The sequence below is a fragment of the Buteo buteo genome, chromosome 1, assembly GCF_964188355.1.
Source record: "Buteo buteo chromosome 1, bButBut1.hap1.1, whole genome shotgun sequence".
Taxonomy (NCBI): Eukaryota; Metazoa; Chordata; class Aves; order Accipitriformes; family Accipitridae; genus Buteo; species Buteo buteo.
This window is the reverse complement of record NC_134171.1, coordinates 47,538,954-47,827,311: the sequence shown is the minus strand read 5'-3', so window position 1 is coordinate 47,827,311 and position 288,358 is coordinate 47,538,954. Positions and strand designations below refer to the sequence as shown.

Sequence of the window (288,358 nt, the reverse complement as noted above, 5' to 3'; positions counted from 1 at the left end):
AACAAACCAACCAAAAAAAACAACAACAAAACAAAACCAAGTTTGCTGTATCCTATATTGTTTCGTTGGATACACAGGATTGCTTTCCAGCCCTGCAGGGGGAGAGTTCAGACTTTGACACAAAGTGACGTTATTGTTGGCAACTGGGGAATGAACAGTGCTTGTAGGTAGAAGGGTGTGTGTGTGTGTGTAGTTTGGGGAGAATACATTCTATCTTTTGGTGGGGCCAACTCACAAAGCCTTAAGTGTGGTGTTCATTTGATCTGCAAATCAAGATTCCTTCCTCTTCATGAGGAAGAATAACTGCAGTAGAAACAGGGGGGTTGGGGCATATTTTAAGGAATATGAGACTCTTCAAGCCTTAGTTAAAGAGGAGAAATGACAGAGCAATGACAGTGCAAATTAACTCAGTTGTGCAATCAAAAATTTATTACAATTTCTTTGTTGTAGAAAGTAATCAAAGTTTTGTAAAAAAGCTGATGCACCTTTGCATTAGTGCTATGGTCAGAAAAGCTTGTTGCAGGTGTCATTGCAAACTGCTTTTGGCTGTTTGGAAGGGTGGGGGCAGCAGGCCCAGAAGACATCATTTTTGGTCTGTACCAGAATGGGAAAGCTTTTGATAGCCTAGTTTGTTGGAGGGGATGTGGTATGTGTGCATGTGTGTGTTTGTTGTTGTTTTATTATTAGTTTCTTTGTTGTTGTTTTGGTTTTGGTTTTTTTACCTCTATGGCACAAGACTTAACTCTTAAAGGAGAGTTTGAAATTTAAGACCCAAATAAAGGAAGAAAGACCCAAATAAAGGAAGAAAGGCTGAAAGGCAGAAGGAATGCAGGATGCAATGCTCTGGAATTTTTCTTTCTTTCTCTTTTTTTAATTGTTGTTATTCTGTAACTAGGAGAAGAATACCCATTTTTCTTCCTGCTAGATTTTGTGTAACTAGTTACTTTCTTAAAATAATCCTGTGCCAACAGTATTACTTTTTTTGGTTCAAGTGGCTGGCAAGCTGTGACTGTAATATAGTATTATAAAGCATACAGTGAACCTACAAATGGTTTTCTAGAAGTTATTGCTGCACGTGCTGGAAGTGTCACTGACAGAGCTGAGTTGAACTTGGGAGCTCTCTTACTGGTGTTAGGCTCAGCACAAGTTTTCTCCCAAACAAAGATGAAAGAGTTTGTCTTGTTTTTCTTCTTCAAAGAGTTAGTTAGCCTTCTGCCAGTGTCAACAAGTGAAGAGAAAATATTTGGGTCTTGCCTCGCTAAACTGGCACAAATTCTTTTTTTCTCCTGGATTGGTCAAATATTAATCAGCACTCCCTTCTAGAGCATATCGGGTTGTGAACACTGCAAGTTGTTCTCCCCGCAGGGGCTGGCCTTCGAGGCTGCAGTCTCTCTTGCAGGTGCACGATGGAGTTTGGTTACGGGGAGCCTGTAGTGTTCCTGCAAAACAAATTTGGTTTTAACAAATGATCACTTTCTCACTAAGCCTTGATTAAAGTGTAAATAATCATTTCTCTAAAGTTCACATTTCTCTTTTCTGGGATTTTCTAGAGTCATAGCACAAATGTGCTGCCTTCAACAGCTGTGGGGCTACGCTTCCTCTCTTTTACCACCCTGTGGTCCAATCCACGTGCACAGTGACATACACTGACAGCATCTCCTTTTGTTGTTGTTATGCACTTTGTATTGTAGCACCATCTCTGTCCTTCAGGAAACGTTGGCTTATCCATGGTAATGTTTTCTGACAAATACACATCACGACATGGGCAATGATTTGATTGTACCTTTCCCCATGCTAAATTTCTCATTACTGCTGAGCCTATGACTCTGACATTTTACCATTTTTGTGTAGAAGTGGAGGCCTGTCCACAGTCATGGAAACTCTTTAAGCTGTCCCCAAGGCATTCTGTCATGTCACTGGTAAATATGACGGATTCATTGTCTAGAAAGAAGTGAGTGGGATGAGACAGGAGGGGGCTAGTGTCCCTTTCCACTGAAACTACAGAAAAATCTACTAAGAAAATGTGTTAGCTTTATGGGCCGTATTTATGCAAAGTAACTATTCACGCTGCATACCCACCTCTCTGTTCCTTTTCTAAACAGATACAAGACATCCCACTTCCTACAAATTACTACATGGAATAGAGGGCCACATGAGATAGAAGAGCATGAGATGTTGTACAGCAAAAACACCAACCACAAATAAATGCTGTTCAGAATGTTTTGCAGATGTTACACTTATCTGAAGATAACCGTATAGCAAAGCTAAAAAATTACTTTTTTTGTGACTGAAGCATACTGCTCTATCAGTCTTTATCCTACATATTGGATTTGTGTGCACACGCACATATATGGTTGATTATGCAGTTAGGATATATGTGCTGCATCTTATTTATCTGTTTGCCAGAATGAATTCTTTATGATCGTATTTATCTTTTAAATTATAACTAGGTTTCAGGACTTCACATCTATCCTGAATAGATCTGTTAGCATTTTTAGTTTTGAATGTTGTCATTTAATTTGCTTTGCTATAAAAAGAGTTTATACTTAAGATGGAAATGTTCATGTGTCACATCCTCTAATTAATTTTCTGTTTAGGGGGCAGGCTGCTTCAGTTTTATCCCATTCATTCTCAGTAACTCTAAGGGTCATTGTAAAGCTGTGAATACAGTTCTTTCACAAAAAAAAATTAGCCTGAACTTGGGCTTTTTTTAGGTAGGGCTTTTTTTTTTTTTTTTTTTTGAGGCCACTCAGAAGTGGAGTACTCTATTTTTCTCTTTGACAATGAATTTTGGAAAAATCAGGTTGGGTACTGGGAACACACTGACCTCCTCACCCTTGCCACACAAGTTCTAAAGGATTTTTTTCCCCCAGAGTGTCTGGCTATGTAAACAGATGACCTACCTGTTTACCACAGTCTCGTTCTCTGGATGTGAAATAAATTTCAGTGACTCAGTGCATCCTATTAAGTAATATTATCAATATTTAGAGGAAGGTGGTGAAATTTTCCATGCTCTCTGTGCAAATTGTTTATTTCCAGCATGTCTGGCAGACTTACTGCAGATGCCTTTCTGATATCACTTCCTTTAAGAAATTGAAAGGATATTTTTGGTATCTCAGGACTAGGTAATATAGGAGTATTTATGCATTAATAATAATTACAACTGTTTTCTCGACTGAAAAATGAATCTACAAACAGATTGTTCTAACATGCCAGTTAAACATTCAAGAGCCCTAGTTAGAGGTCTTGTATTATGGCCTTGATAAGTTCTCCCTTCTTTTCAGTAAAAAGTGTTCTTCTTATGCGCAGCCTATGCTTTTCCCATTAATTGGTGTAGCCTGTGTTAGTCTGTAGTGGTACTTTGTGGTCCCTAGTTTCTGCTCTATGGCCTATCCTATACACTATTTGAGCCTTTATCTGTGCTCATAGAATGAGTAAAAAGCATGAAACCAGCACTATTTCAGGGATTTCCTTTTCTTCTCTGGCAGTGTTCAGCTGATTAGTTCTACCAAAAATTGATACGGAAGTAATTTATATTGTCTGGTTGGTTAACACACACATTTGAGAGACTGTATGAATTGTGTTGAAGAACATCCTTGGGTCCTGAGGATTTATCTAAAGGACATAGTAGGTCCATGTATTTCAAATAAAGTTGGTTAAGTTCACATGTCTGAGTGTGCTTTTAACTATGACTGGCTTGTGGAGGTGGCTGGGCCTCTAATACTTATGCTGACCAGTATGCTCTATCCCTGGTTGGTTTGTTGTTCCCCCCCGCCCCAATCTGTTTACCCACATAGTGGCATTTTATTTTTAAACTGTAAATTCTTCTGGAATTGTCCTTTTGTAGCGTACTGGTCAAGATCCAAACAAATAATGATTTGATATCTCTTGCATCTTAAGGTACTTATGCATCTCATCTATAGATGTACTTGCATAAAGTTTGCTTTGTTAAGAGTGTCTTACAAAGTATCCACTAAGTTGATATTGCAAGGTCAATTGTAACCTTTCAAGCAGTGACTGGCAGATAATGCTTATGTCCACTTCTGCTAACTGAAATGCTCTGTCATACAGACACAAACCGTGGGAAGTGGGAGGGAAGGGGAGATGTCCCAATTATTAATTTCTCTTTCCTACAGCAAAATTCACTTTTTGTAACAACATACTTAGGATGTACTCCTAAACTCTGAAGTTACTGAGTGAAAATGATGCATTTGCATAACATGGTAATAGTTACTGGATTGATATTAGTGTCTCTCTCTTGCTTTTATCATGTCATAAACATCAGTTGCTACACGTCATATGTGGGTACCAGCATTAGTAATATCAACCACAATATACATTCACTGAAACTTAATTCTTTTTTTGTCAGATGTGCAATAAGAAATGTGAACATAATGTGAAGAATTTTCTCCAGTCACAATGCAGAAGGTGACTGCTACCTGAGAATATTCTGTGTTCCATGGTCCAAAGTTGTGTTATTTAATCATAACCTTTGATCTTGTACAACACCATTCAGAAATTTTAGATGTCATCCTGCAGTTATTTGTAACTGCTGTATGTTGCTGTATAGATCCCTGTGTGATTCTGTCAAGGCTGCATCTACATGTGGCTATGAGCATGACAGAAGTTGACCAGGATAGATAAGGAATCTGAGCGCATTTGTCACTCACAAGTGTATTTTTGTTTCAAAGACTCAGGAATGCTTCCTCATGCAGGATGCTTTTCTGCACTTGCACATCTGCCCGGTTACTGCAGTATCTTTTGTCAGCTTGAAAAAAGAATTCAAGAGCTCAGTAGGCAAGAAGACTGAGTTTTAAGGTTTGTTTTCCAGAAGAAGGGATAAAGGGAAGCAGGAACATAATATTTTTGTAATCTCTATTGACTGGATTCCTGTAGGAGTATTTCCTAAGATGTCTGCTAAACAGTAGGAAGGGAAGGGGGAAAATGCATATGTATGTGTGTTTGTGTATATATATGCACATCATTGGATATTGGAAGCTATTTCTAATCTATTTTTCTCTTTTGATGTTTCATTGTACAGAAATTAATACTGGCTGATTACTTACAAAGGGGTCTGTGAAGGTAGTAAGTCTGCATGTACAGAAGCTTCATACCTGGCTGAAAGTAATGTCAGGGTAGAAAAAGAAATGCTAGGTAACCTCCTCTAGTTAAAAGAGCTTACATGGTAATCAAATCCTTTTATATCAACACAAACTGCCTTTCCTACAGTTTCTTTTGTGTGAGTTTGAGCTTACCAACCCCTGACCTGGAAGCCAGTAAAGCTGTATGAATTTACCTTACCCTAGCTGAGATACCAGAACGCCACGGTTTGCATACATGATGTGATTCATCTCGTAGTAGAGTCAGTATTATGCTTTGGTTTCAGCGGAAGTCACAGGTGTCCTAATGTAACCATCCATCTCTCATTCAAATAGTGTTCATAGCTCAAGTGAACCAGAAAAAACAGACCTCCTACATGGTCCACAGTGTAACTTTGATTGATTTACATGGTTGAGTCATTGATCTGACTTACTTGAGGCTTGATGTGTAACAATGAATAATTGAACTGAAGGCAGTGGAACTTGTATAAAAATATATATGAAAGACTAATGAAGTCCAGGAAACCAGAATCAATAACTTGAAAAAAATAATTATAAGGCTGAACAAATTCTGTTGAAAAAGAATTTGGCTAAACTGTTCCTCTAAGATTCTTTGTATGGCCACAGCCAAAGAAATGGTAATTTTTGCCTTAGTCATGAGTTTATAGTGCATATATATAAAAACAGCTTTATATAGTGTATTGTGCTATTATAGCAGAATGTTTAACCTTGACCAGGGCTGGTGAATTCAAAGATGAATTCGCAATGGATTCTCTTTATTCCTCCTCTAAAGATTTTGATTGAATGTCAAATTTTTTATCAGTAACAAAACACTTCTTTGATTATTTAAAATTTGAAGAATAGAACAGGACTGCCAGAAACTGATTTTAGTGAGGGGTTGCAGTATACTTAACAAATGTCTGAGATGTTACCTTTTTTCCTTGTGTGTTTCCTTGTGTATAAATAAATCTAACTGATCATCACCATATTTTTAATCTGTAGTTTTATAGGCTTTGTCTGTATTTCAATTAAGGGATTGGAGGAATTCGAAAGACTCTCCTCTGGAACGTTCCCAAATTTTTATTTTATCACAAAGTACTTAAGCATAATGTTTCCATATGTTTTGTAGCATTTTGCATCTTAAATAACCTGAATGATAGTGAGCCATTACCATGATATCATTGCTTCATGACTCATTTCCTACAAGTGAAACTGTGACCAGGTGGTAATTTATTTAGAGAAATACTGTTAACCTCTCAATTCAGTCATGTGCTGAGAATGTATGAAATTCATTCTCCTTGCATATACCTACATACCTGCTTAATATAATGTGTTCTTAAATCATGCCTGATTTTTTTTGTTTACATTAAAAATTCACTAAAGCTATAGTCTTTTTAAGCCCATAGTCTCTTTTAATTAGTGAGTTTTGTGCATTACTATTTACTGAACAGTGTGGGGGTTTTTTTGGTTTTTTTTTGAAAGGCCACAAGACCTAATTTTAGAAGTAAAAATAAAGTTAATTGTATTTTCCTTTGAAGGGTGTAATTTCCTGTGAGCCATTGCAATCTTTTGCTCCACTTCCAGAAGGACAACTTTAATAAATGTCAAATGTAGAATGCCATGATACAGAATGACATTGCTGTAGCAAAGCTTGTAGATTTGTGACACTTGCCTTAGACCACTGTTGCCAAAACTACCTGGGGAAAAAAACCCCAGTGTGTTTTTCACTCCTCTTTGCTTTCTCTCCTCCCCAAAGTGGTATCTTCTGGGTGCCATGCCTAGTTCTTCTCTCTAATATGTTAAGAGAAATGAAGACTGAAATGATCAGTGTCATACCTGTAATGGTATTGCCCTTGGTGAAGGAAAGAGGCTTTTGCCTGAGAATTGTGATAGTTCAACATTGGGTACTTACTTATTCTGCGAAAGTGGTTTTTGGTGACTGTGTTTTTGTTTTGGGGGCGAAGGGGTTGTTGAGAAGCCTTTGCTGTATTGATGCATCTAGGGCAGGAGTCATAATAATCAGCGTGGTTCCTATGTGATGGCTCATGCTATTAAAACTTAATGTACAAATTTTAGCTAGAGCAATACTAAGCCACATATTAGCGGTTTCCACGTGCACTTAGAGTATAACATTCAGTAGTTTTCCAAATGGATATTTTAGGGATATAAATGGTGTTGCATTTTTATCTAGGATTTTCAATTCTTGATACTTCAACCTTATTGGTTGCACTGAATCTTTCATTATGCATTAGTCATCCTCAGCGTATTAAAACCTTGTAGAGGCACTATGACAGTACCTCAAGTTGATGTTTAGTGTATTGCCTGTTTATTTTAAATAAGTCCTGAAAACTAAATTTCAACAAAAATTATTACTTTTAGAAGTCTTATTTTGAGAAACTCATAAAAGAAAAATTGTCATTAAAAAGAATTTTTAAAGTGGCAGAATTCTTGTCAGATAACTGCACTTTATTGCCAAGTCATAAGACCTTCTTAACAGGATGAAATATTTCTTTCCACTTAAGAAGTGAAGGGAGACAGTCCTGCAGGTATTCTTATCTCCTCTTTCATAGAATAACCATAAGGAATAAAGCCGTGACTATCCACATTAACACAGAACTTCCTGGCGTCTGCAAAGATATGCTGATTTCTTGTATTTTCTTTCCCTTTTAAGGCCCTCATCTTGACTTTAATAAAAGGTCAAAACAACATGCTAAAGCTAATAATATCCTAAAGAATCAGAAATTTTATTTTATTTAGAAATGTTATGGCATCTTGTTGCTGTGTTGTGCTTTTTTTTTTTTTTTCCAAATGCTAATACTTTAATGGCTAAAATATCACAAAGCTTAAGTAGAAATTACTGATGTGTAGTCCATTTCTGACTTTTAAAAGGAGACACTGTTCTTCATGGAAAAATGAATGAATACGTTAGAATCTTGCTTCAATTTCATGTCCTGACAGTGAAAGAGATCCATTTGCATGGAAACTTATTATTAAGTGACTATCACTCCTTGTCAGGTTTTGCCAAAATGTATCTAAACATGTTCTAAATGTACTTGGAAACTTCTAGTGAGAATTTGTAACAAGACTGAAGCAAGCATTTTTTGAAATTAAGTCAAGGCGTACAGTTGGCACACCTTAGAGAAAATACATTGCAATTCTGGATTAGTAATTTTCTACAGAGAAAAGGTAGACTTAAGGCTTCACAGATTCAGCTTTGAACAGGCCCAAGTATGTATTTTCATATTTATTCAACCTGATTAAGGTGATTGGTATGCACAAGCTTCCCTAAGGTAAGAACATGGCCTTATTTCATCAGGGAAAGTATTTGTGGAGGCAGCTTGTTTTATTCAGTAAGAACCAGCTTTTCTATATTTAACCATGTCAACAACCACAAGTTCCTTCTATCTCTGTGTATTCAACATGTTATTCCCTTTTGAGAATGGGAATATTGTGCCTTCTCAAAAATACATTAAAGTCCAGCATGAGTCACTTGAAACAAATCTCAGTGATTTCTGTCAGGTACAAGCAGTGCAAACATGGATCACATTTACTCTGACCTGTTGTGTATTCTGAAGTTATAGATGAACGACTTAACTCAAGGGTCAGTTTGATCATTCAAGAGGTCATCAAAGGAACCTGAATGACTACAGCCACCATTCAGATATCACCAACTGCCTCCGAATAGTTGCAGAGACATCTGTCCAGTGCTGCTATGCATGAATCTTGGTGCCTTCTTTGTGTCCTGTTAATAACCAAGTGACAAACTGTTTAAGTAATGCCCTTGCCTCCTAGCTTGAAAGAGGAGCTTTCGCAATGTGTCTGTGCCTCATACTTCAGGGGAGGTGGAGGTGACAGTGGACAGGACAACCAATCCTTTTCATAGATGATGAGGAAAAGGGGGAGTCTGTGCTGCTGCAGAGGGCCTGGCTAGAATATTTGCCAGTGTTCTGGGATATCCATATTCCATCTCTGAAGCTATTCTAAAACTAAGAGTATTGACTACTCTTGGGGCAGGCTGTAGAAAAGCATAAATATAAGTATGTTTTATTTTATATATATTGATGCTACCACCTTTGTGCCAAGCTGGTGATCAGCCTCTGGGGTTCTCGGTGCATCTGTTTCAGGAATTTTTTTTTATTATTATTATTATTTTTTATATATATATATATGTAGACAATTTCCTCCATTAATTTTATGGGCAGCTGTAGCACTTCTGTAATGGCTGGAAAGTCCGTTATGTACCTAAGATGCCAAAGAACTGGATGTTGCAATATGGAGTATTGTATTACTTATAGACTTTAAAAGGCACCTAATGCCTAGCTCAGGAAAACAACCTTTTGATCTCAATAGGGCTTTTGGGAAGGTTGAGTTGGAGGTTTGTTATCCATCTTTCTGAAGTACTTAGAACAAGGTTAGACACTTTTTTTTCCAAAGATACTGGAAATTTTTCTGCTCAGTAGGACTCTGTGTACCTCTTGCAGACCTGCTGAGCTAGTCAGGCCCCAGATGTGCAACCAGGAGCTCATCTGGTGTGTTGTATTCACCTTGAAAAGGGACTTTTCAGGCCACACAAAGGAACTTGGGAGATGTTACACATTGGCATAGCTGAAGTCTGAAAGCAAAATTCACTTACAGTCCAACCTAGATCACAGTTGGCTGTTTGAACAGCCCCTATCCTAGAATGCCATGCTTAATTTGTACTAAGTTTCGCTTCTCTCGTTGGTTCTCAGTATTTATGCCAGCAGTAACAGCCAAAAGAGTTTGCCTCTGCTAGCTAGTTTGGATTATGCATTTATCTGCCAGCTGAGCATCCCATTATTACAGTTTCCCCCTCCCCAGTTGTGTTTCTAGTCTATCTGCAAATGTCATAGTTACTCCCTTTCTTCTACTGTGGAAAAACAAACATAATGTAAAGCTGGCTTTCCTGACCTCCTTAATCATGACTTCACATGATTTTTCCCTGTAGAGTCACCATGGTAACACCGGTCTTTTAAAAAGGTGATAGTTGCATTTACTAATAGTTGCTATTTATGCAGTCATTTGAGCTGCTAGTAGAGAGGAAACAAGTACATTCACTAAATAAAACCTTATTTCACAATCCACATGCTCGATAGAATGTTATTTCCTATATAACTAACATTTCCTGACTCTTGTAATCTTCCATTTGACTTATTCTGCTAATTTGTTAAAAGCCACTTTCTTCAACTTTTTTTACATCCTTGTTTCCAGAACACTAGCAATTCAAATGGCTGTGTGAAGTTTCTGTTCTGTTTCTGCCACAGAAGGCACACAGTCCATTTCACCTTTTATTTTATAATTGGATTTGTAAATGAGTATAACTTTAAAGGACTTGCTTACAGTGCAGTAACAACCATGTGCTTACTCAGTAGTAAAATTTTGGTAAAGCTTACTAATAAAATAATTAACAGTTAAAAAAAAAAAACAAAAAAACAAAAAAACTAATGCCTTGAGTTCTGTTCAACAAAAGGTATGGCATTCATTTCTAGTTTACTTGTAGGAATGGCTGATACTGGAAAATGATCTAGAAAAAGAATGCAGAATGAAGAATTAATATTCTTGTCATTCCCACGAATAAATGTGAAGCCTTCAAATTGTATAATGTACCATGATAGAGGGATTTTAATTCTTGATATCTATTTACTTGGGGGTCAGCTTTGTGCAACTTAGATGTCGCTTGTCCTTGGACTCTTCACAGAAATATGTATAAATAGCTGCCTGCAATGTTTACGGTAACTATGTATGGCAGCCGCATTCATGTGGAGTAAGGGAGGGCTTTCTGCTGCAGATTTACTACAACTGTTTCTGGGACCTTGAGAACGTCTCCTTTGTTAGCCCTACTTGATTCATTTGTCTTCTTTTCCCCCCCATTAAAAGAAGTTGCTTTTGTTTGTTTGTTTTAATCAAGTATTATAAATGTAATGTCATCAGCTCAGCATGGAATAAAAAGAAAAGCATATCGTGGTAGGCAAAATAGAGGCAGATCTCCATTGCATAGTGTCAGTGATGGGGGACTTATGTGCCTCCTGGAATTATAAATGAGTTTATGGACCTGTGGGTAAAAATGTTTTAAAGGGCATGATATAGTGAGTGTGCACATTAGAAAAGGGCTTCCAGCCAAAGGTGATCATGTAAGAAAAGATATGGAAGTAAATGTGAGAGTAGAGGACAGGAAAATGAAGGGAAGAAAATGTGGTTTTTTGAATTTATTAATCTAAAGAACTGATACTGAATTATCCTATAATGTATCAAAATACAATGATCTTGCACCTCTGTAACAAAATATTTTGGATTTTGGCATTGAACAATACTTAAAAGCAAAATCGTGCTGAAAAGCAGTAACGGCTAGAGGGAATTCTTTAAAACAAAGTACATGAATGAACATACGAGCCAGAGTCACACAACAGTGAATGCCAAGACCAACAATTACTGTGTCTGTCAAGTTTGGGAATGTAAATATCATGCCAAAAATGGAAGAAACCTTCACAAAGGAGTAAGAAATTCAACTGTTGTCAGAACTACACAGAAGTTCATTTAGATACTTTGTAAAGTTGCACCAGGATAATTCATGGTGTGAATTTATAAAATGTGAGAGTTGTGGTCGTTCAAACTATTAGAGGAAAATAAATGATCACCTGAAAAGAAAAATGATCACCTGAAAAGAAGGCTTTCATCAAAGGCAATCTAATGAGCAAGCAACTGAACATCAGTAGAGATTTTACCTGGGATGTCTGCTATGGAGTGACTTCTTATGGTTAATTTCTCAGTTATCGGGAAGTTAGAATGAGTTCAGAATGCAGCAGGGATGTGACTCGTTTGTGTTGTGACTGCCTGCCTCTGGTGAGTTTGGGGATGGAGCTTGCCTCTGCTTCTCTGCTTTCACACCTTCTAGAACCTGGGAGTCTGTTTTAGGATTTGGGGAGGAGGTGCATGTGGGTGTCAGATTTCCTCCTCTAAAATACAGACCCGACTTTGGAAATTCACAGAGGAGGAGGGTGGGGGAGACAGAAAGGTGGAACTTAAAATAACATACAGGTAGTATTTCTGTCGCACAGAACAAATTTTAATCCACAGGTAGGCTTTGTGTTAATACAGGGAAGAAACCGCCATTCAGAAATGCTGTTATTGAGATTGTTCTTGATTCCTTATGGGATTGCTCAGCCTCCTCAAATCAGGCTGTCAGTCCACAGTCATACGTCATTTAACCCTAATGCACTGTATATATACATATATATTGAGTTATATAAAGATGGTAGTACATGTGTATTGGTAATATATGTGGGTATAAGTATGGTTGTCTAAAACACCGTGCTGTGCAATTAGCCTTTTGGTACCTTATATCTGGTTTACACCGATACTGGAAACTGTTGTTTTCCCACACCTGAGCCTAGTACATTTAGATCATAACTTGACTTAACACAGAAATCTAGCATGAGGGAGCAGGTGGAAGAGGGAGTAAAAAAATGTAGTAGTAGATCGGCAATTACTATTTATACTTCCCAGCTTATAATGAGTTTTTATTCTTTAGTGAACAAAAAGCAAGTGCACTTACAAATGAAAAGCATTTAAAACTTTTCAACTGTTGCAATATGACTGCATCCGCTGAGGATCAAGATCAAAGATGGTGCTTGGACTAGCCTCTCTCTGAGGGCTGCTCAGTCCCAGCCTTGCTTGTTGGAGCACAGAGCTTTGAATCCCAGCTCAGCTCTGGCAGCTGGCTGTGGTTTATACGGCTGCGTTTTAACCCTCCATCTGCCTTCCCAGTGCTATCTTTGGTCTGGCTCCAGGCTATCTCAAGGATTAGCTGTGTGCATACTCCGACAGCTTTGCATGTCTCTTGTCGATATCTGGCTTCAAACCTAATACAGTGGGAGGTCATTCTTCCCATTGCTACCCTTCTTATTTGTTTAGATTTCATTCAGTCGCTGGATCTGCCACAAGCTTTAAATTCTTGCATACTTGGTTGTCCAGTAGGGGCACACGTGTAACTTACTGATAAGTGACACATTTTTGTCATTGTTTCCAGGCTGGTATAGTTTGTTACACTTGCCTTGTGTGTGCCGTTTTGTGTTCAATGGTAATCTCTTTCAGATGTTGTATGCTAATGTATCTTAATAAACTATTACTTCAGACTAAGTACCTGAATAAGTTCATTATGCTCGTGTAAACAAACATTGTTGTTGTTTTAACCCTTATCTTTCTAAGCAGAGATTTTAAGGCACAGTTGAGATGAGAAAGCAGTAAACTAGTTTTCAGGGCTCAGAGTCAGTGGCCAGATACACACGCACCACCTCCGTTACACTGGTGCCCAGTGAGGCTAACGGTGCAAGAGTCGCCAAAGGAAGCACACAGTTGCCATTGCCTTAAGCATTTCCATTGTGCAAGGATGTCTGGGAAGCTTTATTTACTTGGCTTTGTACTGACTGGAGAAAAAAATAGATATTTCTCAACAGGAAAAGAGGGCAATTGTCTTCTGCAATATCCCTGGCTGCTATGAAGAGGCTTATGGTATCACCAGGAATTTTGACTCTGATCTGAGAAATAAAAATGAGACAAATGAAAACTGACAAGCACTAAATATTCCCTTTCCATTTCACTTGCCAAAAGTCCTAAGAATGTAACATCAAAAATTTGTGCTGAAGTGCTCTTGCTTGTTTCCCTTAAAACAGTGCATTTCTTATTACTCTTTAGAAAATGTTATCAAATCATTTTTGGCTAGGCTGTTACTTAAGAAGAGCTCTGCTCTGACTCATATGGTACTTAAGCAGAATAAAATATGTGGCAAGAAGCTCTTAACTCTCACTGATGTTCAGTTGCCAATTAATTTTCTAGAGCATGATGCCTTGCTTGATACTCCATGATTTATTGAAACACTGTTACTGTTTTACTTTTTCAAAGCTATTTTAAGCATGGCACTGTATGTTTCTAATTTGGATTTCTTCATCCTATAACTTAAAACTGAATAAATGCATTTTAATCCTGCTACTTTTAAGAATAGACAAACTAATCTTCCCTGCCTTGGAAAAGCAGTTTATGGCTTAATTCTGAACCTGCACAGTCATGCTTTGGAAATGCTGCTCACTTACTGCTAGCTGTTTCCAGAATAAAACATTGTGGAATAAAACAAGAAATTTCATTTTTGAGAATTCTGAAACCATTAGCTATTACTTTTATGCAATTGTATATTTAAAAAAAAATAAAAATCAAATCAAATGGTATATAATTGTCCAAACCGCTACGTATTACTTGCTTAAGCTGTGTATGTATATTAACTTGAATTTCACGCCGCGTTTTGCTGTGTTTTGCAGCTTCCTGTGAAGCATTTCCAGCTGATGCTTGGCTGTAACGCAGTGGTGGCCCCGACCCCCGAGAGCAGGGCCAGGAGAACGCCTTGCTGTTCGTCTTTGTGGCCACCGGGTGTCATTCTAGGAGCAGACCTCGGCCAGCCTGGGAGCACTACTATGGCAGCAGCACTGGAGGCTTCACACAGTAAGTTGCTTTGCACCAAATCAGCCTCTAAAGCAATGATTATTTACCTTTTGTACCCATTTTTTTTAAAAAATAATTATTCTAAAGGATAAACAGTGTTGTTGCTTTCCATTTCCGCTTTCAGAATGCGAAACCCTGGGATGTGGCATAAAGTACTGGGGGAGTTAAAGGCATTTGTGTTAAGATGTTCTGTAAATGTTGCAGCGTACGCAGCTAGGGAAACTTCTGCATCTACACATCATATTTGCGTAAGCTTAAATACAGCATTTCTGAAGATGTTAATAGCTATTTTTAATAATTACTTTATTAGCAGTTGTTTTGAATTGGTACATAACTGACATTTTACAATTAAAGTGCAGGAAGAATGGGGAGGCAGAATGACTTCCAGGCAAAATCAAGTAATCTCTTTCCAGGTGGTTTTTTTCCCAGCTCAGGTCCCACAAAGAGGAAGTCCTAGGAAAGGTCTACAGCACCATGTAAGGCACCAATATGGGCTTACGTTGGTGTTACACTGAAGAAAGCTTGCTGAATTCAATGTTTAACGTATCTTGCTGGTCTTGTTTTAAATAATTTTTAGGAGGGGATTACATAGGAGAATGAGCAAATAGGTGCACTGGATACCTTCAAGAACAGGAATAGTAGTGTGAAAAAAGCATGTGAAGAAAAGGAGATGAAAGGTTTAATGAAGTGGAGCAAGGCCCATGGTACATGAGGCAATAAGGACAGATTTTGTTAGGGCAGAGATTTATGGAGCCTTAAAAGTGAAGATGTGAAGCCTGAACTTAAAGTGGAAGGGCTCTGGAAGAAAACTGGTATGCAAGCAGGAGTAATAGGATATTAGAGAGCACTTTCACCATACTGAAGTGAGAGAGAAAAAAAGGGATTTTTGTCCTGTATGTGTATGTTTATTTTCAGCTTAGCATATTTGCTTCTTTAAGTGACAAAATACCACTAAGTTGAAAGCATCGGTGTCAATCCAGATAAATTAATCTGGAGACCTATGTAGAATGCTGCTAAGTTGCTGAGAAATTATTCAAGAAAACTGGGAATGGGCTGATAGTGAAGCTTCACAAATAACATATACCAGAATCTAAAATAGTCCTGGAATTCTTGTTCAGTGTTGGATGTGATGTTTAAAAAATAATAATTACACACACCTTATGTAATATTAGTTCCCATTTATTCCAATTGCCATCCAACCTTCAACAAAGATACTTGGTGTTTAAATTTTACATATGTTTGTTTATATACATATATATATATATTTAAATGGTGTTTTTCTTAGATAGCACACAGAGACCAGTCTGCTCCAGCTTGACTTACAGAATGCCCAGAGCCTTTCAGGGAGCACATATATTTGGACTTCCTGCTAAGTTGGGAGCAAGTTTTATGGTGTGTTTATATGATGCAGGGTTTTGGGGGGCTGGGTGGAGGGGGGTGGACATATTTGTCCTCTCCGTGAAATCTGGTGCTCCTCCTGCCATCTTAGAGCTAGAATAGTTCTCATACTTAGAATTCCCAAATGAAGAATGTTCATTAAAAGGACAGGTTGCAAAAGCTGGCAGCACAAACAATGAAGAAATCCTTTATGGTTCTTGTTTTCTACGCTTCTGATCAGTCTCAGCCTGGCTTACTCATAACTTGGGAATCTTTTTTCCTTGACTGTGTGGGAATTCTGTTATGAATGTCATGCTTACAACTGGATTGATTTAAAGATTTTCTGAAGCAGTTGGACAACTTGTGATTATCAGATAAGTGAAATACAAACTTTGTTTTCATTGGATCAGACACAGGAACACTTAATTTTTTGTTATTCCACTATGGTTGCATTTCTAGTAGTGTCAGAATTTGAAAACTTGTCTCTTTTCAAACCAATAGCTGTTTTAAAGGCTATCATATCTACTGCCAGTAAGTTTTCTTGTGAAGGTGTTTCCATGAAGAATATAGAGTCTGGCCTCTCAAAGAACTGAGTGTCATCTGAGCTGTTTTTACATTAGAAAATTCATCCTTTTTTAAACCCACATTTCAGACAGAAAGTTGTGCCCCTATAGTTCTGTATGCTTTGCACCATTATCGTCTCTGCCATGCTATCTGAGCATCTGCTAGTATTAGGTTAACCAAGGTCACTACTCTCTCACATAATGCTTTCCTTTCTCTTCCCTCTTGCCCCCCAGATTTCTTTCCAGGAAGAGAATGGTGTATATTATGTTCTGTATGTGTGGTTGAAAGGGTTTACGTACACATGCTACTGTGCAGGTGTTGGAGATGGCAAAGCCAAAGTAGTGTGCAAGTTCAATTCAGAAGAGACGTTCCTTGCAGTAGCTCACATGAGGAAATGCTGATTTTTCTTCAGGCTAGAGTCTGCTTTCTGAGGGCTTTGGCCATCTTCTGTGTCAGGCTTTTGACAACTTGGAAGAAAAAGTCGGGGGACTCGAATCCAGCTGGACGATAGGGTATCTCCTAACAACTGCAAATAGCAAAACTGTTAAATGTGCAACTTAAGCAGGAGCGTAACATCAGCAAAACCCGAGAGCTGGTAGGCAGAATTGGCCAAGTGTGGCTGAGCAGTTTAAAACTCAGTAGTACAGCACTGTGCTACCAACTCCTCCAAATCCTTTCCTGTGCATGATAGCATATTCCTCTGCTTCAACTAGCTGATTTTAATTAAGAGTTGAAGTCATTCAAGTATTGCTTTGGCAAAAGTAATATGATCGGAGATTGTGAATGATCTTACTGTTGCTATTTTTCAAGTTTTAGTGTTCTATTAAAAATCACTTTGTGTCATTTCTAATCACTGCTTTAAAGATTGTCACTTCTATTGCTAATAAACTTGCTTACTAGGATAATACCATGAAGAAAATATAAGACACCCCCATTCAGTGGCTAAGTGTAGACACTGGAGGTAGATTTCAGACTTTAAAATAAATGGCGTTGTTCCCATTCCTTTTAGGGTCCTTAACAATGTAGTGTGTTCTCCTGGATGCGTGCCACCCATTTGGGACTGAAAGTGATATCATTTGTCAGCTTCGTTTTGCCTGAGGTTATAATAATATGCAGTTCACCCAGAACTGTTGGTACATCTCTCAACCACCTTTCCTTTGCAGCCGAGTATTTATTGATTTATACCTGCCTGAGGGAGCTTCTTCCCAGAAGCTGTCACTGGTGGTACAAGTCCCACCTAAGCTCTTTGCAGGCTGATCCTTGACAGGAAACACTCCTTAGCCCCTGGATGCTGTTAAGAACCTCAGTTTTCTTCTGATTCATCTCCTGTCTTCTTCCTCCTCCCCACCCTAGCTCTATACAGACTTAACAGTGAAACAAAAGGATCTGTTTAGCAAGTGTTTACAATCGGGATTTTAGGTAAAGGATTGAAAAACAAAGATATATGTGAAAAGCTTTAAGCTAGGATTGCATTTTATAGCTCAGATCTGTAGCTGCCTAGCCTTCTTAACCTACTTTCTACCCCAGCATCAGTGGGTGCTGGGAATTCAGTGTGCAGTGCTACCTTATTTCGCAAATGCTGCAGTCACTTCTGAATTTTCTTCCAGTGCCTCTTCTTGCCTTGGTGGTAAATGTTAGGAAAGGGATGAATTGCCATGAAGAAAAATGACAGCTAGAAGTAGAAAAGCTGGGTACTTTACATGATTTCTGCTACCTCAACTGATAGTCAGTTTACTGGGACTGAAAGTGAAGCACTTCTTTTGACTGGATAGTTTGGTTCCTTAAGAGCCACTCATGTTTTAGCCAGTTGGCGGGATTGCCGTTTACTTCAACTTTCTAGGCAAAGTAGTTTCATTTATATTAAACATCACCACACACATATTCTATGAAGTCTGTGATTTCTGAACAATCACCAAATTTCTCTTGTGAGTGCACATGATCCACGGATAACTGATCTAGCCACATTCTGTTTGGCTTAGATGTATCTATGAGATCAGGTCTTGATTTGGGCAAGTGTGTTCCCAGTGTGTCATCTTAATCCTGTATTGGAGACAAAGGTTTTGTTTTTATTTTTATATCTTTTATAACAAGTTACGATTAAACGGTTTTGGGGTTTGCATGAGATGTAATTATACTATTGGGTTCTTAACGAGACAGAAAAATGGTATGTTGCATACAGCTAGTAATTACTGGGAGACTCAGAAGATATATTTGAAAAAGATCTAGTGGTAACTGCTTAAAATATTGCAGCTGCTGCAGAGTTTGCTTTTAATGTTAGGTTGGGTATATATTCATACACAGTACATCTAGTTACCAAGTCTGACTTAACTAGTAGTTGTCTTGTTTATGATGTTGAGCAATCAAAATGGGGGCAAAAATACCATGACTTTTTGTTTTTTTTAGTTTGGATCTTGGGTTCTCTTCTTTTGAAAGGAATAATATTGTTGAGTATCTAGGAACTACAGGGGTTGAATGTATTTTCTTGAGCTGGGTACTACCAAGCTGATTTTCACCACCCCTCTATCCTGCCATTTCAACATAGAACATGTTTAGAAGAGGGGAAAAAAGAAAAATAGTTTTGCCAGAAGACAATACTCTCCACAAATGTCTGCCTGTATAGAGGCACAGAGAGAAACATCTGCTGTTTCCACAGTGATATCATCCTCTTCTTGGATACTTAGGTACCACAAAGACCACTGAAAAAGGGAGGCAGTCTAGGCAAGCCCCGTTATGGCTGAATTGCCAGGTTTAGACACTGTTTTTTCTCAGGAGCACTGGAAAGTCAGTCTTACTTTCTAGCTCCAAAAAACTTCCTTGTTTTCATTCTGGTAATATGATTCTAAGTTGAGATCCTTCAGCTGTGCATGCATGGCCTGATTTCTTCTTAAAAGACAGAAATTTGCATGGTTTCCTCAACTGGAGAAAACTCTATTTGTTGTTGTTTACTGTTGCATAGGATGAAATGTTCTTGGTAATCCAGTGTGGTGACATTTTTCGAGTATTAGCCATCCTTAACTCTGCTCAAATATATCTGGAAAAGAGAGTGTGTGGTTTGAAGCATGAAAATGCTGAATCCAGCAGACCACCTGTGTTTATTTGGAAAATGAGAATAGTGAATACCAGAAGGAGACTTGGTCTGTCCTTCTGCCCTTTTTTGGGGGGGAGTCAGCTACAAATGAGAAACTCTGGTAACTCTTAAAGTAAGAGCTGGAACTTGAAAGAAGTTAAAACTGAATTATTCCTCATTCCATTAGCTCAGAAGACAATACTCAGGTTGTGTAAGTGAGCACTAAAGCATGGAGCTTTGTACTTTTTGGGAAAATAGCATTTGGTGAAAGTCTTTGTCTCCCTTCAGGTATAAATTAACTAAAAGTTAGCTAATGAACCTATGCAACAAAGTTCTATTCAGCTAGTATATCAAATAGCTGCATTTAGTAATAATTAATACTGTGTAAATATCCCCAACAATTAACCAAGATATGAAAATCTCTCTACTTTAGTTTAAATATTACTTCGTATGGTCTTACTTCACTCTAGTGCTCTCCAAGGCTTTCACTTCTATCTCCAGCAAACAGCCAGAATCAATATGCACTGTAATATCATCAGATCTGCACTTCCAACACAGAAATTTAATGGTGACCTGATATGATTATAGCAATAAAAGATCAGCATGCTTCACAGTTGAGCAATGAATGTCTTTTATGATTTATTTTGCCCTAATCCCACTAAGTGCCGTGCAATATTTGTAGAGAGTTACTGAGTGACTGGAAGGCAACAAGTTCAGTTACACGTAACTCCCATTTTGGAATTGATTTAGTTCTCTGGAGATGTTAAAGTGAAGCTTTATTAAGGATAGGTACAATTTCCTTTGACTTAAGGGTTAATTGTCTAGAAACACAGAAATTATGAGTGGTACTAATTTTATTTTTTCTTTGAGAAGATTACAGATTCTTAGTTATTTTGTAACACCACCTTTTTCTGTCACTTTGTTGAAATAGCTACTCTATTTCCTTATCCTTGTAAGCATAGAGTTTCAGATGAACTGTTTCACTGACTGACGAGAATTTTCTCAACAATCTGTAAAAATCCTACTAGTTTTGTCAGCTTTGACAGTTTATGCAACAGTCATGGTACACCCACAAGGTCAGCTATAATTCTTTGGAAACAAGGCCAGGAACATTTCTTTAAATTGCATTGTAGCAGCCTACAAAGAAACATGTCCTCACACCAAATGTTTTAATTTGACAAGACTTGGTTTCTCAGGCTCTGGTTGCAAATCATCACAGTTTGTGTGGCTGAGGTGTGGAGAGCCTACATCTGATTCCAGAACCAGACGTTTTTTCCACATTGTTTTAGCAGACCACTGATTTTTAAACTTCAGATGCAAACCAGTATCATTATATAAGAGAGTGAGGGTGGAGAAGGAGAACTCCCTCAAAACCTTATGTAGAAAGGTAGGGGGAACTGATGACACTGAAACAGTGAAACAAATACATAATTAAATGGGATTAACCAAGATTTCTTCATTGAACCTGTGTCTCTATTGAAGTCACCACTGGTATATTAGGAAAGAATTTGGGCCTGTAGGTTTTTGGATGCAATGCCATTTTGGGAAGCTCTTAGGAGACTTGAGGTGCAACCATATGCAATTCTGATTTTTTTTTTTTTTCCTGCTGTGATCACTTGTGACTAAGAAAAAATGTTTTCTTTAACATCATTGATTGTTTTATTAAAACAATAATAAGCTAAGTAGTGTTTTCTTCCATCTAATTTGTATCTGTGTATAACACTTTTTCTGGTCAAGGAGTAGGTCATATGGCCGCTAAAATTCTAAGTTTTTGCTCATTAAACCCCTAAATCAATGTTTTGGGAGAATATGGGTCAAGGAGTGGGTAGACTTAAAGTATTTTGTTGGGGGAGAGGGTAGATGCAGGGAGGGAACAGAATTATTACCCTTTCTCTCTAGAAAGCTATTAATTTCTCAAACAGCATGATGTATGCTTTGACTTCCTACATATGGGTTCTAGTAAAACAGAAAAGAAACCAACACAGTTGTCTTTCACAATACAGAATTAATCTTTGGGACTTCCCAATGAGGCCAGGAACTTATTTTTGTTTCTTTGGAAAGAACTAAATAGATGATTCTGTAGATGAATCTTCTGTGAGTATACTGGAATAAAAACTGGTTTGTTTTTTATGGATGTAGAAACATGAATACCCCCTAGTCAGCGTGGGCTTGATTCCCACCCCCATCACACACCCATAAGTAATGTAACTTCTAGGACTGGTTAAAGATTTCAGGTACAGGGAATCTGGAGTTTGGTGACTTACGGCTCTCAGAGTAACATGCAGCTTTCTACAGTAGTCTCTTTCAATGTAGTAAAATGCATGTGGAACACTGAGTTTGTCTATAGCTATTGCAAACATTTGATTGATGGGATGGGTAGCTTGTTCATGCAAACCACAATACCAGCTGGCACCTGCAGAGAATGACATTAACACTTGTGTAGGGACAGGTAAAAACATTTATTATGTTTTGCACTCATACACAAATACAACACTATGCATAAAAAATTTAAAAAGCTAAAAATCTCCCCAGGTCAAGTCCCACTCTCTGTTAGTACAGCTGTGTCCTTTTACAAGCCAGTCTTTAGTGCTTTGGTTGGTTGTATTCTTAAAAGGCAAACACTACTCCCTTTGGAGGCAGTTTCATAATCAATAGACTTCATTACAGGCAATGTTTTCCCTTACTTTGTTCATTTTATTAACCCTAGGTGACTCTTGCAATCTCTCCGGAATCTAATCCCTAACTCTCCTTGGATCACTCCTGTCCCCAGCCCCCACCCTTACCCCACATACTTTGGAGATACTACACAATGCCTCCTAGCAAAAACTTTCAGGAATTAACTTCTCTTTGCACTGTTGAGCAAAGAGCACACTTAATTATTCATCTGATATACCTGCCAAAACTTTTTTTTTTTTTTTTAATGGCTTTGCTTCCTATTCTTTTTTACCACCTGGTCCCATTAGGAACAAAAAGAGAACTAATTTTATTTCAAATGTTTGGGAAATCAGAATGGGGCACGGGACTAGGTTTGGAGAATGCAATAAACATACAGCTGTGAAAGATGCTAGACTTCCAATTGCCTTCCTAACCAGCACTTAAAAGCTCTTTGAGATCAGAGGGATATACAGGTTAAACCGATGCAATATAGTGGAATACCAATTAACCTTTTTCTCTTATATTCTTTATTTGCATAAATTGATGGAATGGGTCCTTTTACAAGGACAAGATTAACAGGAGGTGATCCCACATCAGTGTGAAGTTAGATATTTCCATTTTTTTCCTCAGGAGTGCAGTAAACAGAGCATGGTATGCAAGGATTAGCTGAACCTGATACGTCTCCATTTATGAAAGGTCCTTCAAAGGAAAATCCTGATGTAGTTTGACACAAATATGCTGTCAGGAAGAAGCGCATTAAGCAGTTTACTTTCCAATTAGAATGTATTTATTACTTACATGCGCCAAAATATTTGCAGAAACATGTTGAAACTCTTATTCTTTTTCTAACTTGTCTTAAAATCATATCTCAGCATAATCTTATTCATGGCTTCTTTTTTTTTAATAGTATTTTTTCAGTTCATTTAAACCAGAAGCTTTTATAACTTTTCTGATGGTGGGAAAGATTTCTATGGTAGAATACAGCCAAAAACAGAAACTGAAACTGTTGAATGTTCACCAAGATGGAACAAATTATTGGTGTCTTTTTCTTTTGTAAATATCGAACCCTGTGAGAGATGAGAGTGTAAGAAAATTGAAAAGCAGATTTCTTTCATTCTACTTGCTTCTGATCAGGTCAGAAAATGGTGTAAGCTATTTGTTGTTTGGCAGAGTAGGACAAAAACCAGTGAATGAACCTGAACAATTATTGATGATGTCTGAAACATTGTATAATTAATGCAGGCCTACCATGATGTTGTTCAAGAAGAGGGCAAGCAGTTATCTTATTCAGCACTGCCAAACAGGGCCAAAACCTGTAAACTCTGCCACTTGAAAGCAGATTTTAGTTTTTGCCATAACAGAAGCAATATTTTGTGACTCTTGTAACTATATTGCTGCAAAAGCAAAATTTAAAACTACAGAGGAATTAAAATAAACTCTCTATTCTCTCTCCATATCCTGAAGTACTCATATCCCTGGACCTGAAAGGGTGAGCAGCACACGATTCTGCCTGCACCGTGCAGTGCCCCCAGGTTACGAATATTTAGTAAGAACCACGCCTATTTCATACTTTACTGCTTTCTCAATGAAAAAGATAAAATTCTATGAGCATAACTATAGCAGTGTGATAAGGAGAGTACTATGGCTACCAAGTTCCTACTGTACAATAAGCACTCAATATTTCCTGCTAATTTCAGAGTTTCCCTCTTGCTTAGAAATACACACAAGCCTTATCTTACTCAGCTATTTGCTGATTGTTTCATTGAACAGGAAAGTGAAACAGTTAAAATATGCCCTTCATGTGGGATTTCATGCTTAGGCCATTATTCCAAAAAGTCACTGGTAAATTTTCCTTCAAAGACCGATCTGCCCCTCAGTGACTGAAACCAAACAAAAGTCAGTCAAGATCCTGTAGTAAGCTGTGTGCATTAATCTTGTTCATAAGCTCATATAAAATATGATTCAGTATGTATGCTCCCATGAAATAGATGATTAATTGTGTGGAAAGCCTTCACCCTGAAATTTGAACACTGCTGTGTGATGCCGGAAAGACCATTTTATCTCACTGTGGGCTAATGATTTATTTAGAGCTTAGTGAAACATCTGTTTGAGGACAGCAGATGACCATGGCTCATATAGCCATGGGATATTAGCATTTCTAAGGAGGTAGAAGCAGTTTATATTGCAGAGAAGAATTCAAACTTTTTGTGTTTTGTGAGTAAATAACTGGTACCACTTTTAGGTAGATATCCCTCTTTCCTAATGGAGACCCATGGGATAACTTGGGCTTCTGAAAAGGAGGACAAAACAAAAGAAGTGGGGAGGTTGGGAGGGAGAGGTATTTGTGCCTAAACTGGGATTCTGCTTGCTGATAGCAAACTTGAAGACAAAGATCTTACAATACAGGGGATTGAGTTATGTGATTGAAAAACACCATAGCAGCTTTACAGCTCAGTACCACAATGTGAGAGAAGTCCCTGGGATATGATCCAAAAATCTTAGGATGGTGGTTTGGGGTTTTTTAATACCCTTGGTTTACCTGCCTTTGTAATACATTGTGTATGTTTGGGATTGCTAATGAATAGTTTATTCTTTACCCAAACCTTTTATGTAAGGTCTCTTCAGAGTGACTCTAGCACAGGCAATTCTGTTCTTCTAGATGAGGCAATAAAAAACCCAGGATAGTTGGAAAACATTTATAGAAATCTGAGAAAATTCTCCTTGTTATCCAGAAGAGACCCTTTTGTGAAGCTGAATGTACAGGTATGGATGTTCATAAATACATCCATGTACGAGACATTTGTGGTAACCAAAAATACACTTGGCATAAAACAGGCCAATGGGGAGAACAACAAAATGTTTTTCACATCTGATTTGCAAAAACTAAGAAAGATTCTTTTTGTCTGTGTTTGTTTTCAACTTCAGTTTGATACCACAAATGAGAAATACTGCTTTAGCCAGACTATTATTTTTCTAGACTCTTCCCTTACAGCAAATCCATAAGTGTGAGTCCCAGAAGGAACAATTATGATTTATTTCTTCTTGGCTCAGGTGTTAGACTGTCATGCAAGCCTCCTAGAGACTGCAGCTGATCACTTCTCTAAGGTTTATAGCACTTCTAGCCTGCATTTATTAAGGTCCAAAGAGAGTAAGGCACTCAGCTGCAAGCTACTTCTATAACATGTACCTCCTCTAGACTACCTTGACAACCTGAATTTCAACTCTATCTTTACAGCCCACCATTATAATTAGGTGCTTCATCTTTCAAAGTGAGATGACGAATATCCCAGTTTTAATGTTATAGCACTTCTGATTGTCCTGCTTATCAGTAGCTTGTTCTATTCCAGATGAGAGAGGAAGAGGGGAAAAAACAACTTTGAACAGCCATGTTTGCAGTCCAGTCCTATCATGTTAAGTAAATCCTGGTTTGAAGATTATTTAATTGTCATCATCACTGGTGACACTAGAAATGCAAACAAGTGCTCTGGAAAAGCTGATGAATGAGTCGTGATTAGAGAAGTTTATTAGTTTGGGATTTTTTTTGGTTCTGTGTGCCTTACGTTAAACTGATTGTACGTTTCTGTAATTACACAAAATACTTTTTTTTTTTAATTCTGTGTGAATATCAAGTATTTGTACTACCAGGACATTGTATTAATATCTCTTTATGCAGTCTGAATCACTGGTAAACTGTCAGACTGAATATTCAAAATATGTATTATAAAAGAACAAAGTAGACCTGCATATTGGAATTTTACGCACCTACATCTCAACCTCTCTCAGTTCGCTGTTCCCATGTAACTATCATTATATATACTCCTCGCAGCATGGCATGGTATGTGCACACTGTATATTTTCTCAGGAAAACATCTAAAAATAATTCTGCAATTGCAAGCTGAGAATGTGCCATCCACCCCCTGCCTTCTCCGTGTGTGCATTACATTTCAGTTTTTCCTTGATTGCCAGAGTCCTCTCTTGTCACTATGAGCAATGCATTGATTTCTCCTTTTAGATCAATTATTATACCACTCCTACAGTGAAAAGGGGAGGATATGAGTCTGTGCACCCACTAGGAGTTGGGCCTCCAAGATTTATATCAATATAAGACAGAAGAAGGTATATTTCCGTGAGAGGGCAGAGCAGCAGGAGCTGCTATAACAGTTAAAAAGAAGTGAGTTATGTACTCCTACCAGTGCTAGCTGCAAGAGGCAAGCCAAAAAAAAGCTGAGCCCTGGCTCTGGACACAGAAGACATGCACCTGACACAGGAATTTCTGCCAGCAGCACAATTTGGTTTTCCTATGTAGTCAGGAAGTTCAAGCAGCTGCGTTATGATTACCTTGAGCACACACGCTCTAAGGTAGCAGCTACTGTTGGTTCTTTCTTTCGGGTGCGTCCAAGTAGGAAAAGTTGGTATTTGGGCCTCTGTGTAGCCAAACTGTAGATTTGCCACGACTTACTGTACTTTTTCTGCTTTTAAGATAAATGCTGAACCCCAGAGCAGTGTACATACTTTGAAAAACACTTGCGTAATAAGGTTAGTACTCCCTAGAGAATCTTTTGTAGGCCTATGCAGTAGAGTATTTATTCTTGATTTTCCTTTTTTTCAGATTTGTGGTGGATTGTTTAGTTTTGTTTAGTTTTTACATTCAAGAAATTATCCAGGCTAGTGGTTGCTGCAGCTGCCAGCCCACTCTGCCCTGATAGATATGAATGCAGAGCTCTTGAACTTTACAGATTCAACTGCATCAAAGGAGTTCTCACTGTGCCAAGTTGTGCAAGACGTGGTTTTATGTATAATGTATTAAAAAAAGTATAGTTCTATCATTCTTTCTTCTCTCCATTATTAATTTTATCTGGTTTTATCAAGGATTAGCTAAGTATGGACCTGGAAAGTATTGAATACTGGCTACTGTTCAGTTTTGAAAAGATTCCTTCTCGAGAGAATACCTTAGAATTTCTCCACAGCCTATAAAACCTACAGAAAAATCATAAATTTTCTTTGCCAATCTTTTCTTTTATCTGAAGGAAAGTAAAATAAAGATTATTTAAATTTTAAAAGAAAAGAAAAGAAAATGGTGGTCTGATGGGGTTTAATGGAGAAAGCAGACTATAAAGCTTGCTTTGGATCAGCTAAAATAGATTTCCTGACTGTTCCTAAACAGTTGTCTACTTGCGTTCCTTTTTGAGAAATTTTTGCCTGGTTCCAATTGGATATTGCATATTCATAGGACTATTTTAAAAAGTGGAGCTGATTTAGAAATTCTTGCCTTGAAAAAACAGTCATAATTGATTCCTTTCTCCCTCAGTTACTTACCAGCTTTTTTTTCTTGTTTTAACTCTTAGATGGCTAAACTGCCAAGTGTATGTGCATTACGCATCCTGATTCTGTTTTTTGACAGTTAAATTATACACAACTAATATTTTGGCAAATGTTAGGCTTTGAAAATTCTGCGTATGTTACCCAAGTCTAATTTGTGAGTTAATTGTACAAATGAAGAGAAATGGGAAGTGTGGAGTAAATCCTTTTTTCTTTTCTAACAACATTTCATGTGTAAAAGCAACACACAACTACCCGGACTTGTGGCCTAGAAATTAAGCCACATCTTTTATTTCAGTTTATGCTAGATTTTTAGTACTTAAGCACATTAGCATTTATACTAGATTTTGACTTGTATTCCTTCCTAGCTTGCAATTTTCTTCTTCAAGGCAAGCTTTGGGCATCAGTTACATTTTGGGCTAAGAATACTCTTTTATTTTAAGCACTGATTTCATAATTATGCTCAGCAATGGAGCTATTAAAAAAAGGCGACACTCATGGTAAACAATTTGAGGTAAACAGATGAGTGTTAAAAACATTGCATGTCCATCTCTTCAGGGTGACCCTAAATGATTCATTAGATTAGGAAGATGACTTTAGAACAGTGTCTAACATAGTTTTCTTATCAAAACAGCTCTTCAAGCACAGTACATAACTACAAATTTCAGTAAAAACTTAGTTTAAATGCATGAGGTCAATGGAAAGAAATGTTTACATTCATTTGTATTGATGCTAAATACACAGACAGCTAAGTTTTGCATCTTGCTTTGTTATTACACCACCACAGAAAGTAGACCACACAGTATCGGGACAAACAGAAAAAAACTTCTGGTTTTATTTCCTAGGTGGAAGAGAATCAGCAGAAATAAATTGGGTTTCTGGTAGAAGATGATGTAGCTGTGCTGACCTGTTGCTGGCAAAGAACCAAGGAGCAGAGAGGTGGTGGCCATAGTAAATGTTTTTTGCTTTATAAATTGGCTTAAAACTAGGGTTATCTGGGGAGATACTACACCATTAGAAAAGGGAAACCTTTTGCCTGGAGGAGTTCTGACTAGCTGGGTGGTTAAGTTTCTAGGAAACTGGAAAAGGCTTAAAGACCAGCTGTTTTAAGCAACCCAACTAAAAAGCTCCCCTCACTTCTCAGAGGGAAGGAAAATATTTCTATGGTGAGAAATTTTTAAACTTGAAAGTTGCAGATTCCAGTTTTGTAGAAATATGGAGGTGGCTCAAATTTTGTGTTCATGTACAAGTGTCCTGATTTTGCTACAGCTATGTTCTTTCTATATAAATGGTTTTGTATAGAATGACAATGTGGGCCTCCACAGTTCAATCTTATATGTGCAGAATTGCGTCAACAGGATTTGGCAAATAGGTGGATACATCCAAGTATATGATCTAGCTATTGATCTATGCTTACTGTAGTCTGATAACTCCACACTGATAGAAGTGAGACAGTTTTGCTGGTGGTATAGGTAAGTGCTGCACTGAAATCCATAGAGCCATACTACTGCAACATTAAATAAGGATCACATCCCATAGGAACAATGTTTGAAATACTAACTTGATAGCTCATCCTTCATCCTCAAGGTACTGGAGTGTGTTTTGTAGGCAGTGTAAAGAATTGCTCTGTAAGGTTTTATGGGGATGCAGGATTCTTCTGCCTAAAGTAGCCTGTGGGACCAAGGTCATATACACAAAAAATTATATTAATGCCAGGTCTTTGGGGTGTCAGGCACTCAGTATTAAGAAATGCCAAAATTAAGGCGGGGTAGGGGGGGACAGGGAGAGGAACAAGATTTTACAGCTACATTTGTATATAAAAGGATATTGTGTACAGTTACATAAGAACATAGTACTAGAGGGAGTCTTAAAGCCATGCATCTGGTGAAAGTGATATCACTTTCCTTTGTGTATTCCCGTGGCTCTCCTGTTTCCATGTCTCTGAACATAGCATTGTTCATTATGCCAGTTTGTATGTTAAAAAAAAAAAAACAAAAACAAACTATTTTTCTAACTTGGTAAATCTGTTCTCTACAGTGAGAATCTAGATCTATATGGAACAGGGTATTGAGCCTAGGCTTATCATATTCCAGGTAGTGTCTTAAGTACCAGGCTGTATACATTCTTTGTTACCTGTCTCTTTGAGGAGACTCCAGCCAGCTTTGATATGTCTGGGTATGAAGAATATCCCCAGTAAGATGGGCAGAGGAACACCTCACTTGTGAATCTCATCCGAACCTTCAGAGATGCAGCCTGAAGGGGGTTCAAGGTAGCCTGAACTGTGGGGCACTAGCAGTACCTGATCAGCTCCTCTCTGGTTCAATGGCATCTTGGAAGGGCCCTGCTCTTCCTGAAGGTCTATGATGCCTGCATGGTAGATCCCCTGAGACAGAAGTAGGTGCCTAGCATCTGCTGAGGACTTGAGCGTTGACATCTATTTGAGAATAATACTTGCGGCAGGGAAAACTGTATGTGCAGTCTGATACAGATTAAGTGGTAAAATTTATTGAAGGCTTCTGACAGACATGTTAGGGTGTATTCATTGTGTACTTCAATTCTATTGGAAAATGTTAATGGCTCTTGTCAAGATGTGCATCTAGTCGGTTCCCTCCCTCTTTTGAAGTTTTGAATTATTCATGTTACTGCGATCTGGATTTCCACTGATGTTACCTAGTAAGCAAGTAATTCGCAAAAGGTAAACTGCAAGGGTGGATGAATATTGAAAGACTGAACTTAAATAAATGTAAACTTTTCAGGAAGTGACTGACACAGGAAAATTCAAGCCTAGCTCTTGACCTGAATTGAGACCTCTTTCTGTTGAAGCTGATGGGGGACTGCTCCCATGTTCTCTGTTGCTAAATTTGAGAAGAATCACCAGTGTGAGTGAAAATAAGGGTTTTGAGGATCTTCAGTTAAGATATTGCTATACGTCAGGACACTAGAGTTCAATCAGTATTTATGATATGGCATTTGGTATGTTTGGTTTTGAACTCCTCTGATTAGGTAGTCTGTTTTTCACCAGAAAGATAGTACAGAGAAGTTTGTACATCTTGGTGTGGGTTCCTGGCACAAGAGCTTCGAGGGACTTCATCAGGTGAGAGGCGCTGCCAGGAGCAGGCTTTGCATTTCTGACCAGTTTTGAAACTGATGGTGGTCAGTACTATACTGCCGCTTGCTGCGTCTGCTGTGCCATCTAGCTTTTCCAATACTTTGTCAATGACTGATGTTGTAGAGCTATCCTCTCAGCCCTTTATCTATTCCTAGTGCTCTGCTGGCATACAGTTTTCTTTTAAAACTGGTATTGATCTGCTGGTACTGTGCTAAGTCTGTCAGTACTGTAGGAATTATAGGCTGTGCTATGTCTGTCAGTACTGTTTAAAGTCAGGACTTCAGACTCTGTAGTCTCAAACAGTTCAGTCCTTCCCTTTTTATCTCCATATAGTCCTCTTTGCTTCTTTTCTGGTGTGTTTTTTAATAAATGGAGTCCTCACCTTGACTATGTGGGAACTGAACCAGTCGCTGGAGAATATGCACTCAAATCAGTTTTTAGACAGAAACATCATGAAGCGAAAGGATGTTGGAGGCTCTGCACAGTAGAAGAAAGCTGAAGACACCTTTTACATTCAGCAAACTTAGTAGTGAAGTTGGAGGAAATCCCCAAAGAGAATGTAATGGGAAGGGTGACTGGAAACAGAATAGTGGAAGAAGCTGGTAGGAGAGGCTGGAAGTCCCCTGAATCAAAAAGAGTTAGTATTTAAAAAAAAGAAAAAAGGCATGGACTGCAAGTAATAAGGGGAAATTTGTTGTCAGTTTGCCATGTAATTCTGGGCTTATTTGTGTTCTTCATTTGATGAATCTGCTCGGTTCCACTTTATCAAGTTGAAAATCTGGGGGATTTTTCATTTAATTTCCCAGAAAGTGAAATTTTTACAACAGTTCTGAAGTTAAAATGGTTTTCAGAATGGAAAACAAGGTAGATTTTTGTTTCAAAAAGGAGCATAGGAAAAGAGAGACCCTTTTAAATGGTCTCCGCTACAAGCACTTCTTACAGCTGTGAAGAGCTAGATAGACTCTGGCACTAAGAAAGGAAAAGGACAAGTTTGAAAGGTGGAAGATTTCCTGTTCTCCACCTCTCAAGTGGATGGGACATATTTCATGGTCCTTGGAGTCACTGTAATAGGAAGCCTGGTTTTGGAAAGAAGTATGAGATATGGAAGAGCAAGGCATGCATATCAGCCTCTTGGAAAAGAAATCTCAGCAGTGAAGGGAGAACAATTGACATAAACATTGCACTTTGAAAAAGCCAACAAGCTTGGACTCTGTTGTGTAAAAACTTCCAGGATTATGGTAAAAATGTGTTGCCCTTCACCTGACATCTCACTAAAGGCTAAAAATGTCTAATCCCTGAAGAATGATTGGCAATAACACCTCATTGTCTCTCCTCTTCTTCTAGCCCTGAGAAGTATATTCCAGAATGCTGTGTATCAACCTCCTAAAGCACCAACTGAAAATGGTGGGAAAGGGAGGGATTACTTTTTGTTTATATGTTCCTAAGGCAATTTTCAGTGAACAAAGATTATTTTTGAAAATACCCTCTATTGTTATAACAGCCTCATGCTTGCTTTGCAAAAAAAAAAAAAAAATCACGTGCCTAGTGCAGGGAAACTTCCCTGTGGGATGAGGGAGTGGAAAGTACTTAAGCAATATTTCAGGTCCCATATAACATTTTAAAGTAAAGCAAAGCACAAAATGTTAGTGATAATGAGAGCTAGCAAAATCCTTGCTTCGGATCACAGACGACATTCTGTGTAACTGAATATACTTGCATAGGGCTATCTAAATCATCAACCCATCTTGCTAAGACCCACGTTATTAAGTAGCAGATGCAGTACTAGGAATGAAAGAAAGAGTAATTAAGGTTATGTAAGGAGGATAAATGCAGGCTCCATGTGTGCAGCAGCTGCTAATTGTTGCAGTCATGTAGGACAGTGTCTGAGGGATGGCTGTGTAGCCATTTATGCATTAGGTTACCCTTCGGAGAGGATGTTTTGGATGGATTTGAGTGTGCTATAACCTATCTTTGGATTTGAGGCATGACAAGTTCTAAAGGGAAGATGGTTGCTATAGAAGAAGTAATATTTTTTTTACATATCTTCATAAAGTACTTCTAAGATTCTGATCTTTTATCAGCAAAGATAACCCTGTTAGTGCTCAAGATTATGAGCATGAGCAAGGAAAATTGATTTACCAGACATTTTGAAAACAGGAGAAAATGGTGGTGGTGATACATATTGCTGTATCATGCTACAGCGTAAGTTCTCATGGATCCTTCAAAAACCCAACACAGACCATTTCTTTGGTATCCCTAACGTTAAAAGATTTAAAGTGAGATTAAAACTGGTAGGTTGCAGTACTAGTGCGTAGTTAGCTCTGAGCATAAGCTACAACTTCCTCAAGCCAATACACAAACCCAGAGTTTTTAATCTCATGCCTTTAGGCCTTGTATCAGAACAGGGGCTGGCTGTTGCACTAGATTTCTGCACTTACACTTAGCGATTCAGTCACACCTGAATTCTGCTTAATATGGCTCAATCATGGTGACCTAATACTTAGTATTTCTAAGTCACTAAGCACATTGCAGATCTGTAGAGGAACAGTTGTTTAGCAAAAAGAAATATGTAGATAACACAGGTCTAGAAAAGTGTTTTTATCTGTTCTTAACATATGAGTCATCATCAGATAAAAGGCTTTTTAGTCAGAAATGTTACAGATTGTAGTACTTCTATTTAAAAATAAAGAGGAAACAAATAATAGAATAACCTGTTGCTATGCAATATCATGTAAGTAAGTTAAATGTTGGCAAAAATAATTACTACAAAAGATGTGACTAAGCATGTTATGTATGAGGCCTGTCCTGAGCTGCTTTAGCTGACTCTCATAGAACACAAATTATCTGTGGAATTGATTATTTAGTGCACATTTGTGCAACACTTACACGATAATTGGTCCTGAAAATTCCTTTTGCTAATGAGCTTTATGCCATTTGATGTAGTTGTGTCTGTATTGTAGCATCTCCCATGCTTTAGGACATCCTGGATGTACCAAAGTAATGCTGACAAATCAGATTATTCAACTGTTAAGTTCTCCTTGTGATCCCTCCTTCTCCATTATGGCTTACATTATCACAATACTTCTAATTTAAGCTCTCTCATTTGTTTAGAGGGGAATAAGTTTGGAGAAATATTGCTGTCTTAAATTATATAGCCCAGAGGTAAGGAAAATAAGCACGGGATAAAGCAGGATCCAAAGCGCACAACCACTACTGCTAATTGTTTTTCTATAAATAGCAGAAGATGGGCATGGGTTAATGGAGACATCACAAGGTAACTGTGAAGATAGCTGCTTAATTGTTGTTAAATGCATTGAATATTTTTAAGGTAAAGAAAGTTTGAAAATGTTCAACAGTTTGGGGTTTGGGTTTTTTTGGTTTTTGGTTTTTGGTTTTTTTTTTCAGGTAAGAGGAGAAAGGAGGATATCATCCAAGTAAAATAGTCCCACCATATGTGTAAAAAAAAAAAAGAGAGAAAAGGGGATTTTTATAGTTTCCCCTTGTAAAGCAGTATTACAGATTAGACTACCAGGTTCTTGTACTGACTGTATAAGTGTTTAGCACAAAACACAGCTAACCAAATGGCTATCAGAACATAATTTCAGTGTGTGCTATTAAATGTGAATAAGTATGCTTAGGGTACTCATTTTCACTAGTATTACTAAGAGGTCACAGAATATACTAACAGAAATAACGCTAGAAAAAGGGACATTTTCCTAGGATGAGAAGGGTTGTAAGGAGTCAGTGCTGGAAATGCAGTGCTTTCCTCTTCTCCCTTTGTCCCCGTGTTTGGCTGGAGGGTTTTGCCAAAACAATTAGGATAGAAACATGATAGTAACCACTATGAGGGTGGTGAGGCACTGGAACAGGCTGCCCAGAGAAGTTGTGGATGCCCCATCCCTGGAAGTGTTCAAGGCCAGGTTGGATGAGACTTTGAGCAACCTGGTCTAGTGGAAGGTGTCCCTGCCTATGGCAGGGGGGTTGGGACTAGGTGATCTTTAAGGTCCCTTCCAACCTGAACCATTCTATGATTCTGTGATTCTATGAAGTTACAGGGAACTTTTTACTAGCCCAGCAAAAAGTTTATCTTAGGAGTTTTGCAGTCAGCTAAAGTGGTAATTGAGCTTAGGGTCTCTATCAAGCTCATATTCCTATGATTATTCTGCCTGGTAGTCACATACTGTCTCAGCTTACAAGCTAAACCATTGCAGCCAGTGAAAATGGCTAAAATGTGTAAAAGAAAAAAACAAAACCAAGACCAACCCGTTCTGTAAAGCCTGACTATAAATGACTTGCAGTGAAAGTAGCAGAGGATCCCATGCAGGGCCAGCACTAGCTGGTGTATTAGTGCAAGGTTGTACTGGTACATAAGCTAGAGCAACTGGAGAGGCCAATAGCTGATATTGATCCTACCAAACCTCAGGTGAGTTCAGCATTAGTTTCTCTTCCTTTACCATTACTTCTAGCCCCACAGGTGCTCTTTTCACATCATGATATTACTGAATTCAGAAAGAGAAAGTAAGGCTACTTCTATGTGCCATATAATTACAATATTTCTATCACAGGATGTGCTAGAGGTGCAAGAGAGCTTCTTATTTTGGGGACATTTCTGAGTGATAGTGAATGCCTACTGAGAAACAGACTCAATAAAAAAGGCCACTGCTAAGTGTTGTAGTAAAGCTGAGGGGTGACCTCATTGCTCTCTACAACTTCCTGAGGAGGGGATGTGGAGAGGAAGGTGCTGATCTCTTCTCCCTGGTATCCAGTGACAGGACACGTGGGAATGGTTCACAGCTGCGCCAGGGGAGATTTAGACTGGACATTAGGAAGCATTTCTTTACCGAGAGGTGGTCAGACACTGGAACAGGCTTCCTCAAGAGGTGGTCAACTCCCCAAGCCTGTCAGTGTTCAAGAGACATTTGGGCAATGCCCTTAGCAACATGCTTTAACTTGATCAGCCCTGAATTGGTCAGGCAGTTGCACTAGGTGATCATTATAGGTCCCTTCCAACTGAAATAGTCTATTCTACTCTATTCTAAACTGAATAAGGAAAAGGTTGTGGCTACACAATGCTGTAGATGACATTGTCACAAGCAGTGACAATCAGGACGAATGGAAGGGTACCTGGCCCAGACAGCCAGATCAGCAAAAGATCCTCACTAAGTAGCCTAGGCCAACTAGCTTTCCCACCAACAGACTGTTGTTTCTGCATGATGTGGGAAGCAGAATTCCAGAGTCTTAGTGCAGGTTGGATGCAAACTATTGAAAAATTCCCAGGGAACAATTTTGTCAATACGTTTATCAAGACAGATATGCAGAGGCTGATATTTTGCAAGCTTTCATTGATCTGACAAACGCACTGGATGTGGTAAGTTGCTGCGGTCTTTGCAGCCTCACAGGAAGTCCTTGTCTGTTTAAGAAAATTACAGTAGACTTTAGAACTGCTTCATATGAGTACAAAACCAAGTTCAACAGAATGATACTTTCCATAGGACAACTCAAAGAGTACATCTTATACCTAGTCTTGTTCATGCTGTTCAGTAAATAGGTGATGTATATGATCACTGTGACCTTAAAATGAGTATTTGGATTTTTGAAATTCAGGAGTGTCACTTATTCTCTCCAGATAGTCTAGTGGGTCGAAAAAGGCTAAATGGACCAGATAAGAATTCTTGGTCATAGCTACGCATGGGTTATCCACTCCAATATCTGATTTACAGCTGCTGGGACAGAAATTTATTCTTCTATAGAAAGCTTTTGATTTGGCTGTCACGTGAAAAATTAGGGCTGCTTGAGGGAACAACAAAAAAGAGTGTCTGTGGCCCCTCTGAACGGAACTGCTTGTTTGAGAGCTGCTTATTTTGGGGATATTTCTGAGTGATAGTGAATGCCTACTGAGAAACAGGCTCAGAAAAAAAGGCTACCGCTGACAGGCACTTTCGAGAAAACAGTAGTCTGGCATCAGGCTCTCCACCAGGTGTATTAAGGTTTTGTGCTTCTTTTGTCATGCAGGGTAAGTCTTTGGGAGCTCGACAGAAGATAGGTCTTTGGACTGGAGGAGTTTTGCTATGGAGACACCAGCTTTCCCTGCTCTGGAGGATGCTGTGTGATGAGCTGATAAGTGGCAATGTTATGACTGTATGTTCACCAAGGTATTACTGACTAAAGTTCAGCTGTGACAGACCAGAGACATTGTCCAGTTGAACTAAATACGACCGCCCAGTTCCTGTGCAGTGAGGCAGAATGGGGTTACAGGAAGCACAATTCCTGCCTGAGGGGCTTCTGAGACTGTAAACACCGTCCTGACTGCTTGCAACATAGTGCTTGACTTTTCAAGAACTCAGCCATCTCTAACACTGCAAGTAGGAGGCCATTTTGAGGGAAGACACGGGTCTATCCAAACTCTTTGACTGGAAAAGCATTCAAGTCAAAGGATGCACCTGGAAGCAACAGTGTATTGGCACGCATATTGAATGGCAGTGTAGATTATTTACTACCTGTCGGCCTGTCTGCTAACCTACCCTTATTTGCCTATGTCTCGTAATGCTGCCATCCTCAACTTTGAGAAATTTCCTCCAGTGATGTCAGGAATGATGTTAAATATTATATTGCCTCTATTTTTAAACTTAAATCTTACTGTAAATTATAAGCTTCTGACTACCTGAGTCAGAGGTGAACCTATCAAAACCACATTTGCTTACAATCTAAACAGGACTAAAATTTTGTGCTCCCACATGCACCCACAGAAATTTCAGAGATTGAAAAGAAATGTGAAAATGAGATGAAATTACACAAGATTCTCTGGTGGATGTGGGTGTGGCTGTTTTGAGAGTTTAGTGACCTGAATTATCCATTGTTTTCCTCAGATCAGGACAACAGAACAACACACATGCTCATTTTAATATGGTAATTGGCAGCATGAATAATTGAGTTAAACTGACAGTGAATGTAAATGTGTGCTAAGATTATACCGTGTAAGGCAGACCTAGGATGTTCATTTTATGTGGGCTATTGTCTGCAGCAAAGGGGCAGTATGAGGTGAATCAATAGCATCAGTGTTTTGAAGTGTCGCAGCCAAATCTGCCAAAGCTTGTCTGTCTGAGACATAGGTCTCATAAAAATTACTTTGCCTCCCCAGCTGCATTTCTTTATAGCAGTAGAAGTACTGAGAAAGTCCTTTTATACCTTAGACTTTTTTTCCCTGTACTTACAGATAAAAACAGCTTAAGTTTTGCATAACACTCTCTAATAGAATGAGATTAAAGTCCTACTAATTCTAATATTAATGGTTTTATGCATACATTAATATCTTGTAATATGAAAGTGAGAAGATGAATGCCATTGTTCAAACAGGAGAAAAAGTTACGGTCGTACCTTCAGGCACTTACAAACTTTGGGCCTCTTCCCTCCTGAACAAAGAGGAGTTCTACAGTTGTCTGTAAAAGATGCAGGACTAGATTCTAAATTATCCTGCAAAGCATTAAGGCTCTATTAAAGAAATGTACTTTCACTAAGGAGCTGAAGAAAAAGCTGCCAGTCTAACTTATTCCATATAACCAAGGAGGTGATTAAACGTTCCAAATATGCAGAAGTCAAATGTCCCATTTCTGCTTTAAATCTTTTCCTTTTATAGGCTGTGGGTTATACTCCCTGCTTTGAAAACCTGTGCTGTTTAGGAACAAGAATTTATTTACAGTTTTAAAAACTTGCAACTAATCTTGGATGAATAGTCTAAATTAACCTTTGGCAGAGAAGTTGTAATTTCTAAGCCAACACATAACTGCATTTTGCATTAGTTCAGGAATATTATTGGGTACTTTGAGGGGTTAAGAATGAAATATTTTCCATGATTCATATCTCTTTTAGCTTGAAAAGTCAACAACTCGATTTCAATGTAGCCAAAAGCGGTTTTCAGTCCAAAATGTCTCATTGCTTGCAATTAATTTGGGTTCTTGTAGTTAGGGTTTTGTATCACAATGCATTAATGCATGAAAGCAGCTGCACAATGAGTAGTGCCACATGTTTGAACTAAAAATAACCTGTGTATATTGTTGCTGCACAAACAGTTGTACATTTTGGTCACTGAAGATAAGATAATCTCTGTGTCAGAACAGTGGAGATGCATATGGCAGAATCAGATACATATTGTAGAATTGTGAGGGGATGCTTGTGTGCGCCTGCTTGTGCCACTTAACCACACCCCATCCTTTTCTGTTTTAGCAAGGATGCTGGGTTCTATTATTTAAACCCATGAAAAAGTACAACAAAACTTTTAGTGATAAATATACTTAGGCAAATGGAAACAACTTCTGTTTTCCCTGAAATAAGGATTTTGGAACTTAGACAACTGACATGGTGCTTTAAGGAAGGGGAAAAAGGCTATGCTAGTTTAGAATTAATTCTGTCTTGCAGATATATCTATTGGAGGGGGGTGGGGGGTGGGGAAACAAACAAAAAAAATGAAAAACAACCAACTGAAAATGGTATGCTTTCCAACTTGCTGAGCTCAATCCTTCTTCCACTTACAGATCAGTGTTTTGTGCCTCCACTGAAGAGTCTGTGCCTTTCAAGAAACTCCAGAAAATTAATTGTGGTCCCCATCCTTCTCAGGTACATAGAGTGGCTTGCCAATGGATGACTCCTTCATCCAAACATAGAGTAACCTTTGGGTCTCAAAAGCACTTGCTTCTACTTCCAGCCTTGCACCTTAATCTCTGCTCTCCATTCTGAAGTAAATTGTACAGAGGAAGAGTTAAAGATTATGTCTAAGTTTTTCTTTTTGTTCCTTATGTGAATCCAGTTCTGTGGCCTGCCTCTCCTACTGTGCACAATAGTAGCTCTCCAGTGCCATACTGCACTACACTAGGGCCTGGGTCTTCGTAGGTGCTGGGAACTGCTGGTGAAGCACAACATAATGGAGGAGATAATACCAATTTCCATTAGAAGACAGCAGAACTGCCAACTATCACAGCTTAATAGGCACTAATGTCTTAGGCAAGTTGTTTATTTTCTAAGCTTCAGTACAGTTCAATGTGCTTAACTGTCAACAGCCACACCTGACAAGCTTTGGTTGCTGCCACTTGCTGCCTTTCAGCTGGGACCAATGTCTCCAGTCAACCAGTTTGGATTATAAATTACCAGTGGAAATGATGAAGCTCCATTCCTGCAGGTAAGTCTTGATCTCATCTGACAGGATGCAATTGCAGGTGGTTATTGATTACCGAGTGAAACCTGTACAGTATGTGCCCTGTCTGAACATACTAACAGTAAGGTAATATGCTTGAAAAAACATACCCAGTTATAGTACTAGCAGATAATTTATAATAAAGCATATTATAATTATGGTTTATAAACTAGGTCCTTATAGCCATTTACCTGTCATTAGGTAAATGTCTAATGTTTACAACAGTTCTCTTATGTCTGTTAAGTTATATAGGTTAATGATAATATATTATCAAGCTGATATATGTACTTGCTGGTTGTCTGTCTTCCAAAATGAAGTAGCAATTGCATACTGACAGTGGAGAAAGAGGGGCTGGGATCCTGCAGCTGAGCATGCAGAAAAGGCAGGAAAGAGTCAGAGAAGTGTTTAGTTCCCCATTAGGAAGAAGCCAAGAAAGCGAGTTTTTAAGTCCAGAGTATTAGCTATAAAGATACTTTGATATGTGATTAAAGAAACTGACTGCTGTTGCATCTGTTCCTGAGAAAATAGGAAATAAAAAGGGATATATTATAATTAGAATTACACCTAAACTTGCTCATTAACTACTTCTAAAGGTGAAGAACTCAACTATTGGCTATTTGAGCAAAAAAAAGTGATAGTATTCGAGTGCTACTTTTTCTTATTATTTCAAACATTATCTCTGCTTTTAAGTGTGTGTGCCTTTGTCACTTTTTTTTTTCCTTTTTGTTTTGAGAGCGAGACAATAGTAGTATGTGCCCATGAAAGAACTTGCAATGTACAAGGACTTCCATTCTATATTGGCAGACGAGTAGATGTAGTTCTGGCATCTCATTTGTGCTCACTAGACCTATACTGACAGTAAACAAACAAAAAAAAGCTGTGTGCTAGCAAATTTTTTTTCATACTTTTGCCAAGATGTACTTGTTTATGTACTTTCTCTGTGCCAGGATTTTCAGTAACAATGGCGTTAAAATGTAACCTCTTCTCCCTTCTTTTTATAACTAGTAAGCTCATTTATTTTTCTTTAAATTGGATATTTTAGAACTGCTGTTATCAGTTAAAAGATCTTCTCTTTTCTAGAATAATAGCATAGTTGTGTGTGTAAACCAAAAGTTCAGACTGCAAAAAACTATTGTAACGTGGAGCTAGAGAAAAAGATATGCTAATTTCACATTATATTAAAGATTTCTGTGTTTCTCCCTCTCTTTACCATAGTAAATTGTTTCGACTAATTTTAATGTACCTAGAAATTTCAAGGTTCTGAATTCTGGATTTTTTTTGGAGAGGCTTAAGGACTGCCTACAGCCATCATCCCTGTACCTAAGATTTCATTCTTAAACTTTCTTTTATAGCACAGGAACAAAGGAACTAAAATATTTGTAAATACAGAAAAAGCAATAGGATTCAGATTCTTCAAGAACACCTAGGACTGCATGTTATGCGCCTTCCAACAAAATAAGTGGTATTAATCCATGAAAACTTTGCTATTGATTTAGATAGAAATTTTGATAAGTAACCCTTGGCTTCAAAGCCTACTTTCCAACCCATGTACACCGTGGGGAGTACTTGGGAGGGTTTGGTGACCAACATGGAACCCAAACATTTAGGTTTCAAAACAGGCACCTAAATGCAGCTGTCATCACTTCTTCCCAGCCCCCCATCTAATCCTTCCTTTCTCTTAGGTTTAGGCATCTCTTTTTCACTCAGAATCCACAGCCTAGAACCCTCTATTTGTAGCTTGTGGAAAGAATGGAAATCTGTTTTGTATATAAAAGCCTTCTTGACTAGGCTGCCTGTCTGGCAGGTGGGGGAACTTCTTCCTACGCCTGAAGAATGACTGAACCAGAAGGATTCAGACTATCTTGGAAAGTGGGCCCTACCCCTTTTTTTGGAAGCTGCACCAGCCTGCAGGGTGGAAAAAAAAAATGCATTGTTCAGTAAACCCAAGGGTAAGCATCAGAAGGTATGTGGTGACTTATTAGCTTATTGGTTGTCACCTGTCTGGGATGGAGAATACCCTAACTATGGCAGCATTTCATATTAAATAGTAGCTAAAGTAATATGTTTAGTGTTGGGAGCAGGAACTGAAGACTAGTGCTCACACCGTTACCATTCCCGGATGACAACTTATCACTCTGTTTCCATTGCTTACTGTTCCTCAGACTGTATGCATCTAATGCTCACTGTCACAAAGACACTCTATCTCTACTGCAGAAATAGAATATCCTCCCCCTACCCTCATTTTTGCACACTATCTGTGGTCTGACCACAGACACCAAATCAAACTTTCAGGGGCTTGGATTCAGGGAAAACTTGTTTGTGAATCCCAAGCCACCTCATATGTGGAATAATTAAGAGGGTTTGCACCTCAGTCAGTATAGCAATGCTTTAGGCTACGCTCAGTTATGGTATATCTCTAGTAATCATTTTAGCTTTGCTAGTAAAAAAATAAAGGTGTATGTTGACTCCTAGTTGCTTAAACATATTACTTACTGGTTTTACATCACTACTGTTTTCACATTGCTACTGTTTTTACTGCCTTGGACTTGAAAATGTCTGTATGCTATTTTGAGCTAATTTGCTCTTTTTCTTCTTCTTTTCCCCTATCCTTGGGAAACTCAGCCCTTAGGAAAAATAAGATGCATCTGGAAACATTCAAAAGCCAAGATTCAGAGAAAAACTTTGAAGGGGAGGGCTAAGTACTAAGGCATTTTGGGTTCCAGGATAAAGCAGAGTAATACAGGGTTTTGAAAAATGACAGGTTTGGATTCAAACACCTAAATACCATTTCACGCTCACATTAAACACCTAAGTCAGTTTTGCTTTTTCCTTTTCTTGTTAAAAATCCCTTATGTTTTTTAAAAGTATTTTTATATATACTCAAGTTCCTACTATTGCAATTCTCTGTAAAACTGAACACATTTAATAATAGTGTAAATAATCTTTTAGGAAATTAAATAGCCTGTTTTAGACAAAGCATCAGAATGCAATAACCAAGGATAGACCCCCCCCCCCCAAATCGTAATATCTATCATTCCTGATGCATGAGGAAATTATATCTTCAAAGCTTTGTCTCAGGTGCTGTCTATCTTTGTAGACTTTTAAGGTCCCACAGTGAAGGCTACTGTACAGAAAGAGAAAATAGATCTTCCTCATTAATTTCAGTGTCCAAGACATCAGACTAGTGGCTTCAGTGGTGGGGTTAGAGTGCTGCCAATTTTCCTTGCTGAGGTTTTCCTTATAAAAGACTGAGCTGACCTCAATTCTTTTTTTCATTGGGGTTGGAGAGGAAACAAAACAGAAAAAAAATCATCTTTCTCCATTAAGAAGAATTAAGTGCATTATCTTCTGAAAGTGAGAATTTAACTCTTGGCTATGTTGGGTATTTTACCTCCTTAACCTGATGATTTTTGAAATTCCCATTTTAACCAGCTTGCTGTCTTGGATGAGCATGATCTGAGTCAGGGATGAAGAATTTATTAGGCAGCAGAACATGGAAAATACATGTGCTGCAGTGTGGAACATGGCTCTCTAAATCCTGTTCTCTGTTTAACCTCAAATGTTTAGTCCCTGAAAATTGAGGATTACAGGGCACAAGTAATATCTAGTCTGGAGCTTTGGAAATATGTAATATATTACATATAGGTTTCTGGGTTTTATTGAAAAGAAAGAAAAAGGTGCTTTTCTTACATAGAGTAAGAAGTGTTTTTTTAATTTTAAATTGGTATTAAATTTGAAAACATGATAGGAAAACATGTTTTCTTATTGGTATGTTAATACTGGACCTATTGAATCCACACATTGTAATGGTCATGATTTTGTGTGAACTTGAGAATTGTTTAGGGATAGTTATCTTGCCCAGTTGAGATAAGGCTGAAATGCATTCCCACACAACTGGATGTATTGTCCTGTAGATGCACTCTGTAAAGTAGCATAAGGAGCAAGAATAAGATGGGAAACATGGGGCAGAAAAAGTTATGAAAAGGGGGCTTAGGGCCTTTACCTTCTCTGTTTAAGGTGTCAGAAACAGCATATGTCATTTACTCATCAAGATTAGGTTTGGTTTTTTTCAGTTTTACAAGTATTGTCTATGGACGTGCTCCTTGTAAAGACAACCATTCCTTTTGTTAGTGCTTGTGAAAAAAAAAAACCCACAATGACCACTGTGAAATGTGGAAGATAATTAGTAGCCTATCAATAGACACAAAACAAACAAAAAAATGGAGCTCTGAACTTCTACTTCATTTACACTTTCAGAAAGCTGTAGCTTTAATAAAAATATGCATACTGTTCATACTGATTTGCAGGAAAATTATGTTTATGTAGCCCAGCTGCTGTGTGAGACATTTCTCTCCCATAAGAATATGTAGATACCCTAAATCCAGGACTGAGGCTGTAGCTTGGCTGCTACAGGCTAGCACTTATCCCTCCTCATGAAATGGGGTAATGTAGCTGGGGAAGTATTCACTAATTTAGAGCTTTCTGAAAAAGGAGCTGTCAGAAGAAGCAGAGGTACGAGAAATCACAAAACAGCAATGGAAGTCATTGGCCAAAACCCACAAGGAGAGAGGAGACCGAGTGATAGAAGAGGAGCTCACAGAAAGCTGTGAGTATAGTCCTGCATCCTGTGCTGGACAGGAACCCCTGGGCAGTGCACTGCAAACTCCTGGTGAATTAGAACAAGTGGTACTGGAACAAGAGAGACAAATAATACAGGTATCAAAGTAAGCAATTCTGCCTACTGGAACTATTCAAACCAGTGTGTCAGGGCCAGAACTACCAGCTTGTATCCCACTTCAGGAACCTGGGAGAGAGAAGAATGGAAAGCAGCATATGTAAGGAAAGATTAAAATGCATGGGTTTAAAAGGCACAGAACTATTTAATTTTTTTTTACATTGAAAAAGTTAAACAATGGGGCACTATGTGATCAACCTGTGAATAAGAGCCGAAGCTCCTATCTGCATTTAGACAAGGCATGCTAAGAAAAAATGTGGGTATGCTGTGTCTGAACCACCTAGAAATTGTGCTTAGGAGTATGAATTTGACCAAGAAGTAGGAAAACTAGTCTTCTAAAACAGGAACAAGTCTAAAACAGGTGAAGTAAGGCACTAAAGATCAGTGTTGATTTCACAATGGCAAGTAACTGTTTAATCAATAGTATGGAAGGCTGTTGATTCTATTTTTTTTATTTGTTTCTTTGTTCAAGTGAAATAAGTTATTTGCAGGCAACACGTTTGCAGTAAACAAGTTTGTTTCTATGCACAAACAAGAACATTCTTTGCAGCAGCTCTTCACAGAGGATAGTTTTGGGGGGGCTTGTTTTGTTCTAGGGTTGTTTTGGTTGGGTTTTTTTTAACTAGTAATCCCAAAGGAATCTAAATATAGATAGTGTGGATCTGAATCAAAAATGGTTTCCTCTCAGTTTGTTGAACTGACAAGCTGCAAATTTAAAAAAAAAAAAGGCAATTTAAATCTAACTGTAAAATGTAAACTATAGTTAATCTAGTGAAACCTGGTTCATGAAAAAGGGATGAAAACAAATGTGGAGTTCCATTAGGAACAGTAACACATTTATACAGGGAAGAATAGAATACTGTTAAGCTGTTTAGAAAAGTTACTGCAAATGCATTATAGTAGTATCAGAACGTTAATGGGTTGTTTACTTTAAAACTTGCAAAGATTAGTGCTTTGTACAAAAGCACTAGTGGCTTTCACTTGAGATACCTTGTTGCCTGAGCGTGGTTTCAGTTAGCCTAGATTGTGGCAGCTCTGCAATCCCTTCCTGGGGGCTGGCAGCATGTACTGCTCTCTTTTCCTTCCTCATGTTGTCTACAAATTGCACTTCTGAACTCTAGATTGCTAGGTTCAAATGCTGTGTCACAAGGGTAGCAGGTTAAAGGGTCTGTTTGTTCCTTTTTGTATTTGGAAAAGCAGAATGAAGAAAATAGTAGTATTAAAAAGGCAAAAATAAATCACCCTTTCCCAGGCAAAGCAAAGTAATGATAGCAAGTTTGAATCAGCAATGGGAGCTGGAAAGGAATCTTTTCCCTGTTCAGCTAGCCTTCTCACATGAGTGCTTTCCATAAAGAAACATCGCTGGATTTCTCCCTTTTTTACATTCCTAGAGAATCTGTTTTAGAGAGAGGGGTCCTACTCTCTATGCATTATAATGTCAGGACTCAAGCGCACTTGTAGCTTATGGTTCAGGGTGTTCTAGTCCTATAAGATACTGATGGAGAAAACCCTACATAAATCCTATCCAATACTTGGGAGACGTGTTACTAGCTTCCTTGTCAAATCCAGACTCAGTAACAGGCCACACAAGAACAGTAACATCTGTGATTGTTATGCAGTAGAAGCTAAACTAGCCCGTTTACAAAAATGAAGCATCATTTTTGGGGCAATCTTTGCTCAGACTTGCTTATGCTTGAGCAGTAGGAGGTTAAGGCAGCTATATACTATTTCAACTTTATGTTATTTCAGCTTTTTTTTCTTTTTAATCTCTGACCAGAAGAACAAGGGATAACCTATTGTCTGCAGAAATTATCTGGATGTGAACAGTGCCATATAAGCCTACAAAAACCTGTTGACCATTCAAACAGTAATAAATAGCAAATATTTCTAACTTTTCCTGGGGGTTGGGTAGGGGCAGGGCAGAAAATAAGGGTCTAGATGCAGTACTGGGACATCAGCCTTCTGAATTTTAACAACTTTATTATGAATTGGTATACAGGCTGTTACCAACACTTGTTCTTCAAGTTTTTCAATGAATATTTATTGTTCTTCAGTGTTGGGTTTCTTCCCCCAGATTTGTTAACCTCACTTCTGTCTTACCTTTGCTGCTGCTCTTCGCTTACAGTTTCTTTCAGCCATGGACTAAGTGAGAAGTGTGATAATATGAGTATTTACTCGTGGCACAAAATATTCAGTGGTGTGCCAGCATTTTTTACTCTACTAGCTGTAGAGATAAGAACAAGGTATATGCTGAGTAAACCCTCTCATTTTTGAAAGGAAGACTTGTACCATCTGAAAAGGAAGAACAAGGAAATCAGATCCTCTGTTCAGTTGGTAGCTGTCCTTAAAGTGAGCACTGCATCACATAGCTAATTCTCAGGCTTAAATACATTTGGCAAGTCACTGTTGGTGGGATTGTTATCTAGGGCTTATCCATACAGCTGCATTATACAGTTGCTCATTGATCCTCGAGATCATATTAGCATCAATGGCATGACTATTTTAAATGATAAATGGGCACACAGGAGATGTGGCACAAATTTACATATAACAATTGTGAATGGACAGAACTTACCTAGAGAAGAACCTAAGTGTTCTTCCCAGGGAAACTTTTTTGTCATGTGTTTTTATGACTGTAGGTATAGTAAATAAGCTTATGCCATTTCTGATCCTTCTTCTACCAACTCATTTCTTAACAAGGACTTCTCTTTTGAATCACATTGGAAATGAGCCACAACTTATTATAATATGTTTTAAATTTGAAAAAGTTATGACACATTAGAGAGAGCCTGGAGTTGTTTTTTCAAACAAAATTATTCCTCTTCCTCTTTTCTATTTCAATAGTATGTAAAAAAAAAGAAAACAAGAAAGTCAAATTTAACCATGCTGCTATAATTACTACTGACCCAATTTCCTAGAAGACTCATCACATAACACAAAAAAATTTGGAAAGCCTATTTTGTGTTTAATATGGCTTCTGTCATTCCTGGAGGATAAGTAGCCATATCTGGTAAGAAAATTGTACTTACATTTTAAGTAAGTTTATCCCACTTCTGGAGTTCTGTTTCCACTTAGTGTATTCTGCAAAGCTAAGAAAAAAATAAATAGGACCAAATTAACATGAAAAAAAAAGTTACTTAGCTGACAGAAATGAAGACTTTTGTAGCAGGTCAGGTCACCATTGCTTCAAGCCATTGGCAGGAACTGGTGTTTTTGAAGATGATGTAAATTAGTCCTTCTCCATGTTTAGAAATCAGTATAATGTAGGTCAGGTACAGATTTCTTTTGCCTGTTTCCTCACCAATCTACAAAAAGAAGTGCAGTGGCTTGAATAAGTCTGTAAAGGCAGTGTTCTGTTGACCAGAACACCTCATATGATACTATGCCTTCCTTCAGGTAAGTATACCAGACAAGTTAGTTACTTCTGAATGCTAAAGTCAACATCTGTGCTTTTTGGGATATGCAGCTATGGTGAAAATGCTGCTACAAGTTTTTAAATTAATTTCTATTTTGCTTAGGAAAAAGTATATGGCTCAGAAGTGCAGTTTTGGTGTCAAAAAGCTAGGTGAGCACAGAATAATTGTTCTTCATCATAGGTATAGCCTTTCTATGTATTACTGTGTACTAAATTCTTAGTAAAATTAGTGGTAATTAAACGTTAATATTCCAAATGCTAGTTGGCTTACAAGTTTAGGTCTGGCAAACAGATTTGGAAGTGACAAGGCAGCATGCACATAAAAAAGCCTGGACACTGAATTTAGTAGTAGAGACTGTTGAACCCCAGGCTTCACTGCAGTACCCTGTGGCATGGTAGACTTAGCCCTGTAGGTACTCTTAATATTCTGATTTGCCATCCACAAGAGTATTAAGAAACAGAGTTCTAACGTTTTATTCTTAAGTCCTTTTTATAAATATAGCTAATCAATTCTTAGTATTAATAATAGGTACATAAATATACTGTAAATATACATATTATTTCATATTAACTCCTTTCTCAATATTGTACTGAACAATGTGGTAACTGTGTAGTAAAACCCAAGATGAAGGTAGGTCTCCTGCAGGTCGTCTTTCTGCAGAAGTATGCTTCAACACCTGGAGCTATTTTACATAGGATTTGAACAACAGTAAACAAAGACAGACTAAAGATGCTCTTCCAGCCTTATCCACAACAGGATCTCAGTTTACCACCAATTTTATGATCTGTCTGCCACTGTCTAAGCTTTCAGAACACCAGAAGGGGCAGGATTTTTGGACTGAGAAGCTGGATAACTGCAATGCTTGCAGAGTCTGAATATTTCACGGTCACTGGGAAGTATAATCCTTAATCCTTCTAGAAATCCTGTCCCCAAAATCATTTGAATTGAATACAGCTATGAGGTCCCCTAACTTGGAAATAGTGTGTCCTCTCCTTCCCCCTCCAAAGATGCCTGAGCTACCTCCTTCTTGTCAGCTTTGTTCGCTGGGTAACATAAAACACCTGCACACAAGTAATTACAAAAGAGTTTAAGTCACACAGAGCTAAGGTATCCACTAGAAACAGAACAGGACCCACGTACTAGTCTCAGGCCCCTGCTGCCACATGGATTTGGCCTGAGAAATACACACCTCTGCTGGTGGGTGGTGGAGGGCAGCTGATCAGGTGGGTGATGGACACAGGCAGGAACTTTGGCCCTCTGACACTAGAAAGTAGCTAAGTATAATTTCAGGCCCTGAATGTATGTACCAATACATCTAAATCCCTTTGTGTATATAACTTCATTCTGCAGCCTGCAAACACAATAAGCTGCACATCAACAATCACTCAAATGATTTCTCAGATTTGTTTGCTTCACTACAATTGAAGTGTCAGCATTCTACTAGTACAATATGAAAATCAAGTCTCATTTTCAAGTTTAAACATTATAAATCCTCTCATCTTTTTCCTAGTCAGAGAAAACTGTTAAATGCATTTCTTACTCAAGCAATATTTTAAGAAACTGCATTCATTCACATGCCCTAGTTCATTTTATTAAACATCTGAGTATTATGGCTTAGAACAATTAGCAGTAGAAAAAAGAGAAGTCAGGATAAAGGCATTTACAGTGGTTATTATAACATTTTGTTAATGGAAAGCTCCTGTATGCAGGTGAGAAGCTTAAAACATTTTTAGTATGAATAAGCAGTAGAACTGCACAATTAAGTATAAAATTACTTTAAAAAAGAAAAATCTAACTGACCCAGTGTTATGAGCCTCTAAGAAATGAACCTGCAGAAATATGTACTGTAGACTTTCCATAATAACTAACTACCACACATCAACTAACACTGCATGCAGCATTTCCTTCATCATTTAATTATGGTTATCAGTTACATATAGACAACACAACTCTGGGAAATAATAAAAAACACAAATCTGATTTTTTTTTTTTTTTTAATAAAACCCACTTAAGACCACTTAGCCAGCAGAACCTATAAATAGTATTTCACACATTGAAATACAGGCAAATTATGGACTTTGGCTTATGTATGCTTCTCTTCAAAAAGGATGGGACAAACAAGGAAAAAGAGGATGAACAACTTTGTGACATAGTCACTCATTTAGGGGAATATTTTATCCAATATCAATTTAACAGGAGGAGCCCAGACTAGCATTCATAATATCTTAGCTCCCACTTGCATCTTTCCTGGGGCTATACATTTGTGTGTGTTTACCATTGAATGCTCTGGCCCTGTATGCTGTAACATCAACCTGGGGTCTACGCCTTTCTTTGCCTTGCCACTTAAATGAGCTTTGCTCATCCACTCTCTGAAGTGGGACAAATGAAAAAGCTCCAGCCTTACTTTATTCAGTGAAAGGATAAAACTGAAGCAGTTGGAAGTGTGTATTTATTATAACTAACAATAATTGCTTTTTTTCTTTTAAAAGGAAGTACCAAAAGAAATTATTGCATAAAAATTTGGTTTATAAGTCTTGCTACAGACTGATATTTCGGTCCTTTACCTGTTCCATCCTCTCAAAGGATATTTGTATTGGCACTTCATTGTCCTTTCCCACTCAGCCTCACTAGAGTTGTTGGGAACTGATGTTATTTGGGAGGGTTTATTTCTTAAAATATCTCACTCTGTAACAAAGCTCATAACATAAGGGAAGGCCAAGCCAAGAAAACTAATATAGTTAGAAAAGAAAGCAGAGTAGAGGAAGTTACAGCCAGTACTTGTGTACACGCTGGCTGTGGCAAGCAGGACACTTTTCCCTTTAAGATGTTTTGTGGCTTTGAGCAGGTTAAGTGGAACACCTCTCTGGTATGGGACTATGAAAAAAATGTAGAAATCCATTCTGGTGCATCTTTCTTCAACACTAGGTGCTCTACAGTCAAAGAGCAAGTATAAACAAGAGTTTTGACTATACACATTACACAGGCAGGAGAATATTAGGCTAAACAAAAACTTGACCCCATGGAAACCACTAAATAAATGTTTCCTTTGAGGGGAAAAGTTTTCTACTTCCTGCTTTCAACACTAGATCTTTTTTCAACTCAAATCTTTTTTCCTTTGCATCCAGAAAAAAATGAAAGAATAAATTAATATGGGAAGGTTTCTCCATCAAAACAGTGCCAGTGACATCACTACTCTGTCATCCTCAACAGAATTATTCTATGTTCTTTGCAAGCGTGGAGAACAAATTCATGAGAAGACCATCTGTTACTGTGTAGTAGTGCACCTGCTTAGCTGTCTTAATTTTTTATATTGTACAGTAGAAATGTCATAACTGGTATGGCAACTGACACAGTAAAAATGGCAGAAAGACACTGAAATGAAAGTTTGTACTGAAGCTTTAATCTACACATAAAACACAAAGTTTTTGTCTGGAAACTGATGGGGAATGTTTCCCTCAGCTAAAGACCTCAGACCTTGCTTCAAAGCCTCTAGCCATTCAAGTAACTGTTGCTCTGGTGACCTGTGGCTTCTTTCTTTGTAATGCTATGGAGTAAATGGTCATGATTTCATTTTTGAAGTAATGTGTTATTAAAAACAGCATTTATATGGAAGAAAAAATGAAACAGTAGTATTATTGAACATCTGCTGTACCACAGCATATTACGTAAGGTGTGCAAACTAACTTGCATCACCTGTAGCTTCCCTCCACCCCAAACTTTATTACAAATGGCTGAAAAGAGTCACTGTCCCTTCTAAGTTCAGTCAGAAAGTCACACAATGAGAAAGGGCTGCTCCTTGTCAAGATAAGAACCTCCTACATTGCATTAGCATGCCCCTTGACAAGTGAAGATCAAGACTATGCACATAGGAAAATAATTAGACTATGGGAAAAGAATTACTTCCCTGAGGGGGTATGCAAATATAGTAAAAGTGTCTTTAATCTCTCAGAAATCAACAACATAATAAGTGAGGCATATGCTACATTTACAGTTGTTTTCAATTTACTTTTTAGCAACCCCCCACAAAATAATGTTAAGATGCAAGGTATAAGAGAACAGAATTTCACCATGGGCATTTGTTTTCTAATATTGAGATATATATAGATAATGCTTCTCATTAGAATACACACACAGAGAACTGTTTTACATGCTAGCAGATAGATTAAAAAAGTTGCACCTACTTACTGATATACTTTTTACAAGTGTTCCTCATTTCTGTCTCTCACTTTAAACAGAAACATACCTTCCCACTATATGAACATGTGTCAGATAGATAGGATTATAAATGTTTCATTATTATTCTCATAGTGAAAGATTGCATTCAAATACACTAGCTTTTAACAAAAGCAATGTTCTCTTTTCCCTTTTCTTCTTTCCTTGGCCATTTCCTATCTCATTTCTGGTTTTGGCTACAAATGCAAACCATGAGCTTTACTTCACATATAATAGGACAGATTTTGGTGATAGAAGCCTGAACACCCAAACTGAAATGACAAACTGCATTTGATGACCAGTATGAAATTGTTAAGTCTTTGTTGTAGAGCTGGCTAAAGCTACAATGCCCAAGGAAGGGTATCAGTTTAGCATCTTCCTTCCCAGTCCTCCTAACTGTCAGAAAAGGCAGCAAGATTTGCTACCCCGCAACCTTAGGGGCTTCCTCTTACACAGCAACCACTGGTCAGGCAGGCATGAGCAGGCAAGTAACAGTGGCTTTCAGGGCTGGAAAGAGAGACTGAATTGTGGCACAGAAAGCATATTCAGTGCCAGACACATCCAGGCAGGGAAGATGGAAACACATCAAACGAAGCCTCATACCTCACCCACACAACCAGCTTTTGCTCAGATCCTTATGATTTTGAATTACTGGATTCTTACTCAGTCTTTGAATTCACAGTTAATTTTCTGAAAGGCTAAATTAGTTCCATGGGAAGTCATACTTTTCCAGGTTGTATGAGCATAGGCTAGAACAGACCAGTTCACTGCTCCTGAGGCACTAAGAATGCACTGGGTTAATAGTTACCACACACATACAAATCCTAAGTTCCATTTCCCTCATCATGAAAAAAAAAAAATTCTGAAAAAAAGAAAAAAGATACTGAAAAAAGCTTAGTCTCTAACAGCAGATACATTAAGCTGTTTCCCTGATGTGAAAGGCCCTGGGGAGAAGAGTATGTGAAGCTGCATCTACCACATCTTACAGAAGGTCTTAAACTTTGCCCCTTGGTATAAGCAGAGGAGGAAGAACAAGCATGCCATTCAATACACACAAGATCCATTGCCATCTGCATTTTCTAAAACCTAGAACAGCAAGTTAGAAAATCCATTGGGACTTTATTCTGGTGCTTCTGAAAGTCTTCATCAGCTCTCAGTTGAGCTTCTGCACTCACTTGTGGCTCCAGCCAAAAAGAAAACTAAGTCAATCTACTGCGTGTTGATGAGACCCTCACAATAGATTTTTGAACTCTGTTAAACTGTAATTTCAGATCACAATTAAGTAATTCTGGGAACCCAGTGAAGTGCATCTGATATACTGATACAGTATGGGAGTGCTACAGTCCCTTGCTCCATAGCCATGAAGGGCCTTTACACCATGAGTGGACAACAAAGTCACAGAACCCTTTTATATCATTCCAATAAAGCCTCACCACATTCAAAGCCTCATAAATTCTGTTACTTGAAAAGCAACAGAACATACTCACACTGCTTTCAGTAGAGGTGGTGCTGGAAAGGGCTTTCTTGTTTCAAGAACTTTTGTAGAGGGAGATATACAAACAATGGTAAATCTTCCCTTTGCCTCCATTAAATATCAGAGTACAAAACACTATTATCTGATTTCTGTCCATGCAACGGCATTGCATTTCCAGCAAAGATAATGAAAGCAACAAAGTGGTAGAGAAAAAAAATAAATTAAAAATCACTCTCTTGAACAGCTCTGAATGCAGAAACAAGCAAGAATTGAGGTTTCATCTCCTAGATTTAGTGAAATAAGAAATCAAAACTGTTGCAGAGACTTGATTCTGAACAAAATACAATATGGAAGGCAAGAGATGGTTGCATTTAACATGCTGCTCGCATCTCATTCCCCACTTTAGCAGAGAATTTGGTTCTCATTCACTGGACTAGAGTCCTTTTTTCACTTAGTTTTCCAAGACATTGGTATCTCTCTGCTACTACCTGAAAGTCTGTTGTTACCTGTGGATAACAGGAAGTGTATTACAATTTTGTTTTCCACTGTCTTTTATATTTACTGAAAAACTGCTACATCTTGTGGGGTCTAGAAAACTTGTAAAAATAGAGACAACTCCCCTAACTAATGATAATAACATTTGAAAAACAGTCAACCAACCAAAAAATTTCACAAACCTAGAAGCATTTGAATTTCCTTGCATAATTTTACTGGTATATCTTTTGATACAGCCAATGCACAAGGCTACTTCAATGGTACTTATAGTAGGTTCTGAATATTAATATTCTTATCATTTATTAGATGCTTTTTTCTAACTGTCATTTTCAGAGGCTTTTATAGCTAGATGCATGATATGAAAAGCAATTCAGAAAATGTCTTTTGCAGCTTTAAATATAAAACACACTCTTAGGGAGATAGATTCACCTTCTGAACCAGCCAGCAAAACAAACAGATATAACACAGAACTGAGAGCAGAAGGATCTTCAAGAAGTCATAGACAGAAATTATTATTTTCTCTACATCTTTCACAGCTTTCTTTTCTGAACAGCCAGGCTCCCAGACTTTGGGGATTGCTGGTATACCATCCCTATACTCAAGGCAGATTGAAAGCTTTCATTCAAGAAGAAATTAACACATGGCAACACACATCAGCTTCTGCTAATGAACCCTATAAATCAAGGTTCATTTATGTTCAGAAATAAATAGCTTTCTAACATTACAGACATTATCTATACCTTATACATACACGTGCACAAGACAAAATGAAGTCTAGTGCTTTTAGCAATTTTTAGTTTTGGAATAAACACCAAGAAGTCTGTTCCCATAATTTATTTTTTAAAACATGTTATAAAACAGTAGCCACTTAATTATTTTCAGAGGAAAAATGAAACTTTTCTGAGATTTAACTATACATCTACTCAGCATAAGTTGAGGAAATATTTAATGATTTTTTCATGTGCAGGCAGTCTGCCTTTATACAAAAGTACATAGTAATACATCACACTTACGGCTAAGCATATCACCTACAGCTCAACAGCAGCACCTCCATGATCAGAATATCTATTTACAACCTACTGCTCATTTAATTTATACCACTTGAAATCTAAGACAAGCCTTTAAAAAACCCATTTAAAAAAAAATAAGAAGTTCAAGATTAAAAAAAAGGGGAAGGGAGCTTAATGCAGCTTTTCTTGCTGTTTGGGATGACTTGACTTGATTGCAATATTCATAAGTGACACAGTAACATTTGTAAGATGGCAAAGACTATATAACACCATTTGAGTTTTCTGAGCCCAACCACTATTTGGGGCTACAGTGTACCAGAAACACAGACAGAATCCAAAGCTCTACTTCTGACATGGCATTTCACCTGACTGATGGCACCCCAACTGCTAACTTGATGCTTGTCTGAGGTAAAAATCACTTTTCAGGCCTGCCCTGCTCTTTGGCTTTGCATACTTTACATGTCCCTATACAACTTATTTTATACAGTGGGCCTTTATGTAGTTTTGTGTAAGGTTCCAAGGACATGGATGTATGTTTTTTTCTTTTCTTTTTAAATTTAGTTTGGTCAGGTTAATCTTTAAAGTTTACTTTGTTCCAAAGAGTCTGAATGGATGAATGTTTGATTACAATGTTTGAAAGCTCTTACCCATTTCCTTATTTGTGCGGGGGGGGGGGGGGGGGGGGGGGAAGGAAAGATTCTTTTAATAAGACATTCCCTGCAATGAGAATATTTTGAAGAGTTGCATACATTGCTGTAACAGTGGCATAAGTCAAATCATAAACCAAATGTTTCACTATTTGTAGTTTCCTTTGCTAAGCATAAGTATCATCTTTGAGCATAATACCTTATTCTGTTTAGAGTTCAAAACACTTTTCTAATATGTTAAGCCACTTCCCACAAACTTCACTCTCAGGAAGTTTGAATTGGCTGCTTTTCCAAGAGGTTTGAAGGATGCCAGTATTCTCAGCTTTGTAAACTCAAAGTGAACTTGTATTCATGTTTCAGATCAAATGAAGGGCTCAAGTTTTGTATTTTATTTTTTAATCACTGCGGTAGCACTTTGGAATCCAAATATCCAGTTCTGATTTTTTTCCTTTGTAAGCGCTGACTCTCATATTTTTGCCTATTTTTGCCTTCCATCTGCCAGAACCATTAGCTTCAGACTTTTCACAGCAGAAATAGGCAAACACAGATATTGCATTTCTAAATCAGAGGCTGGGGGAGAACTCAGAAAGTCTCCATAACAATAAATAAAACAAATATTAATGGTAGCTGAAATAGCTGATACAGAGTGGTATCTCCAAACACCTCAATAGATCCACTGAAATATGTCTCAAATTTGCTTTTCCTTTTAGATAATGCTTATTAAATATACAAGCCTTAAACATTTTGAGTTGAAATAGTATACTAAATAGCAGTAATAACAGCACTAGTAGCAGCAATGTACTGTTCTTTCCTCTGGAGGAAAACAAACTAAACGAACCAACCAAAGAAAAGAAACAAAACAAACAAACAAAAAATCCCAACCCACTTGTTATCCCAAGGATTTCTAGAGCAGTATCAGTTCAAAAGTAGATTTTGAAGCACAGCCACTCACGGATATAACAAAACAATTTTTACAAGTACCCTATGCAAACAGTGAGCAAAAAAACCCCTAATAATACAAAAGAAAACACATTTGATGAGTAACTAAAAGTCTTAGGCCCAAATTCTAGCATAGTCCTACAGACCACTGCTTGGGCTGTAGATTTGAGAGAGGGTGGTCTCAGGCCCAACCAAGCACAGTCTACTATCGTCTGCAAGTGGCTTTTTCTGGAGGATAATATTGACATTTGCCTCCAAGCTTTAATCTGTGCTCATCACTGTCATATTAGATGCATATCAGTCTATTTCCAGGAAGAGATCTTTTCAGTAGTCATTCAGAAAACCATAGGAGTCCACTGATGTCAAACAAGGGTCACATCCTGTAGATACATAGGCTTGTCAGCCAAGGGGGCCATTGTCTACACAGAAATACCATGAAACAGCCATCATTCCTATTTTTAGCTGTGAACTAACTGAAGACAAGGGTGGCTAACATCTATAACCACTTACTGAATTGCATTACATCAGTTTACTCTTCCACAAGAGCAGAATCTCCTAAATTTCACCCTCCTTGCAGATGATCTCCTCTCCTACTTATGGGTGTTTTCACCTTCTGAAACAAAAGTCAGTATGACCCAATTGCCAGATGTGGATTTAAGAGAATACAGGATTTCCATTCACTCACTAGATAAGTTTCTTTAAAATAGGGGAGGGAAAAATGTTCCGAATGAAAATGCACACAGAGCCAATGCTGCTGCCTACTGATTGTCAGTCAGCTGGTGTACACAGCCCACTGCGCTGTTGGAGACAGCATAACAAACTCCTCTCAGTGACTGGAAGGATGAGAAGCTAAGCTGAATATATTGCTTTTGCCTTCATACCTCACATGCACCAGACACCACCCTGACATATCCAATATGTTCTGAAACATATTTAGATGTAGCAAATTAGTTACTGCATATAGCAACAAATGTCTATACCTAGAAATCAGATGGAAAGCCTTTCAGAAGCTTGAAGTGTCTCCCAAATTATTACATTATTGAAAGAACTGTAGGGGATAATGTTTTACACATTTTCTGTGTTTATTCATTTGAAGGGTTGGATGTTCGGGTGCTTTAAAAAAAATGCTTTAGAAGAAATGAAAAGGAAACCTTAGCAGTCTTCAAAGAAACACTGCTACTACCAAATGTAAAACAGCACTATAAAACAGTCACAGTCACATCATTTAAAAGTTGTTTTTCACGTAACTGAGCTGCACTACAATAAATATTCTGGACAGTAGATGTCCTAATTGTAATTTGGCAACACCCTTTGGCTGCATCAACCTAGTTAAATAAAGTAAGTGTCAGACAGTTATTGAGTAAAATCTACTTTACAAGGCAAAGAAAATACCTTGAGATATGCAGTAAGCAACAAACATATACTATTAGGTTTTGCTTTTGAGATAAAACAAACATAATAACTGTGATTCTGCTAAAAGTTCCACAGTTTGTTGTTTTGTTTCTTTAAATAATACTTGTGAGGTTTTGCTTGGCTTAATAACATGGGCAGTTAAAACAATCCCTGAACTGTGTTAATGTGATGTTCCCAGTCAGGGAATTCATCAATAAAACTGGTGAATTCATTCACAAGATAAAAATAACAATACAGTTCGGGAGATCAAAGATAACCTCCATCACTGATCAGCGTTTGAAAAGCAAATCCATTATACTATGTAAACACAAATGTCAGATAAGCTTTTTTTTTTTATACAAACAATAGGCAAAGGTGCTCTAAAAAACTGAGAGCCTATAAATTTGAGACAATGTATATAAATGGATTCAGACTGTTTCCATGTACATCCAGTCAGTCAATCCTACCCTCCAGACTCAAGCTCTGCTGGCCAAATAAATGCAACCCATCATTTTATTTACTCTAATGCAAGGGAGAAAAAGGTAAAGCGGGAGCAAATGCTACAATTTAGAGTCCAAACTATAAATAGCTTTAAGTTTATAGAAAATATAAACCAGGGAACTGAGCATTTCTGGACAGCAAACACAAGGACTGGTTTTAGACAAATGTATGCAGTATGTCTTAAAATAACTGACAGTTTTACTTTGTAGTTTTACTTCACTGTTTTTCCAAGCTATTTTGGAAACTTTTGAAATATGTATTCTCTGTAGAGAATAAGTTTCAGTCACAAGAAAAAACTTATTCCACCACTGCATAGGTCTTTTCAATAAAAAGAGACAAGCTGCAGCATATTCAGAGTATCAGCTTATCATTGTCTAAAGTTATCCAATATATCCAAGAAAATTTAAGTGGGTTAAAAATGTCATGGAAATAAACAATCACTCAAAGTTTGAGAACTCCTTGCTCCTAGAAAGTGCCAGAGATGCCAAAACAGCTTACACAGGTCAGAAGCAAGAATTCAATGAATTTAGTCTTGATACAGAAACACTACAACAAAGGAAGAGTCAGATTTCTTGTCTGGCAGATCCTGGAAATACACAGAACCAAAGGTATTCAAATCAGACCATCAAATTATTTTAAAAAAATCAATTAAAATATATGTCAGAGTGGGCACTAGATTTCAGACAAAGATTTGGGGGTCAGGAAAGTAGCGAGAACAAGACATATCTGAACCAACTGTTCGGAACAGATTCACATCTAAGTAGTTGTCTCCAGCTACTAATATAACTCAGTCTAAAGCTCACACAAAATGTGTAGTAGTCAGCATGTGTTAAATGAAAGTTTCTGCTCTGTACCATCAAAACTGTTTGACTACATCCCTCCACACAAATACCTGTAAGCATTGTTAACTAAAGCAAAACATGGTCTGAAAGAGGAATTACTGATATTAGATCTGAACCAGGTCACTAGGATGTTTTGTTTTGAATCCAGCCTAAATGAAACCATCCAAGTGGGCCATGTTAAGATGTCTGCTTTGAAAACCTACATATTCTGGATGTTAATTCAGAAGACAACACATTATAAAAGAAAATAGCAAAACATAGGCTGCAGCTTTTGGACTGCACGTGCTTTGCTTGTCAGGTTATACTCAGTATTTCAGGCCGGTAAACCTTATCAGGTGAGATGAACAGATTCAGGGGGACTTGGGGTGGTGAAAAGGGAAACACTACTATGAGCTTTTCCCTTACCGTCCCTTCCAGTCACATCCTCATAGCTAAACAGTTCTCTCTTTCAGTAAGTCACATGATAGATGTTAGCTGTTAACCCAATTTAAGCTATTTTTGTTTCTTTTCCAGTACGTTCCAATCAGCAGCATGAACGACAAATAGTGCCCAGCAACTGGCAAGTGGCAGATGCCTGAATACGTTTTTCATCACCTTTCAATATCCTTGACTCATGCATCCTGTCTGAGCTAATGTTAGTTTCCTGATTGCAGCATGTCTGCACCCTTGGACTCTCAACAAGGGCCTGAGCCATCCCAGAAAGCTCACTCTTCCTCTCTGGACTTCAGATTCACTATGCTTTCAGTGACTGTCTCTCAAAGCTACCTTGTTATGCCAGTTCACATCTGGAATCTCTGGATTTACACTGGTATAGCAGTCCACTGCTTTTCCTCTAATTTTAAAATAAATCTAGACCATCACATAAAAATACCATTCAGTTCTGACTTTATTTGACCTCTAAGAAGAAAATGAGCTACCACCACCACCAGTTCTACTCATCATACTACCATTATTACATTATCACATTCTCCTGCTTGAACGAAATGCCCCCAAACCAGAACTGAACGAGAATAGACCCATTCCTTGTGAGGTACTTGTGTCTTTATTTCCCTGATACTCTGAAATTCTTCTCTCCAAATTGCTGTCATGTTCTAGATACTGTAGCAGTGATTTCACATTGCTTAAGACCATTTATGTTTCTACAAGTACAAAGATGAAGTGCAATGAGGGTTAGTCCAAGGTGCTGAGCTTTGAAAGTAAAAGGATGCCTGTTAGAACAGAAGGAAAAATTAACAAAAGAAAAAAAAAGTAGATTTATTTTTAGCTCTGATTCAGGAATATCAGCCAGGAACAGAAAGAAAAGAACAGGGTTGCCAGGTAGCAAATCTTCATGAGCAAGTACCTATCCATGATTAAAAGTGCAAAGAGTTGCAGTTCGGTTGCAAACTCATTAATAGCATCAACTAGGGATGCAAAACAGTTGTCTTTTTGACTCTTTTTAAGCCACACAATTGATACAAAATTCAAATTAGGGTCATTGCCTTTATTTTTACATGCCACAGCAACAGGCCAAGTAAAAATACATGACAGAGTTCAACAAACGTGTTATTAAATTACTGACTTCAAGCTTCTGTTGTGTTCAATTCCATGTTCAGTTACTTACCATAGAGCCCTTTTTCCATACCATTAAAACCACTATTTCCTTACCATCAAAAATATTTCCCCCTCAATCTTGTGACAGGGTAATATTCTTACCTCTATTTTACAGAGGAAGGAACCAAGATATAAAGGCAGTACAGGAAGTCTGTGGCCCAGCCAAGACTCCAGGTCTCCTGAGACTCAGTCCAACACTTTGACCACAAAGTCAAGCACTTTCTCCTCTGTAGTCCTTTGATGACTAAGCTGTAAGGAATCTTCGTCTAAAGAGCAGGCTTTAAGAACAAATACACACTTAAGATTATTTGCAAAAACTAATCAAACAAGCTTTTTAAGCAAGACTTGAGTCTTACCCAATTCCAACTAGGTATTAAAAGTGTGCAAGCTTACATAGAAATATAGGCACCTAATATTGTAAACATGTTCAGAAGTTTTAACAAATATGAACTCGAGGCCAATGAACTGTGCTCAAACAGCCCACAAAGAAACATACCACATAGCTGTCTTTAGTTTTCAAAGGATCAATGCATGTACAATACTTGGGCAATGAGGCAACCCACAAGGTCAGAAGTCTACAGGGTCCCAATTCAAATTTATTTGCTCAAGTAATGGACTATTCATCTAAGAAATAATTACCTCAGTAATTAATTGGGGGGGAGGACAGTGTCTCACCTTAAACCATGACAGCAGGGGAAGAAATAGTAATGATAGCAGCAGTTGCATGCTCTAAAACTTTGAGTAGGAAATTCACTTAACTTGAGGCAAAGATACAGGTTTGGTTGGTCAGTTGTTTTTTTTAAGTCAAGAATAATGCTATTATCCCAAGGTAGTGTCTACCAAAAAGAAATGAGCTTAAAGATGAGGAGCCTGAAGGTAAATGTGAAGGCAGGAAGTAGTGAAGCAGGAAAAGGGATTCAAATATCAAAGATCATGTTTAGTGAGGTATAAGGCATACCTTACTATATCATAAACTTCCGTCCTCCTTGTTGGGAAAGTTATCACATTTTCCTTCTTCTATGGGCTATTTCTGCTCATTACTCACAGTGTTTATTCTACCTACCGATGGGCTGTGATGGCATTAGCCACTCTACCACCAGGCAGAGTGGTCTTACACAGAGCACAGTCCTGCTGCAGAGTTCTGTTTGAACAAGACTTTCTCTTGTGCACCAAAGAAATCCAGTAGTAATGCTACTGTTGAGACATTTGAAACCAGTACTAGCCATCTTCTAGTGACGCTGTGATGACCATGATATGTAGCACTACTCAGTTCTGTTTTTAAGCACTGGGTGCTGCTCTTATTTGTGAAACAATAAAATCAACTTTCAAATAATACCATTGGTTTCCGATTGCACTCCTTTTATAAAATAATACAAAATTACTGATGAAGCATTTCAGTTTACTATAATGTGGTTCAACACTGAAGAAATGTTGAGCAAAGTAAGGTGATAGGTATCACATCCCTGTTCATGCCAAGAAATTGCATAGGGTGTGCAATGCACAGCTGATTTCTATTGTGATTTTCACACTCTACAGTTGAAAAGTTACAGTGAAAAAAATAAATTGGTGGTTTTCATTCTGATTTGAAATTGTTCAGAAAAGTCTATACTGGAACCCATGCTGTGCATCTGAATTATTCAGATGGAGTTTAATTGCCCACTTACTTTATGAAAGGAAAGGATAGCTCATAGCCCCCTTGTTAGCTGAAATGAAGCTATCAAAGATGTAGGAGAAAGAATTCATTATATTCCTCCCAGTATTTTTAAACTTCCCTATTCTTGAACCAAAGCACAGACTGCACTTGATTATCTGTTCAGACCATTTATAATGAATGTGTGCAGATTGAGACAAGAAATCTCTTCTTCCCGGCTGTGCAAGCACTGATCACAATAGCAGTTCCTAAGACCCATAATTTTCAGCTTCATTCCTAAAGTTTTGCAAAGCTGTATTTAACAGATCTAATAGTTATACACAAAAGCTGATCCTCTCTCCTCTGAAATGAGCACAGGATGAAGGGGGAGAAGTCTTCCCCAAAATAAACCCTTTAAAAAAAATTTTGATTTCTTAGCTTAACTGAGAAGTAACTATAATGCTAGGTTTTTATATAAACTGCTTTAACATAGGTGTGACTACTTATCTTATTGTATAGGTTTAACGTGATAGGTGTGATACCAAACTGGATATGAAATCCATAGAAATGAAATATCTTGCCTATGATTTGTTGGGGTTTGGGGTTTTTTTGCCTCTATTGACTGTATTCTTTGAAAACCACTGCTACACAATTGATAATTATTAGCCAAATCTTTGCTGAAGGATCTGTTCAAAAAATGCCCTTTCGATGTAGAAGGGTTTTGAATTAAGTGTTTTGTGATTAAGAACATCACAATTTTAGTTCTTGGACATATTAAACATTCAATCATATTGCATCTAATCAAGGGTCAATAGTTTCTCCTTTGAAACTATTCATTGTAGAGTTTTCCAGGAACTGAGTTGTGATGTTGTTATATGGATATTTCTCCATATAAAATATAGTTAAAATATTCAAACTAGCTAAGAACCCGATTCAAATATTCTGCTGTTGCAAAAGCAAAATGACAGAAAATGACAGAAGTGTGACATTTTACATCAGCTAAACTCACAACTGAGTATAGATCACATCTGAAATTATTCTGAAACAGTCTGAATATTAGAACTGACTGTATTTATTGGTGTTACCACTAGCATTTATAGGTATATTTTCTATTGCACTTATCAGAGAACACAACTGTACAAAGATGCAGAATGCCCACATTCATCGTGTTCAAAGAGCTCACAGTATCTATTTTTGTAGGTGGTTATGAAATACTTATTTATTGCTGCACACAGCTGATCTGATTGTTGTTAGCAAGTCATATTGATAAAGTTATTACAGGAAACTGCTGGCAGTAGCTTATATAAGACTGAGAAAAGCTTACTGGTTTACGTATTCATATGATACTGTATGCAACACTTGTTTAATCAGTAAAAGCCAAAACAGGCCTGAATACAAACTGTTGTTTTCAACTTAGTCGCAAGAATGTAAAGAATTTAATTTTTAAGATTTATACATCTTTCTTGTCCACAGGGAGCAGGAGCCCTAGCAGTCTATTGCTCTGAATTCCAAGATCGCTCTCATATCATCTTATTAATAAAACAGTCACCCAAAACACTGATCTTACATTGTGTTGTAGAGTTCTTTATTTTTCCATGGCAAGAAGCTCTGAAAGAATTTTAATTCATCACCTCCTGTATTAAGAATGAAACAATATCTGTCTAAGAAAAAAGTGTGTTTAAAATCAAGTTATATTTTAAAATGTTGCAAGGGAAAAAACACTGTGAACTGCTTTGAGGCAGTGGAAGTTACTAGCACATCACAAAGACTAACCTATGGTTGGTATCTGATACACATTCTCCATTGTTTATCACCAAGTTCAGAGGGACTCCCTATAAAAACAAAGGTCTACATGTGAATGTTGGTAGAGCCATACCAATAATTATCTTCTGGAAGAACAAAATAAAAAGTATGTTCACCATTCTATAACAAATGGAACTTCCTTGGCAAAGGGAGTCAGGTAAATAAAAAAAAAAAAAAAAAAAAGCGGGGGGATACTTATTTGCTATTGTATCTACATTTCAAGCTAGATAAGGGAGGACTGCAAATTCAAGTGCCCTAGTCACATCACATTTTACTAAAGCTATATCCTGGCTGAACATGTATGAACACTTTGCAGCAGTACTTAAAAGCCTGAACTGAACATCTCACCACTGTGCCTGGAATTTTATTCACAGCAGCAGAGTTTGGATCTTCACTAACTCTCTGCACATTATGCTGCAGGACAATTATGATCTCTTCTGACCTGCTGCAAGGTTTTGTAACTCTGGTGGTAAATTCAGTTCAGGCTTATTTTTACAAGCATCATTCAGAACAGAGTATTTTCTGGTGGAGTCAAGTTAACTTTCCAGTAGTGTTATTTTGACCAGTCTTCCTGCTAGTCTTGAGCATCTACTCCAGTAGAGCCCCAATTCTGTACAGATACTTCCTTTTTTATGTTCTGCATAGTCTCACTGAATTTGAAGAAACGTAAATTTCTGCAGTTATTGCCATATCCTCTTGCCTCAGGTATTTTACAACTGTGATTTTATTTTCTTCAGAGCAACAGTCATAAACTTTTAATCAGGCTAAGTAAGATCAACTGGTATAGACAACAGCATAGAAAGCCTAAGATGTTTTCTATGGCAGGAAAAGTATTACAGAAAGCAGTAGTATATATCAATATTTAAGATAGTCTAAGTACCTCAACTAGGCCAAATCAGCAAGGTATCCAAAATTTAATATAGGAACAAATTTATAGGCAAAAATAGATGAACATTTGTTACACATGTCCTCCCTCTTGCATGGCTTGCATATAGACTTAAAAATGCAACAGCAGATTTGAATCTAAATAGGACACCATTTGGTCTACTCTCAATGCTCTGAGCTATCTGGTCTTCCAAGTTCTCTTCTCCCCACAAGATTTACAAATCATTCCATCAGAACCTCCCTTATTTGGGGTGTGGGTAAGAAATAGGGGATAGATGTTTAGGAAGTTGTCACTGTGCAAGTTAGCTGTATTTCACATGATTTGACCATGAATTTGGCTTGTGAAACTGAAGACATTCCAGCTACCCCTTCCCCACATAGTAATAACAGCCTACTTTCCTTGGCACGTGTATATGTCTAAAGTTTCACAGCTCAAGCCGCGACTGTTCTTTGTACACAACCAAGCCAAGGTTCATGACTTCAAGGGTTCAGTGACATCTACTGAATAGCCCAAAAGGTGGAAGTAAGTGCAGTTATCGTTCAGTTACTGTGAGGAAGAGACAGAAGATTCAATTCACTACAGTCTGAGTTTTTCAAGACAGCATGATGAAGTTACATAGACAACTTGGGTTATTTTCAGTGGGGATAAATACAGAACTTCCTTAGAAAGGGGTAGCAAAGTCTTAGGGATTGGGAATTACCTGCTGTATTAGCCCTATGTCTACTCTTTCAAGGAGAAAAGCATTAGTTTTGTTTTGTTCAGGTGGACAAGCACAAAAACCTAAGCACATTTAGAAGTTTACATGCAATAATCAAAGTAATACTGAGGATCTGAGCTCTGCTTACCTACTGTTTCTGTATGAGAAGAAATAGCATCATTTCACAGGATGGGGAAAGGAAATCTACCTCCCTTAGAAACAGTTCTTAACCAAATATGTACGTGAAAATACTCTGTAGATATGATTAGGAAACTCATGTTCTGACTTGTTATTTATCACTGCTGGAATTAAGTCATGCTTTTTCCTTTCAAGCCTCAAAGACACTGCCAACACCAAAATGTTTTTGTTGCTTAAGAAAGAATTAAACCATTTATTCACTTAATTCATTACTACTATTCTGAAGAAATTGCATTTTAATTTGAAACCAAGTGTGGAAGCTGGGTTTTTTTTTTTTTGTTTGGGTTTTGGGGGTTTTTTTCAGTCTAGTGCTGACACAAGCAATTAATCTATTTCTGTTCTTTCTTATTTCCATTCTCATCAAACTTCTCTAGTTCCTGGCTGTGGACTAAGAAGAATTTCTTATTGACGGACTGTTCCTTGTGCTACATTGTGACTTCTGTGAGGAAGCCACATTAACAGTTTTCAGGCAAGAACTGACCCTAAACACAGTGCCTATTCTCATTCTTGAAGTCACTGCACTGGGCTGCATTAACAGAACCTGTCAAAAAACAAAGTCTAAACACACTTTCAAGTGAATAATATAATTATACCAAAAACGTCTACAATGTTTTCTGTGGACCTAGCTGAATTACAAACCTAGTATGACATTACACAGCTTGCTAAATCTTCCAAATATTATCATACTAGGTATTTGTTTTGGTTTTTTTCTACAACCATGCTATTTTTACTTGCAGGTGAAACTATAAGGTCATTTATGTATAAAGTGCAGAATATCAGCAAATAATAGAAACCACAGATTTCAATGAAGCAATATCCGTTAAAAAGCATCCTGTCCCTGCCCCCTTAGTTCAGTGTACATACTGTAAATGAACTCAGAGTGTAACACATTTTAAAGCAATGGAAGTTTTATATATTATCTTCTCTTATAATGTTGCCAGCTTCAAATATTCCTTACGATAAATATAACAATTCCTATGCCATTGTCAGAAACCTTTGCAAGTTTGACTTTGAGCCATTCTTAGCAAGGTCCTTGCTGTTCTACTTGCTGCACACAACATGCATCTTTAAAGCCTCAAGCCTTCAGTCGCAACACATCAAACCTGGCAAGACTACTGTTGAATCCACACATCTGGAAACCATAGCTTCAGGAAAAAAGAAAAAAAAAAAAACCACCAACAAACAAACCCAAACAAACAAACAAAACACAAAACCAAAACAAACCAACCAAAAAAAACCCCTCAAACAAGAAAATCCACAACAAAAAAAAAAAAACAACAAACACCAAAACAACCAGAAATTCTCACTGCTAATTTTATTTGGTCATAAGTACCATATATGTAAAAGTAGTTTATATATAAAGATTAGACTGCTAACTTTACAGTTCATTCCTATTTTTTATATACTATGCAAAATACTGATTCAAAACTGTCTCTTTAAACAGTCTGAAAAAAACCAAGTTTTCCATCAGAAAGAGTGTGTTTTCTGCAAGTAATACTGACTTTAAAATGATAATAATTTGGGGGTTTAGTGATTCTTTACAAAATAATTTTTCATAAAAATAGCTGAAATTTAAACCAGTAGAAGGTCTATTTTCATCTAATTTATAAAGGACAGAGAAGAAAAATCCAGACAGTTCCCATATTCTTTTTTGGTACTGTTTCATAATATGTTTTATTCCTAGACTGTAGGATCAGAACGGCAAGAACATTTTAATTTCCACTAGAAAATGCTATCACTGAGGAGGAGGAACACTGATCACCCCATGAAAGATGTGCTTGTACTGCTGTAGCTTTCTGCATCACAGATCCACACGTAACTGGTCAAACGACTGTAGCAGTATGGATTTGATTAAATATTTTTCTGTGGAATATTTTGATTGCTCCCTCTCACCACGGTGAGAGGGATGCTTGTGAAGGGCCTAACAAGTGCCATGCTGCTCCATAAGTTACCTAACTAAACACCCTAAAACTGAGTTCTGATAGATGCTGTAGCCTGGGCTTTTCAGAAAATACACACAAGCAGATATTTCCATATTCTGCACTAAATAAACTAGCAGTTGATTAGCTTCTGACACCCCAATGGCTGGTAGAAATACACGCAGTAGTCATCTCTGCTACCAAAAGCCATATAAAAGTCCATATATCCAAGACATAAAACAACAGGTGGATGCATATAGATACATTCCCTGCTGGCTGTCATCCAGGTTTATTATGTGGTACAGGAGCCAACCTCCACAGTTAGCCAGCTTCCCTTCACTGGTTTTTTTTCAGTAACACCAGCCCGTATTTGAGCTAGGAGCCTCTACCGTGGCAGCAACTGTGTCTTTGTTAAATAAGTCAGGCAAGGTTAATTACCAGTGTGTTGATGTATAAAGATGATCTGCAATGAGGAAGATAGCTCAGAAAGAGTACAGTGTGATTAAATACAGATAAAACACCAGGTTGGTTGTTTAAGCTTTCCACTGCTGTAGAAGTGATTTTCTATCTCACGAACACAGCTTTTTCTTTTAGTTGAGAAACCTATTCACTCAATGTTACTTTATTTAATCAAAAATCAGCATCCCTACAGCACATATTTTTCCCTTCATAGGCTATCTATGTTGCTAGGTTGGGCAGTAACTGAATAGCTCTCACATGCAGATGTATTACAAACCTATAAAACATTACCACAATTTACTGAGCCTGGTGAGGATGCTTTTGTTACAGCTCTTGTTTTAAATCCAGTACTGTGTCTGCCTCCTAGGGCCATGAAGTAAGTCTCTTTAAAAAGAGCTACAGATTTATTCTCCCACTTTGAATAAGTGAAAATGTGTTTTGTTGAAACCTCCTGAGAGTAAATGGATTTCCTATAGAATCCCCTTTTGTTTATGGGTTTGATGAAAGCATTTGGCACTTAATGGTTCCCAGGCTATCCCCAGTTTAAAAAAGAAGAAATCATGTGTGCTGAGTGTTAAAATGTTTTCCACTAACCTCAAAGCAAACTTTATATAAAGACTTACTTCAGGTGTCAAATTAGTATGTAATGCTTACTGTCTTGCCTCTTCAACATTTAGACTCAGTATAATGTCACATTTTGTTCTTAAAACAGAGCTAAGGGGTGAACCCATCCAGGTGGTCACCTGAAATCCAAACCTTTTCCTCTCAGTTTTACCATCTACTACTCCCATTTCAATTTCTTCACAAAATGCTGCAAAAATTATTGAGATTAAAGGCAGGTGTTAACTCCCCACAGCCAGCCCCGTAACAGAAAGAACTGCAGATTGAAATTTATTTAAACACAATTAATTTCATTAGATTATTAAACTCCTCATAAGAGATTGTTTTATGTTCCACTACCAAAGTTGTTCAATGAACAAAATTTCTAACAGAGCGCTACCGACACTATAAATACACAGAGGACACAATAAATTGACACTGCTAAAAGGCTGTATGTAAGGTTGGTTAAAAGCAATGACAGCTATTGGCGAGCAAACATTACACCAAGGTAGAGAAATATTAAACAAATCTACATCAGCTTTTAGGCTAATACTAATTATTCATAATAAATTACCAGGAATTAGCAAGCTCTTTAACACATAATACATCATCTACAGATCTCAGAACTGCCTATTCCCATTTGGAATAGTCAGGACTTTTCCTACATAAATATTTTAAATGTAAACCACTTAAACTTTATCAGAAACTACCAGCTATGTGCCATCTCAGACAATCAGTTTCTCTTTAAGGAAAGCTCAGCCATAACTTGCTCATCTTATCCTATTCTCTAGCCAACATATTTCTCCCTTTCAGCATTTGCTCCTTCTTGACAGGCTCTTAGAGTTCCGTTCTTAATATCAGTCAGATTGTTCATATTCATCAAATTCAAAGCATTTAGTTACAGAAACTGCAAGAGAGATCCATGTCCATGCAGAGTACAATGTGCAATGCACTAGTTCTTAATATATTAGTTATTCTCAGTCTATAAGGTCATCTATAGAAAAAAAAAATCTCTAAGGCCATTCAGCAGTTTATATTCTTTTTACAAAGGCAGATCAAAGTGCCTTCACTTAGGTCCTTTCCCCACGAGAAAGCTGCTTTATATTTTTCCTTTCATAGGAACAAACTTTGTACTGAAGATGTCTATATAATTCCTTATTTGTATGGCTCCTTCAGCAGAAAGACGACAGACACCATATAGCATGACTAGGCATGCAGAATCACTCTGCAAAAGAAGTTATTCTGTCTCTAAAAATATCAGTGGGGAAAAAAAAAAGAAAAAAAAGAATAAGGAAGATCATGACGCTTGAAGGTTCCTTCTATCCTGGATAGCTTTAGTCTATTCCCTGTAATGAATTGTTGACAACAGAATTGTTGCTAATAGAAACTGTGAGGAATAAACAGATACGCATTTATATAGTCCTATGATTTCATCACAGCTTTCTGCAGTCACTACATACCTCTAAAATCCAAGCGCTACTGAATATTGAAGTTGCAGCAGATTTGGCTATTCAAACACACTTCTCCAGCCTGGCAAAATGTTCCCCAGGTCTGAAGGCAAAAACTGCTACATTAAACTCTCAAGGCAATCATCCTCTGAAACCTAAAATTTTTGCAATCTTGGCCTATTTGCTTCTGTTCCACACAAAAAAAGGGTGTTTATAATGAGAAACTTTTGAATTACCTCAGGATATTTCTTACATACAATCCATTAATTGAGAAAGCCAATCATCATAATTCTAACATTGAACTTTTCTCTTGCTTCACTGCATTTATTATTATTGTTCTTTTAAAAAGATATGATGCAGTCGTGGCAAATCCATCCTAACTAGCAGACATCCACCTGATAGAATCACCTGTCACTAACCAGTCAAAACAGTCTTGTTCAAACTCATCAGTTGTAGAGCCATTTGCAAAAACGCCACAGTCCTATGATCTCTTGGTTATCCCCTGCTCTGTGTCTAAAATAACTTACTTTCATGTATTGTCAAACACAGCAGCATAACTGAGGTCAGAATAATTTCCAAACTACAAGAAATAAGCAAAATAAGCATCATTTTTTCTCTGTGTAACATCATTTCACCTTTGTAACTGCCTCCTTTGTTACAGTTCAAACCTGCTGCCTAGAGACCACTGACAGTCCCCAAATTAGGGGTAAGAGACATGCAAAAGATGATAATGGCTGCAGCTTTATGTGCATGAGCCGTTAGGCTGGCCCAGTTTACAATGAAAAGGACTTGCTCCTTCCCCTTCAGACAGCTTGGGTTCCCATAGCTCCTCTCTGTGAATCACTAAGGCAGATATTGGGTAAAATAACTTCTCTATTTCTTCAGCTTAGTTTCCTATCCTACTAGCAAGTAAAAGCAGCTCACAGGAAGGGTCTATGCCCCAGTCCTGACACAGGCAAGTGACTAGAGTAGCACTTCTTATTTACAGTGGCAATGAAATTAATTCATGGTATAATTCTGTAAAATGCAGTAAGAGAAGAAAAGCAAGTCAGCATCTTAACGGTACAGTAAATAATCCTATGAAGACATCAGCCAAGTATAAAACAAGCCTACATTTTTGTTTTGAAGTAGGAGTACAAGGGAAGCACAACAGTCTGAAGGGACTGGTAGAATCAGTAAGAGATAAAGTGAACAACAAGGATTATCAGAATTTGTTTCCACACAAGAAACAACTAAATCAATTGTTTTCATCCTGGCAAGGATAGGATTGAAGGGTAGTGTGAGAGAGGTTCATAAAATCCCCTGTACTGTGAAAAAGTGAGTGGGACAACCTTTCACTGCCTTTTTTAAAAGAAGAGTTAGAGACATCATATGAGGCTACTAGCGTCAGAGTAGTCAGAACTAACCAAATTGGGGCTCTTCATACAATGCAGTATAGTTAAGCTCGATGCCACCAAACACTGCAACTACTCACATACTCACATGTTGTTTCTTATTTTGGTTTGTTTGGTTTGGGGTTTTTTTTGTTTGGTGGTTTTGTTTTGTTTACACTTAGTTGGACAAATCTGTGCAAGAAAATGGATTAAATACAAAAACATTCCCTCTGCTTCAGGTAGTTCCTGAGCCACATTGTTTTCCAAATCTGGGAGAGCATTCAGAGAGAAATACCTCAACCACCACTGTGCTCTGCCCTGATTCTCCCTAATAATATCACTATGGGGAAGTGAATAACAAGCTTAGCACAGCTCTGATTCACTCTGGAAATGTTGCTCTTCTGTAAACTCACTGTCAGCAGACCTATGCAGACAAAAGTGCACTTTCACTGGAGGACATTTCCAAATCTGAAAAATCAACGAGCTGAAAGCTACTGACTGAAGCAAAGCTCTTAAGATGATGCAAGTAATTAATGTTCCTTAACAACTCAGGTTTCTTTTTTCCTCAGATTTTCTTACCATTTTCTCTTAACTGTCAAAAAAAGATGGCTCATGCTACTGACAGTTGGATAATGGGCAACCACCACCCTTTCTCTTCCCCAGTGAAACACCAGAATCCCAGCAATTTTTCTTCTTTCCTGTCAGTTTCTGCATCTCAGTTAACCAAGACACCATCCAAATTACTAAAACAGTTATAAAATTTAGGATAACATACATCTTGGCAAATTGCGTTCCAGGAAACCTTAAATCACAGGAGATTCCCTGAAGATTTATCATGGCCTGATGGTGTCTACTGAAGCATAAGAGCATCTATGCCACAGAAGATATATTCTCTTGCACATAAAAATTTATCTGGAATATAATTCCTTGTAAGTAGCTGTGTCAAAATCAGTAACGTTTTCCTGTAAATGACACTGTGTTCACCACTATACCTGAATAAGCACAATACTTTGCTGGAACTCCAAATCTGTTCCAGATCCTGAACCTCTGTATGGTTCTCTGGGTTACAAAAGGATTGCATATTTTACATCACGATCATGTTAAATAAGAGAACAAACTCTCTTTTGTTCTGTATGTTAGTCACCATCTGTGGCAACTGGTAAAAGGTCAATAAAGTTTTTAAAAAAATAAAAATGCTGCCATTGGTCAACAAGCATTTAACAGATCTCCATGTAATACAGGGAAGGAAAAGGCAAGAAACTTTATTGTACGTTACATAACAGAAGTCACTTTCAGTTTTCCCCAAAGTAAGGCAAGATATAGGGGATGTCATCATAACAGTTCCCCTTCCTTTTTGCACTACCAGATACATGCTTCCACAAGATACCTGTGCTGGCTGCAGTACTCACTGAATTCAACTCCAGGAGTTGGTTTAACTCACTAACCTTGTAGAAAAAAAAATGCCATTTCCAGTAATTATAACCCAGATTATAATTTGTTGCATTTTATGAGCCAATTCAATTCACCAAGGTTACATAAGCAAATACTGCAAACGAACAGTATAGTTCAGAACAGCTAGTACTGAAAACCTGACAACCATACAATATGTGTTTCAACATTTTATTTCACATCTACTTTAATGTAAGTCTGGTCCCAGGAACTAATTTGCCATCAACATTTTGACATAAATTAAGGTGCCATCCTACATGGCATTCATTTCTCACTTCACTTTAATCTGATGGGAACCTATTTTGTGTGCTTGCAGACCCCTCCCATAATACAGTCCAAAGCAAACAGGGACAATCCAGAGAACTGCTTCAAAAGCACATCCCTGACTTGAGCTAAAATGCTAATGCAAAAGCAGTCCAATAGGGCCCATCAGCATCAGGGCCATTACAAGGCAGGACCGCAAGAAAATAAGGAAAGGGGTTAGAGGGTACAAAATTGTAGTCTTTAAATAACAGGGAACCAGCTCAGATACCCAAGGAACCACAGCCACCACTATTCCGTTACGTAGTTCTTACATTTTATATTCAAATTGCCATGAAGCAAAACTAGCAGCAGGCATATTCTGTGGTATACATGAAAATATCTCAGCAAACAAAGGCAAGCATACAAGCATTGCCCTTTTAGAAATACTCTTACCTCTGGCAGCAAAGGAGTGTGAGTAGGTCCCTGGCGCTCGCTCACTCACTTGTCCCAATGACACAGAGGAGAAAGACAAGCAAAAACAGAAGGTGAACTCTTTAGTTCTTCTAGTCTTTCATGTTTTGCATTAAGGCTAATGTTTTTTTAAAAAATTGGAGCTTTTTTCCCTGCACTTTAAACCAGTAGTGAATAGTATTTCAACCTCTGTACCTGCTTAACCGTATTCTGAAAGTATCTGGCAGTATAACTTCAGACAATATTTGACGAACATTACCTTCATGAATCAGGTTAGTAGTCAGCATATTTTATCTACTGATGACTAAAATGGGACGCTTCTGAGGAAGGCACATACTTACAGATACTTACAGAATAGCATGTTCACAAAAGAAGACTTTCCCTGGGCCCTATTAACATTTCAGCACTTAAAATCTAAATAATTTCTGTTCTATGACCCTTTGCCAAGTACCTCTGGCACTTTCATACCTGAGTATGAGCTAAAGCAAAGCTACTGGCTACCTTCCAGATTAATGAGTTTCCAGTCTCTAATGAAAAGACTGGAGAGAAACTACAAGAAATTACTGTAAACAACTCGAGTAGTTTGTTGCACTAGTAGAGCATCTACCTGGGAAGCAACAGCCATCAGACAACATTTTGTCTTTTTTGACATCCCGTCTCTCCTTCCTCCTTTTTTGCCATCACTTTTTCCCACCTAAGGGGAGTGCCGATATCAGCCTAACTTACAAAAATTAACTCCCATAACATCTTCTTGCCCTTCATACTGTTCCTGTCTCCCCTTTCTCCATTTGGTTCTGGAGATCAACATGACAACAGCAGCAGCAGCTGCAGCTGCATACATTATCTGAAAACATTTCAGCTGTAACTGATCTAACTGAGACATCATAACTATACTAATGTTCTTATTGTTAATTTTTATTGCTCTCATCAGTGCTTCAGAGGCAAAAAGAGATTTTTTCAATTTTACAGAAGAATTGACTCCAATCTTGGTGTAACTTTCCAAGTGGTTTCTGAGAGGTCAGTCTGTATGTTCACTGCGGTAAATCCTAGTACACAGCATTAGTCATAAGGAAAGAACCACCATTGAAACAAATACAGGAACAAAGGGAATACAAATATCCCATACAGCAGGAATTCTCCTTTCCAGTACAGTCACAGAAACTGCAAGATAACCACAAATTTTAACAGTCCCAAGATATAAATTGCTACTTGTAATCATCTTCCTGCTCACTGATATAATTAGGCTTTCCAAGCAGTTCTTATTTTTTGACTGTCATCCTGGGCCTACTGCATATGTAAGACATATTAAAGCAATTTTCTCCTAAAATCACTCCAGTAACTTTAAATTTAATACATTCTCTATTTTGTTACAATTATTATTAAGTGCAGCTGCTGCTCATCCTGTATTGGTACCTTTCTTCTTAAAACAATATAACCACAGACTGATTACTGGACTATTTCTGGATTGCTCAAGTCTGCAGTCACTACAAACAGTTGTCATGGCAGAACAAGTTCTAGGTATAATACCACGACGGAACATGCCATGAAAGTGAGAAATTCAGAGTGCTATGAAAAAAAGAATTTCTAGGAATGCTAGAAGTTGATCACCAATATGAAAGCATGATCACTTTATTCTTTAGAGGAGGAAAAACCCCAACAACCCTTTTATACAGCATGCAGGAACTGTTCTTGGAATAAGTGGGAAGACAGAATACAATCCTATGTTGTACAGTTCCTAACTCGCCTATGTAATTGCCAAAAACCAGCAGTTACTTCTTCACATACTTCATAACAGTTCCAGGAGTTCTGGGTACGAACACTGCTGACATGTCATGCTCGCTCAAAATTTCAGAGAGGCAGTGGGGAGAGGGCACTTAGACTATCTCCTTCCACAACTAGCAGCTGCAATAACATAAGCTACCCAAGACTTTCATTTTACGGGTCTGCATCAATTCACTGAACAAGACTTGCTGCATTCTCTAGGCATATATTTATGCCAGCAAGCTCATATGCTTGTTTTGAACTGCAGGAAATGGTAAGCCAATTCTCTCTCTTAAATTGATGTAAAAAAGGAAAAATTCAAGCAGCTTTATTGCCTTTTACTTGTGTGTGCCTGTCTGCAAATTTCAATGGATCCTAGGCTGGAACGTGTATGATTTTTATCACAAAGAATGCGTGGTGGTATTCATGTTCACCTCTACTGGCATACAGAGTCCAGCCAACAGGAATGCCTACAGTTTTGAGAAAACATAAGAAGCGAGTAGGAAAGTCTCCCCTCTTGCTCCAGAGTGGCAGCAGAAACCCTATTTTTGCTAGTTTAGAGGACTCCCCTCTCTCCCTCTGCCTGTGTGCGTCAGAATCCTACCTGCACCCAACAGCAGGGCAGCCAGGGAGAGCCCTGTTGATGAAGACATTCACTTCAGCAAAACTGAATCAGTTCCACTGCCAGGGAAAATGGACCGCTTTCACTCTCAGAAAACCTACACCAGTGCCTAGGCCTCCTTGTCCAGACATGAAAGAGAAGTACCACAGCTGGTTAAATAATTCTGCTCAGAAGATTAAGTATGTAACACAGGCTGTCATGCTTTCCGTTGTCCTGATAGCCGTGCACTTTATGAAAGATGCCAAGTGCTATTGCAAACACAGTTTGTACTTCCATGACAGTAAGTGCTTCTCTGCTCCTTTTCATTGCCACAGACCAGTGCTTTTGATCCATCAGCAGTGCTCGGCACACATTCCCAAGGGAAATTCTTTGAAATGTACCTTCATCTTGATCACTGACCTCAAGCTGGTCCATACCGTAAGCACTAGTGCAAAGAGCTGCAGTTGCTTTGTGTAGAACTTTATCTGATTACCAGATTTCAAAGCAGCTAAACCCAGGCTAATCCACCACATAAAAGAGCCAAACTATTTTTAATACAGGTTCTTTCTTTTAAAACCTAACAAGGGGCCTAAAATTCAGAGCAAAACTTAGCGTAGCTTTTTTCTGTCCCAGAGCCAGCCTGCTACAGTTTATCATGGAAGATTATATTGTATTAAGAGTATAATTCTAGAAATAATAAAGCGTTAGAAATACTTACAAAAACTAAACATATATACAGATCCAAGAAAATGTTATGAATACAAAAAAAACCCCCACAAACACATGCAGAAGATGAAAATGTAACAGCTTGATCTATTCATAAGCAACTAGCAATTATTACTTTATTCTGATACTACTAATATATCCTACAAGGATATCAATGTTTTATATTTCGCTCAAACTAAAGACTAACAAAGACTGCACATAAAGACTAATTCATTTATCTACTCCATTTGACACAGAAGACGCTTCATAGTAAGCTGTGTCAATTCTGTTTAAAAACACAGAACATCTGCAACACTTAAATACATACATAAATGCTTAGGGATTGGGAGCTCCAGCTGCTGTGAGAATGAAGGAATCCTCATGACATCAGAAAGCAGGAATTACATTTCATTCACCCTTTTTGCCATGGTGAAAAAAGTCAACATGATCCAGATGTTTGTTCTGGGTATTAAAGAGTGACTACTTGGTAATTATTGTCCGAAACACAAGCTTTTTCTTTATAGTGCTGAAATAATTGATTTAATCCAGAAGTAAAGAACTCAGAAATATAGCAGCCTTCTTCCATTACTCTTCAGGGTGGAGGACATTGTTTAACATTTTTTCACATTTTGGTACTTAACATGAAGTCATCCAATGGCCAAACAAATCAGATGAACATTACAATCCAATGAGTATGTAAGTATTATTATGATATAAGTAAATAAGGAAGTATTAGAATGATAAGTTAGGTTTCCTACCAAGTCACATGAAATTCTGGTTTTTGGTAATACATGTCATTTAGAAAAAAAGTTACAACAATTTGTTTGTAATTATTTTCAGTTCTATATGAAAATGATTCTGCTTTTCTTTTTAATGAGGGGAAAACCTGAAGTTGAGTGCAAGGCATATTGCAACTAACCATAATAATTTTTTTCTTTTAAACCCTGTGCACTTACTTGCATCAAAACCACTGTCTCTGAGCTCATCAAATTCCTGATTCCACTCCGAGAAGTATTTACAAGTACAGAGGAGCCAAGCATCCAGGGAGAAGAGAGCTGCCTCACCACACGCCCAGCACAACTCCACTGAGGTGACAAGCTGCACAAGCACCCTGCTCCTCTAGACCAGCTCAGGGTTTTGGAAATACACCAAGCAGAGTCAGAGATTTAAATCAGTCATCAGCATAGACACTTAGGCCGACATTACAACAGAGCATTAACACCACTACTCTCAGAAGCATCAAGTGAAATGACAAGTATTCCTGTGTAACAGAAAAGAGAGGAGCAGTAAATAGCTATAAAAGCTTACATACAACTTCCCATCATTACATTATAGGAGAATGATATAGTATATATTTACAGCACATACCCTTTCTTAATCTGTTTTACAATACCAGCTGGGGGGGGGGGGGGGGGTAGGAATCACATACCAGTTTTTCTTCAGTTCCCTAACTGACGGTCAGTGCTTCTCTGACACCAACCACCATCATGTTGCACAACCTATGCAAATTCAACAGCAGCATAAAAACAGTTACACTTGCAAAATGATTAGAGCTCTTGAAGCAAGAGAAAATACAGTATTTTTGCAACAGGACTGCTTCTTCTTGAGCGGGCTTAGAATAAAATGGAATTTATTCAGGTGCAGGACCCAGACAGATCCAGTAACACAAGTACACAGGGAATGCTCTGGCCTTGCCTTTTTTTGCTTTAGTGTCCTTGCTATTATCTTAACAACACAGGGATCACAAGTATAAATTAAAAGCCTCACTGGTAACAATAACTGCACAATTCTCACCCCTATAGTGGACAATCCACTGCAATGGCTGTAAAGTCTTCTAAACTCCAGTGTGCTGACAATACAGTGCAAATAATTAACACAACCCATCAGGCTGATGCCAACCTTGCATGTGACGTATGACTTCAAAGACTCCATCAGTTGGAAAAAAACGTCAGCCATACAATGAAGAAATTTACAGCTCCAGTTGACTGAGTCTTTATAGACAAGTGGTATACACTCCTTGTGCACCTGCATTATGCACCAAATAGAAATTAGTCAGAAATACTGGTCTTCAGGTACTGCTTAAGTGAACACACTTGCAATGGGCATTTATTTTACAAAGCATAATTTATTGCCAAACGCTGCAGATCCATACATGCTATGACAGTGTTTGCCCACATCCAACTTGCAGTATTGGAATTAATCACATCTCGCTGCAAAGCCTGAAATATATCTGGATTCCTCTGTGAAGAGGTAAAGCATACATGGCACAAAATTTAAAAGCCCCTGGCACAGGTCCTACTGAAACTTCCCTGAGGTGATCAGGAAACTGTGAACTACAGTGAGGCTTTAATCTCTATCGCCCACCAGGTTTGTGAATTACCAATGAGAGGAGCCCTTCTAGGAAGACAGACACTGACTGACCTCTATTTTGGTACACAATGGCTGTAACAACACACTGAAGTTTGACTGGGGGCAGGGAAGGAATGAATCCAAAATACTGGCACCAGGTTTAGGAAGCTGGCTGGATGTTCACAACTCAGCTATGATACATGACATTTCAGGAAAAGTAGCTAAAGCACAGATGAAATTCAAGTCATAATGTTCATGAAGATGTTGAAACAAAGATGTCCTCTGCAAAAAAGTTAGGATTTCAAGAAAATTCTTGAATAAACTTCCACAAAGAAAAACCAACCAAACAAAACACATTTAAGTGAAATTCTATTTTTAAGGGTTTCAAGAATGTGTTGAACTGTTTTGTTCAAGAATGTGTTGACTAATGATGTCTTCAGAGCTTTGTAGATGAGGAAAACTTTGGCTAAATCTCTTGTAATTCCCGTTTAAAAAAAAAAAAAAAAAAAAGAGAAAGAAATTAAAATCCAGTCTGTAACAGCCTGTGCATATGTATAGGATAAAGAATGAAGGAAGAAAAAAAAAAAAAACCAACCAACCAAACAACTAAAAAAACCCCAAACCCAAACAAAACCCAACACCTAGCATGATTTAACAAACTACTTAATTGCCCAGATCATTCTAACCATTTCTAACATTTTTATGGAGAGTGGGGTGAGGAAACAACAAAACCACTCCAGTTGGTTAGAATACTGAAGCTTCTAATTAAACTACTTATGTAAGCACCCTACTTGCAGGGGTAGCATCTAACATATCAAACCAAACTTTTTTTTAAACCTAATTGACTGTGTAAGGAACTTCGATTCACATTACCAATGTTGTCCATTACCAATGCTATGGATGAGTAGCATGCTTAGAAATTACTTGAAAATGGAAACCCCATTTCTTTCAGTAGTCCCTCAATATTTGTAGCTGCATTTGATGACATCTTTAGACACTGAAACACCTTAAAAATCAGCAAAGGTTTTGGTCTTAATCTTTCTGCATCTTCGATCTCCTCTTGCAGCTAAGAGACCATAATGATACTGTTGCTTTGACTATCGGTGTAATGAATTAACATGGAGCTAGTTTGCAACACGGGTTTAATATTTTTTTTTTTAATGAAGTGTTAAAGTGGCAGTGAAGGACCCTGCATGGCTCCAATTATGTCACTAAATGTACCTGTCTAGATTTGAAATAATCTCCCTTTGTAGACAATAGGAAACAATATTTCTAGCTAATAAATTACTTTTTCCATGAAGAAGGCATCTGAAACAAGTCAGAAGAATTGCACCCTGAAGTTTTCTCTTTCTCTCCACAGACTAAAAGGAACTAAGCAGCTAAGGGGCAGGCACCTACATCAGGAAAGTCCCATGCCCAGTTCCTGGCAAAGCCTCTAGGGTTGGTGTCACCTGAGCGCTTAGGTGCAAGAATCAAACCATTATAATTTCAGGATTTTTTTTTTTTTTTAAATATGCATACAAGCCATTTTAGTGCCACTACAAACACTTCATATCCTGTTTTTCTCCCCAGAAGTGAAAAATAAAAAAAAAGCTCAACAAGAAGCGTGTTCAGAGCACATTGCAACAGAATAAAAACAGCTCAGAAAATAGGACTCCCTTCTCTTTTTTCCTTCCCTGTTAACAGATCAGTAGCAACACCCGATTATTATGTCACAGAAGTTATCTGGCGGTTTAGATGACTGTATGTGTTGCAAAATAGAGATTCTGCTTCAACATACAAGATCTCCTCTGGAATGAAAGAGGTTAAAACATATGCTTATGTTAATGAAATTCCCAAAATTAATATTTACACAAGTGAAGATACATCTTCATACATGTTTAGCTTTGCAGCAGCCTGGGGAAAAAGAGAAGCATATTTTGTGCCAAACTAAAGACATTTCATTGTGTTTTTGTGGAAATCATCACCCATATTCCCCATCCTGACTGCTAATATAGGGCCTACATATCTTGGCAGGAAGAAAGATAAATCAAGGAAAGAAAGTGACATTTAGGCTCAATGAAAACAAGGTGCAGCAAGTTCCCTGTTCACTTCAATGGGACTGAAATTTATCAGGATCATTAGTCTTGTGTCTCACATTCCTGAAGCTACCAACAAACTAGCCACATTTTCCTTATTTAGCCTAATTGCTCAGCACCTCCTATAGACCAGGAGGCACATGAGCCAGCCAGGGAAACCACATGGTCACACTAAGTTCAGTCCTTGTGAATTCATAACTGTTATTTTGTTTAACATAGTTGCAAAGGCCACATACCACAACTTCACAGTCCAGAGCACGGAAACCACCATCCTAGCCCTTCATTATAAATACATAGTTATCAAATATAGCCAGTGTTGAAGTTCACAATGGACCACAAAATTATACTTGCTGCAAAAGCCAGAGTGCTCCTCCATTTCCACTCACACCTGGTTTTGATCAGTATATTTACATGGAGTTTTGGCTACTTGAGTCATGTACTAGAGATGATACAACACACAGCACACAATCATGGAATCGGGGACCACAGAAGCAGCAGCCCAAAGCACCAGCACTGCACCCCCCACCTACTTTTCCACACTGGTAGCTTTGTGCTGAAGCACAGGAGATTTTTTTCCTCCCCTCATTCACATAGGTAAAGAACAGGCATTCTGTATTTAAAAGTCCAAGGAAAACATGGCCATAGTAACTAGTTAACTATCAAGGATAGTATTATGCATTTTATTATTAAAAAGCAAGCATCCAATTAACAAAGGAAATATTGTAGGCAGGGAAGAAATGCTAAACAATAAGTGAAATAAGCCAGGGACAAAGAACTCACTAAAATCTAATCACATTTGCTGCAAATATATTTCAACATCACTTTTGCACCATTATATTGTTACCATGCACAGACAGATTCTTCAGGGAGTTTCATTCAAAAAAGGCGCATCTTAGTTCTTACAAAACGTGGACGTAACATACGTGGCAGCAGGGGTGGTATGAGAAAAGAAGGAGGAAGAGGAGGAGGAGAAAGGCAAAGCTCCCAGTTGTTTCTAAACAGTCAGAAGATATGTTGCCGTCTTCACTACCAGCATAACTTTGGGGTTTGGCATCAGTTGCTGACACAGGAGAAGTCTGAGACCAAAGTGATAGGAATGTCAAGGTTGCCGCAGTCCTGCAAGCACCTTCTCGTGGCCGTTGAGTATTTCAGGACTTTTAGCCTCTGTCCTACCAGGGCACAGGTTCTTTTCCCATCTAACATCCCGGTTGGCCTAGAGCTTTGTGGGTGACCTTAGGTCTTGTTGTGACTTGGTCACAAAAGAAATCTTATTTGTATTTTCACCCAAATTAATCCACTGTTTCTCTGTTCTTTTGAGTTGCCCAGGCCTTTGGCACTGCCAAATGCTTGCATTCAGGAGAGGCCAGCATTAGGCATATCAGTTGACCTCAACGCTATTTTAAAAGTTAGAAGGCTAGTAGCGCTTTTTCTCTTCTCATGCATTTTGATACTTTCTAATTAAAGCAAGGTAAAAATAAAAAGCAATTCAAACTACTTCTGGCAGTTTTCAAATTGTACATTATTCTATTGTTGTAAAAGCATCTGAAGTTAGACTGTATATAACATACATCACTGAATGGATACACTGTACTTGCACAAGATTTTGTAAAAAATTGCAATAAATTTCCCTTTTCCATCCTAATAAAAATTGTAAGCGTCACACAAGATGGCAGACAACTTTTCATACATATTATTGTAATGTTGATATTGGCTCCAAACAATATATAGCCATAATATTATGGTTTACTAGAGCATGGGGGTGGAGGGCAAATCATACCCCACTTCATCACCCTGCTGTTTCAAGGAGCTAAAGACATGATTTTTTTAAAAATTTTTTTTTCCCCCCAAACATCTTTGGTTGGAAGAGCAATAGAAGGCAAATATAAAAGCATCTATATAACAGAGGAGAGATGCTTGCCTAGGAAGCAGATTGAACCATCACTGCCCTTATATTCTTTTTAGTAAAATACAGATTTATGCACCTACTTTGCAGCTGATGCTAATATCGAAAAAAAAATTCTATAGTTTTGCACCTATTTTGACCATATTAAAAGGGAATAACATCCCAGGCAATTACAATCATACTAAAGTACAGAGGGGTTGAAATGATTGCAAGAAGATCTAATTCAGCAAAACTCATTTTTCTTTGCATTTACTTGGAAATAGGTATTATCCTAATTACCCACCATTAAAGAAAGCATGCTTTATGAATTTACTTTTAGTAATTTGATTCTAGATTTGAAGTGCTGCCTTTAAATATTTAAAATGAAGTATTTTTCCAGATTTTGGTATTAGAGAATCAAAACATTTTCTTCTTTAGAAAAACAACTTTTGCCAAGTTATTTTGTCTCATTTAAATAGTATTAAAGTAATGCTTGTAAATAGTTTTTCTTGGCATCCTTGTCGTTTTGCTATGGTGTCCAAAATGTAATGACATTTTGCACATTTAAAAGATGGGGGGTTATTATGCCTAATATAACATATGAATCTGTAGATAAATCTGAAGACAGGGATTGAAATTACTGAACTTGAACAAGCACCCACTTGCAGTTTCAACTGGTGATTGATTACTTTCTTCTGAAATACTGTCAGACAAATCATTCTGAATACTTGATGCTGTACACAATATGGCACATCAAATCTGTGGAGATAGAAGTACTTTGCTTGTAGAACAGGAGCAGCTTAGAAATAGCCATACATTTATAGGCTTCAAACCACTACACTTGTTCCTCTGCTTAACCAGTAACTAATAGGAAAAATTCCCTATTGAGCTATAAAAGGCTCCTGGCAGTAGTAAAGGAGTAAATGTTTGCAGAAACAGCATTTTACTCATCCACTTTTATGTATTTGCCTCATTTTAGAAAACCACAGTTAGCGATGACAGTTTAGAGTTAGCATAAAGACATTCAGGCAATTTGAACACATTAGTCTGAAAGCTTCATTCTCAGAAATCTTGTTTGGCTCCCCACCTACCCTCTGAGGTACCTATATTTCTTGAAGGGGTTAGGCAGGTGGATGAGACTTTTTCTGCACAAAGGGAAAGATTTGCTTCTGGGCTTGCCCAAAACTGCCCAAACCTTGGCAGTGCTAAACAAAGAGCACAGACCCAAGCCCTACCAGGATCTGCCAAAGAGGTGATCCCCTTCCTTGGCAGGCTTTCTCAGCCCATGAAGTGTTCTATTTTTCTTATCATTCTTATTTGTGTTCTTCAAAAATCCCAACCATTCCCGACTCTAAATCCCATCTATCTGGGAGAGAAGGGAGGAGTCTCCTCTACCCCAGCAGCACCAGTAGTGGAGCACCTGGCCAAGAAATAAAACACAGCTTTAAATTCCTATCTCTGCTGAAGGTGATAAAACAGGAAAAGTAAACTCTACAGGTTTACAGGGTGCTCTGGCATCTTTATCCATAGAATTAGTACCGCTTGTGTAGAAAAATTACTTCCCAGGTCAGTGAGAGTGAGAAAGAAAGAGATCATTAAGCCATCTTATAGTAAATGTTAGAAAATTGGGTCCAGAGAGTGCAAATGTAACTGCATAATCTAAGAGTTAGAGCATTTATTCAGAATAGGAACAACTGGCCAAACACACTTTGGATTTTGCATTAAACATGCCATCATTTAAATGGCTAATTGAACAATTCCACAAGCAAATCTGAAAGCATTTAATCACAGAATACTTTTCCACTCCATGGCTTAAAACATTCCCACTGGAGATAGTTAAGTAAGGTTCAAACTTTTCCATCAGAGAAAGGACTTCAGCCTTAGTTTTCTAAAACCTGAGCAAATATTCTAACCTCTAACTAGATTTTTATTTTCTTTTTAAGAGATTATTATTCCAATGTTTTCTTTCTGAGAAGCTTATGAGGGGTACAAGCTACTGATGGGATGGATATACTGCAGCCACATTTTGTGGGAACAATTAGTTTGTTCTTTTAAAACAAGCTTCTATGGTTTGTGTCTTGGGAAAAGAGCTGAATTTAAACACAGCTCAGTATCCCATTAAGTATCTGATTAGCTGTGCTTGCCAGATTATCACATTCACTGACATTGGATTTATTAAACTTGATGAAACCAAATAAAGGAGATGGGAAAAGGAGTGCCAGAAAACAGTACCTGTCTGTGTCTTACAGTGCTTCTTCCTTAAGGGCAACCGGAGGCTGCTGCAGTTTCAAAATTGCCGTTTCAAAACTTTCTGGATCTTGGCCACAGAACATTCTTTTCAAAATTGCCATAGACACAGATCACATAGATATGGGACACACAGAGACAAAACAAAAAGCCAGAGAGATACATAGCTGCACACAAGCAGCTGCTGACTTTTGATACAGGTCACAAGTGGACCATCAATAGGTGTAGCAATAATATTCTTTGTCCCTCAGCCCCCATTAGACAGAACAACCACAAAAACATTAAACCATTTCTTAATTTTCTCAGAGGCTACATAAATACCTTAAAACATTTGTAGCCTGCTGTATTTTTTCCTAGCCTTCCACACACTGCAAATTTTCTTAAAGTATAATCTTACCCTTTTTGACAAAGAAGATCACAGTTCAGCAACTTGCTTCTTTAAAACAAGAACACCTTACTGCCATAGGAATGCAAAGAAAAAGAGGAATGTGAAGTTCACAACTCTGCATGCACTAGAAGACCTTTGTGCTAGCACAAGCACGCTAAAAAGCGCACCGAGGGCTCAGCTTGCAGAAATTGCATGAGCAGAAAGCACAACAGGTGTTTGCAATTGTTATCAGCTGAAGAGCAGCAGCAAAAATGTAATTGGACCCAACTGCTGAATAACTACTCCAGAACTCCCACCTGCCTCTGTCCGGCTGCCTTTAGAAGAGCAGGCCTCCGAAAAATATACTCCTGCAAAGAAGTGGGGGAGAGGATAGCATAGGGAGTGGGTATCAATGCCTTTTCTTTCTAGATTAGCACACTAATTACTGTTACAGCAGGTGGGTGCCAGTTCTGGCACCACCTTTGTTTTAAAAAAAATCCCAAACCAACAAAAAATGACACACACATCCACCCTGCAGTAATATGAGTAATTTCATAAGAACTTTGCCTTTTTGAGATTTTCTTAGTACCTGCAGGCACTCCCCATGTGTGTGCAACAGGTCAGCAGGACTGCCAGGAGCTGTATAGCCAATGCCCAGATTCCAGAGAAGCTGAACACGCCAGCTACTCTCATCCCCCAGACAAGGAGAACCCAGCATGGAAGAAGATCTGGAGGGCCCTAAGAAACACCTGGGGGGAGCAGGCAGGTGTTGCAAATTCAAGTTAAGGTGCCATAGAAAGAGGATTTTTTTACTTTTTGATAAATAATTTGAACACCTTAATTCTTTCTAAGTTCTCCTCTGGAGTGGGCTACAGTTACAAAACTTGGTGTTAGCTAATTTGTTTCCAATTAATATGGGTAAGGGGAAATATGAACTGCAGAAAAGAGATATACAAACATTCTTACCTATCAGAGATGTGATAAGATTGATCCATGACATTTTTTTACTACACAGACAATTAAATTATTTACATAATAGTTACACTTTTTTATATCTTGCAAATACTGAAAATATGTAACAAGCAAGTGTTAAAACAAGAATTGGGGAAAGGAGGTTTATGTTTCATAAATAAATTATTGACAGAAAGACTAATATTTCTTATAATGCTGTTACATTGAGTTTTGTAAACTGCTTTAGCAAACAGTATTACTATATCTCCATTTGCAGTTCACTTACATGTTCCTAGTGTCTTTTTGTATAGCTACTAGGTATGCCTGTTTTAAGAGTTAAAACAATCTTGAGCCATTTACATACTAGAAAATCCCAATGCCAACCTGCCTACTTTTCATGAAATTAGTGTATCTATGGCTTAATATTCCAGTACTTAAAATAGAGATGAGTTTCAGATCCATTAACACTTGTACCATATATTAACCAGTAATTGTAATGCAAGTAGGTGGGTTTTCAGCGTAGAACTGGTGGAATTAATAACTATTAGTTTCATAGGTGCTGAGAAGTGCAGAAGATGCATATTTTTGTGACATTTTTGGCATTGATTAATGGTTCAGTTTTCAGTTTGAAAAATATAGTTGCTGAAATATAGTTAAAATGACATTATTCTACATCTTCCAACTTTGGTAAATTAACCTGCTTTGTTATTCTGATGAAAGCTGTGCTGTAAGGTCATACAATTTTTCAGAGTGAAACATCTGATACAGGAAGATTTCTGCTTCATCAGGAGAAAATAGTAAACCAAAACAATAAAGTTGATTTTCAAGAAAAAAAAAATTAGTTTGTATAAACATCAATGGTAATAACTTAAAAAAGAACTGATGCAAGAAACAAAATTAAAAACCGGAACTGTTATTGCATACTGTAACTGTACTTCACGTTGTTACTGTATGTTGCCAGAAAGAACAAGCAGATAGTTTGGGGTTTTTTCTTACAATCATTGCTATGATTTTAAGAACATGGGAATTTTTAACTTTTACTTCAGATTTTCAATGATTTTTAAAATCTTATTCTAGCAATGAATTTCTGCCTAGCACAAATAAGCAACAGGGTTTCATTTTGATCAGGGGATCTTGACATTTTCTGAAGTCTTAGTCAATGAGCCAAACTGGACATACAGAAAACCATGCGCAGAACACAGTTATGCATTTCTGAAACCTTTCTCCTATAACCCAGTGGAATAAAGCCATCCAGGTGAGTACCTATTTTCAAAGATGATGGGAAAAAATCTGGGGTCACTGAGCCAGTGAAAATTGTTTCACCTTTTCAATATGCTAGTAACTAAATCAAAAGAGACAATTGAAAGCCTTCTGAAAACAATACAAAATCTTGCAGAACCACATAGAAGATCTGACTAATCTGTAAGACACAGCAATGGCAGTGACAAGCTTTATCTAGAAAAAATGCTGAGATCAACACTTCATCCACAGCTTAGGGAGTGCTATATTTTGGCTTAGGGAGTGCTATTTTGAGGAAAACATTATTTTAAAAATCTCTGTTGTCATCATACCTCTTTGTGAGCCATTGAATTAAAAATTAATCTTGCTGGTTGGGGTCAGACTGTAGTATGTGCCATCTCTGAATGGATCAACGTGCAACATATGACCACAAGTGGCTTTTTTTGCATTCCCTGCTGCAAGAACAATATATTAGTGTTATTTTGAGTGTGTACACCTTGCCAACCAGTATCCTTAGCAAAAAGAACACAAACTTATTTTAAAAGCAATCTTAAAATCATACTACCTCTCAGATGAATAATCACAGTTTGCTAAAAGACAGCACAAACAGATCAAGTCTATTCTTAGCTTTGTAATTTTTCATTTTTAAGTTTCTGTGATGTTCCATTTAATTTCAAACATCCAAACATTAGGAAGTCGGGTAAAAAGTTTCATTGCAATTGCTCTATCTGATAAAGAGTTTGTTTGGGGTTTTTTGAATTGCATTTTATTTATTCTGGAAGAGAAAACTTACACTTCTAAAACATGCACAGAAATCTACACACCATCCTTGAAAGCCATGTGTAAAGCTTAGAGGCCTCTAAAAATGCTTAACTGGTTTCCTGAGGATTTAAAAATATTATTCACTGAAATATTAGTTCACCACGTTTCTTGTAGGAGCCAGAAAAAAACATGAAGCAGCATAAAAATATAAACTACAGTTTATGTGTTGATTCAAGAAAAAATGAAAAAGTTAAAAACAGAATGACTATTTACATGTAAAAGAGCGGCAGTATCTTACTCCCAGAGACAGCGAGTGGCAGTGGATGGTACCTCTCCAGAGAGTAAAACTGCAGGTGAAGCAAATAAAGATCATTTTGAGTGACAGACAGGCAAACAAATCCTGCAGGTTAGGGTAGCAGAGGTAGAAACATGGCCTGCCATGGTGGCAAGGGGCGCAGTGTGCCACGTGGACCTTTACCCATTTGCTCTCATCTATCCTCCAGCTCCCTGTTGCAGTCAGTGAGTGATGTGAAAGAGCTAGTAAACTCACTCTTGCTGGCTCCTGTGTCAGCACACACACAGCACTGCTTGTGCACAACACGGTTGCAATGGCACAGGCAGCATGTGAGGAGATACCTCTTTCTCTGCAGGGATCACATAGCCTAAAGCATGAAGCTCAGTTTCCCTTACCCAGCCACGTATTTTCTCTGCTAGATAATTTGTATTAATGAGGACAAAGAAGTAAACAGTGAAATATCCCTCCATGCTACCATGAAAAATTTGAATAAGTTCTCCTAACAAGGACATCTGTTACCTAACGTATCTTGCACTGCACCTGATTAAAATCAAGCCATTTGTGGGCAGATTCTTAGTTGTGATATGGCTGCTTTTTGCCATCCTGCACTGCTGCACTTCTGGCCAATGACTGCAGTCAAGGCGAATTTTAAACAAAGCCTGAATCAGGGCAGTTCTCAAGTTGTTTTATGGCTCGTGGAAGGCAGCCCAGTCTGCAGGGGACCACACAGCTGCAGGAATACAGGAAGTGAAAAAACAGGCCATTGTTAAAAACTTGGTGATTCTGAGCATGCACGAGAGTAGCTGCAAACTGGCTTAACCTGGAACCATCTATCTTCACTTACCCATTTGAAGAACTGAGGAATTTAAGGTATCTTTGGAAGTAAGAAAGAACTTGACTTTTTTCTCCCAGGAGCTTCATAGTGAGTAGCTCTGATGATGGGAGTAATATTATTTCAAACGTATGGCGGTGCAAGTAAGAAAGCAATGGAGGCTGGCTTCCTGCCCCTTTTTATTTGCATTCCAGAAACCATTTCTGCACCATCTGTGATCCTGTTGCAATATCTATGTAGGAATAAATATTACCTTCAGACTTTATCATAGATAAGACCACACATGGCAGAAGGCATGAAGAATGAGCTCCCTGGGGCCCTATTCCCAGATGTGGCTGAGTCTCCTCTCACAGGTAACCAGCTGATCAGCTGCTGTAAGGGCAGCTCCCCCAATTCCTGCTTCCCACATAACTGGGGGCAGCAGGGATGCAGTCATTCTCCCTACTGAGAGAGGAGCTGAAAGGGAGATTTTTTTATGGTCAGCCTTCTGTAACACATGAATATCCTTCCACACTCCCAGAAGAGAGATAAACTGGCTGTACAGCCACTTTGCACCAGACCAGAACAACACAATAAATCAGCAATGCTTTGTCAGGGCTGGGGATGTGAACTGTGGTGCCTGGTTCAGGTGTTTCTCAGTAGCTTTTGATATCATGTGTAAAGAAAATGCCTGCCTGAAGATGCATCTACAAAGCCAGCCAGTTCATTGCCCATGGGAAGCAAACACCTCTCATATTACCCTTCTTTGCCTCACAGTGCTTTGATTTTAGTAGTATGCCAAAACATCAGACCTATCTATATTCAGGCACAGCTTTTGCATGGAAATCTTGGTGTAGTGGGCAGCTTTCTGGCATGTTTTTCATCACAAATCTTACAGGAGAAGAGCAGCAGTTTCAAAGACTTTTACAAGGAAGCCTCAGGGCTTGTTTGCCAGACTTCAATGGATACATTTGGAGCATGGTATATGGAGGTTGAACTGCCTGACTCCCATTAACATTAATAGAGTCAGGAGGCTAAATGCCTGCGCACCATTCTGATGACATACCCACAGCATCTGGCAAGTAGCATGCTGCCATTTCTAAGTCCTTTTGGATATGATGCTTCCCTCATTTATGTCAGGGTGGCAAATAAAACAAAGAGGGACAGCCTAGTTTCCTTCAGCTAAGACATTCTGCAAAGTGCAATAACTGTGGGGGTTTTGCCTCAATTTTAATAAAGAGCTCTCTGCTTGCATATAAACTTCCTTACATACAAGCCACCTAACAGCATTACAAAAACTAATTAAAAAAACCTATAGCAAACACAGACAACAAACTTCTAGCAAGCTATTGGTTTAATATGAAAGAGTAGGCTAGCAGTTACACAGGATTCATAGTCCCACCAAAATTCTGGGGTATTTGGATTATATGTGCTCCTTGAAAATTATAGATAAAGGAGATACTTTTCTAGGATCAAACATGAGGCTGTTGCACAGCTGAAGCAAATAGCTAATTTAAAATTTAACCTGTATTAAAAAAAAATCCTTTATTCTCTGTTTATGAACACCTGCAGTTTATATCACACACATTTTCATTGGAAACAATCTGCTAAATCTGTAAAATTATTATAGTGTAGTCCCATAGTATGTCACACTGTGGCAGTACCTTTGATCTCAGCCCCTGGGAAACATTTTTTCATGTGGGCAGCAGCAGCAGCTGTAAATACAATGTTAATACTATTGGGGTATTAAATTTCCCTTTTATTTTGCTGGCTGAAGTCTGAGGGCTTATGCAGTACTACACTTCCCATATAACACACTTTCAAGTTTCTGAAGTTTCAAGATAAACTAGTAAATGGACTGTCTTAGATACTTTTACAGTGGTGTTACAAGTGAAAAAAAGGACCCCTCTGTTCCTTTCAAATCTGGGAAAATATACTTTGGTGATAAACCTTAATCTCTCAACATCTTGATCCTCCCCTCAGTTGCCTCACAATTCACAGCTTTTCTGCTTTAACCTGATTAGAAACAACCTGTTGGCTAAATTACTCTGTTACAACTTACAGATATCCTGTATGTTTGAGTTTTCCACATGTGTAGTCCTACCTTAATGGGAAAAAAGTCTCTTTTTAAAATGTTATCTCTGTCCCTGATAGCTGTCTCATCACGACACTAAAATTCTAGATCATATACTGACTTTGCTGTGCACAAACAGCATAAAAATCTGCCCTTAGCTTGCCACCATGCTATGTAGCCTATCAACCACCACACACCCATCCCAACTATACCTGAAATCAATGTTATAAAGATTAGATAATGTTCTGAACAGTGTAAACAATAACTTGAGCTAGCCCTTATTCAGAGAGCTAGATTAATGCTACTCTAATTTTTGCAATTTTATTCTGAGGTAGTTGCTTTGCAGTAATATCTTACTTGTTGAAGTTTTGTGTTGGAAAAGTTAAAAAGATTAGGCACTTCTTTTATCTTCCATGTACTGAGTGTACACCTTTAGTAAAAACATTTATTAAACATTTTAAAAAAACAAACAGCACACACATTCTGTTAAGCAAAGATTCACATTTATACACATATCAGTAATTTAAGTGCCTTTTGCCTTTCAAGAACACTTACATTAAAAACTCTTAAGAAAAGCGATTCTACGAAACGGCATGCAAACACTCTGAAGTGTCCAAATTATCTTGATTTAGCCTTTCCTATTCACTGCTTTGCATTTTGAATGAGACACGCAAGCCACAAGACCTGTTCTTTGCATGCTCTGTACACACTGCTGTCAAATGTGCATAATGACATCCATTTTTGCTCATTTTCAAATACCACTGTAATAGCCAGTTGTGTGCACACAAAGCTTTTTAAATGCATATGCTGGGTTCTGTGCCTTAGGGCAAATCTCATTTTATGCTCTTTAGTATCAGCATAGTTTGGGAATGCAAGGACTGAAGCCTAAATTTGGGGTCTAAATCCAGAAAAAGACATAAAAGATCTGTTAGAGGGAGGGTGGTTGGGAGAAAGAGAGGCAAGTACACTTCCTACCAAGGAGGTACATCCCTTTTCCTCTTCCACCTGTGAGTGGCATTAGGCATCCAGCAGAGATTTACAACAGCCAGGAGGCTAACGTTCATGAATTTTTTGTTAATCAGTCATCAGGTAAAGCTTTTAAATAACCACTAGCAAGGCCTAGAAGTCATCTCTCTTCTTTTACTAGGTAAGAGCTCTAACTGCCCCAGGGACACCAAAATAACATGACTATCCTGGCACAAATTCTGTGCACGCTCCTCCCCACCTCCTCCCATTTACTTATGGAAATAAGTACATATTCGTTTAAAATGCAGAGCTGTTTCACAGAGGAAAGCCATATTAGAATAGCTTTTAAGTGGAAGACTGAGGTGAAAGGTGGGCATAAACCCCTTCTTCCAGGCAGAGATTGAGCCCAGGCTGCCCACATTGCCTACTCATACTCCCGTTGGAGGAATGAATGAGGACTCCCATCGCCTCCTTCTGCTGCTGTGCTTCACGCACAGCCTGCACCATTAGTCATGCTAAGAGCATGCCAGCTGGATAGAGACCCTCAGGTGAAACAGACTGAGGAATGCCTTGCTTGTGAATCCAAATTAGGCTTAAATGTAAATTACGGCTGGGCCACTCCACACTAAGCTAGTTCTGGGATGCCCAGGAAAAAATAATTTAAAGCCTTCAGGAAATACTGGGGTTTTTACATGTATGGGTGGCTAAAGACAGCTACAGGTTCAGTCTGCTCTCCCTCCAGCCCAACTCCACCTAAGTCTGCTCCATTTGATATCAGCTGGACAGCCATACCAGTGTGGCAACATGCTGAGGGTTCAGAAAAATGCACAACAGCTAAAGAATTCAGGTGGCTCCAAAGTTACGCAGCCACTTAGGGGAGTTATAAAGAAAGGCTGCAGACTGGGACACAGAACCTTAAAGCAAGTATTAGGTTCCTTTGCTCTTTCAGATTTGTCCTCTCTTTACTTCAGATTATTTACATGTTGGAAAATCCTGGTAAAAGATATTAAAACTTTCAGGGAGAAAAACTTCACATGACTTCAAATGACTCAGGAAAGAATTACACAATCACACTGCAAAAGATGGTGGTGCAGAAGACAACAACCTGTCAAAAGTGAGCAAAGAATAGAAAAGGAGAAACACATGTTTCTGCAATGAAGAGACAGTCCACAGTCTAAACAGACTCTGTCTAACAATTTACAGGAAAGGTCCTGAAACACTACAGAAGGCACAGTGAAAGTATTTATGTGGAATCCACTGTGAAAACGGTCAGTCCCAACATTTGGAAAGCTTTTTAAGAAAGTAAAATATAAAATTGGTAGTGCTGTTAAGGGAGAATAATGAAGTGATTCTCTACATTAAAAAAGAAACAAACACACACATAAATATTTGTGTGGTATGTAAATGGTATAATGAGATTTTTCTTTTGATACAATTCTTAAGCTGCCAGTGAGACATTTTGGTTAGAGCTTTTCATCTAGAGAAAATTTTACCTCAAACTGAGGATTTTTTAAATTGATATACCTATATTTCTCATGTAATTTTGCATTCCGTCATATTGACATAATCTGTGCCAGGTTCAATACACTATGCTCCCCCAACTGAAGTGTTTGGTTAGAAAAGAAAAGCCATTTCAGGTAGCACCATATATCATGTGAAAAGAAAGAAAAGCTTTAAGAGGGAAACAGTGGTGCAAATGTAGAAAATACTCCTGAAAAAAAGGACAATAAGAGACAAATTAAAGAAAGCATGGCCAATGTTCAGAAATCCCTCCCCTGGGGATTTCACTGTGGCTTGCTGCAGCCAAATATTTGGGGTGATTGAAATCTGAGACTGCTGAGCTTGGACCTCTGATGACTAGGCAGCAGCACTTCTAGTGCTTCTCAGCTGTGTTTGGGATGCTGCTGAACCTTCATGACTCTGCTATGCAGGTATCAGCTCTTTTCTGAGAAGGAAGGTGGGAAAGAGAGGATATTTTCCAAGTTTCCAGTCACCTGCTCTGAAACAAGCACATTACACAAGGGGCTCTGTATGAACATATGACAGCCTCCAGTGGCCCAAATCTATTTGTCTGCACCGAGGAAGTTGGCTCTTGGGCCACTCACTGCTCCAGGAGTCTGGCTCCAGGTCACAACTGCAAGTGCCTTTAACTGTGGCGGTGAAGAAAATCGTCTAAGGATGGAGATGATGCCTGAAATCTGATAGGAACACACTTCTGTGCATCCTTGACATCAAATCAGTTAGGGATGCCACCCATCAAGAAGGCAAGGAGGAGAGATGTCTCTTTATAACTTGGAAAATCCATCCTGCCTCTTGTATCAAATACTCTAGGGCTCTCACCTAAAAAACTGCTCAGGTTATCTCCCAACCCAAAACTCCCATTCCCTAACCTCTTCTGTTCTACACACCTATACAGTTTGACAGACTATGATAGATTTTAATAGAAATCATTCTCAAAACAGCTATGACCAATGACAAGTTGATGCATTTGTTATGGTGGTTTTAAACTATGATAATGACATGTTCTTTGAGTACAGTTCTGCTATTTCTCACTCTTGTTGCTATACAAGATATAAAGAGAAGAAACACTATGCTATTTACTGTATAGAAATCAACAAACTGCATTATATACAATGTGCAAAAAACTGAATAGACTTTTGTCAGAGTAAATATTTATAGATCTGTGACCTTAAAATATTGCAGTATCATTTAGTAAAGAGCTTTTTCTGTAGTACAGAAATATGGATTCTGGTCAAAAAGGTATCTAGAAGTACTCTTTCCTTTCCCACAGCATCCTGGTATCCGAGTTGGAGCATTATGGGTGGTGGGTCTGGATGGGTGGTCTATTAGATGGGTGAAAACCTGTCTGGGCCCTGAGGCCCAAAGGGTGGGTGGTTAATGGTGCATGCTCTACCTGGAGGCCAGTTATGAATTTTTCAGGGGTTTACCCTAGGACCTCCCTTGTCTAATATCTTTTTCAGTGACCTAGAGGAGAAGTCAGAGTTCACCTTTATTGAACTTTCAGATGACACCTAATTGGTGCATGCAGCCAATCTGCTTGAAGGCATGGCCATCATCCAGAAGCACCTAGGCAGGCTGGAGGGGTGGGCTGACAGGAACTGTAAGAAACAAAACAAGGACAAATGCAAAGTTGTGCATCTTGAATGGATGAAACTCTTGCATTGGTCCAGGCTGCGGACTGGCTGGCTGTGGACCACCTCTGTATGGAAGACCCTAGTGGACCATAAGCTAAAGATGAACATGCTCTGGCAGTAATGAAGGGTAGCAGTGTTTGGGGCTGTATCATGAGAAACATACATGGTGGCAAGTGAGCTGTCTATTCCTTTACTTAGCACTGTTAGACCATATCTAGGATATGGTGTCCAGTTTTGGGCCTCTTGAACAGGAAAGGAAGACATTGATAAACTGGAGCAAGTTCAGTGGAGGGCTGCCAAGATGGTTGGGAGCTGGAGCAGCTGTGCAGGTCTCCTGTGAGGAGAGGCTGAGGCTCGTTCAGCTGGGAGAAGGGATGGCTTCAGGGGGACCCAACAGCAGTCCCCCACTGCCTATGGAAATTTTAGCAAGAAAACACAGCTACCACAGTCCATGGCAGGAGGGTGAGAGACAACAGACATAAACTGAAACAGGGGAGGTCCCACTGGAAATAGGAAAATACTCTTTTACTACGGTGGCAGTCAAGCAGTGGAACAGGCTGCCCAAAGAGGCTGTGCAGTCTCCAGCCTTGGAGGCTTTCAAGACCCAACTGGATCAAGCCCTGAGCAGCCTGGGCTGACCTCAGGACTGACTCTGCTTTGAGCAGCAGGTTGGACTGGAGATGTCCTGGGGCCATTTCCACCCTGAATTAGTCTATGATTCATCATATGTTTTAAGACCTTTCCTGGAGATTTCTAATCACTACCTTCTTTAACTTTCTTTTGCTTTAGCATGAAAATCTTTTAAACTATTTCTAAAAGTACATCCCTCAAAATAACTATTCTATTCTAGGTGAGTACTTTCATTATGCATATATATTTAAATTCTGAATGCTGCAGCTTATTTTGAAGGCCTCTTCATAAAATAATGAAAGTAAAAGCAAGCCTTTTAAAATGAAATCTAGATGGGCTATGTAAGAATGAATTAATGCCTAAGGATATTCTGTTATATTTAAATGTAGGAAAGTATAATTACAAGTGCTACAAGTAGAAGACAGAGGTTCTTAGATAGAGAAATTGAGACTTATTTAAGAAAAATAAAAGGAACTGCAAATGCCTGGGTGACTTAAGTTTCCTTCTTTTGTTACTATGGCTACAGTAAAGAATTACCAAAGGAGAGAATTGGATTGGTACGGTATTAAAGATTTGGCATGCTAATTAGTATTCTCCTTTTATTACCCTGATAGCCACATAATCCAGGGCCATTTCTTCTAAATCACTTAACTTGGAATACTTTTTAGCATTGTTTTGCAAGTAAATGCCAACTCTATTTCTTACACGTTTGTCTGTATTTAAAAAAAAAAAATCTGTTTCAATTAACATATTTTTGAAGTCTAGACTTCGCCATTTTTTAAACACTCCAGACAACCATTTATTATCAGCTTTTTAGTGATAGTATTTTCTTTTTGCACAAATATATTATATAGTATGTTTCCTTTGATGTATAACCATTTATGTGGTGCTGCTACACTTTTGGCCACACAAAAATATATGTGTATTTGAACATAAGTTTCCCTATCCAAAAAATAGCCCTTTTAAACTGAAACACATCCAGGTTTTATACCATTTTAATTATGTATTTTTACTGTATTTTTCTAACATTACAAAAATATCTTTAAAGCCAAGCTGTCTATTGTGTTCCTGAAAACTGACACACTGCATTCTTCATCTAAACACTTATATTCCTGTCTTATTTTGTAATCTAAGTTTGCAAAATATACATACACAAATAAAAACAAAAGCATGCAAAGTTGTTTACAAATAAAAACAAGAGACAGAAAGAAATAAGATACTTTTCTTGGGCACATTGATATATTCAAATGTCAAACCAGTTAGTGAAAAAGAACACTAAATGGAAAAATCAAGAGGAGAGTTATTTCTATGTGTTAGGCACTGAGCTTGGACTCAGATTTTGATTCATTCTTGGCTCTGTTGCAGACTTGATAAGGGACAAGCTATCTAATCTGCTTTCTGCCTGAGGCAGTAGTTCCTAAAGCTGTTCTGCCTGCTGGCTGCCTCAGTTCTGCCATCCTCCCTGTCTCAGCTCTGACCCTGGCTGAGCCATTTCAGTATGAAAAGCTATATGAAAGGGTTTTGTTCTCCCCTCCCTGCTTTTCAGGTTAGTTTTCTATAGCTTTGAGGCACTGAAACTGCCCAAAGCAAGGCTGGACAAACATTAAAGCTAGTGTGAAGAGAGGATTGCTGGTTTGCTAGCAAAGACAAACATGAATGGCAACAGCCCTAAGTGAGACTTAGTTACACTGCGTGAGACAGCAGCTTCAGTTTCTCTGCCTGTAACATTGGCTTAGTGTTGGTTCTCTCTTTCTTTCCTCCTTACTTATCCTGATTTGTTACCTTTACCTTTTATTTTTTTTAGCAGTGAGCCGTCTTAGTTTAGGCCTGAAAATATTTGTGGACACTTATTAGCTATACATAATGACCATATGCATAAAAGCACTAAAGGAATGATGTTAAAGACAGCAAAAGGAGGCAACAAATGGATTTCTGCCAATAATGTGTTAAAATTAAAGGCTTCTGGGAATGTGTTTCAGCAGATTTGTAAGAGTATGATAAATATTTGAAAGCACTGGAGGACAGTTATACTCTTGCTCTTCATCATTACTATTAATAGATGTTTTTATAGATGCATTAACAGCACAATCTGCAATAGTGAGACCAACCAAACCACAGGGGCATCCTTGAATACCTTACTGACCCAAAGACAGAACTAGAGGTCACCAATGCTTGGCCACATTTTCATCACAAAGTGATTTGTTTGCTGTTATGTCTGGTCTGGAAAGAATAGTCTACTCCAGAAATGGTAAATTGGACAAGTTTATCCAGTCCATTCTGCTTACTATTTGAGCAGACAATTATATTTGTCCGTGCCTAGGTGACATTAACATTTTTTTTCCAAAACAAAAGGAACAATTGAGGATTTGACTGGAAGAAGGGCCAAACTATCTTTGAATAAGTTAAGGGTTATGAAACTTCTGTAGGGGAAAGAATTGGAAAAGATTTCTGAATCTGAAAGAAAACCCACTGGTTCCCAAGAAATAATGTGACAGAAGATACTCATATTTTTCCTTCTGAAAACTCTTTGGGGACACCAGGAATGAGGTAGGACAGTGCTACTGATCACGTATGTTAGCAGAATGCTAGTTTTTTAACACAGGGTGGATAGGTGCAATTGCCTATAAATCCCCTAAACCTGTGGGCATGGAGGTCCATACAATGTGTGACCTGAGGATAGTTCTTAACAATGCTTATCCACCTCGCAGAGCTCACTGAAATATCTGAACAGCGAGGAGGCACACCTCACTTATCTGCATGGGTGGACAAGACAAAGATCTGTGTGAAAGAGCAGACAGATAACACAGAGGTCTGGGTACCTTCCAGTAAGCCACATGAGCCAGATGAGCTCCCTCACAGCAGCAGTCCTTCAAAAGACAAATGCCATGTATAAAAACATGTATATTCAGATAATTTTTTAAGTAACCTTCTTCAAAAGCTTATACAAGGCACTTCATGTACATAAGAGATCTCATTGACTATAATAGGACTACTCATGTACATTAAACTGATCCCATCTGAAAGCCTTTGCAGAAGAAAGCTCTTGGCACATAGGTGAAACGTGCCAGTGACGATGAGCTACTGACAGTGAAGTTCTTTAAGAAACTCAGATCAGAACTGAGCATCAGGAGAAATTCACTGGGGAAAGGACTAGTGATCAAATGCCATACTACCCAGCTGCTACTAACAGATGGGTAGCAGTCCTGGCACACCGAGCAGCTTTTACAATGCTACAGTGAGAACTGTGGGCAGGAAAGGGCACATAGGTAGCAAAAACATGGAAGCAAAGTGGCAGGGGAAGTTACCATGAATTTTGGTATGAATGACCTCATATGAGAGATTTTTTTTTCATCCCTTCACAATTTGCTAGTAACTAACAAACACAGACAAAGACAACACTTGGTACAAAAGATGGGTATTTGGCAGCTACTGTTGTAGTGTCAATCACTTGGCACGCAAACTGAAATATCAGGACACAGAGTAGACAGCCTTGAAAGTATATTCTTCCATTAATAGTGGCTTTATAGAGCTAACAGAGCTGTAAAAATTCTGCAATATAAAGAGGTTCACCAAAACCCATACATAATCCTTACGAGGAACTTAAAACTGACCTGGGAAGTTTGGTGTCAGTGGCTACTTTGAATCTCCTTTACCTCAGGGTAAGCAGCTACAGAATCTTTGAAGAAAACCAATAAATATATTAGTAAAGCACTAGAACTGTGATCCTTAGGGAGACTGTACAACAAATCAAGGTGGATTCATTGTTGTTAGCACCATTATCAATACTCTTGTGTGCAGGGGACAAAGCAAAGCCTCTGTCAGAGGATAGGAGGCAGATCTAGACCTGACCATCTTTAGAAAACATTGCACAGCCTTCTTAGAAAAAGCCTTGCCAGCATCACTGACACTCATGATTCAAGTACTATATTTATTACCATCATGTAACAACCCTATCTCCCTGCCCTATGAAAACAAAGCAAACAATAACAAGTAGAGTTCTGGAACTGTCAAAAGTATTTGAATTATTTTAAGGTCCACGTAAGATTTTCCTATAATTTTGTGTGCAAGATGCTCAGGTATTACAGGGATGAGCTACAATAAAAAACTCAACAAACAGTCACAGATAAACTTCATTTCAGTGACTTACAAAATAACAATACCGCTACCACCCTGACACAAAAAATTCTAATAAATTTCAATGTAGAAAATAGATGTAAAACACAAGGATTTTATGACTCACCCAATGACACATCACATCTTAAATGGTTGTGAATAACTTACTTCTACAATCAAACATTCAGTCTTAATTTAGTGCTATTGTTGGGCATGAAATGGCACACAGGCACAAACATGATAATTGCTATGTGGCACTAATTACTTATATCACGTATTGATGTTCTCAAGAACAGAAATTCAAGAAACTGCAGTACAGAACCTGTGCTTTCCATCCAATTACCTTAAACCCATGTAAATCTGTAAATAGAGCTGTGGGGGAAGTATTCGCATCTAATGCCTGCTGTTCGTGATTATGAATGAGTCAGATATTCTATTAAGTCTTTGGTGTAGGCGGGATTTTCAATGTCTGGGTTGCATATTGAAATACTGCAGTCAGAAGAAATCAGTTGTCTCTGGTATAATCACTTTGATAGGAAAAAGGCACTGGCATGGCACTAATGTATCATGTAGGTGCAGCAGAATCTAATCGTAACTCAAAATGGTTAAAACATTTTTCACTCCTGAAGTTAGAAGCTCTTATAATTAGGTTTTTCTCTTCTCTAAATGTATTTCTCCTAAGGAATGATAAAAATAAGTGCAAGAAGAAAGGAAAAAATCCATCATAAATTCTTATCAAATTCTAATTCCAATCTCTTCACAACATAATTGAATGAGTATTGACTCATTTTAGAAAAAAAAATTATTTCCTCCATTTCTCTTGACTTGTCCCATATCTTATTTCTGAGTAACTTTTCCATTTTAAATAGAGATAAACATATTAGATATATTAATAGGTAAATGAATGTTAAATGTAAATAAATAAAATATTAATACTAAACCCTTTATTTCATTATCACAATTATAACACAAATTATGTGCAAGATTTTCAGTACTGGCCTATTCTGATTCCTTACAAAAGTAATTTCACTTCTTTGGACATAAAATTATGAGTGATAAAAATTTCGGCAAACCACATTCACATGCGTAGTTACCTAAATAATCTATTCAGCTATTAACTTAGTGAATGTCTCTTAAAAATTCCTAAGTGTTCACTGATCATATTGATTATTAATATGTAATATACATGCATAAAATTTGTCCTATATTTCACCGTCATTTAAGCTTTCTCTCAGTTGCCTTAAAGTATCAATCAATCTTCCCTATCCCCCTAAACTCATGATTTTCTCTTCAAAAAAGGCAAACAAGTAAACAGAAAGAAAATCTGACATATGCATTATTCAGTTAGCTTCCTGTGTTATTTTTCCCTTTAAGTGGTTCACTGAAATGTGCACCACAGTGCATACCAAGGTTATAGCACCTAGTCAAAGAAGATACATTTCTTAAGAGCTACTGTTTCTTTCCTGAACTTTCCACTGAGACCTTTCTTCACCTGAAATAGTTTGCATTTCTAGATTTTATCCTTTTAGTTTGATTACCTATAAATTTCCTAAAATATAGTCAGATGAGCACTCAGTCTTAAGAAATCTGAACACTGTAACACTCAGACACAACAATGACACAGTACATCAACAACTCAGTCTCTGAAGAGGCCTGGTCTTTAGTAGCTTGAAGGGTACTGTTATAATGTCCTTGTATTTATTAATAAACTGAATACATTGATTGAAAATACTGTGAGACCTTCAAGCTTTAGCACATGCTAAACCAAGAATCCACATATTTAAGTTCTGTTCCCTGAAATTTCAGGACTATAATATTAGCAGTTGATAAAAAAAGGAACATGCAGAAATGTCCATGGAAATATACTTGCTGAATGTTCTGCTGGTTATTATTTCTTTACAGTGCAATCAAGTCATGCATATTACTTACAGCGTACTTTCATTGTTCAGTTAACATGTCTGCACACGTAAATGGGCAAGGGATGTGTATTACGGAATGGTGAAAGGAATACTGTATTTGCCAAATAGAACAAATAAGAATGCTATTCAGTGAGCTAAAGATGGCCTGCATGTACAACTCACAAAATGTCAGCTGTCTGTCCCTAATTAAACTCAGCCAACTCTCACAGCTTGGAAATGAAGGCTTGAATAGCTCCAGCATCAGGCCAATCATCTAAACATCTAGTCTCTCTTCCCTCTTGTCATACCCTAAGTGTAAAAGAACATTATTTATAGCCCAGTACTCCCTGAGTCATTTCTTGGAATAACTGCTGAACAGAACTCTGGGAATTAAAAGCAGCAGGAAAGGACACTTCACCCATCTCCCCACTTTGTACAAACTTAACCCTCCCACTTGTTTAACAGCCATAAAAAGCAGAATTCCCACTGAAGAGAGAAGCTTGTCATGGACTTCCTTAGGACAACAGCTTGCTGCACTGCCACCCAATGTTGTGTTTAGCATCAGTACCTTCCCCTTGTCTTCTGATAGGGTTGTCACCATAGCCACAACATACTTTTAGGTCCATTAAAGAGCATCCTCTGTCCTAATATCTTGCCTTGTCCACCTGATCCACCTGTTCCAGGTGGATACTTGAATTACTTGAAGGACAACCAATACTTACAGAAGAAGAGTTAGAGCTAGAGTTTTTGTGAAGTATGCATCTTAAATGCACAGTTTCTTAACATAAATGTCATATATAAATATATACCCATACAAGAACAATAAAACGTGTCCACCTTGATCTTCCTGTTAGCATTTGTGAGATTCCTGAGGTTTTTTTCACATTTTCTTTGAGGATTCAGGCTTTCTATTCCTTACAATATAAATTCTCCTCTAGTCCGTTCAGGTCTGGCAACTGAAAAGAACCTACAGAAAAATATGGGAGAATCAAATTATTCAGTTCAGCCTTTTTCCTGTAATGACAAATAAAAGGCATGTTAAGGAATGTCTTCTATGATTTTCTGCAACTGCTTTCAGACAAGGTAAGAAAGAGTTACTTCTAGCACGCGACTGATTTGAAACACGACCAGTTAAAGGTGTACACAGGGCTAATATGTGGGAGTTGCTTTTACACATAGTGGAATTCTTTGTGGGTGAAAATGCATATAGCTCCTTCAAGAAAGTGGTACACATGATTTACACAAGAAAGAGGGCTCACAGATTGCACCTATTGGAATCAGAAAATAATAAAATATTAGAAACATGGTTTGGGTCTCACACATTTGTGAGACAGGTGAAAAGGTACCATTCAGAGAAGGCTTTTGTACCTTTTTCCAAAAAAACCTAACAATAGTATTATATCAAATTGATTTTCTTTTCCAAAACAAAGACAACTTCAAACAAATCAAGTTATACCGAAGTCCCATCCTGAATTTGACTTAAAGTTAATAGACTTCAGGACATGTCTAAGATTTCAAAGTTTCCAGAGACTTACACAACAAATCTGTACAGCACCACACAGATTTACTAGCTGAGGCTTGGATGCAATATAAGCAAGGCCACACCATCTTGTTTCCGAGCCAGCCACTTGAGAGATGGCATTCATTACCTTTCACGTAGTACTATGCAAATACGCTCAAACTACATCTCCCATCAGCTACAGTGTCTTCTCACAGCTTTCCCTAGCACTTTCATTTCCAGGTTTAAAGTGGCTTGATGGGATCAAAACTTTCTACCCCTGCTGACTCAGGCATGTCCTTAGACTTTGACATACTGAAGACTCAGGTGTACAAAAGCGTTTGGGTTCCCAAATGCATGGGCTAGGCAGAATTTCAGTACCTAATTACAATAGAACAATCCACACAAAAGAATCTTGCCTCCTACTTGGGCGAGGGAGAGCCTGGAGAACCTGAATTTTCCAGCATCCCCACTGGGTACAAAGACCCTAGGCTTAGCCTACACAGGAGTCCATGGGACACGCAGAGTGGGAGACCCTCAGGTGTCCCTCTCACACAGGGCACACCAGAGTCACAAACAGGGGCTCTGGCTCCTCTGCTCTTCATGAGGCTCAGCCTAGCAGGGCTGTGAGGTGCACAGCCTGCTTTAAGGCGAGAGTGGTTTCACAAAAGGCTTACGGCAAAGATCCAAATCCAGGACTCCCATCTTCCTAGCTAAATGTTACCAGCATTGCTCTTGTGTTTAGTTTTGCCCTGTAGCCCATGAGGTTTTTTCTTTAATTGAATGGCAATATAGATTCAGCTGAAATAGCAGAGCGCCACTTCCCCCTGCTTTTGCCATTTGCCTGGGGATTTAGGGCAGCATCAGAGAAGCAGGTAGATAAGGAAGCTGAAACCATTCATGTTTCAGAAGATGTGGGATTTAGGCTCTTATGATTTGGTTGAATGACCTGCCTTTAGCCAAAAATAATATAGCCATATCAGCATGACCCTGTTCCTAGTTAATAAGCCCTACCTCTGGCCATATAAGGTCAGATGTAGTGTCACATTAATGTAGTTACACTGTTTTGAGACCCAAACCAGTGACTGTCCTGACACCACATGGTCAGTTAGGTGCTAAATCAGACCTAACTGGCCTTTTTCCACCATGCCCCATCACAAAACGGATAGATAACATCAAGTAACTAACACTGGGCACCTGATGCTGAATCCTTTTGTGATATGGCCTTATACAACTTCTGAAAGTGGTCTGGTTCACTTCAGTCTTTGGAATTTACCTTTCATCAGTTTCCTAGTCCAAATGTGAGCCTCATCAGTCAAATAATGGATAAAAAATATATGACTGGTACCATATTAACTTAGCAGACCACTTGAATATTCTTGAAATTTCTACTTTTCTTGTGACTTAGTGAAATCACCTAGAAAATTTCTTTATATATGTCTCTTTGACAATGAATTCAAAGCAGAACAGGGAAGGAGGGAAAAAAAGAATGTCTCCTGAGAAAAGGAGAAGTCTGGAAACAAAAGTAACACTCTCAAAACATATGCCACTTTTAAGAAGTAATTACTCTAAGGAGTTTTTGTGATAGCCTAGTTATTCTTTACTTCATTTGCTTTCCAGAGACTCCATAGTCTATAAAAGGACTGGAAATTCCTATAATGAATACTATAATGGAATTTATTATGCCAGCAGAATTAAGCTTGTGTCAACACTTCCATTATAAAATCTTGTTTTTAAGAGTTCGTAACTTGTCTCTATAAATACTGCATGCCCCACTTTATTTCTGAATAAGTCAAAATATTGTCTCACAGCATAACATTGTTGCAGTGATATTACTGATTTTAAATGAACAAAGGTCTTGATTAACAAAGATGAAAGAGGGAAAATAACCTTATTGCTTCATCAGTAAACTTTTAATTTTGCAACAGTGCGTTTGAATTTTAAAACATATAACACTGCTTTGGGGTTTTTTTGTTTGTTTTTTTTTTCCCCCCCTTTTATAATTTAATGCACCACCATTCAGATTCTTTCTGTGAAGACTAGGTTGGTTTTTTATTGTTTGTTTTTTTCTTTCCCAAACCCCTGTCTGTTACAAAATCATGTTTTGGTCCCAATTTGAAAAATGAGACTCTACAATTAGTGTGGGAGAAGAAGGAGAAAACAGTCCTCATACATCTGCAGAAGCAGTTTAAATGGCATAAAAGGTATGAGAGCAGATGCACCATCCATTCTCTGTTCTACCTTACATGCCTTCTATTCACTGCAACAACTGCAAATCTGATGTTGCACAGGAACAAAGCAATGTTCAAAGCTTTTGAGTTAATACTTGCTGGATTTATGGATTTACTTCAGAAACCCTAACTTTGAAAGGAGAGAAGAAACCAGGTGCTGTAAGAGCTATAAAGCCCATGGTAATTAGACTGGGGGAGTAGGGAGCGGCTTTCCTGTTGTCACTGAGTTTAAGTGTAAAATATACAGCACTGAAGGCTTCTATGTTTTAGACATTACTTTCTGTGTAATTTGCACTCTTTACCACTCATTCTTTTGTTAATATTTATATGCTTTTTGGTTTCACGAAACTACCAACATGATAGGAATGACAGCATAGCAAATTAATAAAAATACATATATGACACGCAAGAATATATGGTAGGAATACAGAGCTACTTTCATATAAAAGGTAACAGCTGAAACAGATGCACAAGTAACCAGGGAAGTTTTTACATTAAATGAACAAAGTTTAGCCTATGAATGCACAAATAAGGAAATGCACATATACATATAAAGAAGTATCAATTTTAATTTTGAAACATCAATACTAGACCCCAGAGATTTTCAATAACCCAGTGCCAATCTGGAGACACGTTACTAATTCATGTTATATTTAAACTTGGTGTAGTTTTAGGCCTTTTTCAAATTACACCAATTTAGACAATCCGCCTCAAATTTTATGTTCTTACTGATAAGTTTTTACAACTGTAGCTGCCAAAAGGACTATAAATTGGGATTTATTGCAATATGAGGAGAGAGAAAGAAGACAAAGATATTCAGAAAAGCTTTTGAACACTATAAGATATTTTAGGTTAGAAAGAAGCATTTGTGATGTCTGTAAAGAAGACTAAGAAGTATAAAATTCTCCCAGTTACTTCAGAAACAGTTCTTAAAAACAGAAAAAAAATACCATTAGCAAATTTAGCCAAAAATTAAAAAGGCAGCTAATGAAATATTGAACATGGATTTCTAATATATCAAATACATGGTAAAGTGGAGGAAAGACATCTGACATGGCTTCTTTCAGGATTATGAGCAACAACCAGATGAAAAAAACCACTTGTTTCAATCCCATTAACCCTCACATGTCCAAATAATCCATAGACAGTAAGATGATTTCCTTATTATCCTTCAAGTCATAGGTGGCAAAAAACAACTGCAAGAAAGACACAACCACTGAAAGAACATATTCCTGAAGTCTTGGCTTTTCAGATAATTCACACTGTAAAACCCAATCTTTGCTGGGATATATTGTCTCTAAAGCAGTGCAGACAAACAAAAACACAAATTGTGGAATTCAATGTAATCTTTAAATGGCACAACACTAGTCCTGCTGAATTGGGAAAGAAGTTGTACTAATGCAGATGTGTTAAAAAAACCCAACCCAAACAATAAAGTATTACATTGCTGTTTTAATGCATGCCTGGGTTACTCTGAGAAAGCAGAAGTTTCAATATTATGAATGCTGCATGCATCATCCCAGCACTTTGTGGAATAATTACCTGGGTGAACCACAGTTCTCCCCTTATGTGGGAATGCAATTACATGCCCCAAACTTCTGCAATTCCATTTCTTTTTCATTCTGTATACCCTTGGGTTTATCTACATGGTATTATTCCAAACCGTCTTAAAACAAATAAAACTGTATTTAAAATTGCATTTTGTGTTCCATATTCAGAATTCAAAGTGCCTTGTAAAAAGAAGGTATCATCACCTACATCCAACGGGGTAAATTAAGAAAGGGAGTGACTTGCTCAGCATTACATCAGGCATCAGTGGCAGCACAAGGAATATAATGCTGATTTCCAGTCGATAGGTTACCAACTTGAAGGAAGGGGAGGAGGAGATGATGTTATTATGTTAAACCTGGAAGCATACTCTTTGCTTATAATAGCACAGAATCTGTAGTTCAGAATTGCAGACTCAATCTCTCTCTTTTCTTGTAATGCATGAAATCCTTAGCGTTCTGGTCCGAAAAAAGAAGGAGAAGATTTCCCATGTAAACGGAAAGGGAAATTCATTACTATGTAATCTATTTATCTGTCGGTTCACTAAAGGTGTTTCTGGAATATTACAAGATACCAAAATATGCACACATTTTAGTTTAGAATATGCCTCTATCATCAAAGAAAATTTGATTTTAAAATCACTTGAAGCTGATAATAATCTAACTGCAACCTTGGCAGAGAGTACATTAAGAGGAGATCAGTATTAATTTGGACAATTCTTCCTTTTTCATGCTAGTAAGAAAAGATTACCATTAAAAGGAGCTCTTTCTTTGTAACAAATATTCGTACTGGTAGTCTTCTATCTTTTGTGCACATACATTTGTGAAGGAGCTATACAGGTGTAGCATGATGTAAACAGTGTGATCTACTGTACACAATCTGTATGTTTAGGTATTTACATGAATTCCTGCTTCCAAGTGCACTCCTGCTCTAAACACTGTGCAGACACATTCACAGAAGACCATGTGGGAAACTGAGCAGCTGAAAGACTGTTTGATGGGATCCCATCCACTTCTTAAAAATAGAAGAAAATAAGATGAACTTGATATCTGCACATCAGGGAAAAATGTCAATATAAAGGCACAGCAAAAGCATTAAAAATGGAGATAAGAGGTCTCCAGCCCAGCTCTCCCAGACTGAAGAAGCACATGCTAATAGCACTGAAATTTCACTTTTCTTCAGTGGTGTCATGCACCAGAGGTGAAGAAGTGCATGGGGCAGGCAACACCACACAACACACAGCCCTTCCCCCTGTGGTTCCTCAGTGTGCTTTTGTGCCTACCCAGCAGTAAAGAGGATCTGTTTGTGTTTGTTATTGTGTGAATGAATCCATATTCATGTGGCTGATACAACTAAACTGACAGTCAACATACTGGGAAATTGTCTTAAGTTATCTTCTGGTATCTCTTAAAAGGACAAAAGAATTAGGCAAAAAAAATCAATGCATATGTCAAAAAGTTTTCTGACTTTAGGTAGAAAGCTGAATATTCCACAATAAATAAAAAAATAATTTTGAAGATCTTTTGCAGAATGAATGCATCACGTTTTTTTCCTGTTCTTCCCAGATGAAGCAATTTACCCATGAAAAACTCAGGAAAATGTACTTCACAATATGTACTTCTGGTAAAGAACTTTGCTGGAGCTCCAACAAAAAGAAAAAGTTTAAAACAGTAGAAAATTAAATGTAATGCCTCTGATTGCCAAAAATACTACACCCACAGTAGAAACGAAATCAAGTGCAACAGGCTAAGGGAACACCAAGGAACTTAACACAGCAAACAGAAGACTAAACTTTCAAAGTAAAGATTTTCTTGATTGCACAGTGGGAGAAGATTGCTAAGAGATGTGCCCAAGCTAGTTTTTTAAAAAAATTAATTTCCCGCTTGTTAGACTTGAGTCTCAAAGTACACGTCACATAAATGGCAATTGCAGCAGCTCACTCCAGCTGTGGACATGTAGGATTTGCTGAATCAAATAATAAGAGACTGGAGCTGAAGAAGATGTGCTAGGAAATTAGGAAATAGCCAATATATTCAAACATTTTTTTTGTTTAAAGCTAAACGTTAGCCAGTTGCTCAAGTCACAATCAACTTATATCACAGGCCTGATCCTAAGTTTTTATGCATATTGTATGTTTTAAGCAAATGCTCAGCCTCTTGAAGTCTTCCTCAGTCATATGCAACCACAACCAGCTCTTGTCATTACACTCTTGAATGGCTTTTCAGAAAACAGCAGACAGCCTCTCCAAACCCCTGCTTCACCTTGCAATGTTTTCCTCTATGCTTTGCAAATAATGGGCAAAACATAGCATGAAACACAAACAGTTGGAGTACTTGGTTCATTGAATTTAAACACAATGCGTGTCTCCTTTTAATCTATTAAATGCACATTCCACCGTCAGCTTGAATCTGCTACAAAAGCTGTTCATTTTTTCCTTGCTGCAGTTCAGGTACCCAGTACAGAGCTTTTCAAGCCAAAGAAACAATATGTTAGCCAGGCCTCCAAGAATTACAGCTTACCCTCTCCAAAGTAAATCTGCTCGCACAGGACAAAATGTTTCTGCTCAGAGGCTGTGGAAGCTTTATGCCTATAGACATAGTGAACCTTCTCTGCCTCCTCCTCCGTAACAGTATCAGTGATAAGACCCCATGGATCAAACAACATTGCTTTAACTATAGAAATGTTCACTTTTTAATTTACTTGGTCAAAAGCCAGGTGCAGCAACCAAAAATCAAACAATAAATTTTGTCTGTAATCCCAGAGTCACAAGCTTGCATAACATGACAAAATTAAGTATTTTCAAGTATCCACGTGGTAGTAACTCCCACTACTGCATTTCTTTAAGATGGAAGTAACCATCCACTGCTTCATAGATGAGGTGGCACTTCCAGACTGTGACCTTCCCCTCCACGCTCTTTCTCCACAGCCCAAACTCATTGACTGATGTCTCTAAGCTACAAACTTTGCCATTCAACTCCAAAAGCAGTTGTCTTCCTGACAGGTCTCTGAACATTCCCCCGCTACAAGAAGCACACCACAGCTTAGTCCCACCAAAGCTCCCCTTCATTTCACTGTCTCCAGAGTTCAGTCTCTCCATATCCAAGCTTGCAATTGCCAACAACGGGTAGTGGTTGACAGGCACTCTCTGCCTTGCCCGCTCTTCCTCCTGCACTCTCTTTATGCTGCCTTTGAAAACAAACAAGTTTTGGCAATTGAGCACATTACCAACGAACAAATTAATATCCATCAACTGAGTTATAATGGACCGTGGGCGCACCTGCGGCTAGCACTGATGCAAAATGAAATGCGCTAACTCGAGCCACGATTACAGCTGAGGCATACCACTACTAACTGCAGCTCAGACCAATGATGTACTCTTTCTGACAGCAGGATGGCGAAGACAGTAAACCACACAATGAAAAGAAGAAAAGGACAGGAAAATATTCTGACAAAACCTCCTGCTGCTTTTATGACTTGACAAAGTAATGATGACCAGAGAGAACTGTGGGAGCTGAGTTTCCTTGTACAGCCTAAGAGAAGCCATGCCTCACAACATATCCAAAAAGCAATTGCAGAAGACAGCACATTTGGTTCCCAGGTGTGAAGGCATGGCAGGTCTCTCACAGTACAGCACATCCTCTGCCAAGATCCTCTCTGTCCCTGAGGGCATACCCTTGCAAAGCCAGTCAGGAGTGCTCCTGCCTTAGGGGGCCTTTGTGAAGACTTTTACGGAGGTGCAGGTGAGTCCCCTTCAGCCTGCCAGAGGCAAGGTGCCCATTAACCGGCAGGTCTCTGCCACGCTTGGTTTTAGCATCTGACACTGCCAGGCAGACTCAGAGCAGCGTAAAGCTGAACCCATCTGGCTGGAGTTGAGAGGCACAACCCTAGCCCTTCAGAGCTCCTCAAACAGTGAACGCCATCAGTTCCCAAACATGGCTATCGTGCTTTGTAAATACCACCCTTAGCCTTGTGCTTAGTTTCTTCAGTCTTCCTACACCCGGGTCCTTTTTCAAAGATATGTTCCTGCCCTCGTTTTCCTTTTGCTCAAAGGGGAGATTTCCAAAGGCAGTAATAAAGGCAGACCCTACAGCCCGCTGGCTCCCAAGAGGTGCTAGGTGCTTACCTTAAATTTGTGTCCATAAAGAGTTCCTCTGGCTCTTTCATTTTTCATCTGTAGAGATCCTGAGCTTTTTTATTTGCATGGACTAACTGCTCTTCTCTGCTTACTAATTCTATTGCTTAACTACACTGACACTGATGTGAAACAACCAAAAAGACTGAGTGTTTCTACCTTCCGGGGCCCATTAGCACAGCTTGAAGGTAGGGAGAAAATGCATAGGCTCAGGCAGTCTAGATTCACTGCTTGTATTGCAGGAAGACATGTACAAAAAGAATATATGAAAGTGAATAAAGCTAAATATTAGATTATAGGTTCCTTATTTTAATCTTCTTACATTTTCCTATAAGAGGGAAGGAAATTTAAGTTTTAAGAGACAAAATAATCCTAGCTGAGGAATGGGAGTTCCCTTTCTGCCAATCGGGAATTATTTCTCTAGCCATTTTCCTGAAACTTAAAAATAAATCTGTGCCTGGCCTCTTCGCTTGCATTTAAATAAGAGTGCTTGCATGACCTCACTGCTTAAAACTGTCCCACAGGTCACAGAGAAGAAATTTTTCACTGCAGCCATTACTCAGAGTGACCTTCAAGGAGACTACGAGGGCAGCCAAAATTCTAAAATCCGTTAAGACTACTTAAAATAGTTGAAAACTAAGCTACCATATTTAAGGCAACAATTTTACCCCACCACACAAAGTAGTTTGACATGAGTGAGTGTGGTTAGTATAGCAGTGATATGTTAATGCAAGTACTTTATAGAGTAAATTATTTATATAGAGGATCTTCACCACTTTCACACTGGAAGGAATGCTGCCCTTGCTGATTTAAATGCTACCCTGGAACATGTGCAGGGGGAACTGCAGTATTGCTTAAATAAATACTCAATTTGTTGTTTCACGTTCCCATGGGGCATAAGTATCCCAATATAAGTATTGGGATAGTTTAACTAGCTTTTCATTCCTTTTTTTTTCCAGGAAGAGACTAGGATGATGTCATTTGCCTTTACATATTCTCTCAAACAGAATAACAAGGACAAGTCAGTCTTTGAAGAAGTGGATCCTTTCCACAGTTGACTCCCAGGGCTACTGGTCCCCAACCCTGCAACCTGTGGGTATTTACATACTGGCCTATCTGTGAGATGGAGGTTATCATCGTCCTGTGTGGTACTGTTCCTGGCATTGCTGCCTCTGGACAACATGCCATAAAATTGCTCTGATGTCATTTCCTAAATGACTAGCAATTCCCGATCTCTGTTGGCACTTATGAGGTACCTTTTGTCAGGGCAAAGTACCATTAACAAGTTTGAGAGGAAAATGGCTATGTTCTTACGCGCTATGTAAAGCAAAACTAAAATGCAGAAGGACTATTAGGTAAGCTATTTGGTAAGAGTTCAAAGGCTATCACTTATACAAGAAACTTGATCTTACTTGAAAAATAAAGGTGTGATTTCACACAGGATATTAGCCTAGATATAGGCCTTTTCCTATCACATAACATACGATTATTTCACATCCTTATCTTCAGTTTTTAACTAACTTGAAAGTAATGATTAACAAAGAGATATGAACCCTTAGAAGCCTATTCTGGGAGAAAACGAAGTAAAAGAATTTGTCATCTATCAGATTGTAAACATTAAGAGGCAATTTGATGCCTAGGTATATCCTTTGTGGTATAAGGATGTATTTGACTGTGCTTATTAATTCTTAGTTCTATGATGATTTGATTATCTCAGCGTTAAGATGTAGATTTAACGTTGGTGGAAATTGTATATGTGCTGCTCACAGATGGCTGAGGTTGGAAGGGAAATCATCTGGTCCAACTCCCCTGCTCAAGCAGGGCCACCTACAGCCAGTTGCCCAGGGCCATGTCCAGACAGCTTTTGAATATCTGCAAGGAGGGAGACTCCACAAACTCTCTGGGCAAACTCTGCCAGTCCTCAATCACCCTCACAGTAAGAAAGTATTCCCTGATGTTCAGAGGGAACCTCCATTGCCTTTGGTCCTGTAACTGGGCAACACCGAAAAGAGCCGGGCTCTATCCTCTTTGCACTTTCCCTTCAGATATTTGTCCACATTGATGAGATCCCCCCAAGCCTTATCTTCTCCAGGCTGAACAGTCCCATCTCTCTCAGCCTTTTCTCATACAAGAGATTCTCTAGCCCATTAATCAACTTCATGCACTTTTGCTGTACTTGCTCCAGTATGTCCATATCTCTATTGTACGGGACACAGTACTCCAGGCATGGCCTCACCAGTGCTGAGTAGAGAGAAAGGCTCACCTCCCTCAACCTGCTGGCAACACTCCTCCTAATGCAGCCCAGGACACCCTTAGCCTTCTTTGCCACCAGTGCACATTGCTGGCTCATGTTCAACTTGGTGTCTGCCAGGACCCCTTGGTCCTTTTCTTCAAAGCTGCTTTGCAGCGGGGTGGCCCCCAGCATGTACTAGTGCCTGGGGTTGTTCCTCCCCAGATGCAGGACTTTGCACTTCACCTTGTTGAACATCATGAGGTTCCTGTCAGCTCATTTCTCCAGCCTGTCAAGGTTCCTCTGGATGGTGGGGAAACCCTCTGGTGTATCAGCCCCTCCTCCCGGTTTTGTGTCATCTGCAAACTTGCTGAGGGTGCACTCACTCTGCCCCAGCATCCAGATCATTAATGAAGATGTTGAACAGGATCAGACCCACTATCGACCCCTGGGGTACACCACTAATTACTGGTCTCCAACTGGAGTTTGTTCCACTGACCACCACCTTCTGGGCCTGACCGTTCACCCAGTCTTCAATCCACCTCAATGCCTGCTCATCCAGCCCACACTTCATCAGCTCCTCTAATGTAGCTGGCTAGCTTAGTTTTCACTAACTACATGGAATAAATCCTTATTTTCACAAGTAAAAAAAGAGCTAAATTACTTTGGCATTAATGTGCCACACTACTAAACTACTGGAAATGTAGAATTGCCAAGGTGACTGAAAAGGATTCTTCACAGACACAGATTTCCATCGTGGCTTAGGCCATAATTTTGTCTCTTTTTTTTTGAGGTGTTAACAACTCGTCTCTGTTTGGAGATTGCTATGCTTTAAAGTTTGCCTTTAATACTTCTTGAATTTTTGTTACCAACAGTAAAATCTTCAGGTTCAAAAAACTGCTAAAATTTTAATTTATCTGAAACTGATGAAAGAAAAGGAGAGTATACCAAATATATGAGAAAAGACTGTCCAACCTGACCAATGCCTTGGGGATAATGAAATGTACAGAAGGAAAGTATATATAGCACATTAACAATGCTTTGTAAAAGAACAATTAGTAACTTATTTTTTATCCTTCCAGCAAGTAAAAAGTCTGTACAACACTACCGCTTTTACTGTATACTTCATAGTGCATGCAAGAAGTGTGTTGCTTTTCCCTGTATATATCAGCTGTACTTCATTATCGCCCTGCCTTTTTGGTAGTGAAACAGCTAAGCTGCCCCTTTTGAGCACATTAAGCTCAGGTGCGGCAAAGGAAACCAAGTTTATGAAACTTAAAACAACCATCTCTCTGTTAGGCAGGGCCTGTGCTGAATTTCAACTCACTCTGATCACATCATACAGACGACACATTCATTTAAATGGGCTGTGTTTTACAGCCACTGATAAGGATGTTATGGCCTGTAATTCATACTTTGGCTAAAGGAGTCCCAAACTATTGATTTGTGGAATTTGGAAAGTGTAGGGTACTTGTACACTTTCATCAACCATCGCCATGAAGAGAGACAAGAACGCTGAACTAGATGAACACCTGATCTAAAGCAACACAGACCTTTCTCTTGTTTTCTTATTCACAGACTCCCAATTCTTCATAATCGATAACAGGTTTTCTAAGTGGAAGCCAGCCTGTGGCCAAGGACCACATGCAGATCGTATCTCTCAGCAACACGTGCAGACTGCTGCCCAAAGAGCCAGATGCTGTAACACAGTCAAGAAAGGATGCCCTCTTACCCTAGCCCCACAACCAAGAGGTGATTGTTTCTGCCTATATTAGAAATTTGTGCCTAAGCTCCGAGATTTAACTACACAACATAACACGGAATGAGGCTGTTGTTATGGTTAACTGAATGAATCAGAGCTCTAGTTACTTAAGCCTCTGGATGAAAAAGCTTTCCTATAGCTCAGATATACATTGTCTTTCAACACTTATCTTCAACATGAGACTTGAAAAGTAACTAAGTGGGTCACAGGTAAATAGAGTTATTTTTGAGGCTTTGCATGTGGCGCATATCCTTTCTGCAGAACAGTGGTGGAATTTTGTTCATTTGAATTCCATACGCCCTTCAGCAATATCAAGCCTGCTATGACTTCACAATTATGTGAAGCCCCCCAAAAAGCCAATTTCTGCCTAGCACCTCTTCTCTGTAAGTATACCAAAAGTCTGCTTAGCCTTGCAAGCGTAAAGATACTATATAGTAGACAGGTCACCTACTTTTCCTCACTGAAGAGTATGTTAGTCACAGTAAAAGAGATGTCACCCTGAAGGCAGAAAGAATTGGAGAGGGGTTCCAGCTTTTTAACACCTTAGGAGATAATGAGTTATGTGTTTATTTTACTGTTTTTGAGGGAAATTACTCAATTTATGACAAAAGGATACAGAATAAAAAACAATTAGTGAGGGTGAAAAGCAGCCCCTCTTCTGAAATTGTGGAACACCTTGAAAAGAGTGAAATCAAAGCTTAAACATTATTTTATTCTCATCAATCTCTAAATTAAACCTTTTAAACAAAGTGGTACAGTTAATTTTATTATCTTTTGATTTACAAAGTTGCTAATTGTACTGATCACTGTGTGATGCTGTTCTTCAAAAAAGAACCCTAAACATCATGGCCTTCACTGGCCTTCTCTCTTAAATGAGTTTCATGTAGGTGCTCTCTGGGATCCCAAGGCTCACCCCACATATATGACTGAAGCAGGACAAAGTGAGACAGATAAACAAGTTTTTTTGCCAACCTTGTTAACTTATCAGGATTCTGCACAATGAAAGAAAAGCAAGTTTGCTAGCAGAGATGTGGTTTGTCACTCACTCTCAACAGGAAAGACACCAGAACCAAGCTGGCTTGGATCTTCAGTGCTGCAGAATCTGAGGAAGGCAACATGGGCTTGAGTCAAACTGGCACTTCTGTCTTCATTAGGCAAAACAAAAGCTTGCCATATCAGCTATATGGAAAACCAATCCAGGCTGCAGATCTTCTTGAGACTCTTCTTTGAGAAGGAGACATTTTGTTCAGAAAACAGGCCTGTAAATGGGGTATTCCTATTGATTAACCTCATGCATCAGAGCTGCCTCAACTGGGAGGGCCAGACTTTGGCTCTGTACTCGATGAAGACAGATGAGCTCAATGAAGACTGACACAGAGCATGATTCAGAGCACGAATCTAGCGTATGTGCTCTGAATCACACTTTCAAAAAAGCCGTCATCTTTCTCCCATGACTGAGCTGTAAACTTATTTTTCTTTCAACAATCTAGGGGAGTTCCAGTGAGGCAATAGGCAAACTGTCTTCTCTGAAAAGTTTTGTCCAATTTTTGCTGAAAAAAGTAGCCATATTTTTACTCTATGATTTTGACAGACAAAGAAAAACACTGTCCCTGGGTTTAAAAGGTGCATGAAGGGACTTTGAAAGGCAAGTTGTCTGATGAAGCATCCCATGTAAAAAACAATATGAAAAGCAAACTTACTCAAACTAAACTAAATAACATACCATATCATATCTCAAGCAGCATCAGAAAAGTAAGTTCATCTACTTAGCTTCAGAGCTTGGTTTGAATGAGAATCTTGCAATCATGATTCTTTTAGCATCTCTGCATGAGGTTTTATGAGAGGGCTTTTAACAGTAGCACTACTATTGTATCTTCAGAAGTCAAACAGGAAGTAAATGTTTCCAATTTTTATTTCCAGAGTTTGGTGCAATCAAAATAAGACCACTTAAGCAGCTAATATCTTAATTGCAAATTTATAAGAATTTCAACACGGTCCTCCATTAGAAAGGAAATCAGATAACAGCTTACATTAGCTGATGCAGTAGCTACTAAATAAGGTAGCTTTGTACTTCTGTCTTTCCCCTCCACACACTCTGTTCTATTAACCACATCTTTTTTTTTTCTCCTCTTCTGCTGAAAAGGAGCTGTGAGCCTGTGCAACCAGGCAGACAAAGAGCAAGGAAACTTAAAAGAGTTTAAGAGCCAAGAGATCTGCAGTTAACGCCCTTGGTGACTAAAGTTTTGGTGTTGCTCTACATCACTCCCATGCCGGCCACGGCTGACAGGAGGGTTCCAGGAATGTGAATATCTACAGAATCCATAAAAACAAGGCTCACCATCAGTCGGCAGCTCCCCACCTATTCCTCTGGGGGGAATAATTACTTTTAGCCAAAGCCATTCATTGGGAATATGATAAAACCTACAAAATGCAGTCTACACAATTTGGATTTGTCTGTTTACAGGAGCTACTTTATTCCACTCAGCTGTTTCCACTGCTTAGGCCCATTGGAAACAGTCATTTCCCTCTTTAGTCCAATACACTGATGCTTACATTAATGAAGCTCAGCAACTCATGGCTTAAAATAGACAGCAACAATTTAAAAAATCTCCACAAAGATGTAAGATCAAAGCTTGCAAATTCTATTCCACATTGAAAATCACAGGCTTTCTACCTGCTTTTTTCAATCTTTTTTAACACATACGGCATCCTTGGCATTCAGCTGCGATGACCTGTAACTGTGAAAAGCACTGTTGTTTGCTTGTTAGTAATTCATAATTAATATCTTCAGTTAGTTTTTAACACACTTTTTGCTTAGAAACAACAGAATAATAACAACAACAACAACAACAACAATAATAATAATAATAATAATAATAATAATAATAATAATGAAACAAAACCCTCAGAGGAGCGTTTCCTGAATGCTGTGTGCAACTATAGGTATAACAAGCCTCGGTTTACCTCGAGGCTGCAAGAAGTTAATGCTCCTCAGCAACACCTGACTGAAAAATTTCATCTTTGGGTAAGAAAATCTTCAAAGGAAGAAATTAAAACCTCTCAGCTGGGGAACTTTAAGCAAATTAGGAGAGGGAGAGTTAGGCAATTGTTTCTGTTAGTGTGGAATAATCCCTTTATGCTGAAACCGTACCTACCATAATTACTACATTTATTATGTGCAGTTCTTAAGTATTATATCAAATATATTTTTCAAAGTTTAAGACAAATACTGGCAATGTTCAAGGCAATCCGATTAAACCCAGAGCCGTGTGCCTCCCCTCGGCTGGCTGTCAGCGTCCCCGCACGGCGTGCTGAGGAGAGCCTCGCACCTGGGGCTGACAAGACCTCCCAAGGGAGGGAGGTGTCAGGGAGATACAGGCCTCACTGTGGGGGAGCTGTCAGCAAATTAGGAGACCGCGGTCATTAGCACCATTTCTCTCTCTGTCCTTTTCTGCTGTATTTGCCCCTGGCAGCCCCGGCCTGCCCCAGCCCACCTGCGCCCCCTCACCTTTCTTTGCCTTGTCCCACATATTTTACCTCACCCCGCCCTTTCCCGCCAACGGGAGGTCACTAACGTGATTTATTGTTGTGACAGCAGCTCCCTTGCGCTGTCAGAAGGACATCTTCAAAACATTTTAAGACTCTTCTGGATGAAAAGACTGCAGAAAGCTCAGCAGGATCTCTAGACGAAGGCAGGACGCGGAATGGGTGCATCCCACCAGATCACCAGCAGAAGTTACCCACTGCCGGGGGGCAGCGGCTCTACCCAGCAGGACAGAGGACGTAGCTCAAGGCAGGGGAACTGCACCCTTCATCGCTTCGCTCGGTTGGTATCTTTCCCAAGTCCCGTCCTTTAAAAGAGCCGAGGGTGTTCATACTCTTTAAGCCAGGGAAGAGGTGGAGTGCTAAATGCCCTGAATATCTAAGGGGAGGTGGAAAAACGAAGTCCGGGCAGTGGTAGTGAGAAGATGCAGCTTCAGCAGGGAGCCGAGGAGGAGGAAAAGTGCTTAATGCTCGGCAAGAGGACAGCAAGTGGGAGGGATGGTGATTTTGGATCAGATGAGAGAGAGAGCACTGTGAAGGCGTACATAAAGAGCAAAGCGATAAGGAGTTCAGATGCAGGCCTATAGCAAGCAATTGGGAAGGATGCTGGTGCAAGAAATTGGCAAGGAAGAAAAGTCAGCCAAAGCCAGAGGAGGGCAACAGAAGAAACATTTGTGACATTGGGAAAACATTACCCTCCATACCCTTCGGGGTTCCAGAAACTCCCCATTCCTCTGCTACCTACCCCAAAATAGTGCCTTCTTCCACTAGCACGTCTACAGAGAGGATGAGACTTCCTGCATTTCCTACAGCAGAAATTTCTGTAACGGGATTACATTTTTCAATTCTTCTGCTGAATTATGATGCCAGAGGCTATGATTTCTGCTTTTATCTCAACTTGCTTTTCAAAAGCTCTTTTAATGACAAAAAGATGACAATATTAAGTGCAAAAAAATCCCCAACATCCCTGCAAAACACTCTTTATTCTGATCAAAGTCTCAAAATTCAAGTAAATCAGGTTTCTTGTGGGACTATAATTCTGCATTCTGATACAGGGTTAATATTCAGACTGTATAATTGTATGCCGCATTTACACCAGATATTTTTCTTATTCAGTAGGAGGTTGAGGGTGAGGCAAAACAGACCAGCTAAGACAGAATCAAAAGCCACCTGAGAACTTTCCAGAACTGATATCAGAAAGTCATACCAACTTGCAAAAAGCTCCACATTTTCATCAGAACTCATATTCATGATGGAAACAATAACAGAAGATGTTATTTCAATTTGATGGCTTCACATCCACACAATTTTGAACATTTTGAATGTTTATACAAATAGCATCGCATTCCTTCTTTCCCTTTTTCTTCTTGTGGATTTACATTAAAACAGTTAATAAAGCAAGTGGAAGTCTTGGTAACAGAAGACTTCTGTTTTCATAACTGACTTTCAAAATGGTACATAGAAAATCACCCTCTTTAACTTCTCCTGTTATTGTATATTGAACAGATACAAATATGCAACCACACAGAAACATTTATTCTCCCAAAATTAGCATTATTACTTTATTTGGTGATTCATTACAATCTGCAAATCCAATAGTCAAAAAAATAAACTAGGCATAATATTAAAGCATTTTACAAGCAAAATACTTTACTGTTTCCTTTTCAATTTGCATAGGGTGGGATAAGTGTATTGGTTAAAGAATATAACGTACAGAAGAACAAAACCATAGTTCATCATACTGTACTGAAGAGTGTTACAATCCTGTGAGTGAACAGTACTTAAACAGCTATAACCGTCAATGGAAAACCATACACTTCAACATTAACAAGGCTGCCTTCCTGTGACCTTGATGCATCATGAAGGCTGCAAGCCACTGGGCTTCTTTTCTTATGTTGTAGATCATCCTACTTTAAAGAAATTAAAGAGTTAAACAAGCCAGAATGCATCTATCTACACTCATTTCTTTTCTACCTGAACAGAGGCCAGTATGGAGAGAGGGAATTTTTGAAGTCAGCTTCTGAAACCACTTATCGTAATGTCTGTCTCTCATATTTTCAGTGTCATGGAGCTAGCAAGCTCAGAGCTTCATCCACACATCTCTGTTTATTATTACTGTGCATCCAGGTAAAAAACTGTATTTTTTCACTGTGTAGCAACAAACTGCAAGGAGATCATTCTCCTTTCCCATTGTAACCACATCTCTGTTCCTCCAACTGTATAAATCTGGCTTTAAAGTCTCACAAAACTAAAAAATAGTTGATCTAGGTTGCAATAAAAAAAAGTATTAAATACCTTTGGTAAAAATAGATATATTTAACAAGTTTAGAAAAGCAAATAGTTATATTGTCAAAAGGAGAGTATAAAAATGTACACGATAAAAAATAACAAACAAACAAACAAAAAATCGTCAGCCATAGTAGTAAGAATAAAGGCGCTGTTCTTTTCAATGTTTGCTTCCTTAGCTCATGTTATTGTCCAGTCTTCTTTCTAAAAGGCAGGAACTTTACTAGAGCGTATGGAAAAATCCAGTCCTTTCTACCAGCATTAGACAAATTAAGTTTAGTTTGGAAAAAGATAGTCTGTTTTAACCCAAGTTTATACAACAGAGAACGCTTCGAGTTAGAGTACATAGGAGTAGTTGAACACAGAAAGAAAGATTTCAGGTGTTTTCAACCAGAGGCCAGATGTACTGGAGCTGTAGAAATGAGACAGCCAGCAGGATCAAGTCTCCATGATGTGAGCCTTCTAACTTTATTTTTACTCCTAAATTATAAATCCATGTATTGTCAAGAAAATTGTGGGGGACAAAAACAATACATATATTTTAAATCCCTCATTGATGCCTTTCTCCCATCCTTTCACTGGGCTTCCAAACAGAGCTGTCACACAACATATAATCCCAGTTTGGCTTCTCCTCTTTTTAGAGCTCACTGTAAATCTTGAAGATGGAAGATCCCCAAAGCAAACAACTGAGATTACAGAAGGAGATAATGCACAAGCCCCATAATAGAATCAGCCATTGATTGAATGTGCTTTGAAAGAAAACAGCACAATTAAATCATGTTTATCCTTCAGTATTCCCTTTGCACACACAGTCACACTCCTCATGGTGTTCCAAAGGTACATCTGTCAATGATTTATGCAACCCCCGGACGCCAATCCTTGGCTTCAGCTGAAGAACCTGAAGGAGAAGAAGCCAAGCATCAAGAAAACAGTAAGTGCTTCATCAGACACCTAGACTATGAGCTAGATTGCACAAGAAACACACTGGATGACAGTAAGCATATTAAAAGAAATAGGCTTTCCTCAGCTGAATGTCTTCATTTATTCTACCAGCTAATTACTATTTTTGTTTTTACCTCAAGTCCTTTACAAAACAGATTAAAACATGTTGAACAGATACTTGCTTTTATCAAAGAAGAGAGTCTTGCAGTTTCATATTTCTACTTAATTTTATTTAAGGGCTAATAGTATAGTTAACCCAATGGAACTATTAGATAATTCTATAATAAATAATTCTAGCTATAGATTTATAACAATGGAAATGGACAGATATCTGTTCCTTCATAAAATTCACATCTACCACTAGAGAAAGCTGAACAAGGAGGTGTGGTTGTGATGTGTCTGAACTGCACCAGTAAACAAATACCTCAGGAATGACTTAATAGTTCCACAGAAAAGTATTTCAACAAGGAAGATATTACTTTTTTTTATGTAACACCTCAGTATAATGGTAAAAAAAATATTTACTACAAGTTCAATACATAACATCTTAAAATATTAATATTGGTGCATTCTTATAGTAAAAAGAAATTCCTTAATTGGCTTTCAGTATTTCCAAACATACAAATGCAAAAAAAGCACGTACCTCATGGTACTTTTTGGTGACTTTTGTTGGTACACATTGGCACTCATTGCAACTCTGATGACAACAGGCACAGTTTCCACCACAACGTTTAACCAGAAGACACAATGGCCAGAAGATGGTGTCAGTTCGCTTCAGCTCCTCCCTCAGTGACACTGAAAAGTTGCGAGGAGTACAACTATACAGCCGCACCTCCTCCTTTAGGAGGTTGAGATCGACCACTGCCAAAAAAGACAAACAAACTGGTGATTTTCTGATTTGTAATCCAACTTCATTGGTGGTAAACCAGCTTCAGCAATGCAGAACCCTTGAGGAAAGTTCATTTTTGTGCAGCTGGTACAGGTTCAGCACACAAGTATAATACTGCAGTTATATGAATACCATGAAATTTAATTTAATGATCGTTGTATAGGAATATTCACCAATTATTTTATAACTTTGGCAGAGTTGGTTCAAATTAAACAAATCAAACTTTGGCTAGTATGTTCTGATAAATGTTTTATCAAATCAACTCTAATGGAGTTCTCTTTGGCCATGCTCATACTCTGAGCTCTAGTGTTGCTATTCTATATTAACTTTGGATTGGAGAAATACACACAGCAATTAAGAATCCCACAAACCTCCAAACACATTTTCAATTCATTTGCATAAAGCATTCAAACTTATTCCCTGCTAAAATTTCAATTATTGCTTCTTTGCACGGGCGATGTAAGTATAAGAAAGAATCAAACCATTTATATCTAAGAGGACCTCACTTCTATGGAGTAAGAAGTTCAAGAACTTATGTCATCATCAGTGAATACTGTACAGACAACAAATCGGTGCACAAGTATGTGTATCTATGTAACTATTAGTAGGCTCCATTTTTCCCCTCCTCCTTCATAGCAGCATATATATGAATTTCTGTTGCTTCTCTAGGTTTCATTTTCACTTGATGTATCTTAAATAAAATACAGCTCCTCCTTATAATCACCTAACTTGAAGTGCAAGTTAAAGATATTAATTAGTATTTGGCACCAGTTTCCCTATAAGCTAGTTCCACTGTATCATACTAGAGTCTCACTATGCCAGTGGTTGAACAGCAAGCTCATGAAAAGATCTGAAACAGGGCAAGCTCCTTTAGGTTCACCTTAGCTGCATAGCCAAGAAATAACGGGCCTTGCAAGTGGCAGTTAAGACTGAAAAAAATGGGATTGGTTTAGTGAAAAAAATAATACATTTTTTACTTTGGTGAAAAGCAATGTAATTTCATTTGTTTCAGAAAAGCCAGACTACAAAAGCATGATCTGGGATCTTTTGTCTGAACTGTTTCTCTCCAAACCTACCATAATTAAGAAACAGAAGTAATGTCTAATTCATAGGAGTATTCTACCTGGTAAAAAAAGAAAAAAGCAAAAGAAATCCCTATGATTGCACTGCTACTGAGATGACTGAAATAGAGATCTCGAACAAAGCAGCAAAGAGCTTTAGACCAACTGTTTTTGAGCAAAATCAAGAAGAAATTAGAGGAAAAAAATCCCAGTGCATTGATATTACTTGACAAATACTTTATAGTTATTGCAAGCAGTTTGTAAATAAAAAGATCTAAAATAAAGCTAAAATATGTTTCTGATCTGAATCACCCTCTAGAGAAATAGCTTTTCTTTCCCTCTACTATGTAAAGAGCCTCTAGAGGTCACCAAGGAGAACTTCAGCCTATCAAGGCAAGATAATATCTCTCAATTCTATTTAAACATGTGAGAAATAAAGAGAATCCAGAAGCTGCATTTCTCTAGTAGAAATGCTCACTAGTACTGTCTCAGGAGCAGATCTTTGGGCAGCAATTTAATTCCATGTTTCTTCAAACATTTCTTTTGCAGACCTTATCCATATACCGGCATCTGTAAGTAAGGGTTTATTGTTGTGAAAGGTCAGTTAAACACACTGAAGCCTTTTCTCTGCTTGCACTTACAGTGAATGCCAAGCTGGGGCACTTCATTCCATCACTATCAGGTTAACATAGGCTTCTAAATAAACGATCTGATTTTTAAAAGCAAGGAGTGTGTAATAACTCCAATAAAGTTACTGATAGGACGCCAGCCTGCCTCCCACACTGCAAGAGCACTCCTTGGAGAAAGCTGAGAGGGGAGCAGAGGAAAAGAAAGACAAAACTTCCGGGGTAGAGATTCACTGTGAGAAATTAGAAATTATTTAAGCTCTTCTGATCAGCTAATAGCTCTAGGCTGAGTCATTTAGAGGGTGGACATGTCTACCTCCATTAATCAAGGATGGTGGATAGGAATGGATTACTTTCTCCTGTTACATTTTCAAATATATAATAAGTGAACTGTCTGAATGAGGATAAAATGCCTAAAGCACAATGAGAGAAATGCTAGTTCTGCTAATACTTTCTACTGGTAAATTTCTACAGAGACTGACATGGTTGGTACAGTGACTTTCAAGAAGCTAAGCCTAGGCGTCCTAACACAATTGCTGTTCAGCCCTTCACCATGGGAAATTGAAAGTGGAAGCTGGGCACTGATGCCTCTTCTAGCAAGCCCACCAACCAGTGGGAGAGAGATGCCTGAATGGTGTTATACTTCCCAATTACATCCTGCCTACCGGCAGCAGCATCCATTTCCCAGTAATAGCTGTACTCGTAACATAGAGAAAAGGGCAATGCACTAAAATGAGCAGCAAGTGTATTACACATTTTGTCACAAAATTGGACTGAATTCGAACTGAAACCCTCAGACCTGCAGATCCGAATTTTAAAAAGGTTCCGTGGAAGAACACGCAATCAGCTCTTAGCAGATATCTTTTAGTGTGCCTCACTGTTACAACAGGTTTCAGGAGAGATGAAAAATGTCATGTTTGGTTTCCATGCTTTACAATGTACTAAGGTATATTGCTTTTATGCCTCACAATGAACCCTTGCCCTACCTTATGTAATTCAATTTCATTAAAAGGTCTGTGGCAAATTTATCTCATGCTTATATAATCACTTCTTTGAAGTGTGTGAATGAAGCTGTTATTTTTTCAAAGAGTATCTGTCTGTCCAAAATTTATTTTAACACACTGTGGGCATGAAGTTAGATGAGAGAATGTATATATTCCCTTAAAAGTGTTTACTTAACCACAATAAAAGGTTATGTGGATTTCCCAAGTGCACTGAGTTACAGTACCTTTTATAATGTGAACATTTAAACACTCCTTCAACTTGGCTTCCACTCATGTATAATGTTTGACACAACAGTCAAAGTTCTTTTGTCTAGCACTAGCTCAGGAGGAATGGAAGGGTCTGCAGTAGCACATGAATGGGAAACACTAAAATAAAAATAAGGGGAGAAGGAAAAAAAGGGAGAAAAAAATGTAGATGCAGGTAGGTCTACAGTAAAGTCTGTTTCAAAAGTGTGCCTTCACTGGCACATACAACTGATGTAATCCATGTTCACTCCAGCCTGAAAGTAACTGTTCTGCAATTGGCAATGCAACTGTTTGACATCTTCTGGGATGTGTATCGAGTACCATGGGGAACCCTTTTTCCCAAAACATTCTTCCAGCTGGATGCTGCTCTCAAAGTCAATGAAACAAACTAAATTCTGGTTGGGGCACTTGCTTGTGGGCACAAATAGCAGCAGGATGATTTTCATTCCCAAGCACCCTGGTGATGTTCCTGGAAGTGTAAGTTTCTTACTCTTCCTACAATAGGACAGGGCTGTTACAAAACCCCAAATGTTAAAAAAAAAAAAAAAAAAAAAAAAAAAAAAAAAAAAAAAAAAGGCACATAACTATAGGAGAAAAGCATCTACTAAGGACTATGGTTGAATTGTGACTCTTCTTCTTAAACAGACTTCAGAATATGGTCTAATGATTATGCATAAATTTCTGTGGGAAGCGATGGGATCATATTTTTGCACAGCAAAATATATTTTATTTTTAAGTATGTTTAGTATTATAAAAGAATTTAGTACTATATTTAGACATCAAAGCCTCTGAACTTGGTGTTTCTTCTTTCCTGGCTAGAAGTTTTTGGAACCATTTTATCCAGAGAAAACATCAGACACAGAAGTTCTGTGGAATTTAGGTTGTCTAAATATAGTCTTTTTCATATGAATTATTAAGTAGGAGGACAATACTCTTCTCTACATAAAGTAACATACACTTTTAATTACATTTTCATTTAATCTAGATATAAACTGATGTTTGTCTACGAAATCAGGACAGTAATTTAGCTTTTGCACTGCACTATTGCAAAAATAAAACTGATCTAATTATAGAATCAAAGAGTTTGAAAAACCCAAACATTTTAGGGCATGCACTTCTCCCAAACATTTCTTAAAAAGGTTTTTAAATAGAGCAAACATGCTGCTAGAGGGAAAAACATTAAAAAAAGAAGGAAAAAAAAAAAAGAACAAAAAAAGGTTTGCTTTCCCTATCTATTTAATAGACCTAACAGTTAATTCTATGTCATCGCAACCGGACATATTTTCCACCTCAGGCTATTACGTTACACACTTGGTAATGCAGTCTGAGGGTGGTCTCTTACAGATAAATGTGGCAATACCATGATGTGTTTATTCAGTGGAAAAATCTATTTCAGCATCTAATTAGAAGTCTTTAAAAGATTTATTCTGATAGTTTCTTTCTAAGATATGTCTTGCAGGGAGTTGCTTTTGTCTATATAGGTGTTATCCAACACCTGCATTTTTAGTTTATGTAACATTTCACAAATTATATTTTGTTTTTCTCCCACTTACTGTATGCTTATGGCATACTTTTGGCAAATACTGAGTCTAATTAAGAAAGTGTTAAATGACTGTCTGAAAGGCATGGTCCATTGCTGAAAGCTTTTAAATAGATTTCCTCCTCTTTGACTCTTGATTTAGTTGCCACGTCCATAGCTGTAGCAATACAGGTAGGGTAGAAGGGTTGATTTTTAGGTTCTGATCCAAGAATTAGCCGTCAAAAACTTAAATTTGACTTATGAAAAGTTTTACTTCCTCCATTTTCTTGCTCATCAGATAATAACCTAGTTCATGTTTTTCAACAGAGTATTCAGTTGTACTCGTATGTTTTCATTTTCATGCTGTATGGTGGGCAAGGAAGGAGGTATTGCCTGCATGCTATCCATCCACATGGAATCCATAAACATGAAATAGAGGGCAGCATCTGTACGATATGCGGTAGAAAATTCATGAATGTCAAAAGTAGATGGACAAAAATGACTTGCTGAACAAGAAATAGCTCCACAAGTCTTGAAATACATAATCTACTTTACATCTGATTAAGTTAACAACTGCATGATCAAACTGGACATGGACACAGGGATTTCATGAGGTATCATGAAAGAGAAACATTTAGCTACTTGCTCTCAATTCATATGGTGTAGAGACCGGAACAATTCTAAGGAAATAAACCAATCATTCACATGATACAGTAAGTGTAAGAAATCACCCACGCTAAACAAAAAATAAAGTTTTTGCCCTCCATAAAAAAAGAAACCCACAAAGTTAGATTATGTCACCCAGCCAAGACGCCCTGCTACTTTGTGGAAATAAAAATCTCCCAGGTTCCCTGCAGAAAACTACCCTGTCTGCTTCTACTCCTCCCACCCACCCTTTTGTTACTTTATCCTGCTAAATTCCTTTACGTTTTGAGCTTGGTTATTGTCCTTTTTCAGATAATATAATGGTGAGAATAGCTAACAACAACAATCCCTGCTGTATTTCTAACATATTCCTTTCTTGGAACCAAAACTCAAGGTGAAGAATGCTCTTAATTACCATTTCTTTGTTAAGAAAACATACCCATAGAAAGCTGCAAGGCCAGACAGAAGAGTAATTTACCTCTTGATTTCCTCCCATGAATATATGCCTTTCCAAGAAGTTGCCACGTTGGCCTGTACAAATCTTCCAAATCCAGTTGCCACCGATCTGGTTCAAGGTACCGGATAAGTTCTTCCACAGTACTAAATCCAGCAACAGCATTGTTTAATACATCTAACGGTAAAGCTGATGGGGGTAGCAATGATGGGCTAGGTGCTTCTGTGTGGTGCTGCAATCAAAGCCAAGAGAAGAGTACCAGTCAGAGGGTTAATGGGTCTGCTTTGATGAAGTGCTGTACTTTATGAAGTTACATAGCTGGGAAAGTTTATAAGTGGCTAGCTTGTTTCCAATGTACAATTTACCCAATAAGACAAATGACAAGAGTCAAAAAGTACCTAATTACTCTTTAGTGATAATTGTAAACAAACTTCCACTAGACAGTTTTCCCACTTCTTACATTCCTAGCCTTGAAGATAGCTTGCCACTATACCTGTTCTTTGAAGAAGTTCACTGAGTGATGGATAAGATTTTAGAAATAGAACAGAGCGATTTGAAAATATGGCCCCATTACAGACAATTACTGTAACCCCCTAGAAATCCAAGGAAACACACATTTCACATGCTGCCTTTCCTCTCAAACTTAGCCACAATCTTTGTCTTCTTGTCTTACAATGTAAAATATGAACATATCCTAGTACAAAGATAGCAAATATTCCCACTCTCATTTATAGATAGAAAAAGCACCACTTACGTTTCATACAGTACTAAGAATTATGTTTCTGGTTAAACAATAACGAACAGAGTACTAACAACGTCTGGCATTAATATAATTACTTCTCCCTTAAGAAGAAAAAAACAAAACAAAACAAGTTCCCAAGGATATCAAAAGTATTTAAATGCTGCAACTGAGTATCGCAAAAGTCTATGTACTTTCCCACAGCACAAATCTCACTGACAAACTGGATCAGGGGTACTCAGTCACAGGCAATTCAAGCAAAGTGAGACTTCTGGTTTTGCTCACTCTACTGTCTGTTTAAAAATTGTGCATTGATTCGTATTTTCAAAAAAGGCAGGAAGGGCAGCCTAAGTAGGAAGCTGCTGCTGCACCTCCATAAGTTTCTTTAGACTTTTATATAGGCAGACATCACTACAGACATTATGTCCACAGTTCTACACTAGAGCAATTTATCTGGACCATATAAAAAATTATGAAGAAAGATTTGAACACACTGCTAATTTAGGGGATGGAAAGGACAAGAAATCTCAAACTTAAATGCATAGTGCTACATGCATCACTGCTCTCAATTGTAGTCCATAAAGATTTAGGAAAAATTTATTCACTGTAAGTACAATCAGGCTTTGGAAAAGGTTGCCCAGAGAGGCTGCACAGTATCCATCACTGGAGGCTTTCAATAACTGACTGGATAAAGCCCTGAGCAATGGTCTGACCTCAGAACTGACCTTACCCTGAGCAGGTGGTTAAACTAGAGATCTCCTGAGGTCCCTTGCTGAATTTTCCTACAAAAGTCCTACAACATATTATTAAGAATGAAGGATTGAATGTTCCTCCAATAAATGAACTAACATGCTTCTTGTCCATTCCCTGTGCAGTGCCTGTTAGTACTGCAAAACACGTACATATGTATATATATTTATTAATATGTATTTATCTATATTTTATATATTTAAAAATCCTCATACCACTTAGTGTCAAAATCACATTCCCAGTACTCTAATGTGAAATCTATACACACTGCAGTTCTTTTCCATCTATAATGTCAGATCAATTGTATTCATTTACCTTTTCAAAATGATCAGAGAAATTGATGAGAAATTTAACAGTTATGCAGGAAAAAAATATTTAATAAAATAATCCTTGCAACACTACATACTAAACAGCAGTTTTCTAACATACATATGCCTGTGATAGCTGTATTTCATACCAATAATTATATTTTCCTTTCTGTGCTCTCAATTTTATTAAATGTGCATTTTTGGTTTCAGCTAATTGTGTGGTTGAAAGGGCAGCAAATGGAAGTAACCACCATGCCCTTCCTATTTTCTGCTTCAAGGGTTTTCTCTCTCCATCTGCAAGAAATGCAGGCACTAGAATGATTTGTGCTGCTTTTCAACCGGGAGTCTTGCAAAGACAATACCAAACATAAATCTAGTGTGCTGCTACTATTAACTTTACTATATTTTCTTCTTGCTAATCTGGCATCATTTCCAATAGAGTGAGTGAAGTAGTTGCTTCCCATTCTGGATGAATATGGATTTCAAAAAGTAAAATATTTCTTTTCCTCTTCACTCCACTGCCCACATTAAAAATAATAACATGTTGATCCATCTATTAGGTTATGATAATAAAGCAACAGATTCTGGTCTATAATTTAAATATTTGCTTTTAGCAAAACATGCTACTCAGCAAGTTTCAGAATAGTGCTGTGACACTATAATTCAGATGGTCAAAAAAAAATATTCCAAAATTTTTCTTCCTGTTTTTCTCCACGATGATGTATTTGTAACAGCCACATTTCCTGGTTTGAAGGTGTAGGGTTTTGCTAAGGTGAAAAACAAAATAAGGATCAAATGGTAGAATTAGTACCTGAAGAAAAAAAATCTACTTTGTTTGCAGCTGAAGAATTTACTTTGGTGTCTTACTTCTACTAGGACTTTTTGTTACCAATGAAATAGATGGATTCCAGATGAAAATCCATTGATCTAGAATCTATTTCCACATTTACAACTTAGAACATGCACACTTAGCATGTTTTATGTTATTCTGGATTCAGTAGGCATCTGCCTGAGTTAAAACGTTATGAGGATATGGTGAATCACTGTGCTTAATGGTAACACAATTAAAGTTGTCAACACTTTCTAATCATTCTCACAGCAAACCAAAACATAAAGAAAAAGTATTTGAAACAGCAAAATTGCACAACTTCGAAGATGAACGTTTTAGAATAAAGTAATTAAAATCTCAAGATTAAGAATGTTTTTCCCAGTAATCTTAATTTAGTCAATTTAAATGACAGTTAAAATGTACCAAAGATTAAATATAATTGATATTATAAGCTATAAATGCTGTAATTTATATTTATAACATAATAACCTTTATGAAATCTCAATTCAATAAATTGTTTAATATAAATGGTAATTCAAGTTATACTCTACATTGCTTTTACTTGCTAATAGGTACTATTTATTTTATAGTTTCAACCTTTTGGATAGAATGTCCACGGCAGCATAAATGGTACTCCTTCCTTTGAGTAAAACTATATCTTGGTATTTTATACAATTTATAATTTCACTTGACTTTCTCAAAGTTTTTTGTGTTCTATAGGCAGTATTTACACCTGCAATAAGGTTTTACTCTCAGAGAAGATAACAGGAGAAATGACTTAATGCAAGAAATTAAAACTCAACTTCATTGATGGGACATTCCTTTTAGAACAAGCAAGCACAAAACTTCAGCTTAACTCTGAAATGTAGCATCATAGTTGCAACTTCAAAATGCTGAAATGCTCCTTACATGGAGCTTTCCCTCATTTTATAGCAAGTCCATCACTTCTATTATAGTTCCTTCTGGTTAATAATCTCAGATAAAAATCCACGTGCCTAGAATTTAATCTACATCTCTCTTGACATTCCTACTCTGACCCTTGCCTCCACCTGCATGCCTGACATAAACTAATGTTGTCAAGTCACTCTCTGTGCAGTGCTACCAACATCAGTACTCAGTAGGTCTCAGAGATGCAATTTCACTGCAGAATGGTGGTGTGAAAGCCTCACAGGAGGACCACCAATAAGCTCTAGCTGTTTTGCTGCACAATGTTGATGGAAGCAGTGAAGATGATCTTACAATGAAGTAGCTATCTGTCAACTGTACATCTATCACCTAACTTACTCCACAGAACTATATCACGTCTCCCCTAACAGGCCAGTTGGCACATAATCAACCTTTGATATAACAGACATCTCTTTATCTGACAGGGGACACATAACCCAAGACAGCTGACACTTACTTAGGTATAGCAGCTATCCAAAATAGTTTTCCTGATAGAGACCACTTACTGGGAAGTGATGTTCTCCAAGCTTTTCTACAATAAATACTAATCAACAGTAAATACTTTTTCTGTCATAGCAGCACATCCTTGATTAATACTAATGTTTTAGACTTGAGACCACCTTTTTTATTTTTTTGCCTGAGCATGAATAATTTCTGTCAAGACAGATTTGAAAAACACATCAACAAGTTCTGTATTTTAATGTGATTCCTCTAGTAAACAAAACACTCTATGGTTTTTGGGTTTGTGCCCAGGAAAAAATTTCAATTTACTTTAATAAGAATAAACATGTTTAAAACCAAGGTAGAGCCAAACGGTTGCATCTTTACTGTTAGTTAAAATGATTCAGGATGAAAACCAGAGCAGAAAACATAGGGCTTTTGCTGCCCTGTAGAACAGCCAAGAATGACAATTAGTGTTGGATCAAACAGAACTTTCATTAGGTCTGTTTATATTGTATTTCTGTACGTGTACTTCACTCTGTGAAAACAAATACCTTATAGAAATCCCCTAAGGTGTTTACAAGTGTAAAAGACAGGCAAATAGACCAAATTTAGGCAACAGTTTAAGATAAGAGCTTGGAAAAAAGGAAGGAAATAATATAAAGACTAACTTCATGAAACTATCCAGCCCTGAATATTATACGTAACAGCAGCACCCCAGAAGAAATTTAGGGAGTAAAATGCATTTTAGGGTGCTCACAATGTTAGTTGTGCCCTATTAAAGGAATCAAAACTACTCCATCTAGCCTCTTTCTCAAAGGGGAAAGGGTAGGACACTCTCCTAAGTAGAATAAGAAGGTGATCATCAGTGAAGCAGTAAATCAGAACAAAAACTGCAACAATTTGAAATTACCTAATTGAAGCTCAAACCTAAAGGATGATTTAGTATGTAGCCTAACTTGAAGACTTGTGATTCATTTCTTGTTCTGGCACGTTTCCTGTGTGATCCTGAGCATATTTAAGCCACAGCTTCATGGTGTAAAGCATCTGGCAGTAGCATCTACTTGCTACGCCTGCATGACTGTGTATGTGGCTGCATCATAAACAAGAAGTAATCTTTCTGAAAAAGGGTATTTCTTATTTCCTTTTTTCTTTAACCGCAATCTTAGTCACAGCACAGACCTCCAACAGCTAAGCCATCACGACCAAAAGCACAGCAACCACTAACACAAACATTTTTAGATTCACTCTGGCACCAGGAATTTCATAGCATGTAGGTCTCTAACACAGCCTTATCAAATCTGTAGAATGAGCATAAAGGCAATTCCTTGATCTCACAAATTCTGTGAGAGAATGAATACAATAAACATTTATTAGATGCTCATGATTGGTTTATCTGAAGAATCCAGAATTATTTTAGAAAGATAAAGGGTAAAACTTTGGATATGAGACTGTATGTTATAACCTTTCCCATTCTGCCACTATCCATCTGTTCTTTCCTTGCACTGAACCTGCTCCAAGGATAAACAATTTGGAACAAAACAGCACTCACATACAATCTACACAGGATCAGCTCTTAAGCACCATCACGATCTAAGCAAAGCTTTCCTTTTGCTCCTGTCTCATAGGACAGGACTGTCAAGGTACTGACACTACCCTCTTCCAGTTAAAGGAGAGGCAAGAAGCAATTTTGTTAGTTTGCTGCAGCCAGGAGTGAGGAATTTCATGTTTAATAACGCAATCACTGAGTTAAGACCGGAACAACAAAAACAAGTGAGTCAAATACTTGGCATGACAGGACACTTACAAGTAGTGAATAATATGTCTAAAATAATTCCTCCCCCACAAAAGAAATCCCCATTTTTTTCATTTCTTGTCTTGAAGAAAACATTGTCAAGCAGTTTCTGGGTGAAAAACCATTCATCAGTTAGCACAGTTTAGAGAAACTATTAAACATCAGTATGGTTTAATCAGACTAGAAGGGACTCTTTAATAAAGAAAACCTCAGAGGAACCTCCCCTCCCCTGAAAACCAACTAGGATCAGTACTTTGAAAGAAATAACATATTTTTTCTAATTAAATATCCTTGCAGATAATAATAATAACAATAATAATAATACAGGAACAGTCTGAGTCCTGCTTAGATTTAGAGATACGCTCTTGAAACTAATAGTACATGCACATTCTCGTAACACAATAAAGCAAGCCTGTTTTCTTCCTTTATAATCAGAGGTAGCCCTCCTATTAGCATCATTAGAAGCTATGAGGGAGAGCAGATATCCAACTCTTTCCAAGTTTGCCCTGAGGACATAGAAGCTTCTTGGCGTAACAATAGCTCCTTCTTTTCTCCCATAAGTACATGCAGTAATAACTGTGAAAAGCCTCTAGAAATCCTGACCTACCTGAAAGAGTACAAACTTTTACTTGCTCACAGGTATGCAGTACAAAAAAGCTAATTTGTTTGTGAAAGTCTGTCACTTGTAAAGACATCATCTCTGGGCAACATTAACCTGCACCACTGCTGTGCAAAATTTTAGTCCTGTTCAAGTAGCAATGTAGAAGGAAGTAGAGATGATCTGCAGCTAAGGCCTGTGCACAATCACTTAAGCAGAGAAATCAATTTCCAGGATCCTCTCCTTATGCCTCCAGCAAAGTCATGAAAAAAGAAGGAGCAAAGGCAGATAATCAATTTAGACTGCCAAAGCTGGGGAATAAGCCAAGGATGTTTACTTGCATGTGACAGAGATGGAAGCCAGGAAGGCCGGCGTAGTTCCCATCCATTGCAGTGCTTCTTACTTCTTTAGCTGAAGTTACTGTCACAGCAGTGAGGATGGTTGCATGAGACACACAGCAGCTCCAGGGCTGCTAAGTAGGTAGGTCTGGTAAATTAAGCTCCAGTGGCACTGAAGTAAACATGCATCTCATTCAGCTATCCTCACTTCAGGGACGTAACTTCTGCCAATCAAATGACATACAGGTAGGGGTACCAACCCTCCTCAACTTAATCAGCTACTTCACATGAGATCCAGAATGCAGGATGACAGCCCCCTCTTTCCCTACTGGGCCTCCAGCTCTCTGCTTTTCACAAGCTCCCTAAATTTTCTGTTCTCATGTTGTGCTACAACCGCTTATCAAAAGCTTGTCTAGCCTCTCCTCACATGCATGCAGGGCTTTCCTTTTATCTCACTGAGGACCTTATTCACTGAGTATCCATGCACTCGTACCAATTTACATCTTAAAGTCAGATAGAGATGGGTTTCCAAACCCTACATCTGTATTTTTATTACAGCACTTTGAGGATTCCTTCCCAAATAGTGCATCGTTTCTACTCTTCTTTCCATAAGGTCACAAGGGAAAGTGAATGTGTTTGTGCCTTTCTGTCTTTGACTGTCACAGGTGTGAATAAAAGAATAAAGATGTGTAAAAGTAGTGTTTCGAGCAGCCAAACTTTCCATCAGGTGAAAGTTTCGAGATAAAATATATTTTCTGAAAAGTTTTAAATATTCCCCCAAAAAGAGTTTCTGTGCAGTTCACAGAGAAGGCCTGGAATTCTATCTGTGCTGGAAACAACTGGGAGATGCTCTGAAGGAAATTAGCAGCATGGAAATAAATCAGCTTTCTTCTGGCAAATTGCAGCTTTTTGCCTGAATCCTGTGCACCCTGACACCCTTTGAAATACACAGCACAGATGTGAGAGCCACTCTTGTGAAGACAAAGATGACACATCTCTAGAGCAAGTTCATAAACTCTCAGAGGATGCCATCAGTAGCAATAATCTCTGGAAGCCATTTTCAAAAAACTTTAGTGATTTGGTTAGTTGTCATCATAAATATCTATAATCACTTATGTGTATACATATATATGTATGTTTATATATGTATAAATATACATTTTGCTTTTTCCTGTGATCACACGCATCAGTCATAATCCACACTAATTAATTTTAAAGGCCAAAACAAGAAAACTAATGCTCACAGTACTGTAGTGTATGGAAGACGTTGCTGTCAATACACTTCATCGTGTTAGTTGTAGTGTTTTCTATTCCTAGGAAATATATACAGACAGATGACTATCTTTCTTGGATGAAATTGTATGGAATTACTGATTTTTTCAGTGCCTCTGGTAAGTCTCATCAAAGCACCGCACACTACTTCATCAGGATTTCATAAGCACCACAAAATTACCAAATTTCTCTCTCCTGTCTCTCCTCTACTGAAAGTATTTGTTATTCTACAAAATGATCCAGTGATTCTTGTATTCTTTTTGGCAATAACTTTCATTCTGTGATGTATTCTTTTGGTTAATTAAGAAGAGAAGACATACAAACAATTCTGCTTGAAAGCTGTGTCACCAGCATCTCTGGCAACTGCAGAGGTCTCAAACCATGAAGCGTACAAACCCTGAAACCCCTAGAATCTATAAAGCTTGCAGATTCAGCCTGCTAGTTGCAAAAGAAGTCAAGTTTTGATGTCTTCCTACCTTTGCCATGGGTTTTTACTGTATTTGCTTACATCAGAAGTTTGTGGCCGTAGTACTGAATGATAAGATTCCAGATAGAAGACTCAAAGAAATGCAAGAACTCTCATGACTCGGACACATTTCGACTCAGTAGCCAAACACTTAGCCTTATTCTGAAAGCATGTCCTGATGTACTCTGTTGAACAGGGAGCATTTAAAAGCAAACACTTAGTCTGTAATGAATCAGGTCTAATAGTATAGAACAAGTTATGGCATTGACTATCTCCCTGACAAAAAGTTTCAAAGTTACATCAGTATGTCGGTTTTCATCTAGAGTCCCTTCCTCAAATAATTTGTCTTTTTTGTTGTTTTCAGATTACTGTAGATATGCAAACTAATTTTAGGTATATAATCCCTGAGTTTTTGTTCCTACAAAGTATACTTGTGGCAGAGTATTATCTAAACCACAACTACTTCTGAAACCTTAATTTTTAGTGAGCACTATCTTCTTGTTTATGTATCTCTCTCTTCTAAATGAGACTTTAAAGAAAATTTACAGTGAGCTCTCCTCACCCCATACAAGTATATATATACCATAAAAAAAAGTAAGTCTACCTTTTGTATCTTAGTAACAACTGCAAAATACTTTGATTTCTGAACTTCAAAGAAACTTGCATTATAACATTCTCAAACCAAACATATGCAATACATTTAAAACTAACTAGATGTTTATTTACCTCATGCATGTGCTCATAGAAGGACTATAACTGCAACTTAAAGAAGTTAAAACCCAGTAGATAATTTTCTTTCTTGTATTATTTGAATGCTTAATAAAAACATTTAGTCTAATTCAGACCATGGGCAATAGTAGTATCTATCTACACATTTTAAAGAGTATAAAGTGTGTGTTTACACAGACAAAGTACCTGCTGAAAATGACTGAAAATAGACCTGTGTATAGGCAAAATGAAGTCCCAAAATAATTTACTGAAGTACAGTTTCCCTCACCCTAATCTCATAAAATCTTTGTTTGAAGTAAGTCCTGCAGTGTGTCTTGTGCTTGCAGTATGGTGCTAAAACAAGCAAAAAGCCCGACATCTAAAAAAACATCATCTGCAAGTCTGATAACTTTTTTTTTTACATTCACAGAACTGTCCTACACAAATTAACAGCTGCAATGAATCATTTCAATGTGTGGAGCACATCTTTTATAAGTGTTCGCTAAAAGTTTGGTTGAATCACTTGTAGTGGATGTTGGCAGCAGTCTTCTGCCTTGGTGAACTTCTGTTCAGGACAGTTGGTTAACTATTCACATCACATGGGACTGCTTCTGATTCCTGGATGTAAAGTTATGAAAACACAAAGTATTTTCCTAAATAGTAACTCTGTCCTCCCTATCCTAGCACCTTCCTATCAACTCTTCCTTACTATACAAACTCCTCAACATAGTCTTTAAGGACATTTAAAGTTTATCCTCTGCTTATCGCTCTCATTGTTAAAAGGCTATCCACAGTCTCATACCCATTTCCAGGGCATGACTCTATATTGATTACTTGCTATATTTTCCAATAACTGTGATGATTTCTCCTCATACGCTCTCACTGAGGAGCTAAAGTAGAACTCTGCAGAGACCCTTCTAAAATTACTTCTTCATTATTTCATTGCTTCATGGCTTTCTGAATACATCCACTATCACCTTTTTATAACTCAACTGTAAGTTCTTGAGGTAACTTGTTTTTTGTTTTGTGCTTAAATTGTGCTTGTGATTAAGAAAGCAAGGTACTTCATGACTGTTTTTAACAGTAAAAACAACAGTTTGCACTAAAATATTCTTTCATGGATGTCTGAAGATACTTGAATGCATGTATGAGTAGACAACTGAATAAGAAGCATTTTTCAAACACTAGTACAAATAAACCCTTTAATTTTGTGAATATATACTTAAATGCGAAAATGTGTGGGGTCAATAATAGAAATGTATAAATATTATATACCTTATCCAACACTTAATTCTATTGGATGAATCTGATTATTTCTTCTTTATATATAGTACAGTAGCATTGCAATTGATATATATTTGTCCCTTAAATTATATTTTCGAGAATGTCCTATTTTGATGAATGTACTATTACACCTGCAATTCCTTTCTAGAAGGGAAACTTCATAAAGAATTATGTATCAAATACTGAGAGCAAGAAAGAGAATCTCTCTTCTCAGTACTTATAATGAGATCCCAATAAATTTTTCTACAGTTCAGATCAAAAGTCATCTCTAGGCTACAGAGACCCCTGGCTCCAAGATTTAGCTGAACTTTAGCAGAAAGGGAGAAACAAAAGCATCCCACTGCAGATTAATCTCTTTCCCTGAAACTTTGATGTAGCGTTCGCTACATATCAAGGTGCCACGCTTAGATCACTGGTCGGCCTGGACCAGGGAAAGAGACAGATAACACACACAGTGTGAGCGCCAACTTCCGCCTTTTATTGCGCAGTTAATTCCTTTTATACTAACAAGGGGAGGTGGGGTTACAGGTACATCACAAGGCTGCAACTAACCCTCTAACTTTCCGTGACATCGCGAGATCTTCTGAACGCCGAACCCTACACTTTGATACTATGCAAGTCCTGTATATACACCTGTTGTAGGCTGAAATTTGGAATAGCTTTCACTTAATTAGGAGAAGGATTTGCAACAGAATAATCTGAATTATGCTTAAAATGTGAAATTATCATCTAAAAGGAGGAATATCATTGTAATTGAACAAGCAGTAACGTAAGAGCCTCAGTGCACAAATGAGTCAATGCAAAAATCCCACAAACAGACTGCAGTGAGCACGTAGATATAGTCCAATGAATGTTTGCTCAGATCTTATTGCAAATGGGGTTAGGGTGATTATTAATCACTGCATTTATAGACACACCCAAAAGTCATACAGGAAGCACACTTGCATCTGTTACATTTATGATTTACAGAAGGATTTTTTTGCTCTGTACACAAAGCTCTAGTTCTTACTTGACAGACAGTAGTTTGTAAGGAATAAACAGTCAACATAAGTGCAGCTGTTCTGAATAGAAAAAAGTTTTTGTACATTCTTCTATGACAGGGCATGTGGTCAGCCATAATTAAAGGACATAATGTTTACAGACTTTTTTTTAAATTACTCATTTTACTCAAAATACATGAAACTTATAAAAAGCTTAACCAAATGGAACAACAGCAAGTGTTTGGAGTCAGGGAATGAACTGCTCTTTAAGATCCCTCTAGGTATTAGAAATGGGTAGTTGTTAATAAAATGTTTACTTATCCCAGTAGGTTCACAGGAGGTTCATCAAACATTAAAGACTAGGAATCACTGTTTATTACAACTGGAAAGTGTATTTGGCAAGGACAATGAAAATTACTTCTACAGTGCATGCAATTTTAATTTGATCCTTCAGTATGCATGTTAAATTGCATTCCACAACAGGTTTCTATTCATTTCATATCACAATAAAAGGAACACACCCAACATTCCTGTACAGCAGACATTGCAAATCAGAGCTTGTCCTGCCTTGAGGGGAGAAAATCCTTGAACAAAACATTACTTTACAGGGAAGGAACCTCAGTTCTGTCCTCATGTATCCATTCTTAGTGTCATCAAACATGTTAGAGATTTACCATATTTTATGATTTGTGAAGAAAAATATTTTCTATTGTTTACTTGTCATATTTAAATTTGCTTTATATGTAGCATACATGTCACAAGCCAAAAAGCATGTTAGAGACTATGGCTACATTGTCCACATAAAGATTCTCACACCGTTTGAACAAGCCAGATTTATAATTTGTGAGCTAACCTTTATAGCCCTATACTCCTAACTATAATGCTGTACTGACATACTCTTAACGTTCAGTGGTATCACTTCTACCTGCATATTTTCTACTATCTATATCTCTTAATTCCCATTTCAGGTTACCTCATTATCCTTTCATATACATTATGCACACAAGTATAGTATATGTTATTACACAACAACTAAAAGAAAAATAAATTGGGAAAGTATGCTTAATAAGAGAAATTTAAGAAAAACTTTTTAAAACCCCTTGCATTTAGGAGTAAAATATTAAAAGCATAAATGCAAAATCACAAGCACACAAGTCCTGAAGTGGAATAAACAGTGTTACAGGGGACAAAAACCTGAATAGGAGATAATGTGATCCTCTTATGAAAAAGGCAAGTCTCACTCAGATATATTCAGAACAGCACCGTAAAGCCAGGCTACTGAGCTGCCGGAGGTCTCAGCTGAAATACAGTGTTCAAATTTATCTCCAGCACTTGTAAGATATAGGCAGAAAGAAAGAGAGTATTAAGAGGAAAGCGCAAGAAGAAAAAGAAAACATGAACTATGATAAAAGATTGAGTGATACAAGTTTCTTGAATCTCGACAAGACTAGGCTGACAGGAGATGATAACAAACACGTAAGAGAGCATCAGATGGTCAGCTGTTCCCTAGTCCATCAATGACATGAAAGATTTATGTTGCATATTAGAAAACAATTTCATACTATGTAAAGCAGTGCAACAGATGATTGGGGAAATAACTGAAATCTTTGTCCCTGAACTTCAGGAACAGTACAAACATCTAGCAAGAATGAGCTTGGTCTATCTACTCCCTGCTTTGAGCAGGACAATTGCTCAGAAAAGATCCCACTGAGTTCCCTTCTAACCTTGCATTTTTGTGATTGCATTACACAGCCTCTATCTGGTAACCTCGCTGTTTCTAGAAAATATGTAAAATCATGCTGAGGGAAATGTGGAATTCTAGAAACAAATTAATTCTAAATAATTTTAAAATCTGTGCTATTGACTAGCTATGCCCCAAACTCTTCTGTATACATAACCGAAGTCTAATACACCTTTTTCCTCATTGATTATTTCTCCATTTGTACATTTTAACCCTTTAGATTTATTCTAGTAATGCTGTAATAAAAAAATCAGTAACTGCATGCCTGTATACCTATAGAATACCTGGTAGAAAAATATGGTTTGGGTTTTTTTGTTGCATGTCAACCTACAAGCCCTTAAACTCACATGAGAATATGAAAATTAATGAAACTACTCCAGTTTTGGGCTTTAATTTAGCTACTTTCTCTTGAAGAAAAGTAGGGAGTCACGGGTTTTTAATAAAAGTTGGTCCCTTAGGAGAAGAAGTTCCTTTGGCAGTATCATTTACAATTTCTTTGAAGCCTCAAAATAGTATGTAATATAACCCATTTAAAGAAGATGGGTTTAGCATCAGCTATAAAATAAAAGTAGACGCATTTTTATCATGCTCTACTTTTTCAATCTCTATGGCCGCTGTTTAATATGGATCCTTCAAAGATGATTTGAAAGCAGACTACTTCATTCTATTTCTAGTAGGCTCCCATGAAATTTTGTGCTCCTTACAGCATGAACAAATCTATTAAAATAGAACAGGTTGAATTTTAAGGCACTGCTACAAGTAACTGCCTCAGCATGATTCTTGGTGTTATTAAAAAAAAAAAAAAATCTTTGAAACTGTCGAATTACTTTTATTATAATGAAAAAAACCATATTTTCCTTTGCACATGCAATTCTTTCTCAGCCCTTTCCTTGACATATGTAAAAAGAAAAAGAAGAAGGAAGGATGAAATCTGCCAAGTAATAAACCCATAGTATTAACAAATCCAGCATGTTGTAGAACAAATCTCATTCTCCTGAAGACTGCTACTAAATCAACTGACTTCCATTAGGCCTGAAATAGCTTCAGTTATAACACTGACAGTGTCCACAGATGTGGCCAAATTATCTCTAACTAATCTGCTCAACTAGATCAAGTCTTTTGATACATATATATATTTTATTACATTAATTTGGGCTTGCTAATACAATATGAGTAAGGGTGGCACACTCTGTAACAGAAATGATGGAAAAATCATGGTGACTTATGTTCTCAAGGCCATTAATCTTCCTTGTAATGTTTTAAACAAGTCTATTCAGGCATCGATTACTGCCCCAATCCTGCAACCAGAACTGCTAGCACTATCACACTGACTTAAAGGGATCTCCCTCTGTGTGCACACAGCTGCATCTCCTTTCACATGACTTCTCTGTTCTTGCACATTCACCATGCTGTAAAGCAACAAAGTCAAAACACTTACCTGCACAAGAAAGGAAGTGCCACACACTAATGCTGCACTAATCTTAACCGTTGTCAAACTCTGTTCTACCTTACTATTACATTTAAAGGTGGTGAGGTTTTTTTTTTTTTCAAATTTCAAAAGCATGATTTTAAGAGTTGTAAGGTCTTCTGTAGAGGCATTGATCATTCTATTTCTCACATGTACTCTTTTTATAAAAGGCTTTTTAACAACCATTTGAAAATGAATATTTACACATTGAAATATACTTTTCTGCTGGTATTTATACTTAAAAGAATTTCTCCCTCAGTCTCTTTTTTTCCTGTTCACTGATTCAGGAATACTGGGTGTTTCTGATGATTTCATGTAGAATATGGAACTAATTACAGAACACAGAGATCAAAAACTGTGGTTTTCTAAGCTTTAATTAATTGTGGTTTCACAGGCTGCTATACATTGCAATCTAGGAAGTTGTTAGATGTGGGGTTTATTATCAGTTTAAATAAAGAGCCAAAGTGTGAGGCACTGGTTCCACCTGAATTTTCCAGCCCATAGAAAATATGATTTTCTGTGAACTGCAGATATTGTTTTCATTCTGTTGAATCCAACATTACACAAAGTTATTTGCTGCATTAGTCTACTAGACTGAAAGATACTGGCTAACCACAAGTTTATTCTTTGATCAAGACAGAAAGTGTGCTTCAAAACCTTATGATTGAAAATGCTAATTTGAATGCCTGACAAAGCACTGTTTCGCAAATAAGCCAAATAAGAAGATAAATTAAGATGATATTAATAAGACATTATTTACAAGCATTGATCAGTGAATATATATCTTGGTATGTTTTTTCCTGGGTATGAGGGACAGACATTACAATCTGCTGCAGAAGAGGGGAAAAAAGAAGGCGGGGGGAGAGCAACTTTGCAAGGAAACACTGGTCAAGAACCCTCACTGAAGAAATCTGCATGGCTACTTCTAGTGGATTTTCTTCCACCTGCCCTGCACAGTGAAGCCTCATGAGATTATCTGTTTGTTTAAATAAGAATAGAAATCCATTCTGAATCATAGAATCACAGAATCATAGAATGGTTTGGGTTGGAAGAGACGTTAAAGATCATCTAGTCCAACCCCTCTTTCCACTAGACCAGGTTGCTCAAAGCCCCATCCAGCCTGGTCTGAAGGTTCTCAATACCGAAAATGAACATAATAGAGACGTACTGCATTAATTACACTTACGAAGCAACGTCAAACAAGTCGGGTAAATGGACTGTGATGACTGCCATGGTTTGCTGAAGAAAGAGTCAATCTAGCATTTGGAGAAAATCCTTTCTGGTTTTGTAAACAATTATACATTTAAGGTACCTAATTGCCAAGAAGAAAGTATTATCATGTTCTTAGTGTTCTTCCACTATTTACTATTTAATTTGAAGCTGGTTTGCATCTTTCAGATTATCTGTGCAGTCCCACTGGACAAACATGAGGATTTGAATGAACAAATTAGGATGTGTGAGCACAAACCACTTGTGGAATGGGAGGGGAGACAAAGTGTCATTTCAAGTACATCACTATAAACTTAATATAATTTGACTGAATTTAGATGAGTAAGAATTCCCTTTGTAAGTTTATATTCCAGTTAAAAAGTCAGAAGAGGACATTTTGCTACTTAACAATTAAGGTTATGTTCTCTCCTCGAATATGTTAGTATTAGATATGGGTTACCTTAACAACTATTATGTGTTGTAAAAGAGAATTCTGAGAAATTATACTGACACCTCTTTTCTTTTTTTCTCCCACTATTCCACTTCTCCCACAGAAAATTAAACCAATTTTTTGAGATAAACACTGATTATGATCTCAGAATGATAACATCAATATTGTTTTTAACCCAATTACCATCAAAGTTAAATTCTTCCAGGCAATCTTTACTTCATTGCTGAAACTGGTCCATGGTGTATGATTCACTCAATCAGGAAATTAGAGGAATAAGTAGCAACTGTTAAATTAGATCTCACTGGGCAGAACTTTATTCTCAGTGTAATAAATGCATCCAGAGAAAGCATTACTTGCCAATTAATTAATCAATGTATTTTTTAAAAACAATAATCTATTTAAACTTAGATAATGTGGCCATTATTTTGATGATGTGGTCATTGTTTTTCAGACTCCAATACCTCATATTTCCTGTTGAAGGCAATGAGAACTGCTTGCTTAAAAATCTGTCTGTCACCAGTCACACTGTCTGTATGACAAAGAAGAACTAGAATCAAAACATCCAAAGATTTCAAAAGCCTATAAATTGGAAAGTATAACATCATCTATTATTGCAATTTCAATAGTATGCTTATCACTATATGAATAGAAATAATGAACATTATAATTGCATGCCATCATATATCCAAGTTGATACATTGCTAGAATAACTTTAAAATACAATTATTCTCCTGACAAAACCCACAGGAATACTGTTTTTGAACAGAATGATCCAACCATGACAATTTGGCACTATAACTATTGCCAGTTATCCCCCCTCAGATAACCTGACCATTATATTCTCTTTCTCCTCTAAACCTCAATACATGGCAGAAAACAGAAAAGAGCTGCCATCCTTTTCCTGCAGCAGAAAATATAAGTGAAAGGTGCAAGTGCCTTACTGCAAGGAAGCCATGGCCTATGACAGATTGTTGTTGGAGACAGAACACTGTGACAGAGTCAGAGCAGGGTATGAAATATCCATACTGAAAAGTTCAGATGCTGCGCCCTGTGCAAGATGTGCGTCTTCCTGGTTCTCTTTCAGGATTCTCTAACTGCTTGATTAAGAGATTACTCTTTGTAAGTATTTAATTAAAAAGAGGACAGTGTGGAGTCTTTCATAAGTAAGTATACTCTCATACTTTATAAAGGAATTAGATTTAAAGAAAAATTAAGAATGGAAAGTAAAGTTTTTTTCTTAAAACTGTGTTGTTAAAATTATTTTCCTCTGTTTTCAGATTTTTATGATGACATCACCTTAGTATTTTGCCACTCTTCCAAGTATTAACCATGAAGTTTAGGCCAGCCCCTATCTATAAATTATCCACTGGCATTTTTGTATAGCACTGGCTTTGTAAATTATACCTTTGTTTGGCTTGCTTAATGATGCTCCTTGGGCTTGCATAATTGTTTTTAAAATTATCATTAACTTTTTTTAAACAGCCTGCACAGAAAAGTTGGTTCTGTTCACACTTGGGCAGCTTTTAATTTATTGATTTTTCAAATTCCCCTATAATTTGTAAGCAGTGTCAGGTAATGAAATATCAAACATTATCATGGAAATTTTATGATTTTTTTTTTCTTCTTTAACAGCTTGGCAACTCTCTTTTCCAATTTAACGAGCACCTTCCCAATGTAGTTTTTCAAGTATTAGATGCACTAGTAAGAGATACATAGTTCATAGAAAAGGAGGCAATAAATGACAAAATATAAAGGGTGCCTACTTAAAACAACGGACAGCAACCACAATCTCAGAAAACAATCACAAAAGTCTCTGTAAGTGTACCTATTATCTAAATGAAAATCTGCAAAAACCCCTCACTGTTTACTAACACTGTTAGATACAAAGCTTAGGTGTTATTTTCTCTTCTTCTGTTTAGTCTTAATTGTAAGAAAATGTATAAATAAATCCTTAACTACATAGAGATACGTGCTAGTAGCTCACAAAAGTAGCAGCTGATTGTACTTTGCTCTTCTTCTGTCATGACATCACCTCAAAGGTGTTCTCAGGCTTTAAAGTAAGGAGGAATATAGCGCTCCTCTGCAGTACATAACCAGAACAGTTTGGTTTACTACAGCAGAGCAGAAGCCTGCTGTGGGGTTGACAGTTGCCCAAAGACCTGCACTTGTGCTTCACCTCCTTACACAGGGCTTTGCACAAGGTTCAGGTTCACCTGTCTCTGACATTTGCAAAATATCGGGTATTCAATCTGATCACCTCTATTACATCAAAGATGCGCAGGTTTGTTCCTTAAGTTCTAATATTTTTAGATATGTTTTGTTAGCAAAATAGTAAATTATTTCCAAATTTTATATTGTCTTTCATCCATGTAAATACCTAGCTGTAAAAGTAACTCAATTTTTTATTCTTAATGATGATTGAGAACATAACTGAAAAACCCTCTGACAATTTTTCATTTGTCTTTGTACTGTTGACTTGACCATCTATCTCTGATTTTTGGTTAAAAGCTGGGCTGTACCCTGAAGTGTTTTATACAAACTAACAGTTTCAAAACACTGTTATGACCCTTAATTCTACATTTATGTTGCATCAAAAGATGTACTGCTGTTTTAGGCACCTAACTGCAAGGCTTTTTTCTACATGAAAGGTGCCTATGACTTTCTTAAGCAGAAAGGCAATTTAAAAAAGTAAATACAGTATTTAAAGTTATATGTATTGACAGAGCACAAACAAGAAGAGATTACTTTGACTAAACGACAAGAATTCCAAGCCAAAAAGGCATTACACAGATGACTCAAGAACGAGAAGTATTTTATTATTAACTTTTGATTACCCAGAACACCTCACATTGAAAAGCCTGAAGACAAATATGCACACACAAGTCAGAAGAGTTCAGAAGATCAGAGTGATTTTCAGAAGATAAGCAAGGGCAACCCTATTAACAGCTTACCTATTAAAAGCCTATATATATGTAGCTAACTGTCCTGCCAGTTAGCAAGTTAAAAATGATTTGGCATTTGGCCCTTTCCCCCAAGAAATACAGATGATGACCGAGTGACGTCGATAATTTGGCTCAACTCAGTTACCTTACTCTCCTTGGCTACCTAGGCATTTTGGTCATGTCAGCCAGCAGGGAAGTTCAGGGTCAGTTGCACAGAGTTAGCAAAATTTGTCTACAAAACAATTTTGGATTTTAGATGTTTTGAAGTTTCAAAAATAGTGACCTTTTTACATTTGCATGCAGACACAGTAAGTAAAAGAAAAATACTGAAAGTAAACATTTGAAAATTCAAATTTAAGAAATTGTATTTATGGTGCCAACTATTCACAAAACCACAAGGATACTGATTTCTAACAAAATTACCTTAGCACAGCATCTGTCTTATTAAAGACGGTCATGCTGTTTAGAGGGTATTTGTCACACTGTTAGAAGAATGTTTAGAACAAGAGATGTCTACCGAGAAACTCTTAAGTTAACTAAGTGCTATCAAAAGACACTAGGGCTACATACTGGACAATAAAGCATCAGATTGATTTAATTACCCACACCAATACACTGAAACTCCCCTAACCACCTAACAGACTTATTCAGATGAGACCTGAGAACTGTTGTATGTGGTGTCAGGGTAGAGTTATTATGGAGTTCCCCCAAGGAGTCCTCTTGCAGCTGAAAGGGAAGGGATATTAGGAACCACCAACTTCACACTGTCTGTAGGATTACGTGCAAAATTTCTTCCAAAGGCTGTGCCATCTGCTTTCACACCTCCACTTTTCAAGTGCCTTTGAACCTGGTCTTCCATGCACTAAATCACTCCCTTCAATTTGCAGCCCAGCATTTTATTTCTCCTCATAAATGATTCTTACTATTTTTCTTCCTACAATTTATTGCCTAGCTCAAGAGCAGAGTGAAATGAATACTCAAGCAGCCTGAGCATTCTGCCTCTGGAAATGTCTTTAGCCAGACAAATTGCTCTCCATTTTCACACGCAAGGTTTTGCTTGTTTCATTTTGTTTTTTAAACAATTACAGTTCTTCAACAACATACACCATCTGTGAGGAGCATACATGGAAGCAACCTTCCTGAATTCCTTCTCCTCCACCCTAGCCAGAGAAAACTGATAGAACAGATGCAACTGCTCTGTGATTATCTAGACGTTCCCATGAAAACAAAACTGAAACCTTTTCAACAAAAATCCTGGCTTCTTCAGTCAAACCTTTCATCATCATCATTAAAAAAGTTTTGAGTACTTACAAGAAGTTAACAAACGACAGCTCATAATCCCCATCTGTAACACCAGAGGCCAGGTATTGCTAAGACAAGACAGGTGCAAAATTTGGTATTCCTGTACTGCTTATTATCCATCCCTTTTCAGAAACAAAAGGATTTCTCTTAACACCACTACCAATACCCCACATTAATCTTTCCACAAGCAAACTCTTACCCTGAAGCTACTATACAGTGTTATTACTCTGTCAAGAATTTTTCTCCTAAATTTAAAGAGGTGCTTCCACCAGTCTGTGGAGTTAGACTGTGCAGTTAGTCATCTACAGAAGCTACTCCACAGCTGATTTGATCTCAAATGTCTAGAGCTGCTCACATAATTCCATTTCTTCCATGCAATTCTGCTGTTCCTAAGAGCCTTTCAGATCTGGACCATGTATAAAAAACAAAAGAGAAGTTGCACTGAGTAACTGTTCTGTCCCAAATTCTTTCCTTTCGTTCCTGTTTTCATTTTTTCCTACCAGAATTACAGTAAGAAAAATTAGCACAGTACACACAACTCTGATTAGTTACTGCCTGTTTTGGTGGGGTGAGGCAATGGATAGGACTGCGGCATGACTAAGATATTAATAATGGATAGGGACATGACACGAATGCAGCTAAAATAGCATAAATGAAAATTATGGTGCTGCCTGAAACCTAGTATCAAATGTACATTTGCTTACCTTTTTTTCCACTAGCAAGCATGTCAGACACAACGTCTCAGTATTTGAATGCACAAAAAATCTAGGACTGTGCCAGTTACACAGGGGATTACTTTGAGAATGGGATAGAGTCACTTTGCTTTGGAATTTGTAGAGAAGCCATCAGCGTGCTTTCTCAAAAAGCTGTGAATAACATGTTGATCCTGGAAATTGGAAAAGGGATAGTCAACTAGACAATTACATAATACTTAAAACATAAAAAATAAAGATAAAGGTAGCCAAAAAAACCCCTAAACCAGCAGAGCTAAAGGGACCTGGGAGATCAGGAAGGTTGTGTTTTTGGTTTGTTTGTTTGTTTGTTTTGGTTGGTTGGTTTTGGGGTAGCAGGGGTGGTTTTGTTTTGTTTTTTAAACCAAACATATTATGTGAAAAGTAGCTTATATAACATTTAGTAAACTATTAAATAAAAAAAAAAAATCACACACAAATAACTGAGACACTGCACTCTTTAAAATAGATATGATCAATAAGATTGAACAAATAAATTTGAACCATGACTACAGAATAATTTTAAAAGACTAAAAGAACATTTGGACATCATTGTGGAACATTTATGTCGAGGTAGCATTCAACAGCTCCAATTACATGGGATGAGTGAGTTTACAGTTTAAGTGTGACACATTTTTATATACATACATATCCCTCTCAAGTAAAGCAGTTGTTTGAAGTTTTTATTCTATGAGGTGCCTATACAATCTGATTTTAGCAAAGGATGTTGTGAAGGCATGAAGTTTACTTTGGTTCAAGGGGTACATGGACAATTATTTGCAAGGAATGTCTGCCACAGTTTACTAAATAGACAAAGCACACAGGCTCAGGGAATCCCCCTATTCTGCAAAAAAATAGCTAGTAAGTGGAGAGTACAGGAGGGGTATCAGAAGATACAGAAGAATCACATCTGCTTGACCTCCTCATAGTGCTCCCTGCTATCCATTTATGACCACCACTGGTTGCGGGCTCCTGGGCTAGATAATCTTTGGTTTGATTTAAGGCAGCCTGATATTTGGGAAACTGAGAAGGCAATTGGAAAGGCTTAGAAACTCGACATTACTGCTAACTCTGTTGAATAATAAATTTTCAAATTGAAATGCCAATATACATGACACATATTAAATGCTTTAAAGTATTACTACTGACTGATAAAGACTAACCAGCTTGATCTGATCCTCATTCATTTGTAAAAAACTGTTTTAGAAGTGAGATTTTGAGAAGGAAGAGATAATCTCTTTGAAGATCAGTTAAAGGAAAGTTGGTGCAAATAGAGAATAACATATTTTAGGCTAATATTTATAGTTGATACAGAGTGGCAGTATTATTCTTTTGTTAATTTCTTCTGTGTAATTGCTCTGATTAGACCTCAATCAGTCCTTCTTGAGTGAACTTAATGAAAAAAAAACCCCAACCAAAAGACTCAAACACTACTTCAAAAAAAGTTTATCAGTTAGTATAATGGTAGCCATATCATTAAGTAAAAACCTCACAATCTGAAATGTCCTTCAAACTCTGATGTCAAAATGCAATAAAAGACATTAACTTATTTTTAAATCTTGAGCTTCAATATTTAACTGTGTTTTCCTATAAGGATACACTCCCATAATGAGGACTCCCAGAATATACTCAGGACTACAATACTAAAATGTAATGGTTGAAAGTTATTTTCATTAGTAATGTGTTCCCTGCTTATCAGCAGGTGTAAACTTCAATGTCTATTAAGTCAAACTGAATGTCAAAGGGAACACCAAAGGTAACTGCTGTGGTAATCCACAAGGCTGGTTAATTCACCCCAGTCCATCTTCCCCATGTGCCATGTATTCTCTTCCTTGCATCACTAATGCAGATTGGATTTTCCACATTACTGTCTTTCCTGGATTTGTACAGATTTTTTTTCTCTATTTTCTCATCAGTTGGCAAAATACAGTTCTTTCAGATTGTTCCCAAACAGAAATAATGTTACGTAACATCCCATATACACCATCCAGAGCATTCCCAGAGTCATGACATTCCAGGAGACTTTTGAAATTGTTCAAGACAAGACAAAACCAGTCTTCTTTCTATCTTTTAACTTCTCTTGTAGACTTTTTGAAAACAACAGAGTACACAACATTAAAACTTACATATGAAAGATTTGTTGCAGACCACTACAATAAATGATACATCATGTAAAAGTAATACTCATTTTCAAATTACATAAATATGCATATATAATGCTACGAGACACATTAATAAAGTTTCCAAATAATAACAAAAAAGAGTCCCTGACAACATAAATATTTATTACTAAAGTGAAACCTAATAAAAGCCTTTGGTAACTTACAGGAATTAAAGAAAAGATTTTGTCTCACGTATTTGAAATACTTTTCTGATATGTTTTCTAAACTTTTTCACTTTTTAGGGCATTTAAAGAGGCTAAACATTGTTTGCACTGAATCATTCTACTATTTGCTTTCATGTGGGAGGAGAGGGTTAATATGGGATCAAAGACATAATTTGGGGAAAGGAGCAAAAAAGGCTGCCTGCTTTTTCTTGACAGTTGCAGTACCCCATCTCTTGCTTATGGCATTGATTTCTACTTGAAACATGTTGCCAGAGTGATCTAACTTGTACATAATGCTATTGATGACTAAAAGGAGAACAGTTTTCAGAAGCTTTTCTCCACCTCATTTGTTTTGACTTCCCCTCAATATTGTCTTTCAAAAATACAATTTGAAGACTTATGTGAATGCTCCATAACCAGAATCAGTTATGTTACTTGCTGAACACCCCTGAAATTTTCAGGAAGAAACTCTACGGAAGATGTTGAATAGAAAAAAACAAAGCATGACATTTAAGGTGTGGTAATGTAATTGCATTTAATTTTGAAATTATTGTTACTTATTTAGAAATAAGAAAACCAGCTGATTTTTTATATCTTTTGCCACAGTGAAACTGGGTGTGATATACAATAAACTTCCAAATTCAATGAATTAAATCTTAGTCAAATATACATGAATTTGTAAAAAAAGTCTGTCCAAGAAAACAAAATTACTTTTTCCTGTAAAACTAACATCACAGAAAAATACAAAAGAAATGGTATAGCCTACATATACTACATGAGAAACTACATTCAAATTTTGGCCAGAGGTAAAGGAATGTAGTCCTTCAGAGTACAAAACTTGCTATCATGTAAGCACGTTCATTCCTTTTAAGAACTAAATGACACCCAATTTCATTCAAAATGTCTCTCTTCCTTTTAGCGTCTCAGAAAATCCACACTGACATCTCAGGTTGGACAGGTCAAGAACACATTTCCGTGGACTTTTGGGCAGGCCCACAATTTTGCTACAACAATGTTGCTAGATTTATTTCTAACCCCATCTCTCTGCAAGTCTGCTTCACATACACAGTTTTTTTAATTTTTCATGATGACCTGTGACAGGATGAGATGTGGTCACAGGAAAACAAGATGTTATGATTTGATATCCTTCCTAGGTTCTTTCTGCTTCAAAGGGTTTTTTTCCTCTCTCATTGTAGTGCCATGGATAATAGCCATCCTCAGTTTTGTACTTTTTGTACTTTTTTTGATTAACCTGAAGCATGTCACTCCTATCTATGTATTTTGGGGTAATCTTTAATGTCTCACCTAAGAAATTTAAAAGGAATTTCTCTTCAGTTCTCAAGCACAAATTTAATGCAAAATGAAATCTCCAAGGAAAGAATTAGTCCAAAAACCTCTCTGATTTACAATGGATTTTTGCCACACAAAAAAATCTGAATGATTGAATTTGCATGCTGGAGCATCTTTAGGAGTTTGTTGATTTATCTCGGCTTAGGTTTCATTATACCTAATCAGTGGAAGCTCTGAACACAGAGGTTTTGTTTAAGAGTCCTTCCCATCATATGAAGGATTTTCACAGCCCTTTTTCACTTCATGTAGCATCGCAAAGCACTATATAACACTCGTATGCTCTCCTGCTGCTTCATACCACCTTGGCTTAAGCAACGCTGAAAACATGTTATTTCCAAAATCTTTTGATTATTTCTTAAGACAGTGTAGAAAAACCTTTGTTTGGGAGATCAGTAATGTCCTTTATGATGTTTTCGGGTGGATTTTTGGTTATTGCAGCCAAAGTTAAGCCTCTCTTAGGCTTTGGTATTGACATACAAGATACACACCTGATAACTGTGAAATCTGTGGACTTTTGAAAAGGAGGGAATGCTAGATGAGAGCTTTCCTTTCTCTGTTCTATTGGTATGCACTTTTTCTATTAGCATTTAAATTTTATTTGCCTTTTTCATTAAACAAGCTTAATTAAAAAGGTTCCACAAACAAAATTAACATGCTCAACCCTAAAAGAGCAAAGCTTAGACAATTAAGATGCAATAAAAGAACAATTATTAGATAGCCCTAAACAGATTATCTGCACAGTATTAAATTTAATTTTCATTACTGTTAATAGCAAGAGCACTACTAACAGCTTCTCCAAGTCAAAAATAAAAAAAAATATCTTGGATTGAAATCCAGGTAGCCATACAGGTACTGCACCAAAATCACAAAACACCTGCCAAGTCACTTTTAGGCTAGGTCAGTATTTAAGCAGCTACTTGGATTTTCCTCTTCATCTTCACTTGCATGGAAGAGGGTTAAGTCTGTTCTTTGCAAAGATCTTTGGCATGATCTTTGATGACAAATGACACGCTACCATATGCCAAAAAAAGAAGGAGAATACAGTCACCCCCAGCTTCAACTTTAACTGGAGCTGCTTTGTTCTGAGTGCCCTGAATAATTAATAACTACTTTGGCAATCAGTCATGCATTCCTTAATGGCACCTCAGGCATCAAGTATCCCATTCACCCGCTCCCCCAAGTAACAATGGACTTTATTACATCAAGTTTTCTCTGCCAAACTTGTAACTGACATAATTTAAACCAAACAAGTCACTAGGAAGACTGAAGCCCAAACATACATTATAAGAGTTTATAAGGTTTCCTTCAATTGCATGTGGCTACTATATGGATTAGAGCTGTAACTGTGGGCAAGTAAGAAGAAGGGGAAAAGAAATGAAACATGGATTGTTTTTGCAATAAAGTTCTAGGAGGGTTTAGGTGGTATAGTGCTGCCAAAAACATGACTTTTAATAAATGCATAGCTGAACTGTCAAAATGCAGAACAACCACTAAGCAGCTCTTAGTGAATAAAGCAGCTCACCAGTAAGCACAGACTAAGTGACAGGGCAGACCATGAAAAGAGTGACTAAGAATAACAGCTGTGCTGAAAGTAGCATAATAATTTTGAAATAACACAAACTACATTTTCTTAGTAAGAATAAGCTTTTTCAACACTTCCTTCCACTTTATGGTATTCCAGACAAAATTGCAGCTATAGAACAGTGGAAAGGAAAGTGGAGTTAGACCAGAATTATAGAAAGTTGTAGATGTACCCAGGGTACACAATTTAAAATGGAAGAAATGAAAATTTTTAAACTGTAATTAGCTAGCATCTGAAGAAAAGTTTCATGTTTTTCTTGGAGAGCATTCTCCTTGTATACAGTAAGTGCACTGCTTTTATGTGGCGCCTTACAATCCCATGGTAAACCTTTCTAGAAAATGATGTTCTATCTATCGACATTGGAACTGCTGTGAGTCCTTTTGAGTGACTAAAGCAATCAGATCAATAGCCATTCTTCCCCTACTTATTCATCATGTGAAACACTGGTTTGAAATATAATATACAAAGTAAAAGTATATAGATACGATAAATTAAAACAGATTTAAACAAAGCCATTTCTCTTGCTCCTTAAAAGACCTGAAAATGTGTCCAGTGCCCCTCTCTGTGTGTGGCCTCCAAATACAGAAACAAGCTTGCACTGTTTTATTTCAGTTTTGCTTCATTTCTCCCCAAACAATCTCTCATTGCTAGTCTACCAGGCATCTCCCCCTCCCCCTCTTGTCAAAAAACGAGGGGAAAAAAATAAATTAACTGTTTAGGACCAATTTGTTGAAGTGAATAACTAAGTGAAACAGTAATGCTTTTGCAAGAATCATTTAAAATTTACACTCATTCCTATAGCTGACATCTTTTTTGCAGGGAGGTGGGAGGGGAGGGGGGCTGTAAATTTTAGCTTCTCTTGAAATGTTGGATAAGATAGCATTACAGTTTTAAAGAAAAACACTTTTTTGGGGCATCAGTTTTCAGTTGCTCTAGGTACAAGAAGCAGGTCTAATCCTGAAACTCAGCAATACAGATTTCATTTACAATCTGCAGTCTGAAATGTGAAATTGTGTTTTGCATGGCTTATTAAGACATAATTTTTGATGAAAAAGATCACAGCCCTTTTAAAGAGAGATTTGGAAATTAATCCTCACAAAACAATAAGCAGTTGTTATACTGTAAATTTTGGGGCTAGTTCTGAATTCCTATGACGTGAAGGGGGCTGCTCTTGCCTGTTACATATGTGACAGATAACATGCTTGGTTTCTAAAACAGTTTGTATGTATACTTCATATGCTATATAAGCTTTGTTAATTGAGAAAAACAGGGAACTAAAAATGCATCCTACGACGTCACCTCTGTTTTTGTCTATTGAATAAGTGATGTAAATATTTTGAAGATTAAAGAATTGTTTTGCAAGTATTGATAATTTAAATGTTATAACAAGTTTTCCCCATCAAACATCAAGGAATAAATTCAGTCCGTTTGTACAGCACGGCATAAAGATAATTACACATATACTCTGGTATTTTTAGGTGCCTTTGTCTAATCCATGCAACAGAAATTGGATCATACATAAGTCAGATAGATATGTAGCAGGTAGGATGTAATACTAGAGCTGCAACAACAAAATTTGGCATCAGCCCACAAATACATCTATTTAGGGATTTTCTTTTACCATTTTCTAAAAGCAAACATACTTATTACATTCTGCCTTTGGGTGTATAAGAGTTTAAACCTGGCCATATTTCAAGTTGGTTTGGAGACTGACTGACATTTTATTTAATTTCAAAATTCATCATTATCAAGTCATACTATTCCACTAACAAAAGGGTCTAACTCACAAAAGAGTCAAATATGAAGATCAAATCTTTAATCACTTTAGGAATAGTTCTTAGTTAGGCCTAAATATTTAAAAATACTTCTAGGAAAACGATAGAAAATAACATCTCTCTCTCTATATATGTATGTACACAAACACATACACACTACTACACTTCACTGACATCATCATCAGTATGCTAAATATATTATGTAGAAGATTATGAATTGTTGAAAAGATATGTGGAATTGTTTTTTTCTTCTTCTCAGTAACTGACGTTTTGCAAATGGGGAGAAGAGGCAAAAATGGCAAAAGCAATAAGCAAGCCAAATGCATTTTAAGTGAAGTGCATTCAGTGGGGTTACAACATGGATTCTTTTGATCAATTTTTTATTGAGCTTGCAGATATTTTCCACCAACCAAATACCACAGACCACAAGACTACTTAGGACAGTCACAAAGTGAATTATAAGCAATTTAACAGAAATACTCCTTACTCTCTTTAGATATGGAATACCGATTCTAGATCAAGTCAACCCCTGTTCTGCTCCACTCTAATGTTTCAGAACACTACCTCATCCTTAAAAATCTATAAACATTGTTTTGCTATCAGAGATCTTTCGTTTGGTGAAAAAAGGCAACAGAAACCTGTTGACAGTGAAAATAGTCACATTTTAGACAATTACTATTGTTTAATACCTGCAATTTACAAGCATTAAGCAACAATTGAGAGAAATCTAAAGTATAGTTTCCAGGGAAAATGCAGTGGAAAATGAGTATTATGCATTGTCTGCTTTGTCATATCCAGAAGCATAAGAACTTTTCTGGTTTTGAACTGGGTATAATCATTTGGCTTTATATGTCTAATAGCAGCTGACTAATAAAAATGTTAATTTCTTCAGTCGTCTTTGTAACTTCCCAATACTCTCTCAATGTCACACAGCTGATTCTTATGCTGATTTTTCTTCTTCTCAAAGCTAGAATTTTTTTTTCACAGTACTGTATTAGGAATGCAAACATTTTATTGAAGTTTCCACACAAACAACTGAGCCCACAACTTCCCAGTCCAAAGCCATCCAAGAAGAACCACAAGAACACTCAGTTAAAAAACAGAAACAAAATGTACAATTCTGGAAGACAGATTGCTCATTATTAAGAAATAAACAGTAATTAATCCTAAGCTATTAAAAGATTCTTTTGAGCTACCACTTCAAAGATTTTGTTTTCGTGAAATGTTTCAATCTGAAACATGTTACTTACTGGCATAAGAAGTGTATAATGGATGCAGAATCCAGGTTCAGAAGGAAAATATTCATCAGACACAAATCTTATTCTGATCTGGTTTCCTTTGGAGATTTGTCTGCTTGGCACACTAGTGGAACCACACCAGCGCCCTAAAACAGTGCCATCACTAGGCTCTTCAACTTCTACAAAGTCATACCTGAACAGAAAAGAAAATCAAATGTTTATTTACTGATAAAATTTCTATAAAAATTCCTACTTTAATCAATAAACTGACTTTGCAGTTTGCAATTTTTATTTTTTTTTTTTTTAACACTGAAAGTATGCTACCAAAGCCAGCTATTTTAAACTTGGCTTCCAAGTTGCTACTGGCTTAAATACATAATAAAATCATGCAGTGAGGTTAAAAAAATAAAAGCAGAGTTAGCATTTTGAAAAGACCCATGAGTATGGTTTTGTTTGCTCCCTTTATGGAAAGCAATTACAACACGTGGGATACGGCAGAATAAAGTCAGTGAAAAAAGATTGAAATTGCCTAAGTGTGGCATAGTAATTCGTACTGCAATATCACTAACAGTATACTGCATGTCACCAGTGAAAGTTCAGGGGTTTTTTGGTATGGAAAACTTGCTCTCTTGTAATGCCAGTGGTGAATAAGCTCCTGAAGGTTAACGTGGCTGAGGGAAACTTGGAAGCACATTTTGAGTTTATTCATACCCCAGTGAGACATTTGTTGAGCAAAGACCTAGACGTACTGCATGTCAGAAGAACCTGATATTTTGGTAATATTGACAAAAGAGATATGGGTTGGGAACTTAGAGCGAATGAAACACATTAGGTTTGATTTAGTTTCATTGGTTTTTAACATGTGGTCTGGGTATCGCTGGGGATCTGTGAACAACTTCAAATAGATCCATGAAAGGTACCTAAGAAACACCAGTCAATTGTCATCAGTGAGCTTCAATACACCACACAAAGGTCCTCGCTTCCACTGGAAATGTTTAGGGGGGTTCCCAAGTCATAAAAACATTGAAAGCCACTGCTCTAGAAAGTACATCTGGTTTCAGTGCTTTAACCTGTTTCATGTCAGTTCCCCAGCTGCCCACTGACAGAATAAACACTAAGCATTTCAGCTGGATTTCCCCTGCTGCAGCTTGAAAGCCTTCGAGCCCCAGCAGCAGCATGGCCCAGTGGTTTGGGAAGGCGAGAAAGCATCGGTTAATGCACGGCAAGCGTGTGGAAGCTCACAGATGTAGTTTTCTGAGTCATCGTTTTACTTTTAAACCACAACTTGTATTCTAACACACCTCTGAGAAAGTTTCAAGGTTTCTGGTATTTTTGTGTTCTCTCACATGTGTAGTCATATACTAAATAAGTCTCAAGTAAATCTAAATTGGTAAATAGCATTGAGTCCTTTTCAAGGGTATAAACAGTCCTACCTCTGATGATAGCAAATACTCATATTTTACAAAACACGCACACACACTCTACCAAATATACCAAGCAATATTTAATGTGAAAATTATTACCTCATAAACATTTTCTACTAAAGATTTTTCTGGATTTCTTTTCAGTAAAGCTAATCTTTATAATGATTCCCAGTTCCCTAGTTAGACAGCAGGCAATAAATTCTTGTGTTGCATGTTTGTGCAAGACTGACTTGCACATTTATTATCTCCATTTAAAGGACCAGTATTTTTTTCCACTTAATTAAAAATGAATGCAATGAATATGCTCATTAACTGTGTTCAAAATCCATTACTGCCATGTACCACAGTTTTAAATCTTTGTTGAACTTGATACTAATTACTTTATCACCATCTTTTCCCCCCGCCAAACAGTAACTAATTCCTTTAACTGATCCACCAGCGTTTTTACTTTATGATCAGGTATACAACTTATTACAAAGGCAATGTGTACATTAATTGTACTAAGACTTCAGGGCTCAACACACTTATCAAATTGATTTTGAGCAGTGAATTTTATTTTTTTCTTTTTGAAATCACTTTATGAAGTTTCTAAAGGTAACATTTTTATTTTTTTAGTTAAGAATACTAAATACTTATCTACTTTTCTGATTCGTAAAGAGTAAGTTAATCGTTACATTTATTGACTTAGGCTTAAGATGTCTGGGGGGTCAGGCAAAGTATAGGTGTTAGTGCTTCTAAATAACTTGCAGAGTACTTTCTATTGCACCCTTTGGTCTCCTGGTACCCCTGAAGTAAAAGAGAAACTCAAATTCCACAGTTTAAATCTTAGACCCTTAAAATAAATGCTAATTAATTCCATTAGTTGCAAGGTAAAATAGAGGGAAATATGTATTCTGAAAAACCCAAATAAAATTCAGCTTTCTGATATACATGACAGATCCAAATAATTCTGTCAGTGTTTTTCTTCTATATTCAGTTCTTTTCTCCTTGATCTTTGTATGTGGTATTTGTAAACAAGCTCTCATTTGTAATCAAAATAATTATGTTTTTTCTGTGTGTTATCAGTGTTACCTTGATTGAGAGGTTTCTCAGCCACTCTTCTCCCACCCTAATACCACTCTGATCATCAGAAATCCACTTGTTTCCAAGTGATCAATCTGGAAACACTTTAATCATTATATAGCACTCATTAGTACTGCACTGCAGCATGCACAATTACCAATATCACTATTTAAGGGATTTACTAAAACCTATTTTATAAGCCAATCAAATGTAACCTTCTCATGGCAACATGGTACAGTACATACAGCAGAGTTTACAATGATTACTCCCTTTCTGCAATGTCTCCCTCAGGACCTATAGAGGATTTCTGTTCTTTTATGTTCAACAAACAAGTCTGGTGCTGTAGACAAAAAAATCTGTTTTCATAAGCAAATACATGAGAAATGAGTATCAGTTTCTTACTGCTGAACACAGATGTAGGTGGAGCTCCCTGCACAATATAGACATTTCACCATCAGCAAGGGGAATCTTTAGAAATTCTGTCTATGTCAACAGAAAAAAGTCCCTCACATGTTTCCTGGACATAATGACATTTTTAGCCAGTAACTTTATTCCTGTCAGTTATCTAGGCTGAATGTGCTGCAAGAGCCTGTCGAAAAAATCTTCTGTGCAACTAAAATTCCTTGCGTTGCACATCTGGACTGAAGTCTGAACTTGCTGTGAAAAGTAACAAACCAAAGTGTTTCAGATGCTTTAGCATTTACAGGATTGTGCTACATAATTCTGCATCTTCATGTCACAGGGCTAAAGAGCAACAGGGACAATAGCATAGCCATCCAAAACTATTTCCACATCAAGACAGGCTTGTACTTGAAATGCAGGAAAACTAGGATAAATAACCAAGAACTGAGAAGCTAGTTTCCATCTGCAATGGAGTAAAAAATGTTAAAATGCATGCTGAACAAAACAAAGAATCGTTCTCTTCTGTGCAGTGTACAAAGGAGAAAACAGAACCCTCTTTGACAACGACTAAAGAAATGCCCTGGTGCTGTATCTACGTTCAATACATAATTCAAATATTACTAAGCAAAATTTATGACAAAGAGGTAGTCCAATCTCCTTCCTGGGATGAAAGATGCTTTTGCCTTTAGCTGTGATGCCCATAATGCCTTCCATTATACCTGTCGCAGGACATGTATTCCTCTTCCCTGTAGCCTCAGTGCCTGGGACCGTGGACTGAATTAACAACCTGAACAAAGACAATTTATTGGAAAAGAGCAAGGAAGCAATGTAAACAACTCTGAACTTCAATGCCTTCCCAACCAGGAAATGTATTTTCCAAGGGAATAGGTTTTCCTCTCCTTTCTATATTTTTTCTGTGGTTTACACTGCATTTGCTAAACATACTCTGACAGGCTGTTTACCTTGGCTTGCAATTTTGTGACCTTTTTGTGGGTTCCCTCTGCCTTTGGAATTCCACAAATATATCAATGAATGTAAGAAGCAGAAACCCAACGGGTAAAACACTTTGTCATATCAGTGACGTTGGACCTTTCCATCTGTATATAGATGCACGCTAGACAAAAATCTAGCACGCCCATTAAAACAGCTTGCAAAAAGTGAAATATATTTTTCCTTCCCCCTTTGATAAGAACCCATTTCAATTTATCTTTTTTTTTTAAATGAAGAAATAGGAATTTGATAACAATCCCTATCTTTTTTTTTTTTTTTTGACAGTGTCCTCTGGGACTCTGTAATATTTCTGTTCCAACTTGTTTTAAAGCACATGGAATTCTAAGGTTTTCCTGGTGCTGGCATAGCACACCAAAATACCTACCTCAGCTGCAGACCAAAAGCATTAAAGGTCCCCTGGCAGTTCACCAGACACACTGTTATTGAATAGAACTTAGATGCTTTATATTTGGACAGCTTCAGTTTTGGAAACATTGGAAATTACTAAAAACTGTCATCATGAAAATATACTTTTGATCTTTTTATAAGAAAAATTTTAACACCATCATTTTAAAGGAATATTTCCTCTCCTTCTTCCACATCCATTTGAAATAATTATCATTTTTGCTACTGAAATATTTGAATTTCCTATGGAAAAAAATTTTTGGTTTTCATCATTTGACTTAACTGTGTATTTGTATAGACAAAACTGTAAGGGTATTGGTGACACCTTACATAGTCTTCGCCTCTTAGATCACTTTTAAATCACATCTGTAAGTAGTCATATTGCTCTTTGCGAATAAACACTGTATTTACATATAGAAGAAAGTAAAGCCAAACATTTAGCTTGAAGACATTTTATTCAAAGCGTGTCAGCCTTCACTTGCAATAAATCCTGGAAGCCTCCTCCAATCAACCTAGCTCTCCAGTAATGCTCTGATGGGCAGATACATGTTTATCCAAGTGGAAAACGGAACACTGGAGCATGACAGAGGCACTCAAATCCGTAGTATCTAATGGCAGACCCAATTTGTTTCACCAGCCTTGTTACTCCCCACAGGTCAACATGCTGTACAGTCTCCAGCAAAAATGCATGATGGGACAAGGGGAATGCAAAAAAGAGCAGAGGGAAAATGGGAGGACCCCAAGAAGGAAGAAGGCCAGAGAGAGTGGCATGCTGGACTAGAGAAATAAGTGGATTTCAGGCAAACTAAAAGCCTACAGATGTAGCAATACAGTTGTAAAAAGAAGAGTGCACTGCATCGTTCATTCAATAGGTGGAGAACTTTCCTCTTTTCTATTACCAATACTGCCCCTCTCACTGAGACTGAAGTACCTTTTCCTCAAAGAGCAAAGCACAGAGACAAAAGACACATCATGTGAGATGAAAATCAAAATGACACAAAAATTAAATAACTGGTAATAATGAAACTGCAGGTACTTGTGCACTATTTTTCACTTTATGTAAGAGGAAATCTTACTTTTGTTATTATATTTTTTCCCCTCCAATAAGGCCAGGCCAGGTAGTACAACCACCCACCACCCAAGTTTGCAAGCTTCAGAACAGCTGTTTAATTAATTACTTTGCCTTTCAGAAGCATTTATTTACATCATACTGTTTCGTATTTGTTGCCAGACAGCAGTATCTATCATGAACCTCAGACTGGGAAAGATTGGCCCATTCAGCCCAGTAACTACAAGGTTCCTGAAGTCACAAACCACTAGCAGTGCACATCAGTAAAAGTTAGCTATTAATAACTCCACTTGCTAGTCAGGTGGAGGAGAAAAATCCTCAAATGGTATAGAAAGCAAATTTCCTGGAGGAACAGAAGGGAGAAGGCACCTTGGCTGACATGGTGACCCTGTGGCAGCACCAGCAAATACTCCATGCAGGGTAAAAGTTAAAAAAAAAATTATTCTGCTCAATGTTATCAGAAATATTTGACTAGGGCTACTTTGAGTGAAAGTATAGTCAGGCTATTGGAAGAAAACTGTTGTTTTAAAAACTACCTGATATAAAATAGTAACTATTTAAAATATTCCCTCTGGATTTTGTCTTTCCAATAGGAATTTCTGAAAAAAGTTACCCAGAGTCATTTGACTCCAGTTCCTGAGGCTCACAGCATGGGCAATTCACCCTTAGCATTCATCTTCTTTAGGAGGATTTGGCAGTGCCTTCCACTATAAGAGGAAACTCCTTTGGATATCATTACAGATTATCCAACAATTGAGAAAAGAGTTACGTTCTACATTTTCTGTCATGTTTTATGTTTTAACTTAAAAACAGAGAAAAGATGATGGAACAGCAATGATTTGACATGAAATAAGTTTCCATAGTAGTACCTGTATCTGCTGATCTTACACACACTGTGTTTTAACAGTCACTGGAAAGAAACAGCATACCCAGATATAATCCAAATAAATAACCGATGAGGTCAGGTTTTTGTACTCAGAAAATGATGTTTAATTATACACAAACATCACTTCCAGCAATAGACATCACTTCCAGCCAATACAGCAAATGAGCATAAAAACCCCAAGTATCCTGCCATGTCTAAATTTTCCATGAAATAAAGATACTCAAGGTATAAACAGAGAACATTTCTAACTGCCATTCACCAAATATGGATTGTAGTTTCTGCGCCAACCTACTTTGAATACATTTATTTTAGAATATGCAGTACTGTACTTTAGGAACTGCCTTATGGAAACACACATTCATTCACAAATGTTAGATGGTTGCCATGGTTCTCTCTATTTAATCTTTCCTCATACTGATTTGTAATAGCCTGAGGCTTCTAACACAACCGCACAACTCTCTCTGTATTTCTACCTTGTTATTTAGGACACGTGAAAAAAAAAAAGTTTAATCCTTAGATTTCAATTTTCTTCCCCTTCATTCCCTGTAAGCCACTTTGATCATAAATATACATTTACAACACTGCAAGTGAAAGGGAAAAACAAGACAGAGTTCAAACTCCCAAATTCTACTCTTCAAACGTTTGAACACTTCTCGTGAAAAGAAAAGGATGCACTGGTGGTTCAATTTGGAGAAATTAACTGTTGCATTATTGCTCTCCAGTCTACCAGAAAACACATTTGCATTTTCTGTGCATCTGCTGAAAAGTTAAGGCACCATGTGAAGCTGAGACATATACATTTTGCACAGTAGCTTTTGTTGCTTGGTGAACTAGTGTCAGAGCACTGCATGTAAAAATAAGAAATCCAAAGAAGTACATCTCTTCACCCTCCTCCCCAAAACTCTCCTTTGTATCAAAAGTTTACTTCAGTGCCAATTGATAAACTGAGTATTGCTGAAAACATATCCTTTCCCTGATGACTAGTAAATTGGCACGTAAACACCTCTAGGAAATAAATCATCGTGACTGGTATCAAGGCACACTGGAAGCACTTAAGTATCTCCATCTTAAGCACATGAATATCCTGTAGTCTCTGAAAGTAACTTCTGCCTTGTGGGGAGGAAAGGGCATTAACTTTTCCACAAGAATAAGAAATTGTAAACTAGATACATTGTTACATGTACTTCAGGCTCTAAACCAAAACAATTCTATATTCAGACAACAACGCTGTAATTATTTAAGCATGTGTTAAACTACTGATATGGAAAAAGCATGTAAATAAGTATTTTCAGGAATATAGCAACCACAGAGTTTAGTCCTAGATAGCCTGTGCTGCCAACTAATTTATACTGGTATAACTTCTATTGATACATTATTTCGAGCAATTGAATAAGAATCTTAGAGAAAGAGACACTATAATCCTGTAGATCAACAGTGGAGGCAAGAAGGAGAGAAGATCGTTTTCCAAACTCCTCCTTTTAAAAGACTGATTGCCAAATTTCTTAGAAGATAACCTGTACTTATCTCCTTTGTATCAAAGAATGGCGGGTATTGCCAATGCCAGTCAGGATGAGAAACATGTTTAGCTCTCGTTAAATAAGGGTTAAGTTTGGTCTAAAAATGGCATGTTACATAGAACAGAAATACAAAACAAAAAAGTGCAGGAAATTTCATACCAACACTACTATTACTATATATCAAAGACAAAGATGAATTTGGGAAAATTGGAAAGCTTGGAAAAACATATTGACATATGTGAATTAGCTTGCCAGTGATGGCCCAGTCCATTTACTTACCTTGGCCTTCATCCTAAAATGCAAAGGAAGAAGTTCCATGGGGACTAAGTCTCCATGAGTTTCCATTGCTCAGTGTTACTATGCTACGCTTACCTTTTTCCTATTTGACTACAGATTCTCCTGTAGCCATATAAAATACAGTGAGTAAAAAAGATTTTCCACAAGGAAGGGTTATTTTTCAAGGACTAGAAAATAGATAACATCTACATAAAACATTTTCTTGTACTGTTTCACCTCCAATCCATCTGCTTTCTGCTACTGACTGCCTGTGTGGACCACAGATTTCTTTAGTATCCTGTACAAGTTATGAATTGAAATAATAATGCATGTAACAAAGATGGTAATAAGACAGAGTATTCTTGTGCTGCACACTAGTACTCCTATTCTTCATCATCTGCCCCCCCCAAAGGAATACCTGTACAATTTATCATTATTATTATTATTGTTATTATGATTACTTACAGTACAACACCATGTGGAAATGGCCATCAGAATTCAGGATCCTGCTGCACTGGACACTATATTCTCCAAAGCACATTTCCCTTCATAAAGAGGCAGCCCATTGCTCCCAGAGAGTGCACCAGCTCAGTAAGTATCCTACATCATATAGTACTACACTCTCCAGATTTTGGAGAATTAAACACCTTACCAACATTTTCCCAGTACTTCTCTGTAAAGTCTGCTATATTTTATCCTGGGAATTACAGCAATCATACTAAATCACATGTTCCTACTGTAGAGATCAATATTTTGTACAAAACCAAAAACAGTAATGGAGCTCATGGTTCACATCAACAGCCAAGGCTGTAAAGCATTCTTTCTAATCCACTACAAAATTTCTACCTCTACTCACACTGTTCACAGTGGTCAATGTATCTGCTCCAACTTCTGTGAATCTATAATCATGTTTTTACCATTGTTTTTCAAGCAGCATTTTAAATATTTATTCTAGTATCCCAAATGGTAATTTTTTCTTTATGCACATTCCTTATATCCTGGAATGTAGCGATGGCTCCAGTCAACGATGTGAAACTACTGGCTAAGCAATTTCCTAGCAATATTCAAAAGCATATTTTGGAAAACAAACAAACAAAAAATTCCTAAGGGGCATTTTCAGCATGTGAAGATTCATCCAGGGCAGTTCAGGCAGCACCCCTTCCCCTCAAGCACCCTCTGATGATAGAGCAGCATTACACACCTGGTTGTTTCCCCTCTTCCTTTTCCCTCCTTCCTGCCTACCTCAATGGAGATTGGGGCTCTATCTATGTTTATTTAAATGAAAACACCTTTATTTCTTTAGTTCAGCAATACAATAACATATGGTCTCTTGGCTGCTACACTAGCACACAGGATTTACCGATCCAGGACAGACCATTTGTCATGAAGTCCAATATCCTGCTTCAGGACAGGCTAGTAATTGCTACTTTAACAGAAAGTGAAAAACCCCTATAATGTAACCGACCAGTTGCATAACACCACAGGAGGCAGAAAAAATGTGTTCCCAACCCTAGCAGGAGATCAGTTTTCACCTAAAGAGTGTAAAGAGTTTCCTCTCACTTCAGTTTACCCAGTTATAAGTTAATGGTCATAAAATTATGCAAAACTATTTTTAATCCAGCCACAGTATATGAATCAAAGGCTAGTCTGAAGCAGTACTTAATAATTGCTGGTAGTTTACTGGTCTCCCTCTTCTCATGTTACTGTCAGAAAAGGAAAAGATCTATTTATTTTACCTTATAAAACCCCTCGGACACTCCCACATGACCATCTAACCTTTACTGCAATAAGTAATCACTTTTTGCAATTTCTCCTGCACATGCATCTTCTCAGATATCCTGATGATCAGATGAGAACAGATTAATGTAAATTGCATTACGTTTCACTTCTACTTTATCCTAATGGAGCAGCATCAACTGCAAGAAAGGACTGTCTGACTGACAACGTTTGCTGGTAATGCTGTCTAACTACAATTTCACGTGAGCAACATATTTTATTAAAATGTTGATGATACACTTGAAGAAGCAACCACAGCATCTAGTGAGAGGGAGAGAGGAAAGGAAGTGGACAAGGGGAGGAAGAGAAGAGAGAGAAGCTGTGTAATGTGAAGAAACACAACTGTCCGCCTAGGAATAGGACAGTTGGTACATCTGCTATTCCTGCTGATTAAACAGGAGAAAGCTGCTTATAAACCTGTTGGTGAGGCTATGGGCTTAACTGTACATAGACTTTCAGTAACCAGAAAGCATCAGGGAGGGAGTGCATGGTATGTATAATCTGGAATGTTTAGACACTACAATGGGTAACTTTAGATTACTCTGCTGGGCCTGCCTTTGCAGCTTCCATTTCTCTTGATATCAGGACTCCAGAGAGTCACACCAGAAACCACAGATGGCTACAGGGTCTGTCTACATCCCTGAGCTCTGGTAGTGATGGCTCACAGCATGTTTTTGTGCCCCCTTATAGTAGACATTTACTTCTACCTTTTAATAAGTGGTAGGGCTAGTGCAGGGGAACTCCATCAATAACAACTATTTCCAGAGTACCCTAGACAGAAGCAAGACCCAGCAGTGCCACACTCATTTTCAAAGAAAATAACTTCAGTCTACACCATTAGAAATGCAGCCAACTACGGTAACATGAAAAAATTTTAGAAGCAATAAATTAGGATTAGGACCGTTTACAAAAATATTTTGGTACTGTGGACATAGTTTACTTTATTCAAACAGCTTGCTTGAGATTGAGAGGACCAGGAAGGAATTTTAAGGAGCCTAAAATGTTTTTTAAGTCAATGAGTGTAGTCTTTGGTGTGAAACAGGAGTAAGGGATTATGTCAACTGCCCACTCATCAGCAATCACTCTCCTAACACTCATCTGGACTGTGAAAATAGATTTTAAATTACTTGTGAAATAATATCCATTATAGTGTCCTCCAGCAACAGTGGACACTAAAAATGAATGCTGGATTTGCTGTAAAGGAGGGAAAAGCGGGTGGGCAAGAATGCAGTGATAGCCCGTAAGTTTGTGCAGCATGTCCTTCTGATCACATCATGTAGGCTATGGTGTCCTCCTGTTCTGCTCAGAGAAGCATCTTCTTCTGTTTGCCTTTCTTGTGTTGCACTCTGATTTGCTTAGAGAGTACAATTTTGCAGCTATAAACCCTTTCTGCAGAACTAAGTTTACTCTTTTTGAAGCTTAAGAAATGTGCATTACAAAGTAGTCTCCATTATAACCATACTGCATTTTGGTTTTCTAATTTTTTTATCTTCTTTTACTGCCTGCAGTATCTGCTTTGTCACATTTACAAAACTGTTATCATGAGAATGGTATTAAGCAACTTTTAGTAAGCAGTACAGAACCCAAAGGAATGTGTATACTTCTGGATACAGTAGACACCTCTGCCACAGTCTGAACTATGGACAGTAGCTATACCAGCAGAACAGGACCAGCTGAAAGATGAATTAGTGTTTGAAAAATCTGATAATCAAAGAGTCAATTTTTTCTGTTAACATGGTAAATCCAAAAATAAGAGCTTTCTTAAAAAAAATAAAGTAATAATAATAAAAAGAAACTACAAGGAACCACAATTTTGTGTAATGAAATCAGAATAGATAAGAAACAGATCCCGATACTTCTTTTGACATGAAAAACCACTTATTTTTTCTTCAGAAAATAAGAAAGCAGGATACATGAGTCTATCGGACTCTTTTGCATTCATTAAATTGAAATAATATTGTTACAACTGAACTCACATGAAAAGAAATAACCTTTGTAGTATTAATCTTTTTTCTTTAGATGTAAAAGAACAATTTTTAGATAACGAAAGGATTGTGGCGCAAATTGAATCTAATTTCTTAAAAACTTTGATCCCTATCCCCTGCTCTCATCTTCCATTTAGCATTTAAACCTCTCTTGAACTGGCATCACTATTCAGTTGTCTTGCAAATAGACTGAGCAACTAAAAACCAAAACAAAAAAAACCCAACCCCACAAACACCAGGAGAAATTACTCCGCCAGCTGCCTTAACACAAGTTTTATGGCATTTTCTACACACTGCTCCTAAAATGCCACCTTCCTGCCACCAGTAAAACATCAATGTTGCTACTAAGGACTTCAGCTTGTATTAGCTATTTCATAATAATTCTCTCCTATCAGTATTTCAATTAATCTAAGGCACTTGAATGCTAGAACTCATCCCAGCCATTTAAATTATATGACCCCCTTTCAGACTTTGAATAAAAATGATTGACAAGAAATTTGTGTTGGGGAAAAAAAAAAAGTAAAAAAGAAATTGTGTATTGAGGAACAAGAGTTCTTATGCTTTTTATAATTCCATATATTAATGGAATCAACCATATCCAAATGGATCTGACTCGCAGAACAGAGCTGTAATAAATTTTAACTTTAGTATGACTTCACTTTTGCTGAAGAAGTTATAGACTATGATGAAAGAGACATTTAAGTATCACTGATATGTAGAGTCACCTAAACTGAGCCCAGCCCACCTGTATGTGTAGCATGTCATAAAAAACAGCTGGCTAAATTAGAACACCCTGAAATTCTAAGGCAAGAGCTGTAAGAAAAGAGCTTTAAAGACTGGTCTTCACTATAACATTCATCTCTGCTCTCAGAGTCTGTGGGTTTTGGTGCTGACCATTTTTTTTTTTTCCCAGTTTGATGCTGACTGTATTTTTTTCCAATTTGAAGCCTTCAAAATTCTGGGGGACTCCTCACTGCTTTCTGAATTTTCAAATAAGGGTGGCAGCAGTAACCCCCTCATCTTCAGAATGGGGGTTGGGGGAAAAAAGCACAAATCCCAGCAGCCCACCTACTTAGTGACATGAGTTGCCATGATCATCATCTGCACCAGTTCCTCTTTAAATACGGAGTTCATTTAAAGGTCTTTGTCCAGTTATTCAAAGCCAACTTGAACTTTGTACTTACCCAAGAGATAACTTCACCCTCTGTAATCACAGTCCATGAGAAGCATTTAAGACTATATGACAGTAAGGACAGACCATCAGCTGTCCAGAAAACAATTTTCTTGGGAACTAGACCCTGATAAGGAACTCACTGCCCTCAAAAGCCCCAGAATTAATACTTACTTTATGTGAAGAGTTATATTTTTTTTCCTGAATCTATGCTTGATATTAGTGTGTTCTTCACGCATACATCAATATTGCCTCTATAATGCACTCAAGGCAAAACAAAAAATATTACTCTTTTTTTTTTCCCCCGGGGGGCAGGGTGTGGGTTAGAATTTCATCTTTCTAGACAGAAAACATGCTGACATTAATCTTTCATCCATGTGCTCTGTTGATGCTGTAAGGTGCTTCCATGACAAGGGGCCAAACAGAAGCAAAACAGCTGTCCTCTTTTTTATTGAAGCAGTTAGGAGTTGCAGTTGTGTATCCACATTTTACTCCACATGCCAGATGTACAGATTTGTACAGATTTTTTTTGTACAAGAAAGGAAGCTCCATGTGGTGTAAGTTGCCCATTGTGTCTTATATTACACAGAAGTCTCTTTAGAAAATTACACAACAAAATGTTTAGCCTTTTTATTGTGTTTATCATAATTTATCACTGCATAGTATGCATTTGAATAAATGTCAAAAAAAAAAAAAGACAGCTAAGCAAATATTTTCCTTCTTCGCAGCTGCTGACTAAAGACAGTGTCAGTATGTTTCCTCTTGATACACTTGTTCCAGTCTTGTCAGACTGAGCCAAATCTTCTAATTTTTTAACCCTTATCAATAATTTCCTAATGATACATTCATTAGGAACACATATGACCGTTGAAGCCAGTTGGATTACGGTTTCTACCACAGAACCTTGATGTTCCCTTAATGAAAGGGAATAGCTTGGGCACAGTTCAGTCACAATGGATCTGAAGTGAAGGCAAGTAGCTTACAAAAACATCAGGGAAAAAGGAGGTAGTGAATTTAATGCATGTGGCTTTGTATCATAAAGCATCATCCTAAGAACTCTCAGAGGAAGAACATTCCCGGTATTAAGAGTGAAGTATTTAATTTGATGTGAAGAGGAAAAAAAAGTCACAGAACTACTCACATAGGTTTTACCCCATGTTAGCACTGACAGCTGCCTTCAGCTTAACTAATTTTCTTCAGGCAAAAGTTCTACATACTGCACATATTAACTAGACAAGCTTTGGGAATTCTTTCAAAACGTTATAGGTAAATGCTTCACTTACACAAGTACAGCAACAGATTCACATATGCAGGTGCTAAAAGCTGCCCCACCCCCCAAAAAACCAACATCAGACTATAGTTCATACTTTAAATTATTAGACTGAAGAGAGTCAGAAATGAGTATAGCTATCCTAATACGAAGATGATGGTCAAATGGCATCTATTATTCAACTATCAGTTGGTTCCACATTCTTTTACTCATGTATTTTATCCTTATCATCTTATCTACAGTAATTGCACTTTGGATTTGTGACACATTTCTGTGTTTTATTATATATAATAAAAGTCAAACAGACTGTAATCATCTGATGATTAGAATGAACAGCTGCAACCACCTCTAAGATGAACAACTAGAGCCATTCTGTGCACAGGGAGAGAGCAACTCTGACACATCCTACTAACCTAAGAAAGATATTTTTTTTTCTTTTCCTATTGCAGCCTTGCATTGTAATGCTCCAATGTACAACCTACTCACAACATCAGACTGCCTTTTAAAGGCAACTATAGCATCCATGTTCTTCCTGGAAGAAAGGTAAATCTGTGACTTCCTGTCACAGAGGAGTTTATCACAAAGCTGTTATCACTGCATGTTCTCATAGACAGAAAACAACAAATTTGGACAACAAGAAACAATTGAGCAAAAATCAGTCCCTGCTAGTCAAGAAGAGTTACGGCACCTCCCTGATGATATGAGCTGCAAGGCACAGAAGTCTAATGGCCTCATAATTAAAACAGCATTGAGGGGCTAGCATCATGAAAATAATTCCCTGTCATATCAGCTATCATATGAGCAGAAGAAAGGCTGCTTCTTTTTTTCACCAGACAGGGTGGGCACACAGAATGTAAATCCACTATGCCTGTGTTAGCTACAAATTCCCTTATGTAAGGAAAATTCACTGCCAGTTCTATCATCTGAACAGTACTGCACAAAACAGCCAGGAGATTGCATCCTTCTCCTTTTTTGTTTGCTTGGTTTGCTGGGAGATTGTTTTGCTCGTAAACTTTTTCTTTCACAAGTCACAACTGAAATCAAACAAAGTGTACAAGACTGAAATTACTGCAATATTGCAGAGATTTACATATCCTTATTATCAACCAAATAACGTAAAACTCTTCTGAGATACATGCATGGATCTAGTTTCCACATAAATTGGAGGGTTTTTTCACTTTGAAAAGAACACAGTGGGATTCTTAACATTTTGCCTATAGAAAGGGTGCAGTGCAGATGAAGTAGAACTGTTGTTTAAAAAATCATTAGCTGTATTTTAAGCAATGCAGCAATGAACTGCGTAAATTTCAAGCACATCACAATTGTAAAACCAGGACAAAAGTCACCTGGAGAAATACAGGCAAAATATGAGAAGTTTATTCTAAAAAACCCTATAATTTAAACTTTGTTTCCAAAACATACAGAACACAGCAATCATGCTTAAGACTGGTGAGAATTAGCACAACAATTATGACTATGCATGCTAATGCTGTTCCAGGTGAGGCTGGATCAGGATGGCTGGTCGTAAACATAGAATTTGCTGTAATGCAAATGTTCTACCTTAGTAAATACTGCAAGTTGAATTGCAAGTGAAAACAGAGTGGGGAAAAAAAGCCATGCAGGATCACGCTGATTCAGATTCAGGAAAGTATTTAAAGTGGAGACTAGACTGGTACCTTTAATGTATCTGTAAAATGTGGTATTTGTTCTAGATTAAAAGACCTCATAGAATAGCTTGAAATGTCAGAACTGACTTCGGAGAAATCCAGCTGTGGAGGTCAGGTCAGCCAGATACAGGCAAAAACTTGCCATAGCTTCAGGATACATATAGGACATTTCTTATTACCACTACCATTGTTTTCCTGTTATAGAACTACATTAAGCAAAAAAGTCTTACATAGCTGGATATGTTTTTGTTTTATTTTCTTCCACTCAGCAATAGTTGAATTACTATGAGATTTAACTATCTTAAACTAATATACTGTAGTGTATTCTCTCATAGGCCCAGTGAACTGATGCTACAGGGCGTTACAGTGTACAGCGATGATGGAGCAAGCTCTGGCATTGCACAGAACATGCAGCTTAAGAAGCGAGTAGATGAACTGAAAAGTGTGACGATGACCACTGCAGGTAACTCTTGAAGTTCTGTCATACACTACAGAAGGGAGAGAAAGATATCCTGGTACAAACTGTACACTTCTGCATAGAAAGTCTAATGTTACTGGGCTGGTTTTTACCTAGTTTCAGTCATAGGTCAGAACTAAAGGATCAGGTCACTGTAAGGTATAGAGTTATAATACATTAAATTTCATGTCATATTTTATTCTGTCTTTTGTCATAGAAACTTGCCTTTGGAGAAACTGTCGAGTACTCTACAGCAACAAATCAGTATTGTGTTTCAAGATGACAGAAACACAGTGGAGTAATAAATAGTATGGGATGCAGTCAATAAAACCCCTTAGCTTTTCTACAGAAAGTACTGGAAAAAGATTAAATAATTTTATTAGGAACTACAAGAGATAAGAAACACAAGACATTACTTATAAAGAGATATTACTCAGATAACTGGTAACTTACTTGGCCTTTGTAGAATTATTTTACATAGTTAAACTCACTGTGTTTTAGTTATTTCCTCAACTTGTCAATTATTTATACTCCCTTCACATCAAACAAGGTACACATTCTCTTCCTTTACTGAATTTGTTACTGAATTTAAATTTCATAGAAACCTTAGCTATGTTTTTTCTTTTGGTTAAAGACAACACTATAACTGTCTTTTTCAGAGGGTCATATCTTCCAAGCCAAAAAGCCCAATGCGCCCTCAAAAGTGCACATATCAGGAATTGCATTCATACAGCTTCCTGGTATCCCTGTACAAATATGAGCATGATAAGATTATGACCGAGCGAAGATTATGAGTGACTTATTACTGTTTCTTAATTTGACCAGTACTTTTGTATTCAGCACATTGTTTACTTAAAATAAATGTACTCCCATTAAAATAATATTCTAGTTATATTAAAAATATTTTAACTTATCTTACTTTTTTCTTTGCAAGTGGACGAATGAGTCACCCTACCTGGATTTTCTTTCACTTGCCACTTCACTCTGGCATATGCAAAGAAAAGAAAAAGCAAGCTAAGTTTTCATTTAAAGAAAAGAATTACTGTGCAAAGGGAGTGCACTCATCTGAGCAAACATATGTTTATAGCACTTAGTTTTTTAATTATATTTGACGTGGCCTTGACAATTGCTCCCTTCAGAATTATGAAAGAAAGATATCTGCCCATCTGTTATGAACCTCAGCTCCTAAATTAAGGATAGGTGCAAAAGTAACCTCTAAGAAATTCAAATTTGTTATCAAAAGCTGATACAACATATAAAACCAACTCACTAGGAGTTAATTAGAAAAACTGAAAGCAAGAATCAAATCAAATGTGTATACAAGGTATTCAAAAATAAAACCCCAAACAGAAAAACAAACCAAACAAAAAGCTACTCTGAAAGAAAAATCTTGTTTGAAGTACCTCTCCAGGAACACATCAAAGGAGGATATGCCATTCAAATGACATGTTTTATCTGTTACTGAATTTACTGAAAAGAGTTCAGACAATGTAGCACTATTCATACGCTGGGTTTTTTTTACAATGTGTTGCTGTGATGTCAGACAGATACAGGATACAAGAATTTAGGATCTCTCCCCTTTCACACACCCACAGGAAGCATATATAACATCAGACCCTACTGCCTCACAAAATATCCAGAACACGATCAATCGGATGGCTTGGTTAAGAACTACATCCATCCTGATGCCTGTTATATCACGGTTATTTCTCTCTCAAGCTACAAAGCCTTTAGCTGCAAATCATAGGAAGGAAATACAGGTTCCACAGATACCTGTGCCAGTGATTGAGCAGGCAGAATACTTATTGAAGTTGGGAAAAATGCAATACCATTAAAGAATGTCAATTAATGCAATGCTGTAAGTGCTGTTTTTCATAGAAAACTAAGTACTTGACCATTAAAGGCAATTAAAATATTGAGCAGTAGGGTGTCGGGGTTTTTTGTACAGGGATGTTGTAATTGGTGTCATTACCTGAATTCCACTTCAGGTAACTTGCTTACCCAAATTTTCTCTGTAAAAATTAGACATTCATTGCTCTAACGTTCTGTCAAGAATATTTTCCCAGATGTCAACACATTTATTTGAGAGAGAGATTAAATATTTCACATTTTTATGTCATAATATATCCGTGGCCCAGATACTAAATGCAGAAGGAAAAATGGGGAGAACCCAAAGCTTTCAAGCATGAAATCCTTCTCTAGCACTGCAAAAGAAAATCATGGACTAATACTTTAAAAGATGCATTTTATAAATATATTGACATGCAGGTGTCATATTTTTGCAAAACCTGAGCAACACTTCTGTTTCACCCCCCACACTTCCCTTCCAATTTTTCTAAGTTAAAGGAAAAGTAACTTACTTGCAAATGTCATCTTCTGGGTCTTCAAGCCCAAATCTTTCATCGAAAGTAAGCTGTATCCATACATTTTCGTCTACTGCTACTAATCTCCACACTAGCACAGTATTGCGTGGGTATGTGTGTGGAAACTTGGGGCTGTGAATACTTCCATTAGTAGTCACAGTAACTATCTTCTCATGCTGAGGATCCTGCACGCCTATAGTAAAGACAGAAAACAGATGCATGAATACTCATTTCATCTCCTTTTTCTAAAGTGTTTGTATAGTATGCAGAGGTTTCGTTTTGTTTGCTTTTCTTCATCTTGCAAGGAATTTCTGCTTGGAAAATCTGCATAGTAACAACAACCCGAAAGTGATAAGTATTACTCTGCTAGCAAAAAGTTATTGAAACCCAAGCCTCAACTGCTGTTCAGAAAGCAGAACAGATGTTCAAGTGGAGCTAAGAGAAATGTGACTGCAAACACCTAAATGCAAGACTGGACTACTCACAGAAACCCAGCAGCCCAAGGGACTACATCATGCACCCTGCTGCTGGTTTCAGTTCTCTATTACTGGAGATTGCACAGAGATCACATGAGGGTACAGGGACAGGTCTGCTCACACCTACCACAAAAGGGATGGTTTAAATTTGTCTCTTGTTAATGGAGACTGTCTTACATTTATTGAGTTCAGTGATAAGGATTTTGATGGCTGCCTCCTTCCAGAGGGCTGTATCAGAACAAAGTTATCCCAGTACAAGAATGAAACTGGGACATGCTTAGGAAACTTGGGAAAGTCACCAAGTGTAAGAAATTAGGCATGTACTGATAAGCCTCAATCAAGGGCATTCCTCAAAATTCTTCACAGCACTTTTAGACTAAACACATGTAAAATTAAATGAATGCTTTACAATGCAGCAGGAAATGAATTCAAAAGAAATAAGCCAGCTACATTTGATTTTTAAAGCACACAGTAACACTGAAACTACTGAAAAGACCTCTTCAGGTCTTCATAACTGCAAGGAGTTACCAAAAGGAAATGACTCCTTCGGTGAGCAGCAGCCGTGCCCAACAATTCTCTTCACAGTCTCACAGAGACCTCATTCTCAAGTGCCCAACATTCACAGGGATTCATATTCAGCAGCTGGAATCAGCTCATATTGAGTATTTAGCTGCAAAAAGCAGGCACTGACCTGATCTGGATACATTTTAACATTGTGACATAGGGTGATGAGATCTCTAAACCACAAAATTTAATTCCATAAGCACATCAAATGAAAAAATCCTCCTTATGCTATAGCACATGACTTTTACTAACTTTGGCTTTTTCTAAAAACCTGTATACAGTCAAGTTTGACATTTCAGTCAGTAAATCATAGGAATTCTCAGAGTTACTTATTAATAACTTTAGTAACAAAGTCAGCTTGTAGCTTTGTACTGGAGAGTTATTAATATTATTTTGTTGTCAGCTATTCGATTGTCTCTTTCAGTTAGATACTGTATCTTATTTTTCTGACTGTATTATAACCAGCATTGAGGAACATTCATTTGAAGCTATGTAAGACATATATGCTTCAGTCTACAAAGAAAAATACACTGCAATTGTACCTTGTTACAGCTACATGTAAAGGCTGACAGCTAAATGAATGCAGTGCAAGAAAAGAAGGCCACAGAAACAGCATTGCTATTTTAAAAGGCTTAATCTATACTTAAATATAATTTAAAGTCTGATGGACTTTTCCTTTCTATTCTTTTGGACTTGTGCCTTCTACTTGTGATATGAAAATGGTAAATTTTCTTTTAAGTGGAATTGCTGCTTGTATAACACTGATGGATTGTGGTCTTGCCAGTATCCACGCACAGTTGCAGAGGACTGACTGTCTTGTGTACAAATAAGAGAGGACAGCATGCAGTAATAAGAAAAAAGCACAGAAAAAGGGCACATAAAGCACATTCCCAATTTAGACACTTCATTGGGTTTTTGTTAGCTGAGTCACAAGCATTTTTCTATAATGTATTGTATGTCAGCTGAGAGCTGCACGCTAAACACAGGAGCCAACAATAATAAAAATTACTTTCCCAGAGATTAGTACACCAGAGTGGTATTTCCAAAGTATGCAAAGGACCACCATTTCAGACAAACATGTCAAAGTGTGGTGTCTGACGACACTATATTCAGTGGTTTATTTTGTCTTTAAAAGCACACACAGGATTACAAACCATGTTATATTTCACAACACATTAAGAAAGTGTTTTCTTCTGTGTCATCAGGACAATGATAACAACAGCACTGCAAGTAAGGACTATGAAAAGTCCAGGCATATAAAATGAGAAGTCAATAAAAAGGGGCAAAGGAAACAAATGGCATGTGGCAATTTAGTGAACAGAAGTTGCGGCATCTCCAGTACCTTCAGCTCCTCCATTTGTAAAGGAAAAATATCTATTTACTTTAGCACACAACAGTGTTCCATGAACATATCAAATTCCCACACACACCACTTGCTCCATTTCAAGTATTTGCTCTCACACAGTGGAATTTCTTCTCTTACAAAAGAATTATTTTGTATGACTACAAAGGCAAGTAATTGCTGTCACTGGAGAATGAAGCTTGTTACTTGTCTTCAGATAAGCTGCAATATTCCTTTTTATCTATTCTACATAAATTGTACCATTGTACCTCAAAAAGCTAGCCTTTTCCTACTGAGTTCATGCATGTTCTGAAAATTGGAGTAAACTGTGTGAAGAGCACAGATACCTGAATGTGGCTAAGATGAGACTACAGTCTCTATTCTTTGTGGAATGACTTTGCAATTCCTGGCTTTATTTTAGGGATAAATCAGTCCAAGTTACACTTGAAAGGGAGTAACAAGTTCAGTCAGATTTACAGCGGTCAGCTGTGTAACTCCTAAGCTATATACATTGCTGCCATGATCTGTCTGCCTTTCTATTAACAACCATCCTCCTCACACTCCCCTCCCCCCAAAAAAAAGAAGAAAAAGATTATTACTGTACAGATAGCATAGAACAACCCTGAAGAATCAGTTTAGGCAAGGACTGAGGTAGGCAAGGCACCATCTCAGCCAAGGGGTAACAATACCACGCAAGGGAAATTCAGACAGACAAGGACCAAAACAACGTATTTCCATCTTCAGTAACAAGCTTCATCAGAAGATGGGCAACTGAGATCACCTGCAAGAGAAAGTCCTGAAAAAAGGGCACACTAGATGGGAAAAATCCCTAAGCTGACCCAGGGATATGACATGGTTACACTTATTAGGAAAGGACAGCACACACTTAACAGAGCCTGAAGTTGAAGAACGAGTCGCCGCAGTCGTCTTTGATGTGGTACAAGATGCTATCACCAGATTTATATATCTATCAATGTAGAAAGTCTGCCTCTGAAAATTACAAGATTCCAGGCATTCTGAAAGCACGGCAATGCCTAACCCTTCCACAGACGTGGTAATGCAGATGAAAAACCACGGTATCACCAAACAGATCAGCAGATGCCACTGTAAACTGAAATTAAACCCACCGACTAGACAAGCTCATTCCTGCCTACTTCAAAGTAGGTCTCTTCCCCCATGGGCACAACACATTTCACAAAGATCAGCCCTGACACTTTTTAAATATAGCAAATACCTCTTTCTTAGTACATCGTAATCACTACATTTTAGCCAGGGTCATGAGTAAAAGACAAATCACATACAGTTCAGGAGACTGACGAGGAGCTGCAGAAGAAGAGAGGAGCACCATGGTTAGAGTAACGACCTTGGCACTGATTCACTTAAAAGGCTGATTCACTTAACAGGTCACACAGTACTGGTGAAATTGATTTTTAAAACTTTTTTCTAAACCTACATTAATTTCATAACAGGACAAGATGAGAGTACTGCTGATTACATGCTGTTAATATATTATTTGGTTAATTTCATTCAGTAGCCCTTAATTATGAAAACCAAGTTTTAGGCCTTTCAGAAACAGCATTAGCTCATGTGTGGCTATCACTGCTTTAAAACAAAACAACAAAAAAGAGCCAAATTCAAACATATGAGAAGTTTCAACTCTAAATATTTACCAGCTAATATCAGAGCTATTTCACATATGCAGTTTATGTTGCAGTTTGTGTGAGTCCTCTGCTTTAAAACTCAGAAACTAAAGATGACAGGAACTAGTTGTTCATTACCACAGAACTTCAGAAGGAAGCGGGTTTTTTTTAATTAAAGTGATCGAAAGGATTTCCTGACAACATTCCCATATAATTTTTAAAACACTCCACATATGCACAGAAACCGAGACTTCATAGAAGAAATTCTTTGAAATGTAACTTAACATGCCATTTCTTCCTCTTTCACCAGACTTTCAAAAAGCAGTAAGGCTACTTTCAAAAGTAGTAACTCCAGGCATACAGGGGTACCTCTTTCTGCCCTCCATCTCTGGTTCAGTTGCCTCCAGGCACTTCTAAGCTATTATCTGAATGTAACAGTCAAAATGAAATTCAACTCTTTTGCTGGGTAAAAGGAAAAGCCCCAAAATCATCTGTTATTGGCAGAAAACTGAAGACAAATAGCTCTGTTTGATATTGTTCATATATAAAATGGATAGCAGGGCAAAGCCACTCAAAAGCATACAAATGCTGCTTTGAAGGGACCTCTGGAGACCTGCAGTCCCAGCTCCTGCTTGGGTTGCAATTCCTGCTCACACCACAGCAGGTCACCCCTTTGAGGGTTGGCATTTTCTAGCCAATACTCAAACCCCCTCACGGATGGAAACTCCACAGTGCCTTGGGATAACCTGTTCCAGCACTGTACTATCTAGCTAAGATGTTTTTCCTAATGTTCAATCTGAACCTCGCAAACTGCAACTTCTAGCCATGGGTATTTTCAGGGTTTGTTGTGTTTTTACACTCTGTGCCCCCACCAGGAAGAGTTTAACTTGGTCACCCTTGCAACTGCTCTTCAGGCAATTGGGAGCCTGCTATTAGACTGCCCCATAGCCTTCTCTTCCCCAGACTAAACGAGGCCAGCCCCCGCACACTACACTCACTGCCTGCCACCAACTAGATGCTGAGCCTTCAAGCCTGGCCATCCAGCCAATTTTCAACCTACCTAACAAGCAGTCTGTTCTTCCCACCCATTGTGCCTCAAGTACCATAAGAAATGCTTTTGAAGTATGCAGGGCTCGTTTTCATCACCAACTTTTCAAGTAGTGAGAAAATTTCATACAGGCTTGCTGTATCTCCTAAGACAGCTTTCCTAAGTGGTATGGTTTGTGGCTTTTTTGGGTTACGTCTCCGAGACACATCTAGCTTTCTGTGGATTTTCCATTTTGAGTTGCTTGTATGCTTTGATATAGCTACCTGTTTGAAATCTTGGCATGATTCTTCAGGTATTAGTAAGAAATAAGAGAGAAGTGAACACACACATGAACAATATACACGTATGACCTGTCAACTATCGCAGCATGATAAATTCAACTTCTAACTAGAAATCTGCTCATTTACACAGGTACTTGTTACCTAAATTAGCAAACGTAATAAATACAACAAAGTATTATACAGATGTAAAGTAACAAAGTAGAAATATGTAGGAGAAATATTACATCTTGTTTAGATTACTCCTCCCTCTGACACATACTTACCTCACACACTTGAAAAGGCATGTAAAAAAATTCCAGTTCACACAACTCAAGATGAATACATAGAGGGTTGTATTTGTTTTTTTAAATCCTACAATTTAACATACTCTTTTTTTCTTCAGTTACTATTTTGAGTTCAAACTTGTACTATTACCTTAGGCACTGAATATCATACACTAGCTGACTCCTGGCTAAAGGTCTTTCTGCTGAAGCTATGTAAAGAACATTATGTGAAGGACTGCACACAGATGAAGTGAGTAGGGAAGCAAAAGCTTTCTAATCGATCTTCAGGAACCCTCAAGTTTTGGCAGTTTGCCCAAGAGGGAAGGCAAAAGGAAGAAAAAGAAAGAAAAAAAAAAGAAAAAAAAGACATCATTGGAGAACAGAGCATGGAACTGTAGTAACAGATTTAATAAAGTTTCCAAACAGCTGCATGACTTAATGTCTTGCAGAAGATAATCATGACTAATCATATGCTAACAAACATTCTTTGATTCCAAACTGCATCAAGAAACAAAAATGAGTTTATACTTTTACTTTACAAGTTTATACTTTATAACCTTCAAGTATTCTGCCAGCACTTTGCCTAGTACTCTGGCTTCTGCTCAAAGAAAAGGATGGCAATTAAACAGGGTTTTTTGTGCACAGTAAATCTTCCTCCAATAAAAGTAACCTCAATTGAGATCTGTTTTCAGACCAAACTCTTTTGGAAAGCAGTCTTGGTCCTGAACTTCTCAATATCTTTTAAAAGTAGATAAATACTACATTTTAGCCAAGATAAAGAATTCATTTTGCTAAATTTTAGATGAGGTAACTTTTTGGTGTTATCACATACTCTAAGATCTAATTATTCTAGAGTGTTTCAATAAGCATTTATTCGAACGTCCACAGGTAAAGTCTTGGCTGCACTGGAATCAATATTAAAGCTCCTGCTAACTTGAATATGAAAGGAATTCCATCTATAGTAAATACATAAAGCTGTTGAAATAATTATTTTATAATGGACTGATAATAATATCACCTGCTTTTTTCAGCCATGGGCCAATAATTATCCTGAAATAAATACGATTACTAGTATGTTGCATATTCATAAAATAAATATACATTCCAGTCATTCAAAAATTAACAAAGAGCCCTGCAATATGACAATTAGCAGTTAAACTTGTTATAGCAATATCCTTCTTTTCTCTTATGGATAAAACAAATGTCAAGCTGGTTCTTTTGATAATGTTTTTGCACATTTGTTCTTGCCTCAGGTTTTTTCCTAATAACAATATTATACAGTAAGTAACCTTCACAGAACATACAGACTCTAGTCAAGGACTGCTCCCTGTCTCCATCCTCTTCCATTAAACTGCCAGCTTAAGTGACCTGAGTCTTCTCAGACAGAAAAGGCATCACTTAAGAAAAGAAAATTATGGCCTCTTCCCCCAACCAAAACTATTCGGATATTTAATGAATTAATCCAGAATCATGAGTTGTTCCGGAGGTGCAAATGAAGAGGCAAGGACATAACATTTCCTGCAGAAAGTGCTGTGGAAGTTTTATAGGCACTATATTATAGTTAATTCCAGTAAGAACAGAACTATGTGTAGGTGCACTGCTATACAGAAATGCAAAAGTATTGATAACTGTAAGAGCATACATATTTGAAAGATTACAGACTGGATATAAAAGAGTCTCCTTGCCAAATACAGAATAAAACACTGAGAAGCTAATCTGATTCCACATCTGTACTTTGTAAGCAAGAAGAAAACACATCAGGCTATCACCAATGCACAAATTTTTATTTTTTAATGCTATTGTCTGAAGAAATATTCTTCAATAGAAGAATAATTCTTATTGTCCATTTTTCATTAGTCATATATGGTTTGGATAACAGCTGGGTATTTGACTCTCATCTATATGCCATTACTTTATTACATACAGTAATCATTCAAAGTTCACTAGCAAGGATGAATGAGATAGAATTAAAAATACCTGTTGTATGCACAGCAAAAGAACAGCTGTTTATACCCCTATTTTTCTTCACTTTAAATGATTTACAATTCACTGACATATACATTATGGCCTCTAAATGCCAAAGGAGTTACCTGGAACTGCCCTGACAAAAAAAAAGCCATAACAAAATGTGTAACCACTCAAACTATTTTTTTTAGTTCCTAAATGGGGAGGGATGGAGTGAGAAAGAGTGGAAAGGAGAGGAGAGAGAGAGGAGACAGAAAAAGGAAAAAAAGGAAAAACCCCACCATTCTGAATGAATCACTCCCCATGCCTTTTCAAGGCTTGGCAGATAGTAAACAGCTCCATGATCAATAGTAGCAAGGGCAGACAACAGATATAATCAATCTAAATATCTGACCTTCACCCATCAACAGCGTGAGGTCATCACAACTTCTTCATCTTCCTACAAGACCTCTCTTAACATTTTTCTTTTCTGCTATATTCCACAGCATCAATCTGCTATATAGTATTTTTGATGTTTTCTGTATCCTATTTTCTCCTCCCCTGCAGAAGACTCAAGTGTTTTACATATTCTGCACTCACAAGTCCTCCTATACAAAATTATGTGAATAGATACTGAAAACTGTCAAAGCTGAAACAAAGCCGAACAGTATACAGCAATGAATCCATTTTTCAGGTGTATCTTGTGGAAGACCATAATAGCAGGAGGTTCAGTCTTATTTAATAATGAACAGGTAAAATGAGTAGTTGTCAATGATAATGAAGCTCAGAAAGGGTCAGGCTTTTGAAAGCTACTTACTCAGGTTTTAACAAACACATGATTAAAACAGTCTGGGATAGGAGGAATTGCAAGTCTCCTTGGAAAACTACAACTTACTATACATGAAAAATGTTGTCAATAGAAAAGACATGCTGTAAGATTTAATGCTGAGAGAGACCAGGAAGCAAGAACAAACAGTAAACCAGGAAAACGGTTGCCCAGCTGGAGTTATTTATATCTACTAAGAGATAATAAAGTTATTTGTTTACTCTTTAAAGGAAAAAAATGTATTTTTAAAAGCTTATGTGTTTGGGAGGTTTGGGTGGAAAAAAGTTAGTGAGTATTTTCAAATACGTAATCTTTCCAATTCTTTTGCTACTCAAAATAGGTATTTTTTTTTCCTACAGGAAACTGATTTAGCAAAGCTTTGGAAAAACTTAACTAAATTCTTAAAGGTAAATAAACATCAACAGAAATTATAACTAAAAATAGTATCTATGGCAACAACAGAAACTCAAGTGAATGTGAAAAACATCACATATAAATGCTCAAACCCAGCAATATCAATTTGTTTTCAATTTTATTATGACAGCACTTACAAGCTACATCCAAAATTAGCTTTGGTAGTACTAGAGACCACACACATGCCCACACAGTATCAGTCAGTCTGTCTTGAAAGACTGTACATACCAGCTGAGGTAGGAAGGGACAGGGAAACAGACCAGTATTACCCCAGTTTTCCAGACTGTGCATGGCACAGAGTGGTTACAAGTGGAAGATAACTTCAACAAAACCATGAAATGAACCTAGATCTCCTTTCATCTCAGTTAAAAGCATTAGTTTCATTGCCATCTCTTAAAAACTACTTGTATCTCATTTTCTAACACTAGCTATGGCTCCCTGTATGCTTTTAAATGCATGTGATTCATGTCCTTTACAGAAAAATTCTTTACAATCTGACGCATTTGGAAATTTCACTTCTTGATCTTAAGTCAGACTTTGTTGAAAAGCAAGGCTTAATTTTATTATGCCCCTTTTCTTTATAGTTCTTTCAGTTTATATTGTGCAGCACTTGTTAAGAGCAGATACTAGTAAACATTTGGGAAAAAGATTATCCATGGGCCATGTGGAATTCAGTCTGAATAAATAGACTCTATGGATACGGTATGTGTTAAACAGATACATCTCATTTTAGGTATTATTCAGAATGAAAAATATAATCCTGTCCTGATCATGTTTCAAGAGGAAAAAAAAAAAAAAGCTAAATCCACTACCCTAATCTTTGCAAATACCAGTCTTGAAATGCTTTGTTTTGCTTTTTCCATTGTTTGGTATTTGTGTAGATTTTATTTTTTTAATTCTTCATACAGTAGAGCACTAAAATGATAGCAAGTCAAACATCTATGAAGATCATCAGTCATATTTCAAGTTCTGAAAAGAAAGTGTTGTTCAAGTAAATTTTGAAAAGCGTTACTGGTTAACTATATGAAAATATAACTCTAATATTTTTAGTCAGAAAATTACAGTGATGAAGTTGTGCAAGAGGAGAAGTAAAAGAAAACCAAAGATTTAAGGGTTTTGTATGCTACAATTGAAGGTGTGAATGCAGCATGTCGGGCTAGTTTTACCTATAGAGCAAGAGTAACTATAACAATGAACTCAATGTGGCATTCAGTTCACTGTCAAAAATGCAGAGAGTCCTAAACAAACTAGAAAGCTTGTGCCAAACTCTTGGTACAGAAGTAACATTGCCACTTGAAACTTCAAAGCCAGCTTAAAGCTGCCTCAGGCTTGCCTTACGTATAAAGAAAATGAACCTCCAGCATATCCTTATGTTAAAAAGACAAGAGAAACAAAGAAATTACTATAAAGAAATTATCTGGCATCTGCTTATGTATTTTCTGAACTGGACTATGCTATACTACCAAATTTAGAGATGAAAAAACATTACATCTTTAATATCCATTAAAGCAAAAAAAGTTTTAGCTGGTGTTAGCCTGCTAAAACAAAGCTTTTGGAAGAATATAATGCCTTCATTTCATTAAAATTTGATTCCTAGAAGATGATTTGGCAGAAAGCGGTCATGCAATATCAATACTGATCTGCAGAGATGAATGCAATGCAACTGTTATTGAACTGGAAGAACTTCAAGACAACAGAACTCAGCACAAAACCAAACTTTAAACACTCATTTCTAGTATCTGCATGGAAGATTAAATCATGCGACACTCTAGAAAAGTACTCTTCCAGAAGAGGATTTGCATGTCTAGAAGCAAGTCAGAAAGGAAGCACAAGTCCAGCTACAAAAGACAGTCTGTCTTCCTGCAAGGAGAAAATGAAAAGGTTTTGTATAGCATAAAATTGCCATATGGATGAATAATACCTTTTACAACTCCTTCTGTTAACATGCATCTCTGATCTTGCTAGTTATTGAACTCGTGTACCTGAACATCAAGGAAATCTTTTATAAACAGACCACAATGACAAGCAATCAACATTTAGAATAACTGATGAGAATTATATTAGCATAGGATAAAATTTCTAGCTTCAGTGAGAGAACTCTTGCCATTCTCTCAACTTTAGACAAGTAAAACATATGTAATTTTCAGTTAATTGCAAGCGGTATGAGCCTACCTGCTCTTTCATCCTTTATTCACAACAGAGACTTCATCTTTTCACATTTGAACACAATTTATCCTTACTTTACTCTGACCTTTCTATTTTTCCACAGACAGACCATAAAGGCATACTAGAGCAGCCATAAGAGACGTATGTCCCATGGCATGTACAATACAGTAGCCTATTTTAAGTAAAACTGCTTCCAAAAGACCCTTTTGCTAATACAGTATAGCAGATGTCCCTAAGAAGGGCTAACAGCAGGGCCCTGAGGACCATCACAGTGTCAAAACCCAGACTGGACAGACCAGGGAGTCGTGTTTAATTCGAAATTCCCTCGGACTAAATTAAGGTGAAAGGACACCAAACGATCAGTTAAAGATTTTATTCATGACAGAAGCAAACTGAACTGGGGAGGTGTGGTAGTAGGTGGCAGGGTTTCTCACAACAGGAATTGGCATAAGACTATTTCTGTAAACTGTGTAACCGTATACATCAATTCAGGGAATAAGGAGATCCCTTCCGCTGAGTCAGGAGGTTCAGAGCAGACCCCCTTGCTTTCTAGACTCCTCCTCAGAGAAGGGCCCAGGGGTGGCTGGATCCACTCTTAGTCTCAGACTTGGTCAATGGTTTATATCTTGAAACGGATGAGGTGTAGGGATTGTGGAAAAGGAAAAGGAAAGAGAGAAGAAGACAGAGAGAGAGAAAGGAAGAGAGAAAGATTTCACCGGTCCTGGGTCCAGCGTTGGTTCAGTCAGCCGAGGGGTCCAGTTCCGGTGGGCTTGCATGCCCAGGGCTTCAGTTTGTGTCCTTTTATCATCCTTGCCCTTCCTTCAGGCGGGCACCCAAACTCATCAGGTTAATGAGCAGTTTGTGAGCCTTTGGGCATGAGGGTCCTTTGTGGAGTAACTTCTCCTTCCCTGCAGACACGGCCATTGGTTGATCTTTGTATCAGAACAGCTTATCGGAACAGGGAGCTGCGCACCATCCAGCACGCCCTCCCCCTCCTGTTGCTGATGTCTGAGCTGATGGGCTTTTCACCTTGGTTCCTTGCTGTGCAGGGTTTGTCTTCAAGCAGAACTTGCTGCACCACACTGTTTGAGACATTAACTCTTTCAGTCTCTCACACACAGTCACAAGTTATGCCACTGAAAAGGCTGTATGCAGTGTTGTAGTCTCCTGAAATCTTTTGGTATACTTATGCTTCATTCCCCCATGCTGCCATTGTTCACCTTATTTCACATGTTAATTTATTATTTTATTTATTTACATATAATTTGTTACTTATTTCACACATGAAGCTCAAGCTTTTATTACTAGATCTTCTGACTTTTTTTTTTCTGCCTACCTTTAATATCAAAATCTTCTAGAGTTATGTTTAACCCAAGATAAAGAAGCCTTACATGGGATCATCTGAAAAAGCTCTACAGTTGTAAAATGAAAAGTAAGATTTTAAAGTCTTAAGTCACTCCAATAGCCCTAGTTTCAGATACATTTCCCATTTGTCAACCTTTTTAAAACTACCTAAGGGAACTGTCTGTGGTGTTCCCGAGGGTCTTGACAACCCTCTAGAGATCATAGAATCATTTAGGTTGGAAAAGACCTTTAAGATCATCGAGTTCAACCATCAACCCAACACCACCATGCCCACTAAACCATGTCCTGAAGTGCCACGTCTACGGGTTTTTTGAACATCTCCAGGGATGGTGACTCCACCACTTCCCTGAGCAGCCTGTTCCAATGCCTGACAACCCTGTCAGTAATGAATTTTTCTAATATCCAATCTAAACCTCCCCTGGCCCAATTTGAGGCCATTTCCTTTTGTCCTATCACTAGTTACTTGATAGACGAGACCAGCACCCACCTCACTACAACCTCCTTTCAGGTAGTTGTAGGGAGCAATAAGGTCTCCCCTCAGCCTTCTTTTCTCCAGACTAAACAGCCCCAGCTCCCTCAGCCACTCCTCATAAGACTTGTGCTCCAGGCCCCTCACCAACTTGGTTGCCCTTCTCTGGACACCCTCCAGCACCTCAATGTCTTTCCTGTAGTGAGGGGCCCAAAACTGAACACAGCACTCGAGGTGCGGCCTCACCAGTGCCCAGTACAGGGGAACAACCACCTCCCTGCTCCTGCTGGCCACACTATTTCTGATACAGGCCAGGATGCCGTTGGCCTTCTTGGCCACCTGGGCACACTGCTGGCTCCTATTCAGCCGGCTGTCAACCAGCACACCCAGGTCTTTCTCTGCCGGGCAGCTTTCCAGCCACTCTTCCCCAAGCCTGTAGCGCTGCATGGGGTTGCTGTGACCGAAGTGCAGGACCTGACACTTGGCCTTGTTGAACTTCATACAATTGGCCTCGGCCCATCGATCCAGCCTGTCCAGATCTCTCTGTAGACCCTCCCTACCCTCAAGCAGATCAACCCTCCCTCCCAACTTGGTGTCATCTGCAAACTTACTGAGGGTGCACTCAATCCCCTCATCCAGATCATTGATAAAGATATTAAACAGAACTGGCCCCAATACTGAGCTCTGGGGAGCACCACTTGGGACCTGGATTTAACTCCATTCACCACAACCCTCTGGGCTCATCCATCCGGCCAGTTTTTTACCCAGTGAAGAGTACACTTGTCTAAGTCATGAGAGACAGTGTCAAAGGCCTTGCTGAATTCCAGGTAGAAAACATCCACAGCCTTTTCCTCATCCACTAGGTGGGTCACCTGGTCATAGAAGGAGATCAGGTTGGTCAAGCAGGACCTGCCTTTCATGAACCCATGCTGGCTGGGCCTGATCTCCTGGTTGTCCTGAACATGCCATGTGAGCGTACTCAAGGTGAACCGCTCCATAATCTTCCCCGGTACCGAGATCAGGCTGACAGGCCCGTAGTTCCCCGGATCCTCCTTCCGACCCTTCTTGTAAATGGGCGTCATACTGGCAAGCCTCCAGTCATCTGGGTACCTCCCCTGTTGACCAGGATTGCTGATAAATGATGGAGAGTGGCTTGGCAAGCTCCTCCACCAGCTCCCTCAGTACTCTCGGGTGGATCCCATCTGGTCCCATAGACTTGTGAGTGTCCAGGTGGGATAGCAGGTCACTAAATACTTCCTCCTGGATTATGCGGGGTATATTCTGCTCTCCGTCCCTGTCTTCCAGCTCAGGGGTCTGAGTACCCTGAAGATAACTGGTCTCACTATTAAAGACTGAGGCAAAGAAGGCATTAAGTACCTCAGTCTTATCCTCATCTTTGGTGGCAATGTTCCCCTCTGCATCCAATAAAGGATGGATATTCTCCTTGGCTCTCTTTTTTGTTGTTAACGTATTTGTAAAAACATTTTTTTGTTGTCTCCTACAACAGTGGCCAGATTGAGTTCTAGCTGAGCTTTTGCCTTTCTAATATTCTCTCTGCATGACCTAACAAGATCCCTGTACTCTTCCTGAGTTGCCTGCCCTTTCTTCCAATGATGGTAAACTCCTTTTTTCCCTGAGTCCCAGCAAAAGCTCCCTGTTCAGCCAGGCCAGTCGTCTTCCCTAGTGGTTCATCTTGCAGCGCATGGGAATAGCCTGGTCCTGAGCCTTTAAGATTTCCCTCTTGAAGAATGTCCATCCTTCCTGGACCCCTTTGCCCTTCAGGACTGTGTCCCAAGGGACTCTCTCAACCAGTGTCCTGAAGAGGCCAAAGTTTGCCCTCCAGAAGTCCATAGTAGTGGTTTTGCTGACCCCCTTCCTTACCTCATCAAGAATCGAAAATTCTATCATTTCATGGTCACTAAGCCTGAGATGGCCTCTGACCATCACATCTCCCACCAGTCCTTCCCTGTTTGTAAACAGTAGGTCTAGCGAGGCTCCTGCCCTGGTAGGCTCACCTACCAGCTGTGTCAGGAAGTTATCTTTTACACACTCCAGGAACCTCCTAGACTATTTGCTCTCTGCTGTGTTTTATTTCCAGCAGACATCTGGAAAGTTGAAGTCCCCCATGAGAACAAGAGCACACAATTGTGAGACTACTGCCAGCAACTTGTAGAATGTTTCATCTGCCTCTTCAACCTGGTTGGGTGGTCTATAACAGACTCCCAGCATGGTATCTGCCTTGTTGACCTTCCCCCTCATCCTTACCCATAAGCACTCGACCTTATCATCACAGTCGTGGAGCTCTGTACAATCAAAACACTCCCTAACATAGAGAGCCACCCCACCACCTCTCCTTCCTTGCCTATCCCTTCTGAAGAGCTTATAGCCATCCATTGCAGCACTTCAGTCATGGGAGTCATCCCATTATGTTTCTGTGATGGTGACTAAGTCATAGCTATCTTGCTGCACAATGGCTTCTAGCTCCTCCTGTTTATTGCCTATGTTGCATGCACTGGTGTAGATGCACTTGAGCTGGGCTATCGATTCCACCCCCAACACTGGCATGCCACCCCTAGGCTAATCTCTGGTGAGTCTAGTTTTATCCTCTTCCCCCTTCAAACCCCTCTCCATGAGCCCCACCAACTCATGAGCAAGAATCCTTTTCTCCCTTTGAGATAGCTGGACTCCATCTGTTGCCAGCAGGCCCAGTGCCATGTAAACCTCCCCATGATCAAAAAACCCCAAATCCCCCCAATGACACCAGCCTCTGAGTCACGTGTTAATCAGGTGTGTTTTCCTGTTCTTTTCAGTATATTTCCCTGCCACTGAAGGGATTGAAGAAAACATTACCTGTGCTCACAATCCCTTAAACTAGTTTGATCAATCACAGCATTGCAACAAAAGCTACTGTTCAGTTTGAAATCTGTCATGCCATGTACGCTGCTTTCCACAGCAGTCTTACTATCCTCAGTATTATTCAGGATCATGTTTAAGTAACAGATCAGTATTCAGCCAGAGCTGTCACTACCTTTTTTTTCTTTAAGCTTTAACCCTTGCCAAACCATCCATAACATTCTTCAGCATTCTTCAAATTCTTTGGAAAACACATATAGGCATATGGGAGGGTTGGGGGAAATCAATGGTTAAAATGCATTTTGCATAATTCCCCTGCACTTCTGGAGAACAAGCAAACAGTATAAAATGAAATCAGACCCTTAGTCTTAGCGCAGCTTGATGACTGCCCCTGAGGGGACTGGCTTCAGTTTAGACAACATGGCTTTGGTTTAAGATCCAACGGTAGAACAAATAGTGACACACCTTAGTAGTGCTCTCTTGCCCAATATGGATATTGGAGGCCTATCTGTTCACCAAGAAAGAATAGATGCTTCACTGATAAATTATCCTAAGTCAACTGTATGCTAGGTCAGGATATTTGATGAAAACAACTTTCCAGTCTCTTCACACACTTTTCCGAAGGTGTTTTGGATGCCTGTTAGGGCTGAATCTATATCCTCGCTTGAACTCCTTGAGGTGGAAGGTGGAACTATTAATTTCACAGGCACAGAACTGCATTTATTAACTGTAGTTTGGACAAGTTGAATTCAAAGTTCACATCATATCACATGAGTCTCAAGGTAAGGAAGAAATTAAATCCCAGGACTCTATTTGCTAAAAGAAGTAAGGTAAAAATGATTTTGCCCTAGTTACATTTGGAATCACTATAGAATGAATTGAATGTTAATCCCCATGCTGTAATTCTAACAGAGAATTATACACTTTAAAATAGAATAAAACTGTAGCAATTTCAATGAATTGAAATTGTACCTTACATTAAGGCACTGCATTTTTCCAGGGCATAGCAGCAGGTTACTATACAGAAGAGAACAGCTTTTATAAATAACCACATCTTGATGCACATTTCATTTATAATTTTATGCCTAAGAATTCCAATGTGCTCCCAACACAAGGCATTTATCAACGGTTTCAACACTAGTAGGTGAAGCCAGTAATTCAATTGTAAAGCAAACAAGGTAGGAACATCAAGCCCTCAAGCTTATGCTCTCATGTAAAGAATGAACAAAACAATTAATATATGCATAATCTAACCCAGCACCACAATTAATGGGGCATTTGAATCACTTGGAGATAAACGGTCTACAATAGCTAAACATGCATATCTCAAGCACACGATGGCTGAAGAAGAAAGTAAATATTTTTCATATCTAATCAGTTCCCCTCTGCAGAATTCCAGTAATATGTGTCTACAGAGTTTGATGGTCCATAATTTTGTTTACTTAGTCCACCATAGCATTGCATGAAAAAGAATTCTATACACATAGAATGTTTAAAAAAAATCTGAAATTTGTTAATTCAGTGCTTTTTGAAATTTCTAGCCAAGTTAATCTTATTTCTGGGCACCTTAGCTGAAGTCTATTTCATGAAAATCTTGCACAATTAAAAAAAAAAAAAAAGAAAGGTCCAAAGTGCTATAGCAGCTGTTTGAAACTAGAAGGATTGAAGTTAAGATTATAACATGCCACAGGTAAAGAAGTATTATCTGCACATCAAAGCCTCACTGCTGCAAAGAAATACGAAGCGCTGGATGCCAAATGTTGACTGCCTCCACTCTGAAGCTGAATAACCAAGCAAAGATTCCTGAGTGAAAATCAACTGAGAATATGGGTTTTTGCTTGGGTTGGTTTGGTTGCTGTCAGTTTTTGTTGTTGGGGTTTTTGGGGGCAGGGGTGGCGGAAGACATGCATATGTCTTGTTGTTTGTATTGTTTTGGGTTTTTTTTAATACAGAGTATTAACATTTTAAAAATATTTCAGGAACTAAGGGCAGTGAATAGTCTTGGTCTCCTGCAAAAGCAGACAAATTAAATTATGTACTTGGTAAACTTGTCTTGATGACTGGCGATTTTACTGTTTGCGACTCCTTCCTCACTGACTGGATTTGAGGGAAGTAATTGATTTGCCTTTTGCTGGTTGCAATTTAAATTAACACAATTTGTTTGTGTAGTGACAGAATGATGAAGTTAGCTTCTGACAACATTATTCTGTCAGAAGATTATTTTAAAACACAGGCATTACATGCAATTTTTCTGAGGATGCTCAAAAAATATTCAAGGAAGGTTCAGAGTAATTTTTTAAATCTAGAGATGTCTTAAATTCACCTCACTTAGGTGTAGGTCTTCAGCATGCCTTAGGGCATGAAAGGATGAAGAACAGAAAGAGAAAGAGGATTGGTATTTCATGGTATTACCTATTTACACAGAACTAAATGTTACTGAAATGGCTGATTACACTGCAAGTATAATAGTTCCTCTGCAGCCAGAAAAGTTTTCAAAATAACCTTTAAGCTGAGGTTTCACTGTCAAAAGAAGAAAGGCTGGACCACAAGGGATGATAAAACATATTTCACTTGAAAGCAGGACTTCTCTTTCAAAGCTAGTAAATACAGACTTGCTAACAGATATACTTTTCTTCATATGGTACTAACTTTACTCTGGTTTCAAATTCCATTTCCACCAAAACATTATTTGAGAGAGAACTGGAGTTCACTCTCTATTAAAAGTAATTAGACTAACTCTTTATGGACTATGCTGCAGTAGGATACACATGCTGATACACAACAAAATGATTTTTTTTAATTATTATTATTAGAATCTACAAAGTGGAAAAAATTCCCTGTGTACAGAACTTTCACCTAAACTATTTAAACATTTTTGGATGAAGAACAGGAGGCATTATGAGTAGCATTGCTGCAAAGCCAAACCACGTGCATCCATATACAGGCGTTTATTGAAGAACTGATGAAAAAATTCTTTAAGCTCTTCCATCAATTAAGAATATTTGTTACTTCATAGTTCAGCAGAAGTAGCTCTGTGGTCTGCAGTCTTTTCAGATTTCACTCTGTGGTTTACGAAAAAAAAAAGTTTTCTTGGAATAGGCTCTCATCCTAATCTTTTTAATTTTTACGGTATGTCTAATTACTGCTAAGTGCTATTCTGGAAGTAAAATCAAATCTACTTGTAAGATCCAGGGAGTTCACAGCACAAGTGAAAGTGAGAAAATAATTGAAAAGAACAACAACAAAATAAGTCATCATCTCATCTTGAAATTGGCCAAATCTGATGAAGGCTAAAGTGATCACACACGCTCAGCTCATGGGAATGCAGATTTGCCTCTGGAAGATTCTTGTTTTCCCACATTGGAAGAGGAGAGCAGAAACTGTTTCTGATATCTTTGAAGACCAGCTGCAGACCTAAAACTAATAAAGATGAAAGTCTTTGTGCCCACTTCAGAAGAGATGGATGTGAAATATATCAAATATCAGAGGCATACATGGAGTCAACAATGCTAACAGCCGTGTTAAAATGAGTCCATACCATCAGAATTACTACTAGCAGAAAAAACAATTAAGGGTAGAAATTCGAAATGTGGCCGGATTCAAACTGGCACATTCCCCAGGATTTTTCAAATTACAATCCAAGGATATCCTCAGATCAGCATTAACCAGTCTAATCATTCCACTGTCTTGGTCTGGAAACATAAAAAACATGCTCCAGTTCAGCAGGGACTTTGAGAGATGTTGACTTTAAGAGTGACAAAAAGAACGGGTAAAGATCTCACCGCCAGGAGCCCAACCGATCCCATGAATTAGGAGCACAAAAAGTGTCCTCCTTGCCTCCCACAAGTTTAATTTCCCATTTTCTCCACCATTCTACAAGGGTTTACTGAAGCTCTGAGAATCTCAATGGTGGGGCCCTTCCCCAGGGTGAGGGAGGTGAGTCCGCCCCAGCACAGTGCTGCTGATGCTGCTTTCTCATGTCATCATTACTAGGGTCCAGCCTGGCACCAGTTGCACTAGGGGACTTCTGACTTTAAAGTAGTTCCCACCTCTTTGCGGTACCATATACACACACCATCAGAAAGCCACTAATATTCTGGACAGTACCCTCCTTTTCATATGTTGGTAAAAAGCAATTTCTTTAAGTTTGCTGGTTGAAGTGGAATAAAGAGAATACCCCATTTATGCAGGTATTCATTCTCTCAAGCACACAGTGAATCAGCTATTCTGGGTGGAGTTTTCCTCAACCACATCATAACCATCTAATGTAGTAAAAGAATGGTACTTAACTATGAGATAACAGACAGAAGAATGAATGCATATTAGGGCATTTCAGACGTTTGCTGTACTGATAGGACTTCCTTTGGGAGACTTCCCACAAGGACTGGAAGTTTCCACAAGGGTCTGCATTTGCACTTTGTCCAGTATTGCTTATTATCCTTACTACTTCTAGAGACCGGTCTAGGAAAATGTTAGGCAAAAGCCCAATTGAAACAAAGTAACCTTTGTAAAGTAAAAATAGTATAGATTAATAAAGGGGCTGGAAGCACAGTTTCTTTCTTTATTTTGGCAATTTTTCACATACAACTCCCTCCAACCCCCAACAGTTGGAAAAACGGGTTTCATTCCATCTTCTGGTACATCCTGCAGACGACAGTAAACCTCCTTTATCCATTTGCAAAATTGCTTGCTTTCCTTGCGATTGCTGTTAAAATTCAAGCTGATAACAAAAACACTCCCTTACTCACAGACACATGTGCTGTTCCCCCAGCACACAACCCTCACAAGCTCTAATGCCCGGTGTAGGACAGGATCACTAGGGATAAGAAGTCAGCAAAAATGTACATCTACTCACAGCTCAGCCCAAAGTTGTTCATTAAGACAATATTCTTGGGCTCACCGAAGGCATTTAGTTATATCCGTTCAAGTTTCCTATTCTAATAATTCCTTTCACAGGACAACTTTTTTTTTTTCTTGTTAGGGCTACTGGAAAATAATGCCACATAAATATTAAGCAATAACAATACTTATCAGCAATTCCCAATTAAATAGCTCAGGGACTTGTTTAATTCATCTTCTAAAGCTCTAACTTTTACACTTCCTGCAAGAAGAGAAGAGCAAAAGCCACTTTCTTATTTGTGTTACAAATTTAATTTTAATAATATTTATACAAATTCTGGTTACAAGCCAAAATAATTGTGCCTCAATGTGAAAAGGCAGGAGTTACAATAACAAGTTTAAGGACATTTTGTGTAAATATAAATGAAAAAAAGCAACTGATGATAAATACTTGCTGTGTCTATCTATTCATGGAGATAAATCCTGAAAGATGATGAGAACCATCTCCTTTTTCAACAGAGCATGTAATTAACTTTTCACCAGGCTCATATTACCAACCAGTCTGGGCTAGACGACCAGTCTTAGATTGCTAACATAACAAAATCTTACACCTTTAGCACAATGGAATTTAACTTAAGTCAAAGCAAAAACTTAACCTGAAACATTTAATGACCTCCAAAGCTAAAGAAAACCCATTAAACAGCTTTTTTAAGTGCACTAAAGAGTTCACAATTAAAGTCTAGGTTTTACTATTACCTTAAGACCAGAACACCAGAAATTCATTAAATCTTCCTTTATTATTATTATTGTTATTTATTATTATTATTGGGGAGTGAGAGCAGGTGGTTGGTTGGTTGTGGGGGTTTTGCCCTTTAAATTCAGAGTACTGTACCACTATTAATACCTGAGTGTTTAAATTAGCTGTAGTCATTTGATGACACAATCTACTGGAATCCTTCTCATCTGGTCTTTCCCTCTTTTATTCCATGTACATTACAGCTGGTAACGTGGATGAAATCCAGATGTTATGTAAAACAGCTGCAAATATGTACTTCTATCTAAGCCTCCAGTGCTTTTACTTATACACAGAAAATGCTTATACTGTCAATGTTTGTGAGATCAGTTCACTGAAAAAAAATTGTCAGCTGCTATGCCTCATTAACAAAAGTCAAAAAGAACCCCCAGACAAACTCAGTTCTTGACAAATTTGGATACCAGTTGGTTATCAAGTTATTCATTCAGTGACAAAATGTACTATCCTGAGTATCAGTTTTGCGGCAATTTTTTCCTATAAAGTCATTATTCATTGCATTTTACTTTTTCATTTTGATCCACACATACATAACAGCACTATATAAGAGCTGGTTATCTGTGTTCTCTTCTAAGGTTTGTCAAAGCCTTATCTAAATCTGCAGTCCTAGTTCATTAATGAAAATGAAAGCCCTAATTTTTCTCCCATTCCATTGCTTTAACACAGAATCATATTATTTCTATTCACAACACACTTTTTAGGTAAACTAAGTGGAAATATTGATTAATCACAGTAGAAAAAACAAACAAAACAAATATAAATGAAACTCAAGCACTAATATGTGCATAGAATACCAACATATTAAGCACAGTTTATAGAAAAGAAAGAAAAAAAAAAAAAGAGACATGGATGGGGTTTAGTCTTATGCAAATACCAGATTTGTGAAGTTGAATATGAAGTATCAAATATCAGTGTTTGAACATGTGTTATATAATGAAAAATTATATTTGTCCAACACTGAATTAGAAGGTAAACTGATGACAAATTATGAAATGATCCTCTTAAACCTGGTATATTAGACAGTCTATATCCAGATAGTAAAAAAAACTATTCCAATTTTTTTCTCCACACTCACACACAAAATGATACTGTCATAATTCTATTGCCATCAAAGAAGACGGAAGAAAAAGAAACAATGTCCACTTTTGATTAAGCAATTTCATCTTGAAAGGCACTATGGAATCCTCTTTTTAACTACCTACAAGGCTGTCAAATTTTAATATTTAGTCATCACACCAGACTTGTTCCCAAGACTGGTATCTTTGCAAGGAAAGGCAGAGAAGCAACCAGTAAACATTTTCTGCCATTTATGATGCAGAACCCAGTAAATTACTTTGACCTCATTAAGATATATTCTCTTTATTTTTATTTATATACTTCCATACACATACAAATATATATACACACACATAAACCCACCCTATACATAAGTCTAAATAATCATGTTTGTGAGCATGCCTGTGGGGATGTACTGTGCCCTGGGAAAAAGCACCGAGTTCTGCCTAAATTCTAGCTCAGGAGGGATCACCTACCTGCCTGCAGCACACTTAGCACCCAGGAGAAATTCTGACCGAGATATCATGCAGGGACTCTCTGTAACACGACGATAGCCAGCTGCCCAACTCTGCATCACCAGTTCCCATTTTTTGCTGTGGGGTGGTCTTGCAGAATTTTAGCATAAATAAGCAGCTAAGCACAGTCTGACACAGCTGAATACTAAAGGTGTGAGCATGAATGCAAGGAACACTAAACCAGTTGCTTAGTATGAGGCTGCAGCAAAGTTCTGAATACTCAGAATTGGTCTAAGATTACAGGAAGAAAATATTGAAAGCATTTCTACAAATGGAGTACTGCAGTATCCTACTACTGTAAGAGTGACTAAGATCAGACAGAGCATTAAAGAAAACTTTGATAGGTATAGATCTCCTGATTACTGGGGATGTAACAAAAAAGAAATGCTTCCAATGAATGAAGAAGAAGAATGTGTGTCACAAAGCACAAAAAGAGGCTGACAGTGCAGTACTGAAACAGCCAGGGTAATAACAACCTACAGTTTCTCATTTCCATGGGTCTCCATGCAGTAGGACTCTGCAAGGAACACAGATGTAATTTGTCTCAAGTTATTTCTTTCTTCGTTTGTCAGATCATAATTTTACTGGGTTTGTTTGGGTTTGCAACAACAGTCAATTGCAAAGATTTTCTACTGGGAAAACTATTCCATGGGTATTGAGGGTTCTCAATTTTCCCAGCACAGCAGCAAAACTAGGTAGTGCCCTTCAAGGACCCTGCTTAACAAGTACTAACTGACCACTTAACGTAATTGATTATAGACTGGATTATACGGTATACATCACAGTAAAATATAAGTGATGTTATCAAAATGGGCACCAGTTTAGTTTGTAGAGTAATGGTTTACTGATGATTGTATTCCAGAAAAAACAGTAGAAGTGTGAAAATATGACTCAATATTCCTAAAATTCTGTATCCATGATTATTCACCAGTTTTAACTGTGAAAAATAACTTATCATTTTCATTCCATATTATTCTAGGCTTTTTGTTTCTTCATTTTTTAACAACAAAATGCCATTTTACATGACACAATTCAGTATCAAAACCTTTTCATAAGTAATTAATTATTTTTACAAATTGAAACATTTCTGATTTGTAAGATGACTGCTTTAAAATTTAGGTATAAATCTCATTACATTTGTTGTTTTCCACTTACATGGACAAATTAAAAGTTTTCTGTAGAAAGCATGGAAAAATCACATATATTCTCATTTAAGAGCAGAGGTTAAAGGCCTTTTCTCTCTAACCAAATTTATGCAAACTATCCTACCTTCTGCAGATTAACCCTATTTTCCAAAATAAAAACGCCTCAAGTTGCTTTCCATTCTTTTAGCAGATTCATTTAAGCTACTTTCATCTCTCTAGAAAGATAAAAATCTAGTCAACATCAGAATATAGATCAAAAAGCATTTGCCTGTTATAAACAACTTCAAATTATGGCTTATAAAACAGTAACACTAGAAAGTTTATTCACTGTGTCTTTGTTTCAGAAAGGTGTTTTTAACATTTTTCCTACAAATTCACCTTCCTTCTTGCTCTGTGTAACTACCACTATTACAAGTCTAAAAATAGAGACACAAAACTATTTCTAAGAATTAGAAAAATTAGCATAGATGTTTTACAGTATCACAATGGAAGATTACTACATACATACATGTGTACAGGTGTTTAATATTACTTAATTTAATTCTATCCCAGTGCTTCTGCAGCCACCAAGAAGGTGCTGTGAGTGCTTTTTGGAAAGACGCAAAGATGAAACATTTTGGTACCAGGTGCCTCCTTCCAGAAGGACAGGCTACCATGTGTGTGTAGTTAGGAAACAGGAAAGCTAAACAAACTATTTTTAAAGCTTATTCTTGCAGCTGTCTTCATTCTCTTAGTACAGCTGTGCAAGCTATGAAAAGTCTACACCATAATTAACTATTTTGTTTTCACTTTTCATCTCCTCTATAAGAGACATATAATCAGCCATTTTTATGCTGAAGCTTGTAATATACATAATTACTACTACAGTAATTAAACCAAACTCTCAAGTGCTGTTTAGTCAGAATCATAGTGGCGCTTATAGTGTTAACTAATGTCTGCTGCTAATGACAAATTACTCTCAGTAGATACTTCATATAGCAAATGTCATTCTCTTTTGGCTGCATTACTATCGGATAAAGAGATCACTTGTTGGGGTTTTTTGTTTGTTTGTTTGTTTTTTTTAAATAGTTCCCAGCAGAAAACCCCCCAAACTCCCAAACTTTCAAGATTAATTATAGGATACTTACGTCCTGTTCTGCATTGGTGCTGTTCCTATGCTCTAATGGGGGTAACCTAGTAGGATTCTAACATCCTGCTGTTACGTCCTTTTTTCTGTCAGACGATATGTAAATATTCATTATTTTTGATAGCTGTATTATGTAAATACACTTTTAAAAAAAAGTCTGTATAAAATATGAGAGCTTTTCCAGTCTAAATACTAACCCAGTATTTATTCTCACTACTATTTGTGAGGTCTCTGATTTCTGTAATCACTCTTGCAACTTACAACTCTCACCAAGATCTAAATGACGCACGAAGAGACAGCTTCTGTCATCTCCCTGGTGACTACCCTCAGAATAACACATTATTCATAATGTTTAAGTCTAGTGGGATGTGCTCCTCAGGAATATCAGACAGGCTGAATTAGCAGCCTCTTCAAAGAAAAAAGTCTTCAGAGTAAAACTATTTTTTCAGACTACATCTGCCCAAAGTCCAGCATAAGTCTAACAAAATAAAATAATTCTCTGTTTGCATGGCTCACAAATGGTAAAAGTCAACTTTTGTCTCACAGAGTCCAAGTTACAGTCAGGAACGTTATTATGAGCACACTTGCCATCTGTACTCAAACACTAATAGTGCAACTGGATTGACTGTATATGGACAGAAATGGTCTCAGAAAGATTTGGATTACAAAACAGATAAAATATAACAGATGTGCCCATCAGCAGGCAGGCTGACATTCACTTCGCAGCAGCTGAAGCTTCCAAAAGTAAGCATACTGGAGTAATTCATCTGTTTTCAGCTTTCAAGTCACAAAAAAAGCACAAGTTCAAAAGTACCCTAAATGTGAGGGGAGGGTGGGGAAAAAAAACAAAACAAAACAAAACAAACCCCAAAAGATTTCTTTCTTGGACTACAGCTGATAAACAAGCTCCAGCTCTAAACCCTGTAGTATTGTTCTGCTCTGGATCCAGCCTCAGCCAACTCATTCTGAAACTCCCACAGCATGTGCCCAGTTTTACAGTAAACTGGGCAGACCAGCTCCCTGCCCACAGTGACTCCAGGTACATCAGAAATGGGCTAAAATGAGAGCAAACACTATGATGCAAACCTGCAACAAGCAATCTTGCATTACCCACTTGACTCGCGTAGGTTTAAGCATTGCAATGCCCATGGGCCCCAGTATACCCCCACTAAGCACAAGGCCGTGGAGAAAAGCAGGTTGCTTTGAAGAGGGGTCCTTCTCCATGGGGGAGGGCACTGCCTAAAGCTTGCTAAGGGAGGCACCGAGTGCACCATTATACAGCCAAACTTGGGCTCCTGCTTGAACTAGAGCTAAGCATTACGCACTTCTATCAGCATCAAAGGGCTACCTTCCTCATGGGAAAATGGAGATGTTTGAAAATCCTGGGAAAATCTCCTTGGGCTAGGATTTGATCTGTTTCCTAAATCCCATGCAAGTCTGTTAAGGCAAAGGGAAGGGAACCACCACCACCTCTTCTTGTAATCTTGTTTCTAAGTTACCCAAGCCAGTAACAGATTTACACTACAATTATTTTTCACAGTATGTTCAGATGGTTTTCCACTTGCAATGACCATAATTTATTGTGTGTGTCACCATGTTGAGGGGGGAAAAAAAATTTTAAACATCCATCTTTAAATGCTTGCCAAGCTCCTACCAGAGTGGCAGGCACATCTGACAAAGTTTTATCCTACTTTACTAGTTCTGGAAAAAAATGCAACAGATAGAAATACTGTTTCTAAATTGAAAGACAGAATTTTGGAAGACGACCAATCTTCTTCCAATCCACAGATCTGAGAATGACATAATGACCTGATGAAGTCAACTGCCAAATACTTCTGAGGCAGACTTCAGGAGTGCCAGATGGCATTATTCAGAAGTTCTTATAGTTCTGGTCCTACCGGCTGGCTCAACAGCATTAAAAAATTGTTATTTTCCATATGAAATCCTACTTCTGACCAAAGTAATATTTCCACTACAAAAAGGTTACATGCTTAGAGGTGACACAAAGCAGATTGGGTTTTCTCTAATAAGTCTCCAGTCTTCAAATAAAATTAATATGTAGTTAGGTGGCAGAATAAGTTATAATCAATACTGTTTCTATATTAAAATTCTAAAAAAATACACAATTGAAAATTGGATCTTGCAGATTATACGCATCCCAACCTTGTCTTGCCAGTTCCAACTCTGAAAAATTCAGGTTCTCTGATCATTCAAGTTAATGCCAACAGAGCTTCTAGTTTTATATGACAACACTTTATTCTACATACTTTTTTCGTCTAACTTGTAAGCATAATTTTAAGGAAAGACATCCAATTCTCTACAAAAGATTCTCCAAAGGTTATCAGAAATACTGGCTACAGATGGCCTGAATGTCAGAGTCTATTGCCAGAATTTAAGCACCGTAAGAATCTGCATTAAAAGCAGCACAGATCTCAGTTTTCAATACATCAGGACATAACTGAATGGACATTAATATCCTACGTAAGGGAGGCACTTTCAAAATTGTTCCTCTCTCTTCTCAATACCAAAGGAAATAACAGTATAATCCACTTTGTTGGAAGTGGAACTGGGCTGGCAGAATGAATGCCAGGTGTAAAAGCTGTAGCACTAGATTTTAGGTTGTTTTCTTGGGAGGTTCGGTCAATTGCTTAAAAAAAAAAAAAACAAAACAAAAAAAAAACAAAACCAACAAAAAAAACCCTACCAGCTAATAATTGCGCTGGCTACTACTACCCCATCCTAAGGACTGATATTGTGCTGGATATTCTCTCTGAGAATCACTACACAAATATACAGAGTAAGAATTTGAGTGTACCTGATTTACAAAAGTCAGGCTATTTAAAAAATAATTGCTAATTACTGCTAGACAAAGAGAGGGCAGCAAAAAGAAAGGTTAATGATGACACTGGCTGTAAAAGATTTCCCCTCCTATTCCTCCTCCTCTTTCCCCTTCAACGTGAGTGAAAAGTTTAGTTTGAACTTACAGCAATTATGCTCTCATTGCTACAAAATGTGCTGATCTTATTTGAACATTCCTAACTCTACTTTGCTCAGATTTCAGATGGCCATTTAAAAAACAGCTGTATTGGGTTTGTGTGGCAAGGTTTTGGTAGCAGGGGGGTTAACAGGGCTGGCTTCTGTGAGAAGCTGCTAGAAGCTTCCCCTGTGTCCGACAGAGCCAACGCCAGCCGGCTCCAAGACGGACCCGTTGCTGGCCAAGGCCGAGCCCATCAGCAATGGTGGTAGCGCCTCTGTGATAACATATTTAAGAAGGGAAAAAAGTTGCTGTGCAACAGAAACCACAGCCAGAGAGAGGAGTGAGAACATGTGAGAGAAACAGCCCTGCAGACCCCAGGTCAGTGCAGAAGGAGGGGGAGGAGGTGCTCCAGGCGCTGGAGCAGAGATTCCCCTCCAGCCCATGAGGAAGACCATGGTGAGGCAGGCTGTCCCCCTGCAGCCCAGGGAGGTCCACGGTGGAGCAGATATCCACCTGCAGCCCGTGGAGGACCCCACGCCGGAGCAGGTGGGTGCCCAAAGTAGGCTGTGACCCCGTAGGAAGTCTGCGCTGGAGCAGGGTCCTGGCAGGACCTGTGGCCCATGGTGAGAGAGGAGCCCACACTGGAGCAGATTTTCTGGCAGGACTTGTGATCCCGCAGGGGGGACCCACACTGGAGCAGTCTGTACCTGAAGGACTGCAGTCTGTAGCACAGATCCACACTGGAGCAGGGGAGGAGTGAGGAGGAAGGAGCAGCAGAAACAGTGTGTGATGAACTGACCCAACCCCAACCCCCTGTCCCCCTGCGCCACTGGAGGGGAGGTAGGTAGAGAAAAATCAGGAGTAGAGTTGAGCCCAGGAAGGAGGGAGGGCTGGGGGCAGGGGAAAGGTGTCTTAAGGTTTGTTTTTATTTCTCATTATCCCACTCTGATTTGATTGGAAATAAATTAAATTAATTTCCCCAAGTTGAGTCTGTTTTGCCTGTGACAGTAATTGGTGAGTGATCTCTCCCTGCCCTTACCTCGACCCACAAGCTTTTTGTTGTATTTTCTCTCCCCCGTCCAGCTGAGGAGAGGAGTGATAGAGTGGCTTGGTGGGCACCTGGCATCCAGCCAGGGTCAACCCAGCACCACAGCACTGATCAACAGTCTCAATCAGAATTAGCAAGATGGCTGAACAACATGAAAATATCTTCTAACATATGGTCTCCAGGAGGCTGCACGTGAACACAACTGCCATTTCCCAAAATGGCCAGCCATACACAAGGCAGACTGTACTTCCACCAGCAGCCCAACATCAGACTCTTTGGAGGCAAATCAGGAATGTAACATCTCCAGTATGAGATAACGATTAAGAGGAGACCAAAACATAGACAAAGAATAGTTAGACAAAAAACAAACAAACAAACAAAAATCAAACATTACTGCAAATGTTTCACTTATTTATATAAAATACCCAACAATGTCTTTCAAAGGTACTGAAATAAATTAATATTGAAGCATGCAGCAGCTGGGGAAGTCTGGTATTTAGTAAGGGATCCTCATTTGCAGGTCTTATTTCTCTAAAGTCAGCATGAGCAAAAGGCAGTGCAGGTTTTTGTTCTTTGAAGATTATTCTGCACTCTTAATTTTGATTATTCTGAAATAAGAAAACAGTGTTGCAATGACTTGGCATGTTAATGGTGACTTTAATAAGTTATTTATGTGAACTGTAAATTTACAAAAACCCTCAAAACAAACAAACAAAAAACCACATCAGTAAGACACATTTCTCCCTGTGAACCAGTTTATTATTTACAACCTTAATTTTGAAAACACTTATTCATGTGCTTAATGTTAAAGACTGCAGTTAGTACCACAAAGGTCAATGAAATCATATAAGTAAATTTATATCTACACAAAAACCATGCACATAAATAAGTAAAGTGGTTTTAATGGAAATTTTTGTTTTAATACAGTTTATGTAGAAACCTTTATTTTTTATTATTTTTAGATGACATTTATAAGAGTGCCTTAGGTCAGAAGTGGTTTCCCCAAAGATTAATAACTGGTAAAATACAGAAAATGAAGGGCAGGTATGTATTTTCAGGGTGTTCTGTTTTGTTTAGGGGAGGAGGGTTTTTTTTGTTGTTGTTGTTTTTTTTTAATGAAGAGACAATCAAGAAACAGTGCTGGGGTTACTGTTGCTGGTGTATTAGCGATTTTAGAAAGTAGCAGAAAAGTGAAACAACAAATACGTTAATTAGAACTGTCACCTCTCAAAAAAAGCCAAACATGAGAAGCTGAGATAAGAGTTCACAACAGCAACTGATAAAACTGCATCTTCCACAAGCTCCAAGACACACTCAGGAAAAAAGCATTGGTATCACTACAGAGACCCTTTGAACCTATCAGGTCAAACTTCAGCTGTGATCAGAAACAGAACTTTAAGACTGTTATGCCAAAAAAATAGGCAAGGAGGAGGATCCAGGGAATGGCAGTCAGTCCCAGTTCAATTTCCAGGCAGCAAACAAAGCAAGTCCTAACAGAAACTATCTCCAGGCACAAGAAGAGCAAGGAGGTGACATACAGAAGCCACCACTTATTTGCTCTTGAGCAACTCATCTTCTGTGATGAGATGTCTGGCTCTGTGGATGAGCGAACAGCGGCCCATTTCATCTGCTTGGACTTTAGTAAGGCTTTCAACACTCCCCAACATCAAATACTCCATCACTTCTCCTCTTAGCCAAGCTGAGGAGATACGGGCTGGGCTGATGGACGACAAGGTGGGTGAGAGACTGGCTGGACCACCAGGCTCAAAAGGTAGCTGTCAATGGTTTCAAGAAGTTCGTATTGGGGCTGATGCTGTCTAATTCTTACCAGTAACCTAGGCAAAAGGAAGAAGCCCGAAGTCAGCATGTCTGAAAGCAAGAAGAAAAAGTGGGACACTGTAGACAGCCTGGAAGGCTGGAGGCTGCAGGAGCAGCCTTTCAGGAGCCTGCAGAGGGTCAGCCCAGGGAAACGGAGCGGCCCGCAGGGACCAGGGCAGGTGGGGGCAGCCCCTGGTAAGGTGGCAGCTCTGCGGGGAAGGTCCTGGGGGTCCCGGTGGGCGGCAAAATGAACGAGTCAGCAGTGCACCCTTGCGGCAAGAAGGGCTAAACACACACCCGGCTGCACAAGCCACCAGGTGACGGGACTGATCACTCCCGAGGCCGCATCACCAGACCTGTGCCCAGCGTGAGAGACGTGGACAAACCGGAGGCAGGTCAGTGGAGGGCCACCCGAAGCGCGCCAGGGTTTGCAGCAAACGATGCGGGAGGAAAGGCTGAAGGACCTGGGTTTGTTCAGCCTGGAGAAGAGAAGCCTAAGGATGCAGCTCATAGCAGTCTTCCACAACCTAAAGGGGGGGGTCATAGAGGAGACCGTCTAACTCGGGGCACAAATAACAGGACAAGAGCCGGAGGCTGCAAGCCAAGCTACAGCAAGACAAGGTCTGACTGAACATAAGGACGACGAGTCTTCACACAGAGCAGTCAAGCACTGGGACAAGCTCCCAGGCGGGCTGCGATCTCCATCCTTAGAGACTTTCAAAATTCAGCTGCATAAGACCCTGAGCAGCCTCACCTAACTTAGCCTTGCTGCGAGGAGGCGGCTGGACAAGGTGACCTCCAGAGTTCCCTCCAGACCGCGTTACCTATGACGCCAGGAGGACTGCTGTGCAAAGGCTTCACTACAATTCAGTGAAGCTGGAAAGCAGTCGAATTGCAAGTCCAAAGACTACAAATGGACTCGTCGTACTCATTAATAAAACACAGTGATTTCGTTAAACTCCAAATACTCCAAAGAACGAACCTTGAGCGTGGTTGCGCTTTAAGTCTGTTCTTGATCTGCATTCTGTGGCATATTTTACCTTTACCTCCATGCAGATGCAGGCTGGCTCGTAACAAACTCAGTGCTCCAGGCACAGGGACAAAGATCTGCAACATTTGGTGGTTAAGTAAGTGATGGTATGTAAGACCAGACCTTTTCTTGTGTGCTTTTCATGTGTACTCCTTTACGATAACTACCTGGAGCCCTGAGGGTAATCCAGAATACAAAAAAAAAACATTCAGAAAATTTACTTTTGTGTGTGTGGAGAACTACTGAGAAAAATATGAGCTAGATAACCCTCGACATTAATCATGTAAAGTTTAAACTGGTTTCAGCTTCAAATTATATAATTGCTTCACACAAAACAATACAATGAAAAATAAAACTTGTTGATAACTTATGTGTTATCCTAAAACACTAGTATAACTTCACTACAAAAAGAACAAGACACGTTTTCTAATAGGTAAATCTAAATCCCACATACAAGGAATTCAAGTAGTGAATCCCAAAAGTCAAGGTACCAAAAAGACCACATACCATGGGTACTGATTCTTTTACCATTATCAGCAATAATAAATTGTAATTGCTGCATAACCATAGAATATGTATGCCTATGTATTAATGATATGCACTCACGACCATCAAATGCAGTTTCTTTTCAGGAATGTGGTGGAGCTTTCCAATTTCTTACTCTGCAGGCAGACTAAGCAAAATGGAAAGCAAAACAATTTCTGATGTATATTACCTACTTTAAAAAAAATAAATTACAAAATCTCACAACTTTTGGCTGTGCTAAAGGCAATCTTCTGGAATTGTTATATGTTCATGAAAGAAATCTAAGTCTTTAAATGAACTGTACTTATCAAAAAACTTCAAGTCCACTTTTACCAAAATAAAGTCTTTTTTTCCAAAAGAAATTTAAAAAAAAAAGCAAAAAATTTAGGGCCACATTCTTTTAAAAATTGGAACCAAACTCTCTCTGCCTCTCTATTTTATAACTCTACACAACAAAAAATTTGATTCAGCTTTTGGAAATAAACTAAGGATATGAAAGTTGCTTTTGCTAACTATATATATATTAGTAAATACACCTGTCTCTCTGATAAGAAAAGCAGGTGTTGCATATGCTGTGGGAATGACAGTGGAATGGTATTTACCATATTAATAGCATTCTGCTTAATTGTTGGTGTCTGTAATTTTGCACAAACAGGATTTACAATAGGACCAAATATTAAGAAAGTTAGAAAAAGATGTGTCACAGAAAGACAACTTTTAAACCTGCAAGTACAAGACAGTCTTTCCCATTTAAGATGATGTTATCTCATGCAGCAACATGCATGGATGTCCTGCAACATATTCTGTAAAGTTCTCCTAATTAGTAAAGAAACTGCTAAATTATTGAAATGCAACAGCTTTGAAATCTGCTTCACAAATTGAACTAGGTAGAAGGGAGTTTACACACAGAGAAGAAAAAGAAGAGTAAGAAAATATGTACCAATGGAATTTCTCCTTTATAAACTCAAGAATACACTTCTGGAATTTCACACATAGGTTTTGCTATGTACGTTCAATGTAAAAGTGAACAGAAGCCTCATGATTAAGCCTCACAGAATTATTAAGTAAACAACATGCTTTGATTCAGAATTGTGACCAATTCTGCCAACTGCCACTTTTGTCAGGTTTATAAAGTTATTCTGAAAGCGTGCCAAAAAGACATCGTTGAAGAATACAACTGTTTCTCTGGAAATTATAGACTTACTGCAAGTTGCAAGAAATGAAGTGTTCCTTGCACCAGCAATGTCCCAGAGCATGCTTAAAAGTGATAGACACACATTCATTAAAAATTTGCAGCTATGACAAAGAGGACAAGTTCCACATCATATGGAATTGATAAATATAAGTGCTATAGAAATGTCTTAATGAAGCAAAAGGACGACTGTATCTGTACCACCAGCCAAAAGACTTCTACTTACATAACTAAAATATTCCCTAAAGGCTGGTTGTATAAATGAGTATTCAGCAAGACTGCAAAAGAAACAAATACACGTAACTTGGCCTTTCCTGCCACCACTCCAACACCACCCAAAAGAACAAATATATTAGTGAATTTTTTTCTAAATGTGATCTAATTATGCTTTTCTTTATTTTTAAGTTATCGTATTTTTCTGCTCATTCTTTGCATGGCTTTTAACTGGGCCTGAGTACAAAAAGAGATCATTTGGTTGCATCCAAAAGCATGTAAGAGGAGACAAAATAGCTCTATTTCTTTCTGTTGTCTCATTAGGCATGCAGCTTCTTGACCTGAAAGGGGGGGAGATCTTAGTTTGCATAAGCTGTCATCTTTCTATGCTCAAATTTTTGTTGAGAAATTGGAGAGTGACATTACAGGCAGATACTAACTTATTATTTCATATAGCCTCTAGCAGTGACCAAAGTGTGCAAATCCAGTAGATTCTACGTGAAACACCTATAAAACTCAATGGCTTGATCAGTTTCTTGAACTTACTTCTCTGTCTCATTCCATTTACCTCACTTCCTCCAATCGCCCATATCGTATCTAATTTATTGCCTACCACCACAAACATTTACTACCAGAAATTGTTACAACACTATTCTCACAGGTTAATTTCTACAAGAACGGGTCCTTAGATAACAATGATAAATTGTAAAGTAATTGTACAGTGCCACAAACTTTATGACTCTTTAAGCAATGTTAGGAATAATCAATAAATCAGTAATCATGTGACTTAAAGGCACTGAAAATACAGAAAGCAGGCTGAAGAAAAATGAAAATGGCAATAAAATTATAAAGTAACAAAGATTCTCTTTGCTAATTCAGAGGACTCCGTGGTGATGGTAGCTGGGGAAGTTGTCTAGATTGACTATACTAAATTAACTCCTGTGTACTGCCAACCAGAAATAGTATTGCTCTTTGGACTCCTCTCTTTTCCTATGCTATGCCCAACTAGCTGGCAGTAAAGTAGATTTATAGAATAAAAACAAATCGGTATTATTTCTTCCTGACTCTTGTTTTCTTCTGATTATCTTCTGAGAGCTTTGTAATAGAGCCAAAGGTAATTTATAGTCAAAGTTAAATGAAATGAATAACAGGAAACTGCAAAGTGTAAGATTTCTTTACAGGATAGCACTCCAAAAGGTAGACAAAACAAACTGGCTTAGGGAGGCAGCTACAGTAAACTACGCTTCATTAAATACATCAAGAGTTTAATTCTGTTCAATAAGCTTTTGTTAAATTTCTGCTTCCTTGAAATCAAATTGGTCATAATAAAGAAAAAGTGAAGTAACTTTAAAGGATTATAGCAGGAAGGCATCTGTCATCCCACAGACATTCAATGCATTCATACTGTATTAAAGAAAGGGCTGAAAAGTGACGGAAACTCCAATTTCACAGCACTGCAAAGCATAGTGATCTTGAAGCTGTCCTTCAGTGGGATAGCCAAATGAGGTTAATGACTAACTTTGAACATGCTTCCCCAAAACCCATGCTGTGATCATTGCTCCTGGGACCAGCACTGCAGGAAAACCTTTTCCACCTAATTTTCTGCTATGAATGACTGAAGAAACAGATCAGCCAATACATCCATACAACAGTCCACACAAACCGTACACAAACTCCACTTTTTAATATGTGTGTATTGCAAACACAAGAATTTCCCTCTGTAAAATTATCACTACAGTGCTTCAGCCAATCCTCACCCAAGGTAAGCAGGAAGGTTCCAAGGACATTTACTCCTACATTCAACTCTTCACAGTACCTCCACTTGCTGTCCCACAAATCAAACCTCTTAAATTAACATATACTTTCACTAACCTCACATTCCTTCCCAACGAGCCACAAAAAACATTCACCTATATCTGCATGTCCAACCAGACTTACAATTAAGTCTGTAGAAAAAAAAAATGCTAAGAATGCTTTTTTTTTTTTTTTTTCCTCTCAAGAGCCACACTAGGTCAGTCACTTCTAAGTTTAAGCTGGAAGTGACAAAATTTCTGCAGAGCAGGGCCAGACACAGGAACATCACATTGGCAGCTAAGAGAATGGCAGGATTCATGTCCTTCAAGTACTCCCATTTCTAAAGCTGCAGTGGTTTTGGTAGCTGGGGGGTTACAGGGGTGGCTTCTGTGAGAAGCTGCTGGAAGCTTCCCCTATGTCCAACAAAGCCAATGCCAGCTGGCTCCAAGACGGACTTGCCGCTGGCCAAGGCTGAGCCCATCAGTGACAGCGGTAACACCTCTGGGATAACAGATTTAAGGGAAAAAAGTTGCTGTGCAACTGCAGCCAGGAGAGAGGAGTGAGAACATGTGAGAGAAACAACCCTGCAGACCCCAGGTCAGTGCAGAAGGAGGGGGAGGAGGTGCTCCAGGCGCCGGAGCAGAGATTCCCCTCCAGCCCATGAGGAAGACCATGGTGAGGCAGGCTGTCCCCCTGCAGCCCAGGGAGGTCCACGGTGGAGCAGATCTCCACCTGCAGCCTGTGGAGGACCCCATGCTGGAGCAGGTGGGTGCCCGAAGGAGGCTGTGATCCCGTGGGAAGCCCACGCTGGAGCAGGCTCCTGGCAGGACCTGTGGACCCGTGGAGGGAGAAGCCCATGCTGGAGCAGGTTTTCTGGCAGGACTTGTGATCCCGCGGGGGGGACCCACGCTGGAGCAGTGTGTGCCTGAAGGACTGCAGCCCGTGGAAGGGACCCACGCTGGAGCAGTTTGTGGAGGACTGTCTCCTATGGGACAGACCCCACGCTGGAGCAGAGGAAGAGTGAGGAGTCTTGCTCCTGAGGAGGAAGGAGCGGCAGAGACAACATGTGATGAACTGACCCCAACCCTCATTCCCTGTCCCCTTGTGCTGCTGCGGGGAGGAGGTAGACAGAACCAGGGGTGGAGTTGAGCCCAGGAAGGAGGGAGGGCTGGGGGCAGGGGAAAGGTGTCTTAAGGTTTGTTTTTATTTCTCATTATCCCACTCTGATTTGATTGGAAATAAATTAAATTAATTTCCCCAAGTTGAGTCTGTTTTGCCCGTGACAGTAATTGGTGAGTGATCTCTCCCTGCCCTTACCTCGACCCACAAGCTTTTTGTTGTATTTTCTCTCCCCCGTCCAGCTGAGGAGAGGAGTGATAGAGTGGCTTGGTGGGCACCTGGCGTCCAGCCAGAGTCAATCCACCACACCAGTAAAAGGGCTACATTCAACCCACATGACGAGTGTACATGGTGGTTTGTCCTGAAGCTCTAGACCCCCAGCTGGGAGCCAGAGTCCACTATGGCTCCTCTCTACCAGTGTGCTTCAATGTCACAAAAGGGTTTAGAAAAAGCAAGAAGAATGACAAAGCTAGGGAATAGCTTCTATTTACAGAACAAGTAAATAATCTACAATTCTTCAGCATGGAAACAGCAGGACAAAGGGTTAGTTTCACAGGCCTCTTTCATAACACAGGGTTCACAGAGAAAGGCGGGTGGTGAGAGGTCCAACTGCAAGTACAAGCAGCAGGTAGTGGGCTCAAAACAAAAGAAAGTAATTCTTTACAAAAATACATGGCTAACCTGTAAACATTTTTACAACAGAGTAGCGTGAATGCTGGAAATATACACAGATTGAAGGGGAAGCTAGACATGTTACCAGAATAGAAGTCCACTGTGCACAGAAATTGCCTCTGAATCATGAAGTCTCTGGATAACAGACAACTGCAGCCTGGGGGAGAATTAATGGATAGTATAAGCTTATTCTCTTATATATTTACTAACCTGTTTACCTTTGGCCACTACTCAGACAGGGAACACTGGCCTATACAGACCTCTGAATATGCCTATGCTCATGTTTTACAGAAAAGGAAGTTATGTCCATTTGCAGGTTTTTCTTTTAATTTCTTCCAATATTCCACATTTCCATCATCAAAAACATTATCCTAAATGACAGACTAACAAAATGAATAAGAATGGTATTGATTTTTACATTAATAATTGCTTCGTATCAAGTTGTAATTAAAGAGTACCTTGTCCTCATTCAGTATAATTTGGCACAATAACATGGGAAAATTCAGAAAAAGGATAAATATTGGGTTAGTAAATAATGTCTTCTAAACTGTATCACAGCTAGAGACATAACTATCTAGTCATGTTGCCGTTCCTCCAAGGTACACAAATCAATCTAGTCTTGAATTATCAAAAATATCTGATTTGCCCAATCTGCACACTATGAATTTTTTTAAAAACACTAAGTGAAGTAATCTAAATATTTAAAACACAACACAATACTATGTTGCTAGCAGTAATAAATCAAGAAATTGCCTTTTGATACTTTGACACAGGCTGCAGTTTAGTCTATGCAACCTGTATCACCAGACATTCTCCAGGACTCCAAAAGAGTATTTTGAAAGAAATACCTTGCAATCTAAGCTTTCTAACATGAACACAGGATGTTTAAACACAAAACTTAGAAGCCTATGAAGTTTTTAATACAAACTCCCTTAACACTCCCTTCAAAGAGTGTTTTTTTAATCCTTCCTCAGGACCGCCTTCCATACTTGCCCACAGCAGAGCTCCTTCTCTGCTCTCCCTCCAGGTGCTGTAATGTTGCATTCTCTATTGCCTGTATCACATTCTCAGGAACAGGGATGAGGAATGCTCCTATTCCCATTTGTATATGGTCTTGTATCTTCTGGCATGCAAAAACAGCTGAGGAGGGCTGAGAACTACCTCCCTCATTCTTGGATGAATGCTCTGAATAGTAGGCTACCATGGCAAAAAATGAGAGGCAGGACCACCACTTCTTCCAGCCTTCTCCCTTTCGGGAAGAAATAAGGTAACTTGCATACAAGACTGCCTCACATGCCAAAGCAAGCATCCAACCATTGCTAAGTTTTATATAGGATATCATTCTTGGAAGGTCAAGGCACTAAGTTTTTTCCTCTGGTGAGAAAGGGGATCAGGAACAGTAAAGAAATAATTTATTGGTCCTGTTTTTACCCAGGCAGGGCAGACACAGTGCCTGTTCTTTTTCAGTTTGATGCAGATAACTAACTACGTACTTCCTACTGCCTATGATTAAAAAAAAAAAACAAACAAAAAAACAACAACAACAAAAAACCAAACACATTACTTAACCACAAAAATACATCAAGTGTTGACATGAAATTGAGGTACAGTTTACAAACAAAATGCGATAAACATTACTTTGGCTTCCTTCACTGACATTTAGCTGCCAGTGTATGAGAAGGCCCTAAAAACTAACTGGAGAGACTGTAGGCTAAGAACCATCTGTTTAAAAAACCACTTTATTTATAGCCTATTAATTTCAGGGAAATGACCCTGGATCAATATTTATAGTATTTTTAACCAACAGTTGTTTAAAAATATATTATTTAATTCAAAACCTATTAAAAATAAATCCCATCGACTTGCAAACTCTGCAGTTTTACTACTGCAGCACTAGGCGATTGGTAGCAATGTGAGGAATGCAGGTGTTGAAGAAGAGTGCAGATGGAAATACAGCCCTTCAGAGAGCTTGCCTCAAATCTATTCTGAGCTTTGAAGATAAGGGTATTTCAAACCTCCTCTGAATGGGGGAAGGGGGACAACAAACAATCTTAACTCTTCTCTTTCAACAGGTGTTTGACTAATAGGGGTAGTGGTCTCCTGTGCAAACTTAATATTTGAGCCCGGGTTCAAAGTGTTCTCAGGAATACATGGGCTCTTTTTATACAGAGCAGACTAGGTCTGCTCTGGTAGTTGAGTATACAGAGCCCTGTATTAACTTCTCAGAAGGGCAAACTAGCCCATGCAGAAAATCCTGGTCCTGAGACTCCTGGATAACACTGCACAGGGTGGAAATAAAGTCCTTGTAACCCTTCTGAAGCGCTCCATAGATTCACATTGCTTTAAAACAAATCAAAACACCCCAAACACCCCCAAAACCCTTCTGCCATCCAACTACACTGAAGAGACTTAACTCTGCCAACATACATGGGAAATAGTACTTTCTCATTTTTTCTTGTCTCCTTAAAAGGAGATTTTTCCTCTTAAATAACATTATCTACATGTCTGTAAGAAGTCACAGAAACCAGAGTCTAAAGAAAGCAAAATGTTATTTTGCATGTTAATGTATTATTCTACTTTCTAATTTAAACAGTTATAAGAAGCACTAAGTTCAGATTTGGTATAAACACATCCAATGCCATTTCATGTAAACATCTTCCTTACAGCCAGTAAGGATCAGCATGCTGTTTTCAAATATATCAAGCTTGTGCACCCTGACCACAAACATCCATTCTTAGCCTAAACTACTGAAGTCCTTCTTTCCACCATAAGCAAAGACTACATTACCACACACTCTTCAAACAGTAAACTCGCCCATCTCAGATACTTCTAATTAAAGGACAAAACTAAGTTGCTGTCTAAATTTAACAGGGAAGGCCAAAGTTGGGGATTGTAATTCTGGTCTCAAGGGCATTCCAGTCACGTCCACCGCCTTCAGCCAGAGCCCACAACTCTCGCATCCTCCAGCTAAGTCAGTAACACAACTTCAGAAAGCTCTACCTCCTCTGCCTGCAAGGCACCACTCTGCAGAACTGTTCTCATTAGCTCTTCGAAAGACATGCAATAGAAAACCAAGTCACTAGACCACGTATTTGCGATTTTCCTCAAATATCTGTAAATTCCTAAAAGAATCCCTGCAGAAAGAAGTCGAAAGAAGTGTGCCTTGTTCTAGCCACCACATACGCATACGTAATTCAGAAAACATTGAGTGTCGAGTATTGTGTTTTCCCTCCCTCCCCTTTATACTCAGTTACAGTAAAAAATTGGTGGAACTTGAGAAAGAAAAAAAGAGAAAAAAAGAAAAAAGTTCTGTCACAAAAAAATGCAATTAGTGGCAATCACTGCATCTTATTTCAGATGGTTTGTAACCTACTTGAAAGGCAGTTTTCAAATTTCTCAGGAAGAGTTGTTTGTGGGTGTATGTTAAAACATGCACTTATTCCCCCAATATAACCCATCAGCATGATTTGTGATATACAACTTTTAATTTAAGAGCTGCAGCCTCACTGCCACTGTATCACCACATATCAGACAAAGAAAGCATTATGTAAAAAAATGAATTTATATCACAGGAGTTTCTAATATATGAAATAAAAAGTGTATCTGCAAAACATTTAAGTCTAAAAGGAAAACAAATACACTGGAAAAAGTTTTGGACTGACTGCTTGGGTCAGGCACAGTAGTTGAAACATGGTTGTTAATAGACAAATCAAAGAACAGAAGTACAGTATCACTAGAAGGTTTAGAGTTGGATTATCAGTTTTGAACTACATACCATCACATAAAGTCCTCAATACAATGCCTTTTAAACTGCTTGTTTCCACATTTGAGTTCTTGACTGATCTGCTTGTAGCCCAGACTCAATTTGTTATCAGTCACATTGTTTATTCATTTTATTTCATCTACATTCGAAGAAATGCTCCTCCTCTAAAGAATACAATTGCTCAAGGGAGAGGTGTGTTTCACACACCCTCATCCTGGCAACGTGCCTCAAGTTCCCTGAGGCCACCGATCTTTCGGTCCTACTCACTGGTCAAACTGATGCCACTCCCAGTGTTACCTGAAGCACAGTATCTTAAGCAGTATCTGAAGTCTGTTACCTCCTATGCTAGTTTAGCATCTACAAATATATCCAGGCATTAGTTGTAAAGCCCACGATAAAATCATTAAGCCCCAAAATTTACAGGAAATATTTTATAAAACCAAATAGTCTTTTGGGAAGCTGAAAACACTTCTTCCCCCACCCCCGCCCCCAAACAACTTGAGACACAGTTTAAAAGTGACTCCCAGTCTCATGCACAGAAAGAAAAATACAGTTGTTCTGCAGATGTATCAACGATGAGGACTACAGCATTACCAGAAGAATGAAGTATCAAGATGACCAAGTGTTTCTGTTTTCACATAAAAGTATCAGCTCATCCCTCTAACACAGTTGTATTAAAAAAATATGCAAGACTATAAAATTTTTTTCTTAGAATCACAAATATATTTAGAGACAGTAAAAAAATTGTATTTTTAAGTGTTACATTTATGTTTCAAAATATTTTCTCAAATTCTATATGTTCTAAAACGGAAGGAGCCATTCACAACAATCCAGGTTTTACCCAAATTGCACACAACCATCACACATTTCTAAATGGAAAAGGTAAGAAGCAAGGCTGCATGATAATTAAACATTGTGAGTAGTCGTGAGAAAAATATAGGAAAGATGGGTTGATTTGTAGTTACTAAATCTTGAGAGGAGGACAAAGGTTTTTCTTTGAAGTTTGAGGAACACAGATGTCACTTCAGTGTTGACTTCAGTAACTCCTGCTTTGCTATAAGCAGTCATATGTCTTCCAAATCAGTCTTAGCGTATCTAAGCATTTTACTGATAAAAGGTAGGATAACCTGAAATTGTTCAAATTAAATTTGAATGGTCCTCTAAACCCTTAATGATGTCTAATCCGTTCCTTTTTGAGATTGTGGACCTATTTTCCAAAAGGCTGTTGGAAAGACTATCTTCAAATAAGCCTGAGAAGCTTCTTAAGTCTCAAAGAGATTCAGAACAAGAGTGTAACCAGACCCAACTTAAAAACAGGAAGAAACTGTAGTGAATAATTCCACTTAAAGTAAGTATAAAACACACAAAAACTGAAGTCTTGAAAATGAAACAGTACAGTTTATACACATGACATTTGTGTCATGATTTAGATACCTATTTCACAAAACATTCTCTTGTAATAACAACTTTACAATTATTAATTAGCATTAACAGAATCTGAATATCTGGTAAAAGTATTACAAAAGCTTTCTGACTGAAAACCTTCTGAATACTTTTGCTGACGGCAATGTCAAAATAGTCACCAAACCCTCCTAGTTCTAGTCACAAACTATCTTAGCGTTAATTATTAACCACCTTGTTTAGAAAACTTCACATTTCAAAAATAGAGAACTATTAATTTGTAATAGACTTAATGCACGTATGTGCTTGCACATGTAGCATAAGCAACAATCTAAATTATACACAGCTTTAAAGGCAAAATTAAATGTATTTTCTCCACCGGTTAACAGTTTATAAGACTGAAAAGCACACAACTAAATTAATCCAACACATGTATTTTACTACTTACTTAATAATATTACTTGGTAGCATCCAAGAAACTCTTATTTTAATGTTCTTGGAGAGGCAATTAAAGGCAGCATTGCTCAAAACAGGAAAACACAAATATCCCCTGTGTATATTTGGGTGCTGAACTAATAAAACAACCACATCAGAATTTATTACAAGTGACTATGAACTCAACTTCTCTTGAAAAGAGAAAAAAGAAAAAAGTCAATCTAAATATTGACAGTTGCTATAATAGGCATAGGCTTTGCAATGAAGTTTCCTATACAGGGAATCTTCACTAGGATATGGACATAAATTTCTTTATTGAAAGCTTCATCTTACTTAGCAGACAGTAAGAGAATTGTATTATACTACAGATAATGCACACATACCTTAGCTTTTCATGCTAATTATATTACTTAATTCACTTTTTTTTTTTAAGGATTGTGCTTTTAATAGCTGTATATAATGTCATATATAATAATGCATATAATTTTAAAGTATTTTTGCAGTAGGAAAAGGGGCTAAGCCCTTCTTAACCAGATTTGAAGTGTGCAGCAATTTATCCTATCACTTTTAAAAAATGTGTTTGTACAAATCACTTCAGCTACTTCTGAGCTTTCACAAAACAAGTACATGAATTGAGAATCCAAACATTACTGAAATCATCTTACAGGTTAGAAAATGGGATTGTCAGTAGCCAGTTTCTCTAAGGCAAGATTTCTCGTGATGTGAATTTTAGTGTAACTACATTCAACAAATGGTTCAAATGCACCTTACACTTGGTTCAGGGCACATGGAGAGAGGTTGAACATCACTAAGTTCTCTCTGCTGCTGTTTTCCTACAAAAAAGGCAATGTCCTGCTTGCTCAGATCATGTGTAGTCCCAGTGCTATCAGCTGATGACTACTGAAGATGACCGCTATAATGGCTCAATTTTATGTTATTTTTATGAAAAAGTGATGACTTATCATGAAACAAGGATGAATGCTAAGAGCAACGGCACAGTACTTTGCATTTTTCTAATTAACTGTATTTTAACATTAAGAGTGACATAATCTTAAAGTAAACAGAAAGTTGTAATTTTTTCATAGTGCCCTAGGGACCAAGGCCTCAACAGACATGACTTTTACTGCAAAAGTAAAGCTGTTAGTTCTTCAGATACTGTGTCTTGTTGCTACTGATTTTCTTTTTTTAATATTTGGCCATCTTATATTCTACAGTATCTTTTACCAAATCTCTAAAAGGGATGGGTACAGGCTCAGCTGCCTGTACTGCCTACACTATACGTGCAAATACCATTCTGAACTGTGTTTAATAAACATGGTATAGTTTAGATTTTCCCCACTCTAGGAAGATAATTGTTAAAATATCAGTCTTAGAACAGATGCTGTAAAACAGTATTCAAAGGACTCAGCATAATTGCGTATGGGTTTGCTTCCATGAAGCCTGCCCCACACTCTGTGTTTCTAAAATTTATACCCATGTAGAAAGCTAAGTAATTCCAACTAGTAACGGGAATCTCAAGGGAAGCACATAAACCAGTAACCTCCCAGATGACATACCCTTGGGCTACGAGATCCTTAAATGATTATCAGCAGCTTCACTGAAAGCAACAGTTGATAAAAAGGGAAAGCTAATGTATATTCCACTACTTTACAAGGGGAATAAATTCTCTGTAAGGTCACGTTAAAGTCTTCATTTTAAATCACTCTTGAAAGAAAAAAAAAATGGCATTCACCATCTGCTTAATATTCTTTAAAATTATTTTAAAAAATATTTAATAGTGCAGGACTTCTTTAACCTCCAAAGAGTATGAGGCAACCCTGAGAAAAATGATCATTTTTCCCCATTTAAAAATATGTTTGTGTAATCTCTTCTGCTTGTTTGCAACTCCCTTAATTATCATTCTCCTATTACAGCTCCCCAGGAACTTTCAACAGGCAAACCTTGCAATGCTAATCAAAAGGGTTAAAACAAGCCTACATTAGAAAACTAAACCAAGAATTGTCTGTTGGTCCACTAGTTGACTCAGGACTAGTTCTGAGCACCACACACAACAGGAGAAAGTAGTGTTGTGGGAACAAACTTGCAAGAAGGGAAGCTTAAAGGTTTCACGGAGCTACTGCACAAGTTAAAACCTCTCATAGTCACCAGTTCAGTTTTTCCCTAAACAGAGAGAACTTTGAAGTGCACTCATGTAAATTAGTTTGAATTTTAATGAACAAAAACTGTTTAGAAATCAATGGGAGTGGCAGGGGAAATCAATGAGGTTTTAAGGTCAGGCGAGGCCACTGAACCCAGATAGCCCAACACATGACATGCATCTTCCCACTCACCAATCTCAGTTCTTCCCTGGTGGATTCAGCAGATGAACAGGATAAGCTGTCCCTTTTCAAGCTGGTGAACACTGACAGCGTGAACTACATTTGTTTAAGATGTCTTAAGTTCTCTGGGCCTTTTTAAATAGCTATGCATTATTCTGCACACTTACAAAGTGAAGTGCCAAGTATTAAAACATCATTACATTTTGAGATAAAGGCAACCGAACTTGTCTCTCTGCAAGTTCAGAAGGCAGAACAACAGAGGCGCCCTCATTTTTTTTTCAGGCAAAATAGAAGCAGACAAAAAGTAGAAGATGAAAAGCATGTGCAGCTTCAAATTCCCCCAGTAAATAGTTTTTCCACATCAGTCAGAAAACTACCATATAATTTCATGATTTTTTTCAAATTGCACTTTATTCCTCATAATCAGATTTTTCTCTTTTTTCCTCTTTGAATGCCTGTCTGTCTAGCTACCATTTCTTCTTACACCCACCTAAATAAATTTTGTTCTTCCTTTAGAACTTAAGCAATTTCAATTGTTTTAAGTTTTATTACATTTGCCTTGGGTATTGCTTACCTAAAATACACATATTCAGCTCATAATTCCCTATAAATAACTCTGCATCTTTGCTTTGAGCTTTATCCAAGTTATAACAGTAACTAGCTCCAAAAACAAGCTCATTGGAGTCCTATACTTTAGAGGAGGGAAGTTACAACTGCCCAATGTCTCTGTTTTTCATACAATAAGTTGAAAGACTCTTTCTTTGCTACCACATGGCCTCACAGGTTTTCGCTTCACTCCTCACATTCCTCTCTGTCACCACTATTTTCACTAGCTCTTCCTTGGATTGAATTTCCATGTTCCAGTGATATCAAAGTAATGATGTTATTTTCTATCCATATTTCTTGGTTCTTGGCTTTTTCGGTATTCTTTTTTTTTTTATCTGCCTATGAACAAATATTCAGAGAAATTCTTCACTTTTGATTCTAGTGTAAGTTTCATTTTTGTGGTCTTTATAATTTACAGCACACATTTTCCTCTTTTTCTGATAAAGATAGCAGTATCAAGAAACTATAATACAATGTTACCACTGTGCTTCAGCCTTGCCCTTCTCAGATTCAAGTGAACTGAAGTCAGGACTTCTGAATTTGAATTGCCTCCTAAATTCAAATATTGCATGATGTAAACTCAGCTCAGCAGCAAACTTTTACTGTACTTCCTTATGTCTCTACTCACCTCCTCTATACTTTCCATCTCCCTCTAGTCTTCTAATAGGAATTTCAGAGACAAAAAACCCAAAACAAACAAAAAACTCTGATGCCTTTAAAGATGGAGCTTGATCAGAGCTATGAAATAGATTGTGCAGTTTAGAAGGAACAATCTGGGGCATCAAATTCCTTGTTTCTATATAAATAAACTACTTTTTAACAACTAAAATTTACAGCTGTAGAGCATTCAATATTGAGATACAAGATGTCCAACCACAGAAACAGTGAGGACCTGTCTGACTAGAAATACTTTTTCTACTGTCGTATGCCACAATGAGAATGAGGATCCATTCTGAAAGGCATCATGGGCAATCCCTGCCCTAAACAAGCTATAATTTAAGGTAAAGGCTCTAAGAATACACGTGGAGACTGTACATTTAAAACCCAAGAATCCACAATACAAAGAAAAAGAATTTATTTTTTCCCTTTTGCCCTACTGGTATTCTTCCTATTCCAGTCAACTTACCCAAAATCAATTAAAACTTCTAAGGGGTACAGATTTGTGGGGCTGAGTTGTCCTTCCATTAGAGACCCACTACAAAATAAAGTGAACATGCAGAGTTCTGTTCTGCATACAAGTTGTACATAGTTGCCATCAGGAATCCCCCAGAGAGTACTCAACCCTGCCCCCCCCCCCCCCCCCCCAATCATCACAGAAACAAACCCCAAACAACTACAATCAAAGATCCTTATTCTGACCCCTGGCTTAGCCATAGAGATCTTTTGAATCTTTCCACATAGCCATGCTACATACACAGTTTCTAACAAAGAGTTGAGAATTTGACCTAGGAAGGGGCAAACTTCCAGAGGATAGATCAGATTCCATGCTATGAAAGCTATTCTTTCTCCCCTTCTCCTGCCAGATGGGTGTATGTTTATTTGTACACACACAACACATGCATGCACCTCCACTTAACCCTCCAGCCCCCAAGTTTGCTTCTGTTATCTTCAGCAATAAGAGGGAAAACTGTCACTTTATAGTGGAAAGTTGCACTATTTCTTACAAAATGGTATAGATTTTTATTTCAGGACCACCATTTTAACATGGCCATGGGAGCATACACCACCCTCCTATTTAGATAAGGAATGGTTATAAATATCTCAAATAGGAGGTTACACAAGGAATTACAAAATACTCTGGGTCATATGAACATGAATCATGTGGGAATAACATCCCAAACTATTTAAAAATATATTTCCATTTAAAAGTACAGATTATCTACCAGCCTCAGATATTAAAAGATAAATTTTAAAAAGAAAGATTATCCTACAAAAAAAAAAAAAAGCATGAGTTGACCATTAATAGAGTGCTATACTTCAGTTAAAAAAATACCAGCCTTGCAGATGCATAACCTATCAGTGTTTTGCTCAAAGAAAAAAGAACTAATTCATGAAAATTTCTAACTATGAAACCTTATCAGTGTTACTGTTCTAAACAGCATCTAATGGGACCAAAGTAGGCCTTTTTTTACATGAACTTTTGTTGCCACCATCCCAAAATCTAACCCTGCACTCAGGGAATTCAGTCACTGTTTTGAACTTGCTTTTAAGTCAACTAACTTGCTTTTTCAAGAATTAACTAAAAAACCCAGTACACATGCATTTTTCTTACCGATGGGTATAAATGTGTTAAAAAGAAAAAAGTATCATAAAATGTCATTATCTCATTTATATGTCCATAACTATGCAAATATAAACTTATCAGTGGATTTCACATGGGACTGTATGGCATTATGACTGAGCAATACTTCAATGCTCACAGTTTTAAAACTGTGTATTTAAAATTCTGTTGTGACTGACAATGTTCCACCAGAAAAGCTGGCAGAAGGCATCACAATTGCCTGTTTTTGCAGGTTATCAAATTTCTTTTCATACATACTGTGGGATCCATAGGAAAAAAAAAAAACAACAGTATAAATATATAGCAACAACATGACATCCTCAATAGCAAATAGTGCTTTGAAAGAAAATTCATCCTATGGAAACATAACTTTTTAATGAAAATTTTAGATGTAAAAATAAATATATATCTCTCTCTCTTCCAAATCATTCTCTTGCATATAAATGCTTCAGCCAAAAGTTTTGCCCTAGTACAGATGAATGGTTTACGTTAGTTGAACCTTGGAGCCTTTCAGGACTAAAAGAAAAACCAAAAAAACCCAATGTGAGACCGCTCCGATGTAACATTTTGCCATAATCCAAGATTAGGACTCACAACTGGAACATAAAATCTTGAATCCCCCAGAAATTTGCTAAAGCCTTCACATTCTTACTGTACTGTAGTGTTCATTATCCTTGTCCTACAGTAGTTACTTTTGTGATCTCTGGACTGTAGACCTAACCCACAGAAAGAAAAATAATTGTCAACATGGTAGAGAAAAACCAAATCACACAAATCCCCCCCAGTGTAGTCATATTTATAGAGTTTCCAAAAGAAAAAAGAAATTGTTGTTAAAGTAATGCGAGCACTGGACAAGAGCAGCTACCCTCACAAGAAATATCACTGCTATGTTAGCTATGTTTCCCAGTATCCCATGTTCCTGCAGATGCCAAAAAAAAATGCAGATTCATTCAAATGTTGCCAAGAAACAACTGCATCTCAAACAGCAGTTTTGAGAGAAAGGAAGCTCAAGTTTACAATGTCACACAACACTACACAAGCACATTTCCTCCACATACCAGGTGTATCTAGCAAAAATACTGATACATTGGAATAGCAGGTGGCCTGCATTAGAGAAAGTTTAACAGACATGTTCCAGTGCCAAAAAGGAAAAATCATCTTCTTACTGCTGATAATAGCTGGTTTATATTTGATATTCTGAGGAAATTATAAACCATATTCCATTTTAAAAATCTGTGTATTCAGAAAATTTCTACGTATGTACCACAATACAGAGAAAATTACATATTGGCTAAAAATACTGAATAACACAATAATAATAATGTAAGTGAAGTACATGTCAAACCACTCATAGTTCTTGGCTGATCTTTTGTTTCTGCAAAAAACTCTGACCAAAAAAGAAAAAGAAAGCTTAATGGTATTTGCAATACAAAGACATTGAAGTATTAAGCAATGTATAAAATGCCTTTTTAGCACAGCATGGACTATTTTATCTTCTCAGAATGGACCCTGACAATGGGCTGCTTCACAGTATAGCAGCATACCTGCTTTTTCCAGACTAAATGCTTTGGCTTACACTAACCACAGGCTTAGGCTGGATGACACCAAATTATTTCAATCAGTTGCAGTCTTATCATAGCTATCCCAGTTTATCTAGTATTTTGCCTTTCTCAAGCAGATGTCTTTATCATCTTCTGCATCTGCTCTTCTGTATCTGCCATTTCTTTCATTTTTCCATTCTTCCACAGGAGAGGAACTGACAAACCTTCCCTTTCCTCTTATTTCCACATCCACTCTGATGAGTTCTTACATTCCTTTCCATCTCCATTTTTTACTTATTCCCTATCTGTCTATATCCCTCTATATACAAAAGCATAGGAACCATACTCAACCACCACAGTACACTTGCTAATACACTTTTCTCTAGAAATTTTTCCTGCTGTGAATGCAGCTTAGGTCTTCATAAGCACTTTGGGATTCAGAACCAAATCTCTAGTAAGCAACCTCACAAAATTCTTCAAGCAACCACCCTATTGCACACCAAAACTTCCTAATATATTATTTGGGAAAAATAATTTATTTTTTTAAACCTTCATCTAGTGTAACAAAGAGGGAAATGTGTCCTTCAAATCCTGTGCTATTGGCTGTTGGAAATGAGTAATGAGCAGTAGGAACAAGGATGGATGAGAATATAATGTTATGAAGAAACAAAACAAAATTAAATTATTTAGCAGCTTAACATTGGACCTGTGACCACGCTAATGAGGAACACCACAAACACACACCTCATGAAGCAGAGTGAGAGAATCCTCTGTTTGCATGAGGAGAGCACAGAGTTGGAGCTTAACACACTCTTTAGCTGAAATGTTTATCTACAGAACTTCAGATTTATGCAGAGATTAAAACCATTACTTAAGAACACTCAACCACTGCTTCTCGATGGGAGGCCTGTTATTAAGATGTATGTGGTGGGTCTCTGCTGTGGAAACAGCTGATTACAATAGTCAGGTCAAAGAAGTCAACACCAACACACTACCAAGAGGAATTGAGCACCACTACCTATCTAAGGCTAACCAACACATGCAGAGGTTAAATGCCAGCTTCTATCCTTCCAGCTTTGTTCAATAAAAAGACCCCTTGGGATCTTTAAGGGGAAAATGTTTTCAAAAAACCATTTTCTGTGTGTCTGTTTCCCAAGGGATACGCTAGCAGGGACTCCTCGGTCAGAGCCGTGTTCTGAGAAGAAGTTCAAAGTAGCATAAGCAGGACCACTCATTCACCGGGTCAAGGAAAAGATTCCCAGTGACTTCAGAAAGCACCAAGGTGGGTTCCCCATGTCCACAATCATTGTACACACCTGATGGCTTGATCATAGTCTTTTGTTTTCTTTTTTATTTTATCTGTCTGTTTTATAAACTACTTGTCTGAGGTTATTTATAGCTTTGAAAAAAATGTGGTCGTTCAGACATACAGCTAAGGAAGGGAAGAAAAGACACACACAGCCCAGTGAAGTGAAACATGGTTTTGCAGGCCAACTAAGAACACAATCTTGTGTTACCACATCTTCCAAAGAGAGAATTAACTCCAATTTCACATGCACATGTGAACTACTAGGTGAACTACAGCCTAAAATCAAAAGATGTATATGTTTCAATAGTCAGAAGTTTCTCAATAGTCAAGTATACACAATTCAGAGCATTTTATCATTAGCAGGAGATACATTACAGGCACTGTTACAGTGGGTGACACTGAAATTATCATGCCTGTTACTTCCAGAAGGAAGTCAAATCATTAAATTTAAAAAAGAAAACCAAAACACTACAACTTTGTCCTTGTAACAAGCCTGAAATTACACTGAAACACCAGGTTTGACTCTAAAATGACAAAAAACCCTAAGCATCAAACCAAGACGCTCATTCCATGTTTTATTCTACAAAGGTGACAGGGATGCTGTTTGTTCACTCTGAGTTACCAAGAAAGCGAGGTTAAGCCAGGTGTCCCTGACACTGCTTCTGGCCTTTGTCATTTAAACCCATCAGGGAAGGGCTGCTTAGGAGCTAGAGCAGGGTACAATAGTACCAGCTCAAAAAAGATAAATGCTCATTATTGTATCTGTCATGCTTTGTAGATTTTACGTCACAGACATTAATTACGAGATCTATACTTTTCAGGGCACCTTGTTAAGCCAGAAACTTAACATAGTCCATAGTGATTATTATCTGATGATGGAGCAGGTGTTCTGAAGTCACTAGGATGATTTTGATGCTATAAAGAGATCCTCACGCAGAATGTGCATGGAATGCAACTGCAGCCACGAAACAGAGTGAAAGGACTGATGTTTGCAGCCATCAGGGAGAGAATTGGCTTTATGCATACCTGGCACAGACCTGCAACTCTTTTTTGCTTGCCATGGCTCATAAGACTACTTGTGTCAGACCAGACACAGTCATAGAGCTACAGGATTTGGCTAGGTAAATGGTGAAGCCACTGCTTTGTGGCCAGAGCAATCTTAAGCAAGCAGAGCAGCAGATGAAGAAAAAACCCTACCCTTTTATTTCCTGGGAAAGAGTTATCTCTACATTTTCCACATCAAATCTTGGATCTAAATCCCAAGTAATGAAGTATATAGCGCAACAACAGCAATTTACTGAAAGCCAAGATTAATGCAGGCATATAAAAATTTAAAACCAGTGCAAAATATTCTAAGAAACCCTTCACTATTTTGCTAGATTTTGCAGGGTGTTTTTGTTTTCCTTTTTTCCCTTTAAAAAAAAAAAAAGAAAGAAAAAAGCAGTAAGGCTTCTCATATTAGCTTTTGGGAAAAGCATTTATGGGATTCAGTGTTTGCAGTCCAGTGTGAAGTTCTGAATAGAGCAATGGTAAGTTGATAAATGTGTGACTAATTCACGGATTATTTCAGTAGCATGCATGATATTACACAGACACTGCTCAGATTTCTAGTGCTAGAGATATGTCCATGTTCTTTCAGTAAATTCCTGCTTTTACAGGGATAGAGATTAATAATTTGGAGCCAATCTGGAATGTAATGGTTTGCAATGTTTAATTTCAAAAGCATTACTAGTTTTTCGTGTGTTTACATATTTATAGGGCTAAAGATCCAACCATATCCATAAATTTAAATTTATGTGTCCCCAAATTTGCAGTACATTACACATCACCTGTCGCTTCACCACATTTGTTATTTCTGAAAACTTTGCTTGGTTCTAGACATGTTCAAAGGTTTTCCTTCAAAACCATCAGCTAAACCCCAAGTTTTGCTGTTACAGCTTTTTCTATAAAAATATTTTATATACATACATGTATATGCTTTTATGTTTTTTTATGTACACACAGATACATAGATACACACATACCCCCCCTTCTCAAGGACAAAAAATCCTGGCCTTGTTTTACTACCTTTTTGTCCCAAACCAAAATACCGCTTCCTAAGAACAAACAAAAAAAATGGATTTTTATTTTTTTCAGAATAGTTATTTATGTTGCCTTATTTTCTGTTTGGTGTCAGCTTCAAAATTGATCTGTATCTCTCAAGCTCCACCACAGTCAGGCAACTGCAACAGTGTCTCTTGATGTACCTACAATCAAGACAAGATGCTATGCATAAAAACAGTGGGGTCTGCTGATGTTACCAGTTTCATGGACTTTCTGTATCTGCAGACTATCCTTGATTTTTCATTCATCCAAGCTATTCTACATTGCAAGACCACTCTATCATTACAGTTTCTTAATTTCCCATTATTTTCAGCATTTATGAAGAACAGTTTTCAGAACACGTCCAATAGCTTCCTCCACAATGAGTCAACCTTTAAAAATATAAACTTCACTGACAGTAAAAAAGTAGGGACACAAAAATAGATTTTTTAACACAAGCTCATGGCCCACAGATTATACACATTATAAGTTAAGTATGTTATTAATTAAAGGAACAGTTTAAAGTGAATATGTGGGACAGAAATTTCTATCTCCACAAGTTTCAAATTTTCCTTTTAAGCCAGCAAAGCTGTTAGGGCTGGAAATGGAACTTCATCAACCACTGGTTACATGATCCTGGGGACTGTTCAACAAGCTTTACCCAAAGAAATAATATGTAAAGTAAACTACCACCATTATTAAAGGGTAAACAGCAAAGATTGATGAAGCAATTTGCCAGATACCTTAGAAACATACCCCTGACGGGAAAATTTGTGCTGCCAACTGATCTGGTATCCCATGTGTATCCCAGAATGTTTTACAAGTTGCACATAATTTATTGCTCTCTTGCATACAGCCTATCTGAGGGTTTCTAAGCAAGATCAGCCCTAAATGTAAAAGCCAGCATTATTAAGGCAGTCTCCTCATATTGCTCGAGCAACCACTTTTATAGCCTGACAGGACCACATGTGTGAGCTTAACTTTTAGTAATAAAACTAGCATTAAAAAAAATACAGGAAAAGAAAGATAGGAAACATGGAGGGGGGACAGGACGAACACAAGAGGGAAGATGAGTATCCTACAATTAATTTTGTAGATGCAAAAACATCATCCAATTTGTAATCAGCTCTAATTATTCAATGGTTTCTCACCAGCGAAGGGTAGAGTTTCAGGACTCCAGTCATACTGCAAAGCCTACTGACTTAGAAAAGGTAATAATAGTGTCAACAAAAAGCACTAAATTTAACAGTTCAGTGTATTCACCTTCCTGCAGAGAAAAAGAAACTCATCTCATACGTAACATCAGACCTTTTAAGATCTGCAGGCATTCTGAACTGTTTCTTCACTTACTGCCTAAACTTGTAGGGTAGACATGATGTTATAGAGCACAGCACACATGAGAGATCTTCAAGATACACAGATATAGAACATGATCACAATTTACAGTTTAGCAGTTAAATGTTAAGACTGATCCTATAAGTCAGACATTTCATTGGGATTGACTCCATAGGCTGTGAACGATCCCACTACTTGTGTAAAGCTGTATGCAAAAGATCAGAGTTTGGTTCTGCCTAAATATGCATGTCCAACAGGGTCTCATTCCTGTTTTATTATAGAGGAGAACAAAGGTTGAATGGAACAGTGCTTGACTACTTCACATGCAGGGGACAACATTCACCCTTCTCTCATGTCAATGCAATATTTTAGCGCTGACAGCACGTCTTTGATGATAAACTGAAAGGCTTTTCAATTTTACATCTCTCTCTTTTTATCTCTCTGGTTTAACAACTCCTCAATTTAAAGCAAGAGAACTCTCCTTTTATGGTATGATACAATGGGTTTATGTAAAGGATGGCTTCAATGAGAACTTGGCTATAATGGCCTTCAAGTTGCTTACACAAGAAAATCTGATTTTCCATATACTTGTCATGCAATTAGAGTTTTGTGGTCACTGAAAAGCTACATGTTTATCCACACTCCATCATACTAACAGTACACTTTTCTACTTACAAAACAGACCAAACAAGACAACAATATTGGTACAGACTTGTATGTGGAAAAAAGGAGAAAAAAAACCAGGTAGAAGTATCTTAAAAGTCAGTGACATTTACATCAAGGCAAACTGGACAATTTGAAAGCAACAACTGGAAATTGGAGTTACACATCACCTTTACCAGAAGTTGCAACTCTCTTATTTATATATACACTGAGTATTCAAAATATCTGGCAACTAATTTCAGCTTTAAATTGGGATAACACTATGTTATCATATAGTCAACCCCAAGCCTGAGCCCAACTGAACTGGGTGTGTTTCTAACTTCACATTGACTACAAAATCAACATCTCAAAAGCCCCAATCAGAACTGTCACAGTTTACTTTCTTGCCACTTAGGTAAGACCAAAAATGCTTTTTTGCAGAATGAAAATAGATCACTAGCAAAGCCATCAAGTCACAGCTTCAGAACATCCTTTTTATAGGTCTATCCTCCAGATGGTATGCATATTGAAGTTGATAAGGTATAATGCTGTTTATCCACATTTACATTTGTGAATTTACAAGACTCACACATTATACAATATGTTCATACAACAGAAAAACAGGACTACATTTGCTGCTTTATCTCCACTAGATGTCTAAACAAGAGGAGGGCTTCATTATTTTACATTCAAAATTATAATACCACTTAAAAAGGTGTCATATGCATCCCAATATTAAGTATGGAATTTTTATTTCATACTCTTATAGTAGCATCCAAACTGTTAGAAATACACTTACTGTACTTCATAGATTTATCTTGCACACGTGTTTCTAGAAACAAAAGCTGTATCAAATTCTCTTGCAAATTTGATGAATTCTTGAGACAAATACTGAGTCTCTCAAGATAGTAAAAATAACCTTTAAGCATTACGTAGTGTTTATATTTATTACCTGTTGCACAAGAAAATTTTCTAAGTTTTGTACTTTAGATTTGTTCTTAATAAAGCATAAAGGATCAGCTGTAAAACAGATTTCCAGAAATCTCCCAGTCAATGGGCCTCAGGTTACAGTTCACTGTAGGCTTTATTCAAACAAGAGAAAAAAAGGGGGGCTAGGGGGAAGAGAAATAATGGTGAAACGAGGAATTCAAGAAGCTGAATTGACTGACCATGTCCGACTAGAATACAGCTATTTTCTTAAGTTCCTATTTATCAAGTGGAATAAGATGATCAAAAATGCAGCCCATCAACAGCAATACTTACTATCTATCTATCGATACTGAAATGTGAATTATGAAAGTCTAAAATTTTAAATGTAATAAACCCTACTGTATATTTTCACAAGCTCCTTGAAAACCAAGATTTTAAAGCCATGTTCCACAGATCTGCACTTTTTGTTTCTTCAGTAGACTGTTGTTTCAACAGATTAGCATTCACTTACAGAGCAACAGAAATGGAATGTATAGATTTTACCCAAAATAATGCCACACAACTGTGTGTTTTGGGTTTTGGGTTTTTTGGTTTTTTTTTTATAAAGACACAATTATCAATTTTTAGAAGAACGATATAAAAATCAGAATTTCACAGTATGAAAATAGAAAAGGGACGTTACCAAAAAAAAAAAAATAAAAAAAATCCCCTGGGGTGCTGCAGTACATAAATATTGGGTGCATGGTTTCCAAGAGAATCTGTAAACCTGTATTAGGCTCCTGGAAAGAAAAATAGGATTTAAAAAACAACAAAAAAATACACCAACCCAACAGTTCAAATCAGTACGTGTACCATGGAAAGACTTAAAGCAGGCTCAAGAAAATAAAACACTATGGCAGAGGAAGATGTGCTTTTTGGGAGGCGGAGGGGGGCGATTTGGAAGAAGTCCCTCTTCTTTCAAAGGCCTCAGTGCCCCACTCAAAGCTGATCTAGTCAGATCCGTAAGTCAAAGTCTCCTTCTGAAGGTCCTAAGGCACTCATTTCTTTTAAAAACAAACAGAAAGGAAAAGAAACAGGTAATTCTGCTACTCCAATTCTTAAGCAACAGCCTCGTGACTTAACAAACACCAGGACTATTTAAGCCTTGGTTCAATTCCACTCAGAGATGTGTTCAAATTCATCAAATGACACACTCCTGGAGGCATCCTTAAATGCCATGCTACAGCTTTTCTCCAGGAATGTCAGACACGAGGTTTGAAACCCCTCAGAAAAAGGAAAAATCCTGCGCCTTTCCCATCATGAGCTAAGCTCGAGGAAAGAACAGCAGATTTCTTTACTGCAAGCAAAAGACACTGCCACTCTGCTTTGTGGGGAGCATAGCTATGGAAATGTGCATAAAGTACAGGCTGATTCCCAATTAAAGCCCAGCTGGGAAGTTTAGCAGAAGAATGTCATCTGCATTTGGAGACAGCTCACATGATGACAAAGCACCACCTCAGCTTGCCAGGAAGGGAGTATTTCTGGAGGTACACAAGAGCCAAGCCTTTTAGGTAGTCAGCAACTACTAATAGGAAGAGTATCAAGAGATGTTAGCTCTTTCCAAGGTTAGATTGTATCTCAGCAGGCAAACACAGGACACTCATTTTATGATGGTGAAGGTGGTACTTGAAAATGACTGTAAGTACCTAGTCCTGAATCACAGGAGAAAAACCCTGGGAAACCTACAGATTGAAGTAGACTTCCAAACCAAGGTCAAATGCCTCAAATACAACAAAACCTCACCTTTCCTCATGTCCATTCTGTGCACTGTATGCACTTTAAGAAAGACAGACAACGCAAATGCCTCCATCAATTACTTCAAATTTGAATTATGTCAGTTCAAAAATATTCTTCTGTTTCATTACAATTTTAATAAATTAATAACCTTAGCCCTGAACTTGAGCAGTAACTGAGGATACTATTACAAATATAAAATTGGCAATAAAATCTACTTTAGTTGAGTCTAACTTACTAATACCCAAACTCAGTCTCACATTCCCTGCCTCATCAGTTTAAAAACAGTACTTCAGTTTTCCTGTCCAAAAGCTTCAAAATCCTATTTTTATACTGTTTTTCTGTATGCTGTTAAAAAACCCAAGCACACCAGGAAAGCCCACCCACACCACAAAAAACAAAACTAATCACTATTTGCTGGGAATGCAGGAGAGGTTGACTCTAAACAGACAAAACTGAAAGGAGTTATGAAAGCAAAGGATGCAACAGCTCCACAGTTCTGACCTTTAGAAGGACCCAGCTTTTCAGCAAACATGAATTCTTTTGTATTGGAGGTAAAATGGCAAATATTTCCTGTTATTAAGGAAGGTTTTGTATTACCTTCTCCTCCCTCAAATGTAAGACTTCTGATAACTAACCACAATGACAATAAAAAGACTGTTAAGACTATCCTGAAGCTGTACTAAAAAGCAGATCACATTGCTGCTGTTGGAAAGAACAATAAAATTGCACACATGGTCATCACAAAAATTGCATTAAGCTTTTTCGATGGTGCAATTTCAGGGCTCTGACAGCTAAGAATTATTCCTCTCCTAATTTCAGGTAAAAAACAACCACCATGGAACATAAAAACTAATGACCTGCTGCTTTAAAGGTGAAGAGATCTGAAAATAAAGACTGAACTTTAACCCTTTGGTGCCACCACAACCACAGCTCCCACAAACATCCCAGGCTTACAAATATAGCCTTCCTATCAGCTTAGGTTGGAAAAAGCCACTGGAATTTTTAACAAGGCTTTGAATCACAGCAAGGTTTTGTGTTTGGAGCTTTTCACTGATGATTCCACAACTGCAGAGTTTTGTTCCTTTATTCTCTATATACCATGTTTTCAGCTTCAGTGGTAATAGAAGATGCCATCTGCTTCATTATCATTCAAAGCAAGAGGTGGCCTTTAAGTAACCAAACACACTTTTGTGTGGTTCAGAGCAATAACTGATGTTACATGCAGACAGACCATAAAAAAGGACAGATAAGATGCAAAACCAACAGGGCTCTCCAGTTTAACAGGCAATCTGATACTCTGCACAGGTATTCAGGTTCAAATGACTATTTTGTAGCCTCAATTTGTGATGTATTTGACTATGCCGGTATAATACACGTGTTTATTTCAAAACACCTTATTGTAACAAACCTTTATATTTTAAACATCACTACTCACTGGGTCAGAAGAAATAGATCTGAACCTACAAGTTTCTCAATGCTTTGACCCTGATCTAGCAAAGCACTTGAGCAGCAGCTGCATTTTTAGCACAGAGTCCCTCTGAAAAGCTTTCTGGTCAGGATCGAAGTGCTCACTGTATCTTAACACAAGAGAATCACCTCCTATCTAGTAAGTCATAAATGTGATTCTCACCTAAAACATTAACTAGCTCCGTGATACTGTGTATGGCTAACTGGGGAGCAAGTTTAATATCCAATCACAGGAAACAGAGATCAATAAGACCTTTGAGAAGTCACCTAGGTCATCCTTCTGCCCTCAACAATAACTACAAAATCACACAGGAGAGAAAATAACTCATATAATGGGCTACCAAAAAACAACTGTAAAAGGTTAGAAATGTAAAACCAGTACAAAAAGTAATTAATCTGAAATGAGGAGGCAGAAGAAAGAAAAACTAAAGAAAAAAGGAAAATAGCAAAATGGGTCCTGGTTTGTAGGGTGAGACTTCACAGAAGACATGTTTTAGTCTAACATCAATAAAAAGGCAGCTTTAACTCAAAAATTTGCAGATTAGTTATTTGTAACTCCAGATAATTGCACATGGCATGCCCTGTGAATCAAAAGATAATTAAACACATTAAGTGACAACAATTGAGTTCTAAGAATACTCTTGATCCCCTTGAGGCCCAGTTTTCTCTGTTTTAATCCCACTCACTTATTTCCACTTAAGTAATAGCTTTGCTTGCCTCTGGCTGAGCAAAGTTCAGGATTATGCCACTAATTAACTAGTGGCACTGGGATTTCTAGGCCTACACAAAGTAATGAAGAGCTAAGTTGAGAAAGTGCCCTAGAAAGTCTATTATGCCACTGATTTTTACTTCTTTGGAACAGGAATTACTTTCTTGGTTCATCTTAAGGCAAGAGATGATCACATAACTTTTCTCACTCATAAAACTTTCCTGAGTTTCACACACATAAGTGAGGCAAGAATACGAGTTAACAACTCCTTCATAAACAAGATATAGCAAGTGACAGGTGAAAGTTGACCTAAAAGTAAAGTATCAATAGTATAGATATGGCAAATTCATTCTTCCTGTGTGTCATATCATCACTTCTCTGCCCCCCTGCCTTTTTTTTCCCCCTGTTCAATAAACCCCTAGTGACATGTTACCCCCCAAAATTAGTAAGGAATAAAGAATTGGCTGTAAAATTAAGAAAAAAACCCCTACAGTACCACAAAACTTCAGAATTCTGCCTGTGCAAGAATAAATACAAGCACTACCTAACTCTTGAGATTTGTTTTACTACATATTTTCAAAGATTAAATAAACACTGGTTAATGCAAGAACATGACCTTGGAGAGAACCTCCCTATATTATGAAAGCATCTGCAAAGTAATCTTAATTCTCGCCTGAATTCCTACTTGTATGGACTAATTCAGAGAACTTACATGCATCCTCAAAAAAAAATTCTAAGCCAAATCCTTTATGGACATCTCCACTGACTGCAAATTTAGACTTCTGTGATCTAACCTGAAGAATGCACCAATTCCGCCTTTGCAGAATGATACAACCAAAAACAGACTAAGTGAAAGGGAACTGGCTATCACATACAATTCATCTTTTCTGACTAGAAAAAAGCAAGCTTCCCAAACACTTAAAGCTTATATTGAATTGCAACTGAATATGTAAAACGCATAAAAGCGCTGTAATTCAAAATATAATCTTGTCACTTGTAATGACACATACTGTTATTATAATGTTCAGCTTGCTGTGATTTTATTTTGACCTAATTAAACAGCCCAGAAATTGAAAAACACTTCAATGGCAAGTCTCACACCTTTCATTGCAATGCATCTTTGGGAAACTAAGTGAAAATTTTGAAACCTACCCTTTTTAGTAATCAGCAAGTGATTATTCTTCTTCCTGTAGGCATTCTTCTTTTTCAGCAAGTATTAAAGTTTTTTTCTGCTTAATCTGAAGACAGTAAGAAACTGGTTTAAACAAAAGCTACTTAAAACCTTTTGGTATAAAAGCCAGAGTGGAGTACTGTGTGCATTATGGCATAAGTACTGAAAACCTTTTTAATAGCTAAAAAAGCTATAGCTCTTGTAGTGTATTTGAAGTGTTTCAAATTGTCCAACTTCAGATTACTTGCAGTCTTCAAAGCTCTGATGATCAGAAGTGATAGTCAGTGGAAAATTAAACTCCACATGTACATGTATTTTGTACTGCACACTACAGTTTCCCTAAAACAGTTCACCATTTCACATAAAAGAAAGATAACAGATTTATTATGCTCTCTGTAGCTAAATTGCTTCATAACTACTGCATTTGTGCCTTCTATATTACTCAGCACAACAGTACTTTTTAATAAGTGACATTTAAGTATTCTGCATCCATCTTATGGGGTTGGAGATCAGTCAAACAGTCAAATTGACTCAGAAATTGCTTTAATAAATGAAATAACAGACCTAAGAGGAGCTACTATTTTTGGAATATTTTCATGTCACCTAGGTGTGGTTTTGTTGTGTTTTGTTGGGTTTTTTTAAAACACAAAATCATTTATTCCAAGAATATTATTCCTAGAGTATGTTGATCCATTATGATCAACTGACACTGAATAGCCAGGAGGAGTTCTGGATAAGTTCTGGACATCCTAGTAAGCCATTATTAACTGAATTTCTCTTGATAGACATTTTGAAAAGAAGAAACATAGTCATGAGAGCTTGACCTAAGTGTTATTTTTAGAAGTAAAGCTGAATGAGGCAATTCAGCTTAGCAAGAACATTGACTTCAAAACCTGTTGTTTATCCTAAAGTATATTTCTACTGGAAAAAAGAGGAAAAATACTTTTTTTGTCTTTAATCCCCCAAACTTCTTTATTTAAACTCAAGTTTACAAAGCATTATCTCTGAGTTTCTGAACTGCATACTTGGAAACGTGTAGTTCTCTGGGTAGCTCACAGACAAGAGGGAAACACCCCTTCCTGACCATAAAAGGTCTGAGTACATGTTCTCAAGCGGAAAATGTGTGGGATCTTATTTACAAATGTATAAATACATGCCATTCCTTTGCGCTCACAGGCACAGTTGAAAGCAAGCCAGAAAAGGAAATACTAGCAACTTGATCTGAGATTTCTACTACATTTCACCTAGCATGGTACCACTTCAGCCTATATTTTCATAAAAGTCTAATTATTTTAGTGAATAAAGCCACATAATATTCTCCAAATAAAGAAAAATACAAATCTATTTATAAGCATTTTTCAGTTTGTGTACTGAACATCATTTCTCTCCTTTCCTCTCCCAATACCTTTAGCCCCTCCTAAGACAGAGACAGGAGACTAGGGAAAAAGGCCCAGGTGATCAGTATTGGATCCAGCAGCAATCAAGAAACACATCTCACAGCAAGCACCTTTTCCCTCCGAAAGGGCTTCCCGCAGACAAGAACTGCTGGTGAGCAGCGTGCCACTGACACCATCCTCAGGGACACCAGTCCCTGCTGTTAATGCTGCCCATGAAGAACCAGGCTTGGATCACTACAGGCCTTACTTAACAGGGTCATCGAATACTACTGAAGACAAAGAAAAAAATTTCAGCAGAGCATGCTTTAGGCTCTTCGTGGCTGCAGAATTCATTCCTCCTCCCAACATCCATTAAAGATGGAAAAAAAGAAAAACAAAACAAGACAACTAATAGTTCAATTGCTAGGCTATTTTTAAACATAGAAGGCAATCTTGAAAATTATTTCTTGTAAGTCATCTCAAACAAAAAATGCTTACCAAATCACTTCCCAGGGTAAAATTAAAGCTGACTTTCAATTCTACAGTTTAAACATAATAGTGCTATGTCAGCAACATTAATTCTAGAACTGCAGAATTTAAAAATACTATCAGAAAACAAGTAGCTGCTACTACCTAGTGTTTATCTTGTCACCCCTACCTGATGAGGTTAATGAGGATTATCGACTAAGTAGGTGTTATTTGTTGTGTGCATAATAACTAGAACTTCAGAGGACAGAAGGCATCAGAGGTACACAAGTTCTCCCTTTAATATACTTCACTAAAAAAAAAAAAAAAAAAAAAATAATACTTTGGCTGCAGTCAAAAAACACATTCCTAAATGCAGAATGGCATGCAAATGCTGACTCAAAAGAAACTAGAAAGATACAGTCAGGTGAAGTATCTGGTACTCTGAAGGATATGTTTTTCTTCATTTAAAAATAATCAAGAAACCTAGAAAATATTCTGTTTAAAAAGGAGCAGGTAGGGGAAATCAGTCACTATCATAGAAAAGATAGACAAAAAATATGGGCTTACCTGTGAAACTCACTAGTAAACTTTCTTACAAATAAAATTCAAGTCAGAAAGAAGGCAAGGAAAGGGATAGGAGACAGGCAACTCCTTTTCAAGATCTAAATATCATTGGCTACACTGAAGAACCTGCTTACTTCTAGGGCAGGTTTCCCTTCAGCAGGGGAGCTAAAATAACAGGCAAGGACAATTCACTGTCATTATGATGCTCAAACATCTCTAGATCTAATGCAAAACAAACTTTCCTACACATACACGTCCTTCCCTCGCATGAATGGCAAATGGACCACAGTTTTCACAGCCTCCACGCTGCCTCAGAGAGCTGTGATGTGCCAATGACAGTATGGAAAAGGGCCCTTCATATAAATTCAGTAACTAGACCTGTTCCTTTTGCAGGCTGGTAAGGTAGAAGAAAAAGTCTCTGCTCCTCTTAGGCAGAGGCCTAATGGAGGAGTAGATTCTGGTCCTGACAGTTTACAAACCAAAAAAAAAAAAAAAAAAAGTCTATGGGAAGAAAACCAAGGCCAAAACAAACAGAACACCACTTGACACCACAACCTAATGCTCAGGGAAGAACACTTAAGAATGTTTACTTCCCATTTTTACAGTCATCACCTGAACGACAACATCTTTTACCCATATTAACAATGATATACTTGAAGTGGAACATGGAAATGGCTTGCTCCTGTGAAATTTATGGCTTCATCTCACTGCAGTTCTCATCACTCCCAGATCAGAGCACCATACAAAGCAATTTTTCAGTGTCTTTCCCACGTGCAGAGCTGCTGTCTGTTCTACTGGGACAGGTTTACACTGCTAAGAGAAAAACCTGAATATTAAGAACCTGCGGCAAAAGCACAGAGAACCAGAGAAAACACTATCACTGTATAAACCCATGGTGTGCTCCTATCTTGAACATTTCTTGCCAATACTTTTTGATACTTGGAATACCAGAAGAGATATAGTTTATATGCATTTTTATTCATATCTCCTATATCTACAGACATACCTATGTGTATATTTACTACAGATATACATACAAACACTATACAGGAGAATGTGGCAGATCCAAAGCGTGGAGCAGCTCTCAGGTGAGGCTCCACAATAGCAGCTCAAATCTAAAAAATCATAGGCAAAACCAAAGAAGATGATGATATTGAATAAAAAGATCCAATAGTGTGTGTGAAGCAACAAACAGAAGATATTTGTTACACAGTTAAACTTTCTTATCACTAGAAACTGTAGACAGCAAAAGTTTACAAGGTTCCAAAAACTATTGGGCTACCAAACCCCAAAATTCTGCCTGCACCCTAAAAAAAAATTCTGACTACTAAAATGCTAGAAGGCAGGAGAATAGATCAGGGAATCATCATTACGCTCCTTAATGGGTACTGTCAGGCACAACACATTGAGCTAACTAGACCTCTCCTTTGGCCTGGAATGGCTGCTATTAACCTTCTAGATATTTCTCAGGGAGTTGCCTTGGCACACGGGCTACATTACAAGTGCTTTCATTTAATCTACAGTATTGTAGATCACAGCATTATACTTAACCTTATCTCTTCCTTTTGGCCTCATTACCATTGATGATATTCAAAATGCACATATTATTCCATATCTTTAATTACCTCTCCTTGCCTACCTTTAATAAAATTGTTTCATCTCAAATACAAAGCACCTTTTTTTTTTTTGAGTACAATCAAGAATATTTTTCTTGAATTCTCCTCAGCCTCATATTTAATAAACTAATTAACCTTAAGTTTTACATCTTTAAAAATTTCCAGATTTAGAAAGTAATTTGGTAATTCTTAACTGATTTTTTCTTGGTAAATAGGAGTCATGTCTGAGTGAGCTTTGTAATTGTTCTGCCTATAACTCTGTTCTGTTTCCCTTCTCTTTCTTAAAGATTTCAGCTGTGCTTTCAAACCCCAGCACCACAACTGCTACAGCTTCTCTTCCTATGGTTTCCACAAGTTAAAAATTGAACAAAATAAATGGAAATTTAGTCACATCTTTCATGTAAACATCCCAAACAATACTAAAATATATCCAAAGTTGTGTAAGACTGGGCAGATGGCAAGCACATTCTTACAGATCCAAATGGGGGATAAACAACTGAAAAAGTAGTTAATTAGTGGCTGCTCTAAACCAAAGGCATTATTGTAGAGCAAGAAAATTAAGTGTTTAGGAAGAAATTTACGGGAACCAAGAGCAATCCTCTGATTTGAATTTGGTCAAAGCAGTGTGTTATTCCTGCAGCAAGTGGTAGGTGGTCTCGGTCACTATCTCAAACTTCCAGCACGAGTACAGGGAGAGGAAATAAAAAACAGAACAAAACAAACAGCCAAAAAACCACAAACAATTACGGGAGCTCTATCATATCACATTCAGTACCAATACAGATGGAAGAGTACCACACTGTCTCCAAATACTCTTCATCTAACACTTTATATTTCTTTGCAAGCCTACTCAAGTAGTGGCTAAAGCTAATCTCAAGTAAATTACAGGAACAGAATGGGATAAATAGCTAGACCTTGTGCTTTCAATTGCTCATGCTTTATTACTACTTGAATGATGCCATGATATTAAGAAATACAACTTAAGTGTTACTCTGGTAGACTGTCACTAAGTAAAGTCCCTGGCAATGCTTGTGCATCAAGGAAGCAATAAAAAGGTCTTCATGATCCTGGGAGATTTCTGCAGGTACTTCAAGAAAGTTGTTAACACTGTCTAAAGCCTAATATATAGCTACATCTTTAACAGTTATAAAACAATTTTTGAAGGTGGCATTATCATCATTAGGTAACCCTCTGCAGTTAGATTAAGATGTTAAAATTTTAAAGTCAGGTCTTTAAGTAAATCATGTGTTTATGAGAAAGCTATAGAAAAAAAACAGAATCATACCAAGCCTGAGACATTAACAACATATAAATATTTTTTCACTGTAAGAAAGATGGTGAGGTATCTGAAGCTATTCAGAGAGTTACTTTCTGGACACAATCTCTTTGAATGTAATATTCTTATTTGAACTGGTATTTGTAAATAGACATTTGAAGTAGTAAGGAAAAAAATGTACCCAGAACCAATATACTGGGTACTCTTTTTATAAAGGAAGAAAATTCAGGAAAGCTGAGTTACATACAGAAGACTTCAGTTCTGGAAGGGAAGGAAATTCCAGAGCAGCAAGAATTTTAAGACAGCAGCACCCATCTTAAAAGCAAAACACAATTTAATAATTGTCAGAGAACGAAAGCAGATTCTTCGAGTTGGATCTTGTTTGCTTAAAGACATTCTTAAATTTTGTACAATATTATTACTTTTGCCTTACTTCTGTCACTTCTATTTCAAGACAGTATGCAGGAGACAGTGTCTTAGTAGCATCTCTTCCTACACTGCAGAGAAAGTACCTCTTTACATCACCTAGGGGAAAACCATCAATACCTTTCATGGAAAAGATCTGGAGAAAAATTATTTGCCAAACATGGCAAACATTTGATTGGACTCCTCTTTTTTTTTTTTTTTTTTTTTTTTTTTTTTAAGACCATGTTCTAGTTTTGATCTGATCTTTGTAATTCTTTTTTAACAAGCTTTCCTATGGAGTTTCTCTACTCTTTGCTACAAAGGGTAGCAGTAACATAAACATTTGAGCAAGTGATCCCAATATGTTTACAGTGTGTTCTTTGTAATCAAGTGATCTTAAACAAAAGGATTGATTTGGTTTTGGTTGTTTCATTGGGGTTTGGTTTGGTTTTTTTCAGTTTTCAAGAGCTGAATCACAGACCACTCCAGCTACATGCAAGATCATTCCCTCTAGCCCTTCTCTAACTGACAGAAAGCAGATGCTAGCTGAGCACTCAAAGCCTCATGTTGACCTTTATAACTTTTATTTCTGCAAAAGGTGACTCCAGGGTCTCCAGGGCTGTTCACAGACAGAGAAACTACCAAAGCTCCTCTTCCTCCTGCCTTCCCCATCATACATAAATACACATCTAACCATTTCTGACCAAAATCTTTTTGGCAGGTGCAACCTGACGACCTTTCTACTCAAAAATCAACACTGTAACCACTGTCTGGATCACACCCTCTTCCCCTAGGGCTTGGTTTATTTAAAAAAAACCAAAAGCCCCACACGCAAAAAACCCTCAAAAACACAGAATTCATTAAAGCTAAAGCCACTGTTTTTCCAACAGCCACGAAATGGTTCCCCTTAAATTTCTTTTACTTCATTTTCCTTCTCCCATCATCCTACCACAGGAATGCACTTGTTTTCCACTATTCCCTCTTTAACCAAACCACCCACTGACTTTTATAGTCACTTGGTACATCACAACCAGTAGATAGCTTTCAATCACAAATTAAGTCAGGCTGAAATTGGCCCTCCTTTTAAGAGATCATAATTTAAAACTTTCTAATAGATACTCTTGTTACTTTTGAAAAAGCCACTTTTAAGATATAATACAGGGAGTTAGACCAACTGGCTGCCTATGTATCTAGAAACTCTAATGTACTGTGCCTATCAGGATACCAGTGCAACAGAGATTCAATGCTCACTTTGACAAAACAACTACTGTTAAAATTTTCAGTAAATAATTAGTTGGGTTTACCTTCTTATGAGCTTCTCTGTGCCCTACAAATAGCAATTGTTTATTTCAACAAAGACTGCCTCCCCATGGTTTATAAATATAAGCACTCTTAACTGTAAACACAACTCTTGAAAGAGGGTATAACATTATGTTCCTCCTATTTTGGATTTATTTAAGTACACACAGAAAAAAATTTACTGCTTAGCAGTATCATGTATAACACAAGCTCTAAGCTGAGCTCCTCAACCCATATGGATAATTAAAATTTAAGGGAAAGACAGACATCTTGGTGGCAACCTTTTTTCTCCTCAGAAATATTTCAGGCATTATGAAATCATTCTTTCCAAAAGTGCCAGCAATAACAACAACAACAACAAAAAAATAAAAAAAATGGTTGCACTGAATCTATCTTGGCTCCAAGGTGCCATTCTGCAGTTTGCTTTAAGGATCAAGTTCCTAGTGGCAACATAAGCATGTGCCAGAAAAGAAAATATATTGAGAATTTTCAGAGACACATATGATTTTTCCATTGCCATTAAGTTTCACTTTCTAAATACTTTGATCTTGATTTTTAAAAGTATTATTATTTGCTCTCGTTTAAAGTAATGAAAATTATTGTTACAAAGCTGTCGGTTAAAACCACACTTACTAGCCACACAAAAGACAAGCAATTCAAAAGGCTGCGTCTGAAATTTTGATTTTAACGTACAAGAAGAAAACAGAGAAAAATAGAGACTGTTTATATTGAGAATCCAATACTGATAAAAAGCCTAAGAATCTGCTACTTTTATCTGTACTTCATCAGACATATAAATGCTTACATGACATTGAAGAATGTTTTAGCATGAAAAACTATCACAGATGAAAGTATTGGTTTCTCTGTTCAATCCCTGGATGTGAACTCTGATTAATGTGAAGTGGGAGAGAAAATGGCACAGTATTCATGTCTTTCTCTGAAAAAGTAAACCTCCACTCACATTGATCATTATGGGCTAATAACATAAATGCAAAGCCAATGACTTACCAATATTGCCTTGTAACAAGCCAGCCTCAGGAGATAGTTAATGAAGCATTAGATGCTTGCCTACCAGAAGTTTAGCTGAATGACAATAAAGACCTACCTGTTCGAACAACCACCACCAATGCCACACACATCCTATATTTTGAGGAACAGGACCTCAACAAGAGCTCTCAGTCATGCTGTAGGACAAACCAAGCCAGTATATTGCAGTGTTTATGAAAACTAGATTGCAGACATTGCTGTTTACAGCTTCATGTCCTGATTTTCACCGTGAAAAATCTTCCAAGCCCCCATTTTCAATACCTTTACATGATGTAAAAATCAGGTGATATCTATCTAGCAGACTTATAAGATACCCATGCACAACAGTATCAAAAAAATTTAACCACACTTGGTAATCAAAGAAGAGTTACTGTACTGGAACCCTTTTATTCAGCCTTCTACTACAGAAAGAAAAAAGATGCACAGAAAGACAGTTTCTATGCAGTGTGGTTCAATGCTAACACCTTTTTTTTTTTTTTCTTTCTTATACATGGCTTTCAACACTGTTTTCCTTTTCACGTTTCTGTCTTTACCTCTCAATGAATACCACATCTCTAAGTTATAATACATCCAACATTGTTCAACTACTCTGTGAACGATGGAAAAGACCATTTCTCTGTTAGCATAAAGGCAGAAGCATATTTTTTTTTTTGGTTACAGTTCTTCTCAAATTATTTTAAAATTCTTATCAACAGCACAGATTTTCATATCTGCCCATCAATATTTTACTGTAAATGGGGTGGAAGTCCTACCTACAGCTTGGATCCCTTAGCTTAGGAAAGGCACTGAATGAAAGAGAACTATAAAAGAAAATAATGCTTGAAATATGGAAGTATGATTAGCTTTTATCTTACAAGTACTACTTTCCATAAATAAACTTTATTACACTTGAACCATTATTAACTTCATTTTTTTTCAGATAAGAAAGCAATTCACATGCAGTAAATGATTTTTATATCTAGACAGGCACAACCACAATAGCAAACATGAATACAATTGCTAAACTTCATTTCACATTTTATGGACACCATCAAAAGTCTGAAAAAGAAGTCACCTTGCTACATGTTTCCTTTTTCCAAGCTTTGAATTAATAACAATAGCTTAATCTTGCAAATGTGCATCATGTCATTTTTTCTTAGTAACCAGATCCAATCACTTCTCAACTTCAGTGCAATTCCTTATACACATTGAAAACTTTTGGGGTACCTTAGTGAACAAAACCCTCAATATATCTTTGTATCTTTTACACCTATCCAAAGTATTGTCAGTGGGGAAGTTTAAGGACTAGAGCTAGTCAGCTAGTAATACACTATCTATAAGGAAGTATTCATACTTAAAGGAGCAGTAAATACAATAAATCACTAGTACATAGAATAGCATGCATTATAGTAAGCAGCAAGTTTAGAACTGCCTTTATATTAAGGATTTGACTAAAGCAGGAGCAGGAGTTAACTAAATGCAGTCTATTACCACAAATATTAAGTACTTTACAAAATGTCTTTTAGGGAAGATTTCAAGCTTCAAAGCAATTACTATCCTGCAAAACAACGATGGAAAAGAGTGAATATAACTGAAAAAACAGCTACTTGTGACTAAAAACTAACATCATTATATTGTAGCTGCCTGAAGTCTTAAGCCAGCCAAGGGGATACAGTAGACGCAACTGAAAAAAAAAAAAAAAAAAAAAAAAAAAGGGGGGGGGGTGCTGCAACTCATTTATAAAACCATTCACTTAAAAAAACAAAACCAAAAACATATTCCAGAGTTGTCTTCTAAGATCCTGAAGAAGGGCCGAGGTGACAGGACTCAGAAATCAATAGCTACTCTATTCTGTATTCAGTAGCAACATCTGGGTGCACATGCACATTCCAAAACCAGATGGTGTGAACCAGATGCAGCCACACAGATGAGACATTATCCCTCTGTGGAGCATATCAGCCACATCCAAGCTGTATGTTGGACTATGATCCACATGTTCAACAACCCTATTGCCTGGAATTAAATGAATGTAAGAACAGCTGACACGTAGAAGAGCAAGGAAAATTCCTTTCTTCCCAAACCCAAGAAAGTGAAAGTGAAATGTAAATTTGTCATGTTACCTAGCATTAGTTGATCTTCATATATACATACAAGATTACTATTTAAACTATACACTGTTTCATTTATTGAACATTTGGAGACCCGTTTAACATACTGCTAACCCACTTTTAATTCATTCAAAATAGTTTTAGTTCCAATATTCGCAATTGCTTGCCCAAGCCAACTCAAAACAAGAGATTCTTGCTCTTTCAAAAGCTACAGAGAACATATTCTCATCTGAAATGCAAATACTGAATATAAAGTTTACCAATTACTTCCCGAAAGTGAAAAAATCTGAACAAGTCAATCTAGCCCAACAATATACCTCAATAAACAGAATTAGAACAAACATACATTAAACATCCACATACATAAAAATGTCAGAATAAACCACATACAAGTGCACATAACTATAAATTTGAGTAATTAAAGACCATCTATTAAACAACAGCTGCTAGAAATAAATGTTGTGCTGTTAAAATGGTCCATAAGAAAACTAAGCCTCCACTCTATGGTGAAATATTTTAAACTGTTTCAGGTGCATCAGAACCATTAACAAGATTTGGGTTTTTTTCAATAATGAGCAAGAGAAATCAACTTTATGCAAGGGCATTGATCCAACCTTGAAACAGTATTCTTCATGGTAACATTGTAGATTCTCAAACTTAAAGAGAAGCTACAGATCTTGTAAAACTAACAGACAGTGTTAGAGATATACTACATATATCATCCATTTCTTTCCCTAATTCAGAGAACTGACCAGGTCCAGATTTTGGTAATTACATTAAAAGCAGTAACAATACAGAAACATATCACAACTATTTCATCAGGTATTATCACTACAAAGTACCTTCACATGCGTCTTGACTAATGAGGCCAATCAGAGTTTTGTAAGATTCTCACTGACAAGGCAAGCACGTGCTTTAGAAACATGTTTACGTTTCTACTTGACAACTATACAAAACCATCTTTTCCCCCACAAGCAGTAAGATAATTTTGCAAATCAGGTAGATATTTAAGTAACAGAGCTCTCTCTACTGGTACACTCACTTTACTGAGGTGTGGCACTCTTGAGGTGTTAGGCAAGATCAAAGACAATCTCTATGGTCTCTCTTGAGATGAAAATTATTGAGCTGAAAAACTCTCTGCAAGTCCTGTTTAGACTCATCCTAGGACACTCACTTCCACACACACATACTGAGAACAGGTATAAAATAGAGATCCCCAATGAAGATACCAAAAAGATGGCTGTTCTCATCATCTTATGCCAATCTTTATAAAGGATCTTAGGAGAATAGGTAAAGATTGCTGAAAGACCCTACTGGCAAAGGCCCTTAGCAGTAATGATACTGTTCATCACAAATTCAATCTCCACTTCAGAACGAAGAACTACAAGGCTGCATTAGCACTAGAGGCAAGTACTTTGTGAATTCCTATACCAGCAAGTACTATGAGAAATACAGTGAGTGCTTAGCAGAAATTTTTAGAGTATTTCAAGTTTTAGACTCTAGTCTGACTACAGATATGCAGTGTGCCCTGGGGCTGGGGATTTTTGAATGACACAAAGAAAAGAAAGCAGGCCCAACAAGAATCCTTATTCATATGTTAAAAAGTAGCTTTTAGGTAAGGTCGTATACAACAGTTTCATCTCCTTGTCTAGAAATCATGTTTGTTTTGGAGCCATTACTTGTTAGCTCTCAATTACGAGGCTTTACTTCACTTTCAGGTCCACTATAGTTACACAAGCAACAGAAGTGTTTGCAGGTATGGATCTCCTTGTGTAACAACACACTAAGTAGTAAGACACCAAAGCCTTGAGATATTAAGATAGACCACTTCCAAAAACTGTATTTTTAAAACACAAATTGCCAATAATACAAACCTTTTTACAAATCGACACTGTACAGTGCAACATTCATTTGAATTCACTTTCTGAAGAGCTTCTTCAAATACTGTATAGTCACACAAATACACTTCCCAAGTAACAACTATTATTTTCACAGGCGCAGTATGAAGCATCTAAAAGATGAGTCAACAATTCATTATTTAGCCCTGTACCTAAAAATAGGTAGCTTCACCCATGTACAGTTAATTACAACTAACTCCAAACTTGCACTGAGTAAAGTTATTTTCATTCTGAAATGATCTGCAGATTTTAGTGCATGCAGAGTTATGAAAGGTAGGTGAAGTTGCATTGGTAATAGCAGAGCTGAGCAATCACATCTCATGAGAAGGTAAGCACCCCATAGTAGCTAACACCAATGCCCCTTCCCCAAACTTGAGAAAATTGTCCATACACAACCTTACATTTACATTGAAGCATATAAATATCCCTGCGGAATGCATTTTAACACACAAAACTATTAGTTATCCTCTTTTCCATTCCACTTTTTCAGTACTCTTTGAAAAATGATGAAATGAGAAACAAGGGTCTTGTGAGTTGACGCACCATAGACATAATGTATAATGCTTCAATTAGATCCAGCATAAGTTTCTGTGACTAGTACAGTTTAACTTGGATCGCAGTCACTGCTGTTCTGTGCAAACCTATTTATACGAACAGAGCAGAGAGCCAAAACGGTTGCTTTGTAATTAGTTCAGGCATGTTTGAATCCAGAAGGGAAACTCTTTTAGTTTATTTTCCCCGGGAACACTACAAAGTTCCACTACAGCTTTACAGTGTAACCATGTGGATCAAGAAAGGCCCTCCATTCACCTAGAAAAAGGTGAAATTATACTACTGAATTGTTCTCCTGCTTCTCAGCTTTACTCTGAATGCACCAAAATGTTTGAAAACAGTGTTTCTGAGAATTTGTCATCTGTAGTGTCAAAGGTATTCCTGGCAGAAAAATAAAGTCTTCTTGAGGGCAAAATTCAGTCAAGATGACTGTAAAACCTAATCCACACCTTTGAATTTGGACTGAATCTCCATCACTTAAAAATCTTGTAAATGACCCAATTTGTTTACACGGCCCTGTAGCTTTTTATGACTTTTCCATAAAGAAGTTATTACATCCATTCCTTTTATTTTGTTTTAGAGCATTTGAATGAGCCCCAGAACCACAAGCAAGTGAAACAGACTCTCTGCAGATGGAAGTGGCCTCCTATAACTCACCACTACCGGTGGAATAGTCAGAACAACACTTTCAGTTTGGAAATGCCATACCTTCACACACAGCAAAAGAATTTCCTGTGCCATATGTCTTTTTTAATGCTTAACTATTGTATAAAATGAGTACTGGTTTCCTGTCAATCCAAGAAGGAACGTGGAGCCCCTAAGACTCGTGCCTCTGATTGTTTTGAACAAGGGTGAAGGCAGTCAGATGGTTACATGGTGAAATACACTGGGGAAAAAAATAATTTAAAAAAAAAAAATCAAACTTCTTGGATATTCTAGTTGCTATCATGCAATGGCTCATCCAATGAAGCACCCCAAATAACAGTTTAATAAAAGACTGGACAACTGAATTCTGTGGAAAAGTCTGTAGCTAAAGATAACAATTAAAACAAGTAATATTATGCATTATTTCACAAATTAGCTTCCAGCAAAGTCATTTTCCCACTTCACGTGCTTTTAAACAAATGATGCTTAAAAAGTGGCATAGAGAGATTAACAGGTATGGACTGATGTGGAAAGTGTGTTAAGAGCGTCTCCCAAACCATTTTTCTAGTGTAAGCTACTCCTCAAATATGACACTCCCTGGTATTTTACACCTGGCCTTTTCCTTCACAGAAAATTACAACTTTGCTGATATGTGCCAAACTGAGTAATGGTTTAAAGATGTAGAATATGGAAACTACAGAAAAGGCACCACTCCTTTACCTTTTACTGCCTGAACCTAGTTTGAAGCCCATTTATCAGATTACAGGACCAATTCCCTAATTAACTGCAGCATCTAACCTCCTGCCCCCCACCTTCTTACATAATTTATTGCCAATTCATAATAAGAATATTACAGCAGAAGCAATGCAAAAAGGAATTAAATGTACAGGAAACACAAGCAGCATTGTTTCCTTTTCCCAAGATATTCTTTACTTTTTCCGAGACAGACAGACTTAACATTTCGAGAAAAGCTGCGTAAGGGCGATAAGGGAGTTTAAATCCAGCTCTCAAAGTTATCACCGGCTGCGCCAGACATTTGCTGAAAGCTTAGAAGACCTCCCTTGCTTTCCTTTAGTAGAACTGTAGTATCATAGGGAACATAAAAGGATAGCTACTCAACTAACGCCACTGTTCATCTAGAAAACAGAGTACTAAAAAATTCAAACCAAAGATTTCTGCTTCCAGCCACAGTGCTGGCAAGGTGCGTGACCAGAGGAAAGCCTTCGCCACCCTGCCACCACCGGGTCCTTCACCTGGCTTTAGTCAGAACCAGTGCATACCTTGCACTTCATGTAAAGAAATCAGTACAACAGTGATCAAACTAAGCCATCCCTGCATACTATTTTAATACAGCTGATCATCAGTTTTAACAAACTCAAGGAGAAATTTCAGTGTTTTGGGCTTTCAGGGATTAGAGGAACAGAGGTGCTCTTCACCCTAGAAGAATCTCCTTAAAACATCTGTGTTTATAATGATACCTTGAATGAATTTACCACAAAGCGCAAGATTAATGAATAATTTATGAGGATTAATTCACAAAAAAGGCACGTTGCCACTGAAAAAAGGTATTACTTGTTACTGCCTTGCAACTTGCCCATTTTTACTACTATAAAATGATGATGCCACTACACAGTAAATAACCTTTGAACACTTTCTTATTTAATGTGCAAATGCTGCTTCTGCCTGTATTGTGTTGGACTGTAGTATCTGGGAGGTACATATTCTCCTTCCCCAGCCCCAAACACCTGCATATGAAAATGGCAGGAAGAAAAAAAAAAAAGCACAACTAGCACTGCTAACATCTTCACTGCAGAGTTAACCTGCGTATTCTCAAATTAGCCCAGCTTGAATGAGAACAGCCACACAGGGAAATAACAATCCAGCAGCTCAAAGAGACTTAACTAAACAGCTGATGAATTCTTTTAACTTGACTTGCAGCCAGCTCACCTGACAGTCTAGTTGGTGAGGGTAAAAGCACATTGACAACAGGTTGAGGGGTGGCACACAAACTCGGAGGACTTCAGTGGAATCCACAGTGACAAGAAGCCAAGCAGCCTAGGAGCCCAGTGCAAATGTACAGTCATGCCTATGCAAGGTGAACATCAAAGTCCAAAATTGTGGCCATGCTTAACAAAGATGGAGTATTTGGAATAGAACTAATTAAACTCAGAAGAAAGGCAGCCCTTGCTAACCCTAATGCAGAAGGCCTGCAGGAGACCAAGGAATTAGCTGGGCTCTCTCCTTTTGTTTACATTAATTTTTTAATAGTTTTTTTACTCTCTGTGTATAAGACTCTCTCTGAGGGTCTAGAGTCCTGCCTTGTCTCACTCAGCCAACCAACCTCTGTAGAAACCAATTAGGTTATGAAAACGTGTATAGGTGCTATTGTACACATGCTTTGTAAGATGGAGTATGTTCACCTAAAAGAAAACTGCTTAGTATGCTGTAGGATCATGAAATTAAGCACAAATAACCCAATGTAACACTGGGCATATGTTTATAAAATCTCAGCAGAAGGATATCAAGAAGAGAAGATCAGAAGACTGATGAACTCTAGGGCTAGGATGTCTATGGATGGAGCTATGAATAAATTTTCCTGGCATTGCCACCTTAAAATAACATCCTACAATTTAACGAAGCCTCTAGAAAACACAAATTTACATTTTAGCTTCACAGTAGCACGTTATGAATTTTCACTCACCTACCTGAATAAAAGCATTTCACATTCAAACACAAGCCGCAAAAGTTTTCCCCAAAAGGGAATGACAGGGCTGAGTAAGTTTTAACATACAATTAATTTCTCAGAAACTCCAAAACAGCTAAGCACTCATACAGATACCTAAGTGCTACTAAAATAAACACATTTCTACATGTTAGCTATATTCATTTTCTGTTGTGTAACTTTTTCTAAGTCTCACAGGTTTCTGCGAAAAGACTATTTACATATAGGCCAATTCCTAAGACGCTACACACCAGGAAGTGTACTTTCCATGGCATGCACTTTATGACTAAAAAGCAAAGGCATGGCTCTCTGGCAAAGCCAAGAGCTATCTATAAAGCAATTGAGGAGGCTCATTTCCAGCTAAAGGAAGTGGGCTTGCACAGTGCATCCTCTTTCTAGTAATCAGAAACTGTCAGACATAGCAAAAACTAAGAACAGCAACTACTCAACAGCAACAAAAACCCCCAAAACCACTCTGCTATAATGCACAACCACTGCTGTAGGATGCAAACCAGTACTTTGCTATTACATGTTGACTATGTAATAATTAGATTCAAAGGGTTTGGATGAAGTTGTAAGATATAAAAGACATTATGTTTATGTGAAGACGAAGTTCAACATAAGCCCTTTGGTAGTATAACTGTCAGTGTCTCAAGGTATGCCCTGCGTTTCTTCTCTGTTGTAAAACTCTGTATCTGACTGACAGACAAACTAAAAACACCCAAACAACATGACATAAAGCTTTAAAGTCTGACCTGCAAACCTAATAGGAACTAGTTACTGAAAAAATAAGATTTTTACCTGTTTCTCTCTTAAATTCCATTCAAGATATTTAACAAAGATATGGGAAGGCTGGAATGCCTACATATTTGGAACAAGTAGCAAATGGTCTTTGCTTTTAAACCCCTTACTTCTACCTAACAGAAGAAACTGAGAGAAGCAGCAGGACTAAGGAGAAGTCTCAAGCAGCACTCTGCTGAATGGCAGACAATATGCCAGAAGTCAACTACAAAGGCAGAAACCAGTTTTTAAAACTTTCTTCCACTGCAATTTATTGCAGTGTTGAAGAACTTGTCTAATTTGCCACAATCTTTTGCTTAAAGTCAAAAGAGGATGTGGTGCAATTCTGCACTCTCCAGGAAAAGGGCTTTAAAACATTTCAAAACAAGTCTTGGACTAAACTGAAATACATTAAACTTGAGAAAAATTGCATCACTATCAAGTTTCCCTTTAGATGACACATGCTCAGATTTTATACTTCCTTATCTTCTCAAAACAAAGAAAATTTCTGCTACCCAGCAGTAGTCAACAGACTGTACTGGCACTCAGCAATTCAACAAGAGTCAGCAGCGGTAGCGCCAACTCCCACTGCTTTAAAGTATGTTGGTTTATAAGAGATAATTTTGCACTCAAATGACTGCACTTAAGCAAAAGCACTTATATTCCCATCTGCAAGGACTCAATGCACTGTATCGTTTCGACATCCACACCTTCTTTCAGGTGCTCAGCCTGAGTTAAATGGACTTAATGAGAAACTCTACAATGTGATGCTGTCTCTGTCCCTGAATAAGCTGGAGGCTCCCTTTGGAGATACATGAACTGGGGAATCCTCTAGGCGAGGAGGTGTGTGAGGCCACGCACACACTGAGGTGACGACAGAAGCTCCCTCTGGCACTTCAGCTACTCGCTCAGTTCCAGCTGCATCCACCAACTTTTTCCAAGGATGGCCTGAGATATGCCAGTCTCAAACTCCAGTTCAAGGGCTCCTGTTTGTTTTAAGCGACATAAGCCTTGCCTGTTCCAGAAGAAATATATTATGAAGTGATCAATTAGTGAAATTTATTATTAAGAGTTTCTATTCATGTGGGGGAAGAAAAAAAAACCACAACAAACTTAAAGAAATTAAGATCTATCAAAAGATAGATAATCACGGGTACATTACCTGTGGTGCAGGATCGATGGAAATCAGATAAGTACTTTGGTTTTCTAAGATTTACTTCAGCAACTCTGTTTACTGCTGTTCATTCACACTTGAAACTGACTGCAGAAAAATTAGTATTTCTAACTAGTTGGCCCTGGTGAGTTGCTAACTGAGCTCAGTTTCTTGGCCTTCTGAAGTAATCACTACTACATTTTAAATATACATACCATGTAAGCTATACACTTCATTGCTTATGGCACCCAGTAGTAGTTTTTACATTATTTTCTATAAAAACTTCCTCATATTTGTCATAGAAACCATAACAGCTGATAGCTTAGCAAAATTACTTTAAATATTATCACATCTTGTCCTAAGACAGCCAAGAAAACAGAACTTAGATTCTCCTGCCATCTCATGTTGTAATCAAATCTAGATCAAACTAATAATATCACACAAGCAGGGGCACTCAGACCACCAGAGTTAAGTCATTAGAATTAAGTCATTCACATTACTCAATCCACCAATAGCTTCCTCAAACATTGCTGAAACTACAGAAACAGGATGAAGATACTACATAAAAACAGCAGTCAAAAGTAGATGGAAAAGTAGCGAGAACTATAATAGAAGGAAGAAATAAGTAAACCACCCATGTAATCAAATTCAATATGCAAGAGATTCAGTTTTGTTCCTCAAAAGAAACTGAGTGATCAATTTTTCTTGACATTCTACTTCAATGTGGAAAAATGATAATAAATACACCAGCCAGCCATAAGAGAACTGATAAAGCCACCTGAGTATGAAAAACCCCTCAAAGCATAATCTGGTTTTCAACATGACAAAGAATTGTGGAAATGAAATCCATCCAGATAAATGGGAGCCATCACTACACGCACCTTTTACTACTACTTCAGTTTCCAGAAAATTGCTGCATAAACTTCTTTGATCCTCCAGATGAGTATTTACTCAGTCGAATAAAATAAACACATTAAAGATAAATATAAATTTTTCAAGGAAATCACATAAAGCCCCTGACTGTCAAGCAGAGTTACAAATACAACCTGTTCTTAAAGAAAATCTGACTATAACAGAGGGCCAATAAAAACAAGGAGGTAGTTTTAAGTGGTTTCAAGCGGAGCCACACTGGCCCCACAACAACCATCACACTGAATTCCTAGGAATTAGCAGCAAAATACTGTGTTCTAAGACTATCTAATTTACAATTACAAAGAAATTTTTACACTAGCAAGATGCCACCTAAAATGACCCTCACTATGCAGCAGAAACAAGAGAACTCCTTATGTCTACATTTAGTAAATAAATCGAGTCCAATTGTAATTTTGAAGTTAATAATCATTTTGCTAATAAATAAATACCAATTATGAAAAAAAAATCCTTAAGCATATGCTTACCCTTTGTAACAAAAGTAGTCCCACTGATTTAATAACTGGTCATAGACATCTTCAGTATCACCTTGAAGCAATAGCTACAGCACCCACGTGTGCAGCCGAGTAACACTGTAATCCATTCTACTGCAAAACTTCTTGGCTATTTAGCAGTTTTACAAGTAGAGGACAGAATTTTTATTTGTAGAGTGCGTGAGTGAAAAATCTCCCTCTCTCCTGACCAAAGATTACTTGGCATGCGAACAGCAATATCTCATTCTCATACTCCAGGGAGTTTTAACCTGCCTCTAGCTAAAAGCTATACAATCTTTAGATTGCAGCAGAGTGTAAAAATCACTCTAATTAAATCAAGTAAGAACTGGTTTGACCAGTGTTACTGATCCCCCAAATAATTAAAATCAGTCAAGAAAAGTCAGGGGTTGGTACTTAGTTGTACCTCAACTTGTGCTAATTTTTAAAATAAGTTTTGCAACTGAACAACTGAAAAGGAAACTTCAAGTAAGCTACAAGAAGAACCTGGACTGTTGTGAGTGCAAACTCCTACAGAATACTGTTTCAGGGCACTTTTAGGAAAAAGAAAAAAAAAATATTCTCCTGGCTTTGCATTTGTTCTAAGATGTAGTGACTGTATTTTAGAGCATGCCAAATTGCATCGCAAACCAGTTGAAGCCTGACCTGAGGCAGCTGCATTTCTGATATATGTGAACAGAATCTAGTTTGTGTTGTCACGTATACATATACTTATTTACATCAGTTTTGCTTCTATGCCATATGATTTACCTTTTACACTATTGTGCTCCCATTGTTGGACCCTGGTGGCCCTTCAGGGCCCAGCTGCATTATGCTGTAACAAACCTCTTAGGGAAGACTGACAGCATAGCAGGTTTCTTTCCAGTCCCGACAAAGTTAAAGCAAAGCAATGGTAATTCTCTGCGTGTCGATGCTCTTCACACGCACACCATGCAAATTTGACAGAAGGCAGCATAACAGCACGAGATTTTAGTATATTAGTGCCAAGTCCATTTTGTCACAAACTGGTGCCCTAAAGCCTCTAAATGTCAGGTAAGCTGGGAAGGGGTAGAAAGTGATTTCTTCTCTCACACAGAGCAGATAATTTCCTGTACTGTGCACCAAGTCTGATTGGTTTCCTGTCAGAATAGCTGGGTCTCCGAGTCTTTTGATCACTTTCCTCTGGCCCTTCACAGTTGCTCTGATTAGAGATTGATCCCCATGCTGCTCTTTGATCAGCAGCTCCGGCAGTCCACAGGTGCCATATATCATGACATTAGCAGGCCACAGCAGTATTAATCTCCCCCTGCTAAACTCACTGGTGCACTGCATATTCTACCCATTCACAGAGCACTTGCAAGAGCTCTCTGAAACTTTGCTTTCTATTAAAAGATATGACGTAGAATACTTTTATCTGGGGAGTCCCAAGTTCAAAGTTGAGAGAATTGAATTAGCCTCAAATCTGCGTTTCTGCTTTATTTCATTACAGTTCAGAGAGTTTTGAGAGCTCCCGGCTTGGCCTTTTGTGTTGGTTTGTGCCCAGGGAGAAAGCTTGTTCTAGCTGACATGCAAAGTACTAAATTTTTCAAACCCCCCACCCCCCCCACCCCATACATTAAGCACCAGGGTTTCCATGAATGTATGCTAACAGCCTTAAATTTAGATATTCTACACTAAGTGTGGTTTCATGCAGTATATAACGTTTCAGTTTGTAAAATATTCTTTAAAATGACTTCATAATAGCAGATCAAGAGGAAAGGCACTTAAAAATCTGAATAATGTAAATCATATGGAGTTCAGAGGCTAAGCAAATTACACACCCCGAAGCTGCCCTTGCTGTATGAAAGGAGTCTTTCTCCAGCTCTGCGCAGCCCCAGCCCAAGGGAACTTGCATTTGAGAGTTTTCTAAACATTTCAGGTACACTTGAAAGTTGAAAGTAATTCTCATTTCCTATGCAGGATTAGCTCGTTTCCAGCCCGTACAAAATACTACTCATTCACGCACAGACACAAAAACCCACCCCCCTACCCGAGAGCTAGGCATTTAGGTTACAAAGGTGCGCGGGCCCTTGCCTTTTTTTTTTTTTTTTTTTTTTTTTTTTTTTTTTGGTGGGGGGTGGTGGTGAGGGGCGAGTGGGGGAACACTTTGCACCTCCGACCGCAGAGGAGGGAGCCTCCGAGCCGGCGCTGGGGTCCCTCCCGGCCGCCTAACCGCTGCCCTTTTACCCACCGCGCTCCCCTGAAGGCGGCGGGCGAACACCCAGCTGCCGAGCCCCGCTCAGCCCGGACCGGCCGCGAAGCTCCCCCCGCCCCCCCCGCCCCCAACTCCCTCCACCCGCCACCCCTCCGCGGCGCCGGGCAGCCCCGCAGGCGAGAGAGCCCCGCTCCGCTCCGCTCCGCGCCGCGCCGGCCGGGCGCCCGCCCCCGCCTTGCCCCTGCCCCGGGCTGCGCGGCGGCGGCGGGAGCTGCCTCTCCTTACCGTTCTGCTCCTTGGCGCCGGAGAAGGCGAACTTGCTGCTGAGGTCGGACTCGGCGGCGGCCCCCTGCCTCCGGCCGGCCAGGGCAGATGTCAGCAGGAGCAGCCCGAGGAGGAGCATTGGGCCGGCGGGGCGAGGGGCTGCGGCACAGCAGGCACTGGCGGCGCGGCACCGAGGCCCGGGCGTCTCTCAGCAGCGCCCGGCGCGGGCTGCGCCGCTGGGGAGAAGGCAGCACTGAGCCTGCTCTGGCAGCAGAGAATTGCAGGGTAGTTTCCACATAATCCCATCCAAAACTTTTTCCTAGAGCCCTTTTCTGTGTCTCCAGGTTTTGTTTTTCTTTGGCTTTTTTTTTTTCCTCTCCCCCTCTCTTAAAAAAAAAAAAAAAGAACGAAAGAAAGGATCAAAGCAAAATCTGGACCCAGACCAGCTTCCCAAGGACTAAACAATCCGGGGCCGTCCCGGGCGGGGGCCGGAGGAGCCGGGGCTGGTGAGGGCGCGGGGCACGCAGAGGGGCCGGGAGAGGCGGGGGCGAGCGGGGCCGCTACTGCTGCCGCGGAGGAGCGCGCACCTGTCAGCCGGCAGCCAGCGGCGGGGGAGGGCCGGGGGGGGCTGGTGTGAGGGGCGGGCCGGCGGGGCGGGCAGGAGGCAGGCGGGTAGGCCGGCCGCGCTCCCACAGAAATAGCTTCCTCGCCCTCAGCTCAGCGGCCGCGCTGCCAAAGTCGGGCCGCGTCTCTCGGCTCTTCCCCCCCCCCCCCCCCGCGCCCCGCCAACCGCTCGGCGTCCCCTCAGGGCGAGGGCGGCACCTGGCGCGGCCGTTTACGCCCCGGGAAGTTGTCGGGTGGGGAAGGAGGAGGCGAGCGGGGCCGCCTGTGCCGCTGTCCCCCTCTCCGACGGCCAAATGGCGGCGCAACAGGTGCTGGGGCGGCGGTACGCGGGCTGCCTCTGCCCCACGCGGGGAGGGAACCTCCCCGCGTGGGGCAGAGGCAGCCCGCGTACCGCCGCCCCAGCACCCGGCTTGCCTGACGAAAAGGGGACTCCCCCCCCCCAACCACGGTGAGGAACCGAGGTCACCGTGGTAGGGGGCCGATTTCAGGGTTTGGTAATTAGGGTGAGACGCTGTGCTGACCGCACCGGTATTTGTTTACCGGTGTTATTGTGGGTTCGTGCTTGAAAATTTGATCCTTAGTTCAACGTTTCGTCTGAAGCGTGCCCTTGATACCGGGAACGAAAACAGGGAGAGGAGGTTTTAAAAAGGCTCTGGGAGCAGATTATTTTTCTTGCGAGAGAGCTTGCTGTTTTGGCTAGCCTGAAATGAGACCTCTGGCATTTACATAAACAGATGGAAACAGAGATTCAACTTTTTATAACTGTCCCTCTCCTGCTGAAATGCCGTGCGGTACTCGGTGCGTAAAGCGGGCAGGGTTGGATTTCCTTTTGCTGCTTCACCAGAAATCAGAACTGCATTTATGGTAAGGAGTATCCCCCCGTTAACCCTGGTGAGGACTAAAAGGGCCGGTGACATTCAGCGCCCGTTAAAACGGTGCTGTGTTCAAACTTCTCTGCTAGAGCTGGCATTTCCAGTTCACGTGGAAGAGGGTTTGAACCGTGACTGCTTGATGGGCAACCAGACTGAACACTGACTAGATACCGGGCGGGCAAAAGAAGCAGTAGGGAGGACAAGTCTTTTTCTCTCAAATGAGAAGTTTGGGGAGAGGTTTTTTTTTAATGGTGACTTCAGCCCCCATAGCTCTGAGGTGGTTTTGGGGACAGGTGGGAAGACCTGTATAGCCGTGGTCACACTCGCTGTCTGTGCGAGATACACAAGAGAGAAACGGAGTCTGCACTGCTGGAGTCCTGAGCACACGCTGTATAAATTTCTTATCCTTTGACCCAGCTCTTTCCATTATATAACTGAGCTGTTTCTTCGCCTCAGCCAAAGTAACCCTTGAGACAGTGATAAACATCCCCTCTGTTCCTAATAAGTGACATATTTCTAGTAGCAACTGAAAGCTGTCCAGCCAAGCTGGGCTGTCTTCTGAAAGGCAGACTTGGAGCATACCGTAAATAGCAACCCTTCCCTTACAGAGCATGAAGAAAGAAATGTACTGCACAAAGCGGACCATGTAGTTACTTTTACTATTGTTACCATTATTAATTATTATTTGGGGGGTTCACTGTTGTTATTTTTAAACAGAAATAAAAATAACATGTACTGCTTTCCAGGTCTTCTACCTTGATGATTACAAGCAGTGGGTTTTTTTAATCGAATGAATGAAGTATTGCACTGTAGCCGAACCTTCATTGCCTGAGGATTTTGTGGGTTTCTTTGTATTTTGGGGAACTGATGACAAGCTCCCTCTGAAAAACACGGACCTAATGTCTCACACTGTGTACATGAAAAGTAAAGCATCCTACGTCTCCCATAGCTTTGAAAATCTAGGCTGCATCAGACCAGTGTTTCATCTGGCATCCTGGCTCTGACTTTTCAAAGGAAAATGCAAGAACCCACATAGTGGATGAATATGGAATAACACTGCCTGGGGAGGAAGCTTTCATTCTAAACCTCTTGTAATTAAAGGTCAGGGTATATTTTCGATCATTAAGGCTCCACTTCTTTTCAAAAATGCTTTTGTTGTTAATCCCATCCAAAATATTGTGTGTGGTAATCCCTATCCTTATAAACGTCCAATCTTCTCTGAAATTCATGCTAAGCATTTATCACCAGCTATCTATGTTTACTTTTAATGTTATTGCTCTCCAGTTTCATCAGGTATATATATATGTGTTTGAATTATGTAAATATATATGATTTAACTTCTCTACCCTGTTCATTTTCTGTGTTATAGCCCTATCACACCCTTTCCCAGCTAGGCATTCTTACTACATTTTTCATCTGCATATCTCTATGCCTCTAAGCTTTACAAAGTCCAACCTATTTTTGTTACGTTTTATTTGGGGTGGGACAAACGGAACATGACGTTCCAAGTGAAGGCCTAATCTTAACGTATATAGTGAAATAGAACGCTTTATTGTATATATTATTTCTTATGCATGCTTTTATCTTGTTATTGCATCTACTCATGCAATGACCCAGAGAAGTATTGACATTAAAAAATATTCTGATGGTTAGATAATTATGACAGACTAATGTACATGTAGTTCTGATCATTCCTGCCAGGGCACATTGCATTGCCAATACTGAATTTCACTTGGCACCACAATGCCAATGAATCTAAGAGTTCTGGTGACTCCAGTGCCCAGTACTGATTTCTCTGAATATCATTAAGACTCATCTGTATTTTGCTACCACATTGTTCACATTCTTTTCTGCATCCATAATAAATATTTTAAACTACAGAAAGCTTTGTATTCCTAACTTTTCTCCATGCTGAGAATTGCACTTTAGTCTTTGTCTTTTGTATCAGTCACCATGACATCGTTCATCTCACAACTACTTAATTTACACTATGTAGTCTTTCTGAAGGTGTATCAAGGGCTTTTTTTTTCCCCAAAGGTTTTGTAACATAGTCTATAAAATTGTGTATCAAGTATTTTTTAATTTAAATATTGCAACAGACATTTCTCCATTAATTGCCACCTTCAAATAATTTGAGACACAGACTTTGGTTTGTAGAATAGCCACACTGATTTGATTTGACACATTTTCAGTTTGTTTTATGACTCTGTTTTTTTCATCATCCTCATTTAGAACTTTTTGAAGCAGTTTTTCTTGTACTTGAATAAACTTTGAATTATCTGAATTATCCCACAGGAATTTATTGTTGTTCAGACCTAGCCACCAGAGAAGGGAATGGAAATTTGGCCTGTTAGGACTCCAGAGACTTACTGTGGTGGTGGAGAGCCTTGGTACTCCTGAACTATAAATATCCTTGAAATGAAAAGACTTTCTCTGTGACTATTATTAACTTAAAGAGTTACCATTAAAATATACAATCATCACACAATCTTCACAAACTTCACTTACATCAACAAAAAGAATTCCCCTCACCAAAGTCAAAATAACATCATCCCATCACCGACAGAGGTGGATGGTTTGCACATGCTCACCCGTTGTCCCTTCACCACTTGACAACAACAAAGATTCCCTACAGTTACTTGTGGAAGTGGGCTGGAATCGGCAAGGTGCATAGGTGTTCACAGACTGCCCTTCATGGTTTGAACTGATACCAAGAGATCTTGACTGACTTCAGGGGGCTGTAGATATCCCAAGCAAGTTCTGCAAGGAAGCATACTATTTCCTTTTCCTATATGCTGTCTTCAGAGAGACTCCCCACCCCCCCAAGATACGCAACGAGATAAGCATTTCTCTCAGGAGTTAGAGCTAGGCATTTACTTAACTTTGCAAGATTGGGACCCACTGTTAGGAAAAGAAGACTGATTCCCTTCTCTCCCCATGGCTTGTTTCACTTCCTTCACTGAATGGGGAAAAAAAATGAATTAATACATGTGTACTTTTATATTCCCATATATTCTGAATGTACCTGTATAATCCTTGTGAGATCACGCTGAAGAAAGAAAAGTATTTTGCAAAGCTTAGCATGTAATTTAAAACTAATAAATATCTCCTCATCCAGGCATGTACACAGATGGGCAACTCTCTGCTTTTGTGCAAGGTGCTCTTGCACCTTGCAGTGTAATTGTATGTAACTGCAAGTTACACGCACTTGGTCTCGCAGTGTAGTTACATAGGCATTAGTTGCTGGCATAACAGGGTTGAGGTTTAAATGCTTACGTTCACATTCTGGAGTTATTTTTGACTCTGCAAAGAAGTCTTAAACAGTTATTGAATATTATGTTTGTACAAAATCTTTTATGGATGAGTGATAAATATGATAACAGAAATTGCAATAGAAACACTAATTGTCTTTTAGAAAAGCGACAATATGATATTCTGCTCTCCTGATCACTGAGCAATAGAAAAAGAGACATTTGTACAAATAAACACGATTCTTGTTATCTTACTAATGTGAGGTGAAGAGACTGCATATGGACTTGGACAGAAAATCATTCCCGCATTAGAAAGTACTCCTGTAAATGAGGTAGCGCTAAATTTTAGTATTTCAGCCTTTTTGTCCATTCCTACTGAATTTGTAAACAAGTTGAAGATTTGTGGTCCCTTTTCTATGTTACATTCAAAAATATAACAAAGAAAAAGAGTGAAGTCCAAAGAGGCTTCAGTTATGTTGATGCTTATACAGCGTGGACTGCTCAGAGACAGCCAGACAAGAAGGAGCTCCAAACGTACTTTGGTTGCTTGAGTCACAGCTCTAAATAAAAGTGCCATTTCTATTTTGCAAATCCTAAAATGAGCCTTGGGACTTATAAAGACACCTAAAAATAAGCATTTAAACGCAGACTTCTAAGCATATCCATGTTATTCTGCTCAACATTTCATAGCTTAAACAATCGTTTTTCAAATGGACTCAAACATTTGAGAATCAAAATCCTGATTGTACTTTTGTGTGATTTCCACTTACAAGCATTGCTTTAGAGCAGTCACATTTAATAACCCCAGTGACTTTATCAGCTACGTACATGTACATAGCCCAAGGTACATGCCAACGCAACTTTGCTCTGGGTAGTCTGTAGGAGCTAGAAGAGCAAACAAGGAAGAAGGCCCACTAGGTGTCTCCCAAACTATTTAAAAGAATGCTACCCACTTCTGGCACCTGGGAGATCATTTGGGTCTCGATGGGCTTCCGAAGTCAACGTGTAAAAAGTGGAACGTAGCTAAGTCACTTAGGCCTTGTAATGTGTTTGCTGAACTTAAGCGTGCACTACACCGAGGTCTGAAATGGCGGCAGTCGCCAGCCTTGAAGTCGGCGTTTTCCCATGGGGTACATAGGAGTGTTCTGGGTATGAGCGTACTCTCTCAAGCCATTCACTTTCTCCTGTAGGCTTTCAGAGTAGAATGATCCTATGATCTCCAGGGCTTACACCCCAGTTCAGATGCCCCTCAGTATTCAAATGCCATATGCTCTTAAGAATATATTTGAGTAGGCACATGAAGGACTGTGCCCCGATGACAGGCTTGCTCAGGTGTACATGAATGTTTGCTTATTTATGACTCTGCGTGTGATGACTTTGCTTATGTCAGAAGCCAGACAAGCTTTCTGGCTGCTTTTTAATCAGATTACATCAATTACTGATCAATAATGTCTTAGGTTCTATCAGCATACATGAAATCCTGTCATGATCACAACTGAAGATGGCATGTCTCTATGTCAGCTCTAAGTAACTATTGAATTCTGAAGAACTATTGAATTTGGTCCTCCTGCCTGTCTCCCTTTCAATGAGCAGTGCAAGATACAGGTTTGCAATCAGAATACAAATTTTGGTTAGTATTTCCAAGCATTACTAACCACTGCTATTCCAAAAAATAGTATGTATCACATAGTTATAAAGTTGGATAGTTGTATCCAAATTCAGTAAAATTAAGGGTAAACTGGATTATTCAAAACACATATAAACAGATTATTTCATACACTGATAAAAACCACTTATAGCATTACAAGATATTTTTTCCTTCATTTTCATACTGAAATATTTCTAAGCTATTTATATATGAATATTCTATGGATTTGAAAGTGCTCTTCAGAGAAATGAAGCTCAGCTGAAGGTATTTATGGGCCGGCAGCATAATTTCACTACCAATATTTGCAACATACCTAGCAGTTAACAGTCTGAATGCAGACTGTCTATCAAATAGAGATGCTAAGATCAGTCACATTAGCTATTCAAGTGGAATATTTACATATATTGAGCTTGGAGCAGAAAAATAACATTTCTTGATTTACTTTGATGTCATAGGTATTTTATGTTTACTAAATAATAATATTGATGCTAAGAACTTTGGCTCATGAATATGTTTAATCGAACTAGATTTTTTTATATACCTGTGGCACTTCAGCTTTAGTCTTATGGCACTCCACTCCACACAGAGCAGAAGTAATGCTGAGACAATTACATAGCTATGAGCCCTAGTTTAGGTTCAAATTCAGCAGAAGAGAACAGGAATCATATTGACAGCACTAGCCTCCAAAGAGCTTTGTCTTCAGGCTAAACCGAGATTACAGTTTAATTGGTTAATGAAATACATCTAAGAAGATATTGCAAGCAAGTTCATAGATTAGAGGAACATCAAAAATATAACAGGAATAGAGTAATTGGGAACTGAAGAGCAGACACAACCACCCAGGAATGATGAGGCACTGGAGCAAATGTGCTTCTGCTAGGTATGGAGTATCTGTCCTCCCTAACCCTGACTCACCACATTACATTTGCCCTCATTTATTCTTGTCCTGTCTCTTTCCTAGTCTTCCTCTCTTTCACCTCTTCCCTTTCACCCTTCTCAATTAACTAGTTACCACTCCTACTGCAGTAATTACTTATTTAAAGTCTTGGCCTCCTAATCTTGTCTCTCCACACTTAAGTACTAACTTTCCTAATCTACCTCCTTGCCTTCATAACTGGTCCTCCAATATTCCCTAGCAGTCAGATTTGTCGCCTCTTTGTACTTTGCCCTGTCTTACTTCCTGTCAGTCTCCAGTCCAGATTTCCTTACTGTGGCAAAACTTTTTTCCCCATTATCGTCTCACAGAATGAGACTTTCCCACAACTTTACTCAGGCTTTCATTGCACTGATTTGTTCGGCATAGGCTAGAGGGGGGAATCAGTTGATGCTACAGTCCCAACATCCACACTATGGATACGTTGGAGGAGACCTTTCAGTATACTTCCATAAGAAGGTTTGAATTCTGCAAGACAGCTATGAGATGATAATCAATAGTGAGAGATGTGCTTCAAAAGGCGTCTTTCTTATCCAAACTAAAACACTAATGTAACCATACCCACTATCTTGTCTGCCCCATCAGTTATGACATTTTCCCCAGATCTCTCATTTTAATCTACAGAACGTACGTGTCCTTATTGTCAAAATCTCTCTACCTCTGAATGAGGCAGCTTCCCTGTTCCACATTGCATGGAGTCAACTGGAGAGAATGTATGCTAATGATTCGGCCCAATCTAGGATTGGCATCATCTACAGAAGCACACCAAAGTTTTATTCAGGCCATCTGGAGCTTTCCCAGAGAAGAGAAGACGACCTGCCAAGGAACTGATCTGTAAAATTTGAGACTCTACAGATCACGTGCAAATTGTAATTTTCCAAGTTTCTTAAATTTGAGTAATTTATGTCAAAAAAAAAAAAGCAGGAGGCACATGTTCGACAAAATAGTTAATATCGCTTTCTAAAACTGAGACTCAGCAGAAATTTGAGAAAAAGCTTTTACATGGGGGGCATAGAAAATCATAAACACTGAGTTTCTCATCAGTTGCCTCATTCACAGAACTATCTGAATTATTTTGGCAGAAATAAGGTTCAAGATGGAACACGGAAGCTTTCATCCCATGCATTTTTCCAAACTCAGAAATAGGAAAAGTCTTTTAAAATATCATGTCACCTTAGCAGATGGCAACATTTCTAATAATTTTAGAATTCTTAAACAGATCTCATTTAATCCCTTCATTTATTAATGTTTTAAAAGCAGGTATAGATTCTACAGGAATATTTTTCATGAGAAAAAATGTTATTGCCAAGAGCTTAGGAGCTTAATTCTACCAAATTCTTTCTACCCCCTCCTACATAAATATAGGTAGAATTTCTGCAGATTATAAAAATATTAGAATAATCTTTGATACTGAAGAACATTTAGATTTTTACTTAGATACACTGCAGAAGAGCACAGACAAAAGCCTACTTTAGTATTAATTTTTCAAATCATACATTAGTTTTTATATCTGGAAATCCAGGTAATGCTGCAGCAAACTTAAAACTTAAGGGAATCAAGGACTGCCAGTTGGACAAGAGTATAAAGAATGTACGAATGATACATTATTCATACCAGTAAATTCTCATTGTTATTTCCTTGCCAATCCACCGAATGGAAATATACTACAAAGGAAAATAATTTTAAAGCTTTTTCCAGTAATTTTTCAAAGCTATCCCACTATTAATCACTGGAGTTCACGTCATCCAGTTAAGAATGCACAATATTCCAAAGTATTGCCAACATTTTTCTTTATTGATCAAACACTGGCATCAAATCACAGTATCTCATTCCCACAGCACTGTGAAAAAATAAGAACTTCAGCTTCACTACCATCTGGATCACAGATCATCCCATAAAATGCGTTCAGGTTGACAGCAGGCCTTTGAAGTACTTATTTCATATTATGTTTCTGATACAGTTATATGGTGTGCCCTGTCACAACCCATTTTGAAAAGAATACCACTCCATCAGTGTTCAAATTTATAAAAAATACTGTTTTCTCCTTAGATAATAATCTATGTCTAGTTAGGTATTTAGAGTGGATTTGTAGACATAAACAGCGATAGTGTCATTCCCTAGCGCTCCCTCAGCACGCTAGTTACTGTCAATAGCCTGTAATTTAACCAGGAGCCGAAGGTGCTGAAGATGCTGAGGTTGTCAGCACCTTTTTGGGTGGAACCCAGTACCTCACAGGATAAGACCCCCATTCAGAAAGCATGTCAGCAATGCCCAGAATGAATTGTGTGAATAGGGGTGGACCTGAAGAAGCCCTTAATCAATGCAAAATATGAATGCCTTTACAAGGACATATTTTGAAAGTGTAAACCAGTTTTGAGATGATAGTTCTTAATCTACACAAAGGGTGCTAATCTAAATGGATTCGTAGGATCAGATTCCTAATCCTGCCCACAACACTATTGGACAAGAGCCTAAAAACTTCTGCACGAGGAGTCCTATCACACACATAGAATGAGTAAGCCTGTTCATGCCTAAATAAAGCAAATATGACTTGATCCTCTGTAGCTCAGCACATTTCTGCTCCATCCTGTGAACCACTGAACTGAGTAATGTTCATTCCATTATATTCATTAAAAAATAAAAAAAAAAAACAAAGCTAAGAAAGAGTGCTCAGTCCTTCATGTAATTGGAAATTAATGAGAAAGATAGTTCAACAGTGGGTTCTCTGCACTCAGTTCAACTGTCCTGTTTACAGCCTGATGAATGGATTTTGATCCTTTTTGATGAAGGAAATAATGAAAGCTCTATTTTCAGTGCCATACCTGGTCATGACCAACTAAGTCATCCTAAAGCAGAATGACCATTCTGAGAGCTGGGTAAAGCTATGGAAGCTGAGTTATTGTCTTTTTTTTCTGTCCAGTCTGTATGTCTCTCCTCAGTGCTCAGGACTTACACATTTCTATTCTTTTTCACCCATCTTCTTATTAACTGCATGCTTGTGTACTTGTTACTCCCTACAAAAATGTTTTGTCATATAAACTTATTTGTTATGGTTTGTATATTTTGAGAAGAAAAGTTTTATGTGCGGTAAGTTTTAACAAGTGATTATAGTAATAGCTTTTCCATGAGTGTCATATCTTATGAAAGCAGTAGGAATTTTACTTTGGTAAAGACAGCAGAGGACAGCCAGTAGACTATCCTTTTTATCCCGATGTAAGTGCTGTAGTGCAGCAGAATTCTGCTGATGGAAAGAGAAATCAGTACTAGTTTTGTAGTGGAGACTAATTATTATTTTAAGGTCATTCTCAATCTCTTCAACCTGTTTTATAGACATGGATCATATTTACTCTTCCAACACTACTAGATCCTCATATTTATGGGAGAGGTGTTTGTGAGGGCAATTCAATCAAATTAAGACTACTCTAGCCACTGAAAGGAGATCATTCAGTCACCGTGCTCTTTATTCCAGCAAACTATGGGCAGTCAAATGTCCTTGTACTACAAATACCCAGTTATTGTAAATGTACTTTTAACATCTGCAATTTTAGTTGAGACTAATATATGGCTTTAAGTAACTTAGAGAGATTAATGCTAATTGAATAGATGAAAAGAATATTATTCATTGCACAGACTAATTCAAAACTGCTAATGCAGTTATCAGACTGAAGTCAGATTTGTTCTATCAGTTAATTCTTATGTGAATATTATGGTATTAAGAATAGCTGCTTCATGTTGAAACTGTGGAAAATTCTAAATGCTTTTTGCAAACCTGTTCCATTTCTTTTTCCAAGGTTGGTAGCTTTGATTTGTAGTTTTTTATCTAATACTGAGTGAAATTTTTTTGCAGGACAAAGTGCATTGATAGCTTAGGGCAGTATTATGAGTTATTTTAGGTAAATCTGCTCATAGAACAATGTTTACAGCTGCTAAATAATACCATTTTGGTTTTCAAGGTTATTAAATCAGGTTGTAACTTGTAATGACACCATACAAAGAAAATAAGCAATATAATAAACTATATGATATTTTGGAAATTAATAAGCTTGAGAATCTGTCAAGTATTCCGTGTATAAAATAAACATTCATGCCTCACTTTGCAGATGTGAACTTGTTCATTTTAATACATAGCAGGTTGCAACATCCAGAAGCAAAAAAAGGAAAAGAAAAAACAAAACCTTCCAGCAACACATTCCCTTTTCTGTAGTCACTCATCACTCATCCCTGGTATATCAGGGACAGAAAGTGAAGTGAGTGAAGTATAAGAACTACCAAGTGACATCTGACATATATTTACTAAGAACTCCTGAAACAGCTGCAAAAATGAAAGCAGAATGGAAAATTTCACTCCAGAGAAATCACTATGGGGATTAATGAAGGGCTAACCGATTTGCATGCAAAGTTGTGCTAGCATGGCTGTTCTACATTTAGGATGTCAGCTTGGATAGCTTTGCAGTGCTGCATTCTGCCTTCAGGAGGTATCAGTCCTCTCAGCTAGAGTTTTTTCATCTGGTCCAGCTCAACTTAAATCCAGCCTAATCATATGCCTCCACACAACGGGTTCCTCTGGATCCTCAGTTTGAAGATTACAATGATAGCGCTATTGCGGGGCAGTCCACAGTCCCACATGGTGCATGGCAGCGCTGTGTGGGAAGGTAAAAACTTATTTACAGCAAACTTCATCAACATGGGATTTTTAAGCATTATGCTAAAGTATTATCTAAAATTCTGGGAACAATAGAATTGGGTCAACCCAGCACTTTGCTTAAGGGGGAAACCATTCATCCACTGAGATGGTTCACTAGGAAAGTGTTGTGCTCTTAGGGCTGTACCTGTTAGTCTGCATAGCTGAGTTGTTTGGCTCTAGTTCAGGCTTTCCTACATGGTGCTCTGTTAACAGGATTTTAGAATCATATATTTTGTCCATTCAATGTAAGTTTAGTTTACTGTCATCTAAATTATACTGCAAAATGCTTATATTCCAGCCTACTAAATTCTCCTGATATTCACATTAGCTGAAAAATAAATGCTTCTGCAGTAATGGAAAAGCCTGTGTTAATATAGCATCTCCTATGGAGATTACATACTTGCTATTCCAAAAGTAACCAAGGAGGCTGGTAAGCAGCAGCTACTAAAAACAACCACCTAAGGAAGTGGGTCTTACTGACTTGCACCCAACCCAAGAAACTTGCCTCAAGGGAATTTCAATATTTGTGTTAATATTTGGTAAAGCTTGGACTAATAGAGGAGTTTTGTAAAACTGGGAAAAGAGAGTGATTATAGCTCCACCTTAATGGGAGTGGGATATAACACGGTCATTGCTGCATCATGTCCTGTAGCAAATTAAATTTGAAGTTCTTATCAGTAAATCCCTAGTTACTTAAAAAGGGGGGTTCGAACAATCCAAGTCAGAAGAGATGTGTTAGCTTGAATTTGATAAATTAATAGCGAATTAAAGGTGATTATATTTCTATTAATTGAAATCATTCAGCACTCTTCATAGCAGATAGAATTTGACTTTTTTTTTTATGAGATTACACAGTTAGTTGCTAAAAGTAATACTGTTGATGTAAAATGCCTTATAGAAATTTGAGTGTATGATGTGGTACAACATAGCATGTTGATTAAAAGACTGAAATGTAAAGTCAACAAGGAACGGAAGGCAGAGCTTTTTGGAGCTTTAGGGGCTGAAGGCAAGAACAGTATCTTAGAACAAGTGCTCAGCTTCATGATTCAGCAGATGTGTGAGAACTCAGAGGAGCAATACTACGGGATGCCATTTAAAATCTGACCCTTGAAAGAGTGGGTGAGGAACCTTGCTTTCACTGACACTACTAAAAAGCTAGAATTGATTTATTTACAGCCGTGAAATAAGGACAGGTTATGTCCCAGTGCACATTAACAAACAGAATATAGTATGAATGTGCGGTGAGGAGGGCTCATATCCAACCAGCTGGCAAATCTTAATTAATTGGAATCACATTAGCTCTCCAAATTAGGATAATATTAAAATGCATTGGATCTCTGCAAATCAAAAGAGCGAGGCTTCCTACTAAATGTCTACTCATCAAAAGAGTGCCCAAAGGGACAGCTGCCTCACCAGCAAATAGAAGGTTTATTATGATGAACCACCTCTGTTATCCTACACTCTCAGTGAAATCCTTCAGACCTGACTTTGGCTGTATGACTGACTGTGGTGCTGTGAGTCTTGCTGGTTCGCACTTAAAGAGTGAGTGGAATACTAAAAAAAATGGTGTCCTGGTGCCCTCTTTCTCGCTAGAAAGCCCTTTAGTCCAGAATATGGATTTGAACCCACCTCTCAAGAGCACCTTCATGACAAAAAATACTCCTTTGCCAAAAAAGCCTTGCCTACTATTTAAAACTCCGTGGGAGGAGGCATAGAGCAAAATTCAGTAAGGCTGAGAATCATGGTGAACCTGGGTCTCTGTGCAGTGTGTGGTGGCAGTAACCACTGAGTTACTGAGCAGAAAGTAGAAGCGACTGCTCTGCCATCTATCATATAAATGTATGCACAGTTAAACAAAGAGATTCTGGGCCCTAAGAAGACTTCCTTTTTATGAAAATAGTTTCAGCTGTAAACACACCTATCTGGCATGCTATATACAGGCAGCGAGGAAATCTTATGTGACTCTGTGGATTTACCTCCTAGCTATCTATAGCAATTTATTTCTCAGAATATGCACTGTTGAGAATCCAAATTTTATGTAGCAGTTCTAATGTATCATGCAGGGGAGCCTTTGCACTTAACTCAGGGCTGTAAAGACCACCAGATGACAGAACATTTAGATAAGGTGCTGCAATACTCAATTCCATTATGAATCTTCTCCTAAAAATAATACTTTGTCTGATTAGCAGGTCATTTTAAGTTACATCACAATGTGACCACAGAGATCAGGCATCATGTACTTATTAAAGCTGACATCTGAAGGTTTTTCTAAAAATAAGCTCCCACTTTGCAGAGAGGATTTCTCAATCACCTTAATCTTTTGTGGTATTTGGGGATAAAAAGACGCTCCAATGACTGGAAAATTTCCAAAAGGGTGTCTGGAAAATTGCTAAAAAAGTCATATGATTCATGAATTGCCCATTCATTCAGGAGATTATCCTATCACACTTTCTAGCTGGGGGCTGAAGGAAATAGGCACTGCGTCATTCAGCTTTCAGGCTCTTTGTCTCCATGTATTAGATCCCTCCCTGGTACATCAGGAGGAGTCCTCCTACCCTGTGAATCACCCATAAAGGATGTGCCTGCCCTGCCTGCCCTGCAGGGAGCCCCCTCCACGGCTGGCTCAGTGGTTTGAGTACTTCATAAACAGAAAATCTGGGTTTAATTATCTTCTCAAGCTGATGGTGGCCTAATCACATCTCCTCCTCTGAGAGGCTATGAGGAAGAGACGTTCTCTACATGACCTATTAAAGTGGTATTAGTGTTTAGTAGCAAATCCCAGTTTCACTGGATGAGAGGAAGAAAGCATTGGCTCCCTCAGCCTAGTTAACATTGCTTAGTGAGGCCGAGGGAATACTAAAACCCTACTTGCGTATTTCTCGCTAGAGTTTAGTGGAAACTATGAACATCAAACTAGGATTTCCCTACTCTGTTTTCTCTCTTCAGTGCTTTAACAAGTAGATAGTAGAATCATGTTCCTGGGTTTTTTTCTCTCATGTAATCTTGCATCCTTTGCACAGTGACACATATTCAACAGGAAAGGCTTTGGATATTTCTGTAGTTTCTGTAGTTTCGTATTGGAAAGGACTCATATTGTAGGTGTAGACTGGGAATTCCCTGAAACCATCCTATGTACTGGGCCTCTTCCAGTTTTTCTGGAGAAACACTTAGTCTCCTGACTGTTCTCCTGGGAACCCGGCAATCTGCCCAGTCCAGAGTGGTTCTGGACAGATACAGTGCCCTGGGCATCTGAAGCACTTCAAGGGCTCATAAAAGGAGACAATAGTAAGTTTAGGTGCTGCCAGTGCCTAGATTAAGTTTAGAGGGTTTTGTTTTCTTGCGTTGTAGTATCAGGCAGAGTCATGAGTCATGATATTGGACAGAGGCAGAGCAAGGTGTGCTTAATTCATCATTCAGACTGATGAGTATTTAATTAGCTTAATTATGTTTACAAAACTGGGAAAATAACTTTGTTGTTTCTCAGATGGGGAAACTGACACATGAGGAAAATAAGGAGCTATTTTAATAGCAGTGTTCCCTGCTCCCTAGCTCAAGTCAGAAGGCCAAATGTATTTTTCTCTGCTTTTCTGGACAGGCTTTTAGTGAAGACTAAATAATGAAATTATACAGTGAAGTTTGCCAGTAGGCATAGAAATGCTTACCTTGAAGACTTCCTGCATCATAGAGACCTCCCTTACCTGAAGGCTGTATTTTGGAATTACTTTTCTGGAACATTGCCCACAGTATTCCAGATGAGATTTTTGCTTGCTTTATACTTCTCCATCACTGCTTGAAATATTAAATCTAGTTGGAAACCTTATAAACTGCTAGTCCTCAATGCCACTAATGTATTCATATCTCTTCTGTGCTGCAAATCCTAATAGGCCTAATCCTAATAGGCTCATAGCAGAAATTCTTATTAATATCATTTTCTCTGAGTTTAAGTTTCCCACTATTTTCCATTTCACTATTATTTTTCTAAGCCTTACCATCATTCTTCATATATAATAAGCTATTCTCTTCTTTCTTCGTAATTCCCCCCAGCTCCACCATCAGAAAATTTTGCTAACTCATAGCCGAAGTCATTAAGGAAATAGAGATCACTTAAGGGAAATATTAATTAAAAATCTGATTGAAGCGCATCTCCAAAGATAGTTTAAGACAGCGTAGGATAAATAATTATCTCTTTAACCTCTTGCCACTCACCAGATTATGTTTCACTTGTGGGATGGATTTAATCAGGATGGTTTCAACCATATCTTGGAATCTTGAAATAAGCTACACATAATTAATATTCCAGGAGCTCCATTCTGCTGTTCAGGAGGGTATATTTGGATGCTTCTTGTTTGGAAAAAAAACCCACCACCACCACCCCTCCAAATACAACAGTATATACCAGATTATTATTATGTTAAAAAACACATACAACTACAAATACAGAAGAAGAAAAAATTGTTGGTCTTAAAGTGCTCACAATTTAATAAGAAGCAAAATTGGGTTAGATGAAAGTCTGGAAAAGTAGTGTCATAACTACCGCATGATACAGTCATTCTTAAAAAACCAAGCCAATAATGAACTCATCTGCCTATCAACTCGCTGCTTATGCCACTGAAAAGGTGTTTCAGGGAAAACTGAAAGAAGTTGAGGGAATGCTTCTGACAGACCAAATTTTCTTTTATGTGGTATTTTGAAGAGAGGTGCAAACTTGATTTAGATACTTAACTTTCCTTTAAGATGGATTGAATTTTTCTCACCAAAACTATGCAATTTTCCTAACTTCTTCTTGATGAAACTATATACACTTTACTGAACTTCCATCAAGTAGGTAGAGTTAATTGAGTTCCTACAGGGCCTGCCAGGCAGGCAGATTGGCAATAGCAATACATATCCCCAATGTTTTTGCAGAGGGTTTGGGTTTCCACGGCCCAGAGGTCTGAAGCAGATCTGGCCAGGCTGTGTTGAAGTGCAGCAGAGCCGTAAAACCTGACCACGGCTGTTAATAGCTTCAAAGAGGGAATCGGAAAGCTGTGTCTCACCAGTGCAGGCAGGTTACATTGCAAACTGGTGCTGGTTTGGGGTCATCTTCAGTTGTAATCTGCAGCAGGTCAGAAGTAGCTCTGCATTAAGGTTCAGCCCCTCTGCTTGTTCTGGAAATGAGGGGTAGGGGGACACATGAGGAGAAAGAGAGTCTGTCACCTCTGCCTGTGAGCAACATTCTGAAAGCTCAAACCCACAGGTGGGCTCCGTCACAGAACAAAAAATTGAGGGAGTGCAGCTGGCTCGCCATGCATGGTGTTCTCAAACACCACAAACACAGTTTCCAATAGGGAACTTTCCTGGAATTTCTTGTTGCAGGTTACTGGAATGAAATTAAAGTTACAAAATATTGGAATTTCCCAGTTTTACTCACACTATGAGTCAAAAGCAGAACCCCCAAGTAATTTGCAGTTAGAAAGAAACCTCTTTTGTAATATTTGTTAGTAAAATATGACTTCCCCTCCCCCGCCCCAGAATGCCAATAAATAAAAATGCTACACATGGACCTGGAGCGGGAATATTAATGAGCATTAGGGCCTCCCATTAGCATCTACGTGGTGTCTTTTGACCAAGCTCAGCCTGGAAATGGCATTGCCTCATGGCCAGATATTAGATTACTGGTAGAGCACCTACTTCTCAGCAGTCCTGGCTTTTTTATTCTCTAGTTCTGTAGTCACATAATATCTGTCTTGCTGCCATTTTCTCACACCTTTGTTCTTTTTTAAGGTGTTCAATCTAATAAGATCAACCTTCAGATTCAGTGACCCTTATATAAAATCAATCTCCACTCCTTCTTTCTTCTTGATGTTTTCAATGTTTCTTATTTCTCTAAATCAAAAGTGCGTTGGGGTTTTCTGTTATTAGCATAATGTGAAAAACATCTCATAACATGAAAGAATATGTAATTTAATGTTAATATTTAGAAAAAATATAAAAGCAAAATAACCTAGGTTGTTTGACAATGTTGTGAGGTAACCTGTTTGAGGATATTACCATGTTATGTGTGTGCCAGCCTGAATACCATTCAAAAGAGGGAGAATGGGTTGAGTGGCCATATGGCAGGATTCAGCACTAAACCTCTTGCGGCTGTAAAAGTGGACAACTCTTGGATACATTTACAGAGGATTTTCTTTTTGGTTCATTTCCCTTCACACGGGCCAAAAAGACAGGTAGGAGCTCAAGATCCTGTCTATTGTGTAATATGATTTAAAAATAAATCAGAATAAATTTTTCTTTATTTTTCATTTTTATGTTAAACAACTTTGCAAGCATTTTCTGGTATTTTTCTAATACCTTCTCATCCCTTTGAGAATCCTCAAGATTAAGAATTGTGAGATGTTCTACTCTGTATAAAATACATCCTGCAGTGAACCTCTCTAGTGAGGAAGGCTGGTTGTGGGAACGCTGGCACTAGGGACTTCTGCAAATAACCTTGTTATGCCTATAGGTCATCAGGAGTCTTCTGACAGAGTAGCTTTTGCTTAAAAGCCAAAATTCTCTAAAACTGAGCTGTCTTGTGCAAATATTAACAATTTTCTTTCTGACACAGTACAGGCTTCTTTGCCTGGTTAATGTCTGTCTATGATTATTACTCAAGCATCCATGTGAGGAACCCTAGGTATACAAATGAAAACCAGAAGGTGACCTGTTGGACTTGTCCTTCTCGGTGTGTCTGTTTTTATTTGTCTTTGTTCTTGTTTCACAAATCTGTGAGTCTCCTGTCCTAAGCCTGGGTTTTCCAGAGACTGTTTTTTGAAACACCAGATGCTGCAGGATTGTGTAACCTAAGGATCTGGACACTTCTTGTGATCTCAGAGACATGGGTACAGGTCCTCTGCTGCAGTCCCACAGACCTAATACCTGAACTTGCATGCCTGCCTTCCCAGAAGAGTGGCCTGGATGTGGAGTTTCCCTTGACAAAAATGCGTGTTCTCTTCCCAGATTTCCTTCTTCATAAATCTTGCTAAAACTGGTGCTCTCCTGATAAAGTTTGATGACAGAATGTTCTAAACTGCTCTACCTGTGATCACTGATTTGAGATGAAGGTGTGATGACTTCTACAGTTTGGGAGAAGCACTGACACTGTTCCTGTTTCATTTTGAAAAGTAAATATGAGTCATGTAGGAAGTCTCTGGCTTGCAATTCAGTGACCCTAAGAAGAAAACTAGTAAGAAAATACCTGAGTGATAAGTCCTTCTTAATTGACAAAGCACAGACAATGGCACCACTGAACAGTGGTTCGTGTGTGGCCAGCTGGTTACATACACAGGTAAAACATCTAATCACTTGAGCCATGGCTGTGGGTAGCTTATGTGAACTAACTTGCATACTTGCATTTGGTTCAAATTGCATCTCCTCATCACAAAATCTAAGTTCAAATTATAGAATCATAAATTATTTTCCCTGTCACAGAATGTTTTACCAAAGCACCTTCAGATGTTTAACAAACATCAGTCAGAGAGGTCTACTTATGTGGTAAATTTTCCTTCATTTGCTCTTCCTACAGTTTCTGTACACAGCATATTTCTTTGAATTTATTTTTCTAGTGACCTTTTCTCCAGGTTGTGTATGAAATGGCTCCTGCAAATAGTCTGTGTTTAAAATGTGCCTATTTTTTTTTACTGAACAAGCACCTCAATCTTGACGTTTTTACCTGCTGTGATTTGAACCTGGCTTTCCATACCCATTTTAAAAACCTGCATTTCTACACCTGTTCTTGCTGCATACCTTCACTCTCATTTTAGAAAGAATAAAAATGAAAGAGATATATGTATGGCCAAAACTAATTTTGTGAAATAATGCTTGTGTCTCCCTGTTCTTAACAGCTTTTTTTTTTTTTTTCTTCGTAAACATAACTATGTTCCATTGCCTTTTGGACAGAGATGCAAGTCAGTACCAGAGCTGCAAACAGAATGCAGAAAACCTATACATTGTTTCTCTGGTGTTGTAGCCAGGAAAAAAAAAAAAAAAGTCAGTAATTGACTTAACAGTCATAACATATAGTGCATTTATGTGTAGTCACATCACTTAAAGTCTGAACTCTAAACAGTGAGGATACATGCATAAACTTTAAATTTAAAACTTTAAAAATATGTTTTCTGCATCTCTCTCTCTCATTGAGACCTTTTCTATGTTCTTAAAAGATTTCAGACAAGAGACGGTAATTGGATTTCCAGACCTGTCTTTATTACTTGAGCTAGAAAGAGACATCCAGAGTGAAATGGTCTAACTTCTTGCCAGAATGGATTCATAACTAATATGAACTGGCTCTGCTTTTTGCTTCCCTAGGGAACAGGGCCCTCTCACATTTATGCATTTAAAAGGAGTCTGATACTCAGTCTTTAGAGATGTAACAAGAAAAGTATTAGCATTAATTGCATCCTGATCCATAGCAATTATGTACATGCCTATTCAGAATTAAAAAAAAAAAAAAGAGGAGCAAGATTGAGAGTAAAAAGAGTATTAATGGCTTTTAAAAATGTGTAAATTTTTTTGTTGTTGTTTTTAACATGACCTCTTTCTAAGCTAGAAATGTCCTTTCCAAAAGCATACTCAGTCTGACATTCTGGTACTTTATTTTTTAGGAAACCTGCTGCTGTCTCAAAGCAGCAGAAATCTGTCTCCTTCTTTTTCCATCAGAGGTTTCCTAAGAATTTCCTAAGAACTAGGAATTCATTTCGGACAGAAAAGATGCCAACAGCTCCATTACAAAAAAAAAAATTAAAAAAATTAAAAATCTTGTTTTAGATGCATCTTTCTTTGATGTTCTGAAAGTGAAAACACCTGGGAAATTTTAAATGCATGCATAAACATTCTTTTCTATGTATACAAAATAAATTATTTCCTTAGAATTACTGTAGACTGGACTGATACATATAGGAAATATAAGTGATTCTTTATAATGCACTGTTGAATGTCTATAGGCTCCTTCCTATACTTAGAACAAAGCATCATTTCAGACTGAGCTCAAATTGCTAGCTCAGGATGTTTCTAATACATCCACTATAGGGCAATACTCTCAAGGGGAATGGCTCTGACATTTTGGGGATTCTGTAGAACTGGACAACTGAATGGATTCCAAAATATGGCAGTGAAGTGCTTTGTCAGTGGCTTCATGTTCAAACTGCTAATACAGGCATTTCCCTATTCATCCTCTCACCAAATCCTACAAGGACTGAAGTCGAGTGGTATTTTTGGCTCAGACGTCATCATTAGAGCATGAAACAGAAATATCTCCAAGTTTAAAATGTTGGTAAGCATGACTATACTGTTAAACTAATTCTGTGGATGGAATAGATGTCAGAGAAAAATCTAATTTACTCTCTCATATTGGTCTGTTATACTAACCAGATTAATATACAGACACAAAAGTAAATGTACGTTTTAATTCTGATTACACCTGGGGATACATCTTTATACTAGATGGTGCCAATTTTATATGACTGTAAATGCCCTTTGAGATTATGGATGGGCATAATCTGGGTTCCAAATCTATTTTTCTTAACATATTCTTTGTACCTTGTTTCATTTCCATGCTTAGATTAAGAATATAACTTTCTACCCTGCAAAACCTTAAGACAGACACACTGTAATTGCGGCAGACAAATGTGGCATAAAAGCTGGAGAGATAATGAAAGGTTGTTCCCACAGGTTTCTAGCCCACATCAGTTTGTATGACCTTTGACTAATTCAAGTAAACTTCAAGTAAGCCTACTTCTTCAAATTAAATGTAAACTTTGAACCTCCTTAGAATTGCCTAGAAAAAAAATATCCTGGAAACTAATACTACATGATCCTCTATTTGAGGGTATTAATTGCACTGACCAATATCCAGGGAAATTACTTTTAATCTGCTCTGCTCCAAGTCAAACATAACTACAGCGAGAGTATTGCACTCACAACAACTTGAAGTTAGCATGATACGTTAAAAATATCTTCAGACTTCCTTCCTTTCAACCCACAGCTACGGACCTGATTATAGCGTCCTTAAATCCTGCCTGAATGTCTGCTAATTTTGCCAAAAGAACTGATTATGAAGCGATATTGAATCACGCTGTATATCTAGGGAAGCTGTAAAATATAATTGCAATTATGTGCTGACCCCTTGGTGAAAGAATGAGGTCATATAGAACATGTAAATGGTATCAAAACTTAAAACCAAAGCACTAACAGAAACAGAGGTGGCAGTCAGATTGGTTTTTTTTTTCCCCTTCTTGGATCAAGATGTTCAAATGACTAGAAAATGCATTTGCTCCTCTTTGGGACATGCCTGAAATGTGCCTGAAAACCAGTTGTACTGGGAATGAGAAACTTTGCTGGGATGTGACAAACTTCAGCTAGTTTACCTAATTTGGGCATAAATTTATAAGCAATCTCCATGACGCCTTTCACGCTGTTTCAGTCTGGTTGTATTTGTAATCTGTTTCCTATTTTCTAACTTTGCCTAGTAAAAAGTCACTTTGCATTATAGAATAATTTAACCTACACAGAATGAATGCTGCTGGGGACATTCTGCAGTCAGGTGGCACATACGGAGACAAACTGCCTGCTGACCCGAAGGGGTCTGGTATCAGATCTCAGCTTCAGTGCCCTGTTTCTGGTTGCCCAAAAGGAAATTCCATTCCAAAAGCCAAGTAAAGGAAAAAGAAGGATGCTCGTGACTCAGCAGATAATAGTGTATGTTGTAGGAATTCCTGGCTGAGGAAACCGAACCTGTGCATTCTTTGTGTTGCCCTTGAACTGGAAGAAAAAAAGAAGGATGTGTATCAGTATGAAGCCTTGCATTTCTAACACTGGGCCTATGAGCTGAAATTCTCTCAGCAGGAACAGGTTTGGTTTATGTAAGTGAGAGAAGGATTATGACTCCTCAGCTTCCATACCAGCATTTGCTCTTCTGTATTTGAAGGTAATTTATTCTAGTTGCAGTTTTTTATTGTACTCTGCCAGTTTTTGTAATTCAGATCCTCAAAGGTTCTTGGGTCTGCAATGGAGAATTGTAAGACTACAGAAAGCGAATTTTCTGTCTAATTAAAAGTTTTGCAGGGAATGTTTTACCTGGTTACAGAACAAGGCTGCCATTCAATCCATCACTGTTAAAAGGAAGACCTGGTCCTCCCCTTATTCATGGTTTGCAATTCAAAACAGGACTGTACTTTTTGGGATGGAGTGAACTTTTTGTCCTCTTTCTTCTTGTGTATTCAGAAATCATCCTTGAACAAATCTCCCCGAGGAAGAGGCCCGTGTGATAGCAACCTGAAACTGAACTCTGGAATAAAATGACATTTAAAATTAAATTACATATTTGTTTATAGAAATGTTGACTGATTAAATGCCTTAGGACTGCCAAGGTTCCCCTGTATTGCTAAAATAATTTTAGAAAAATTGTGGTTATGTAACATCTGCTTGCTCCTGTTTGTTTGTGTCCAGCCTGGTCTGCCAGGAGAGCCCTTCCCAACCTCCTGCAGCCGGTGCTGCCCCTCTGACTTTTTCTGTTCATTTATTTGTTGAGGAGCCCCCTCTTCCAAATAAAAGTGCAAGGCGGTTAGCGTGGCGGAGGAAGGAGCGTGACTGCTGGTGACAGACATGGCACCAGAGGAATCTGTGTTGTTCTTGGCTGCAGCCACTTCCAGGCAGGAAAACAATAGCTTGTTTTCTTCCTTCATCTCCCAACCCCTGGCTTTCAGGGCAGGAATTTCATTATACTTTGGATGGGTGGAAAAGCTATAATCAAATGCCTGTGGCAGGTAGACAGGAAGTTTGCAATAGGCTATCAAAGCAGAAGCAGCAAGAAAAAGACCTTCAAGTTTCAAGAAAAACAAAATTTTTTCAAAGTGTGTTTTAAGGAGCAGCACCTATTGTAGCTCAATCAGCACTCTTGGGGTTGATGGCTCTGCAGCCATCCCTGCTGTCAGGAGAGGAATGAGAAGTCAGAAAGAGAGATTAGCTATGTCTGTCATGTGAACTACAAGGAAGAAATTGCTTTGTGTTCTCAAACCACAATGTCAAATATTTGTTAAAATGAAAATCCTAGAAAAAATGAGTACAGGACTGCACTCTCTTAAGTGATCTACTTTGAAGTCTTCTAAGCATACCTAACAGCTTGTAACTGTTAAACTCAGCATGAGTCAGAATAGGACATGCCCTCTTAATAGAAATGCACAAATTTAACTTCAGTTCTGTTTGAAAGTTGCTGGTAGGGTCTTGCCTTATGTTTATTTTAATTACTGTTTTCTTTCCCTAGAAACATCCTAACTTTTCCCTCAAAGAAAATACGAGGTAGTAAACGCCAGTACTGAAAAGATAAAAAAGGGGCGGGGGGGGGGGAGCAATTGGGAGCACTTGGTTGAAAGTGAATATTTCTGCATGTGCTCATATCTAACTTTGAGCAGGGAGTCAAGGCCTGGCTTGATGCTGTTTTACACTAGAATCCTCACAGATAACCCTCTGGAAGAGAACGAAGTTCTGCATCATCTGCTCTCTCAGCTCTTCATGAAGCACACTAGTGAGTTACTGGCTCTTCTGCAATCCTTCCAAAAGCCTACTAAAATAGGAAAAGACCAAGAAAGAAACTTAGTCTTCATTAGACTTCAAGTACCTTATGATGGTGCATCTTCTATCGCATGCCTATGCAGCACGGTGGAGGCCTCTTCCATGACTGAAGGTCTGTAAGCCTCTGCTGAAAGAAAACAATGCTTTCATAGACATTTTGGGTTACAAGCCCTCTAAGGGCAAATTTTATGTGATAAACTTTTTTTTTTAAAAAAGTCAAATTTCAGTTGTTTGAGTTTACAGTTTTGAAACCTGGAAAGAAGAACCTGTGAGTTATTTATTTATGCCAGTTTTCATTAAAGAATGGGAAAACTTCTAAAAGTAAATTAAACATTTTAAACAGAAGGTAATTCCTGTGTCTTGTTCCATATAGACCTGTTCATGGCACCCCATAAGGCTAATCTCATAAAACCTAGGTCTGAAATTATGGATGTGATTTGTACTGGGTGCTTTAAAGCTCTAAAATAGATTGCAGTAGGGCCAGCTGTCCAAGCTTCTATGTAAACAAAAATATAACAGCATCCTTACTTAGACGAGAGCCAAACTTTCTCATCTAATCCTTAACAATCCTCTGGACACTTCTTTGTTAATTTCTGTCTCTCCTTGAAATATTAATCACTAACTATAACTAGGAGTGAGATGGGGCTCTGTTTGTTACAGACACATAGTCCAGTAGTGCTAATATTGACATGTGTGTCTGGACTTGCTCATGTAAGTAATCCCACCAAGGTCATCACCAAGGTCAGGAATATGCTAACAGCACTAAATGCAGAGCCAATGTATTCTCGCAAAATATCTTCCCTCCCTGATTTGAATACTCTTTTAAAAAATATACTTTATGCTTTTACATTTAGAATCACTTTTATGAGTTTAAATATTCACAATTGTAAATACAGTATTCAATTAGAAAAGGAATAGCCATGACCCAAACATTCATGAAGAATTAACCCTTTCAGCCTGAAATCTTTCAGCTACTTTATACCCATGTCTCTGAAACCTTTACTTAAAAGAAAAAATATTTTTTAAAAAAGCATTGCAATACCTTTTCCTACAATACAGAAAAACAGATATTCAGTAGATATCTGAATATTCCTTCAACTTGGTAGTCTAAAGAGGTTGTTTCCAACAAGCTTTCCTGTCTGCTTGTTTGCCTTTATTGCTCTACAGGGGTGAACTGGTTTACTTTTAGTAACTTTTACAATTGTTTAGTCTGAGTTCTTGTGAAGTGATTCAGTCTTGAGGAAACTGATTAAAACCAATGTTTTTTTTCTTTTTTTTTTCTTTTTTTTTTTTTTTCCCCACAAAGCTTCCGAAAAGTCTTGTTGACCAGGAAATTTCTGAAAGGTTGGGTAAGGTTATGAAGTCAATAGCCTAAAGAGGAAACTGCTGCTGGCAGTTCTGGGTATATTGAGCAATTGCATTTTCGAGTAATCCTTGTTTGTTTTTAGCTTTTATGGTAACCTTTCATGAGGCTTCATGTGGCTGGTGTTTCTTGTGTAGTGGCAAAACATGGCTGAGAGATTTATTTTTGGTTTTAAAATAATTTCTTCTTTTGGGACTGGAAAGTAAATAATAATTACTTGTGTAAGCACAATGATGCAGGAGTTCAATACTAAAAGTAGGGAAGTGCAGAGTACTGGTGTGCATGGATATGAGGAATATATGCAATTTCAGTCATTAGTGATGGGAATTTGGCAAACACTTTTCATTTTTCTTACATCCTTTTCCTCTCATGATGTTCCTTTGGGACTTGCTCATAAAGAACTCCAGGCAAAACTTCCCTGAAGTCCTTTACAACATTTCAGTTCAGATTAAAGGTTATGCTTGGCACCAAGTCCAAGACCAATAATGAATACTAGGATGGACTGCTCAGTACACACTGCTATTTATCAAGGTTACAAAGTTAGCCAGCCTCCATTATAACAGAGATCTGAGATTATACTTTTATCTACCAGTTTCAAATAATTTAAATTCAAAGATTTATGCCAGTGAGGATCTCTAAAATGCATGCGTGATAAAAATGACCTTGTTTTTTTTGTTTAAAAAGAACTAATTCTAATAGAATTTAAGCACTGAATAATTATTTTATTATTTGTGGATGTGATTTCAAGTAAAGATAATCAGGAAGATATAGACAAAAAGATGCTTTAAATTCCCATATCAGTAGAAGCTGTTCTTCAGAATTTGTAAGCTTTTGAATAAAGAAAACCAAGTCATGTTAAATGAAATATTAGACTTCATAAGGGATATGTCCATCACTGTGATCTTTCAAAACCTCTTTTAGCTTATAAAACACAGAAAATGTGTGGCTAAATTCTCTGTGTGGCTTTGAAAATGTTACCTCGTAGCTTAGAAAGCACTGGAATGAGATAGTATTTCTATGTGGAAAAGTTCTGTCACTGGTGGGGCCTTCCATCACTCATCACTTTCTTTTTTTCTGTGGAAAACAAAAAGAGGTGAGGAGGGTTGATTGGTCTGAATAGGAGGAAAGGATAAGTGTGAAGGCCCAAATAAGAAAGAGGTGGGACATATTCTGATGTAATATGTACTGTCTATTTAATATGTCCTGTCTATTAAATATGTGCAGCCAAACTCAGTCCTAGCAGCAAGCAAAAT

The 288,358-nt window shown here is 38.0% G+C and overlaps 1 protein-coding gene across 1 annotated transcript; it reads right to left on the bottom strand.

Moving 5' to 3' along the window:
* Positions 1 to 121,085: 121,085 nt before the first annotated feature.
* PDGFC (platelet derived growth factor C) lies at positions 121,086 to 261,763 on the bottom strand. The gene is made up of 6 exons (XM_075029394.1): positions 261,166 to 261,763; positions 178,099 to 178,294; positions 159,394 to 159,574; positions 129,838 to 130,045; positions 124,013 to 124,230; positions 121,086 to 123,325 (listed from the first exon to the last, which is right to left on the bottom strand). Exons 1-6 carry the CDS (start codon positions 261,281 to 261,283, stop codon positions 123,209 to 123,211), a joined length of 1,038 nt encoding a protein of 345 aa, XP_074885495.1. The 5' UTR covers positions 261,284 to 261,763; the 3' UTR covers positions 121,086 to 123,208.
* Between the last annotated feature and the right edge of the window lie 26,595 nt (positions 261,764 to 288,358).

Bases quoted from the DNA above. Each gene is read 5' to 3' on its own strand.
- PDGFC (XM_075029394.1), bottom strand. From the start codon at position 261,283: ATGCTCCTCCTCGGGCTGCTCCTGCTGACATCTGCCCTGGCCGGCCGG. The intron at 178,295-261,165 runs GTAAGGAGAGGC...TCTTTACTATAG, and splicing joins CGGCGCCAAGGAGCAGAACG to GCGTGCAGGATCCTCAGCAT. The intron at 123,326-124,012 runs GTACGTGCTTTT...CTTCTCCTTCAG, and splicing joins TCACCAAAAAGTACCATGAG to GTTCTTCAGCTGAAGCCAAG.